This window comes from Squalius cephalus, assembly GCF_949319135.1.
Source record: "Squalius cephalus genome assembly, contig: scaffold_57, whole genome shotgun sequence".
Taxonomy (NCBI): domain Eukaryota; kingdom Metazoa; phylum Chordata; class Actinopteri; order Cypriniformes; family Leuciscidae; genus Squalius; species Squalius cephalus.
Genome location: NW_027645818.1, coordinates 19732 through 308089, shown reverse-complemented (window position 1 = coordinate 308089; position 288358 = coordinate 19732). Strand labels below are relative to the sequence as shown.

At 40.4% G+C, this 288358-nt stretch overlaps 3 protein-coding genes, 2 long non-coding RNA genes and 1 pseudogene across 6 annotated transcripts in view; 5 read left to right on the top strand and 1 right to left on the bottom strand.

Moving 5' to 3' along the window:
• Positions 1 to 109984: 109984 nt before the first annotated feature.
• Positions 109985 to 110813, top strand: LOC307154189. Its single transcript, XR_013820297.1, has 3 exons — positions 109985 to 110102; positions 110218 to 110528; positions 110651 to 110813. It is a non-coding gene; the product is annotated as an uncharacterized lncRNA (long non-coding RNA).
• Positions 110814 to 118656: 7843 nt separating this feature from the next.
• Positions 118657 to 258479, top strand: LOC307154181 (uncharacterized protein). Its single transcript, XM_079898948.1, has 6 exons — positions 118657 to 118737; positions 137659 to 137745; positions 137854 to 137997; positions 138787 to 138924; positions 139359 to 139442; positions 258348 to 258479. The coding sequence occupies exons 2-6, from the start codon at positions 137674 to 137676 to the stop codon at positions 258405 to 258407; spliced, it is 498 nt and encodes a 165-aa protein (XP_079755074.1). The 5' UTR covers positions 118657 to 118737; positions 137659 to 137673; the 3' UTR covers positions 258408 to 258479.
• LOC307154186 (putative inhibitor of apoptosis) lies at positions 130126 to 131070 on the top strand (the record flags this gene model as incomplete). Its single annotated transcript, XM_079898950.1, has 1 exon — positions 130126 to 131070. The coding sequence occupies one exon, from the start codon at positions 130126 to 130128 to the stop codon at positions 131068 to 131070; it is 945 nt and encodes a 314-aa protein (XP_079755076.1).
• On the top strand, positions 225199 to 226560 carry LOC307154182 (baculoviral IAP repeat-containing protein 2-like; annotated as a pseudogene). Its single transcript has one exon. The product of its transcript is annotated as a baculoviral IAP repeat-containing protein 2-like (transcript).
• On the bottom strand, positions 236736 to 238027 carry LOC307154185. Its single transcript, XR_013820296.1, has 3 exons — positions 237960 to 238027; positions 236879 to 236951; positions 236736 to 236784 (listed from the first exon to the last, which is right to left on the bottom strand). It is a non-coding gene; the product is annotated as an uncharacterized lncRNA (long non-coding RNA).
• A 26700-nt stretch (positions 258480 to 285179) lies between the features above and the next one.
• LOC307154187 (receptor-type tyrosine-protein phosphatase beta-like) overlaps positions 285180 to 288358 on the top strand; it is a gene marked incomplete at its 3' end in the record, with an annotated part of 20687 nt that continues 17508 nt past the window's right edge. The window contains exons 1-2 of the mRNA XM_079898951.1: positions 285180 to 285717; positions 285835 to 286120. Of these exons, the coding sequence (XP_079755077.1) occupies positions 285664 to 285717; positions 285835 to 286120 (340 nt within the window). The remainder of the gene's footprint in view (positions 285718 to 285834; positions 286121 to 288358) is intronic.

Here is a 288358-nt window from a genome sequence, read left to right as displayed (position 1 = left end):
TACAATGTTTTGTTAAGGCTAATACAATTCTTTCATTCTAATGACATGTCTTGTCAATGCTAATGTAATTGTTTTACATGGCATTCCTTGAATCTTATGCCATGACACTCCACCCCATGCCCCAAAACCCATGACATTTCATTCCAAGAAATTTCCAAGAATCCTTGCCATGAAATTCTAGTGCATCCCCAAAACTTCAGTCCACGACATCACAGTCAAACTCCAAGAATCACACTGCATCCCCCACCCCCAAAAAACACGAACAGCCTTCCATAAACAAATTCTTCTTCCGGTAAACATCACAAGATGGTATCCCATGAAATTCCGTTGAAGTCCATTCTATAAACATGTCCAATTTGATGAAATGTCATGACTTGAAATTGACAAGGAAAATGCCATAGAATCCCATACATTGCACTAAAGTGTTACTTTAAAGTCCATGTAACGCAGGTCAGTGTTACTGTAATGTTGGGTTAATTCTAGCATGAACAGAAATGCAGTGCTTGGTCCACATGAATGCATTTCTGGGTAAACCTGCCAGAGGGTTAAAGACTCTAGCTTGAGCCCGCAGCCAAAGGTTGGGTTTGTCAGAAGTGGGATTCGAACCCACGCCTCCAGGGGAGACTGCGACCTGAACGCAGCGCCTTAGACCGCTCGGCCATCCTGACGTGACGGCTCAGGGTGAGCAGTACTGTTGGAGCTGCACCGAACGGCAGGTGGTCTAGAAGCTAGTGCGTCACCGCTCACAGCTAGTCACCGCCCGTGCCTCGTTGGCGCAGTTAGGCAGCGCGTCAGTCTCATAATCTGAAGGTCGTGAGTTCGAGCCTCACACGGGGCAGTCTGGTGCTTTTTGATGCAGGGGAGCGTGTAAATAAAAGAGCTGCTTTCGGTATTCCCTTTTGTGCGCTTGTTCATTTCTTCATATGCAGTGTAATTGAAATCCAGTGTTTTTGTAGGACTAATGTTGAACAAAGGCAGTAATAGTATTACTCTCATATTCATGTAATATGTGTCAGTGTTGTTACAATGTTTTGTTAAGGCTAATACAATTCTTTCATTCTAATGACATGTCTTGTCAATGCTAATGTAATTGTTTTACATGGCATTCCTTGAATCTTATGCCATGACACTCCACCCCATGCCCCAAAACCCATGACATTTCATTCCAAGAAATTTCCAAGAATCCTTGCCATGAAATTCTAGTGCATCCCCAAAACTTCAGTCCACGACATCACAGTCAAACTCCAAGAATCACACTGCATCCCCCACCCCCAAAAAACACGAACAGCCTTCCATAAACAAATTCTTCTTCCGGTAAACATCACAAGATGGTATCCCATGAAATTCCGTTGAAGTCCATTCTATAAACATGTCCAATTTGATGAAATGTCATGACTTGAAATTGACAAGGAAAATGCCATAGAATCCCATACATTGCACTAAAGTGTTACTTTAAAGTCCATGTAACGCAGGTCAGTGTTACTGTAATGTTGGGTTAATTCTAGCATGAACAGAAATGCAGTGCTTGGTCCACATTAATGCATTTCTGGGTAAACCTGCCAGAGGGTTAAAGACTCTAGCTTGAGCCCGCAGCCAAAGGTTGGGTTTGTCAGAAGTGGGATTCGAACCCACGCCTCCAGGGGAGACTGCGACCTGAACGCAGCGCCTTAGACCGCTCGGCCATCCTGACGTGACGGCTCAGGGTGAGCAGTACTGTTGGAGCTGCACCGAACGGCAGGTGGTCTAGAAGCTAGTGCGTCACCGCTCACAGCTAGTCACCGCCCGTGCCTCGTTGGCGCAGTTAGGCAGCGCGTCAGTCTCATAATCTGAAGGTCGTGAGTTCGAGCCTCACACGGGGCAGTCTGGTGCTTTTTGATGCAGGGGAGCGTGTAAATAAAAGAGCTGCTTTCGGTATTCCCTTTTGTGCGCTTGTTCATTTCTTCATATGCAGTGTAATTGAAATCCAGTGTTTTTGTAGGACTAATGTTGAACAAAGGCAGTAATAGTATTACTCTCATATTCATGTAATATGTGTCAGTGTTGTTACAATGTTTTGTTAAGGCTAATACAATTCTTTCATTCTAATGACATGTCTTGTCAATGCTAATGTAATTGTTTTACATGGCATTCCTTGAATCTTATGCCATGACACTCCACCCCATGCCCCAAAACCCATGACATTTCATTCCAAGAAATTTCCAAGAATCCTTGCCATGAAATTCTAGTGCATCCCCAAAACTTCAGTCCACGACATCACAGTCAAACTCCAAGAATCACACCGCATCCCCCACCCCCAAAAAACACGAACAGCCTTCCATAAACAAATTCTTCTTCCGGTAAACATCACAAGATGGTATCCCATGAAATTCCGTTGAAGTCCATTCTATAAACATGTCCAATTTGATGAAATGTCATGACTTGAAATTGACAAGGAAAATGCCATAGAATCCCATACATTGCACTAAAGTGTTACTTTAAAGTCCATGTAACGCAGGTCAGTGTTACTGTAATGTTGGGTTAATTCTAGCATGAACAGAAATGCAGTGCTTGGTCCACATGAATGCATTTCTGGGTAAACCTGCCAGAGGGTTAAAGACTCTAGCTTGAGCCCGCAGCCAAAGGTTGGGTTTGTCAGAAGTGGGATTCGAACCCACGCCTCCAGGGGAGACTGCGACCTGAACGCAGCGCCTTAGACCGCTCGGCCATCCTGACGTGACGGCTCAGGGTGAGCAGTACTGTTGGAGCTGCACCGAACGGCAGGTGGTCTAGAAGCTAGTGCGTCACCGCTCACAGCTAGTCACCGCCCGTGCCTCGTTGGCGCAGTTAGGCAGCGCGTCAGTCTCATAATCTGAAGGTCGTGAGTTCGAGCCTCACACGGGGCAGTCTGGTGCTTTTTGATGCAGGGGAGCGTGTAAATAAAAGAGCTGCTTTCGGTATTCCCTTTTGTGCGCTTGTTCATTTCTTCATATGCAGTGTAGTTGAAATCCAGTGTTTTTGTAGGACTAATGTTGAACAAAGGCAGTAATAGTATTACTCTCATATTCATGTAATATGTGTCAGTGTTGTTACAATGTTTTGTTAAGGCTAATACAATTCTTTCATTCTAATGACATGTCTTGTCAATGCTAATGTAATGTTTTACATGGCATTCCTTGAATCTTATGCCATGACACTCCACCCCATGCCCCAAAACCCATGACATTTCATTCCAAGAAATTTCCAAGAATCCTTGCCATGAAATTCTAGTGCATCCCCAAAACTTCAGTCCACGACATCACAGTCAAACTCCAAGAATCACACTGCATCCCCCACCCCCAAAAAACACGAACAGCCTTCCATAAACAAATTCTTCTTCCGGTAAACATCACAAGATGGTATCCCATGAAATTCCGTTGAAGTCCATTCTATAAACATGTCCAATTTGATGAAATGTCATGACTTGAAATTGACAAGGAAAATGCCATAGAATCCCATACATTGCACTAAAGTGTTACTTTAAAGTCCATGTAACGCAGGTCAGTGTTACTGTAATGTTGGGTTAATTCTAGCATGAACAGAAATGCAGTGCTTGGTCCACATGAATGCATTTCTGGGTAAACCTGCCAGAGGGTTAAAGACTCTAGCTTGAGCCCGCAGCCAAAGGTTGGGTTTGTCAGAAGTGGGATTCGAACCCACGCCTCCAGGGGAGACTGCGACCTGAACGCAGCGCCTTAGACCGCTCGGCCATCCTGACGTGACGGCTCAGGGTGAGCAGTACTGTTGGAGCTGCACCGAACGGCAGGTGGTCTAGAAGCTAGTGCGTCACCGCTCACAGCTAGTCACCGCCCGTGCCTCGTTGGCGCAGTTAGGCAGCGCGTCAGTCTCATAATCTGAAGGTCGTGAGTTCGAGCCTCACACGGGGCAGTCTGGTGCTTTTTGATGCAGGGGAGCGTGTAAATAAAAGAGCTGCTTTCGGTATTCCCTTTTGTGCGCTTGTTCATTTCTTCATATGCAGTGTAATTGAAATCCAGTGTTTTTGTAGGACTAATGTTGAACAAAGGCAGTAATAGTATTACTCTCATATTCATGTAATATGTGTCAGTGTTGTTACAATGTTTTGTTAAGGCTAATACAATTCTTTCATTCTAATGACATGTCTTGTCAATGCTAATGTAATTGTTTTACATGGCATTCCTTGAATCTTATGCCATGACACTCCACCCCATGCCCCAAAACCCATGACATTTCATTCCAAGAAATTTCCAAGAATCCTTGCCATGAAATTCTAGTGCATCCCCAAAACTTCAGTCCACGACATCACAGTCAAACTCCAAGAATCACACTGCATCCCCCACCCCCAAAAAACACGAACAGCCTTCCATAAACAAATTCTTCTTCCGGTAAACATCACAAGATGGTATCCCATGAAATTCCGTTGAAGTCCATTCTATAAACATGTCCAATTTGATGAAATGTCATGACTTGAAATTGACAAGGAAAATGCCATAGAATCCCATACATTGCACTAAAGTGTTACTTTAAAGTCCATGTAACGCAGGTCAGTGTTACTGTAATGTTGGGTTAATTCTAGCATGAACAGAAATGCAGTGCTTGGTCCACATGAATGCATTTCTGGGTAAACCTGCCAGAGGGTTAAAGACTCTAGCTTGAGCCCGCAGCCAAAGGTTGGGTTTGTCAGAAGTGGGATTCGAACCCACGCCTCCAGGGGAGACTGCGACCTGAACGCAGCGCCTTAGACCGCTCGGCCATCCTGACGTGACGGCTCAGGGTGAGCAGTACTGTTGGAGCTGCACCGAACGGCAGGTGGTCTAGAAGCTAGTGCGTCACCGCTCACAGCTAGTCACCGCCCGTGCCTCGTTGGCGCAGTTAGGCAGCGCGTCAGTCTCATAATCTGAAGGTCGTGAGTTCGAGCCTCACACGGGGCAGTCTGGTGCTTTTTGATGCAGGGGAGCGTGTAAATAAAAGAGCTGCTTTCGGTATTCCCTTTTGTGCGCTTGTTCATTTCTTCATATGCAGTGTAATTGAAATCCAGTGTTTTTGTAGGACTAATGTTGAACAAAGGCAGTAATAGTATTACTCTCATATTCATGTAATATGTGTCAGTGTTGTTACAATGTTTTGTTAAGGCTAATACAATTCTTTCATTCTAATGACATGTCTTGTCAATGCTAATGTAATTGTTTTACATGGCATTCCTTGAATCTTATGCCATGACACTCCACCCCATGCCCCAAAACCCATGACATTTCATTCCAAGAAATTTGGAATGACTCTAGCTTGAGCCCGCAGCCAAAGGTTGGGTTTGTCAGAAGTGGGATTCGAACCCACGCCTCCAGGGGAGACTGCGACCTGAACGCAGCGCCTTAGACCGCTCGGCCATCCTGACGTGACGGCTCAGGGTGAGCAGTACTGTTGGAGCTGCACCGAACGGCAGGTGGTCTAGAAGCTAGTGCGTCACCGCTCACAGCTAGTCACCGCCCGTGCCTCGTTGGCGCAGTTAGGCAGCGCGTCAGTCTCATAATCTGAAGGTCGTGAGTTCGAGCCTCACACGGGGCAGTCTGGTGCTTTTTGATGCAGGGGAGCGTGTAAATAAAAGAGCTGCTTTCGGTATTCCCTTTTGTGCGCTTGTTCATTTCTTCATATGCAGTGTAATTGAAATCCAGTGTTTTTGTAGGACTAATGTTGAACAAAGGCAGTAATAGTATTACTCTCATATTCATGTAATATGTGTCAGTGTTGTTACAATGTTTTGTTGAGGCTAATACAATTCTTTCATTCTAATGACATGTCTTGTCAATGCTAATGTAATTGTTTTACATGGCATTCCTTGAATCTTATGCCATGACACTCCACCCCATGCCCCAAAACCCATGACATTTCATTCCAAGAAATTTCCAAGAATCCTTGCCATGAAATTCTAGTGCATCCCCAAAACTTCAGTCCACGACATCACAGTCAAACTCCAAGAATCACACTGCATCCCCCACCCCCAAAAAACACGAACAGCCTTCCATAAACAAATTCTTCTTCCGGTAAACATCACAAGATGGTATCCCATGAAATTCCGTTGAAGTCCATTCTATAAACATGTCCAATTTGATGAAATGTCATGACTTGAAATTGACAAGGAAAATGCCATAGAATCCCATACATTGCACTAAAGTGTTACTTTAAAGTCCATGTAACGCAGGTCAGTGTTACTGTAATGTTGGGTTAATTCTAGCATGAACAGAAATGCAGTGCTTGGTCCACATGAATGCATTTCTGGGTAAACCTGCCAGAGGGTTAAAGACTCTAGCTTGAGCCCGCAGCCAAAGGTTGGGTTTGTCAGAAGTGGGATTCGAACCCACGCCTCCAGGGGAGACTGCGACCTGAACGCAGCGCCTTAGACCGCTCGGCCATCCTGACGTGACGGCTCAGGGTGAGCAGTACTGTTGGAGCTGCACCGAACGGCAGGTGGTCTAGAAGCTAGTGCGTCACCGCTCACAGCTAGTCACCGCCCGTGCCTCGTTGGCGCAGTTAGGCAGCGCGTCAGTCTCATAATCTGAAGGTCGTGAGTTCGAGCCTCACACGGGGCAGTCTGGTGCTTTTTGATGCAGGGGAGCGTGTAAATAAAAGAGCTGCTTTCGGTATTCCCTTTTGTGCGCTTGTTCATTTCTTCATATGCAGTGTAATTGAAATCCAGTGTTTTTGTAGGACTAATGTTGAACAAAGGCAGTAATAGTATTACTCTCATATTCATGTAATATGTGTCAGTGTTGTTACAATGTTTTGTTAAGGCTAATACAATTCTTTCATTCTAATGACATGTCTTGTCAATGCTAATGTAATTGTTTTACATGGCATTCCTTGAATCTTATGCCATGACACTCCACCCCATGCCCCAAAACCCATGACATTTCATTCCAAGAAATTTCCAAGAATCCTTGCCATGAAATTCTAGTGCATCCCCAAAACTTCAGTCCACGACATCACAGTCAAACTCCAAGAATCACACTGCATCCCCCACCCCCAAAAAACACGAACAGCCTTCCATAAACAAATTCTTCTTCCGGTAAACATCACAAGATGGTATCCCATGAAATTCCGTTGAAGTCCATTCTATAAACATGTCCAATTTGATGAAATGTCATGACTTGAAATTGACAAGGAAAATGCCATAGAATCCCATACATTGCACTAAAGTGTTACTTTAAAGTCCATGTAACGCAGGTCAGTGTTACTGTAATGTTGGGTTAATTCTAGCATGAACAGAAATGCAGTGCTTGGTCCACATGAATGCATTTCTGGGTAAACCTGCCAGAGGGTTAAAGACTCTAGCTTGAGCCCGCAGCCAAAGGTTGGGTTTGTCAGAAGTGGGATTCGAACCCACGCCTCCAGGGGAGACTGCGACCTGAACGCAGCGCCTTAGCCCGCTCGGCCATCCTGACGTGACGGCTCAGGGTGAGCAGTACTGTTGGAGCTGCACCGAACGGCAGGTGGTCTAGAAGCTAGTGCGTCACCGCTCACAGCTAGTCACCGCCCGTGCCTCGTTGGCGCAGTTAGGCAGCGCGTCAGTCTCATAATCTGAAGGTCGTGAGTTCGAGCCTCACACGGGGCAGTCTGGTGCTTTTTGATGCAGGGGAGCGTGTAAATAAAAGAGCTGCTTTCGGTATTCCCTTTTGTGCGCTTGTTCATTTCTTCATATGCAGTGTAATTGAAATCCAGTGTTTTTGTAGGACTAATGTTGAACAAAGGCAGTAATAGTATTACTCTCATATTCATGTAATATGTGTCAGTGTTGTTACAATGTTTTGTTAAGGCTAATACAATTCTTTCATTCTAATGACATGTCTTGTCAATGCTAATGTAATTGTTTTACATGGCATTCCTTGAATCTTATGCCATGACACTCCACCCCATGCCCCAAAACCCATGACATTTCATTCCAAGAAATTTCCAAGAATCCTTGCCATGAAATTCTAGTGCATCCCCAAAACTTCAGTCCACGACATCACAGTCAAACTCCAAGAATCACACTGCATCCCCCACCCCCAAAAAACACGAACAGCCTTCCATAAACAAATTCTTCTTCCGGTAAACATCACAAGATGGTATCCCATGAAATTCCGTTGAAGTCCATTCTATAAACATGTCCAATTTGATGAAATGTCATGACTTGAAATTGACAAGGAAAATGCCATAGAATCCCATACATTGCACTAAAGTGTTACTTTAAAGTCCATGTAACGCAGGTCAGTGTTACTGTAATGTTGGGTTAATTCTAGCATGAACAGAAATGCAGTGCTTGGTCCACATGAATGCATTTCTGGGTAAACCTGCCAGAGGGTTAAAGACTCTAGCTTGAGCCCGCAGCCAAAGGTTGGGTTTGTCAGAAGTGGGATTCGAACCCACGCCTCCAGGGGAGACTGCGACCTGAACGCAGCGCCTTAGACCGCTCGGCCATCCTGACGTGACGGCTCAGGGTGAGCAGTACTGTTGGAGCTGCACCGAACGGCAGGTGGTCTAGAAGCTAGTGCGTCACCGCTCACAGCTAGTCACCGCCCGTGCCTCGTTGGCGCAGTTAGGCAGCGCGTCAGTCTCATAATCTGAAGGTCGTGAGTTCGAGCCTCACACGGGGCAGTCTGGTGCTTTTTGATGCAGGGGAGCGTGTAAATAAAAGAGCTGCTTTCGGTATTCCCTTTTGTGCGCTTGTTCATTTCTTCATATGCAGTGTAGTTGAAATCCAGTGTTTTTGTAGGACTAATGTTGAACAAAGGCAGTAATAGTATTACTCTCATATTCATGTAATATGTGTCAGTGTTGTTACAATGTTTTGTTGAGGCTAATACAATTCTTTCATTCTAATGACATGTCTTGTCAATGCTAATGTAATTGTTTTACATGGCATTCCTTGAATCTTATGCCATGACACTCCACCCCATGCCCCAAAACCCATGACATTTCATTCCAAGAAATTTCCAAGAATCCTTGCCATGAAATTCTAGTGCATCCCCAAAACTTCAGTCCACGACATCACAGTCAAACTCCAAGAATCACACTGCATCCCCCACCCCCAAAAAACACGAACAGCCTTCCATAAACAAATTCTTCTTCCGGTAAACATCACAAGATGGTATCCCATGAAATTCCGTTGAAGTCCATTCTATAAACATGTCCAATTTGATGAAATGTCATGACTTGAAATTGACAAGGAAAATGCCATAGAATCCCATACATTGCACTAAAGTGTTACTTTAAAGTCCATGTAACGCAGGTCAGTGTTACTGTAATGTTGGGTTAATTCTAGCATGAACAGAAATGCAGTGCTTGGTCCACATGAATGCATTTCTGGGTAAACCTGCCAGAGGGTTAAAGACTCTAGCTTGAGCCCGCAGCCAAAGGTTGGGTTTGTCAGAAGTGGGATTCGAACCCACGCCTCCAGGGGAGACTGCGACCTGAACGCAGCGCCTTAGACCGCTCGGCCATCCTGACGTGACGGCTCAGGGTGAGCAGTACTGTTGGAGCTGCACCGAACGGCAGGTGGTCTAGAAGCTAGTGCGTCACCGCTCACAGCTAGTCACCGCCCGTGCCTCGTTGGCGCAGTTAGGCAGCGCGTCAGTCTCATAATCTGAAGGTCGTGAGTTCGAGCCTCACACGGGGCAGTCTGGTGCTTTTTGATGCAGGGGAGCGTGTAAATAAAAGAGCTGCTTTCGGTATTCCCTTTTGTGCGCTTGTTCATTTCTTCATATGCAGTGTAATTGAAATCCAGTGTTTTTGTAGGACTAATGTTGAACAAAGGCAGTAATAGTATTACTCTCATATTCATGTAATATGTGTCAGTGTTGTTACAATGTTTTGTTAAGGCTAATACAATTCTTTCATTCTAATGACATGTCTTGTCAATGCTAATGTAATTGTTTTACATGGCATTCCTTGAATCTTATGCCATGACACTCCACCCCATGCCCCAAAACCCATGACATTTCATTCCAAGAAATTTCCAAGAATCCTTGCCATGAAATTCTAGTGCATCCCCAAAACTTCAGTCCACGACATCACAGTCAAACTCCAAGAATCACACTGCATCCCCCACCCCCAAAAAACACGAACAGCCTTCCATAAACAAATTCTTCTTCCGGTAAACATCACAAGATGGTATCCCATGAAATTCCGTTGAAGTCCATTCTATAAACATGTCCAATTTGATGAAATGTCATGACTTGAAATTGACAAGGAAAATGCCATAGAATCCCATACATTGCACTAAAGTGTTACTTTAAAGTCCATGTAACGCAGGTCAGTGTTACTGTAATGTTGGGTTAATTCTAGCATGAACAGAAATGCAGTGCTTGGTCCACATGAATGCATTTCTGGGTAAACCTGCCAGAGGGTTAAAGACTCTAGCTTGAGCCCGCAGCCAAAGGTTGGGTTTGTCAGAAGTGGGATTCGAACCCACGCCTCCAGGGGAGACTGCGACCTGAACGCAGCGCCTTAGACCGCTCGGCCATCCTGACGTGACGGCTCAGGGTGAGCAGTACTGTTGGAGCTGCACCGAACGGCAGGTGGTCTAGAAGCTAGTGCGTCACCGCTCACAGCTAGTCACCGCCCGTGCCTCGTTGGCGCAGTTAGGCAGCGCGTCAGTCTCATAATCTGAAGGTCGTGAGTTCGAGCCTCACACGGGGCAGTCTGGTGCTTTTTGATGCAGGGGAGCGTGTAAATAAAAGAGCTGCTTTCGGTATTCCCTTTTGTGCGCTTGTTCATTTCTTCATATGCAGTGTAGTTGAAATCCAGTGTTTTTGTAGGACTAATGTTGAACAAAGGCAGTCTCTCATATTCATGTAATATGTGTCAGTGTTGTTACAATGTTTTGTTGAGGCTAATACAATTCTTTCATTCTAATGACATGTCTTGTCAATGCTAATGTAATTGTTTTACATGGCATTCCTTGAATCTTATGCCATGACACTCCACCCCATGCCCCAAAACCCATGACATTTCATTCCAAGAAATTTCCAAGAATCCTTGCCATGAAATTCTAGTGCATCCCCAAAACTTCAGTCCACGACATCACAGTCAAACTCCAAGAATCACACTGCATCCCCCACCCCCAAAAAACACGAACAGCCTTCCATAAACAAATTCTTCTTCCGGTAAACATCACAAGATGGTATCCCATGAAATTCCGTTGAAGTCCATTCTATAAACATGTCCAATTTGATGAAATGTCATGACTTGAAATTGACAAGGAAAATGCCATAGAATCCCATACATTGCACTAAAGTGTTACTTTAAAGTCCATGTAACGCAGGTCAGTGTTACTGTAATGTTGGGTTAATTCTAGCATGAACAGAAATGCAGTGCTTGGTCCACATTAATGCATTTCTGGGTAAACCTGCCAGAGGGTTAAAGACTCTAGCTTGAGCCCGCAGCCAAAGGTTGGGTTTGTCAGAAGTGGGATTCGAACCCACGCCTCCAGGGGAGACTGCGACCTGAACGCAGCGCCTTAGACCGCTCGGCCATCCTGACGTGACGGCTCAGGGTGAGCAGTACTGTTGGAGCTGCACCGAACGGCAGGTGGTCTAGAAGCTAGTGCGTCACCGCTCACAGCTAGTCACCGCCCGTGCCTCGTTGGCGCAGTTAGGCAGCGCGTCAGTCTCATAATCTGAAGGTCGTGAGTTCGAGCCTCACACGGGGCAGTCTGGTGCTTTTTGATGCAGGGGAGCGTGTAAATAAAAGAGCTGCTTTCGGTATTCCCTTTTGTGCGCTTGTTCATTTCTTCATATGCAGTGTAATTGAAATCCAGTGTTTTTGTAGGACTAATGTTGAACAAAGGCAGTAATAGTATTACTCTCATATTCATGTAATATGTGTCAGTGTTGTTACAATGTTTTGTTAAGGCTAATACAATTCTTTCATTCTAATGACATGTCTTGTCAATGCTAATGTAATTGTTTTACATGGCATTCCTTGAATCTTATGCCATGACACTCCACCCCATGCCCCAAAACCCATGACATTTCATTCCAAGAAATTTCCAAGAATCCTTGCCATGAAATTCTAGTGCATCCCCAAAACTTCAGTCCACGACATCACAGTCAAACTCCAAGAATCACACTGCATCCCCCACCCCCAAAAAACACGAACAGCCTTCCATAAACAAATTCTTCTTCCGGTAAACATCACAAGATGGTATCCCATGAAATTCCGTTGAAGTCCATTCTATAAACATGTCCAATTTGATGAAATGTCATGACTTGAAATTGACAAGGAAAATGCCATAGAATCCCATACATTGCACTAAAGTGTTACTTTAAAGTCCATGTAACGCAGGTCAGTGTTACTGTAATGTTGGGTTAATTCTAGCATGAACAGAAATGCAGTGCTTGGTCCACATGAATGCATTTCTGGGTAAACCTGCCAGAGGGTTAAAGACTCTAGCTTGAGCCCGCAGCCAAAGGTTGGGTTTGTCAGAAGTGGGATTCGAACCCACGCCTCCAGGGGAGACTGCGACCTGAACGCAGCGCCTTAGACCGCTCGGCCATCCTGACGTGACGGATCAGGGTGAGCAGTACTGTTGGAGCTGCACCGAACGGCAGGTGGTCTAGAAGCTAGTGCTTCACCGCTCACAGCTAGTCACCGCCCGTGCCTCGTTGGCGCAGTTAGGCAGCGCGTCAGTCTCATAATCTGAAGGTCGTGAGTTCAAGCCTCACACGGGGCAGTCTGGTGCTTTTTGATGCAGGGGAGCGTGTAAATAAAAGAGCTGCTTTCGGTATTCCCTTTTGTGCGCTTGTTCATTTCTTCATATGCAGTGTAGTTGAAATCCAGTGTTTTTGTAGGACTAATGTTGAACAAAGGCAGTAATAGTATTACTCTCATATTCATGTAATATGTGTCAGTGTTGTTACAATGTTTTGTTAAGGCTAATACAATTCTTTCATTCTAATGACATGTCTTGTCAATGCTAATGTAATTGTTTTACATGGCATTCCTTGAATCTTATGCCATGACACTCCACCCCATGCCCCAAAACCCATGACATTTCATTCCAAGAAATTTCCAAGAATCCTTGCCATGAAATTCTAGTGCATCCCCAAAACTTCAGTCCACGACATCACAGTCAAACTCCAAGAATCACACTGCATCCCCCACCCCCAAAAAACACGAACAGCCTTCCATAAACAAATTCTTCTTCCGGTAAACATCACAAGATGGTATCCCATGAAATTCCGTTGAAGTCCATTCTATAAACATGTCCAATTTGATGAAATGTCATGACTTGAAATTGACAAGGAAAATGCCATAGAATCCCATACATTGCACTAAAGTGTTACTTTAAAGTCCATGTAACGCAGGTCAGTGTTACTGTAATGTTGGGTTAATTCTAGCATGAACAGAAATGCAGTGCTTGGTCCACATGAATGCATTTCTGGGTAAACCTGCCAGAGGGTTAAAGACTCTAGCTTGAGCCCGCAGCCAAAGGTTGGGTTTGTCAGAAGTGGGATTCGAACCCACGCCTCCAGGGGAGACTGCGACCTGAACGCAGCGCCTTAGACCGCTCGGCCATCCTGACGTGACGGCTCAGGGTGAGCAGTACTGTTGGAGCTGCACCGAACGGCAGGTGGTCTAGAAGCTAGTGCGTCACCGCTCACAGCTAGTCACCGCCCGTGCCTCGTTGGCGCAGTTAGGCAGCGCGTCAGTCTCATAATCTGAAGGTCGTGAGTTCGAGCCTCACACGGGGCAGTCTGGTGCTTTTTGATGCAGGGGAGCGTGTAAATAAAAGAGCTGCTTTCGGTATTCCCTTTTGTGCGCTTGTTCATTTCTTCATATGCAGTGTAGTTGAAATCCAGTGTTTTTGTAGGACTAATGTTGAACAAAGGCAGTAATAGTATTACTCTCATATTCATGTAATATGTGTCAGTGTTGTTACAATGTTTTGTTAAGGCTAATACAATTCTTTCATTCTAATGACATGTCTTGTCAATGCTAATGTAATTGTTTTACATGGCATTCCTTGAATCTTATGCCATGACACTCCACCCCATGCCCCAAAACCCATGACATTTCATTCCAAGAAATTTCCAAGAATCCTTGCCATGAAATTCTAGTGCATCCCCAAAACTTCAGTCCACGACATCACAGTCAAACTCCAAGAATCACACTGCATCCCCCACCCCCAAAAAACACGAACAGCCTTCCATAAACAAATTCTTCTTCCGGTAAACATCACAAGATGGTATCCCATGAAATTCCGTTGAAGTCCATTCTATAAACATGTCCAATTTGATGAAATGTCATGACTTGAAATTGACAAGGAAAATGCCATAGAATCCCATACATTGCACTAAAGTGTTACTTTAAAGTCCATGTAACGCAGGTCAGTGTTACTGTAATGTTGGGTTAATTCTAGCATGAACAGAAATGCAGTGCTTGGTCCACATGAATGCATTTCTGGGTAAACCTGCCAGAGGGTTAAAGACTCTAGCTTGAGCCCGCAGCCAAAGGTTGGGTTTGTCAGAAGTGGGATTCGAACCCACGCCTCCAGGGGAGACTGCGACCTGAACGCAGCGCCTTAGACCGCTCGGCCATCCTGACGTGACGGCTCAGGGTGAGCAGTACTGTTGGAGCTGCACCGAACGGCAGGTGGTCTAGAAGCTAGTGCGTCACCGCTCACAGCTAGTCACCGCCCGTGCCTCGTTGGCGCAGTTAGGCAGCGCGTCAGTCTCATAATCTGAAGGTCGTGAGTTCGAGCCTCACACGGGGCAGTCTGGTGCTTTTTGATGCAGGGGAGCGTGTAAATAAAAGAGCTGCTTTCGGTATTCCCTTTTGTGCGCTTGTTCATTTCTTCATATGCAGTGTAGTTGAAATCCAGTGTTTTTGTAGGACTAATGTTGAACAAAGGCAGTAATAGTATTACTCTCATATTCATGTAATATGTGTCAGTGTTGTTACAATGTTTTGTTAAGGCTAATACAATTCTTTCATTCTAATGACATGTCTTGTCAATGCTAATGTAATTGTTTTACATGGCATTCCTTGAATCTTATGCCATGACACTCCACCCCATGCCCCAAAACCCATGACATTTCATTCCAAGAAATTTCCAAGAATCCTTGCCATGAAATTCTAGTGCATCCCCAAAACTTCAGTCCACGACATCACAGTCAAACTCCAAGAATCACACTGCATCCCCCACCCCCAAAAAACACGAACAGCCTTCCATAAACAAATTCTTCTTCCGGTAAACATCACAAGATGGTATCCCATGAAATTCCGTTGAAGTCCATTCTATAAACATGTCCAATTTGATGAAATGTCATGACTTGAAATTGACAAGGAAAATGCCATAGAATCCCATACATTGCACTAAAGTGTTACTTTAAAGTCCATGTAACGCAGGTCAGTGTTACTGTAATGTTGGGTTAATTCTAGCATGAACAGAAATGCAGTGCTTGGTCCACATGAATGCATTTCTGGGTAAACCTGCCAGAGGGTTAAAGACTCTAGCTTGAGCCCGCAGCCAAAGGTTGGGTTTGTCAGAAGTGGGATTCGAACCCACGCCTCCAGGGGAGACTGCGACCTGAACGCAGCGCCTTAGACCGCTCGGCCATCCTGACGTGACGGCTCAGGGTGAGCAGTACTGTTGGAGCTGCACCGAACGGCAGGTGGTCTAGAAGCTAGTGCGTCACCGCTCACAGCTAGTCACCGCCCGTGCCTCGTTGGCGCAGTTAGGCAGCGCGTCAGTCTCATAATCTGAAGGTCGTGAGTTCGAGCCTCACACGGGGCAGTCTGGTGCTTTTTGATGCAGGGGAGCGTGTAAATAAAAGAGCTGCTTTCGGTATTCCCTTTTGTGCGCTTGTTCATTTCTTCATATGCAGTGTAGTTGAAATCCAGTGTTTTTGTAGGACTAATGTTGAACAAAGGCAGTAATAGTATTACTCTCATATTCATGTAATATGTGTCAGTGTTGTTACAATGTTTTGTTAAGGCTAATACAATTCTTTCATTCTAATGACATGTCTTGTCAATGCTAATGTAATTGTTTTACATGGCATTCCTTGAATCTTATGCCATGACACTCCACCCCATGCCCCAAAACCCATGACATTTCATTCCAAGAAATTTCCAAGAATCCTTGCCATGAAATTCTAGTGCATCCCCAAAACTTCAGTCCACGACATCACAGTCAAACTCCAAGAATCACACTGCATCCCCCACCCCCAAAAAACACGAACAGCCTTCCATAAACAAATTCTTCTTCCGGTAAACATCACAAGATGGTATCCCATGAAATTCCGTTGAAGTCCATTCTATAAACATGTCCAATTTGATGAAATGTCATGACTTGAAATTGACAAGGAAAATGCCATAGAATCCCATACATTGCACTAAAGTGTTACTTTAAAGTCCATGTAACGCAGGTCAGTGTTACTGTAATGTTGGGTTAATTCTAGCATGAACAGAAATGCAGTGCTTGGTCCACATGAATGCATTTCTGGGTAAACCTGCCAGAGGGTTAAAGACTCTAGCTTGAGCCCGCAGCCAAAGGTTGGGTTTGTCAGAAGTGGGATTCGAACCCACGCCTCCAGGGGAGACTGCGACCTGAACGCAGCGCCTTAGACCGCTCGGCCATCCTGACGTGACGGCTCAGGGTGAGCAGTACTGTTGGAGCTGCACCGAACGGCAGGTGGTCTAGAAGCTAGTGCGTCACCGCTCACAGCTAGTCACCGCCCGTGCCTCGTTGGCGCAGTTAGGCAGCGCGTCAGTCTCATAATCTGAAGGTCGTGAGTTCGAGCCTCACACGGGGCAGTCTGGTGCTTTTTGATGCAGGGGAGCGTGTAAATAAAAGAGCTGCTTTCGGTATTCCCTTTTGTGCGCTTGTTCATTTCTTCATATGCAGTGTAATTGAAATCCAGTGTTTTTGTAGGACTAATGTTGAACAAAGGCAGTAATAGTATTACTCTCATATTCATGTAATATGTGTCAGTGTTGTTACAATGTTTTGTTAAGGCTAATACAATTCTTTCATTCTAATGACATGTCTTGTCAATGCTAATGTAATTGTTTTACATGGCATTCCTTGAATCTTATGCCATGACACTCCACCCCATGCCCCAAAACCCATGACATTTCATTCCAAGAAATTTCCAAGAATCCTTGCCATGAAATTCTAGTGCATCCCCAAAACTTCAGTCCACGACATCACAGTCAAACTCCAAGAATCACACTGCATCCCCCACCCCCAAAAAACACGAACAGCCTTCCATAAACAAATTCTTCTTCCGGTAAACATCACAAGATGGTATCCCATGAAATTCCGTTGAAGTCCATTCTATAAACATGTCCAATTTGATGAAATGTCATGACTTGAAATTGACAAGGAAAATGCCATAGAATCCCATACATTGCACTAAAGTGTTACTTTAAAGTCCATGTAACGCAGGTCAGTGTTACTGTAATGTTGGGTTAATTCTAGCATGAACAGAAATGCAGTGCTTGGTCCACATGAATGCATTTCTGGGTAAACCTGCCAGAGGGTTAAAGACTCTAGCTTGAGCCCGCAGCCAAAGGTTGGGTTTGTCAGAAGTGGGATTCGAACCCACGCCTCCAGGGGAGACTGCGACCTGAACGCAGCGCCTTAGACCGCTCGGCCATCCTGACGTGACGGCTCAGGGTGAGCAGTACTGTTGGAGCTGCACCGAACGGCAGGTGGTCTAGAAGCTAGTGCGTCACCGCTCACAGCTAGTCACCGCCCGTGCCTCGTTGGCGCAGTTAGGCAGCGCGTCAGTCTCATAATCTGAAGGTCGTGAGTTCGAGCCTCACACGGGGCAGTCTGGTGCTTTTTGATGCAGGGGAGCGTGTAAATAAAAGAGCTGCTTTCGGTATTCCCTTTTGTGCGCTTGTTCATTTCTTCATATGCAGTGTAATTGAAATCCAGTGTTTTTGTAGGACTAATGTTGAACAAAGGCAGTAATAGTATTACTCTCATATTCATGTAATATGTGTCAGTGTTGTTACAATGTTTTGTTAAGGCTAATACAATTCTTTCATTCTAATGACATGTCTTGTCAATGCTAATGTAATTGTTTTACATGGCATTCCTTGAATCTTATGCCATGACACTCCACCCCATGCCCCAAAACCCATGACATTTCATTCCAAGAAATTTCCAAGAATCCTTGCCATGAAATTCTAGTGCATCCCCAAAACTTCAGTCCACGACATCACAGTCAAACTCCAAGAATCACACTGCATCCCCCACCCCCAAAAAACACGAACAGCCTTCCATAAACAAATTCTTCTTCCGGTAAACATCACAAGATGGTATCCCATGAAATTCCGTTGAAGTCCATTCTATAAACATGTCCAATTTGATGAAATGTCATGACTTGAAATTGACAAGGAAAATGCCATAGAATCCCATACATTGCACTAAAGTGTTACTTTAAAGTCCATGTAACGCAGGTCAGTGTTACTGTAATGTTGGGTTAATTCTAGCATGAACAGAAATGCAGTGCTTGGTCCACATGAATGCATTTCTGGGTAAACCTGCCAGAGGGTTAAAGACTCTAGCTTGAGCCCGCAGCCAAAGGTTGGGTTTGTCAGAAGTGGGATTCGAACCCACGCCTCCAGGGGAGACTGCGACCTGAACGCAGCGCCTTAGACCGCTCGGCCATCCTGACGTGACGGCTCAGGGTGAGCAGTACTGTTGGAGCTGCACCGAACGGCAGGTGGTCTAGAAGCTAGTGCGTCACCGCTCACAGCTAGTCACCGCCCGTGCCTCGTTGGCGCAGTTAGGCAGCGCGTCAGTCTCATAATCTGAAGGTCGTGAGTTCGAGCCTCACACGGGGCAGTCTGGTGCTTTTTGATGCAGGGGAGCGTGTAAATAAAAGAGCTGCTTTCGGTATTCCCTTTTGTGCGCTTGTTCATTTCTTCATATGCAGTGTAATTGAAATCCAGTGTTTTTGTAGGACTAATGTTGAACAAAGGCAGTAATAGTATTACTCTCATATTCATGTAATATGTGTCAGTGTTGTTACAATGTTTTGTTAAGGCTAATACAATTCTTTCATTCTAATGACATGTCTTGTCAATGCTAATGTAATTGTTTTACATGGCATTCCTTGAATCTTATGCCATGACACTCCACCCCATGCCCCAAAACCCATGACATTTCATTCCAAGAAATTTCCAAGAATCCTTGCCATGAAATTCTAGTGCATCCCCAAAACTTCAGTCCACGACATCACAGTCAAACTCCAAGAATCACACTGCATCCCCCACCCCCAAAAAACACGAACAGCCTTCCATAAACAAATTCTTCTTCCGGTAAACATCACAAGATGGTATCCCATGAAATTCCGTTGAAGTCCATTCTATAAACATGTCCAATTTGATGAAATGTCATGACTTGAAATTGACAAGGAAAATGCCATAGAATCCCATACATTGCACTAAAGTGTTACTTTAAAGTCCATGTAACGCAGGTCAGTGTTACTGTAATGTTGGGTTAATTCTAGCATGAACAGAAATGCAGTGCTTGGTCCACATGAATGCATTTCTGGGTAAACCTGCCAGAGGGTTAAAGACTCTAGCTTGAGCCCGCAGCCAAAGGTTGGGTTTGTCAGAAGTGGGATTCGAACCCACGCCTCCAGGGGAGACTGCGACCTGAACGCAGCGCCTTAGACCGCTCGGCCATCCTGACGTGACGGCTCAGGGTGAGCAGTACTGTTGGAGCTGCACCGAACGGCAGGTGGTCTAGAAGCTAGTGCGTCACCGCTCACAGCTAGTCACCGCCCGTGCCTCGTTGGCGCAGTTAGGCAGCGCGTCAGTCTCATAATCTGAAGGTCGTGAGTTCGAGCCTCACACGGGGCAGTCTGGTGCTTTTTGATGCAGGGGAGCGTGTAAATAAAAGAGCTGCTTTCGGTATTCCCTTTTGTGCGCTTGTTCATTTCTTCATATGCAGTGTAGTTGAAATCCAGTGTTTTTGTAGGACTAATGTTGAACAAAGGCAGTAATAGTATTACTCTCATATTCATGTAATATGTGTCAGTGTTGTTACAATGTTTTGTTAAGGCTAATACAATTCTTTCATTCTAATGACATGTCTTGTCAATGCTAATGTAATTGTTTTACATGGCATTCCTTGAATCTTATGCCATGACACTCCACCCCATGCCCCAAAACCCATGACATTTCATTCCAAGAAATTTCCAAGAATCCTTGCCATGAAATTCTAGTGCATCCCCAAAACTTCAGTCCACGACATCACAGTCAAACTCCAAGAATCACACTGCATCCCCCACCCCCAAAAAACACGAACAGCCTTCCATAAACAAATTCTTCTTCCGGTAAACATCACAAGATGGTATCCCATGAAATTCCGTTGAAGTCCATTCTATAAACATGTCCAATTTGATGAAATGTCATGACTTGAAATTGACAAGGAAAATGCCATAGAATCCCATACATTGCACTAAAGTGTTACTTTAAAGTCCATGTAACGCAGGTCAGTGTTACTGTAATGTTGGGTTAATTCTAGCATGAACAGAAATGCAGTGCTTGGTCCACATGAATGCATTTCTGGGTAAACCTGCCAGAGGGTTAAAGACTCTAGCTTGAGCCCGCAGCCAAAGGTTGGGTTTGTCAGAAGTGGGATTCGAACCCACGCCTCCAGGGGAGACTGCGACCTGAACGCAGCGCCTTAGACCGCTCGGCCATCCTGACGTGACGGCTCAGGGTGAGCAGTACTGTTGGAGCTGCACCGAACGGCAGGTGGTCTAGAAGCTAGTGCGTCACCGCTCACAGCTAGTCACCGCCCGTGCCTCGTTGGCGCAGTTAGGCAGCGCGTCAGTCTCATAATCTGAAGGTCGTGAGTTCGAGCCTCACACGGGGCAGTCTGGTGCTTTTTGATGCAGGGGAGCGTGTAAATAAAAGAGCTGCTTTCGGTATTCCCTTTTGTGCGCTTGTTCATTTCTTCATATGCAGTGTAGTTGAAATCCAGTGTTTTTGTAGGACTAATGTTGAACAAAGGCAGTAATAGTATTACTCTCATATTCATGTAATATGTGTCAGTGTTGTTACAATGTTTTGTTAAGGCTAATACAATTCTTTCATTCTAATGACATGTCTTGTCAATGCTAATGTAATTGTTTTACATGGCATTCCTTGAATCTTATGCCATGACACTCCACCCCATGCCCCAAAACCCATGACATTTCATTCCAAGAAATTTCCAAGAATCCTTGCCATGAAATTCTAGTGCATCCCCAAAACTTCAGTCCACGACATCACAGTCAAACTCCAAGAATCACACTGCATCCCCCACCCCCAAAAAACACGAACAGCCTTCCATAAACAAATTCTTCTTCCGGTAAACATCACAAGATGGTATCCCATGAAATTCCGTTGAAGTCCATTCTATAAACATGTCCAATTTGATGAAATGTCATGACTTGAAATTGACAAGGAAAATGCCATAGAATCCCATACATTGCACTAAAGTGTTACTTTAAAGTCCATGTAACGCAGGTCAGTGTTACTGTAATGTTGGGTTAATTCTAGCATGAACAGAAATGCAGTGCTTGGTCCACATGAATGCATTTCTGGGTAAACCTGCCAGAGGGTTAAAGACTCTAGCTTGAGCCCGCAGCCAAAGGTTGGGTTTGTCAGAAGTGGGATTCGAACCCACGCCTCCAGGGGAGACTGCGACCTGAACGCAGCGCCTTAGACCGCTCGGCCATCCTGACGTGACGGCTCAGGGTGAGCAGTACTGTTGGAGCTGCACCGAACGGCAGGTGGTCTAGAAGCTAGTGCGTCACCGCTCACAGCTAGTCACCGCCCGTGCCTCGTTGGCGCAGTTAGGCAGCGCGTCAGTCTCATAATCTGAAGGTCGTGAGTTCGAGCCTCACACGGGGCAGTCTGGTGCTTTTTGATGCAGGGGAGCGTGTAAATAAAAGAGCTGCTTTCGGTATTCCCTTTTGTGCGCTTGTTCATTTCTTCATATGCAGTGTAATTGAAATCCAGTGTTTTTGTAGGACTAATGTTGAACAAAGGCAGTAATAGTATTACTCTCATATTCATGTAATATGTGTCAGTGTTGTTACAATGTTTTGTTAAGGCTAATACAATTCTTTCATTCTAATGACATGTCTTGTCAATGCTAATGTAATTGTTTTACATGGCATTCCTTGAATCTTATGCCATGACACTCCACCCCATGCCCCAAAACCCATGACATTTCATTCCAAGAAATTTCCAAGAATCCTTGCCATGAAATTCTAGTGCATCCCCAAAACTTCAGTCCACGACATCACAGTCAAACTCCAAGAATCACACTGCATCCCCCACCCCCAAAAAACACGAACAGCCTTCCATAAACAAATTCTTCTTCCGGTAAACATCACAAGATGGTATCCCATGAAATTCCGTTGAAGTCCATTCTATAAACATGTCCAATTTGATGAAATGTCATGACTTGAAATTGACAAGGAAAATGCCATAGAATCCCATACATTGCACTAAAGTGTTACTTTAAAGTCCATGTAACGCAGGTCAGTGTTACTGTAATGTTGGGTTAATTCTAGCATGAACAGAAATGCAGTGCTTGGTCCACATGAATGCATTTCTGGGTAAACCTGCCAGAGGGTTAAAGACTCTAGCTTGAGCCCGCAGCCAAAGGTTGGGTTTGTCAGAAGTGGGATTCGAACCCACGCCTCCAGGGGAGACTGCGACCTGAACGCAGCGCCTTAGACCGCTCGGCCATCCTGACGTGACGGCTCAGGGTGAGCAGTACTGTTGGAGCTGCACCGAACGGCAGGTGGTCTAGAAGCTAGTGCGTCACCGCTCACAGCTAGTCACCGCCCGTGCCTCGTTGGCGCAGTTAGGCAGCGCGTCAGTCTCATAATCTGAAGGTCGTGAGTTCGAGCCTCACACGGGGCAGTCTGGTGCTTTTTGATGCAGGGGAGCGTGTAAATAAAAGAGCTGCTTTCGGTATTCCCTTTTGTGCGCTTGTTCATTTCTTCATATGCAGTGTAATTGAAATCCAGTGTTTTTGTAGGACTAATGTTGAACAAAGGCAGTAATAGTATTACTCTCATATTCATGTAATATGTGTCAGTGTTGTTACAATGTTTTGTTAAGGCTAATACAATTCTTTCATTCTAATGACATGTCTTGTCAATGCTAATGTAATTGTTTTACATGGCATTCCTTGAATCTTATGCCATGACACTCCACCCCATGCCCCAAAACCCATGACATTTCATTCCAAGAAATTTCCAAGAATCCTTGCCATGAAATTCTAGTGCATCCCCAAAACTTCAGTCCACGACATCACAGTCAAACTCCAAGAATCACACTGCATCCCCCACCCCCAAAAAACACGAACAGCCTTCCATAAACAAATTCTTCTTCCGGTAAACATCACAAGATGGTATCCCATGAAATTCCGTTGAAGTCCATTCTATAAACATGTCCAATTTGATGAAATGTCATGACTTGAAATTGACAAGGAAAATGCCATAGAATCCCATACATTGCACTAAAGTGTTACTTTAAAGTCCATGTAACGCAGGTCAGTGTTACTGTAATGTTGGGTTAATTCTAGCATGAACAGAAATGCAGTGCTTGGTCCACATGAATGCATTTCTGGGTAAACCTGCCAGAGGGTTAAAGACTCTAGCTTGAGCCCGCAGCCAAAGGTTGGGTTTGTCAGAAGTGGGATTCGAACCCACGCCTCCAGGGGAGACTGCGACCTGAACGCAGCGCCTTAGACCGCTCGGCCATCCTGACGTGACGGCTCAGGGTGAGCAGTACTGTTGGAGCTGCACCGAACGGCAGGTGGTCTAGAAGCTAGTGCGTCACCGCTCACAGCTAGTCACCGCCCGTGCCTCGTTGGCGCAGTTAGGCAGCGCGTCAGTCTCATAATCTGAAGGTCGTGAGTTCGAGCCTCACACGGGGCAGTCTGGTGCTTTTTGATGCAGGGGAGCGTGTAAATAAAAGAGCTGCTTTCGGTATTCCCTTTTGTGCGCTTGTTCATTTCTTCATATGCAGTGTAATTGAAATCCAGTGTTTTTGTAGGACTAATGTTGAACAAAGGCAGTAATAGTATTACTCTCATATTCATGTAATATGTGTCAGTGTTGTTACAATGTTTTGTTAAGGCTAATACAATTCTTTCATTCTAATGACATGTCTTGTCAATGCTAATGTAATTGTTTTACATGGCATTCCTTGAATCTTATGCCATGACACTCCACCCCATGCCCCAAAACCCATGACATTTCATTCCAAGAAATTTCCAAGAATCCTTGCCATGAAATTCTAGTGCATCCCCAAAACTTCAGTCCACGACATCACAGTCAAACTCCAAGAATCACACTGCATCCCCCACCCCCAAAAAACACGAACAGCCTTCCATAAACAAATTCTTCTTCCGGTAAACATCACAAGATGGTATCCCATGAAATTCCGTTGAAGTCCATTCTATAGACCTTATGCGCCAGAGAAACAAGGGCGCCGCCATCTTTGGAAAATTGTCTTTTAACTTCCGTTTTGCGGTCGCTCTGTATATTTATATGGCATTTCTGTCCAGGAGTAATTAGCTTTTTAAGTGGATTTACTTAATGTAAAGTTAACGAAAGTTATCATGAGGACTGTAATGTTTAAAGCAGATGACTAAACAAATGTAAATCGACCGGGAAGATTTTAAAACGAGCCGTTCATTAATAAACACGCAAAACGCTGTGAAAATACAGACCGGAAGTCAAAAGACAATGAGCGCAGCGCTGAAAAGGGGCGGAGCTACATAAGGTCTATAAACATGTCCAATTTGATGAAATGTCATGACTTGAAATTGACAAGGAAAATGCCATAGAATCCCATACATTGCACTAAAGTGTTACTTTAAAGTCCATGTAACGCAGGTCAGTGTTACTGTAATGTTGGGTTAATTCTAGCATGAACAGAAATGCAGTGCTTGGTCCACATGAATGCATTTCTGGGTAAACCTGCCAGAGGGTTAAAGACTCTAGCTTGAGCCCGCAGCCAAAGGTTGGGTTTGTCAGAAGTGGGATTCGAACCCACGCCTCCAGGGGAGACTGCGACCTGAACGCAGCGCCTTAGACCGCTCGGCCATCCTGACGTGACGGCTCAGGGTGAGCAGTACTGTTGGAGCTGCACCGAACGGCAGGTGGTCTAGAAGCTAGTGCGTCACCGCTCACAGCTAGTCACCGCCCGTGCCTCGTTGGCGCAGTTAGGCAGCGCGTCAGTCTCATAATCTGAAGGTCGTGAGTTCGAGCCTCACACGGGGCAGTCTGGTGCTTTTTGATGCAGGGGAGCGTGTAAATAAAAGAGCTGCTTTCGGTATTCCCTTTTGTGCGCTTGTTCATTTCTTCATATGCAGTGTAGTTGAAATCCAGTGTTTTTGTAGGACTAATGTTGAACAAAGGCAGTAATAGTATTACTCTCATATTCATGTAATATGTGTCAGTGTTGTTACAATGTTTTGTTAAGGCTAATACAATTCTTTCATTCTAATGACATGTCTTGTCAATGCTAATGTAATTGTTTTACATGGCATTCCTTGAATCTTATGCCATGACACTCCACCCCATGCCCCAAAACCCATGACATTTCATTCCAAGAAATTTCCAAGAATCCTTGCCATGAAATTCTAGTGCATCCCCAAAACTTCAGTCCACGACATCACAGTCAAACTCCAAGAATCACACTGCATCCCCCACCCCCAAAAAACACGAACAGCCTTCCATAAACAAATTCTTCTTCCGGTAAACATCACAAGATGGTATCCCATGAAATTCCGTTGAAGTCCATTCTATAAACATGTCCAATTTGATGAAATGTCATGACTTGAAATTGACAAGGAAAATGCCATAGAATCCCATACATTGCACTAAAGTGTTACTTTAAAGTCCATGTAACGCAGGTCAGTGTTACTGTAATGTTGGGTTAATTCTAGCATGAACAGAAATGCAGTGCTTGGTCCACATGAATGCATTTCTGGGTAAACCTGCCAGAGGGTTAAAGACTCTAGCTTGAGCCCGCAGCCAAAGGTTGGGTTTGTCAGAAGTGGGATTCGAACCCACGCCTCCAGGGGAGACTGCGACCTGAACGCAGCGCCTTAGACCGCTCGGCCATCCTGACGTGACGGCTCAGGGTGAGCAGTACTGTTGGAGCTGCACCGAACGGCAGGTGGTCTAGAAGCTAGTGCGTCACCGCTCACAGCTAGTCACCGCCCGTGCCTCGTTGGCGCAGTTAGGCAGCGCGTCAGTCTCATAATCTGAAGGTCGTGAGTTCGAGCCTCACACGGGGCAGTCTGGTGCTTTTTGATGCAGGGGAGCGTGTAAATAAAAGAGCTGCTTTCGGTATTCCCTTTTGTGCGCTTGTTCATTTCTTCATATGCAGTGTAGTTGAAATCCAGTGTTTTTGTAGGACTAATGTTGAACAAAGGCAGTAATAGTATTACTCTCATATTCATGTAATATGTGTCAGTGTTGTTACAATGTTTTGTTAAGGCTAATACAATTCTTTCATTCTAATGACATGTCTTGTCAATGCTAATGTAATTGTTTTACATGGCATTCCTTGAATCTTATGCCATGACACTCCACCCCATGCCCCAAAACCCATGACATTTCATTCCAAGAAATTTCCAAGAATCCTTGCCATGAAATTCTAGTGCATCCCCAAAACTTCAGTCCACGACATCACAGTCAAACTCCAAGAATCACACTGCATCCCCCACCCCCAAAAAACACGAACAGCCTTCCATAAACAAATTCTTCTTCCGGTAAACATCACAAGATGGTATCCCATGAAATTCCGTTGAAGTCCATTCTATAAACATGTCCAATTTGATGAAATGTCATGACTTGAAATTGACAAGGAAAATGCCATAGAATCCCATACATTGCACTAAAGTGTTACTTTAAAGTCCATGTAACGCAGGTCAGTGTTACTGTAATGTTGGGTTAATTCTAGCATGAACAGAAATGCAGTGCTTGGTCCACATGAATGCATTTCTGGGTAAACCTGCCAGAGGGTTAAAGACTCTAGCTTGAGCCCGCAGCCAAAGGTTGGGTTTGTCAGAAGTGGGATTCGAACCCACGCCTCCAGGGGAGACTGCGACCTGAACGCAGCGCCTTAGACCGCTCGGCCATCCTGACGTGACGGCTCAGGGTGAGCAGTACTGTTGGAGCTGCACCGAACGGCAGGTGGTCTAGAAGCTAGTGCGTCACCGCTCACAGCTAGTCACCGCCCGTGCCTCGTTGGCGCAGTTAGGCAGCGCGTCAGTCTCATAATCTGAAGGTCGTGAGTTCGAGCCTCACACGGGGCAGTCTGGTGCTTTTTGATGCAGGGGAGCGTGTAAATAAAAGAGCTGCTTTCGGTATTCCCTTTTGTGCGCTTGTTCATTTCTTCATATGCAGTGTAATTGAAATCCAGTGTTTTTGTAGGACTAATGTTGAACAAAGGCAGTAATAGTATTACTCTCATATTCATGTAATATGTGTCAGTGTTGTTACAATGTTTTGTTAAGGCTAATACAATTCTTTCATTCTAATGACATGTCTTGTCAATGCTAATGTAATTGTTTTACATGGCATTCCTTGAATCTTATGCCATGACACTCCACCCCATGCCCCAAAACCCATGACATTTCATTCCAAGAAATTTCCAAGAATCCTTGCCATGAAATTCTAGTGCATCCCCAAAACTTCAGTCCACGACATCACAGTCAAACTCCAAGAATCACACTGCATCCCCCACCCCCAAAAAACACGAACAGCCTTCCATAAACAAATTCTTCTTCCGGTAAACATCACAAGATGGTATCCCATGAAATTCCGTTGAAGTCCATTCTATAAACATGTCCAATTTGATGAAATGTCATGACTTGAAATTGACAAGGAAAATGCCATAGAATCCCATACATTGCACTAAAGTGTTACTTTAAAGTCCATGTAACGCAGGTCAGTGTTACTGTAATGTTGGGTTAATTCTAGCATGAACAGAAATGCAGTGCTTGGTCCACATGAATGCATTTCTGGGTAAACCTGCCAGAGGGTTAAAGACTCTAGCTTGAGCCCGCAGCCAAAGGTTGGGTTTGTCAGAAGTGGGATTCGAACCCACGCCTCCAGGGGAGACTGCGACCTGAACGCAGCGCCTTAGACCGCTCGGCCATCCTGACGTGACGGCTCAGGGTGAGCAGTACTGTTGGAGCTGCACCGAACGGCAGGTGGTCTAGAAGCTAGTGCGTCACCGCTCACAGCTAGTCACCGCCCGTGCCTCGTTGGCGCAGTTAGGCAGCGCGTCAGTCTCATAATCTGAAGGTCGTGAGTTCGAGCCTCACACGGGGCAGTCTGGTGCTTTTTGATGCAGGGGAGCGTGTAAATAAAAGAGCTGCTTTCGGTATTCCCTTTTGTGCGCTTGTTCATTTCTTCATATGCAGTGTAATTGAAATCCAGTGTTTTTGTAGGACTAATGTTGAACAAAGGCAGTAATAGTATTACTCTCATATTCATGTAATATGTGTCAGTGTTGTTACAATGTTTTGTTAAGGCTAATACAATTCTTTCATTCTAATGACATGTCTTGTCAATGCTAATGTAATTGTTTTACATGGCATTCCTTGAATCTTATGCCATGACACTCCACCCCATGCCCCAAAACCCATGACATTTCATTCCAAGAAATTTCCAAGAATCCTTGCCATGAAATTCTAGTGCATCCCCAAAACTTCAGTCCACGACATCACAGTCAAACTCCAAGAATCACACTGCATCCCCCACCCCCAAAAAACACGAACAGCCTTCCATAAACAAATTCTTCTTCCGGTAAACATCACAAGATGGTATCCCATGAAATTCCGTTGAAGTCCATTCTATAAACATGTCCAATTTGATGAAATGTCATGACTTGAAATTGACAAGGAAAATGCCATAGAATCCCATACATTGCACTAAAGTGTTACTTTAAAGTCCATGTAACGCAGGTCAGTGTTACTGTAATGTTGGGTTAATTCTAGCATGAACAGAAATGCAGTGCTTGGTCCACATGAATGCATTTCTGGGTAAACCTGCCAGAGGGTTAAAGACTCTAGCTTGAGCCCGCAGCCAAAGGTTGGGTTTGTCAGAAGTGGGATTCGAACCCACGCCTCCAGGGGAGACTGCGACCTGAACGCAGCGCCTTAGACCGCTCGGCCATCCTGACGTGACGGCTCAGGGTGAGCAGTACTGTTGGAGCTGCACCGAACGGCAGGTGGTCTAGAAGCTAGTGCGTCACCGCTCACAGCTAGTCACCGCCCGTGCCTCGTTGGCGCAGTTAGGCAGCGCGTCAGTCTCATAATCTGAAGGTCGTGAGTTCGAGCCTCACACGGGGCAGTCTGGTGCTTTTTGATGCAGGGGAGCGTGTAAATAAAAGAGCTGCTTTCGGTATTCCCTTTTGTGCGCTTGTTCATTTCTTCATATGCAGTGTAATTGAAATCCAGTGTTTTTGTAGGACTAATGTTGAACAAAGGCAGTAATAGTATTACTCTCATATTCATGTAATATGTGTCAGTGTTGTTACAATGTTTTGTTAAGGCTAATACAATTCTTTCATTCTAATGACATGTCTTGTCAATGCTAATGTAATTGTTTTACATGGCATTCCTTGAATCTTATGCCATGACACTCCACCCCATGCCCCAAAACCCATGACATTTCATTCCAAGAAATTTCCAAGAATCCTTGCCATGAAATTCTAGTGCATCCCCAAAACTTCAGTCCACGACATCACAGTCAAACTCCAAGAATCACACTGCATCCCCCACCCCCAAAAAACACGAACAGCCTTCCATAAACAAATTCTTCTTCCGGTAAACATCACAAGATGGTATCCCATGAAATTCCGTTGAAGTCCATTCTATAAACATGTCCAATTTGATGAAATGTCATGACTTGAAATTGACAAGGAAAATGCCATAGAATCCCATACATTGCACTAAAGTGTTACTTTAAAGTCCATGTAACGCAGGTCAGTGTTACTGTAATGTTGGGTTAATTCTAGCATGAACAGAAATGCAGTGCTTGGTCCACATGAATGCATTTCTGGGTAAACCTGCCAGAGGGTTAAAGACTCTAGCTTGAGCCCGCAGCCAAAGGTTGGGTTTGTCAGAAGTGGGATTCGAACCCACGCCTCCAGGGGAGACTGCGACCTGAACGCAGCGCCTTAGACCGCTCGGCCATCCTGACGTGACGGCTCAGGGTGAGCAGTACTGTTGGAGCTGCACCGAACGGCAGGTGGTCTAGAAGCTAGTGCGTCACCGCTCACAGCTAGTCACCGCCCGTGCCTCGTTGGCGCAGTTAGGCAGCGCGTCAGTCTCATAATCTGAAGGTCGTGAGTTCGAGCCTCACACGGGGCAGTCTGGTGCTTTTTGATGCAGGGGAGCGTGTAAATAAAAGAGCTGCTTTCGGTATTCCCTTTTGTGCGCTTGTTCATTTCTTCATATGCAGTGTAGTTGAAATCCAGTGTTTTTGTAGGACTAATGTTGAACAAAGGCAGTAATAGTATTACTCTCATATTCATGTAATATGTGTCAGTGTTGTTACAATGTTTTGTTAAGGCTAATACAATTCTTTCATTCTAATGACATGTCTTGTCAATGCTAATGTAATTGTTTTACATGGCATTCCTTGAATCTTATGCCATGACACTCCACCCCATGCCCCAAAACCCATGACATTTCATTCCAAGAAATTTCCAAGAATCCTTGCCATGAAATTCTAGTGCATCCCCAAAACTTCAGTCCACGACATCACAGTCAAACTCCAAGAATCACACTGCATCCCCCACCCCCAAAAAACACGAACAGCCTTCCATAAACAAATTCTTCTTCCGGTAAACATCACAAGATGGTATCCCATGAAATTCCGTTGAAGTCCATTCTATAAACATGTCCAATTTGATGAAATGTCATGACTTGAAATTGACAAGGAAAATGCCATAGAATCCCATACATTGCACTAAAGTGTTACTTTAAAGTCCATGTAACGCAGGTCAGTGTTACTGTAATGTTGGGTTAATTCTAGCATGAACAGAAATGCAGTGCTTGGTCCACATGAATGCATTTCTGGGTAAACCTGCCAGAGGGTTAAAGACTCTAGCTTGAGCCCGCAGCCAAAGGTTGGGTTTGTCAGAAGTGGGATTCGAACCCACGCCTCCAGGGGAGACTGCGACCTGAACGCAGCGCCTTAGACCGCTCGGCCATCCTGACGTGACGGCTCAGGGTGAGCAGTACTGTTGGAGCTGCACCGAACGGCAGGTGGTCTAGAAGCTAGTGCGTCACCGCTCACAGCTAGTCACCGCCCGTGCCTCGTTGGCGCAGTTAGGCAGCGCGTCAGTCTCATAATCTGAAGGTCGTGAGTTCGAGCCTCACACGGGGCAGTCTGGTGCTTTTTGATGCAGGGGAGCGTGTAAATAAAAGAGCTGCTTTCGGTATTCCCTTTTGTGCGCTTGTTCATTTCTTCATATGCAGTGTAGTTGAAATCCAGTGTTTTTGTAGGACTAATGTTGAACAAAGGCAGTAATAGTATTACTCTCATATTCATGTAATATGTGTCAGTGTTGTTACAATGTTTTGTTAAGGCTAATACAATTCTTTCATTCTAATGACATGTCTTGTCAATGCTAATGTAATTGTTTTACATGGCATTCCTTGAATCTTATGCCATGACACTCCACCCCATGCCCCAAAACCCATGACATTTCATTCCAAGAAATTTCCAAGAATCCTTGCCATGAAATTCTAGTGCATCCCCAAAACTTCAGTCCACGACATCACAGTCAAACTCCAAGAATCACACTGCATCCCCCACCCCCAAAAAACACGAACAGCCTTCCATAAACAAATTCTTCTTCCGGTAAACATCACAAGATGGTATCCCATGAAATTCCGTTGAAGTCCATTCTATAAACATGTCCAATTTGATGAAATGTCATGACTTGAAATTGACAAGGAAAATGCCATAGAATCCCATACATTGCACTAAAGTGTTACTTTAAAGTCCATGTAACGCAGGTCAGTGTTACTGTAATGTTGGGTTAATTCTAGCATGAACAGAAATGCAGTGCTTGGTCCACATGAATGCATTTCTGGGTAAACCTGCCAGAGGGTTAAAGACTCTAGCTTGAGCCCGCAGCCAAAGGTTGGGTTTGTCAGAAGTGGGATTCGAACCCACGCCTCCAGGGGAGACTGCGACCTGAACGCAGCGCCTTAGACCGCTCGGCCATCCTGACGTGACGGCTCAGGGTGAGCAGTACTGTTGGAGCTGCACCGAACGGCAGGTGGTCTAGAAGCTAGTGCGTCACCGCTCACAGCTAGTCACCGCCCGTGCCTCGTTGGCGCAGTTAGGCAGCGCGTCAGTCTCATAATCTGAAGGTCGTGAGTTCGAGCCTCACACGGGGCAGTCTGGTGCTTTTTGATGCAGGGGAGCGTGTAAATAAAAGAGCTGCTTTCGGTATTCCCTTTTGTGCGCTTGTTCATTTCTTCATATGCAGTGTAATTGAAATCCAGTGTTTTTGTAGGACTAATGTTGAACAAAGGCAGTAATAGTATTACTCTCATATTCATGTAATATGTGTCAGTGTTGTTACAATGTTTTGTTAAGGCTAATACAATTCTTTCATTCTAATGACATGTCTTGTCAATGCTAATGTAATTGTTTTACATGGCATTCCTTGAATCTTATGCCATGACACTCCACCCCATGCCCCAAAACCCATGACATTTCATTCCAAGAAATTTCCAAGAATCCTTGCCATGAAATTCTAGTGCATCCCCAAAACTTCAGTCCACGACATCACAGTCAAACTCCAAGAATCACACTGCATCCCCCACCCCCAAAAAACACGAACAGCCTTCCATAAACAAATTCTTCTTCCGGTAAACATCACAAGATGGTATCCCATGAAATTCCGTTGAAGTCCATTCTATAAACATGTCCAATTTGATGAAATGTCATGACTTGAAATTGACAAGGAAAATGCCATAGAATCCCATACATTGCACTAAAGTGTTACTTTAAAGTCCATGTAACGCAGGTCAGTGTTACTGTAATGTTGGGTTAATTCTAGCATGAACAGAAATGCAGTGCTTGGTCCACATGAATGCATTTCTGGGTAAACCTGCCAGAGGGTTAAAGACTCTAGCTTGAGCCCGCAGCCAAAGGTTGGGTTTGTCAGAAGTGGGATTCGAACCCACGCCTCCAGGGAAGACTGCGACCTGAACGCAGCGCCTTAGACCGCTCGGCCATCCTGACGTGACGGCTCAGGGTGAGCAGTACTGTTGGAGCTGCACCGAACGGCAGGTGGTCTAGAAGCTAGTGCGTCACCGCTCACAGCTAGTCACCGCCCGTGCCTCGTTGGCGCAGTTAGGCAGCGCGTCAGTCTCATAATCTGAAGGTCGTGAGTTCGAGCCTCACACGGGGCAGTCTGGTGCTTTTTGATGCAGGGGAGCGTGTAAATAAAAGAGCTGCTTTCGGTATTCCCTTTTGTGCGCTTGTTCATTTCTTCATATGCAGTGTAGTTGAAATCCAGTGTTTTTGTAGGACTAATGTTGAACAAAGGCAGTAATAGTATTACTCTCATATTCATGTAATATGTGTCAGTGTTGTTACAATGTTTTGTTAAGGCTAATACAATTCTTTCATTCTAATGACATGTCTTGTCAATGCTAATGTAATTGTTTTACATGGCATTCCTTGAATCTTATGCCATGACACTCCACCCCATGCCCCAAAACCCATGACATTTCATTCCAAGAAATTTCCAAGAATCCTTGCCATGAAATTCTAGTGCATCCCCAAAACTTCAGTCCACGACATCACAGTCAAACTCCAAGAATCACACTGCATCCCCCACCCCCAAAAAACACGAACAGCCTTCCATAAACAAATTCTTCTTCCGGTAAACATCACAAGATGGTATCCCATGAAATTCCGTTGAAGTCCATTCTATAAACATGTCCAATTTGATGAAATGTCATGACTTGAAATTGACAAGGAAAATGCCATAGAATCCCATACATTGCACTAAAGTGTTACTTTAAAGTCCATGTAACGCAGGTCAGTGTTACTGTAATGTTGGGTTAATTCTAGCATGAACAGAAATGCAGTGCTTGGTCCACATGAATGCATTTCTGGGTAAACCTGCCAGAGGGTTAAAGACTCTAGCTTGAGCCCGCAGCCAAAGGTTGGGTTTGTCAGAAGTGGGATTCGAACCCACGCCTCCAGGGGAGACTGCGACCTGAACGCAGCGCCTTAGACCGCTCGGCCATCCTGACGTGACGGCTCAGGGTGAGCAGTACTGTTGGAGCTGCACCGAACGGCAGGTGGTCTAGAAGCTAGTGCGTCACCGCTCACAGCTAGTCACCGCCCGTGCCTCGTTGGCGCAGTTAGGCAGCGCGTCAGTCTCATAATCTGAAGGTCGTGAGTTCGAGCCTCACACGGGGCAGTCTGGTGCTTTTTGATGCAGGGGAGCGTGTAAATAAAAGAGCTGCTTTCGGTATTCCCTTTTGTGCGCTTGTTCATTTCTTCATATGCAGTGTAATTGAAATCCAGTGTTTTTGTAGGACTAATGTTGAACAAAGGCAGTAATAGTATTACTCTCATATTCATGTAATATGTGTCAGTGTTGTTACAATGTTTTGTTAAGGCTAATACAATTCTTTCATTCTAATGACATGTCTTGTCAATGCTAATGTAATTGTTTTACATGGCATTCCTTGAATCTTATGCCATGACACTCCACCCCATGCCCCAAAACCCATGACATTTCATTCCAAGAAATTTCCAAGAATCCTTGCCATGAAATTCTAGTGCATCCCCAAAACTTCAGTCCACGACATCACAGTCAAACTCCAAGAATCACACTGCATCCCCCACCCCCAAAAAACACGAACAGCCTTCCATAAACAAATTCTTCTTCCGGTAAACATCACAAGATGGTATCCCATGAAATTCCGTTGAAGTCCATTCTATAAACATGTCCAATTTGATGAAATGTCATGACTTGAAATTGACAAGGAAAATGCCATAGAATCCCATACATTGCACTAAAGTGTTACTTTAAAGTCCATGTAACGCAGGTCAGTGTTACTGTAATGTTGGGTTAATTCTAGCATGAACAGAAATGCAGTGCTTGGTCCACATGAATGCATTTCTGGGTAAACCTGCCAGAGGGTTAAAGACTCTAGCTTGAGCCCGCAGCCAAAGGTTGGGTTTGTCAGAAGTGGGATTCGAACCCACGCCTCCAGGGGAGACTGCGACCTGAACGCAGCGCCTTAGACCGCTCGGCCATCCTGACGTGACGGCTCAGGGTGAGCAGTACTGTTGGAGCTGCACCGAACGGCAGGTGGTCTAGAAGCTAGTGCGTCACCGCTCACAGCTAGTCACCGCCCGTGCCTCGTTGGCGCAGTTAGGCAGCGCGTCAGTCTCATAATCTGAAGGTCGTGAGTTCGAGCCTCACACGGGGCAGTCTGGTGCTTTTTGATGCAGGGGAGCGTGTAAATAAAAGAGCTGCTTTCGGTATTCCCTTTTGTGCGCTTGTTCATTTCTTCATATGCAGTGTAATTGAAATCCAGTGTTTTTGTAGGACTAATGTTGAACAAAGGCAGTAATAGTATTACTCTCATATTCATGTAATATGTGTCAGTGTTGTTACAATGTTTTGTTAAGGCTAATACAATTCTTTCATTCTAATGACATGTCTTGTCAATGCTAATGTAATTGTTTTACATGGCATTCCTTGAATCTTATGCCATGACACTCCACCCCATGCCCCAAAACCCATGACATTTCATTCCAAGAAATTTCCAAGAATCCTTGCCATGAAATTCTAGTGCATCCCCAAAACTTCAGTCCACGACATCACAGTCAAACTCCAAGAATCACACTGCATCCCCCACCCCCAAAAAACACGAACAGCCTTCCATAAACAAATTCTTCTTCCGGTAAACATCACAAGATGGTATCCCATGAAATTCCGTTGAAGTCCATTCTATAAACATGTCCAATTTGATGAAATGTCATGACTTGAAATTGACAAGGAAAATGCCATAGAATCCCATACATTGCACTAAAGTGTTACTTTAAAGTCCATGTAACGCAGGTCAGTGTTACTGTAATGTTGGGTTAATTCTAGCATGAACAGAAATGCAGTGCTTGGTCCACATGAATGCATTTCTGGGTAAACCTGCCAGAGGGTTAAAGACTCTAGCTTGAGCCCGCAGCCAAAGGTTGGGTTTGTCAGAAGTGGGATTCGAACCCACGCCTCCAGGGGAGACTGCGACCTGAACGCAGCGCCTTAGACCGCTCGGCCATCCTGACGTGACGGCTCAGGGTGAGCAGTACTGTTGGAGCTGCACCGAACGGCAGGTGGTCTAGAAGCTAGTGCGTCACCGCTCACAGCTAGTCACCGCCCGTGCCTCGTTGGCGCAGTTAGGCAGCGCGTCAGTCTCATAATCTGAAGGTCGTGAGTTCGAGCCTCACACGGGGCAGTCTGGTGCTTTTTGATGCAGGGGAGCGTGTAAATAAAAGAGCTGCTTTCGGTATTCCCTTTTGTGCGCTTGTTCATTTCTTCATATGCAGTGTAATTGAAATCCAGTGTTTTTGTAGGACTAATGTTGAACAAAGGCAGTAATAGTATTACTCTCATATTCATGTAATATGTGTCAGTGTTGTTACAATGTTTTGTTAAGGCTAATACAATTCTTTCATTCTAATGACATGTCTTGTCAATGCTAATGTAATTGTTTTACATGGCATTCCTTGAATCTTATGCCATGACACTCCACCCCATGCCCCAAAACCCATGACATTTCATTCCAAGAAATTTCCAAGAATCCTTGCCATGAAATTCTAGTGCATCCCCAAAACTTCAGTCCACGACATCACAGTCAAACTCCAAGAATCACACTGCATCCCCCACCCCCAAAAAACACGAACAGCCTTCCATAAACAAATTCTTCTTCCGGTAAACATCACAAGATGGTATCCCATGAAATTCCGTTGAAGTCCATTCTATAAACATGTCCAATTTGATGAAATGTCATGACTTGAAATTGACAAGGAAAATGCCATAGAATCCCATACATTGCACTAAAGTGTTACTTTAAAGTCCATGTAACGCAGGTCAGTGTTACTGTAATGTTGGGTTAATTCTAGCATGAACAGAAATGAAGTGCTTGGTCCACATGAATGCATTTCTGGGTAAACCTGCCAGAGGGTTAAAGACTCTAGCTTGAGCCCGCAGCCAAAGGTTGGGTTTGTCAGAAGTGGGATTCGAACCCACGCCTCCAGGGGAGACTGCGACCTGAACGCAGCGCCTTAGACCGCTCGGCCATCCTGACGTGACGGCTCAGGGTGAGCAGTACTGTTGGAGCTGCACCGAACGGCAGGTGGTCTAGAAGCTAGTGCGTCACCGCTCACAGCTAGTCACCGCCCGTGCCTCGTTGGCGCAGTTAGGCAGCGCGTCAGTCTCATAATCTGAAGGTCGTGAGTTCGAGCCTCACACGGGGCAGTCTGGTGCTTTTTGATGCAGGGGAGCGTGTAAATAAAAGAGCTGCTTTCGGTATTCCCTTTTGTGCGCTTGTTCATTTCTTCATATGCAGTGTAGTTGAAATCCAGTGTTTTTGTAGGACTAATGTTGAACAAAGGCAGTAATAGTATTACTCTCATATTCATGTAATATGTGTCAGTGTTGTTACAATGTTTTGTTAAGGCTAATACAATTCTTTCATTCTAATGACATGTCTTGTCAATGCTAATGTAATTGTTTTACATGGCATTCCTTGAATCTTATGCCATGACACTCCACCCCATGCCCCAAAACCCATGACATTTCATTCCAAGAAATTTCCAAGAATCCTTGCCATGAAATTCTAGTGCATCCCCAAAACTTCAGTCCACGACATCACAGTCAAACTCCAAGAATCACACTGCATCCCCCACCCCCAAAAAACACGAACAGCCTTCCATAAACAAATTCTTCTTCCGGTAAACATCACAAGATGGTATCCCATGAAATTCCGTTGAAGTCCATTCTATAAACATGTCCAATTTGATGAAATGTCATGACTTGAAATTGACAAGGAAAATGCCATAGAATCCCATACATTGCACTAAAGTGTTACTTTAAAGTCCATGTAACGCAGGTCAGTGTTACTGTAATGTTGGGTTAATTCTAGCATGAACAGAAATGCAGTGCTTGGTCCACATGAATGCATTTCTGGGTAAACCTGCCAGAGGGTTAAAGACTCTAGCTTGAGCCCGCAGCCAAAGGTTGGGTTTGTCAGAAGTGGGATTCGAACCCACGCCTCCAGGGGAGACTGCGACCTGAACGCAGCGCCTTAGACCGCTCGGCCATCCTGACGTGACGGCTCAGGGTGAGCAGTACTGTTGGAGCTGCACCGAACGGCAGGTGGTCTAGAAGCTAGTGCGTCACCGCTCACAGCTAGTCACCGCCCGTGCCTCGTTGGCGCAGTTAGGCAGCGCGTCAGTCTCATAATCTGAAGGTCGTGAGTTCGAGCCTCACACGGGGCAGTCTGGTGCTTTTTGATGCAGGGGAGCGTGTAAATAAAAGAGCTGCTTTCGGTATTCCCTTTTGTGCGCTTGTTCATTTCTTCATATGCAGTGTAGTTGAAATCCAGTGTTTTTGTAGGACTAATGTTGAACAAAGGCAGTAATAGTATTACTCTCATATTCATGTAATATGTGTCAGTGTTGTTACAATGTTTTGTTAAGGCTAATACAATTCTTTCATTCTAATGACATGTCTTGTCAATGCTAATGTAATTGTTTTACATGGCATTCCTTGAATCTTATGCCATGACACTCCACCCCATGCCCCAAAACCCATGACATTTCATTCCAAGAAATTTCCAAGAATCCTTGCCATGAAATTCTAGTGCATCCCCAAAACTTCAGTCCACGACATCACAGTCAAACTCCAAGAATCACACTGCATCCCCCACCCCCAAAAAACACGAACAGCCTTCCATAAACAAATTCTTCTTCCGGTAAACATCACAAGATGGTATCCCATGAAATTCCGTTGAAGTCCATTCTATAAACATGTCCAATTTGATGAAATGTCATGACTTGAAATTGACAAGGAAAATGCCATAGAATCCCATACATTGCACTAAAGTGTTACTTTAAAGTCCATGTAACGCAGGTCAGTGTTACTGTAATGTTGGGTTAATTCTAGCATGAACAGAAATGCAGTGCTTGGTCCACATGAATGCATTTCTGGGTAAACCTGCCAGAGGGTTAAAGACTCTAGCTTGAGCCCGCAGCCAAAGGTTGGGTTTGTCAGAAGTGGGATTCGAACCCACGCCTCCAGGGGAGACTGCGACCTGAACGCAGCGCCTTAGACCGCTCGGCCATCCTGACGTGACGGCTCAGGGTGAGCAGTACTGTTGGAGCTGCACCGAACGGCAGGTGGTCTAGAAGCTAGTGCGTCACCGCTCACAGCTAGTCACCGCCCGTGCCTCGTTGGCGCAGTTAGGCAGCGCGTCAGTCTCATAATCTGAAGGTCGTGAGTTCGAGCCTCACACGGGGCAGTCTGGTGCTTTTTGATGCAGGGGAGCGTGTAAATAAAAGAGCTGCTTTCGGTATTCCCTTTTGTGCGCTTGTTCATTTCTTCATATGCAGTGTAATTGAAATCCAGTGTTTTTGTAGGACTAATGTTGAACAAAGGCAGTAATAGTATTACTCTCATATTCATGTAATATGTGTCAGTGTTGTTACAATGTTTTGTTAAGGCTAATACAATTCTTTCATTCTAATGACATGTCTTGTCAATGCTAATGTAATTGTTTTACATGGCATTCCTTGAATCTTATGCCATGACACTCCACCCCATGCCCCAAAACCCATGACATTTCATTCCAAGAAATTTCCAAGAATCCTTGCCATGAAATTCTAGTGCATCCCCAAAACTTCAGTCCACGACATCACAGTCAAACTCCAAGAATCACACTGCATCCCCCACCCCCAAAAAACACGAACAGCCTTCCATAAACAAATTCTTCTTCCGGTAAACATCACAAGATGGTATCCCATGAAATTCCGTTGAAGTCCATTCTATAAACATGTCCAATTTGATGAAATGTCATGACTTGAAATTGACAAGGAAAATGCCATAGAATCCCATACATTGCACTAAAGTGTTACTTTAAAGTCCATGTAACGCAGGTCAGTGTTACTGTAATGTTGGGTTAATTCTAGCATGAACAGAAATGCAGTGCTTGGTCCACATGAATGCATTTCTGGGTAAACCTGCCAGAGGGTTAAAGACTCTAGCTTGAGCCCGCAGCCAAAGGTTGGGTTTGTCAGAAGTGGGATTCGAACCCACGCCTCCAGGGGAGACTGCGACCTGAACGCAGCGCCTTAGACCGCTCGGCCATCCTGACGTGACGGCTCAGGGTGAGCAGTACTGTTGGAGCTGCACCGAACGGCAGGTGGTCTAGAAGCTAGTGCGTCACCGCTCACAGCTAGTCACCGCCCGTGCCTCGTTGGCGCAGTTAGGCAGCGCGTCAGTCTCATAATCTGAAGGTCGTGAGTTCGAGCCTCACACGGGGCAGTCTGGTGCTTTTTGATGCAGGGGAGCGTGTAAATAAAAGAGCTGCTTTCGGTATTCCCTTTTGTGCGCTTGTTCATTTCTTCATATGCAGTGTAATTGAAATCCAGTGTTTTTGTAGGACTAATGTTGAACAAAGGCAGTAATAGTATTACTCTCATATTCATGTAATATGTGTCAGTGTTGTTACAATGTTTTGTTAAGGCTAATACAATTCTTTCATTCTAATGACATGTCTTGTCAATGCTAATGTAATTGTTTTACATGGCATTCCTTGAATCTTATGCCATGACACTCCACCCCATGCCCCAAAACCCATGACATTTCATTCCAAGAAATTTCCAAGAATCCTTGCCATGAAATTCTAGTGCATCCCCAAAACTTCAGTCCACGACATCACAGTCAAACTCCAAGAATCACACTGCATCCCCCACCCCCAAAAAACACGAACAGCCTTCCATAAACAAATTCTTCTTCCGGTAAACATCACAAGATGGTATCCCATGAAATTCCGTTGAAGTCCATTCTATAAACATGTCCAATTTGATGAAATGTCATGACTTGAAATTGACAAGGAAAATGCCATAGAATCCCATACATTGCACTAAAGTGTTACTTTAAAGTCCATGTAACGCAGGTCAGTGTTACTGTAATGTTGGGTTAATTCTAGCATGAACAGAAATGCAGTGCTTGGTCCACATGAATGCATTTCTGGGTAAACCTGCCAGAGGGTTAAAGACTCTAGCTTGAGCCCGCAGCCAAAGGTTGGGTTTGTCAGAAGTGGGATTCGAACCCACGCCTCCAGGGGAGACTGCGACCTGAACGCAGCGCCTTAGACCGCTCGGCCATCCTGACGTGACGGCTCAGGGTGAGCAGTACTGTTGGAGCTGCACCGAACGGCAGGTGGTCTAGAAGCTAGTGCGTCACCGCTCACAGCTAGTCACCGCCCGTGCCTCGTTGGCGCAGTTAGGCAGCGCGTCAGTCTCATAATCTGAAGGTCGTGAGTTCGAGCCTCACACGGGGCAGTCTGGTGCTTTTTGATGCAGGGGAGCGTGTAAATAAAAGAGCTGCTTTCGGTATTCCCTTTTGTGCGCTTGTTCATTTCTTCATATGCAGTGTAATTGAAATCCAGTGTTTTTGTAGGACTAATGTTGAACAAAGGCAGTAATAGTATTACTCTCATATTCATGTAATATGTGTCAGTGTTGTTACAATGTTTTGTTAAGGCTAATACAATTCTTTCATTCTAATGACATGTCTTGTCAATGCTAATGTAATTGTTTTACATGGCATTCCTTGAATCTTATGCCATGACACTCCACCCCATGCCCCAAAACCCATGACATTTCATTCCAAGAAATTTCCAAGAATCCTTGCCATGAAATTCTAGTGCATCCCCAAAACTTCAGTCCACGACATCACAGTCAAACTCCAAGAATCACACTGCATCCCCCACCCCCAAAAAACACGAACAGCCTTCCATAAACAAATTCTTCTTCCGGTAAACATCACAAGATGGTATCCCATGAAATTCCGTTGAAGTCCATTCTATAAACATGTCCAATTTGATGAAATGTCATGACTTGAAATTGACAAGGAAAATGCCATAGAATCCCATACATTGCACTAAAGTGTTACTTTAAAGTCCATGTAACGCAGGTCAGTGTTACTGTAATGTTGGGTTAATTCTAGCATGAACAGAAATGCAGTGCTTGGTCCACATGAATGCATTTCTGGGTAAACCTGCCAGAGGGTTAAAGACTCTAGCTTGAGCCCGCAGCCAAAGGTTGGGTTTGTCAGAAGTGGGATTCGAACCCACGCCTCCAGGGAAGACTGCGACCTGAACGCAGCGCCTTAGACCGCTCGGCCATCCTGACGTGACGGCTCAGGGTGAGCAGTACTGTTGGAGCTGCACCGAACGGCAGGTGGTCTAGAAGCTAGTGCGTCACCGCTCACAGCTAGTCACCGCCCGTGCCTCGTTGGCGCAGTTAGGCAGCGCGTCAGTCTCATAATCTGAAGGTCGTGAGTTCGAGCCTCACACGGGGCAGTCTGGTGCTTTTTGATGCAGGGGAGCGTGTAAATAAAAGAGCTGCTTTCGGTATTCCCTTTTGTGCGCTTGTTCATTTCTTCATATGCAGTGTAGTTGAAATCCAGTGTTTTTGTAGGACTAATGTTGAACAAAGGCAGTAATAGTATTACTCTCATATTCATGTAATATGTGTCAGTGTTGTTACAATGTTTTGTTAAGGCTAATACAATTCTTTCATTCTAATGACATGTCTTGTCAATGCTAATGTAATTGTTTTACATGGCATTCCTTGAATCTTATGCCATGACACTCCACCCCATGCCCCAAAACCCATGACATTTCATTCCAAGAAATTTCCAAGAATCCTTGCCATGAAATTCTAGTGCATCCCCAAAACTTCAGTCCACGACATCACAGTCAAACTCCAAGAATCACACTGCATCCCCCACCCCCAAAAAACACGAACAGCCTTCCATAAACAAATTCTTCTTCCGGTAAACATCACAAGATGGTATCCCATGAAATTCCGTTGAAGTCCATTCTATAAACATGTCCAATTTGATGAAATGTCATGACTTGAAATTGACAAGGAAAATGCCATAGAATCCCATACATTGCACTAAAGTGTTACTTTAAAGTCCATGTAACGCAGGTCAGTGTTACTGTAATGTTGGGTTAATTCTAGCATGAACAGAAATGCAGTGCTTGGTCCACATGAATGCATTTCTGGGTAAACCTGCCAGAGGGTTAAAGACTCTAGCTTGAGCCCGCAGCCAAAGGTTGGGTTTGTCAGAAGTGGGATTCGAACCCACGCCTCCAGAGGAGACTGCGACCTGAACGCAGCGCCTTAGACCGCTCGGCCATCCTGACGTGACGGCTCAGGGTGAGCAGTACTGTTGGAGCTGCACCGAACGGCAGGTGGTCTAGAAGCTAGTGCGTCACCGCTCACAGCTAGTCACCGCCCGTGCCTCGTTGGCGCAGTTAGGCAGCGCGTCAGTCTCATAATCTGAAGGTCGTGAGTTCGAGCCTCACACGGGGCAGTCTGGTGCTTTTTGATGCAGGGGAGCGTGTAAATAAAAGAGCTGCTTTCGGTATTCCCTTTTGTGCGCTTGTTCATTTCTTCATATGCAGTGTAATTGAAATCCAGTGTTTTTGTAGGACTAATGTTGAACAAAGGCAGTAATAGTATTACTCTCATATTCATGTAATATGTGTCAGTGTTGTTACAATGTTTTGTTAAGGCTAATACAATTCTTTCATTCTAATGACATGTCTTGTCAATGCTAATGTAATTGTTTTACATGGCATTCCTTGAATCTTATGCCATGACACTCCACCCCATGCCCCAAAACCCATGACATTTCATTCCAAGAAATTTCCAAGAATCCTTGCCATGAAATTCTAGTGCATCCCCAAAACTTCAGTCCACGACATCACAGTCAAACTCCAAGAATCACACTGCATCCCCCACCCCCAAAAAACACGAACAGCCTTCCATAAACAAATTCTTCTTCCGGTAAACATCACAAGATGGTATCCCATGAAATTCCGTTGAAGTCCATTCTATAAACATGTCCAATTTGATGAAATGTCATGACTTGAAATTGACAAGGAAAATGCCATAGAATCCCATACATTGCACTAAAGTGTTACTTTAAAGTCCATGTAACGCAGGTCAGTGTTACTGTAATGTTGGGTTAATTCTAGCATGAACAGAAATGCAGTGCTTGGTCCACATGAATGCATTTCTGGGTAAACCTGCCAGAGGGTTAAAGACTCTAGCTTGAGCCCGCAGCCAAAGGTTGGGTTTGTCAGAAGTGGGATTCGAACCCACGCCTCCAGGGGAGACTGCGACCTGAACGCAGCGCCTTAGACCGCTCGGCCATCCTTACGTGACGGCTCAGGGTGAGCAGTACTGTTGGAGCTGCACCGAACGGCAGGTGGTCTAGAAGCTAGTGCGTCACCGCTCACAGCTAGTCACCGCCCGTGCCTCGTTGGCGCAGTTAGGCAGCGCGTCAGTCTCATAATCTGAAGGTCGTGAGTTCGAGCCTCACACGGGGCAGTCTGGTGCTTTTTGATGCAGGGGAGCGTGTAAATAAAAGAGCTGCTTTCGGTATTCCCTTTTGTGCGCTTGTTCATTTCTTCATATGCAGTGTAATTGAAATCCAGTGTTTTTGTAGGACTAATGTTGAACAAAGGCAGTAATAGTATTACTCTCATATTCATGTAATATGTGTCAGTGTTGTTACAATGTTTTGTTAAGGCTAATACAATTCTTTCATTCTAATGACATGTCTTGTCAATGCTAATGTAATTGTTTTACATGGCATTCCTTGAATCTTATGCCATGACACTCCACCCCATGCCCCAAAACCCATGACATTTCATTCCAAGAAATTTCCAAGAATCCTTGCCATGAAATTCTAGTGCATCCCCAAAACTTCAGTCCACGACATCACAGTCAAACTCCAAGAATCACACTGCATCCCCCACCCCCAAAAAACACGAACAGCCTTCCATAAACAAATTCTTCTTCCGGTAAACATCACAAGATGGTATCCCATGAAATTCCGTTGAAGTCCATTCTATAAACATGTCCAATTTGATGAAATGTCATGACTTGAAATTGACAAGGAAAATGCCATAGAATCCCATACATTGCACTAAAGTGTTACTTTAAAGTCCATGTAACGCAGGTCAGTGTTACTGTAATGTTGGGTTAATTCTAGCATGAACAGAAATGCAGTGCTTGGTCCACATGAATGCATTTCTGGGTAAACCTGCCAGAGGGTTAAAGACTCTAGCTTGAGCCCGCAGCCAAAGGTTGGGTTTGTCAGAAGTGGGATTCGAACCCACGCCTCCAGGGGAGACTGCGACCTGAACGCAGCGCCTTAGACCGCTCGGCCATCCTGACGTGACGGCTCAGGGTGAGCAGTACTGTTGGAGCTGCACCGAACGGCAGGTGGTCTAGAAGCTAGTGCGTCACCGCTCACAGCTAGTCACCGCCCGTGCCTCGTTGGCGCAGTTAGGCAGCGCGTCAGTCTCATAATCTGAAGGTCGTGAGTTCGAGCCTCACACGGGGCAGTCTGGTGCTTTTTGATGCAGGGGAGCGTGTAAATAAAAGAGCTGCTTTCGGTATTCCCTTTTGTGCGCTTGTTCATTTCTTCATATGCAGTGTAATTGAAATCCAGTGTTTTTGTAGGACTAATGTTGAACAAAGGCAGTAATAGTATTACTCTCATATTCATGTAATATGTGTCAGTGTTGTTACAATGTTTTGTTAAGGCTAATACAATTCTTTCATTCTAATGACATGTCTTGTCAATGCTAATGTAATTGTTTTACATGGCATTCCTTGAATCTTATGCCATGACACTCCACCCCATGCCCCAAAACCCATGACATTTCATTCCAAGAAATTTCCAAGAATCCTTGCCATGAAATTCTAGTGCATCCCCAAAACTTCAGTCCACGACATCACAGTCAAACTCCAAGAATCACACTGCATCCCCCACCCCCAAAAAACACGAACAGCCTTCCATAAACAAATTCTTCTTCCGGTAAACATCACAAGATGGTATCCCATGAAATTCCGTTGAAGTCCATTCTATAAACATGTCCAATTTGATGAAATGTCATGACTTGAAATTGACAAGGAAAATGCCATAGAATCCCATACATTGCACTAAAGTGTTACTTTAAAGTCCATGTAACGCAGGTCAGTGTTACTGTAATGTTGGGTTAATTCTAGCATGAACAGAAATGCAGTGCTTGGTCCACATGAATGCATTTCTGGGTAAACCTGCCAGAGGGTTAAAGACTCTAGCTTGAGCCCGCAGCCAAAGGTTGGGTTTGTCAGAAGTGGGATTCGAACCCACGCCTCCAGGGGAGACTGCGACCTGAACGCAGCGCCTTAGACCGCTCGGCCATCCTGACGTGACGGCTCAGGGTGAGCAGTACTGTTGGAGCTGCACCGAACGGCAGGTGGTCTAGAAGCTAGTGCGTCACCGCTCACAGCTAGTCACCGCCCGTGCCTCGTTGGCGCAGTTAGGCAGCGCGTCAGTCTCATAATCTGAAGGTCGTGAGTTCGAGCCTCACACGGGGCAGTCTGGTGCTTTTTGATGCAGGGGAGCGTGTAAATAAAAGAGCTGCTTTCGGTATTCCCTTTTGTGCGCTTGTTCATTTCTTCATATGCAGTGTAATTGAAATCCAGTGTTTTTGTAGGACTAATGTTGAACAAAGGCAGTAATAGTATTACTCTCATATTCATGTAATATGTGTCAGTGTTGTTACAATGTTTTGTTAAGGCTAATACAATTCTTTCATTCTAATGACATGTCTTGTCAATGCTAATGTAATTGTTTTACATGGCATTCCTTGAATCTTATGCCATGACACTCCACCCCATGCCCCAAAACCCATGACATTTCATTCCAAGAAATTTCCAAGAATCCTTGCCATGAAATTCTAGTGCATCCCCAAAACTTCAGTCCACGACATCACAGTCAAACTCCAAGAATCACACTGCATCCCCCACCCCCAAAAAACACGAACAGCCTTCCATAAACAAATTCTTCTTCCGGTAAACATCACAAGATGGTATCCCATGAAATTCCGTTGAAGTCCATTCTATAAACATGTCCAATTTGATGAAATGTCATGACTTGAAATTGACAAGGAAAATGCCATAGAATCCCATACATTGCACTAAAGTGTTACTTTAAAGTCCATGTAACGCAGGTCAGTGTTACTGTAATGTTGGGTTAATTCTAGCATGAACAGAAATGAAGTGCTTGGTCCACATGAATGCATTTCTGGGTAAACCTGCCAGAGGGTTAAAGACTCTAGCTTGAGCCCGCAGCCAAAGGTTGGGTTTGTCAGAAGTGGGATTCGAACCCACGCCTCCAGGGGAGACTGCGACCTGAACGCAGCGCCTTAGACCGCTCGGCCATCCTGACGTGACGGCTCAGGGTGAGCAGTACTGTTGGAGCTGCACCGAACGGCAGGTGGTCTAGAAGCTAGTGCGTCACCGCTCACAGCTAGTCACCGCCCGTGCCTCGTTGGCGCAGTTAGGCAGCGCGTCAGTCTCATAATCTGAAGGTCGTGAGTTCGAGCCTCACACGGGGCAGTCTGGTGCTTTTTGATGCAGGGGAGCGTGTAAATAAAAGAGCTGCTTTCGGTATTCCCTTTTGTGCGCTTGTTCATTTCTTCATATGCAGTGTAGTTGAAATCCAGTGTTTTTGTAGGACTAATGTTGAACAAAGGCAGTAATAGTATTACTCTCATATTCATGTAATATGTGTCAGTGTTGTTACAATGTTTTGTTAAGGCTAATACAATTCTTTCATTCTAATGACATGTCTTGTCAATGCTAATGTAATTGTTTTACATGGCATTCCTTGAATCTTATGCCATGACACTCCACCCCATGCCCCAAAACCCATGACATTTCATTCCAAGAAATTTCCAAGAATCCTTGCCATGAAATTCTAGTGCATCCCCAAAACTTCAGTCCACGACATCACAGTCAAACTCCAAGAATCACACTGCATCCCCCACCCCCAAAAAACACGAACAGCCTTCCATAAACAAATTCTTCTTCCGGTAAACATCACAAGATGGTATCCCATGAAATTCCGTTGAAGTCCATTCTATAAACATGTCCAATTTGATGAAATGTCATGACTTGAAATTGACAAGGAAAATGCCATAGAATCCCATACATTGCACTAAAGTGTTACTTTAAAGTCCATGTAACGCAGGTCAGTGTTACTGTAATGTTGGGTTAATTCTAGCATGAACAGAAATGCAGTGCTTGGTCCACATGAATGCATTTCTGGGTAAACCTGCCAGAGGGTTAAAGACTCTAGCTTGAGCCCGCAGCCAAAGGTTGGGTTTGTCAGAAGTGGGATTCGAACCCACGCCTCCAGGGGAGACTGCGACCTGAACGCAGCGCCTTAGACCGCTCGGCCATCCTGACGTGACGGCTCAGGGTGAGCAGTACTGTTGGAGCTGCACCGAACGGCAGGTGGTCTAGAAGCTAGTGCGTCACCGCTCACAGCTAGTCACCGCCCGTGCCTCGTTGGCGCAGTTAGGCAGCGCGTCAGTCTCATAATCTGAAGGTCGTGAGTTCGAGCCTCACACGGGGCAGTCTGGTGCTTTTTGATGCAGGGGAGCGTGTAAATAAAAGAGCTGCTTTCGGTATTCCCTTTTGTGCGCTTGTTCATTTCTTCATATGCAGTGTAGTTGAAATCCAGTGTTTTTGTAGGACTAATGTTGAACAAAGGCAGTAATAGTATTACTCTCATATTCATGTAATATGTGTCAGTGTTGTTACAATGTTTTGTTAAGGCTAATACAATTCTTTCATTCTAATGACATGTCTTGTCAATGCTAATGTAATTGTTTTACATGGCATTCCTTGAATCTTATGCCATGACACTCCACCCCATGCCCCAAAACCCATGACATTTCATTCCAAGAAATTTCCAAGAATCCTTGCCATGAAATTCTAGTGCATCCCCAAAACTTCAGTCCACGACATCACAGTCAAACTCCAAGAATCACACTGCATCCCCCACCCCCAAAAAACACGAACAGCCTTCCATAAACAAATTCTTCTTCCGGTAAACATCACAAGATGGTATCCCATGAAATTCCGTTGAAGTCCATTCTATAAACATGTCCAATTTGATGAAATGTCATGACTTGAAATTGACAAGGAAAATGCCATAGAATCCCATACATTGCACTAAAGTGTTACTTTAAAGTCCATGTAACGCAGGTCAGTGTTACTGTAATGTTGGGTTAATTCTAGCATGAACAGAAATGCAGTGCTTGGTCCACATGAATGCATTTCTGGGTAAACCTGCCAGAGGGTTAAAGACTCTAGCTTGAGCCCGCAGCCAAAGGTTGGGTTTGTCAGAAGTGGGATTCGAACCCACGCCTCCAGGGGAGACTGCGACCTGAACGCAGCGCCTTAGACCGCTCGGCCATCCTGACGTGACGGCTCAGGGTGAGCAGTACTGTTGGAGCTGCACCGAACGGCAGGTGGTCTAGAAGCTAGTGCGTCACCGCTCACAGCTAGTCACCGCCCGTGCCTCGTTGGCGCAGTTAGGCAGCGCGTCAGTCTCATAATCTGAAGGTCGTGAGTTCGAGCCTCACACGGGGCAGTCTGGTGCTTTTTGATGCAGGGGAGCGTGTAAATAAAAGAGCTGCTTTCGGTATTCCCTTTTGTGCGCTTGTTCATTTCTTCATATGCAGTGTAATTGAAATCCAGTGTTTTTGTAGGACTAATGTTGAACAAAGGCAGTAATAGTATTACTCTCATATTCATGTAATATGTGTCAGTGTTGTTACAATGTTTTGTTAAGGCTAATACAATTCTTTCATTCTAATGACATGTCTTGTCAATGCTAATGTAATTGTTTTACATGGCATTCCTTGAATCTTATGCCATGACACTCCACCCCATGCCCCAAAACCCATGACATTTCATTCCAAGAAATTTCCAAGAATCCTTGCCATGAAATTCTAGTGCATCCCCAAAACTTCAGTCCACGACATCACAGTCAAACTCCAAGAATCACACTGCATCCCCCACCCCCAAAAAACACGAACAGCCTTCCATAAACAAATTCTTCTTCCGGTAAACATCACAAGATGGTATCCCATGAAATTCCGTTGAAGTCCATTCTATAAACATGTCCAATTTGATGAAATGTCATGACTTGAAATTGACAAGGAAAATGCCATAGAATCCCATACATTGCACTAAAGTGTTACTTTAAAGTCCATGTAACGCAGGTCAGTGTTACTGTAATGTTGGGTTAATTCTAGCATGAACAGAAATGCAGTGCTTGGTCCACATGAATGCATTTCTGGGTAAACCTGCCAGAGGGTTAAAGACTCTAGCTTGAGCCCGCAGCCAAAGGTTGGGTTTGTCAGAAGTGGGATTCGAACCCACGCCTCCAGGGGAGACTGCGACCTGAACGCAGCGCCTTAGACCGCTCGGCCATCCTGACGTGACGGCTCAGGGTGAGCAGTACTGTTGGAGCTGCACCGAACGGCAGGTGGTCTAGAAGCTAGTGCGTCACCGCTCACAGCTAGTCACCGCCCGTGCCTCGTTGGCGCAGTTAGGCAGCGCGTCAGTCTCATAATCTGAAGGTCGTGAGTTCGAGCCTCACACGGGGCAGTCTGGTGCTTTTTGATGCAGGGGAGCGTGTAAATAAAAGAGCTGCTTTCGGTATTCCCTTTTGTGCGCTTGTTCATTTCTTCATATGCAGTGTAATTGAAATCCAGTGTTTTTGTAGGACTAATGTTGAACAAAGGCAGTAATAGTATTACTCTCATATTCATGTAATATGTGTCAGTGTTGTTACAATGTTTTGTTAAGGCTAATACAATTCTTTCATTCTAATGACATGTCTTGTCAATGCTAATGTAATTGTTTTACATGGCATTCCTTGAATCTTATGCCATGACACTCCACCCCATGCCCCAAAACCCATGACATTTCATTCCAAGAAATTTCCAAGAATCCTTGCCATGAAATTCTAGTGCATCCCCAAAACTTCAGTCCACGACATCACAGTCAAACTCCAAGAATCACACTGCATCCCCCACCCCCAAAAAACACGAACAGCCTTCCATAAACAAATTCTTCTTCCGGTAAACATCACAAGATGGTATCCCATGAAATTCCGTTGAAGTCCATTCTATAAACATGTCCAATTTGATGAAATGTCATGACTTGAAATTGACAAGGAAAATGCCATAGAATCCCATACATTGCACTAAAGTGTTACTTTAAAGTCCATGTAACGCAGGTCAGTGTTACTGTAATGTTGGGTTAATTCTAGCATGAACAGAAATGCAGTGCTTGGTCCACATGAATGCATTTCTGGGTAAACCTGCCAGAGGGTTAAAGACTCTAGCTTGAGCCCGCAGCCAAAGGTTGGGTTTGTCAGAAGTGGGATTCGAACCCACGCCTCCAGGGGAGACTGCGACCTGAACGCAGCGCCTTAGACCGCTCGGCCATCCTGACGTGACGGCTCAGGGTGAGCAGTACTGTTGGAGCTGCACCGAACGGCAGGTGGTCTAGAAGCTAGTGCGTCACCGCTCACAGCTAGTCACCGCCCGTGCCTCGTTGGCGCAGTTAGGCAGCGCGTCAGTCTCATAATCTGAAGGTCGTGAGTTCGAGCCTCACACGGGGCAGTCTGGTGCTTTTTGATGCAGGGGAGCGTGTAAATAAAAGAGCTGCTTTCGGTATTCCCTTTTGTGCGCTTGTTCATTTCTTCATATGCAGTGTAATTGAAATCCAGTGTTTTTGTAGGACTAATGTTGAACAAAGGCAGTAATAGTATTACTCTCATATTCATGTAATATGTGTCAGTGTTGTTACAATGTTTTGTTAAGGCTAATACAATTCTTTCATTCTAATGACATGTCTTGTCAATGCTAATGTAATTGTTTTACATGGCATTCCTTGAATCTTATGCCATGACACTCCACCCCATGCCCCAAAACCCATGACATTTCATTCCAAGAAATTTCCAAGAATCCTTGCCATGAAATTCTAGTGCATCCCCAAAACTTCAGTCCACGACATCACAGTCAAACTCCAAGAATCACACTGCATCCCCCACCCCCAAAAAACACGAACAGCCTTCCATAAACAAATTCTTCTTCCGGTAAACATCACAAGATGGTATCCCATGAAATTCCGTTGAAGTCCATTCTATAAACATGTCCAATTTGATGAAATGTCATGACTTGAAATTGACAAGGAAAATGCCATAGAATCCCATACATTGCACTAAAGTGTTACTTTAAAGTCCATGTAACGCAGGTCAGTGTTACTGTAATGTTGGGTTAATTCTAGCATGAACAGAAATGCAGTGCTTGGTCCACATGAATGCATTTCTGGGTAAACCTGCCAGAGGGTTAAAGACTCTAGCTTGAGCCCGCAGCCAAAGGTTGGGTTTGTCAGAAGTGGGATTCGAACCCACGCCTCCAGGGGAGACTGCGACCTGAACGCAGCGCCTTAGACCGCTCGGCCATCCTGACGTGACGGCTCAGGGTGAGCAGTACTGTTGGAGCTGCACCGAACGGCAGGTGGTCTAGAAGCTAGTGCGTCACCGCTCACAGCTAGTCACCGCCCGTGCCTCGTTGGCGCAGTTAGGCAGCGCGTCAGTCTCATAATCTGAAGGTCGTGAGTTCGAGCCTCACACGGGGCAGTCTGGTGCTTTTTGATGCAGGGGAGCGTGTAAATAAAAGAGCTGCTTTCGGTATTCCCTTTTGTGCGCTTGTTCATTTCTTCATATGCAGTGTAATTGAAATCCAGTGTTTTTGTAGGACTAATGTTGAACAAAGGCAGTAATAGTATTACTCTCATATTCATGTAATATGTGTCAGTGTTGTTACAATGTTTTGTTAAGGCTAATACAATTCTTTCATTCTAATGACATGTCTTGTCAATGCTAATGTAATTGTTTTACATGGCATTCCTTGAATCTTATGCCATGACACTCCACCCCATGCCCCAAAACCCATGACATTTCATTCCAAGAAATTTCCAAGAATCCTTGCCATGAAATTCTAGTGCATCCCCAAAACTTCAGTCCACGACATCACAGTCAAACTCCAAGAATCACACTGCATCCCCCACCCCCAAAAAACACGAACAGCCTTCCATAAACAAATTCTTCTTCCGGTAAACATCACAAGATGGTATCCCATGAAATTCCGTTGAAGTCCATTCTATAAACATGTCCAATTTGATGAAATGTCATGACTTGAAATTGACAAGGAAAATGCCATAGAATCCCATACATTGCACTAAAGTGTTACTTTAAAGTCCATGTAACGCAGGTCAGTGTTACTGTAATGTTGGGTTAATTCTAGCATGAACAGAAATGCAGTGCTTGGTCCACATGAATGCATTTCTGGGTAAACCTGCCAGAGGGTTAAAGACTCTAGCTTGAGCCCGCAGCCAAAGGTTGGGTTTGTCAGAAGTGGGATTCGAACCCACGCCTCCAGGGGAGACTGCGACCTGAACGCAGCGCCTTAGACCGCTCGGCCATCCTGACGTGACGGCTCAGGGTGAGCAGTACTGTTGGAGCTGCACCGAACGGCAGGTGGTCTAGAAGCTAGTGCGTCACCGCTCACAGCTAGTCACCGCCCGTGCCTCGTTGGCGCAGTTAGGCAGCGCGTCAGTCTCATAATCTGAAGGTCGTGAGTTCGAGCCTCACACGGGGCAGTCTGGTGCTTTTTGATGCAGGGGAGCGTGTAAATAAAAGAGCTGCTTTCGGTATTCCCTTTTGTGCGCTTGTTCATTTCTTCATATGCAGTGTAATTGAAATCCAGTGTTTTTGTAGGACTAATGTTGAACAAAGGCAGTAATAGTATTACTCTCATATTCATGTAATATGTGTCAGTGTTGTTACAATGTTTTGTTAAGGCTAATACAATTCTTTCATTCTAATGACATGTCTTGTCAATGCTAATGTAATTGTTTTACATGGCATTCCTTGAATCTTATGCCATGACACTCCACCCCATGCCCCAAAACCCATGACATTTCATTCCAAGAAATTTCCAAGAATCCTTGCCATGAAATTCTAGTGCATCCCCAAAACTTCAGTCCACGACATCACAGTCAAACTCCAAGAATCACACTGCATCCCCCACCCCCAAAAAACACGAACAGCCTTCCATAAACAAATTCTTCTTCCGGTAAACATCACAAGATGGTATCCCATGAAATTCCGTTGAAGTCCATTCTATAAACATGTCCAATTTGATGAAATGTCATGACTTGAAATTGACAAGGAAAATGCCATAGAATCCCATACATTGCACTAAAGTGTTACTTTAAAGTCCATGTAACGCAGGTCAGTGTTACTGTAATGTTGGGTTAATTCTAGCATGAACAGAAATGCAGTGCTTGGTCCACATGAATGCATTTCTGGGTAAACCTGCCAGAGGGTTAAAGACTCTAGCTTGAGCCCGCAGCCAAAGGTTGGGTTTGTCAGAAGTGGGATTCGAACCCACGCCTCCAGGGGAGACTGCGACCTGAACGCAGCGCCTTAGACCGCTCGGCCATCCTGACGTGACGGCTCAGGGTGAGCAGTACTGTTGGAGCTGCACCGAACGGCAGGTGGTCTAGAAGCTAGTGCGTCACCGCTCACAGCTAGTCACCGCCCGTGCCTCGTTGGCGCAGTTAGGCAGCGCGTCAGTCTCATAATCTGAAGGTCGTGAGTTCGAGCCTCACACGGGGCAGTCTGGTGCTTTTTGATGCAGGGGAGCGTGTAAATAAAAGAGCTGCTTTCGGTATTCCCTTTTGTGCGCTTGTTCATTTCTTCATATGCAGTGTAATTGAAATCCAGTGTTTTTGTAGGACTAATGTTGAACAAAGGCAGTAATAGTATTACTCTCATATTCATGTAATATGTGTCAGTGTTGTTACAATGTTTTGTTAAGGCTAATACAATTCTTTCATTCTAATGACATGTCTTGTCAATGCTAATGTAATTGTTTTACATGGCATTCCTTGAATCTTATGCCATGACACTCCACCCCATGCCCCAAAACCCATGACATTTCATTCCAAGAAATTTCCAAGAATCCTTGCCATGAAATTCTAGTGCATCCCCAAAACTTCAGTCCACGACATCACAGTCAAACTCCAAGAATCACACTGCATCCCCCACCCCCAAAAAACACGAACAGCCTTCCATAAACAAATTCTTCTTCCGGTAAACATCACAAGATGGTATCCCATGAAATTCCGTTGAAGTCCATTCTATAAACATGTCCAATTTGATGAAATGTCATGACTTGAAATTGACAAGGAAAATGCCATAGAATCCCATACATTGCACTAAAGTGTTACTTTAAAGTCCATGTAACGCAGGTCAGTGTTACTGTAATGTTGGGTTAATTCTAGCATGAACAGAAATGCAGTGCTTGGTCCACATGAATGCATTTCTGGGTAAACCTGCCAGAGGGTTAAAGACTCTAGCTTGAGCCCGCAGCCAAAGGTTGGGTTTGTCAGAAGTGGGATTCGAACCCACGCCTCCAGGGGAGACTGCGACCTGAACGCAGCGCCTTAGACCGCTCGGCCATCCTGACGTGACGGCTCAGGGTGAGCAGTACTGTTGGAGCTGCACCGAACGGCAGGTGGTCTAGAAGCTAGTGCGTCACCGCTCACAGCTAGTCACCGCCCGTGCCTCGTTGGCGCAGTTAGGCAGCGCGTCAGTCTCATAATCTGAAGGTCGTGAGTTCGAGCCTCACACGGGGCAGTCTGGTGCTTTTTGATGCAGGGGAGCGTGTAAATAAAAGAGCTGCTTTCGGTATTCCCTTTTGTGCGCTTGTTCATTTCTTCATATGCAGTGTAATTGAAATCCAGTGTTTTTGTAGGACTAATGTTGAACAAAGGCAGTAATAGTATTACTCTCATATTCATGTAATATGTGTCAGTGTTGTTACAATGTTTTGTTAAGGCTAATACAATTCTTTCATTCTAATGACATGTCTTGTCAATGCTAATGTAATTGTTTTACATGGCATTCCTTGAATCTTATGCCATGACACTCCACCCCATGCCCCAAAACCCATGACATTTCATTCCAAGAAATTTCCAAGAATCCTTGCCATGAAATTCTAGTGCATCCCCAAAACTTCAGTCCACGACATCACAGTCAAACTCCAAGAATCACACTGCATCCCCCACCCCCAAAAAACACGAACAGCCTTCCATAAACAAATTCTTCTTCCGGTAAACATCACAAGATGGTATCCCATGAAATTCCGTTGAAGTCCATTCTATAAACATGTCCAATTTGATGAAATGTCATGACTTGAAATTGACAAGGAAAATGCCATAGAATCCCATACATTGCACTAAAGTGTTACTTTAAAGTCCATGTAACGCAGGTCAGTGTTACTGTAATGTTGGGTTAATTCTAGCATGAACAGAAATGCAGTGCTTGGTCCACATGAATGCATTTCTGGGTAAACCTGCCAGAGGGTTAAAGACTCTAGCTTGAGCCCGCAGCCAAAGGTTGGGTTTGTCAGAAGTGGGATTCGAACCCACGCCTCCAGGGGAGACTGCGACCTGAACGCAGCGCCTTAGACCGCTCGGCCATCCTGACGTGACGGCTCAGGGTGAGCAGTACTGTTGGAGCTGCACCGAACGGCAGGTGGTCTAGAAGCTAGTGCGTCACCGCTCACAGCTAGTCACCGCCCGTGCCTCGTTGGCGCAGTTAGGCAGCGCGTCAGTCTCATAATCTGAAGGTCGTGAGTTCGAGCCTCACACGGGGCAGTCTGGTGCTTTTTGATGCAGGGGAGCGTGTAAATAAAAGAGCTGCTTTCGGTATTCCCTTTTGTGCGCTTGTTCATTTCTTCATATGCAGTGTAATTGAAATCCAGTGTTTTTGTAGGACTAATGTTGAACAAAGGCAGTAATAGTATTACTCTCATATTCATGTAATATGTGTCAGTGTTGTTACAATGTTTTGTTAAGGCTAATACAATTCTTTCATTCTAATGACATGTCTTGTCAATGCTAATGTAATTGTTTTACATGGCATTCCTTGAATCTTATGCCATGACACTCCACCCCATGCCCCAAAACCCATGACATTTCATTCCAAGAAATTTCCAAGAATCCTTGCCATGAAATTCTAGTGCATCCCCAAAACTTCAGTCCACGACATCACAGTCAAACTCCAAGAATCACACTGCATCCCCCACCCCCAAAAAACACGAACAGCCTTCCATAAACAAATTCTTCTTCCGGTAAACATCACAAGATGGTATCCCATGAAATTCCGTTGAAGTCCATTCTATAAACATGTCCAATTTGATGAAATGTCATGACTTGAAATTGACAAGGAAAATGCCATAGAATCCCATACATTGCACTAAAGTGTTACTTTAAAGTCCATGTAACGCAGGTCAGTGTTACTGTAATGTTGGGTTAATTCTAGCATGAACAGAAATGCAGTGCTTGGTCCACATGAATGCATTTCTGGGTAAACCTGCCAGAGGGTTAAAGACTCTAGCTTGAGCCCGCAGCCAAAGGTTGGGTTTGTCAGAAGTGGGATTCGAACCCACGCCTCCAGGGGAGACTGCGACCTGAACGCAGCGCCTTAGACCGCTCGGCCATCCTGACGTGACGGCTCAGGGTGAGCAGTACTGTTGGAGCTGCACCGAACGGCAGGTGGTCTAGAAGCTAGTGCGTCACCGCTCACAGCTAGTCACCGCCCGTGCCTCGTTGGCGCAGTTAGGCAGCGCGTCAGTCTCATAATCTGAAGGTCGTGAGTTCGAGCCTCACACGGGGCAGTCTGGTGCTTTTTGATGCAGGGGAGCGTGTAAATAAAAGAGCTGCTTTCGGTATTCCCTTTTGTGCGCTTGTTCATTTCTTCATATGCAGTGTAATTGAAATCCAGTGTTTTTGTAGGACTAATGTTGAACAAAGGCAGTAATAGTATTACTCTCATATTCATGTAATATGTGTCAGTGTTGTTACAATGTTTTGTTAAGGCTAATACAATTCTTTCATTCTAATGACATGTCTTGTCAATGCTAATGTAATTGTTTTACATGGCATTCCTTGAATCTTATGCCATGACACTCCACCCCATGCCCCAAAACCCATGACATTTCATTCCAAGAAATTTCCAAGAATCCTTGCCATGAAATTCTAGTGCATCCCCAAAACTTCAGTCCACGACATCACAGTCAAACTCCAAGAATCACACTGCATCCCCCACCCCCAAAAAACACGAACAGCCTTCCATAAACAAATTCTTCTTCCGGTAAACATCACAAGATGGTATCCCATGAAATTCCGTTGAAGTCCATTCTATAAACATGTCCAATTTGATGAAATGTCATGACTTGAAATTGACAAGGAAAATGCCATAGAATCCCATACATTGCACTAAAGTGTTACTTTAAAGTCCATGTAACGCAGGTCAGTGTTACTGTAATGTTGGGTTAATTCTAGCATGAACAGAAATGCAGTGCTTGGTCCACATGAATGCATTTCTGGGTAAACCTGCCAGAGGGTTAAAGACTCTAGCTTGAGCCCGCAGCCAAAGGTTGGGTTTGTCAGAAGTGGGATTCGAACCCACGCCTCCAGGGGAGACTGCGACCTGAACGCAGCGCCTTAGACCGCTCGGCCATCCTGACGTGACGGCTCAGGGTGAGCAGTACTGTTGGAGCTGCACCGAACGGCAGGTGGTCTAGAAGCTAGTGCGTCACCGCTCACAGCTAGTCACCGCCCGTGCCTCGTTGGCGCAGTTAGGCAGCGCGTCAGTCTCATAATCTGAAGGTCGTGAGTTCGAGCCTCACACGGGGCAGTCTGGTGCTTTTTGATGCAGGGGAGCGTGTAAATAAAAGAGCTGCTTTCGGTATTCCCTTTTGTGCGCTTGTTCATTTCTTCATATGCAGTGTAATTGAAATCCAGTGTTTTTGTAGGACTAATGTTGAACAAAGGCAGTAATAGTATTACTCTCATATTCATGTAATATGTGTCAGTGTTGTTACAATGTTTTGTTAAGGCTAATACAATTCTTTCATTCTAATGACATGTCTTGTCAATGCTAATGTAATTGTTTTACATGGCATTCCTTGAATCTTATGCCATGACACTCCACCCCATGCCCCAAAACCCATGACATTTCATTCCAAGAAATTTCCAAGAATCCTTGCCATGAAATTCTAGTGCATCCCCAAAACTTCAGTCCACGACATCACAGTCAAACTCCAAGAATCACACTGCATCCCCCACCCCCAAAAAACACGAACAGCCTTCCATAAACAAATTCTTCTTCCGGTAAACATCACAAGATGGTATCCCATGAAATTCCGTTGAAGTCCATTCTATAAACATGTCCAATTTGATGAAATGTCATGACTTGAAATTGACAAGGAAAATGCCATAGAATCCCATACATTGCACTAAAGTGTTACTTTAAAGTCCATGTAACGCAGGTCAGTGTTACTGTAATGTTGGGTTAATTCTAGCATGAACAGAAATGCAGTGCTTGGTCCACATGAATGCATTTCTGGGTAAACCTGCCAGAGGGTTAAAGACTCTAGCTTGAGCCCGCAGCCAAAGGTTGGGTTTGTCAGAAGTGGGATTCGAACCCACGCCTCCAGGGGAGACTGCGACCTGAACGCAGCGCCTTAGACCGCTCGGCCATCCTGACGTGACGGCTCAGGGTGAGCAGTACTGTTGGAGCTGCACCGAACGGCAGGTGGTCTAGAAGCTAGTGCGTCACCGCTCACAGCTAGTCACCGCCCGTGCCTCGTTGGCGCAGTTAGGCAGCGCGTCAGTCTCATAATCTGAAGGTCGTGAGTTCGAGCCTCACACGGGGCAGTCTGGTGCTTTTTGATGCAGGGGAGCGTGTAAATAAAAGAGCTGCTTTCGGTATTCCCTTTTGTGCGCTTGTTCATTTCTTCATATGCAGTGTAATTGAAATCCAGTGTTTTTGTAGGACTAATGTTGAACAAAGGCAGTAATAGTATTACTCTCATATTCATGTAATATGTGTCAGTGTTGTTACAATGTTTTGTTAAGGCTAATACAATTCTTTCATTCTAATGACATGTCTTGTCAATGCTAATGTAATTGTTTTACATGGCATTCCTTGAATCTTATGCCATGACACTCCACCCCATGCCCCAAAACCCATGACATTTCATTCCAAGAAATTTCCAAGAATCCTTGCCATGAAATTCTAGTGCATCCCCAAAACTTCAGTCCACGACATCACAGTCAAACTCCAAGAATCACACTGCATCCCCCACCCCCAAAAAACACGAACAGCCTTCCATAAACAAATTCTTCTTCCGGTAAACATCACAAGATGGTATCCCATGAAATTCCGTTGAAGTCCATTCTATAAACATGTCCAATTTGATGAAATGTCATGACTTGAAATTGACAAGGAAAATGCCATAGAATCCCATACATTGCACTAAAGTGTTACTTTAAAGTCCATGTAACGCAGGTCAGTGTTACTGTAATGTTGGGTTAATTCTAGCATGAACAGAAATGCAGTGCTTGGTCCACATGAATGCATTTCTGGGTAAACCTGCCAGAGGGTTAAAGACTCTAGCTTGAGCCCGCAGCCAAAGGTTGGGTTTGTCAGAAGTGGGATTCGAACCCACGCCTCCAGGGGAGACTGCGACCTGAACGCAGCGCCTTAGACCGCTCGGCCATCCTGACGTGACGGCTCAGGGTGAGCAGTACTGTTGGAGCTGCACCGAACGGCAGGTGGTCTAGAAGCTAGTGCGTCACCGCTCACAGCTAGTCACCGCCCGTGCCTCGTTGGCGCAGTTAGGCAGCGCGTCAGTCTCATAATCTGAAGGTCGTGAGTTCGAGCCTCACACGGGGCAGTCTGGTGCTTTTTGATGCAGGGGAGCGTGTAAATAAAAGAGCTGCTTTCGGTATTCCCTTTTGTGCGCTTGTTCATTTCTTCATATGCAGTGTAATTGAAATCCAGTGTTTTTGTAGGACTAATGTTGAACAAAGGCAGTAATAGTATTACTCTCATATTCATGTAATATGTGTCAGTGTTGTTACAATGTTTTGTTAAGGCTAATACAATTCTTTCATTCTAATGACATGTCTTGTCAATGCTAATGTAATTGTTTTACATGGCATTCCTTGAATCTTATGCCATGACACTCCACCCCATGCCCCAAAACCCATGACATTTCATTCCAAGAAATTTCCAAGAATCCTTGCCATGAAATTCTAGTGCATCCCCAAAACTTCAGTCCACGACATCACAGTCAAACTCCAAGAATCACACTGCATCCCCCACCCCCAAAAAACACGAACAGCCTTCCATAAACAAATTCTTCTTCCGGTAAACATCACAAGATGGTATCCCATGAAATTCCGTTGAAGTCCATTCTATAAACATGTCCAATTTGATGAAATGTCATGACTTGAAATTGACAAGGAAAATGCCATAGAATCCCATACATTGCACTAAAGTGTTACTTTAAAGTCCATGTAACGCAGGTCAGTGTTACTGTAATGTTGGGTTAATTCTAGCATGAACAGAAATGCAGTGCTTGGTCCACATGAATGCATTTCTGGGTAAACCTGCCAGAGGGTTAAAGACTCTAGCTTGAGCCCGCAGCCAAAGGTTGGGTTTGTCAGAAGTGGGATTCGAACCCACGCCTCCAGGGGAGACTGCGACCTGAACGCAGCGCCTTAGACCGCTCGGCCATCCTGACGTGACGGCTCAGGGTGAGCAGTACTGTTGGAGCTGCACCGAACGGCAGGTGGTCTAGAAGCTAGTGCGTCACCGCTCACAGCTAGTCACCGCCCGTGCCTCGTTGGCGCAGTTAGGCAGCGCGTCAGTCTCATAATCTGAAGGTCGTGAGTTCGAGCCTCACACGGGGCAGTCTGGTGCTTTTTGATGCAGGGGAGCGTGTAAATAAAAGAGCTGCTTTCGGTATTCCCTTTTGTGCGCTTGTTCATTTCTTCATATGCAGTGTAGTTGAAATCCAGTGTTTTTGTAGGACTAATGTTGAACAAAGGCAGTAATAGTATTACTCTCATATTCATGTAATATGTGTCAGTGTTGTTACAATGTTTTGTTAAGGCTAATACAATTCTTTCATTCTAATGACATGTCTTGTCAATGCTAATGTAATTGTTTTACATGGCATTCCTTGAATCTTATGCCATGACACTCCACCCCATGCCCCAAAACCCATGACATTTCATTCCAAGAAATTTCCAAGAATCCTTGCCATGAAATTCTAGTGCATCCCCAAAACTTCAGTCCACGACATCACAGTCAAACTCCAAGAATCACACTGCATCCCCCACCCCCAAAAAACACGAACAGCCTTCCATAAACAAATTCTTCTTCCGGTAAACATCACAAGATGGTATCCCATGAAATTCCGTTGAAGTCCATTCTATAAACATGTCCAATTTGATGAAATGTCATGACTTGAAATTGACAAGGAAAATGCCATAGAATCCCATACATTGCACTAAAGTGTTACTTTAAAGTCCATGTAACGCAGGTCAGTGTTACTGTAATGTTGGGTTAATTCTAGCATGAACAGAAATGCAGTGCTTGGTCCACATGAATGCATTTCTGGGTAAACCTGCCAGAGGGTTAAAGACTCTAGCTTGAGCCCGCAGCCAAAGGTTGGGTTTGTCAGAAGTGGGATTCGAACCCACGCCTCCAGGGGAGACTGCGACCTGAACGCAGCGCCTTAGACCGCTCGGCCATCCTGACGTGACGGCTCAGGGTGAGCAGTACTGTTGGAGCTGCACCGAACGGCAGGTGGTCTAGAAGCTAGTGCGTCACCGCTCACAGCTAGTCACCGCCCGTGCCTCGTTGGCGCAGTTAGGCAGCGCGTCAGTCTCATAATCTGAAGGTCGTGAGTTCGAGCCTCACACGGGGCAGTCTGGTGCTTTTTGATGCAGGGGAGCGTGTAAATAAAAGAGCTGCTTTCGGTATTCCCTTTTGTGCGCTTGTTCATTTCTTCATATGCAGTGTAGTTGAAATCCAGTGTTTTTGTAGGACTAATGTTGAACAAAGGCAGTAATAGTATTACTCTCATATTCATGTAATATGTGTCAGTGTTGTTACAATGTTTTGTTAAGGCTAATACAATTCTTTCATTCTAATGACATGTCTTGTCAATGCTAATGTAATTGTTTTACATGGCATTCCTTGAATCTTATGCCATGACACTCCACCCCATGCCCCAAAACCCATGACATTTCATTCCAAGAAATTTCCAAGAATCCTTGCCATGAAATTCTAGTGCATCCCCAAAACTTCAGTCCACGACATCACAGTCAAACTCCAAGAATCACACTGCATCCCCCACCCCCAAAAAACACGAACAGCCTTCCATAAACAAATTCTTCTTCCGGTAAACATCACAAGATGGTATCCCATGAAATTCCGTTGAAGTCCATTCTATAAACATGTCCAATTTGATGAAATGTCATGACTTGAAATTGACAAGGAAAATGCCATAGAATCCCATACATTGCACTAAAGTGTTACTTTAAAGTCCATGTAACGCAGGTCAGTGTTACTGTAATGTTGGGTTAATTCTAGCATGAACAGAAATGCAGTGCTTGGTCCACATGAATGCATTTCTGGGTAAACCTGCCAGAGGGTTAAAGACTCTAGCTTGAGCCCGCAGCCAAAGGTTGGGTTTGTCAGAAGTGGGATTCGAACCCACGCCTCCAGGGGAGACTGCGACCTGAACGCAGCGCCTTAGACCGCTCGGCCATCCTGACGTGACGGCTCAGGGTGAGCAGTACTGTTGGAGCTGCACCGAACGGCAGGTGGTCTAGAAGCTAGTGCGTCACCGCTCACAGCTAGTCACCGCCCGTGCCTCGTTGGCGCAGTTAGGCAGCGCGTCAGTCTCATAATCTGAAGGTCGTGAGTTCGAGCCTCACACGGGGCAGTCTGGTGCTTTTTGATGCAGGGGAGCGTGTAAATAAAAGAGCTGCTTTCGGTATTCCCTTTTGTGCGCTTGTTCATTTCTTCATATGCAGTGTAGTTGAAATCCAGTGTTTTTGTAGGACTAATGTTGAACAAAGGCAGTAATAGTATTACTCTCATATTCATGTAATATGTGTCAGTGTTGTTACAATGTTTTGTTAAGGCTAATACAATTCTTTCATTCTAATGACATGTCTTGTCAATGCTAATGTAATTGTTTTACATGGCATTCCTTGAATCTTATGCCATGACACTCCACCCCATGCCCCAAAACCCATGACATTTCATTCCAAGAAATTTCCAAGAATCCTTGCCATGAAATTCTAGTGCATCCCCAAAACTTCAGTCCACGACATCACAGTCAAACTCCAAGAATCACACTGCATCCCCCACCCCCAAAAAACACGAACAGCCTTCCATAAACAAATTCTTCTTCCGGTAAACATCACAAGATGGTATCCCATGAAATTCCGTTGAAGTCCATTCTATAAACATGTCCAATTTGATGAAATGTCATGACTTGAAATTGACAAGGAAAATGCCATAGAATCCCATACATTGCACTAAAGTGTTACTTTAAAGTCCATGTAACGCAGGTCAGTGTTACTGTAATGTTGGGTTAATTCTAGCATGAACAGAAATGCAGTGCTTGGTCCACATGAATGCATTTCTGGGTAAACCTGCCAGAGGGTTAAAGACTCTAGCTTGAGCCCGCAGCCAAAGGTTGGGTTTGTCAGAAGTGGGATTCGAACCCACGCCTCCAGGGGAGACTGCGACCTGAACGCAGCGCCTTAGACCGCTCGGCCATCCTGACGTGACGGCTCAGGGTGAGCAGTACTGTTGGAGCTGCACCGAACGGCAGGTGGTCTAGAAGCTAGTGCGTCACCGCTCACAGCTAGTCACCGCCCGTGCCTCGTTGGCGCAGTTAGGCAGCGCGTCAGTCTCATAATCTGAAGGTCGTGAGTTCGAGCCTCACACGGGGCAGTCTGGTGCTTTTTGATGCAGGGGAGCGTGTAAATAAAAGAGCTGCTTTCGGTATTCCCTTTTGTGCGCTTGTTCATTTCTTCATATGCAGTGTAGTTGAAATCCAGTGTTTTTGTAGGACTAATGTTGAACAAAGGCAGTAATAGTATTACTCTCATATTCATGTAATATGTGTCAGTGTTGTTACAATGTTTTGTTAAGGCTAATACAATTCTTTCATTCTAATGACATGTCTTGTCAATGCTAATGTAATTGTTTTACATGGCATTCCTTGAATCTTATGCCATGACACTCCACCCCATGCCCCAAAACCCATGACATTTCATTCCAAGAAATTTCCAAGAATCCTTGCCATGAAATTCTAGTGCATCCCCAAAACTTCAGTCCACGACATCACAGTCAAACTCCAAGAATCACACTGCATCCCCCACCCCCAAAAAACACGAACAGCCTTCCATAAACAAATTCTTCTTCCGGTAAACATCACAAGATGGTATCCCATGAAATTCCGTTGAAGTCCATTCTATAAACATGTCCAATTTGATGAAATGTCATGACTTGAAATTGACAAGGAAAATGCCATAGAATCCCATACATTGCACTAAAGTGTTACTTTAAAGTCCATGTAACGCAGGTCAGTGTTACTGTAATGTTGGGTTAATTCTAGCATGAACAGAAATGCAGTGCTTGGTCCACATGAATGCATTTCTGGGTAAACCTGCCAGAGGGTTAAAGACTCTAGCTTGAGCCCGCAGCCAAAGGTTGGGTTTGTCAGAAGTGGGATTCGAACCCACGCCTCCAGGGGAGACTGCGACCTGAACGCAGCGCCTTAGACCGCTCGGCCATCCTGACGTGACGGCTCAGGGTGAGCAGTACTGTTGGAGCTGCACCGAACGGCAGGTGGTCTAGAAGCTAGTGCGTCACCGCTCACAGCTAGTCACCGCCCGTGCCTCGTTGGCGCAGTTAGGCAGCGCGTCAGTCTCATAATCTGAAGGTCGTGAGTTCGAGCCTCACACGGGGCAGTCTGGTGCTTTTTGATGCAGGGGAGCGTGTAAATAAAAGAGCTGCTTTCGGTATTCCCTTTTGTGCGCTTGTTCATTTCTTCATATGCAGTGTAGTTGAAATCCAGTGTTTTTGTAGGACTAATGTTGAACAAAGGCAGTAATAGTATTACTCTCATATTCATGTAATATGTGTCAGTGTTGTTACAATGTTTTGTTAAGGCTAATACAATTCTTTCATTCTAATGACATGTCTTGTCAATGCTAATGTAATTGTTTTACATGGCATTCCTTGAATCTTATGCCATGACACTCCACCCCATGCCCCAAAACCCATGACATTTCATTCCAAGAAATTTCCAAGAATCCTTGCCATGAAATTCTAGTGCATCCCCAAAACTTCAGTCCACGACATCACAGTCAAACTCCAAGAATCACACTGCATCCCCCACCCCCAAAAAACACGAACAGCCTTCCATAAACAAATTCTTCTTCCGGTAAACATCACAAGATGGTATCCCATGAAATTCCGTTGAAGTCCATTCTATAAACATGTCCAATTTGATGAAATGTCATGACTTGAAATTGACAAGGAAAATGCCATAGAATCCCATACATTGCACTAAAGTGTTACTTTAAAGTCCATGTAACGCAGGTCAGTGTTACTGTAATGTTGGGTTAATTCTAGCATGAACAGAAATGCAGTGCTTGGTCCACATGAATGCATTTCTGGGTAAACCTGCCAGAGGGTTAAAGACTCTAGCTTGAGCCCGCAGCCAAAGGTTGGGTTTGTCAGAAGTGGGATTCGAACCCACGCCTCCAGGGGAGACTGCGACCTGAACGCAGCGCCTTAGACCGCTCGGCCATCCTGACGTGACGGCTCAGGGTGAGCAGTACTGTTGGAGCTGCACCGAACGGCAGGTGGTCTAGAAGCTAGTGCGTCACCGCTCACAGCTAGTCACCGCCCGTGCCTCGTTGGCGCAGTTAGGCAGCGCGTCAGTCTCATAATCTGAAGGTCGTGAGTTCGAGCCTCACACGGGGCAGTCTGGTGCTTTTTGATGCAGGGGAGCGTGTAAATAAAAGAGCTGCTTTCGGTATTCCCTTTTGTGCGCTTGTTCATTTCTTCATATGCAGTGTAGTTGAAATCCAGTGTTTTTGTAGGACTAATGTTGAACAAAGGCAGTAATAGTATTACTCTCATATTCATGTAATATGTGTCAGTGTTGTTACAATGTTTTGTTAAGGCTAATACAATTCTTTCATTCTAATGACATGTCTTGTCAATGCTAATGTAATTGTTTTACATGGCATTCCTTGAATCTTATGCCATGACACTCCACCCCATGCCCCAAAACCCATGACATTTCATTCCAAGAAATTTCCAAGAATCCTTGCCATGAAATTCTAGTGCATCCCCAAAACTTCAGTCCACGACATCACAGTCAAACTCCAAGAATCACACTGCATCCCCCACCCCCAAAAAACACGAACAGCCTTCCATAAACAAATTCTTCTTCCGGTAAACATCACAAGATGGTATCCCATGAAATTCCGTTGAAGTCCATTCTATAAACATGTCCAATTTGATGAAATGTCATGACTTGAAATTGACAAGGAAAATGCCATAGAATCCCATACATTGCACTAAAGTGTTACTTTAAAGTCCATGTAACGCAGGTCAGTGTTACTGTAATGTTGGGTTAATTCTAGCATGAACAGAAATGCAGTGCTTGGTCCACATGAATGCATTTCTGGGTAAACCTGCCAGAGGGTTAAAGACTCTAGCTTGAGCCCGCAGCCAAAGGTTGGGTTTGTCAGAAGTGGGATTCGAACCCACGCCTCCAGGGGAGACTGCGACCTGAACGCAGCGCCTTAGACCGCTCGGCCATCCTGACGTGACGGCTCAGGGTGAGCAGTACTGTTGGAGCTGCACCGAACGGCAGGTGGTCTAGAAGCTAGTGCGTCACCGCTCACAGCTAGTCACCGCCCGTGCCTCGTTGGCGCAGTTAGGCAGCGCGTCAGTCTCATAATCTGAAGGTCGTGAGTTCGAGCCTCACACGGGGCAGTCTGGTGCTTTTTGATGCAGGGGAGCGTGTAAATAAAAGAGCTGCTTTCGGTATTCCCTTTTGTGCGCTTGTTCATTTCTTCATATGCAGTGTAGTTGAAATCCAGTGTTTTTGTAGGACTAATGTTGAACAAAGGCAGTAATAGTATTACTCTCATATTCATGTAATATGTGTCAGTGTTGTTACAATGTTTTGTTAAGGCTAATACAATTCTTTCATTCTAATGACATGTCTTGTCAATGCTAATGTAATTGTTTTACATGGCATTCCTTGAATCTTATGCCATGACACTCCACCCCATGCCCCAAAACCCATGACATTTCATTCCAAGAAATTTCCAAGAATCCTTGCCATGAAATTCTAGTGCATCCCCAAAACTTCAGTCCACGACATCACAGTCAAACTCCAAGAATCACACTGCATCCCCCACCCCCAAAAAACACGAACAGCCTTCCATAAACAAATTCTTCTTCCGGTAAACATCACAAGATGGTATCCCATGAAATTCCGTTGAAGTCCATTCTATAAACATGTCCAATTTGATGAAATGTCATGACTTGAAATTGACAAGGAAAATGCCATAGAATCCCATACATTGCACTAAAGTGTTACTTTAAAGTCCATGTAACGCAGGTCAGTGTTACTGTAATGTTGGGTTAATTCTAGCATGAACAGAAATGCAGTGCTTGGTCCACATGAATGCATTTCTGGGTAAACCTGCCAGAGGGTTAAAGACTCTAGCTTGAGCCCGCAGCCAAAGGTTGGGTTTGTCAGAAGTGGGATTCGAACCCACGCCTCCAGGGGAGACTGCGACCTGAACGCAGCGCCTTAGACCGCTCGGCCATCCTGACGTGACGGCTCAGGGTGAGCAGTACTGTTGGAGCTGCACCGAACGGCAGGTGGTCTAGAAGCTAGTGCGTCACCGCTCACAGCTAGTCACCGCCCGTGCCTCGTTGGCGCAGTTAGGCAGCGCGTCAGTCTCATAATCTGAAGGTCGTGAGTTCGAGCCTCACACGGGGCAGTCTGGTGCTTTTTGATGCAGGGGAGCGTGTAAATAAAAGAGCTGCTTTCGGTATTCCCTTTTGTGCGCTTGTTCATTTCTTCATATGCAGTGTAATTGAAATCCAGTGTTTTTGTAGGACTAATGTTGAACAAAGGCAGTAATAGTATTACTCTCATATTCATGTAATATGTGTCAGTGTTGTTACAATGTTTTGTTAAGGCTAATACAATTCTTTCATTCTAATGACATGTCTTGTCAATGCTAATGTAATTGTTTTACATGGCATTCCTTGAATCTTATGCCATGACACTCCACCCCATGCCCCAAAACCCATGACATTTCATTCCAAGAAATTTCCAAGAATCCTTGCCATGAAATTCTAGTGCATCCCCAAAACTTCAGTCCACGACATCACAGTCAAACTCCAAGAATCACACTGCATCCCCCACCCCCAAAAAACACGAACAGCCTTCCATAAACAAATTCTTCTTCCGGTAAACATCACAAGATGGTATCCCATGAAATTCCGTTGAAGTCCATTCTATAAACATGTCCAATTTGATGAAATGTCATGACTTGAAATTGACAAGGAAAATGCCATAGAATCCCATACATTGCACTAAAGTGTTACTTTAAAGTCCATGTAACGCAGGTCAGTGTTACTGTAATGTTGGGTTAATTCTAGCATGAACAGAAATGCAGTGCTTGGTCCACATGAATGCATTTCTGGGTAAACCTGCCAGAGGGTTAAAGACTCTAGCTTGAGCCCGCAGCCAAAGGTTGGGTTTGTCAGAAGTGGGATTCGAACCCACGCCTCCAGGGGAGACTGCGACCTGAACGCAGCGCCTTAGACCGCTCGGCCATCCTGACGTGACGGCTCAGGGTGAGCAGTACTGTTGGAGCTGCACCGAACGGCAGGTGGTCTAGAAGCTAGTGCGTCACCGCTCACAGCTAGTCACCGCCCGTGCCTCGTTGGCGCAGTTAGGCAGCGCGTCAGTCTCATAATCTGAAGGTCGTGAGTTCGAGCCTCACACGGGGCAGTCTGGTGCTTTTTGATGCAGGGGAGCGTGTAAATAAAAGAGCTGCTTTCGGTATTCCCTTTTGTGCGCTTGTTCATTTCTTCATATGCAGTGTAGTTGAAATCCAGTGTTTTTGTAGGACTAATGTTGAACAAAGGCAGTAATAGTATTACTCTCATATTCATGTAATATGTGTCAGTGTTGTTACAATGTTTTGTTAAGGCTAATACAATTCTTTCATTCTAATGACATGTCTTGTCAATGCTAATGTAATTGTTTTACATGGCATTCCTTGAATCTTATGCCATGACACTCCACCCCATGCCCCAAAACCCATGACATTTCATTCCAAGAAATTTCCAAGAATCCTTGCCATGAAATTCTAGTGCATCCCCAAAACTTCAGTCCACGACATCACAGTCAAACTCCAAGAATCACACTGCATCCCCCACCCCCAAAAAACACGAACAGCCTTCCATAAACAAATTCTTCTTCCGGTAAACATCACAAGATGGTATCCCATGAAATTCCGTTGAAGTCCATTCTATAAACATGTCCAATTTGATGAAATGTCATGACTTGAAATTGACAAGGAAAATGCCATAGAATCCCATACATTGCACTAAAGTGTTACTTTAAAGTCCATGTAACGCAGGTCAGTGTTACTGTAATGTTGGGTTAATTCTAGCATGAACAGAAATGCAGTGCTTGGTCCACATGAATGCATTTCTGGGTAAACCTGCCAGAGGGTTAAAGACTCTAGCTTGAGCCCGCAGCCAAAGGTTGGGTTTGTCAGAAGTGGGATTCGAACCCACGCCTCCAGGGGAGACTGCGACCTGAACGCAGCGCCTTAGACCGCTCGGCCATCCTGACGTGACGGCTCAGGGTGAGCAGTACTGTTGGAGCTGCACCGAACGGCAGGTGGTCTAGAAGCTAGTGCGTCACCGCTCACAGCTAGTCACCGCCCGTGCCTCGTTGGCGCAGTTAGGCAGCGCGTCAGTCTCATAATCTGAAGGTCGTGAGTTCGAGCCTCACACGGGGCAGTCTGGTGCTTTTTGATGCAGGGGAGCGTGTAAATAAAAGAGCTGCTTTCGGTATTCCCTTTTGTGCGCTTGTTCATTTCTTCATATGCAGTGTAGTTGAAATCCAGTGTTTTTGTAGGACTAATGTTGAACAAAGGCAGTAATAGTATTACTCTCATATTCATGTAATATGTGTCAGTGTTGTTACAATGTTTTGTTAAGGCTAATACAATTCTTTCATTCTAATGACATGTCTTGTCAATGCTAATGTAATTGTTTTACATGGCATTCCTTGAATCTTATGCCATGACACTCCACCCCATGCCCCAAAACCCATGACATTTCATTCCAAGAAATTTCCAAGAATCCTTGCCATGAAATTCTAGTGCATCCCCAAAACTTCAGTCCACGACATCACAGTCAAACTCCAAGAATCACACTGCATCCCCCACCCCCAAAAAACACGAACAGCCTTCCATAAACAAATTCTTCTTCCGGTAAACATCACAAGATGGTATCCCATGAAATTCCGTTGAAGTCCATTCTATAAACATGTCCAATTTGATGAAATGTCATGACTTGAAATTGACAAGGAAAATGCCATAGAATCCCATACATTGCACTAAAGTGTTACTTTAAAGTCCATGTAACGCAGGTCAGTGTTACTGTAATGTTGGGTTAATTCTAGCATGAACAGAAATGCAGTGCTTGGTCCACATGAATGCATTTCTGGGTAAACCTGCCAGAGGGTTAAAGACTCTAGCTTGAGCCCGCAGCCAAAGGTTGGGTTTGTCAGAAGTGGGATTCGAACCCACGCCTCCAGGGGAGACTGCGACCTGAACGCAGCGCCTTAGACCGCTCGGCCATCCTGACGTGACGGCTCAGGGTGAGCAGTACTGTTGGAGCTGCACCGAACGGCAGGTGGTCTAGAAGCTAGTGCGTCACCGCTCACAGCTAGTCACCGCCCGTGCCTCGTTGGCGCAGTTAGGCAGCGCGTCAGTCTCATAATCTGAAGGTCGTGAGTTCGAGCCTCACACGGGGCAGTCTGGTGCTTTTTGATGCAGGGGAGCGTGTAAATAAAAGAGCTGCTTTCGGTATTCCCTTTTGTGCGCTTGTTCATTTCTTCATATGCAGTGTAGTTGAAATCCAGTGTTTTTGTAGGACTAATGTTGAACAAAGGCAGTAATAGTATTACTCTCATATTCATGTAATATGTGTCAGTGTTGTTACAATGTTTTGTTAAGGCTAATACAATTCTTTCATTCTAATGACATGTCTTGTCAATGCTAATGTAATTGTTTTACATGGCATTCCTTGAATCTTATGCCATGACACTCCACCCCATGCCCCAAAACCCATGACATTTCATTCCAAGAAATTTCCAAGAATCCTTGCCATGAAATTCTAGTGCATCCCCAAAACTTCAGTCCACGACATCACAGTCAAACTCCAAGAATCACACTGCATCCCCCACCCCCAAAAAACACGAACAGCCTTCCATAAACAAATTCTTCTTCCGGTAAACATCACAAGATGGTATCCCATGAAATTCCGTTGAAGTCCATTCTATAAACATGTCCAATTTGATGAAATGTCATGACTTGAAATTGACAAGGAAAATGCCATAGAATCCCATACATTGCACTAAAGTGTTACTTTAAAGTCCATGTAACGCAGGTCAGTGTTACTGTAATGTTGGGTTAATTCTAGCATGAACAGAAATGCAGTGCTTGGTCCACATGAATGCATTTCTGGGTAAACCTGCCAGAGGGTTAAAGACTCTAGCTTGAGCCCGCAGCCAAAGGTTGGGTTTGTCAGAAGTGGGATTCGAACCCACGCCTCCAGGGGAGACTGCGACCTGAACGCAGCGCCTTAGACCGCTCGGCCATCCTGACGTGACGGCTCAGGGTGAGCAGTACTGTTGGAGCTGCACCGAACGGCAGGTGGTCTAGAAGCTAGTGCGTCACCGCTCACAGCTAGTCACCGCCCGTGCCTCGTTGGCGCAGTTAGGCAGCGCGTCAGTCTCATAATCTGAAGGTCGTGAGTTCGAGCCTCACACGGGGCAGTCTGGTGCTTTTTGATGCAGGGGAGCGTGTAAATAAAAGAGCTGCTTTGGGTATTCCCTTTTGTGCGCTTGTTCATTTCTTCATATGCAGTGTAGTTGAAATCCAGTGTTTTTGTAGGACTAATGTTGAACAAAGGCAGTAATAGTATTACTCTCATATTCATGTAATATGTGTCAGTGTTGTTACAATGTTTTGTTAAGGCTAATACAATTCTTTCATTCTAATGACATGTCTTGTCAATGCTAATGTAATTGTTTTACATGGCATTCCTTGAATCTTATGCCATGACACTCCACCCCATGCCCCAAAACCCATGACATTTCATTCCAAGAAATTTCCAAGAATCCTTGCCATGAAATTCTAGTGCATCCCCAAAACTTCAGTCCACGACATCACAGTCAAACTCCAAGAATCACACTGCATCCCCCACCCCCAAAAAACACGAACAGCCTTCCATAAACAAATTCTTCTTCCGGTAAACATCACAAGATGGTATCCCATGAAATTCCGTTGAAGTCCATTCTATAAACATGTCCAATTTGATGAAATGTCATGACTTGAAATTGACAAGGAAAATGCCATAGAATCCCATACATTGCACTAAAGTGTTACTTTAAAGTCCATGTAACGCAGGTCAGTGTTACTGTAATGTTGGGTTAATTCTAGCATGAACAGAAATGCAGTGCTTGGTCCACATGAATGCATTTCTGGGTAAACCTGCCAGAGGGTTAAAGACTCTAGCTTGAGCCCGCAGCCAAAGGTTGGGTTTGTCAGAAGTGGGATTCGAACCCACGCCTCCAGGGGAGACTGCGACCTGAACGCAGCGCCTTAGACCGCTCGGCCATCCTGACGTGACGGCTCAGGGTGAGCAGTACTGTTGGAGCTGCACCGAACGGCAGGTGGTCTAGAAGCTAGTGCGTCACCGCTCACAGCTAGTCACCGCCCGTGCCTCGTTGGCGCAGTTAGGCAGCGCGTCAGTCTCATAATCTGAAGGTCGTGAGTTCGAGCCTCACACGGGGCAGTCTGGTGCTTTTTGATGCAGGGGAGCGTGTAAATAAAAGAGCTGCTTTGGGTATTCCCTTTTGTGCGCTTGTTCATTTCTTCATATGCAGTGTAGTTGAAATCCAGTGTTTTTGTAGGACTAATGTTGAACAAAGGCAGTAATAGTATTACTCTCATATTCATGTAATATGTGTCAGTGTTGTTACAATGTTTTGTTGAGGCTAATACAATTCTTTCATTCTAATGACATGTCTTGTCAATGCTAATGTAATTGTTTTACATGGCATTCCTTGAATCTTATGCCATGACACTCCACCCCATGCCCCAAAACCCATGACATTTCATTCCAAGAAATTTCCAAGAATCCTTGCCATGAAATTCTAGTGCATCCCCAAAACTTCAGTCCACGACATCACAGTCAAACTCCAAGAATCACACTGCATCCCCCACCCCCAAAAAACACGAACAGCCTTCCATAAACAAATTCTTCTTCCGGTAAACATCACAAGATGGTATCCCATGAAATTCCGTTGAAGTCCATTCTATAAACATGTCCAATTTGATGAAATGTCATGACTTGAAATTGACAAGGAAAATGCCATAGAATCCCATACATTGCACTAAAGTGTTACTTTAAAGTCCATGTAACGCAGGTCAGTGTTACTGTAATGTTGGGTTAATTCTAGCATGAACAGAAATGCAGTGCTTGGTCCACATGAATGCATTTCTGGGTAAACCTGCCAGAGGGTTAAAGACTCTAGCTTGAGCCCGCAGCCAAAGGTTGGGTTTGTCAGAAGTGGGATTCGAACCCACGCCTCCAGGGGAGACTGCGACCTGAACGCAGCGCCTTAGACCGCTCGGCCATCCTGACGTGACGGCTCAGGGTGAGCAGTACTGTTGGAGCTGCACCGAACGGCAGGTGGTCTAGAAGCTAGTGCGTCACCGCTCACAGCTAGTCACCGCCCGTGCCTCGTTGGCGCAGTTAGGCAGCGCGTCAGTCTCATAATCTGAAGGTCGTGAGTTCGAGCCTCACACGGGGCAGTCTGGTGCTTTTTGATGCAGGGGAGCGTGTAAATAAAAGAGCTGCTTTGGGTATTCCCTTTTGTGCGCTTGTTCATTTCTTCATATGCAGTGTAGTTGAAATCCAGTGTTTTTGTAGGACTAATGTTGAACAAAGGCAGTAATAGTATTACTCTCATATTCATGTAATATGTGTCAGTGTTGTTACAATGTTTTGTTGAGGCTAATACAATTCTTTCATTCTAATGACATGTCTTGTCAATGCTAATGTAATTGTTTTACATGGCATTCCTTGAATCTTATGCCATGACACTCCACCCCATGCCCCAAAACCCATGACATTTCATTCCAAGAAATTTCCAAGAATCCTTGCCATGAAATTCTAGTGCATCCCCAAAACTTCAGTCCACGACATCACAGTCAAACTCCAAGAATCACACTGCATCCCCCACCCCCAAAAAACACGAACAGCCTTCCATAAACAAATTCTTCTTCCGGTAAACATCACAAGATGGTATCCCATGAAATTCCGTTGAAGTCCATTCTATAAACATGTCCAATTTGATGAAATGTCATGACTTGAAATTGACAAGGAAAATGCCATAGAATCCCATACATTGCACTAAAGTGTTACTTTAAAGTCCATGTAACGCAGGTCAGTGTTACTGTAATGTTGGGTTAATTCTAGCATGAACAGAAATGCAGTGCTTGGTCCACATGAATGCATTTCTGGGTAAACCTGCCAGAGGGTTAAAGACTCTAGCTTGAGCCCGCAGCCAAAGGTTGGGTTTGTCAGAAGTGGGATTCGAACCCACGCCTCCAGGGGAGACTGCGACCTGAACGCAGCGCCTTAGACCGCTCGGCCATCCTGACGTGACGGCTCAGGGTGAGCAGTACTGTTGGAGCTGCACCGAACGGCAGGTGGTCTAGAAGCTAGTGCGTCACCGCTCACAGCTAGTCACCGCCCGTGCCTCGTTGGCGCAGTTAGGCAGCGCGTCAGTCTCATAATCTGAAGGTCGTGAGTTCGAGCCTCACACGGGGCAGTCTGGTGCTTTTTGATGCAGGGGAGCGTGTAAATAAAAGAGCTGCTTTGGGTATTCCCTTTTGTGCGCTTGTTCATTTCTTCATATGCAGTGTAGTTGAAATCCAGTGTTTTTGTAGGACTAATGTTGAACAAAGGCAGTAATAGTATTACTCTCATATTCATGTAATATGTGTCAGTGTTGTTACAATGTTTTGTTGAGGCTAATACAATTCTTTCATTCTAATGACATGTCTTGTCAATGCTAATGTAATTGTTTTACATGGCATTCCTTGAATCTTATGCCATGACACTCCACCCCATGCCCCAAAACCCATGACATTTCATTCCAAGAAATTTCCAAGAATCCTTGCCATGAAATTCTAGTGCATCCCCAAAACTTCAGTCCACGACATCACAGTCAAACTCCAAGAATCACACTGCATCCCCCACCCCCAAAAAACACGAACAGCCTTCCATAAACAAATTCTTCTTCCGGTAAACATCACAAGATGGTATCCCATGAAATTCCGTTGAAGTCCATTCTATAAACATGTCCAATTTGATGAAATGTCATGACTTGAAATTGACAAGGAAAATGCCATAGAATCCCATACATTGCACTAAAGTGTTACTTTAAAGTCCATGTAACGCAGGTCAGTGTTACTGTAATGTTGGGTTAATTCTAGCATGAACAGAAATGCAGTGCTTGGTCCACATGAATGCATTTCTGGGTAAACCTGCCAGAGGGTTAAAGACTCTAGCTTGAGCCCGCAGCCAAAGGTTGGGTTTGTCAGAAGTGGGATTCGAACCCACGCCTCCAGGGGAGACTGCGACCTGAACGCAGCGCCTTAGACCGCTCGGCCATCCTGACGTGACGGCTCAGGGTGAGCAGTACTGTTGGAGCTGCACCGAACGGCAGGTGGTCTAGAAGCTAGTGCGTCACCGCTCACAGCTAGTCACCGCCCGTGCCTCGTTGGCGCAGTTAGGCAGCGCGTCAGTCTCATAATCTGAAGGTCGTGAGTTCGAGCCTCACACGGGGCAGTCTGGTGCTTTTTGATGCAGGGGAGCGTGTAAATAAAAGAGCTGCTTTCGGTATTCCCTTTTGTGCGCTTGTTCATTTCTTCATATGCAGTGTAGTTGAAATCCAGTGTTTTTGTAGGACTAATGTTGAACAAAGGCAGTAATAGTATTACTCTCATATTCATGTAATATGTGTCAGTGTTGTTACAATGTTTTGTTGAGGCTAATACAATTCTTTCATTCTAATGACATGTCTTGTCAATGCTAATGTAATTGTTTTACATGGCATTCCTTGAATCTTATGCCATGACACTCCACCCCATGCCCCAAAACCCATGACATTTCATTCCAAGAAATTTCCAAGAATCCTTGCCATGAAATTCTAGTGCATCCCCAAAACTTCAGTCCACGACATCACAGTCAAACTCCAAGAATCACACTGCATCCCCCACCCCCAAAAAACACGAACAGCCTTCCATAAACAAATTCTTCTTCCGGTAAACATCACAAGATGGTATCCCATGAAATTCCGTTGAAGTCCATTCTATAAACATGTCCAATTTGATGAAATGTCATGACTTGAAATTGACAAGGAAAATGCCATAGAATCCCATACATTGCACTAAAGTGTTACTTTAAAGTCCATGTAACGCAGGTCAGTGTTACTGTAATGTTGGGTTAATTCTAGCATGAACAGAAATGCAGTGCTTGGTCCACATGAATGCATTTCTGGGTAAACCTGCCAGAGGGTTAAAGACTCTAGCTTGAGCCCGCAGCCAAAGGTTGGGTTTGTCAGAAGTGGGATTCGAACCCACGCCTCCAGGGGAGACTGCGACCTGAACGCAGCGCCTTAGACCGCTCGGCCATCCTGACGTGACGGCTCAGGGTGAGCAGTACTGTTGGAGCTGCACCGAACGGCAGGTGGTCTAGAAGCTAGTGCGTCACCGCTCACAGCTAGTCACCGCCCGTGCCTCGTTGGCGCAGTTAGGCAGCGCGTCAGTCTCATAATCTGAAGGTCGTGAGTTCGAGCCTCACACGGGGCAGTCTGGTGCTTTTTGATGCAGGGGAGCGTGTAAATAAAAGAGCTGCTTTCGGTATTCCCTTTTGTGCGCTTGTTCATTTCTTCATATGCAGTGTAGTTGAAATCCAGTGTTTTTGTAGGACTAATGTTGAACAAAGGCAGTAATAGTATTACTCTCATATTCATGTAATATGTGTCAGTGTTGTTACAATGTTTTGTTGAGGCTAATACAATTCTTTCATTCTAATGACATGTCTTGTCAATGCTAATGTAATTGTTTTACATGGCATTCCTTGAATCTTATGCCATGACACTCCACCCCATGCCCCAAAACCCATGACATTTCATTCCAAGAAATTTCCAAGAATCCTTGCCATGAAATTCTAGTGCATCCCCAAAACTTCAGTCCACGACATCACAGTCAAACTCCAAGAATCACACTGCATCCCCCACCCCCAAAAAACACGAACAGCCTTCCATAAACAAATTCTTCTTCCGGTAAACATCACAAGATGGTATCCCATGAAATTCCGTTGAAGTCCATTCTATAAACATGTCCAATTTGATGAAATGTCATGACTTGAAATTGACAAGGAAAATGCCATAGAATCCCATACATTGCACTAAAGTGTTACTTTAAAGTCCATGTAACGCAGGTCAGTGTTACTGTAATGTTGGGTTAATTCTAGCATGAACAGAAATGCAGTGCTTGGTCCACATGAATGCATTTCTGGGTAAACCTGCCAGAGGGTTAAAGACTCTAGCTTGAGCCCGCAGCCAAAGGTTGGGTTTGTCAGAAGTGGGATTCGAGCCCACGCCTCCAGGGGAGACTGCGACCTGAACGCAGCGCCTTAGACCGCTCGGCCATCCTGACGTGACGGCTCAGGGTGAGCAGTACTGTTGGAGCTGCACCGAACGGCAGGTGGTCTAGAAGCTAGTGCGTCACCGCTCACAGCTAGTCACCGCCCGTGCCTCGTTGGCGCAGTTAGGCAGCGCGTCAGTCTCATAATCTGAAGGTCGTGAGTTCGAGCCTCACACGGGGCAGTCTGGTGCTTTTTGATGCAGGGGAGCGTGTAAATAAAAGAGCTGCTTTCGGTATTCCCTTTTGTGCGCTTGTTCATTTCTTCATATGCAGTGTAGTTGAAATCCAGTGTTTTTGTAGGACTAATGTTGAACAAAGGCAGTAATAGTATTACTCTCATATTCATGTAATATGTGTCAGTGTTGTTACAATGTTTTGTTAAGGCTAATACAATTCTTTCATTCTAATGACATGTCTTGTCAATGCTAATGTAATTGTTTTACATGGCATTCCTTGAATCTTATGCCATGACACTCCACCCCATGCCCCAAAACCCATGACATTTCATTCCAAGAAATTTCCAAGAATCCTTGCCATGAAATTCTAGTGCATCCCCAAAACTTCAGTCCACGACATCACAGTCAAACTCCAAGAATCACACTGCATCCCCCACCCCCAAAAAACACGAACAGCCTTCCATAAACAAATTCTTCTTCCGGTAAACATCACAAGATGGTATCCCATGAAATTCCGTTGAAGTCCATTCTATAAACATGTCCAATTTGATGAAATGTCATGACTTGAAATTGACAAGGAAAATGCCATAGAATCCCATACATTGCACTAAAGTGTTACTTTAAAGTCCATGTAACGCAGGTCAGTGTTACTGTAATGTTGGGTTAATTCTAGCATGAACAGAAATGCAGTGCTTGGTCCACATGAATGCATTTCTGGGTAAACCTGCCAGAGGGTTAAAGACTCTAGCTTGAGCCCGCAGCCAAAGGTTGGGTTTGTCAGAAGTGGGATTCGAACCCACGCCTCCAGGGGAGACTGCGACCTGAACGCAGCGCCTTAGACCGCTCGGCCATCCTGACGTGACGGCTCAGGGTGAGCAGTACTGTTGGAGCTGCACCGAACGGCAGGTGGTCTAGAAGCTAGTGCGTCACCGCTCACAGCTAGTCACCGCCCGTGCCTCGTTGGCGCAGTTAGGCAGCGCGTCAGTCTCATAATCTGAAGGTCGTGAGTTCGAGCCTCACACGGGGCAGTCTGGTGCTTTTTGATGCAGGGGAGCGTGTAAATAAAAGAGCTGCTTTCGGTATTCCCTTTTGTGCGCTTGTTCATTTCTTCATATGCAGTGTAGTTGAAATCCAGTGTTTTTGTAGGACTAATGTTGAACAAAGGCAGTAATAGTATTACTCTCATATTCATGTAATATGTGTCAGTGTTGTTACAATGTTTTGTTGAGGCTAATACAATTCTTTCATTCTAATGACATGTCTTGTCAATGCTAATGTAATTGTTTTACATGGCATTCCTTGAATCTTATGCCATGACACTCCACCCCATGCCCCAAAACCCATGACATTTCATTCCAAGAAATTTCCAAGAATCCTTGCCATGAAATTCTAGTGCATCCCCAAAACTTCAGTCCACGACATCACAGTCAAACTCCAAGAATCACACTGCATCCCCCACCCCCAAAAAACACGAACAGCCTTCCATAAACAAATTCTTCTTCCGGTAAACATCACAAGATGGTATCCCATGAAATTCCGTTGAAGTCCATTCTATAAACATGTCCAATTTGATGAAATGTCATGACTTGAAATTGACAAGGAAAATGCCATAGAATCCCATACATTGCACTAAAGTGTTACTTTAAAGTCCATGTAACGCAGGTCAGTGTTACTGTAATGTTGGGTTAATTCTAGCATGAACAGAAATGCAGTGCTTGGTCCACATGAATGCATTTCTGGGTAAACCTGCCAGAGGGTTAAAGACTCTAGCTTGAGCCCGCAGCCAAAGGTTGGGTTTGTCAGAAGTGGGATTCGAACCCACGCCTCCAGGGGAGACTGCGACCTGAACGCAGCGCCTTAGACCGCTCGGCCATCCTGACGTGACGGCTCAGGGTGAGCAGTACTGTTGGAGCTGCACCGAACGGCAGGTGGTCTAGAAGCTAGTGCGTCACCGCTCACAGCTAGTCACCGCCCGTGCCTCGTTGGCGCAGTTAGGCAGCGCGTCAGTCTCATAATCTGAAGGTCGTGAGTTCGAGCCTCACACGGGGCAGTCTGGTGCTTTTTGATGCAGGGGAGCGTGTAAATAAAAGAGCTGCTTTCGGTATTCCCTTTTGTGCGCTTGTTCATTTCTTCATATGCAGTGTAGTTGAAATCCAGTGTTTTTGTAGGACTAATGTTGAACAAAGGCAGTAATAGTATTACTCTCATATTCATGTAATATGTGTCAGTGTTGTTACAATGTTTTGTTGAGGCTAATACAATTCTTTCATTCTAATGACATGTCTTGTCAATGCTAATGTAATTGTTTTACATGGCATTCCTTGAATCTTATGCCATGACACTCCACCCCATGCCCCAAAACCCATGACATTTCATTCCAAGAAATTTCCAAGAATCCTTGCCATGAAATTCTAGTGCATCCCCAAAACTTCAGTCCACGACATCACAGTCAAACTCCAAGAATCACACTGCATCCCCCACCCCCAAAAAACACGAACAGCCTTCCATAAACAAATTCTTCTTCCGGTAAACATCACAAGATGGTATCCCATGAAATTCCGTTGAAGTCCATTCTATAAACATGTCCAATTTGATGAAATGTCATGACTTGAAATTGACAAGGAAAATGCCATAGAATCCCATACATTGCACTAAAGTGTTACTTTAAAGTCCATGTAACGCAGGTCAGTGTTACTGTAATGTTGGGTTAATTCTAGCATGAACAGAAATGCAGTGCTTGGTCCACATGAATGCATTTCTGGGTAAACCTGCCAGAGGGTTAAAGACTCTAGCTTGAGCCCGCAGCCAAAGGTTGGGTTTGTCAGAAGTGGGATTCGAGCCCACGCCTCCAGGGGAGACTGCGACCTGAACGCAGCGCCTTAGACCGCTCGGCCATCCTGACGTGACGGCTCAGGGTGAGCAGTACTGTTGGAGCTGCACCGAACGACAGGTGGTCTAGAAGCTAGTGCGTCACCGCTCACAGCTAGTCACCGCCCGTGCCTCGTTGGCGCAGTTAGGCAGCGCGTCAGTCTCATAATCTGAAGGTCGTGAGTTCGAGCCTCACACGGGGCAGTCTGGTGCTTTTTGATGCAGGGGAGCGTGTAAATAAAAGAGCTGCTTTCGGTATTCCCTTTTGTGCGCTTGTTCATTTCTTCATATGCAGTGTAGTTGAAATCCAGTGTTTTTGTAGGACTAATGTTGAACAAAGGCAGTAATAGTATTACTCTCATATTCATGTAATATGTGTCAGTGTTGTTACAATGTTTTGTTGAGGCTAATACAATTCTTTCATTCTAATGACATGTCTTGTCAATGCTAATGTAATTGTTTTACATGGCATTCCTTGAATCTTATGCCATGACACTCCACCCCATGCCCCAAAACCCATGACATTTCATTCCAAGAAATTTCCAAGAATCCTTGCCATGAAATTCTAGTGCATCCCCAAAACTTCAGTCCACGACATCACAGTCAAACTCCAAGAATCACACTGCATCCCCCACCCCCAAAAAACACGAACAGCCTTCCATAAACAAATTCTTCTTCCGGTAAACATCACAAGATGGTATCCCATGAAATTCCGTTGAAGTCCATTCTATAAACATGTCCAATTTGATGAAATGTCATGACTTGAAATTGACAAGGAAAATGCCATAGAATCCCATACATTGCACTAAAGTGTTACTTTAAAGTCCATGTAACGCAGGTCAGTGTTACTGTAATGTTGGGTTAATTCTAGCATGAACAGAAATGCAGTGCTTGGTCCACATGAATGCATTTCTGGGTAAACCTGCCAGAGGGTTAAAGACTCTAGCTTGAGCCCGCAGCCAAAGGTTGGGTTTGTCAGAAGTGGGATTCGAACCCACGCCTCCAGGGGAGACTGCGACCTGAACGCAGCGCCTTAGACCGCTCGGCCATCCTGACGTGACGGCTCAGGGTGAGCAGTACTGTTGGAGCTGCACCGAACGGCAGGTGGTCTAGAAGCTAGTGCGTCACCGCTCACAGCTAGTCACCGCCCGTGCCTCGTTGGCGCAGTTAGGCAGCGCGTCAGTCTCATAATCTGAAGGTCGTGAGTTCGAGCCTCACACGGGGCAGTCTGGTGCTTTTTGATGCAGGGGAGCGTGTAAATAAAAGAGCTGCTTTCGGTATTCCCTTTTGTGCGCTTGTTCATTTCTTCATATGCAGTGTAGTTGAAATCCAGTGTTTTTGTAGGACTAATGTTGAACAAAGGCAGTAATAGTATTACTCTCATATTCATGTAATATGTGTCAGTGTTGTTACAATGTTTTGTTGAGGCTAATACAATTCTTTCATTCTAATGACATGTCTTGTCAATGCTAATGTAATTGTTTTACATGGCATTCCTTGAATCTTATGCCATGACACTCCACCCCATGCCCCAAAACCCATGACATTTCATTCCAAGAAATTTCCAAGAATCCTTGCCATGAAATTCTAGTGCATCCCCAAAACTTCAGTCCACGACATCACAGTCAAACTCCAAGAATCACACTGCATCCCCCACCCCCAAAAAACACGAACAGCCTTCCATAAACAAATTCTTCTTCCGGTAAACATCACAAGATGGTATCCCATGAAATTCCGTTGAAGTCCATTCTATAAACATGTCCAATTTGATGAAATGTCATGACTTGAAATTGACAAGGAAAATGCCATAGAATCCCATACATTGCACTAAAGTGTTACTTTAAAGTCCATGTAACGCAGGTCAGTGTTACTGTAATGTTGGGTTAATTCTAGCATGAACAGAAATGCAGTGCTTGGTCCACATGAATGCATTTCTGGGTAAACCTGCCAGAGGGTTAAAGACTCTAGCTTGAGCCCGCAGCCAAAGGTTGGGTTTGTCAGAAGTGGGATTCGAACCCACGCCTCCAGGGGAGACTGCGACCTGAACGCAGCGCCTTAGACCGCTCGGCCATCCTGACGTGACGGCTCAGGGTGAGCAGTACTGTTGGAGCTGCACCGAACGGCAGGTGGTCTAGAAGCTAGTGCGTCACCGCTCACAGCTAGTCACCGCCCGTGCCTCGTTGGCGCAGTTAGGCAGCGCGTCAGTCTCATAATCTGAAGGTCGTGAGTTCGAGCCTCACACGGGGCAGTCTGGTGCTTTTTGATGCAGGGGAGCGTGTAAATAAAAGAGCTGCTTTCGGTATTCCCTTTTGTGCGCTTGTTCATTTCTTCATATGCAGTGTAGTTGAAATCCAGTGTTTTTGTAGGACTAATGTTGAACAAAGGCAGTAATAGTATTACTCTCATATTCATGTAATATGTGTCAGTGTTGTTACAATGTTTTGTTGAGGCTAATACAATTCTTTCATTCTAATGACATGTCTTGTCAATGCTAATGTAATTGTTTTACATGGCATTCCTTGAATCTTATGCCATGACACTCCACCCCATGCCCCAAAACCCATGACATTTCATTCCAAGAAATTTCCAAGAATCCTTGCCATGAAATTCTAGTGCATCCCCAAAACTTCAGTCCACGACATCACAGTCAAACTCCAAGAATCACACTGCATCCCCCACCCCCAAAAAACACGAACAGCCTTCCATAAACAAATTCTTCTTCCGGTAAACATCACAAGATGGTATCCCATGAAATTCCGTTGAAGTCCATTCTATAAACATGTCCAATTTGATGAAATGTCATGACTTGAAATTGACAAGGAAAATGCCATAGAATCCCATACATTGCACTAAAGTGTTACTTTAAAGTCCATGTAACGCAGGTCAGTGTTACTGTAATGTTGGGTTAATTCTAGCATGAACAGAAATGCAGTGCTTGGTCCACATGAATGCATTTCTGGGTAAACCTGCCAGAGGGTTAAAGACTCTAGCTTGAGCCCGCAGCCAAAGGTTGGGTTTGTCAGAAGTGGGATTCGAACCCACGCCTCCAGGGGAGACTGCGACCTGAACGCAGCGCCTTAGACCGCTCGGCCATCCTGACGTGACGGCTCAGGGTGAGCAGTACTGTTGGAGCTGCACCGAACGGCAGGTGGTCTAGAAGCTAGTGCGTCACCGCTCACAGCTAGTCACCGCCCGTGCCTCGTTGGCGCAGTTAGGCAGCGCGTCAGTCTCATAATCTGAAGGTCGTGAGTTCGAGCCTCACACGGGGCAGTCTGGTGCTTTTTGATGCAGGGGAGCGTGTAAATAAAAGAGCTGCTTTCGGTATTCCCTTTTGTGCGCTTGTTCATTTCTTCATATGCAGTGTAATTGAAATCCAGTGTTTTTGTAGGACTAATGTTGAACAAAGGCAGTAATAGTATTACTCTCATATTCATGTAATATGTGTCAGTGTTGTTACAATGTTTTGTTAAGGCTAATACAATTCTTTCATTCTAATGACATGTCTTGTCAATGCTAATGTAATTGTTTTACATGGCATTCCTTGAATCTTATGCCATGACACTCCACCCCATGCCCCAAAACCCATGACATTTCATTCCAAGAAATTTCCAAGAATCCTTGCCATGAAATTCTAGTGCATCCCCAAAACTTCAGTCCACGACATCACAGTCAAACTCCAAGAATCACACTGCATCCCCCACCCCCAAAAAACACGAACAGCCTTCCATAAACAAATTCTTCTTCCGGTAAACATCACAAGATGGTATCCCATGAAATTCCGTTGAAGTCCATTCTATAAACATGTCCAATTTGATGAAATGTCATGACTTGAAATTGACAAGGAAAATGCCATAGAATCCCATACATTGCACTAAAGTGTTACTTTAAAGTCCATGTAACGCAGGTCAGTGTTACTGTAATGTTGGGTTAATTCTAGCATGAACAGAAATGCAGTGCTTGGTCCACATGAATGCATTTCTGGGTAAACCTGCCAGAGGGTTAAAGACTCTAGCTTGAGCCCGCAGCCAAAGGTTGGGTTTGTCAGAAGTGGGATTCGAACCCACGCCTCCAGGGGAGACTGCGACCTGAACGCAGCGCCTTAGACCGCTCGGCCATCCTGACGTGACGGCTCAGGGTGAGCAGTACTGTTGGAGCTGCACCGAACGGCAGGTGGTCTAGAAGCTAGTGCGTCACCGCTCACAGCTAGTCACCGCCCGTGCCTCGTTGGCGCAGTTAGGCAGCGCGTCAGTCTCATAATCTGAAGGTCGTGAGTTCGAGCCTCACACGGGGCAGTCTGGTGCTTTTTGATGCAGGGGAGCGTGTAAATAAAAGAGCTGCTTTCGGTATTCCCTTTTGTGCGCTTGTTCATTTCTTCATATGCAGTGTAATTGAAATCCAGTGTTTTTGTAGGACTAATGTTGAACAAAGGCAGTAATAGTATTACTCTCATATTCATGTAATATGTGTCAGTGTTGTTACAATGTTTTGTTAAGGCTAATACAATTCTTTCATTCTAATGACATGTCTTGTCAATTGTGATGCCAAGTCAGGAGGCTCCACCTGAGAGCGACATTTCATTCACTTCAACCACACCTCAATCTCGACGTCAGCGCAGAAAGGGTCACAATAAAAAACCTGCAGCTGCAGATGCGCTCTGGGTTACTACAGCACATGATTCTCTAAAAAATATTGTTGGGGATAAAGAGTTTTCAGTCCATCTCTGCCTCTCTCAAGTCACATGAGAGAGCAGTGACAAGGGTCTTTGTTCATACATACAAAGGAACTACTGTATCTTCGGAGGGATAGCCACTGACTCTACAGTCAGGCGGGTACAGAAATAGACTACACTAGCAGTACGGGATCAGCAGTTGTACATGTGATTGAAATCATGTGTGCCTTAAAATAATGAAGGTATCTCAAAATTGGGATATAAAAAGAAGAAGACCTGGACAAGTCTTCGCTCATCCTTGCAATCTCCAGTCCTGGACGCCAGCAGTTCCTGGGCGCAAGAAGCTGTAAAACCTAGCTAACATTACTCTGTTAAGTTTAGTACTCTATTAAAATCTGTAACAAGTATATCTTTCATTTTGATTCTTTTAATAAATTTTGTTAAACATTTATTACAAATCATCTGACTGGAACTTGGATTTTTGAGTACGCTTCACCTTTTCTTTCCTGGATCAGGACGATCCCAACCGGGGGGAACACTACAGAGGGTGAGCATGACTTTTGATATGTGAATAATCAGTGTGTGCTTTGATTGATTAATAGCCTAGCCAAAGAGGCAGCTTACGACAGGGTTATTGTTGTATAGCGAACACGGTTGAAGAGTACCTAAACAGGTAGACTTAGACTACGAAGGGGACATTTATTATATTTATAGTCCTTATTATCTTTATAATAAAATACGAATTTGTAGAGACTGATCACCTAACTCTTAAAAGTACGACTAAGGGATAGGCTCCTTAGTTATCGCGGGATTATCCATATATCCTGGATAGGATGTAGGATAATTTGGAACGGTATTAATCGTATAAACTTTTACATGGGGGCTCGCCGGTCTTAAGATTATAAAACCCGGAGCAAATGATAAAATAGTTTAATCAATCAAATTGAATGACCCAAAAAACTTCGCAAAAATAAATAGAGGACGCTCTATTAAAAGAGAAGCGAAAACGCGCGGCAGAACCAAAGAGTGTCTGTGAAAAAACTTGAAAACAATCCGGTAAAAAAGGATAAAAGTTTACTAGTCTGCATTTCCAAAAATAAAAGACCCTAATGACTCAAATGGCTCAACTACCACCTGATTTGAATATGTGCCCGACTCCTCATCAGGAATCCATATACCGTATCACTATAACAAAACGTGATAATTTCCTAAAGCAAAAAGCAGCTAAAGAAAAAGATGATAATTGGTATATTGGAGACTGTGAGATAAATACAGTTTTTTACGATTGCTATGACAGATTTTTCAATACATTTAACAATTTTCCAAAACTCTTAACACAGTTAGCACTACATCCGTCTGTGTAAGCTATACTATTAACACAGTTCTTGTTGCTTTAACACAAAATGCATACAGTTAACACAAATTTAAAATGCTTGAGCTTCTTTTGCACACAAGCTCAAACAAGACCAAAACAATGAATTTTTACTGCCAAATTTACCAATGCTTTAACTCTGTATGTCAGAACAGATAACACCATGTTCTAAACCTAACCTTACAGGCTAAAGTCAAGGTAAACAGCTGCTTATATTGTGAATTGAAACACAAATATATCCCCTGTATTTTATTCTATTCTTACTGAGAAACAGCTGATTGAATTATGCAAATAATTAGAAGATCTTTTTATTTTTTTTTATTTTTTTTCTTCTTCTGGTGCTTTTTCTGTTCGTATATTTTGTATTTTCACATTATTCCATTGCTAGTGAGAAACAGCTGATTGAAGTTATGCAAATATGGGACAATGTGGCATTCCACCATTCCTGTCTATAGTCACAGCCTGGTTTGACGCCCATCAGAGGATGATGTCCATTTTCCTTGCCCCTTACTTCCCTTTCCTCAACCCCATTGAGGAGTTTCCTCAGCCTGGAGATGAAAGGTTTTTGACCATAGTCCACAGGACCAAATGTCCCTCCTGTATGCAAAAGATGCTGCATACCAAGACATTACAGCTGAACACTGCCAGGGGTGGATAAGGCATGTTACTGTAAAAGATTCTTCCCAAGATGCCTTGCCAGGGAAGATATCAGGTGTGATGTGGATGAGAACATGTGGACAAATGTAGAAGACCACGCAGATTAGAAGATGGCCTTTTCTGTTTGTATATTTTGTATTTTCACATACAGTAATACTGTAAAAGCTATATTGCATATTTTTGTTATCTTGCAGAAATGTCCTGTTGCAAATAAAGACGTTACAGCAGTAATGACAGCTCTGTCATCTTTTTTTCATAAACCATACATTCTATAAAGCTAAGAAGGGTAATTTATTTTGTTGTATTGAATTTCTGCTGCAAAAAAACAACAACAAAATGCATTTACATTACAAACAAAACAAAAATGTAGAGAGACTTCAAAAGAAACTGCAGTGCAAAACATAAATCTATGATCAATACAATATCTATATATATACTGTAATAGATATAATATAATATATCTATAGAATAATATGTCTGTTGTATAAGGGCAGACCTGACACATATAAAATAATGCAGTTTCTGTAATTCCATCTGATGTTAGTGTTTTTTATGACATTGTGCTATGATTGACTAAATCTTCCTGGTGTAAGAGAACATGTGTTAATGTTTTGGTAGACATGGTGTATTGTGTTAGTGTATTACAGTTTTTTTCAGTCGCTAACAAGCGTTTGTCCAACCAGTGTTCACATTTTCAAAACTCTAAACACAATTAGCACAGCATCAGTCTTTTGTGGCCATACCATTCACATATTTCTTGTATTTTTCACACAATATGCAGTCAGTGAACACATTTCCATAATGCTTAAATTTTCTTAACAGACAAGCTATACCTCCCAACAAAATTATAGAGTGTTTTTGTAGTATTTACAAATGTTAACACACAACATCCCACAACAGCAAAAACAATATTCCAAACCTTAGATACAGTATGGACTGCATTTATTTACCATTTACATGAAACTTTTACCATTTTTGTAAATTTCATGATTTTAGCAAAATGTGATTTTGATTGCTAGCAAAATGTGTTGCTTTTGAACAATGTCATGAAGAAACAAGCTTTTCGAGTCCTTATGCATCTTCCTGTAATGATGCTGAAAATCCAGCTTTTCATCACAGGAATACTGTAAATTACATTTTACACATGACATACATATTTTTAAAAAGAAATCAGTTATTTCAAATTGTACTAATATTTTACAATATGAAAGTTTTAAAAAAAAAAAACTCTGCTTCTGCAATGATATCAGTTCAAAAACAATATATCAGTGAGAGAGTCAAGGAGCTACAACGACAATATGTCCAGATATAGTGTACTGTATATTCAATTCAATGTCCAGTTCTATAAGCTTTGCACTTTGCAAGTAGGTAACCTACACAGTAATATGTTACAGTACAGTATAGTATACAGTGATGATATGATTTATATAAACTTTGTTTTGAGAGTTATGGAATTGGAGGCCAACCAGGCCCCTCATGAATTCATATACATAGATGAGGCAGGATTCAATCTGGCCAAAAGGCGTCGACCTGGACAAAATGTAATGTTTTTGCTGTTGTTTTTTTGTTCAGAATGCTCTTGTGTGTTTCATGGATATTTTTCTACTGTACCTCCTGTAGTAAACAGTAAAGGAATAAAAACTGATTTGCTTTTTACTGGAATGTTTATGAATGTGAACAGTACTGTACATGTGGACATACAGTTCCCAACCAAGAAATTTAGTGTAAAACGGTGGATTGCATGTTTTGCATGCAGATACCTATAAAACTGAAACATAAAAGTCTATGCAGTTTTAGTAATGTCAACAATAGCCAGGATTTTGAAACCTGGTGTACTTTGATTGAGTGCATGAACCTTTTGAAGTGAAAACAAGTGTTATTCTTTGACAGAATAATTTCATTTTGAGTCAGATTTCCAGTGTTTTGGTAAAGTTAGTGTGTGCACAGATAAACATGTGTTCTGTTTTGAAATGAAGAGTTAGTGTATATTTAACAAAATGTGTTTTTGAGAAGACAATTAACCATTTGGCCAATTGTGTTTTGTAGGTGTGAGTCTGTGTTAAGAGTTTAGAAAAATTATCTGAAGTATGGGTAAGCGCTTGTTAGCGATTGAAAAAAACTGTATTGTATATTGAAAATTAGTTTTGCAGTTTAGTTTATAATGTGTGATTTTGAGCATGAAATTAACCGTTTTGCCAATTGTGTGTTTTAGGTGTGTTGGTGCGTTAAGAGTTTAGGAAACTTGTTAAATGTATTGAAAAAACTGTCATAGCGATTGTAAAAAACTGTAAATGCAACATTTCACATCAAAATAGAGTGCAGGTCTAAAAAAAAAAAAAAATCAACTGAGAAGAGCGCCGTCTAGTGGCTTCAAAATGTATTAATTTGTGTCATGTCCTATAACCGCCTATAGGCGGCCTATAGCTTTTTTATTTATTTATTTGATTTATTCCCATTCGGAAAGAAAAAAAATTATTACTAAGCAACCACTGAATGGAACAACACAAATTATATATCATTTTAAAGCTTAGGATCTCAGCTTTTTAATGCATCTAATTACATTTATTAACTCCTAACGAGTGCTGAGTAATCCCTCTAAAACCGAGTGTACCGCCAGCAGGCGCCACCTAGCTGCGAAAATATTCTTTACCATATTTTTAAAAAATCTTGCCTTGATTAACACAAAGTTGATGTCATTTGAAAGCTTAGAGTCTGAACTTTACAGTGAATGTATCCACTTTGAAAAACTCTTAAGTATTGCTGAGTTATTTGCTGATAAATAGAATTTCTTTTTTTTTCATAATCTATAAAATAATGTACTGCAATGTGTCAAAAACATCATACAGCTCATGAAACATTCTCAGATAATTGAAAATGGCACTTCATTTTTTACAGCATATTATTACAATTAAAATGAGCCCAAAATTAACATAATCTATTGCTTTTATGACAAGATATTCTTCATGAAGAAAAAATTGCCCATGAGGGGGTGTCAAAGACTGTACAAAAAGGCTATCTCTTTTCCAAATGCTGTAACTTTTGATTCCTTTGTCCAAAAATTATTATTTTTTTATCCAGATGCAGCTAACATGTAGGGGGACTTCACTAAAAAAGAATTTTCCTCCTACCTTATTTCCTTCCTGAGTTATTCCATGACAAATAAGAAAGATATGCAAAATCATAATAAAAATTATATATATATATTGTCTTTTATCCGCTGTTTCTTGGCAGGACAATGTCCAAATGTAATGTAATTTATATTTTAAAAAAATTTAAAAAGAGTTCTTTCAAACGATACCTACCTTTTGACTCTCCTTGCTATAGTTTTGGAGTTATTATGATTATATCATTTTTATATAGTTTGGGGCAAAATTTGCTGTTTCAGTCTTACCAGTTCATTTCTCTCTCTGTGTGTGTGTGTTTGTGTGTGTAGGTGTGTGTGTGTGGGGGGGAGGGTGTCTTATTTGCACTCTTGATGTTCTAGAGTGTCACCCCTTCATTGCTGTACACTTTTTTTAAGCACAGTGGCTGATCTGTAGCTTGTACCACCAAAAGTTTCTCTGAGTTTTCCTATTTTTTCGTATTTCCCATTCATTTCCTATGTCGCCCGTTTTCGGGCGGGAGGAAGCTAAGTGTGACTTTTTTTTTTACGACCCTTTAACATATCAGAATCATCTCCTTGATTTTTTTGTGTGTTCATATAGGTAATAAAACAAAAGTCACCAAGTTTCACCCCCATCCGATGAAGCAAAAAAATTAAACAATTCGAAACGTTCAAGTTTTCGCCCGTTTTCGGGCGAAGAAGCCCAGAGGGTTAATGGGTTTACAAGGGTTATGCCAAATTCCAATTGCAATATGTAACATAGCCTCATTTAATTTGGAGAAAAGGCTAAATCTGGGAAGTATGATAATTGGACAAGTCGTAAGAAACCCTAGAATAAAATCCATATTTGGAACTAGGGGCTTAATAGCAATACAAACCCTCCATATAATACTTGTTTCAGGTAACCTGATAAAGTATTATCTTGAGGTCCCATATATGAAGTATATAGAGTTTGCTTCTACCCTATTGGTGATTTTGTATCTGATGATACTTGCCACCAGGAGGATAGAAATTGAAGGTACAAAGATGACTGTTTATGGAATAACTATAATAACGGCTGCATTAATGATAATGATGATTGCAGAGTATTATGATGATCATGTAATGTGTGGTATAGCAATATTGATAGTTAGTAATGACTGGTTATATGTAACAGAACTGATAAAAGCTGGTAAAGAATGTTGTCTCAATATTGAGCTGACAAACCCTTTTGTAACTTACGAATAGGATGCCTCAGCTCCTGGATGGCAGAAGAAAAGATACATAAACTGCATCACAGATGAAATTTGTGGACCAAGAAATGTAGTTAAAAGATCGACAAATTGTGTTATATGTGGAATGCTTCCAGGAGGTGTAAGAATAAGATGTTTTTTGATGAATCAGTGGCAAGACCTCTGTTCAAATTGTACTGTAATACAAAATGTGAAAATGAATGAGATTGGACAAGTGACTGTAACTCAACGAGGAAGGAGAATGGACCGTAGTGGTCCCTGGGTGTCAGAGAATTATATAAAATGGTGTATGACAATGAAGTTTAAATGCTGTAAGGTCAGTGAAATTCTAACCGTACAGGCGGGCTGCAGAAATAATTATACAGCTACTAAATATCACCTGGAACCAAGGGTATATCAAAAGAAAAAGAGAAATGGAGGTTTAAAAGAAATAATAGGAATTGTTTACAGGCATTGGATTTTGGATAAACCAAGCCAACCCGGAAGTGCTAAACAGAAGTTCAGCTATAGTTGTGTTTATGTTCCAACAGAACGTTCTCATCTCAAAGGCCCCGGGAAATTGGACGATGGTACCTTTGACCCTGGATGTGGCCGAAAGAGGGCTCATCTTCGCAGTCAACCAGTTAAATCTGGACAAACTGCTGAAGGTCTGGCGGAACAACCACGAGTTTCAGTGGCAGTCAGCACTCAAACCGTGGTACAGGCAGAAGGTTATCCAGAGTCTGAGAACCTGGTGTCTTCAAGCTGGGATGAGCCAGGATCAAGCCAACTCATTAAAAGTAATGATATGTAAAAATGATGGAATTAGTCATCGCCTGTACGAAGTAGAATTTGACGGCATTACTCCAAGTATTTACTGTACTGATTTTGTAAGCAAAATGGATAGATTTGGTGTAAGAGATTTTGTAGGTAAACTGAAACAAAGACCCAGAAAACGTAGAGTTAGGTTGAACAAGTGCAGAAGGATCAAGGAAGCTCATTCAATGCCGAGAGGGGGTGTGATGCCAAGTCAGGAGGCTCCACCTGAGAGCGACATTTCATTCACTTCAACCACACCTCAATCTCGACGTCAGCGCAGAAAGGGTCACAATAAAAAACCTGCAGCTGCAGATGCGCTCTCTGGGTTACTACAGCACATGATTCTCTAAAAAATATTGTTGGGGATAAAGAGTTTTCAGTCCATCTCTGCCTCTCTCAAGTCACATGAGAGAGCAGTGACAAGGGTCTTTGTTCATACATACAAAGGAACTACTGTATCTTCGGAGGGATAGCCACTGACTCTACAGTCAGGCGGGTACAGAAATAGACTACACTAGCAGTACGGGATCAGCAGTTGTACATGTGATTGAAATCATGTGTGCCTTAAAATAATGAAGGTATCTCAAAATTGGGTGTTACGGTTGTGATGCTTTTGTTGTTGTTCCTGCTGTCTCCTTCTTTAGGATTGGTCCTGGACTTTATGAGAAGCCGTTGGTGGTTGGACCAGAGAAAGAGGCCTGGACTATAAAATCCCCTGGAATTCCTCTGGAGGGAGCTCTCTGTTTTTTTTGCTTGCACTTTGTTGTACTGTGTGTTTGACCTGTGAAAGTGTAACACAATGTCTGCTGTGCTCTTCCTGTGTAGAGTTAACAGAGTGCTGTTAGCCACCTAATTCTGGGTGATATGTTTTTAGAAACCTCAATGCTTGTGATTACATCTGTTATATACCAGCTACATGACTTTGAGAAGCTGTAGGGGGTGAGTGCCTCGTTTTTTTTGTAGGCCAAAAGGCCTTCACTTTTCTCCTGTTTACTGGATAGTTAAGGAGATAGGGTACTTTTTCTGTATCTTTTGTTTTTTTTATTTGTGATCATTAGGGAAGTTAGCTTTCTTGTGGGAAAGTTAGTTTCTGTTTGTTTGTTATTTTGGCATTAGCTCACCCCTGAAGATTTTGCTTCATATATTGCTTTGTTTGATTTAATTGATTTACTCAAAACACTTTGTAAACTCTGAGATACCATATTCTGAAAACAATCAAGAGAGCAAGAGAAGTCAAATAAAAAGACTAACTGAGAAGCATTGTGTTGTTGTTTATGTTACTTCCCTGACCTAGACCAGGGTCCGTAACATAAATTGGGGGCTCGTCCATTGCATATCAATGAATGTAGTTGATATTAGTTATACAAGCATTTTTTGCCTGGTAATTTTTCTTTGGTGCTTGACGAATTTGAGGAGTATTAGCATGGAATTTGATTTAACGTCGTTTACATTGTCTCCTACCACGGAGGAATTTAATAAGTGTCGTAAAGCTGATTTGTTACAAATTGCAGATTTCTTTAATATTGGTGTTCATAGGGAGGGGCCAAAACGATTGGTTAAAGAAGAGTTGCATAGCAAACTGGTGGAGGCTAGAATTTTGCCAGATGAATCTGTGGAAGGAGTAATTGAGAAGGGTGCTGAGGCAGCAGTAGATGGAGATATCTTTCCTTTTTCAAGCATAGATCCTAGTCATTCTCGATTTGATCCTATGCTGGCTATTAAATTGAAGGAGTTGGACCTGCAGTTAAAGAAACAGGATTATGACGCGCAGCTTCTTCATTTTCGGACTCTTGAGTTAGAGGCTGATAATAAATTTAAATTACGCAGTTTGGAATTGCAAGCTAGATCGTCACCTAATGTGCCTGTGCCTGTGCCCAGGTCTAGACCACCATCTCCTCGTTTGCCAGGGAATGTTCCAATTTCACCTGCACAGAATCAAAGTCCACCCGCTACCTCTTCTGTTGGTGCGTCTGCGACCAGCTTTGATGTGAGTAAATACGTTACACTTGTTCCTCCTTTTAGAGAGACGGAGGTAGACTCCTATTTCGTCGCTTTCGAACGCATAGCAGCTACATTACGTTGGCCAAAAGAGTTGTGGTCGCTGCTATTGCAGTGTAAATTAGTGGGTAAAGCTCAGGAAGTGTGTACAGCTTTACCTATTGAGCAAAGTTTGAATTACGATACAGTTAAAGCTGCTGTTTTGAGAGCGTACGAATTAGTACCTGAAGCTTATCGACAGAAATTCAGGAACCATCAGAAAATTACCAGTCAAACATTCGGCGAGTTTGCTCGTGAGAAAACGGTGTTGTTTGATAAATGGTGTGCAGCAAGCAGAGTTACAACATTTGAGCAATTACGTGAACTCTTGTTGTTAGAGGATTTTAAAAGTTGTGTTTCAGAGAACATTGTTGTATATCTGAATGAACAGAAGGTCTTGTCTGTGACTAATGCCGCTGTTTTGGCAGATGAATTTGTGCTCACGCACAAAACTGTTTTTACTCCGTCTGTGTGTAGAGAGAAACCTGGTTCATCTGTTGAGTTTCCTGTGAGAAACAGCTCAAGGGTTTTTTTTAAGGGTAAAGGAAAAGGAGAGAATAGAGAAGCAGCTTCGAATGTGTTTCGTAATACCAATGTGGCTCGGGAGGGAGAGAGGCGCGTTTGTTTTTTCTGTCGCGAGCCAGGACATTTGATTGCTGATTGTAAACGCTGGAATCAGATTAAACCTCCTGAGTAACCAAAGGGAGTTGCTCTGGTTCATACTGCTCCCTCTGTGTTTAATTCTATTAATTCGCATACAAATTTATACTGCCCTTTTATTATGAACGGTGCAGTATCTCTCACAGGGGAGCAGGGAAATTTGAAGCCGATTACAATCTTGCGAGACACTGGTTCGGTTCAATCCTTTATTGTGGAAAGCGCACTAGACTTCTCAGAACAGTCATCCTGCGGATCAAGCGTGTTAATCCGTGGTATTGAGCTCGGCTGTGTTAAAGTTCCTTTGCATTCCGTTTACCTTCAATCTGATTTGTTTACAGGAATTGTAAGTTTGGGAGTACGTGCTCAGCTTCCGATAGAAGGAGTAGGTCTGATACTAGGCAATGATATTGCTGGGGGTAAGGTGTTTCCTCAGCCCATTGTTGTGGATCAGCCAGATGTGTCTGGGTTTTGTGAACAGCTTGATGTAGGTCAACAGTTTCCCTCTGTTTTTACTGCCTGTGCGGTAACCCGTGCTCAGACTAGAAAGTTTGATGATGTTTTAGATGTGTCTGAAACATTTATGACTGATAAAGTTGACAGAAATGAATGTATGCAGGATGTTTCTCCTAATGTGTGTGTTTCTGACCAGGATGTTGTAGTCCAGTTGGAGTCTATGCTTGGGGCCGGAAAAGAACAGCTGGCGGCCGCACAGAAAGCTGACCCGTCTCTAGCCAAGTGTCTCGCTGAGGCTGTACAAAAAGATGTAGTAGATAAAGATGTGGCTTATGTTTGGGAGGATGGAGTGCTTATGCGTAAGTGGTCCCCATCAGAGAAGGATCTGAGCTGGAAGACTGTGTTTCAAGTAGTGGTCCCTCATAATTATCGTGAACAGATTTTGTGTTTAGCTCATGATCATGCTCTCTCTGGTCATCTCGGAGTAAACAAGACTTTCGGTCGCATTCTTCGCTATTTTTTTTGGCCTGGCTTGAAAAAAGCGGTTTCAGAGTACTGTCGATCCTGTCATGTGTGCCAGCTAGCTGGTAAACCTAATCAGGGAATTCCTAGTGCTCCTCTTCATCCTATTCCAATTGTGTCGGAGCCATTTGAGAGAATTATTATTGATTGCGTTGGTCCATTACCCAAGACTAAGTCTGGTTATCAATATTTGCTGACTCTAATGTGTGCTGCTACTCGGTACCCCGAGGCGATTCCTATGCATACCATTAGAGCTAAGAATGTGACTAAAGAACTGGTCAAATTTTTCTCTACATTTGGTATTCCCAGAGTTATACAGTCAGATCAAGGTACAAATTTTACCTCCAAGCTGTTTTCTCAGGTTCTGGACTGTTTGTCTGTAAAGCATAAACTTTCTAGTGCCTATCACCCAGAGTCACAGGGAGCACTAGAACGCTTTCATCAGACCTTGAAAAGTATGTTGCGTGCGTACTGTTTTGAAACTGGGAAAGATTGGGATGAGGGCGTTCCCTTGGTTATGTTTGCTGTACGAGAAACCGTTCAGGAATCCTTAGGTTTTAGTCCTGCCGAATTAGTGTTTGGGCACACTGTGCGGGGCCCGTTAAAACTGTTTCGTGAACAGTTGTTGGCAGAGACAACCCCCCAAACGAGCGTACTCGAGTTTGTGAATTCCTTCAGAGAACGCCTACGCCGAGCTCGTGAAGTGGCACTTTCGGAGTTGGGCCACACTCAAATTAAAATGAAGACCCGCTTTGATAAAAAGAGTGTTTATCGAAGTTTCCAGGAAGGTGATTTGGTGCTCGTCTTCCTTCCTCTTCCAGGGTCCTCATTGCAGGCAAAGTTCTCGGGTCCTTATACTATCAAGCAGAAATTAAGTGACACAGATTATGTCATTAATACTCCTGACAGAAAGCGAAAGACCAGAGTGTGTCACATTAACATGCTTAAGGCCTATGTAATGAGAGATGTAACTCCGAAGGATGTAGCTCAGAGTTTGCCAAAAGCCACTGATTCCATCTCTGCTGCTATGGCAGCTGTGTATTGTCCTGAGGAGGATGGGCTTAGGATGCGAGATGTTTCGTGTGCTCTGTTGGACAATTCAAAGCTTTTAGTGGATTTAAAGTCCCATTTGTGTTATTTGAGTGAAGCGTGTCAAAGTGATGTTGTTGCGCTCATTGAAAAGTTTCCTGTTCTTTTTTCTGATGTGCCTAGTCAAACCACAGTGTTGGAACATGATATTGATGTGGGTGATTGCTCTCCTATCAAGCAAAATTTCTATCGTGTAAACCCCATCAAGAGAGAAATAATGCAAAAAGAGTCTGCATACTTGTTAGAACACGGTTTTGCTGTGCCAAGTTCCAGTCCATGGAGCTCACCCTGTCTGTTGGTGCCTAAATCAGATGGGAAATTTCGGTTTTGCACAGATTACCGCAAGGTAAATTCCATCACGAAACCTGATTCCTATCCTTTACCAAGGATGGATGATTGTATTGATAGGGTTGGCGCTGCAAAGTTTGTAACCAAGCTTGACCTGTTAAAAGGTTACTGGCAGGTACCCTTGACCGCCAGGGCTTCAGAAATCTCTGCCTTTGTTACGCCTGATCATTTCCTGCAGTACAAGAGGATGGCTTTCGGGATGCGAAACGCACCCGCCACTTTCCAACGCCTAATGAGAATAGTGCTGGCTGGGTTAGAAAACTGTGAGGCATACCTGGATGACATTGTTGTTTATTCATCTGATTGGGAACAGCATCTAACAAGTTTATATGCAGTTTTTCATCGACTAAGTGATTCATCTCTTACATTGAATCTTGCCAAATGTGAGTTCGGTAAAGCGGTCGTGACATATCTTGGGAAATGTGTGGGTCAGGGACAGGTGCGTCCTGTCAATGTGAAAATTGAGTGCATAATTGACTTTCCAGCTCCCAAAACGAAACGAGAGCTGCGTCGTTTCTTGGGAATGACGGGATATTACCGTGCTTTTTGCAAGAATTTTGCTGAAGTTGCATCACCCCTTACTAACTTACTGAGTCAATCCAAAGTTTTTGAGTGGAGTTCAGAATGTCAGTCAGCTTTTGATGCTGTTAAAACATTGCTGTGTAGTGCCCCAGTTCTATCAGCTCCGAATTTTTCACGACCATTTAAATTGGAAGTGGATGCGAGTGAGGTGGGAGCAGGCGCAGTCCTTATTCAGGAGGATGTTACTGGAATTGATCACCCAGTATGCTATTTTTCAAGGAAGTTTACGAAATCGCAGCGACATTATAGTACAATCGAAAAAGAGGCTCTTGCACTGTTGCTTGCACTTCAGCATTTCGAAATTTATCTTGATGCTTGTATGTCCCTATCCTGGTGTATACTGACCATAATCCCCTGGTTTTTCTGTTCCGGATGTCGAATTCAAATCATAGACTGATGCGCTGGTCTCTTTTGATACAAGGTTTTAATTTGGAAATTCGGCACAAGAAGGGATGTGAAAATGTGCTTGCCGATGCCTTGTCACGTGCACCATGTAACCTTGAGGATTAAGAATTGTTTTGTGATTACAAATAATTATTTGTAATTTTAAGGGTGGGGGTGTTACGGTTGTGATGCTTTTGTTGTTGTTCCTGCTGTCTCCTTCTTTAGGATTGGTCCTGGACTTTATGAGAAGCCGTTGGTGGTTGGACCAGAGAAAGAGGCCTGGACTATAAAATCCCCTGGAATTCCTCTGGAGGGAGCTCTCTGTTTTTTTTGCTTGCACTTTGTTGTACTGTGTGTTTGACCTGTGAAAGTGTAACACAATGTCTGCTGTGCTCTTCCTGTGTAGAGTTAACAGAGTGCTGTTAGCCACCTAATTCTGGGTGATATGTTTTTAGAAACCTCAATGCTTGTGATTACATCTGTTATATACCAGCTACATGACTTTGAGAAGCTGTAGGGGGTGAGTGCCTCGTTTTTTTTGTAGGCCAAAAGGCCTTCACTTTTCTCCTGTTTACTGGATAGTTAAGGAGATAGGGTACTTTTTGGCGGGGGTGGTGTGGCGCAATGGATAAGACACATGCCTTTGGTGTGAGAGACCCGGGTTCGAATCCACTGTGAGACACCAATGTGTCCCTGAGCAAGACACTTAACCCCTAGTTGCTCCAGAGGCGTGCGACCTCTGACATATATAGCAATTGTAAGTCGCTTTGGATAAAAGCGTCAGCTAAATGAATAAATGTAAATGTAAATGTACTTTTTCTGTATCTTTTGTTTTTTTTATTTGTGATCATTAGGGAAGTTAGCTTTCTTGTGGGAAAGTTAGTTTCTGTTTGTTTGTTATTTTGGCATTAGCTCACCCCTGAAGATTTTGCTTCATATATTGCTTTGTTTGATTTAATTGATTTACTCAAAACACTTTGTAAACTCTGAGATACCATATTCTGAAAACAATCAAGAGAGCAAGAGAAGTCAAATAAAAAGACTAACTGAGAAGCATTGTGTTGTTGTTTATGTTACTTCCCTGACCTAGACCAGGGTCCGTAACATGGGATATAAAAAGAAGAAGACCTGGACAAGTCTTCGCTCATCCTTGCAATCTCCAGTCCTGGACGCCAGCAGTTCCTGGGCGCAAGAAGCTGTAAAACCTAGCTAACATTACTCTGTTAAGTTTAGTACTCTATTAAAATCTGTAACAAGTATATCTTTCATTTTGATTCTTTTAATAAATTTTGTTAAACATTTATTACAAATCATCTGACTGGAACTTGGATTTTTGAGTACGCTTCACCTTTTCTTTCCTGGATCAGGACGATCCCAACCGGGGGGAACACTACAGAGGGTGAGCATGACTTTTGATATGTGAATAATCAGTGTGTGCTTTGATTGATTAATAGCCTAGCCAAAGAGGCAGCTTACGACAGGGTTATTGTTGTATAGCGAACACGGTTGAAGAGTACCTAAACAGGTAGACTTAGACTACGAAGGGGACATTTATTATATTTATAGTCCTTATTATCTTTATAATAAAATACGAATTTGTAGAGACTGATCACCTAACTCTTAAAAGTACGACTAAGGGATAGGCTCCTTAGTTATCGCGGGATTATCCATATATCCTGGATAGGATGTAGGATAATTTGGAACGGTATTAATCGTATAAACTTTTACACAATGCTAATGTAATGTTTTACATGGCATTCCTTGAATCTTATGCCATGACACTCCACCCCATGCCCCAAAACCCATGACATTTCATTCCAAGAAATTTCCAAGAATCCTTGCCATGAAATTCTAGTGCATCCCCAAAACTTCAGTCCACGACATCACAGTCAAACTCCAAGAATCACACTGCATCCCCCACCCCCAAAAAACACGAACAGCCTTCCATAAACAAATTCTTCTTCCGGTAAACATCACAAGATGGTATCCCATGAAATTCCGTTGAAGTCCATTCTATAAACATGTCCAATTTGATGAAATGTCATGACTTGAAATTGACAAGGAAAATGCCATAGAATCCCATACATTGCACTAAAGTGTTACTTTAAAGTCCATGTAACGCAGGTCAGTGTTACTGTAATGTTGGGTTAATTCTAGCATGAACAGAAATGCAGTGCTTGGTCCACGTTAATGCATTTCTGGGTAAACCTGCCAGAGGGTTAAAGACTCTAGCTTGAGCCCGCAGCCAAAGGTTGGGTCTGTCAGAAGTGGGATTCGAACCCACGCCTCCAGGGGAAACTGCGACCTGAACGCAGCGCCTTAGACCGCTCGGCCATCCTGACGTGACGGCTCAGGGTGAGCAGTACTGTTGGAGCTGCACCGAACGGCAGGTGGTCTAGAAGCTAGTGCGTCACCGCTCACAGCTAGTCACCGCCCGTGCCTCGTTGGCGCAGTTAGGCAGCGCGTCAGTCTCATAATCTGAAGGTCGTGAGTTTGAGCCTCACATGGGGCAGTCTGGTGCTTTTTGATGCAGGGGAGCGTGTAAATAAAAGAGCTGCTTTCGGTATTCCCTTTTGTGCGCTTGTTCATTTCTTCATATGCAGTGTAATTGAAATCCAGTGTTTTTGTAGGACTAATGTTGAACAAAGGCAGTAATAGTATTACTCTCATATTCATGTAATATGTGTCAGTGTTGTTACAATGTTTTGTTAAGGCTAATACAATTCTTTCATTCTAATGACATGTCTTGTCAATGCTAATGTAATGTTTTACATGGCATTCCTTGAATCTTATGCCATGACACTCCACCCCATGCCCCAAAACCCATGACATTTCATTCCAAGAAATTTCCAAGAATCCTTGCCATGAAATTCTAGTGCATCCCCAAAACTTCAGTCCACGACATCACAGTCAAACTCCAAGAATCACACTGCATCCCCCACCCCCAAAAAACACGAACAGCCTTCCATAAACAAATTCTTCTTCCGGTAAACATCACAAGATGGTATCCCATGAAATTCCGTTGAAGTCCATTCTATAAACATGTCCAATTTGATGAAATGTCATGACTTGAAATTCCAAGAAAAGTGCAGGAAAATGCCATAGAATCCCATACATTGCACTAAAGTGTTACTTTAAAGTCCATGTAACGCAGGTCAGTGTTACTGTAATGTTGGGTTAATAGGCTTTATGCCCAGCTCCACTACTTCCTGAACTTCAGCCAGCTCCTTTGTTTCCTGTCTGCAATTATTGGACAAACTGATTAATCCAGGTGTGCCTGACCTCAGTAACAATAATCAGACACACCTGGATTAATCAGTTTGTCCAATAATGGCAGACAGGAAACAAAGGAGCTGGCTGAAGTTCAGGAAGTAGTGGAGCTGGGCATAAGGCCTATTCTAGCATGAACAGAAATGCAGTGCTTGGTCCACATTAATGCATTTCTGGGTAAACCTGCCAGAGGGTTAAAGACTCTAGCTTGAGCCCGCAGCCAAAGGTTGGGTTTGTCAGAAGTGGGATTCGAACCCACGCCTCCAGGGGAGACTGCGACCTGAACGCAGCGCCTTAGACCGCTCGGCCATCCTGACATGACGGCTTAGGGTGAGCAGTACTGTTGGAGCTGCACCGAACGGCAGATGGTCTAGAAGCTAGTGCGTCACCGCTCACAGCTAGTCACCGCCCGTGCCTCGTTGGCGCAGTTAAGCAGCGCGTCAGTCTCATAATCTGAAGGTCGTGAGTTCGAGCCTCACACGGGGCACTCTGGTGCTTTTTGATGCAGGGGAGCGTGTAAATAAAAGAGCTGCTTTCGGTATTCCCTTTTGTGCGCTTGTTCATTTCTTCATATGCAGTGTAATTGAAATCCAGTGTTTTTGTAGGACTAATGTTGAACAAAGGCAGTAATAGTATTACTCTCATATTCATGTAATATGTGTCAGTGTTGTTACAATGTTTTGTTAAGGCTAATACAATTCTTTCATTCTAATGACATGTCTTGTCAATGCTAATGTAATGTTTTACATGGCATTCCTTGAATCTTATGCCATGACACTCCACCCCATGCCCCAAAACCCATGACATTTCATTCCAAGAAATTTCCAAGAATCCTTGCCATGAAATTCTAGTGCATCCCCAAAACTTCAGTCCACGACATCACAGTCAAACTCCAAGAATCACACTGCATCCCCCACCCCCAAAAAACACGAACAGCCTTCCATAAACAAATTCTTCTTCCGGTAAACATCACAAGATGGTATCCCATGAAATTCCGTTGAAGTCCATTCTATAAACATGTCCAATTTGATGAAATGTCATGACTTGAAATTCCAAGAAAAGTGCAGGAAAATGCCATAGAATCCCATACATTGCACTAAAGTGTTACTTTAAAGTCCATGTAACGCAGGTCAGTGTTACTGTAATGTTGGGTTAATTCTAGCATGAACAGAAATGCAGTGCTTGGTCCACATTAATGCATTTCTGGGTAAACCTGCCAGAGGGTTAAAGACTCTAGCTTGAGCCCACAGCCAAAGGTTGGGTTTGTCAGAAGTGGGATTCGAACCCACGCCTCCAGGGGAGACTGCGACCTGAACGCAGCGCCTTAGACCGCTCGGCCATCCTGACGTGACGGCTCAGGGTGAGCAGTACTGTTGGAGCTGCACCGAACGGCAGGTGGTCTAGAAGCTAGTGCGTCACCGCTCACAGCTAGTCACCGCCCGTGCCTCGTTGGCGCAGTTAGGCAGCGCGTCAGTCTCATAATCTGAAGGTCGTGAGTTCGAGCCTCACACGGGGCAGTCTGGTGCTTTTTGATGCAGGGGAGCGTGTAAATAAAAGAGCTGCTTTCGGTATTCCCTTTTGTGCGCTTGTTCATTTCTTCATATGCAGTGTAATTGAAATCCAGTGTTTTTGTAGGACTAATGTTGAACAAAGGCAGTAATAGTATTACTCTCATATTCATGTAATATGTGTCAGTGTTGTTACAATGTTTTGTTAAGGCTAATACAATTCTTTCATTCTAATGACATGTCTTGTCAATGCTAATGTAATGTTTTACATGGCATTCCTTGAATCTTATGCCATGACACTCCACCCCATGCCCCAAAACCCATGACATTTCATTCCAAGAAATTTCCAAGAATCCTTGCCATGAAATTCTAGTGCATCCCCAAAACTTCAGTCCACGACATCACAGTCAAACTCCAAGAATCACACTGCATCCCCCACCCCCAAAAAACACGAACAGCCTTCCATAAACAAATTCTTCTTCCGGTAAACATCACAAGATGGTATCCCATGAAATTCCGTTGAAGTCCATTCTATAAACATGTCCAATTTGATGAAATGTCATGACTTGAAATTCCAAGAAAAGTGCAGGAAAATGCCATAGAATCCCATACATTGCACTAAAGTGTTACTTTAAAGTCCATGTAACGCAGGTCAGTGTTACTGTAATGTTGGGTTAATTCTAGCATGAACAGAAATGCAGTGCTTGTTCCACATTAATGCATTTCTGGGTAAACCTGCCAGAGGGTTAAAGACTCTAGCTTGAGCCCGCAGCCAAAGGTTGGGTTTGTCAGAAGTGGGATTCGAACCCACGCCTCCAGGGGAGACTGCGACCTGAACGCCAGCTGCCGAAGGATAGTCCGACAATATGGGGCTAATGTTGAACAATGTTGAACGCCACAGCCAATCACGTCGAAGCGCTATAACATTTGCAGCCAATCAGAGAGCGCCATTCTTAACATTTTCTTATAATTTTCAACATCTGACCAATCAGAGTACAAGATTTTCTTATCATTTTCAACATTTGACCAATCAGAGTACAAGGAAATGTCGACGGCACGTTTACGCTTATCACCGCTAGGTGAAGTCAGGAAGCTAACCAAGTGTCAATCAAGTTGCCGAACTGAGCCGAAGGTGTACGAAGTAATGACATTATCCTCGGGGGTGTGTCAGAGGTCAAAAAAGTTCAGTTGACGTCGAGCATCACTGTCACGGAGGTCAGGCAGCTCATTTGAACGGCGGACATTTTTTTTGCACTGGGAGATTCAGAGATTTGAGACAGTGGGGGTGGGGATGTTGAGTGAATGGATGGTTTAAAGTGGTGAGATGTTTCTCTCTTGTTCTTTTAAAGGAGGATACAAACTTTACTCCCTCTTTCTCTCTAATTTCACAGTTTGTATCTCCCCTTCAAAGAAAGATCATGAATAAAAATAAATATGACACACGTCCTGGAAAATGACAATAAATTAATTTGCCATTCATTCTGCTAAGTTAGAAATGCATGTATTCTATATTAAATGTGTCATAATGTTTACAGATTGAAAGATGTCCGATGCAGTCTCGCGGCCAGACGACCTTGCTCGGAGCGGTCCCAAAATGCATGTGTGGTTTTCACACTCAAAAGGTAATAATGTGAAGATGTAACTTGTATTTTTTTTTATAATTTACTGAACATATTCTTCTCGTTCAAAATGATTGTAGCCTATGTATTTTTGTGGTTGTCTTAAGCAGGCCACATCCTCTGTTGGACAAGCACCAAGGGTTGTGGAACAACAGTCTGCCGCTACTGGACCAGCACTGGAGGTCATGGAGCAGAGTCAGCGTCAGCTCCCAGCCCAGCCCACTTCATCTAAAATAATACCAAGTTTGTCAAAGGTAATAACATTTTTTGGTAACACTTTATTTTATGGTGCCCTTGATACAGAGTAATTACTTAATTAATTACTTATTATACCATGGTCAGGGTGAATACTCGATTCTGATTGGCTGCAGGGTGTCCGTTAAAAAGTGATAATGGACACCTAGGAAAGGCGTCCCGTCAATTTGCCTGATGACAGTTCTAAATGATTGCGCTGGCTCAAACTCACTGATCAACTGCTGCGGTCGCAGGTGACGCTGCGCGTCGGACGGTTCACGCCTCGCCGTCGTCCATTAAAACCTGATAATGGACACCTCGAAGGGCATTAACCCTTACGTAATAGACTTTGTAATAACATGTAACAAAATGTACTTAACATGTAACTAAGTTATGGAACAGCCTATACTTACAGATTGTAATTACGCACATGTAATAGGCAGCTACTGTTACACATGTGTAACAAGCCGAGTCTGTTACATCCGTGTTACGGACTTAGTACACTGTAATTATGTAAGAAAGTACTTAGTATAACACAATGTAACAACAAGTACTTAAATATGTTAGGCTACTAAGGTCTGCAGTTACACATGGTAAATGTGTATGTTCTGTAGCATTACTTGTATGTAACATAAAATAAAGTGTATCAAGATTGTACTTAAGTGCACTTCCTGTGTATCTACATATGTTATCCATCTGAATTAACCCACTAGTTCACAGCTTAAATACATGCATTAGCTTCCTAATTACATTGCAATTACAAAATATTACACCGGTATAAGCTACGTAAAATAAAGTGTATCAAGAATGTACTTAAGTGTACTTTGTGTGTATCTATAAACCTTATCCAACTCGGCTTGTTACACGTGTAACAGTAGCTGCCTATTACATGTGTGTAATTACAATCTGTAAGTATAGACTGTTCCATAACTTAGTTACATGTTAAGTACATTTTGTTACATGTTATTACAACGTCTATTACTAAGTACCTAATTAAGTAATTACTCTGTATCAAGGGCACCCTAAAATAAAGTGTTACCCATTTTTTTTTAAAGAATTGTAATTTTAAAATACGTTTTAAAGTATAAATGGTTTAAGTTCAGTGGAAATGGCTGGTATGTTTTTACACCTACCTGCCAGCTGTCACACCTTGTACAGGGGCGACCGTCTCAGGTGGGTTTAGTCACATGATCAAGTAAAATGGTGAAAGAACAATGTAACCTATGTGATCTCTCTTTTTTCAATGGGCTCTGCTCTGGTATTCTCCTCTTCCTCTCTAATTGGGCTCTGCCATTATTGGTTAAAGGACACTCACGTCCATCATGGCATCTCTCTTGATCTTTTTCAACTGGCTATTGAAGCTACGTCTTTCATTCTGTATCTCTCAGGTAATATTCCACTTATGCACATTTAATTATACACGTGTTATTAATTAAGTCATCATGCTTTGTAGCCATTTCAAGTGTAACCTTCATTACTGTTAATAAACAAACACTTTCTCTTACAAACTATGTGCAAACTAGTTTTGATTTTAAGTCATTTTAAAAGGTTCCTGTTGAATTATAATATACTCACATTCTAGCAATACCTTCCCACACATTTTTCTATTCTAACTGTTGCTTATTTCAATCTGTATAAATAGCAGAGGGTGGTAATACACAGAAAAAAATTAAGACAAAGAATGAAAGCAGTTCCTTTAGTTATACAATGAAATATAGGAATAATAGATATTTTCTCATTTACTAATTTAAAATGTGTATATATTTTTTTGCCAATGTGCTGTTACGTTAAATTTGTCTTTTCGTTGCATTTGTTTTGCCCTTTTTTAGTTTACCAAGCCACGATTTGGTGGGTCCCACATTGCTGCTGCAAAGCCAAATCTGAGTGTGGCTAGGAGACCGTCTCAGGTTGTTGACCAGCCCAGCACAGCAGTGTCCAGCGCCTCTACACCAAGCACCACTGTCTCTGTAAGTACTGGCATAATCCATGTTGTATTCTATGAGGACACATTCCACATCTATGCACGTTTGAGAAACATATTTTGTATTCCAGGAAATCTTAATGAAGTAAGAGCAATACTATACAGTACTGTATAATGTTTGAATGAAATAGATTTTATATACACTACTGTCAAAAGTTGGTGGGGTCAGTATTTGTTCATAAAGAAATTTATACTTTAATGAAGCAATGATGCATTAAATTCATTTGAAAACAGATTCAAATAAGCAGTGATCTTAATTTGCAATTATTTCCCACTATTACTGTATTTTAATTATATTTCATAAACAATGTTACTGAACCTAGACCTTTGAACTGTGTTGTATAATTCCATCTAGGATTAGTTAAAACTTCTCTTGTTATATATGCAACATGTATTATATTTCATTGCTTGATTGTACAGGCACAAGGCCCTGGAGTTCCTGCCTCTGTCTCCAGAACCACTGCAGATGTGACCAGTCCTGCAGACTCTTGCAGTATTGTCTCAGTAAGTAATTAAACATTTTATTGGTCTTTGAATTAATTGAATTTGCATATTAACTGCCACAACTCACTAGAGTCACACAAAATAGTGCTAGCAGCTGACACAATTCTGAAAACTTTTGGAACAAATTTATACATTTTATTCTATTACCTTAAGTATGTATTTGACATCCAATATTTTCTATATTATGTGAGGGTTGTTTTGGATAGATAAAGCTCTAATTAAATAAATTACCTGCTAGACTAAATGTTTTTGTCTTTTTCCTTCACAGACTGCTCCTTCGGGGGCAATATTGCAAGCCTCATCTGCAGTTCGACTGCATCGCTTGTGGTCAGAGACCTTGCCACCAGAGGATCACAGGTGGATCGCCAGCAGGCTTTTTAAAATGGGGCCCAAAGGAAAACCAGAGCTTCGAGACAACCTACAGCTCTGGTATTACCCACCACAGCCAGCCCTTATATTCAATCAGGCTCCAGCTCCAGACAGATTTTTTTGCCATGCTCTGTTGCTGTGGATGCCGTACAAGCTGTGGAAGGTCAAGGTTCTCTGTCCCAATTCTGCCTGCGGGCAGCATCAGCTGACAGGAGGTGGTCTGCACAAAAGGGCACGGCAGGTTTTGGACATCGATAGGATGTACAACATGGTCACAGAAACCCTCATCTGTACCAAGTGTAAAGCCTCGCATGTGTCCTGGAGTCAGACTGTCCTGCAACAGCTGGATCTGGGCCATCGCTCTGAGTTTCGGGTCATCCTCACGCGGAAGTAAGTACACTTTCATTCCACAACCAGTTGATAGCCCATCATCACATATCTTTGCAAATACTTTACAAATCAAATATGTAAAATATATGAATGTGTGAATTTTGCTTTTCCTAAGATATGCCTGTGATATGAGAGTCATTTGGCCTAGGCAACAGTCCCACGCGGGTCATTAAACAGCTGCGTGAGAACCACAGCGAGGAGTGGCTCCAGCGTCTGGCCCGGTACACCACCCAATGTGTGGACTTCCTCAAAGCACCCGGGGTGTCGCAAATAAAGTTCCAGGAACCCCCAGAGCCTACAGTGGTGCCGAGCTGCAAGTGGCTGCTCACCGTCTACAGCCAAGACATCCTGACAAGGCTGGATGAAATCCATGCAAGGATAACATCCACGTATGGTTCAGTCTTGAAGATGGATTCCACTAAAAAGGTTAGCAGGGAATTTTTGTTAATTTATGCTGTTTACTGTTATATCATTATCAGAGCATGAGTATCATATTCTACATGGTGTGATGTGTCATTACATTGCATGCTTCCTGTCATCTACTGCAGATCACTAAGAAGCTGGCTGGGACGGCGAGGGGAACAGGACTCTGGCTTACCTCTGTTGGCAATGAGTTTGGTCAGGTACTCATAAGTGTGCTGACAGCGCAGGAAGGAGCGGGACTGGACATGATGGTAGATGGTCTGGTGAAAAGGTACCAGCAGGCTAGTGTGGATCCACCTGCTGTTTTGTACGTGGACTGTGGCTGCTGCACTGATGTGGGTGAGACCAAGCTCAAGACCAGATTCAGAGGTTGGCCTGATCTCATGATCCGCTTGGACATCTGGCATTTTATGCGCAGGATTGCCATGGGGTGTACAACTGACGCACATCAGCTGTATCCCATCTTCATGTCACGGCTGTCAGCGTGCATTTTTGAGTGGGATGCGGCTGATGTTTCTATGCTTCGCAAAGCAAAGAGAGAGCTGTTAGTATCCCAGGGTTGGCCTGTGCTGTCAGATGAAGATGTCATCAAGCATCTTACCAGGGAGGAGCTGGCACTCCATTGCCGGAGGAGGACCTGTGGAGAGGAGACTACCATCCTTCTCCTTGAGCGGCTGCTTACAGAGCTCCTGAGCAGCAAGGGCAAAGACTCCCTGGGTGTTCCTCTCCTGGACCGAGAAAGGATGGAGCACATCTGGAATGTCCAGAAGAAGCATGTGAAATGCATTCAAGACCCCCTGGTGTTGTGCTCTATACAGAGACGGGGAGCTTAACCAAGGGAGGCGTGCTTCTGAAGACATACAGATGTGCCAGAGGCTCCACTTCTCTCGAGTCCTTTCATTTACACCTTAACCGTTTCATCCCAGGTATGTCTTTGTCACACACAGTGTGTATGTCTTCAGAAGCACGCCTCCCTTGGTCCCGTGCATGTGTAAAGAAAGAGCATTAAGTGTCTTTGTGTATTTCTTTAACACCCCCTAAACACTGTTGTGTGTATTTACAGGGACCAGTGCGAACAGTCTGAACTTTCAGATTTATCTGCTGGAGGGTCTACACCGGTGGAACCAGGACCGGGAGGCGGCTTCCCTGTCAGCGGAGCCATCAGCTCTGCGCAGCTACACTGGAGAACTTGTTCACTGTGTAAACAGCAATTACGAAAAGCTGTTTGGCAGGAAAGTGGTGCCCACGTTTTGTCCCCCTGCAAGTTACACCGGTGAGAAATGAGTTTTTTTTTTGTTTATCAACTTGCAATTTCTGTCTAACTTCCGTCTATATGTCAGATTTAAACCTGTAAAGTCGACTGTATCGTAATTGATATGCAAGTTTCTAAAGGCCTCTAAATTGTCAACATGATCAAAACTTTTCTGGAAACATGCCCTCTGTCGTCTGATTTATAGTCCATATTTTATCTAGTAAAAGTCTTTTGGTATAATTGTAAAAGTGTCTAAAGTAATTGTAAGAATAACTTTATATTGTAAAGTTATAACTTTATATAACAATTTTATATTGTTAGTAATATACAAGACTGAAGCAGCTTAGGTTCACTTGATTAGAAAATCATGTTACATGTAAATATCAAAATGATCATCAGACTTTTCTCTCAATCATCATTTTATTGCATTTCATTTAATGTTTTGCCCCCATAATTAAAGGTTTTGGGCATCTGAATTTTTTTTTTTTCTCCTCGACGATGAGCTCTATATTCTCACACTATATGAGCTTCTACAAAAGCCTAATGTATCAAATATGATACACAACATTGTATTTAATTTCTGTTTGTTTATTGTTTTTATTTCAGGTGAGCTCATAGGAGTGCAGTATCTGTTCGAGCAGACTGGCCAGGCACTGCAGGACATGAACCCAGACTCTGAGCAGACAGCAGAGCTCATTGAGGACCTCAGTGGAGGAGCGAGAGGAAGATGAGGGCTTCTGTGACATCAGCGAGGATCACACAATAACGGATCCGGAAGCTGTTCTGTCACCACCCTCTTCCACACTGACACTGGGTTCTTCCACCCTGGTCACCAGCAGTGCCACATCTGCACTGGGCTCCACATCTCCTTCACTGGTCCCTGACCCCAAACACACACCGTCTCCTTCGCCACCTGGACCCTCAGGGACTGCTGTCACACCTGTTCCCTCTGAAACATCTGTTTCAACTCTCCCCTCAGAGCCGGAGGATGCTGGTCAGGATGATGATGATGAAGAAGAGACGGTAAACACCACTGCTGTCTTTCAGATTAGCTAGAATAATTATGATGAATTAACATCCAGTGCTTTAAATCCAGACTACAACCTAAATTCATTTGTAAGCTGCAAATACACATCAAGTCAAGTCATCTTTATTTCTTTGGTGCATTGTAAAGTACATGTTAAGAAAATGTCAAGAACGGCGCTCTCTGCTTTGTACTATACAGATTGTGTTAAAGAAGCTTTACGGTGATAAACAGGAAAACAACACAATCAGTTATGGAATTATGCATTAGACAGATGTGATGTAATAATTGTGTTGCGTGTTTGTGTTTTTTGATAGGCTGTTGACTACCAAAATGTCCCGCGTTATCAACATGTGGACCAGCTGGCAGAATATCTGGTGGATCTCCGGGCCCACACAGCCCTCAGCCTGACCAACCAGGAAGCCAACACCATAGTTGCTCTTTGGCAGAACCTGGATGACCGGGACAAGGAACGGGTGGTGTATGGCAGTCGATGCCGTAAGAGACTGCTGAGTGGACGCTTCAAAGTGCCAAAGAGTTCCACTCACCCTGGAGTCGAGAGCACCACCAGATGTGTGCTGGGTGCAAGCAGCAATCCTGCTCAGTGGCCTGACTGTTGCCGTCTGGTGGAGACCATCTTCATCAGACTTTGCACTCTCCATCCAAGCCCCAAAAGAAAAGGCAAGGGATCCCTGTCGAGATGGTCTCTGATCCTGCAAGACTATCGCAGGATAAGGCAGCTTGTACTGGGCAACAGCTTGGTGATGGGAGGAACATCCATGTAGCTGGTGGAGGTTAACCAGAACACCCTGATACAGTGGTACAACAGCAGGCAGAAGAAGCAGGAGCTGTCTGTGCTGCTTCAGGGCATTCAGTTGCCTCAACCCCTCCCTGAAGCTCATGAACCTCTCCAGGTTGCCAAACGTCTACGGACTGGGCTAGAACAACCAGGGGAGCAGCACCAGTACAAGCTACCAGAGAGCACAGCTGGTCAGGCAAAGCAGAGGCAGACTTCTGTTGGGCGACCCCCTCTCAGACCCAAGGCACCAGCGCAGAGTCAGATGTTGCTGACACCATCAGCACCTGGAGCATCACTGCAGACGGTGCCAACCGTACTTATGCCAGCAGCACCAGGTTTCCAGGGTGTGCCATTGTTTCAGGGTGTGCCAATGTTTCAGGGTGCGCCAATGTTTCAGGGAATCCCAATGTTCCAGGGAATCCCAATGACCCAGGGAATCCCAATGACCCAGGGAATGCAACTGATACAGCCACTGTTACAACCAACAGCTGTACAGGGCACCCGCTTACCCGCTGCACCAGCTGCCAGTCCAGACGCCATGCCCAAGAGACCCTACAGGAGAACTGTTGAGGCCAACACTTGTAAGAAATGTGGGCAATTTAAAACAAGTGCAACAGGACATAGCCAGTACAGGGGTAGGGTGTACTGCCCACTAGAGATGCGCGGATGGGCTATTATTTCATCCGCAACCGCATCACAAAACTCATCATCCGTCCGCCATCCATCCGCACCAACGTTTTTGACCAATTTTCAAAACCGCAACCGCCCACCATCCGCTGATTGGGAGATGCAAGGCGCTGCTGATGACAGCCGCGAGACTAGAAAGCTCTTACTTTCAGAATATCAGCAGTGAACTCCGTCTCCGATCGGCGCACAGGGACAAAAATAAATAAATAATTTAAATAAATAAATAAATAGCCTAAATTAAACGTGTTTCGGCAAAAACTGACCTTATCTGATAGGCTACTGTAGCCTACATTATTTTCATTGTAGCCTAATAGAAAACGCATTTTGGCACATCATTTAGGCTTTTTCGTTGCTGCGCCATCAGCTAGGCAAAAGACAGATGAAATCTAATATTAATAATTGATCCATGTCGGTATACACAGCCTAATATTTTACACTTATAATGAAAAAATAGCCTATACAATCAAGATAGCCTATTTACATTTTAATTATTAAATCCAGGACATGGTTAGTTAATGAAACATGGATAAAAATTAAGATACAATTAATACCAAACGAAATTCGCTTTAAAGAAGGGCTTTGTGCTTTCTGTTTGAGGTCTCTGTGAAAGTTTGAAAGTCTTTTCTCAGAGCGGTCGCGTCCGTAATGGAGAACTGTCACATAACATTGTTTTTTCCTCATAAATGCAAACACGAAAAATAAATGACAAAAGACTTTTTAAAAAAGACAAACCATCAATTTTTGGAAAAAATGTATGGATTTATAGCGTTTTGGTAAAAAAATGTATGGATAACCCTCTATTTCCTTTGTTTTTAATTCTCCTTTTTTGAGTTTGTCACGTACCTCCTTCGCCGGTGTTACCATCTCTGATAATAACAAGCAGTCTGCATAGACTGCATAGATAGTGTGCTTTGATAGTGTGCTGTAGGTAGTCAGATAACATATCTAACAATGTATACATATATTTTTTTTATTTGTTTGGCTCAACCGCCCGCCACCCGCCCGAATTTAATTAAAATATTATTTTTCATCACGTCATCCGCCCGATCCGCGGTTTATCCGCGGAGTCCGCGGCTATAACCGCCAACCGCGCATCTCTACTGCCCACAGACCGAGACGGGTTCAAAAGAGGAGTGGCTAGAGGAAATGCGGAGAACCTTTTCCAAATAATGTATATATTTTTGTGTATATAGTATCGTGTATATCGTGTGTTTTAACAGTTGTTTAAATAGTTCACAATTGATTATACTTGTGTTGAATATTATTTAATATTTTAATTTATGTTTTTATATGTTTTTTAAACGTTATTTAACATTTTTATTTCTTGTTTTTTTTTTTTTTTCATTTCATTTTATTTATTCATTTTTAAAACGTTATTTAACATTTTAATATCCATTACTGTTCTGTTGGCATGATTGTAAAATAAAAACAAACTTTGCAAGTAATTGATTTTTGATTTTTACTTTCATATAACACTATTTCATAAGTGCACTGCAACAATTTAACATTTGTATATAAAAAGATCATTTGTAAATTTTGTTATTATTTGCTTGTGAAAGACATTTTCAGCATATTAGTTAATATTTAATGGGTTGCATCTTTGTTCATTACAAATAACAGATTTGCAAGTGTCTTGTTTGAATGTAACCTAAAAAATATACTTAATCAAATCAATAGTAATACAACTACTAAATAATAACACTGACCCATTGGTAATTATATTTTTTATGAAAGAATCTAAAAAAACACAACAAACAAATTACATATGTATATTTTATTAACACTGGAACAGTATAACATGTTCTCGACTCATTTTGAAATTCTGGAAGGACTCTCATGCCCCAACACTTAGAATGTGGAAAGAAAGAATGACTGAAAATGCAGCATGCGAAAAGATGTTGGGAAGGCTACACTGTACGAATGAAACCATGAAGGAACAATGGGACAATTTCTGCACCTACATGTCTACAATGTAACTTTGACATCAGCTGTTTATAGAGATTTACATTGAACCTCACTGTTTTATGTTTGTTTGTTTGTTTTTATTTTAATTTTATATATATATGCATTTTATTTATTTATTTTATTTTATTTTATTTTTTTTTTTTTATTTTTTTTTTTGTTGTTATAAAATGCAAAAACTCAATAAATATTTGAATTATAAAAAAAAAAACAAAAAAAAACACTGGAACAGTATGCATTCCAAAAAATTTGCTTATTTACTTTACATTTATTACAACACAATATTTTATCAGAACACTGCAACAATTTAACATTTGTTTATAAAAATATAATTTGTAAATTTTGTTATTGTGACAAACATTTTTCAGCCTATTAGTTACTATTTAATGGGTTGCATCTTTGTTTATTGCATAATAATGCAAATAACATTATTTTTCATAAAAGAATATGAATAAAACACAACAAATAAATTACATATGTATATTTTATTAACACTGGAACAGTATGCATTCAAAAAGAATGCTTATTTAGTTAAAAAATAAATATTACAAAAAGTTGGCTTTAGCTGGATTCGAACCCTTGTCTTGGTGAGCACCTGCAATAGAAAACAGTGTAATATAAATGCGTGATTTTCCCGCACGAAGAAACCGGAAATTGTATCATAAGACCTATGCTGAGGAAGACATATCTCTGAACGTCACATTTCACCCTTTCTTTTCTTCATTTTTTTCTTTCTCTTCTTCTCCTTCTCTTTTTCTTCCTTCCCCCTTTTCTTCCCTTCTTCCCCACCTTTGTTGGACTATTGTTCCCCAGCTTGAACGCAGCGCCTTAGACCGCTCGGCCATCCTGACGTGACGGCTAAGGGTGAGCAGTACTGTTGGAGCTGCACCGAATGGCAGATGGTCTAGAAGCTAGTGCGTCACCGCTCACAGCTAGTCACCGCCTGTGCCTCTTTGGCGCAGTTAGGCAGCGCGTCAGTCTCATAATCTGAAGGTCGTGAGTTCGAGCCTCACACGGGGCAGTCTGGTGCTTTTTGATGCAGGGGAGCGTGTAAATAAAAGAGCTGCTTTCGGTATTCCCTTTTGTGCGCTTGTTCATTTCTTCATATGCAGTGTAATTGAAATCCAGTGTTTTTGTAGGACTAATGTTGAACAAAGGCAGTAATAGTATTACTCTCATATTCATGTTATATGTGTCAGTGTTGTTACAATGTTTTGTTAAGGCTAATACAATTCTTTCATTCTAATGACATGTCTTGTCAATGCTAATGTAATGTTTTACATGGCATTCCTTGAATCTTATGCCATGACACTCCACCCCATGCCCCAAAACCCATGACATTTCATTCCAAGAAATTTCCAAGAATCCTTGCCATGAAATTCTAGTGCATCCCCAAAACTTCAGTCCACGACATCACAGTCAAACTCCAAGAATCACACTGCATCCCCCACCCCCAAAAAACACGAACAGCCTTCCATAAACAAATTCTTCTTCCGGTAAACATCACAAGATGGTATCCCATGAAATTCCGTTGAAGTCCATTCTATAAACATGTCCAATTTGATGAAATGTCATGACTTGAAATTCCAAGAAAAGTGCAGGAAAATGCCATAGAATCCCATACATTGCACTAAAGTGTTACTTTAAAGTCCATGTAACGCAGGTCAGTGTTACTGTAATGTTGGGTTAATTCTAGCATGAACAGAAATGCAGTGCTTGGTCCACATTAATGCATTTCTGGGTAAACCTGCCAGAGGGTTAAAGACTCTAGCTTGAGCCCGCAGCCAAAGGTTGGGTTTGTCAGAAGTGGGATTCGAACCCACGCCTCCAGGGGAGACTGCGACCTGAACGCCAGCTGCCGAAGGATAGTCCGACAATATGGGGCTAATGTTGAACAATGTTGAACGCCACAGCCAATCACGTCGAAGCGCTATAACATTTGCAGCCAATCAGAGAGCGCCATTCTTAACATTTTCTTATAGTTTTCAACATTTGACCAATCAGAGTACAAGATTTTCTTATCATTTTCAACATTTGACCAATCAGAGTACAAGGAAATGTCGACGGCACGTTTACGCTTATCACCGCTAGGTGAAGTCAGGAAGCTAACCAAGTGTCAATCAAGTTGCCGAATTGAGCCGAAGGTGTACGAAGTAATGACATTATCCTCGGGGGCGTGTCAGAGGTCAAAAAAGTTCAGTTGACGTCGAGCATCACTGTCACGGAGGTCAGGCAGCTTATTTTAACGGCGGAGCGTGAAACATATTTTTCGGTAACTTTTACTGTATTTTCGGACAACAGGTAAGAACGCATAATGTAATATGTCGTGTGTGCTTTCTTTTTAAGAAATCATTTTTATTAATACAAGTTTTGTCCAAAACGATTTAACCTAGCCCACCCCAAGTTTGCCAGCTCAGGAGTTTGGCCATCAAATGAGGGTAACAGGCCAGCTCCTCGACAGAAAAAGTGGCATGACGTGTATCAAAAGGTGAGTGTGCTTTTGTCACCTTTGCATGAATAAGTAAGGAATAGCCTAATTGACGACGGGCCGTTGAATTATTAGAAAAAAAATGCGCACCCAAGGTTATTTAATTAATTTTATTCATTTATTTATTCCTTCATTTTAAATAATTCAATGATTCATGTCAAAATTCTAATCATTCAAGTCAATCAATGTCATTATTATTTATAGATATTTATGTAGATAATGTTGCAGGCATTTAAGATTTATGTCAGTCTATTAAAAAAACTACATTAAAGACTTTTTTTTTGCACTGGGAGATTCAGAGATTTGAGACAGTGGGGATGTTAAGTGAATGGATGGTTTAAAGGTGTGAGATGTTTCTCTCTTGTTCTTTTAAACCCTAACCGTCCCGCCGGCGGGACGCCACCCCATGAAAAAAATTCATAATCAAATTACTAAGCAACCACTGAATGATATGATACAAAATATGTATCATTTTAAAGCTTAGAATCTCAGCTTTTCAATGCACCTATACATTTTATTCAACTCCTAAAAGGTGCTGAGTTATTCCTTTAGAACGGATTATACCGTCGGAGGGCGCCACCTAGCTATGGAAAAAATTAATTGTCATATTTTTCAAAACTACTGCATTGATCAACACAAAATAGGCATCATTTGAAAGCTTAGAGTCTAAACTTTACAATGAATGTAGCCATTATGATTATCTCCAAAGTAGTGCTGAGTTATTTGCTGATAAAATGATTTTTTTTATATATATAATTTATGAGGAAGGGGAAATTATTATGTACTGCAATGTGTCAAAAACATCATACTGCTCAGATAGTCATGTGTCATATGTCATTTGAAAGGTCTCAATGAGTAGAATACAACAAGCATAATTGTTTCAGGCTTTTACTAAACTTGAGCAAGGTTTTTGTAAAATAAGCCCCTCAAGAGACCCATGGGTAAACCATATATGGATGCTGAATTTTAGACACATTTCCGCTTGTAACTTCATGAAAAAGATGCTTACAATTAAAATGAGTCCAAACTCAACGTAATCCATCACTCAGAACTAAAGATACTCCTCATGGAGTTCTAATACACAAAAAATACAGAAACGCACGTAGCCAAGCGAGGTAGCTTAGACTTGGCCTTTTTACTCGTATCTTCATGAAACATACATCGATCATGAAAAATGACACATCGTTATTTACAGCAGGAGCTCACGATTAAGAAGAGCCCAAACTCATCAATCACATCTAAAGATATTCTTCATGGCGTTCTAACACAGAAAATACCAAAGACGCACCTAGCCAAATATATACTCATGAAGCACTCGCGTTTGGTTTTCACTTATAACTTCATGAAGCATGCACATATCGTAGAAAAATGCACATCATTATTTTCAGCAGACTCTCACGATTAAAAAGAGCCCAAACTCAGCATAATCCATCACTCATATCTAAAGTTATTCCTCGTGGAGTTGTAACACATGAAGCCACAAATGCGCACATAGATCTTTATTATAGATGTAGCACTTATGTCGCGTTCTAACTCATAACTCAATGAAGCATGCATCAATTGTGGAAAATGGCACATCATTATTTACAGCAGATTGTTAAGATTAAAAAGAGCTCAAACACACCATAATCCATCACTCAGATCTAAAGATATTCCTTATGGCGTTCTGACACAAAAAAATACCAGAGGCGCACCTATGAAGTAGCAATAGCAGTGATGCTATGTTGTTTTGATGTGACGTTTCAGCTCATAACTCAATAAAACATGCATGGATTGTGAAAAATCGAACATCTTTATTGACAGCAGATTCTCACGATTACAAAGAGCCCAAACACAACATAATCCATTGCTTTGATCACGAGATATTCCTCACGAAGTGATGCATACTTGGCTAAAAAACAAGTCTCTCATCCGTCTGGGGAGCAAAGTGTTTTCCAATTTTCCCGGAACCGTCCGCGCTCATTTTCAAACGTGGAATAACACAAAATATGTATCATCTTAAAGCTTAGAATCTCAGCTTTTTAAAGAATCCAACCACTTCAATCAACTCTGAACGAGTGCTGACTAGTCTCTCTAAACCGGAGTGTACCGCCCGCGTGCGCCACCCATGGCGCCACCTAGCTGCGAAAATATTCATTATCATATTTTTCAAAAATATTGCCTAGATTCAAACAAAATTGGTGTCATTTGAAACCTTAGAGTCTGAACTTTACAGTGAATGTAGCCTAAAAAAACTCCTAAGTATTGCTGAGTTATTTGCTGATAAATATATAAAAAAAAATCATTATCTATAAAATACTTTTTTGTACTATGTACTGCAATGTGTCAAAAACATCATACATCTCATGAAACATTAAAAAAATCGTTGAAAATGGCACTTCATTTTTTACAGCATATTAATACAATTAAAATGAGCCCAAAATTAACTTTATCTATTGCTTTTATGATAAGATATTCTTCATGGTGAAACACTATCAAAAATGCTCAAAAATGCTATCTTTTTTTTTCTTGCTGTAACTTTTGATTACTTTATCCAATCACCAGAAAATTGTATCCAGATGCAGATCATATGTAGAGGGACTTCCCCAAAAAAGAATTTTCCTCCTACCTTATTTCCTTCCTGAGTTATACCATGTCAAATAAGAAAGATATGCATTATCATTATAAAAAATATATATATTTTTTTGTCTTTTATCAGCAGTTTCTCGGCAGCAGAATGTCCAAATGTAATGTAATTTATATTTTCAAAAAATTTGAAAAGTGTTCTTTCAAACGATACCTACCTTTTGACTCTCCTTGCTATAGTTTTGAAGTTATGAGTCTGTAGTTTTGTGTATGTCACTCAGAAAACTCATTTTTTTTATTGCTTTCCAAATGTGCGAGGACTAAACAAAAAGGCTACCTTTGTTCCAAATGCTGTAACGTTTGAGTACTTTATGCGATCACCACAAAATTTGATTCAGATGCAGCTCACATTTAGGGGTACTTCCCCAAAAAATAATTTTTCTACTACCATATTTCCTTCCCAAGTTATTGCATGTCAAACAAGAGAGATATGCAAAATCATAATAAAAAATTATTAATAATAATTATATGTTTTTTTTTTTTTTTTTTTTTTTGTATTTATCAGCAGTTTCTCGGCAGGAGAATATCCAAATGTAATGTAATTTATATTTTAAAAAAATTTGAAAAGAGTTCTATCAAACGATACCTACCTTTTGACTCTCCTTGTTATAGTTTTGAAGTTATGAGTCTTTACTTTTTTGTGTGTCACTCAGACAAAACAACTCCAAAAATGGCCTCAGGGTTTAAGGGAGTAGTTATTACCCTATGGCACCTGTCAAAATGATTGATGACTTCCGGCCCCGCCCACTAGATAAGACATCTGGTCCCCGCCCTTCCGGTTGTCCGTTGAGCTGTCCCGCCCTTTCTGGCGTGTATAGATATGGATATGGATTGTTCTATCGAGCGTTCGATCATGCGTTTTGACAGTTTTATCTACCGCATATGTTGTTTTTATCTACCGGTGTCTTTCCGGCATATGTAGTTATGGTTTGCCCTATTGTCCTAGCTAGTCGTAGATCATGTGGTTTTGACAGAAAGTTTGAAGACTGTGTCACACACAAGCATTATCTCTTGTGCACACAAGCTGGGTGTATTTTCTGTGTTTTTGATAGACATCTGTTTTTTGACAGAAAGTTTGACTTTGTTGTCCAGTTCAGTTATGTGTGTCTGGCTATGTGGCATCACAAGTGCTGTTAGGAAATGTGTCAGCATGTGATATCTCTGCTACGCAGACGTCCACCCTCACATTCCAGAGGTAACAGCAAAAAAGTGAGAAAAAGAGAGATGACTCTAATCATGTTTTTATATTTCACACAAATGATATACAATAATATCTTAGCAAAAAAAATCTACTGAAACCATTTAATTCAGTTTTAGATAAACAAAAGAATAAAAAAATCATATTACATAAACATTCCGTTCTTTAGGCCTATAAGTGTATAAAATAAAATAGCTATCTTGTTAATTTAACTAAAGTTGAAAACCATTCAGTTCTTTATAAAAGTATATAATGAAATGCTTATAAAATAAATATCTTATTGATCCAATTGTTTTTGATAAACAAAAGAATAAAAATCATATTACATAAAACATTCCGTTCTTTATATACATTAAAATGGTTATCTTGCTAATTTAACTAAAGTTGAAAAACATTCTGTTCTTTAAAAGTATATAAAAAAATAAAAATAAAAAAAAATCTACTGAAATTTCAGTTTTAGATAAAAAATAAAATTCATCTAAGTCTGCTGACTGAAGATTTCATGAAGCACCAGACAAATGGTATGTGTGTGTGTGTGTGTGTGTGTGTGTGTGTGTGTGTGTGTGTGTGTGTACGTGTGTCTGTGACAGGTTCCGGTAAATTAGTGTGCCGTCATCTTTCTGAATTTATTTCAAAACATAATCGTAAAAGTTTAAATATGATCTTTTAAAATTAAAAGACTGTTTAAATAAAATCTTTGAAGTTTGAATACATTCATATCTTCTATTTATCTTTTAGAAGATTACTGTAGTGATTTTGTTTAACGGTGACCTAAAGTATAATTGTTATTAAACAATGTCTGTCTGTTCAAAAACTTTAGATTGTAGAAAAACTGTACTTTTTAGTCGTCTTAAATCTCATTTATATGAAAAGATTCAATCAGCATTTTTTTGTCCATGCGGGGTTTCAATTTTTATGGTGGGGGCTTTCCATAGCTATAATGAATTTTGTACCGTACACCTAAACACAGAAAACTACATTTGTACATTTTCAAAATGAAATAAATAAACAAATCATTTAATATAATTTTGTGCACACACACGATTCTAAAAAATGAACTAATCTCTATTTTAAATTAAATTATTATTAATAACATATGTTACTAAAATGTAAACAAAGTTTTAGCTAAATAAATATATAAACAAAAACACCTTACAGCCCCAGATCCTTCAGAGATAAACCACAGTGTGAACTGAAGCTTCAAGAAACAGGGTATCAGACCAGATGAGTCTCGGGGGACAATGTCACAGTAAATCTAGTCTGCTAACGCCTTTCCAGAGTACATCCAGAGTTTATACTAAATTCATTTAAAAGCATAACCTTAAAAGTTTAAATCAAATCTTTAAAGTTTTATTAAAATCATATCTTATATTTATCTTCTAAGAAGACTTATGTATTATTTTTAATAAACAACGTCTGTTCAAAAACATTAGATTGTTGAAAAACTGTGCTTGGGCATCTTAGATCTTTTGTCCATACAACATGTTGTCAAAGTTTTGTTGTTGTGTTGTTTTTAAGAAATCCGAGGACTCCACATTGCTCTTATTTAGACTAAGTTGTATCATTTGCAAAATCACTGACACGGCATAAGTAAAGTTGGTCTTGAGCGAATATTTAATTTTACTCGTCTTAATTCAAAGTAAAAGATCATATCATTTTTACTTGCATCTCCCGAACTATCCTTAATCAGTGTGGAAACACACAGGGTGAAACCCTTTTCTGAGAATATCGGTTATCTACTCAAAATATATGTAGAAGTGTAAATCTGGTGTTTAAAATCTGTCTGGTGGCCGCATGAATAGACTTTGGGGAGAGCTGATGATACTATCTATAGCAGGAAGCATGCCCTTTGACCTCCTCGATTGTGGAGGCTTTTTTGTTTGTTTGTTTGTTTTTTGTTAAAGACCCAACTACAAGTTAGTTCTCCCAAAAGAATTTCTCCCATCTAGTGGTTCTCCCATCTACTCGCTTTTTCAAATGCGTGTTGCAACTGCGGTAGCCGTAATGTGTCAAGAAGCTATGACAACATGGCTTCCAATAGCACATCATTGAGTTTAACGATACATGTTCTACTGTTATGGCAGCTATATAATGATTTACACAACCAAGCAATGAAAAAAGCTTGTAATTTAGACCATACCTTTGACTTACCTGTCGAGAAGAAATCAGGCAACTTCCCTTTCAAAGTCTTTCTCCTTCATTAGCTCTTTCCACATGGGGAAAAGCTATCCCGATATTTATTTACATACCGATAAATTAAGTTTTAGCTTTTAGGCGATGAGGATTCCTTCTCCTGCATAACTATGATCCAGAATTATAATGTACTGTGCAGCCTTTTCAAATTTGTCTGGGGCAGTATCAACGTCTCTCATATGGTCTAGCGGTTAGGATTCCTGGTTTTCATCCAGGTGGCCCGGGTTTCGACTCCCGGTATGGGAAGACAATTTTTTTTACATTGTCAACAAAATTCAAGTTCATCAATAATCATTTTTAGTTATCCATAGTCTTGGAGGCCTACACGAACTGCAGAAACAAGCAGAAGATATGTAAAAACTCATAAATGCTGTTTCAGTACTGAATCATTTTCACAAATACAATTATATAGAATTCAGAAAATTTCACTATGGAATATTTACTTTATCATTTAGTACATCATCATTTAAACTTTTCATCTCATAATTATGACGCATAGTCATAATTTTAATTTAAACTTTTTGTCATAATTATTACTTAATTCAGAATTACAATTTTTGTCAATTACGCCTTTTTAACGTAACACTATTTTGATGGTCCTTTTGAATGTGCTGTTGACTATAGTAGTGTTGATGATGAAACGTCTTGAGTTAGGCTAGCGCTTTTTGTCCCTCTCTGTTATTATAGTGTTTCAAGATGGCGGAACGGCACGGAAGCCTCCTTGGACTTACCCGCCCCATGTAAATAAAGATAAGAAATGTTTCGCTTACGAGGATAAGTCAGATCATTGGCAGAGGTCATTTTACACCCATGAGGACATATTTTATGAATACAGACAATGATTTTAGCTAATAAAATACCATTTTTTTCAACGAGCGAATCTACACATGAGAGGCCTTCAGAAGTCATAACTTCAGGGGTCAACAGCTTAGGCCCGTTGGTTTAGGTATTTGTAAAAATCAAATACTGTATTACACTTTTCAAAGTTACAATAAAAAGACCTGTTGTGTTCTGACACAAGGCCATTAACTTGTTTTTATAAATGTATTTTGCTTATTTCTACAAATATCGGCCTGAAAATTGAAAAATCAGAAAAAGAAGAAAAAAACAGTGTTTTAAAATACAACTAAACCATGATAATGTTTAGTTTAGATGTTGATGACTAAGCTTCTGGCATATAGTGCAACCACGCAACAAGAAATCTAATATTGGTGTAATCTTTGCTAGGTCTCACTCACGACACACAACTTTGTAAATAAAATAAAATAAAATATCATTGTAGTCATTGTACTGTAATTTAACCATATTTTATTGATTAATATTATGGCTTCATGTTGATTTAAAGTTTTTAATTGTTATTAACTAATACCTTTATCTTTTAACATCCGGCACAAAATGAAAGAGATGTATTATTTAAAAAAAAAAAAAAAAAAAAAAAAAAAAAAATGGAATGTTCACAATCACTATGTGTCAAAAACAGTATGCGTGTAAATAGTTGTGCTAAGTTCCACACCCTATGGACTAACTTTAAAAAACAAAACAAAAATACACATACATATATATATATATATATATATATATATATATATATATAACATACACAAATCATTTCTTAACTAAGCAACTGCTTCTTAAATTATCAGACACTCACCGCACTGATGTTAACATCACCATATATTGTGTTTTCTACCATGATTGTAGTAACTATTGTCCCACCATTCTTCTGGGCAATTGTTAAGTTAAGCTGATTAGGGTTCTGAATTAATGGCTGTCCCAATGATGTAGAAATATTATGCTTTCGTCGTTGTGGAAGGTTGTTAGGCTGTTGAACGTCACCATCTGTTAAAAAATGAACAATTAAATACACAACCAAAAACCATGTAAACATTATAGTAAAGCTTATTGAAGATTGAGAAACATATTGATTACTAACAAAGTAAATTATACAACTTTTCCTACGTTTGATATTCTTTTTTCTGATTTTTTTTCACTATGGACTTGATCCTTTTTAATGCTGTTTTCTCTCCATATTTATTCTGTAGTTCCTCTACTGTGTCTTCCAACCTCCCTGTTGTTCCTCTCCAGCTGTGTTAACCAAAGACAAACAGTTAGAAGAATAAAATGTATGTACAATAGCAAAAATAAAGTTGGTCATTAGTTGTTAGGGTTAGATACACCTGTAGACACATTCATACACCCGTCCGCCTGTTTTCATTTAGCATGCACCAGAGTTCAAACATTCACTTTTTCACTTTTTATTTATTACATCGAGAGAAAACATGAATACGACACACTGCACTTGGATGAATACATTTATTAGATTTATTTAATAATATTACCAGTTCCATATTATCTTTATTAAAAAATAAGGCAATAAATGATTTTATTTTTTAAATTTGACTGCATTCTTTACTTTTTGATTTATGAATTATAACAGACTGATGGGAAAAACATTATTTTGCAGTTACTTTTTTAAAATTTGTTTTATTATTCAACTATCTCTTTCTTTTTGTTAGATTTTATTAGTTGTAATTTTATATATAAACATTTAACTTTTAAAATAAATGTTTTACAACAACATCACCATCTTCCGCTATATTTGGGCCTCCATGCTCATCTATTTACAGTATATGATATTGGTGAAGGGGGCCAGCATGAATATATTTTTTAGGGGGCCCCCGAATTCTCTACGGCCCCGTTCACATCGCATCGTAAGCGCATAATATCACCTGCTCAAGTACGTCTTGACGAGTTTCTTCTGTATTAAACAGCGAATCTTCTCAGTCAGATCGTCGCAAGATCTCAGGAATCCTCTCACACTGCTTGTGTTCACGCGCTCCATCGCTAACGATTCAAACTTCCATAAAGCGCGCCAAAACAGCAGCGCGGAGATGTGACGTCATGTGTCGAGCGGGCGCTCGTAAAAAGCACATCTTTGCATTTCTTCTGAAACAACAATTTTTAACATCACTATCGCAACACTTATCGTATTGCCGGCTGGGATTGTAATGTTTTGTATGCCGTTTTCTTTACACTCACCCCGGATATCTGTTTCCTGCAGTTAGCTGTAATGTTAGTGAACTCTAGGTCTTCTCTTTGTTCATATACGACAGTATTCGCATGAATTGGCTTGATTTGATAAAATTATGTTTTAAACAATCATCTTCACTTGAGACATTTACATTATACCGTCCTAGTTTTTAAATAGCGCTAAAATGTATATTTTAACCCTTTATGCGGATATGCCGCACAAGGTTCTCTGTTCTCTGGTTCTGTGTTTTTAAAAATAAAGACAAGGATACCTCTTTCTATAAGCGACCCTTAAAATCTGTGCATACAACAAAACACGTGTAGGTGTACGATGATTTATCAGAAAATTACTTTTGTTTGAAGAAAAACTTAAATCAGCTGGTGCTTGATAACTATTGAAGTTATGATGATGCGATATTTATCACGTTTTCATTTTAACTCAATACTCTATGAACTTTAACATCTTGTTGGTCAAATTAACTAAAGCCTGCGCAAAATGTTTGTTGCGAACAATTCACCTATGCTGAGGCGAGAGGCGGACCCCAGTCGTTGTCATGATAAATATTTCAGGACATCGCACGATCTAGCTCTACTAGCCACAGACTGCTGTGCTACTGCAACAAAAGTTGGAAGTCCTGTTTGCCTGAACCTGACGCAAACTTCCGACCCAAAAACACAAGGCTTGGATAATTGTGCCGCAAGGACTCAGGAGATTCAAGGAACAGTCGGGACTATTCTGCACGAATTAAAAGACAAACCATTCATCGCCGCTAAGCTAGAAGAAATCAGCGCGAGACTTCTGGACAAACCCTGCGAGGAAATAGTGCACGACGTCGTTGATCTCTGGGAAGGTCTCTCGATCGTGAATGGAGAGTGACCAAGACCCCACCAGTATGGGTGCTGCCTGTAGCCTAAAGAGCTGTATGGAATTCATGTTTAAAGACCATTACAGACACCAGATGACCGAACTGATGAATAAGATTATCGATTTTGCATCACGCGACGGTCATCCACCTATGGAGGCAACTACGCGTGAAGCAAATTTCAAGAAACAAATGGTGTATATAAGAGGAGCCGCTAATTCATGGGATGATTTGACGGACAAATGCGCTTATGGCTTCGATCCCCCCGGTGTAATGATAAAACAGGTTCTAGATATGATGTGTGAATCACAACTCCCGCTCGGGGTCACCGATGTGCTGTGTACTTGTACGTATGTGGCGGATGTCTGTACCGAGCTGGTGAAGAATTCAAAAGAATATGACTCCGATGATGAGGATGAAATGTCTGAAAATGTCAATGAAATTGTTGAAATGTACGTCGATTGCATCCTAGACAAAAACATGATGGCCTGTCGCGATTTTCTTTTCTGGTTAGACTATCAGTGATCCATTTTACTTAGACTATGCATGTAACATTGTTATATCTAATTTTACTATATTCCGTTTTGTACTAACATCATTATATTCAATTTTACTTAGATTTTGTTGTACTAACATTATTATTATTATATCCATGTATATTGTATTATAATCATTTTTACTATCTTCTATTATATCCATGTATATTGTATTATAATCATTTTTACTATCTTCTATTATATCCATTTTTACTTGTGTTATATTAACATCATTTATCCATGTTTACTTATATCATGTATCCTGTAACTTTTTTAATAAAAGATTGATTCAAACCACATGTACGCGTTATTCTTTTGCAGCATGTCGGAGCTCATGAAAAAGGCTTATTATACACCCTCCAACCCCGGCTCTTTAGGGGGTAAAAAACGATTAAAGGACGCCGTCTTAAAAGAAAGTGGGGTCCGTTTAAGCGATAAAAAGGTTTCAGAATGGCTGGCTGGTGAGGATGCTTACACATTACACAAAACAGCGCCTATAAAATACAAACGAAACAGAGTGGTCGTGTACGGGGTCGATACTCAGTTCCAGGCCGATCTAGTCGACATGATCGCCTACACCTAGGATAACGACGGTAATAAATATCTACTGACGTGCATAGACGTATTTAGCAAGTACGCGTGGACTCTCGAGGTCGCTAGAGCGTTCGAGTCTATACTCGAAGAGGGTCGTGTGCCACAGAAATTGCAGACGGATCAGGGGAAAGAATTTTTTAACAAACAATTTCAAGATGTAATGAAAAGGTACGACATTAATCATTTCGCTACCGCTACCGATTTGAAAGCCAGCGTCGTAGAACGATTTAATAGAACGTTAAAGAGTCGTATGTGGAGATTTTTAACGGCTACAAATTCCCGACGATACATAGATGTTTTACAAGACATTATGCAGGGGTACAACACCAGCCATCACCGAAGTATCAGAATGAGACCCGGTTACATGGATATGTCTCACCAGCGCCCTCCGGCTTGTCACAATCTTGGCATGCGTCGGGAACAGGAACGCCTTGACACCTTTAAGAAATGGACTCCTGCTGCATTATCTCCGGCCGAGCTTGCCAAAGCTGGTTTCTACTACCTTGGCCAAGGCGACAGAGTGGCTTGCTTCAGTTGTGGAGGCCAGCTTAGCAACTGGGAACCGGGAGATCGTGCAGTATCAGAGCACCAGAGACATTACCCCAGCTGCCGTTTCGTTCGAGGTGTCTGTGCAGATAATGTACCTTTATCTAGCCCTTTCAATGTATCGGCAATGCAACGGTGTGAAGAAAGGTTGCTCACATTTGTCTACTGGCCCTCAAGAATAACTGTTCGACCAGAACAATTGGCTAAGGCTGGTTTTTACTATGTTGGTCGTAATGTTGACGTGAAGTGCTTTTGTTGCGATGGTGTACTCGGATGTTGGGAGTCTGGTGATGATCCATGGGTAGAACATGCCAAGTGGTTTCCAAGATGTGAATACCTCTTGCAAGAAAAGGGCCAAGAGTTTGTTCATCAGATTCAAGCAAGATTGCCAAGACTATTTGAGCAGCTATTGACTAATGGAGACAGCGACTCAAGAGAATTTGTGAGAGAACAAGAGAACAATCCTGTGGTGAAGTCTGCTTTAGAGATGGAATTTGAGTGTGGCCCGACGCCCCAGACAAATGAAGCTGCATCCCCTAGTCAAGATCTTTCAGACTTGCCTATGGAGGAACAGTTAAAAAGACTTCAAGAGGAGCGCACATGCAAAGTTTGCATGGATAAGGAAGTGAACATTGTCTTCATCCCCTGTGGTCACCTAGTTGTGTGCAAAGAATGTGCACCTTCTCTGCGCAAGTGCCCCATATGTAGAGGATTGGTCAAAGGCGCTGTCCGTACTTTCCTATCCTAAAGTTTTCCTATCATTTGCATTTAACTTAATAAATAATAAAAACAAAGGAGAAGTTTATTATTTTCACTCAGTCCAGTAACAAAATTTGTTTAAACATTACACGTTTAAAACATATGGCTAAATTGTTCACCATAAGTTCTGTTACACACATTTAGAAAGTAGCTAGGATGCGCAGGCTTTAGTTAATTTGACCAACAAGATGTTAAAGTTCATAGAGTATTGAGTTAAAATGAAAACGTGATAAATATCGCATCATCATAACTTCAATAGTTATCAAGCACCAGCTGATTTAAGTTTTTCTTCAAACAAAAGTAATTTTCTGATAAATCATCGTACACCTACACGTGTTTTGTTGTATGCACAGATTTTAAGGGTCGCTTATAGAAAGAGGTATCCTTGTCTTTATTTTTAAAAACACAGAACCAGAGAACAGAGAACCTTGTGCGGCATATCCGCATAAAGGGTTAAAATATACATTTTAGCGCTATTTAAAAACTAGGACGGTATAATGTAAATGTCTCAAGTGAAGATGATTGTTTAAAACATAATTTTATCAAATCAAGCCAATTCATGCGAATACTGTCGTATATGAACAAAGAGAAGACCTAGAGTTCACTAACATTACAGCTAACTGCAGGAAACAGATATCCGGGGTGAGTGTAAAGAAAACGGCATACAAAACATTACAATCCCAGCCGGCAATACGATAAGTGTTGCGATAGTGATGTTAAAAATTGTTGTTTCAGAAGAAATGCAAAGATGTGCTTTTTACGAGCGCCCGCTCGACACATGACGTCACATCTCCGCGCTGCTGTTTTGGCGCGCTTTATGGAAGTTTGAATCGTTAGCGATGGAGCGCGTGAACACAAGCAGTGTGAGAGGATTCCTGAGATCTTGCGACGATCTGACTGAGAAGATTCGCTGTTTAATACAGAAGAAACTCGTCAAGACGTACTTGAGCAGGTGATATTATGCGCTTACGATGCGATGTGAACGGGGCCGTAGAGAATTCGGGGGCCCCCTAAAAAATATATTCATGCTGGCCCCCTTCACCAATATCATATACTGTAAATAGATGAGCATGGAGGCCCAAATATAGCGGAAGATGGTGATGTTGTTGTAAAACATTTATTTTAAAAGTTAAATGTTTATATATAAAATTACAACTAATAAAATCTAACAAAAAGAAAGAGATAGTTGAATAATAAAACAAATTTTAAAAAAGTAACTGCAAAATAATGTTTTTCCCATCAGTCTGTTATAATTCATAAATCAAAAAGTAAAGAATGCAGTCAAATTTAAAAAATAAAATCATTTATTGCCTTATTTTTTAATAAAGATAATATGGAACTGGTAATATTATTAAATAAATCTAATAAATGTATTCATCCAAGTGCAGTGTGTCGTATTCATGTTTTCTCTCGATGTAATAAATAAAAAGTGAAAAAGTGAATGTTTGAACTCTGGTGCATGCTAAATGAAAACAGGCGGACGGGTGTATGAATGTGTCTACAGGTGTATCTAACCCTAACAACTAATGACCAACTTTATTTTTGCTATTGTACATACATTTTATTCTTCTAACTGTTTGTCTTTGGTTAACACAGCTGGAGAGGAACAACAGGGAGGTTGGAAGACACAGTAGAGGAACTACAGAATAAATATGGAGAGAAAACAGCATTAAAAAGGATCAAGTCCATAGTGAAAAAAAATCAGAAAAAAGAATATCAAACGTAGGAAAAGTTGTATAATTTACTTTGTTAGTAATCAATATGTTTCTCAATCTTCAATAAGCTTTACTATAATGTTTACATGGTTTTTGGTTGTGTATTTAATTGTTCATTTTTTAACAGATGGTGACGTTCAACAGCCTAACAACCTTCCACAACGACGAAAGCATAATATTTCTACATCATTGGGACAGCCATTAATTCAGAACCCTAATCAGCTTAACTTAACAATTGCCCAGAAGAATGGTGGGACAATAGTTACTACAATCATGGTAGAAAACACAATATATGGTGATGTTAACATCAGTGCGGTGAGTGTCTGATAATTTAAGAAGCAGTTGCTTAGTTAAGAAATGATTTGTGTATGTTATATATATATATATATATATATATATATATATATATATGTATGTGTATTTTTGTTTTGTTTTTTAAAGTTAGTCCATAGGGTGTGGAACTTAGCACAACTATTTACACGCATACTGTTTTTGACACATAGTGATTGTGAACATTCCATTTTTTTTTTTTTTTTTTTTTTTTTTTTTTTTAATAATACATCTCTTTCATTTTGTGCCGGATGTTAAAAGATAAAGGTATTAGTTAATAACAATTAAAAACTTTAAATCAACATGAAGCCATAATATTAATCAATAAAATATGGTTAAATTACAGTACAATGACTACAATGATATTTTATTTTATTTTATTTACAAAGTTGTGTGTCGTGAGTGAGACCTAGCAAAGATTACACCAATATTAGATTTCTTGTTGCGTGGTTGCACTATATGCCAGAAGCTTAGTCATCAACATCTAAACTAAACATTATCATGGTTTAGTTGTATTTTAAAACACTGTTTTTTTCTTCTTTTTCTGATTTTTCAATTTTCAGGCCGATATTTGTAGAAATAAGCAAAATACATTTATAAAAACAAGTTAATGGCCTTGTGTCAGAACACAACAGGTCTTTTTATTGTAACTTTGAAAAGTGTAATACAGTATTTGATTTTTACAAATACCTAAACCAACGGGCCTAAGCTGTTGACCCCTGAAGTTATGACTTCTGAAGGCCTCTCATGTGTAGATTCGCTCGTTGAAAAAAATGGTATTTTATTAGCTAAAATCATTGTCTGTATTCATAAAATATGTCCTCATGGGTGTAAAATGACCTCTGCCAATGATCTGACTTATCCTCGTAAGCGAAACATTTCTTATCTTTATTTACATGGGGCGGGTAAGTCCAAGGAGGCTTCCGTGCCGTTCCGCCATCTTGAAACACTATAATAACAGAGAGGGACAAAAAGCGCTAGCCTAACTCAAGACGTTTCATCATCAACACTACTATAGTCAACAGCACATTCAAAAGGACCATCAAAATAGTGTTACGTTAAAAAGGCGTAATTGACAAAAATTGTAATTCTGAATTAAGTAATAATTATGACAAAAAGTTTAAATTAAAATTATGACTATGCGTCATAATTATGAGATGAAAAGTTTAAATGATGATGTACTAAATGATAAAGTAAATATTCCATAGTGAAATTTTCTGAATTCTATATAATTGTATTTGTGAAAATGATTCAGTACTGAAACAGCATTTATGAGTTTTTACATATCTTCTGCTTGTTTCTGCAGTTCGTGTAGGCCTCCAAGACTATGGATAACTAAAAATGATTATTGATGAACTTGAATTTTGTTGACAATGTAAAAAAAATTGTCTTCCCATACCGGGAGTCGAAACCCGGGCCACCTGGATGAAAACCAGGAATCCTAACCGCTAGACCATATGAGAGACGTTGATACTGCCCCAGACAAATTTGAAAAGGCTGCACAGTACATTATAATTCTGGATCATAGTTATGCAGGAGAAGGAATCCTCATCGCCTAAAAGCTAAAACTTAATTTATCGGTATGTAAATAAATATCGGGATAGCTTTTCCCCATGTGGAAAGAGCTAATGAAGGAGAAAGACTTTGAAAGGGAAGTTGCCTGATTTCTTCTCGACAGGTAAGTCAAAGGTATGGTCTAAATTACAAGCTTTTTTCATTGCTTGGTTGTGTAAATCATTATATAGCTGCCATAACAGTAGAACATGTATCGTTAAACTCAATGATGTGCTATTGGAAGCCATGTTGTCATAGCTTCTTGACACATTACGGCTACCGCAGTTGCAACACGCATTTGAAAAAGCGAGTAGATGGGAGAACCACTAGATGGGAGAAATTCTTTTGGGAGAACTAACTTGTAGTTGGGTCTTTAACAAAAAACAAACAAACAAACAAAAAAGCCTCCACAATCGAGGAGGTCAAAGGGCATGCTTCCTGCTATAGATAGTATCATCAGCTCTCCCCAAAGTCTATTCATGCGGCCACCAGACAGATTTTAAACACCAGATTTACACTTCTACATATATTTTGAGTAGATAACCGATATTCTCAGAAAAGGGTTTCACCCTGTGTGTTTCCACACTGATTAAGGATAGTTCGGGAGATGCAAGTAAAAATGATATGATCTTTTACTTTGAATTAAGACGAGTAAAATTAAATATTCGCTCAAGACCAACTTTACTTATGCCGTGTCAGTGATTTTGCAAATGATACAACTTAGTCTAAATAAGAGCAATGTGGAGTCCTCGGATTTCTTAAAAACAACACAACAACAAAACTTTGACAACATGTTGTATGGACAAAAGATCTAAGATGCCCAAGCACAGTTTTTCAACAATCTAATGTTTTTGAACAGACGTTGTTTATTAAAAATAATACATAAGTCTTCTTAGAAGATAAATATAAGATATGATTTTAATAAAACTTTAAAGATTTGATTTAAACTTTTAAGGTTATGCTTTTAAATGAATTTAGTATAAACTCTGGATGTACTCTGGAAAGGCGTTAGCAGACTAGATTTACTGTGACATTGTCCCCCGAGACTCATCTGGTCTGATACCCTGTTTCTTGAAGCTTCAGTTCACACTGTGGTTTATCTCTGAAGGATCTGGGGCTGTAAGGTGTTTTTGTTTATATATTTATTTAGCTAAAACTTTGTTTACATTTTAGTAACATATGTTATTAATAATAATTTAATTTAAAATAGAGATTAGTTCATTTTTTAGAATCGTGTGTGTGCACAAAATTATATTAAATGATTTGTTTATTTATTTCATTTTGAAAATGTACAAATGTAGTTTTCTGTGTTTAGGTGTACGGTACAAAATTCATTATAGCTATGGAAAGCCCCCACCATAAAAATTGAAACCCCGCATGGACAAAAAAATGCTGATTGAATCTTTTCATATAAATGAGATTTAAGACGACTAAAAAGTACAGTTTTTCTACAATCTAAAGTTTTTGAACAGACAGACATTGTTTAATAACAATTATACTTTAGGTCACCGTTAAACAAAATCACTACAGTAATCTTCTAAAAGATAAATAGAAGATATGAATGTATTCAAACTTCAAAGATTTTATTTAAACAGTCTTTTAATTTTAAAAGATCATATTTAAACTTTTACGATTATGTTTTGAAATAAATTCAGAAAGATGACGGCACACTAATTTACCGGAACCTGTCACAGACACACGTACACACACACACACACACACACACACACACACACACACACACACATACCATTTGTCTGGTGCTTCATGAAATCTTCAGTCAGCAGACTTAGATGAATTTTATTTTTTATCTAAAACTGAAATTTCAGTAGATTTTTTTTTATTTTTATTTTTTTATATACTTTTAAAGAACAGAATGTTTTTCAACTTTAGTTAAATTAGCAAGATAACCATTTTAATGTATATAAAGAACGGAATGTTTTATGTAATATGATTTTTATTCTTTTGTTTATCAAAAACAATTGGATCAATAAGATATTTATTTTATAAGCATTTCATTATATACTTTTATAAAGAACTGAATGGTTTTCAACTTTAGTTAAATTAACAAGATAGCTATTTTATTTTATACACTTATAGGCCTAAAGAACGGAATGTTTATGTAATATGATTTTTTTATTCTTTTGTTTATCTAAAACTGAATTAAATGGTTTCAGTAGATTTTTTTTGCTAAGATATTATTGTATATCATTTGTGTGAAATATAAAAACATGATTAGAGTCATCTCTCTTTTTCTCACTTTTTTGCTGTTACCTCTGGAATGTGAGGGTGGACGTCTGCGTAGCAGAGATATCACATGCTGACACATTTCCTAACAGCACTTGTGATGCCACATAGCCAGACACACATAACTGAACTGGACAACAAAGTCAAACTTTCTGTCAAAAAACAGATGTCTATCAAAAACACAGAAAATACACCCAGCTTGTGTGCACAAGAGATAATGCTTGTGTGTGACACAGTCTTCAAACTTTCTGTCAAAACCACATGATCTACGACTAGCTAGGACAATAGGGCAAACCATAACTACATATGCCGGAAAGACACCGGTAGATAAAAACAACATATGCGGTAGATAAAACTGTCAAAACGCATGATCGAACGCTCGATAGAACAATCCATATCCATATCTATACACGCCAGAAAGGGCGGGACAGCTCAACGGACAACCGGAAGGGCGGGGACCAGATGTCTTATCTAGTGGGCGGGGCCGGAAGTCATCAATCATTTTGACAGGTGCCATAGGGTAATAACTACTTAAGGGGTTAAAGGAGGATACAAACTTTACTCCCTCTTTCTCTCTAATTTCACAGTTTGTATCTCCCCTTCAAAGAAAGAACATGAATAAAAATAAATATGACACACGTCCTGGAAAATGACAATAAATTAATTTGCCATTCATTCAGATAAGGTAGAAATGCATGTATTCTGTATTAAATGTGTCATAATGTTTACAGATTGAAAGATGTCCGATGCAGTCTCGCGGCCAGACGACCTTGCTCGGAGCGGTCCCAAAATGCATGTGTGGTTTTCACACTCAAAAGGTAATAATGTGAAGATGTAACTTGTATTTTTTTATATAATTTACTGAACATATTCTTCTCGTTCAAAAATGATTGTAGCCTATGTATGTTTGTGGTTGTCTTAAGCAGGCCACAGCCTCTAGTGGACAAGCACCAAGGGTTGTGGAACAACAGTCTGCCGCTACTGGACCAGCACAGGAGGTCATGGAGCAGAGTCAGCATCAGCTCCCACCCCAGCCCACTTCATCTAAAATAATACCAAGTTTGTCAAAGGTAATAACATTTTTTTAAAAGAATTGTAATTTTAATATACGTTTTAAAGTATAAAGGTTTAAGTTCAGTGGAAATGGCTGGTATGTTTTTACACCTACCTGCCAGCTGTCACACCTTGTACAGGAGCGACCGTCTCAGGTGGGTTTAGTCACATGATCAAGTAAAATGGTGAAAGAACAATGTAACCTATGTGATCTCTTTTTCTTCTCTGGGCTCTGCTCTCGTATTCTCCTCTTCCTCTCTAATTGGGCTCTGCCATTATTGGTTAAAGGACACTCACGTCCATCATGGCATCTCTCTTGATCTTTTTCAACTGGCTATTGAAGCTACGTCTTTCTTTCTGTATCTCTCAGGTAATATTCCACTTATGCACATTTAATTATACACGTATTATTAATTAAGTCATCATGCTTTGTAGCCATTTCAAGTGTAACCTTCATTACTGTTAATAAACACTTTCTCTTACAAACTATGTGCAAACTAGTTTTGATTTTAAGTCATTTTAAAAGGTTCCTGTTGAATTATAATATACTCACATTCTAGCAATACCTTCCCACACATTTTTCTATTCTAACTGTGCTTATTTCAATCTGTATAAATGGCAGAGGGTGGTAATACACAGAAAAAAATTAAGACAAAGAATGAAAGCAGTTCCTTTAGTTATACAATGAAATATAGGAATAATAGATATTTTCTCATTTACTAATTTAAAATTTTTATATATTTTTTTGCCAATGTGCTGTTACGTTAAATTCGTCTTTTCGTTGAATTTGTTTTGCCCTTTTTTAGTTTACCAAGCCAAGATTTGGTGGGTCCCACATTGCTGCTGCAAAGCCAAATCTGAGTGTGGCTAGGAGACCGTCTCAGGTTGTTGACCAGCCCAGCACAGCAGTGTCCAGCGCCCCTACACCAAGCACCACTGTCTCTGTAAGTACTGGCATAATCCATGTTGTATTCTATGAGGACACATTCCACACCTATGCATGTTTGAGAAACATATTTTGTATTCCAGGAAATCTTAATGAAGTAAGAGCAATACTATACAGTACTGTATTATGTTTGAATGAAATAGATTTTATATACACTACTGTCAAAAGTTGGTGGGGTCAGTATTTGTTCATAAAGAAATGTATACTTTAATGAAGCACTGATGCATTAAATTCATTTGAAAACAGATTCAAATAAGCAGTGATCTTAAATTGCAATTATTTCCCACTATTACTGTATTTGAATTATATTTCAAAAACAATGTTACTGAACCTAGACCTTTGAACAGTGTTGTATAATTCCATCTAGGATTAGTTAAAACTTCTCTTGTTATATATGCAACATGTATTATATTTCATTGCTTGATTGTACAGGCACAAGACCCTGGAGTTCCTGCCTCTGTCTCCAGAACCACTGCAGATGTGACCAGTCCTGCAGACTCTTGCAGTATTGTCTCGGTAAGTAATTAAACATTTTATTGGTCTTTGAATAATTGAATTTGCATATTAACTGTCACAACTCACTAGAGTCACACAAAATAGTGCTAGCAGCTGACACAATTCTGAAAACTTTTGGAACAAATGTATACATTTTATTCTATTACCTTAAATATGTATTTGACATCCAATATTTTCTATATTATGTGAGGGTTGTTTTGGATAGATAAAGCTCTAATTAAATAAATGACCTGCTAGACTAAATGTTTTTGTCTTTTTCCTTCACAGACTGCTCCTTCGGGGGCAATATTGCAAGCCTCATCTGCAGTTCGACTGCATCGTTTGTGGTCGGAGACCTTGCCACCAGAGGATCACAGGTGGATTGCCAGCAGGCTTTTTAAAATGGGGCCCAAGGGAAAACCAGAGCTTCGAGACAACCTACAGCTCTGGTATTACCCACCACAGCCAGCCCTTATATTCAATCAGGCTCCAGCTCCAGACAGATTTTTTTGCCATGCTCTGTTGCTGTGGATGCCGTACAAGCTGTGGAAGGTCAAGGTTATCTGTCCAAATTCTGCCTGCGGGCAGCATCACCTGACAGGAGGTGGTCTGCACAAAAGGGCTCGGCAGGTTTTGGACATCGATAGGATGTACAACATGGTCACAGAAACCCTCATCTGTACCAAGTGTAAAGCCTCGCATGTGTCCTGGAGTCAGACTGTCCTGCAACAGCTGGATCTGGGCCATCGCTCTGAGTTTCGGGTCATCCTCACGCGGAAGTAAGTACACTTTCATTCCACAACCAGTTGATAGCCCATCATCACATATCTTTGCAAATACTTTACAAATCAAATATGTAAAATATATGAATGTGTGAATTTTGCTTTTCCTAAGATATGCCTGTGATATGAGAGTCATTCGGCTCCTGCGTGAGCGTGGCCTAGGCAACAGTCCCACGCGGGTCATTAAACAGCTGCGTGAGAACCACAGCGAGGAGTGGCTCCAGCGTCTGGCCCGGTACACCACCCAATGTGTGGACTTCCTCAAAGGACCCGGGGTGTCGCAAATACAGTTCCAGGAACCCCCAGAGCCTACAGTGGTGCCGAGCTGCAAGTGGCTGCTCACCGTCTACAGCCAAGACATCCTGACAAGGCTGGATGAAATCCATGCAAGGATAACATCCACGTATGGTTCAGTCTTGAAGATGGATTCCACTAGAAAGGTTAGCAGGGAATTTTTGTTAATTTATGCGGTTTACTGTTATATCATTATCAGAGCATGAGTATCATATTCTACATGGTGTGATGTGTCATTACATTGCATGCTTACTGTCATCTACTGCAGATCACTAAGAAGCTGGCTGGGACGGCGAGGGGAACAGGACTCTGGCTTACCTCTGTTGGCAATGAGTTTGGTCAGGTACTCATAAGTGTGCTGACAGCGCAGGAAGGAGCGGGACTGGACATGATGGTAGATGGTCTGGTGAAAAGGTACCAGCAGGCTAGTGTGGATCCACCTGCTGTTTTGTACGTGGACTGTGGCTGCTGCACTGATGTGGGTGAGACCAAGCTCAAAACCAGATTCAGAGGTTGGCCTGATCTCATGATCCGCTTGGACATCTGGCATTTTATGCGCAGGATTGCCATGGGGTGTACAACTGACGCCCATCAGCTGTATCCCATCTTCATGTCACGGCTGTCAGCGTGCATTTTTGAGTGGGATGCGGCTGATGTTTCTTTGCTTCGCAAAGCAAAGAGAGAGCTGTTAGTATCCCAGGGTTGGCCTGTGCTGTCAGATGAAGATGTCATCAAGCATCTTACCAGGGAGGAGCTGGCACTCCATTGCCGGAGGAGGACCTGTGGAGAGGAGACTACCATCCTTCTCCTTGAGCGGCTGCTTACAGAGCTCCTGAGCAGCAAGGGCAAAGACTCCCTAGGTGTTCCTCTCCTGGACCGAGAAAGGATGGAGCACATCTGGAATGTTCAGAAGAAGCATGTGAAATGCATTCAAGACCCCCCTGGTGTTGTGCTCTATACAGAGACGGGGAGCTTAACCAAGGGAGGCGTGCTTCTGAAGACATACAGATGTGCCAGAGGCTCCACTTCTCTCGAGTCCTTTCATTTACACCTTAACCGTTTCATCCCAGGTATGTCTTTGTCACACACACTGTGCATGTGTAAAGAAAGAGCATTAAGTGTCTTTGTGTATTTCTTTAACACCCCCTAAACACTGTTGTGTCTATTTACAGGGACCAGTTCGAACAGTCTGAACTTTCAGATTTATCTGCTGGAGGGTCTACACCGGTGGAACCAGGACCGGGAGGCGGCTTCCCTGTCATTGGAGCCATCAGCTTTGCGCAGCTACACAGGAGAACTTGTTCACTGTGTAAACAGCAATTACGAAAAGCTGTTTGGCAGGAAAGTGGTGCCCACGTTTTGTCCCCCTGCAAGTTACACCGGTGAGAAATGTTTTTTTTGTTTTGTTTATCAACTTGCAATTTCTGTCTAACTTCCGTCTATATGTCAGATTTAAACCTATAAAGTCGACTGTATCATAATTGATATGCAAGTTTCTAAAGGCCTCTAAATTATCAACATGATCAAAACTTTTCTGGAAACATGCCCTCTGTCGTCTGATTTATAGTCCATATTTTAGCTAGTAAAAGTCTTTTGGTATAATTGTAAAAGTGTCTAAAGTAATTGTAAGAATAACTTTATATTGTAAAGTTATAACTTTATATAACAATTTTATATTGTTAGTAATATAGTAATATACTAGACTGAAGCAGCTTAGGTTCACTTGATTAGAAAATCATGTTACATGTAAATATCAAAATGATCATCAGACTTTTCTGTCAATCATCATTTTATTGCATTTCATTTAATGTTTTGCCCCCATAATTAAAGGTTTTGGGCATCTGAATATTTTTTTTTCTCCTCGACGATGAGCTCTATATTCTCACACTATATGAGCTTCTACAAAAGCCTAATGTATCAAATATGATACACAACATTGTATTTAATATCTGTTTGTTTATTGTTTTTATTTCAGGTGAGCTCATAGGAGTGCAGTATCTGTTCAAGCAGACTGACCAGGCACTGCAGGACATGAATCCAGACTCTGAGCAGACAGCAGAGCTCATTGAGGACCTCAGTGTGGAGGAGCGAGAGGAAGATGAGGGCTTCTGTGACATCAGCGAGGATCACACAATAACGGATCCGGAAGCTGTTCTGTCACCACCCTCTTCCACACTGACACTGGGTTCTTCCACCCTGGTCACCAGCAGTGCTACGTCTGCACTGGGCTCCACATCTCCTTCACTGGTCCCTGACCCCAAACACACACCGTCTCCTTCGCCACCTGGACCCTCAGGGACTGCTGTCACACCTGTTCCCTCTGAAACATCTGTTTCAACTCTCCCCTCAGAGCCGGAGGATGCTGGTCAGGATGATGATGATGATGAAGAAGAGACGGTAAACACCACTGCTGTCTTTCAGATTAGCTAGAATAATTATGATGAATTAACATCCAGTGCTTTAAATCCAGACTACAACCTAAATTCATTTATAAGCTGCAAATACAAATCAAGTCAAGTCATCTTTATTTCTTTGGTGCATTGTAAAGTACATGTTAAGAAAATGTCAAGAACGGCGCTCTCTGCTTTGTACTATACAGATTGTGTTAAAGAAGCTTTACGGTGATAAACAGGAAAACAACACAATCAGTTATGGAATTATGCATTAGACAGATGTGATGTAATAATTGTGTTGCGTGTTTGTGTTTTTTAATAGGCTGTTGACTACCAAAATGTCCCGGGTTATCAACATGTGGACCAGCTGGCAGAATATCTGGTGGATCTCCGGGCCCACACAGCCCTCAGCCTGACCAACCAGGAAGCCAACACCATAATTGCTCTTTGGCAGAACCTGGATGACTGGGACAATGAACGGGTGGTGTATGGCAGTCGATGCCGTAAGAGACTGCTGAGTGGACGCTTCAAAGTGCCAAAGAGTTCCACTCACCCTGGAGTCGAGAGCACCACCAGATGTGTGCTGGGTGCAAGCAGCAATCCTGCTCAGTGGCCTGACTGTTGCCGTCTGGTGGAGACCATCTTCATCAGACTTTGCACTCTCCATCCAAGCCCCAAAAGAAAAGGCAAGGGATCCCTGTCGAGATGGTCTCTGATCCTGCAAGACTATCGCAGGATAAGGCAGCTTGTGCTGGGCAACAGCTTGGTGATGGGAGGAACATCCATGCAGCTGGTGGAGGTTAACCAGAACACCCTGATACAGTGGTATGACAGCAGACAGAAGAAGCAGGAGCTGTCTGTGCTGCTTCAGGGCATTCAGTTGCCTCAACCCCTCCCTGAAGCCCATGAACCTCTCCAGGTTGCCAAACATCTACGGACTGGGCTAGAACAACCAGGGGAGCAGCACCAGTACAAGCTACCAGAGAGCACAGCTGGTCAGGCAAAGCAGATGCAGACTTCTGTTGGGCGACCCCCTCTCAGACCCAAGGCACCAGCGCAGAGTCAGATGTTGCTGACACCATCAGCACCTGGAGCATCACTGCAGATGATACCAAATGTACTTATGCCAGCAGCACCAGGTTTCCAGGGTGTGCCATTGTTTCAGGGTGTGCCAATGTTCCAGGGTGCACCAATGTTCCAGGGAATCCCAATGTTCCAGGAAATCCCAATGACCCAGGGAATCCCAATGACCCAGGGAATCCCAATGACCCAGGGAATGCAACTGATACAGCCACTTTTACAACCAACAGCTGTACAGGGCACCCGCTTACCCGCTGCACCAGCTGCCAATCCAGACGCCATGCCCAAGAAACCCTACAGGAGAACTGTTGAGGCCAACACTTGTAAAAAATGTGGGCAATTCAAAACAAGTGCAACAGGACATAGCCAGTACAGGGGCAGGGTGTACTGCCCACAGACCGAGACGGGTTCAAAAGAGGAGTGGCTAGAGGAAATGCGGAGAACCTTTTCCAAATAATGTATATATTTTTGTGTATATAGTATCGTGTATATCATGTGTTTTAACAGTTGTTTAAATAGTTCACAATTGATAATACTTGTGTTGAATATTATTTAACATTTTAATTTATGTTTTTATATGTTTTTTTAAACGTTATTTAACATTTTATTTAACTTTTTATTTCTTGTTTTTTTATTTTATTTCATTTAATTTTATTTATTCATTTTTAAAACGTTATTTAACATTCAACACTGTTCTGTTGGCATGATTGTAAAATAAAAACAAACTTTGCAAGTAATTGATTTTTGATTTTTACTTTCATATAACACTATTTCATAAGTACACTGCAACAATATAACATTTGTATATAAAAAGATCATTTGTAAATTTTGTTATTATTTGCTTGTGAAAGACGTTTTCAGCATATTAGTTAATATTTAATGGGTTGCATCTTTGTTCATTACAAATAACAGATTTGCAAGTGTCTTGTTTGAATGTAACCTAAAAAATATACTTAATCAAATCAATAGTAATACAACTACTAAATAATAACACTGACCCATTGGTAATTAGATTTTTTATGAAAGAATATCAAAAAACACAACAAACAAATTACATATGTATATTTTATTAACACTGGAACAGTATGCATTCCAAAAAAATTGCTTATTTACTTTACATTTATTACAACACAATATTTTATCAGAACACTGCAACAATTTAACATTTGTTTATAAAAATATAATTTGTACATTTTGTTATTCTTGTGACAAACATTTTTCAGCCTATTAGTTACTATTTAATGGGTTGCATCTTTGTTTATTGCATAATAATGCAAATAACATTATTTTTCATGAAAGAATATCAATAAAACACAACAAATAAATTACATATGTATATTTTATTAACACTGGAACAGTATGCATTCAAAAAGAATGCTTATTTAATTAAAAAATAAATATTACAAAAAGTTGGCTTTAGCTGGATTCGAACCCTTGTCTTGGTGAGCACCTGCAATAGAAAACAGTGTAATATAAATGCGTGATTTTCCCGCACGAAGAAACCGGAAATTGTATCATAAGACCTATGCTGAGGAAGACATATCTCTGAACGTCACATTTCACCCTTTCTTTTCTTCATTTTTTCTTTCTCTTCTTCCCCACCTTTGTTGGACTATTGTTCCCCAGCTTCCATTCAACACCCAATTTGGTAAGTCCATTACTGCCATCACATAGTTGCATTTGGTAAGCAATAATGAATTAACTACTACTACTACCTTGCCTCTTAATCTTAATTCCCTTAGTCTAAAAAACTGTAAAACTTGTTGTATTTTATTTAATATTCCTGTCCATGTGGCATCTCTAGCTTCTTTTACATTTTCTCCTATGTTCACACCTAGAATCTTCATATAATCTTTCGTTAGTTTAAAGGGAGTGTCTTGTCCTTCTATATCCACACCACCTATACTCATTATTTATGATTTATCTACATTTATTTTTGCACCTGACGCTTTTCTATATGTTTCCTTATTCTATTTATACTCTCTATGTCCTTGACTGTAAATGTGGTGTCATCTGCATACTGATGAATTATGCTCATTCCCCCATGTGGTATTTGAATTCCTCTTATCTCTTTTGAATTCCCCATCTCCTTTAATCAGTGTTGCCAAAGGTTCTGCTGTTATTGAGTATAGAAATGCCGACAGCGGACATCCTTGCCTGACTGACCTCTCCAAAGGAAAGGGGTCAGTTAAAACCCTGTTAATCTTCACACAACTTTTTTGCATTATCATATACTAGCTTTATCCACCTTAGAATCCTCTCCCCAAATCCAAATTACTTGCTCCATAAAGCTGTGCTCTATCCTACCAAACGCCTTGTTTAAATCCATAGATAAAATCAAACCCCCTTCCCCATCCTTTCCCATGCTTTCTACTACATCTCTTATTGTACAGACTGTGTCTGTGATATATCTTCCCATTATGCTGTATGCTTGATTTGGTGATATTATTCTCCCTACTACCTTTTTTATTCTATTGGCTAATACTTTTGTTAAGATGTTATAGTCTGTGTTTAACAGACTCAACGGTCTATAATTTTCCAACTTAAGTGGACTTCCTTTATTTTTGTACAAGATGGTAATTACTCCTAAACCCATTGATTCTGGCATTTCCCTTTTCTCTTCCATACTCCTATACAGCTTCCACAATATTGGTGCTAGAATGTCACTCCTGGGCTTTTATTTGTTTTTGTTTGTTTTATTGCTTCTTTTATTTCTTCAATGCTTATAAACTCAGCAAAAAAAGAAACGACCCTTTTTCAGGACTGTGTATTTCAACAATAATGTTGTAAAAATCCAAATAACTTTACAGATCTTCATTGTAAAGGGTTTAAACAATGTTTTCCATGCATGTTCAATTAACCATAATCAATTAATTAACATGCACCTGTGGAATGGTCGTTAAGACCTTAACAGCTTACAGAGAGTAGGCATTTAAGGTCACAGTTCAAAAAACGCAGGACACCAAAGAGACTTGTCTACCGACTGTGAAAAACACCCAAAGAAAGATGCCCAGGGTCCCTGCTCATCTGCGTGAACGTGCATTAGGCATGCTGCAGGGAGGCATGAGGACTGCTGATGTGGCTAGGGCAATAAATTGCCATGTCCGCACTGTGAGACGCCTAAGACAGCGCTACAGGGAGACAGGAAGGACAGCTGATCATCCTCGCAGTGGAAGACCACGTGTAACAACACCTGCACAGGATCGGTACATCCGAATATCACACCTGCGTGACAGGTACAGGATGGCCACAACAACTGCCCGAGTCACACCAGGAACACACAATCCCTCCATCAGTGCTCAGACTGTCCGCAATAGGCTGAGAGAGGCTGGACTGAGGGCTTGTAGGCCTGTTGTAAGGCAGGTCCTTACCAGACATCACCAGCAACAATGCTGCCTATGGGCACAAACCCACCTTCGCTGGACCAGACAGGAGTGGCAAAAAGTGCTCTTCACTGATGAGTCACGGTTTTGTCTCACCAGGGGTGATGGACGGATTCGTGTTTATCGTCGAAGGAATGAGCGTTACACCGAGGCCTGTACCCTGGAGCGGGCTCGATTTGGAGGTGGGGGGTCCGTCATGGTCTGGGGCGGTATATCACATCACCATCGGACTGAGCTTGTTGTCATTGCAGGCAATCTCAATGCCTTGCGGTACAGGGAAGACATCCTCCTCCCTCATGTGGTACCCTTTATGCATGCTCATCCGGACATGATCCTGCAGCAGGACAATGCCACCAGCCATACTGCTCGTTCTGTGTGTGAGTTTCTGCATGACAGCAATATCAGTGTTCTGCCATGGCCAGTGAAGAGCCCGGATCTCAATCCCATTGAGCACGTCTGGGACCTGTTGGATCGCAGGGTGAGGGCTAGGGCCATTCCCCCTAGAAATGTCCAGGAACTTGCAAGTGCCTTGGTGGAAGAGTGGGGTAACATCTCACAGCAAGAACTGACAAATCTGGTCCAGTCCATGAGGAGGAGATGCACTGCAGTACTTCAAGCAGCTGGTGGCCACACCAGATACTGACTGGTACTTTTGATTTTGAGCCTCCCTTCATTCAGGGACACATTATTCTATTTCTGTTAGTCACATGTCTGTGAAACATTTTTAGTTTATGTCTTATGGTGTTGACTCTTTTAGTGTTCATACAAATATTTACACACATTAAGTTTACTGAAAGTAAAAACAGTTGAAAGTCAGAGGACGTTTCTTTTTTTGCTGAGTTATCTCTTTCACACATATTCTTATCATCTTCGTTTAACCTAGCACTCACAGTATTTAAAACTTCATCTACACACCTTGTTTTACACCTTCTTTCTTAAATAATTTCCTATAAAACGACACTACTACTCTAATTATCTCCACATAATCAGTTACTTTTACACCTTTTTCATTTTCCAGCTCAATAATATGATTTTTTCTTTGCTTTTTTTTCTCTAAGTTCAGAAAGAACTTTGTACTCCTTTCTCTCTTCAACACATACTGTGCCCTAATCCTTACTATTGCACCCTTACTTTTTTCTTTTTCATACTCCTCTATTTCTGCTTTTATCTGCAAGAAACATTCTTTCCATGCTCAGGATCACTCTCTATTTTCTCTGCTTCCTTCTTCAATGCATTTTCCATTGCATCTACTTTACTCCTTCTCATGAAATCCCTTTGTTTTGAATATCTAATACTTCTTTTCTTGTTTTTTCCTTTAATTATTTCCCACCATTCACACACATTTTCATTGAACATTGGATTTTCCATTTCATACCCTCTACATTTCCTGATATTTTCTTTGTATGCCTTTTCCTTTAGCAGAGATGCATTCAAACACCACACTCCCCCACCTCTCTCTTCCATATTTAAACCACCCTTTACTGTCGTAGCAGCATGGTCACTTATTCCTATAAACTTATATTTCACATTTTTCATGTATCTTAACATTTCCCTTTTAATTAAACATAAATCTATTTGGCTTTGTTTCAAACTTCCCATGACCATTTGCCTTATAGAAAACTCTCTTTTGTAAGGATTCTCCTCTCTCCAAGCATCAACCATATCTTCACTTTGCATCCATTCATTTAAATATTTCCTAGACACATCAGATTTAAAATTCGCACTGCTTGACGCATCTAGTCTTGTGCACCACACATTGAAGTCTCCAACCACTATACATTTTGCTTTACATAACAGCTTCATTTCTTTAAAGACTTCTTTTCTTTCAGTTTCTACATTAGGTGCATAAATATTTATCAACCTAAAAAGTTCATTGGAAAACATAAATTCTATTACTAACAATCTTCCTTTACCATCTTTATATATTTGCTTTACATTATGCACTCTATCTCTCTTTATCAAAATCGCAATCTTTTTGATTTCCATGTTTAACAAAAATATCATCTTCCCATTTCTTTTATATTGCCCATTATATCTTCCGACCAATGTGTCTCTTGTAAACAGATTACGTCTGCTTTAAGCATTCCCTTCACTTTCTCAAACTTATTTACTTCTCTTAGTCCATTGCTGTTCAAGCAGGCAATGTTCATAATGCCACACATAACATAAATTACTCAATTACTCATAACTAAAAACTCATTTCGGTAAATCCAATCTCTTAATTTTTTGCAGTTTGCTCCTCCATCCCTTTCTTCTTTCTTTTCTTCTGTATACTCTTTCCCTCACTTGTGTCCATTTCTTTCCCCACATTTGACTCTGGGTTCTCTGGCACCTCCTTCTCTCCTCCCCCTCCTTCGTCCTTCTCCTTCATACTTTTCTCCTCCCTGAGTTTTGTACCTTGACTTTCACCACCACCTTTCGATGTCTCTCCATCTCCATCTTCATTCTCCCGTTCCTTCGATATTTTCGCTTTTCTGGTTCTTAGACTTATCCCTTCACTTGGTTCCGTTTTCTCACCTTTCTTTTTTCTCCTCTCTCTCTCTGCCACAGTCCCAAGACCACATCCTCTCGGCCGCTCTCTCTCTCAGCAGCTTTCTGTTCTGCTGTTCTTTCTTTTTCACTCCAGGTGTCGCTTCTCAACTCTTCTCCAGCCGCTGCATCTTCTTCCTCCTCATTCTCCTCCTCCCCATACACCTCGTAAAGGTCCGATGACTTTCCTTCGCTGTCCTCTTCTCTCATCTCCTCCGGCGTTTCACATACACACAGTCCGTGCCTCATCTCACAGTCTTTGCAATTCCCCACTCTCGTGCATGGTGTCCTTGCTTGTTACACTGGAAGCACTTGAAGCTTGGGCAGTCTCTCACTATGTGCCCCGGTTGAATGCACAAGCAGCACACCTTCACCTGTCTATTGTGTATGACTCGGAAGTGCTCCGTTCCTCCCATCGTCTCAAACTTTGTAGAATATCACAATGATTTTATCGTATCTGTGAACTTGACTTTTAAAAATCTTGTTCCGTCAGTCCCAGGCCACATTCTCCTCTTTATTCTTGAGACCACCGTCACTCCCCATTCTGTCAGCTTTCTCTTTATTTCATCCTGGATGTACGTAGGCAGACCCAGGAATGGTACTACCATCTCAGTGCTGTTTATTTCTTTCGCCATAATTCTACTCTCTTTTATCTTTAATCCATCCAATATTTTCTCCTTTCCTTTCTCCTCCTCCATTGTTAGTTCATATTCCATCAGAGTTTTGTACCTGCATCCGATCACCACTCCACATTCCTCTCTTACCTTCTTCAACAGTTCCATCATGGTGATTCAGTCCTCTCCCTCTATCTCCACCAGCACTGTTAGCCGCTTCTCATAATTCCTCCTTCTTTGTTCATCTTCGCCGCCATTCTCTCTCACATTCCGCTTGTCCAATCCTCTTCCCTTTTCCATGTTGTCGGTTTGCATTTATCCCCAAACAGCAAAAAGCCGTTTGGGGACTAAATAACTTCACAGATAAGCACTCCTTCTTTGTTAAAAGGATGTTTTACATGTTTTTTTATGGGAAGGGAAGCTGCCAAGAATAGCATATAATACTTTAATAGGAGCAGTGGGGAAGGGAGGACTGGGATTAATGGATGCGGAACAAAGGAAAAACAGCTTAAGAATGAAAATGATAAAAAAGTACTTGGATGAAGAAAATAAAGCGGCATAGGTTTTTTTTAAGCAAGTGTAGCAATTTTAATCTTGAGGACAGCATATTGTGGATGAGAACAAACAATTGGATGACGGAGGGATTGCCAGATTTTTACAAATAAATGATGAGCGCCTGGGGTAAATTTTTAACAAATGTACAATTTAATCCACAAGGTAGAGAGAGCATTTTAAATCAGCCTTTATTCTTAAACAACGGCATTTTAAATCAAGGGAAAGAGATCTTTTATAAGAAATGGTGGGAGCTGGGGATTACAAAAGTAAGAGATGTTTTATACGAATTCAAAAAGGTATTTTTACCAATACAATACATTGTGGATGTAATAGAGGAGGCAAAGGAGGATTTTAGCAGACAAGAGATAACAAAAGTAAGAGATGTTTTATACGAATTCAAAAAGGTATTTTTACCAATACAATGCATTGTGGATGTAATAGAGGAGGCAAAGGAGGATTTTAGCAGACAAGAGATAACAAACAAATATGATGTAATTAAAGGGATAGTTCACTTTGAAATTAAATTTTGGTATGTTTTAGCTTACCTGAAGGGCATCCAAGATGTAGGTGTCTTTTTTTTGCGCAGTAGTTTCAATTTATATCGTTGTTATCTCTTGAACACAGCCGCGTCCAAATGATCTGAGGGCGCGGGCGGGTATAGATATATACACTAGATGTCGCTTGGCTATGGTTTCGTTCCAATGAACTGCAGTAGCCAAGGCGACGTCTAGTGTATATATCTATACCCGCCCGCGCCCTCAGATCATTTGGATGCGGCTGTGTTCAAGAGATAACAACGATATAAATACTGTTCGTTTTCTCACACAAACCGCTCGTTTCGTGTCTTAGGCCGTCAATGTGTACTTACGATGGGGAATTGTTTAATTTGGACGATGGGGAATTGTTTTAATTTGGACTTTGTGCATGCTCTTTGAGACAGTATCCATAGACCTGCATGAAATGACTGACAGACAAGAACGGTTTGACCTAAAAATATCAAAATTGAAACTACTGCGGAAAAAAAGACACCTACATCTTGGATGCCCTTGAGGTAAGCTATAACATACCAAAATTTTATTTCAAAGTGAACTATCCCTTTAAGGCCGCTATACCTCAAGAGTGGATAAAGAGAATTGAAAAAATGGAAGAAGAGAAACAAGAAAAAGATGTAAAAGTGAGGCTGGAGGAAAAAAAATTGCTTTTAAAGAATGCACTGTGAAAATGATTTACTGTTTTTTAGAGATGGTGTTTTTACAGAGCCAATTGCAAATGGATACTGGGTGCAGAAATTTAAAGATTTAAAAATAGAGTGTATATGGAGAAACATGAGGGGGAGGTGTGTGGAGTATTTTATAAGGCATAAATTGTTTTTTACTGAGGCTATTTTAAATAAAATAGGAATTGAACAAAATGCTTTGTGTAAAGTGTGCCAGGAAAAGGAAGAGTGGATTTTTTACGTCTGTTTTATTATTGTAAAGAACTGGAGGAATTTTTAAGGAAATGTAAAGGTTTAATTAAAGATGTGACTGAAGAGTTGGATGAAAATGGAATGGAATGGAACAGGGTGGTGATGTTTGGTTGGGAAAAGAAGTGTCAAAACAAAAGTTGTATCAATCTGTGTGTAATGCTAATGAAAAGTGCAATATGGGAGAGAAGAACTGTGGCTAAAAAAGAAAAAATTGTGTTGGATGTTTGGACTGTGTTTAAAAGGAAAACGGAGCTATATATTGAAAGATTGCATATGTATTTTAAATGTGAAAATATGTTTAATGCTTTTTATCGTGTTATTACCCAAAAGGTTTGTTGTGTTTTAAAAGATTTAATGTGGAAGCTGCCAGGAAGTGAAGGTGATTTTTAAATTGTATATGTAAAAGAAAGAGATGTGATGTGATTTTATTGTATTTATTTTTATTGTATTGTATCGAAATCTGCTGCCAAAAACGGCTATTTAAAAGGTTAGAACATTATAGTCAGGGGGCCAATTCTGAAAAGGGCTTCCGTTAAGACTTTTGCGGACATGTTTTGGTACAAGCTGTCACCCTATTTTTTTAGTTAGAAGACACCCATAGGTAAGATATTAGGGTGGTTGTCAAGCTGATTTTTTTTTTTGTGACTTGTACAAACAATTTCAGGCCAATTTTTTGGTTTCCTGCTCAACACGACATGCCAACAGTAAATGTTGAATATCTCCACAACCACAAGGACCATATTCATAAAAATGGTATCAAATGAAAGCCAACACTCATGGGATGTCTGCTGAAGTGTCAGAATGAACATTTATTGTACAGTGTAAGAGACAACAGAACTAGAACATGAAAAAAACAATCTCTGCCTAAAGAGAACCAGTTTTCAAAGTGAATATCAGCTTGGAAACATAACCTAGTATCCCAAAACCTCTATCAATCAGCACCCATATCTATGGGAATGAGTCAAGCCAAGTTTAAAGCTTGTAGGGAGATACAGTGCAATGCTGCACAAGTTATAATACTTTAATGTCAAGACGGAAATTTAGAACTGTAGATGATGGTCTATGGTGCTATGTGACTTAATTAGTGTACCAGGTTGTAACACAAATTATATTTAATTCACATATCACTATAGTTATTAATTCCATCCTAACAAAACTGCTCTCTCACTTCTTTAGGGTTAGGGGTTAGTAACTAGTTAGTAGTAATAACTATGTAATAGTCGTATGGCAAAGGTATGTTTTTCCCCATCAAAGCAGTGGCTCTCAGGTTGGCAGAGGTTGGCTCTCAGGTTGTCAGTCTCATCCCTTTGAGACTGAATGGATTGAATAAGCAAGGTCAAGCTAAGTGCAATGCAAATAATGGTGTGTGTCTATTATATCGCAAAAATATTGCACAATATTATACTACAATAATCTCCAGAAAGAGCACAAAGACACCACTTCCTGAAAAATCACTTCAATCAAAGGGCTTTATCTTGGCTGTATTTTCCATATTTGTCTTGACAAATTAAACATTTTTCCCAATCAATATCTCTTCCTATTTGTTTTTCTTTGGACGCTAGGCTTACAGCTCCCTCTGGATCCATGTTATCTCATCTGAAGGCAAAGAAATTTTTCACTACACTAGTCTGATTGGTTTCTGAGTGGATCACTACAATGTCCTCTGACATAAGCTGAGGGCTTTGCTATCTAACAAAATTATTAACACTTTTAGATATAGCAGACTGTAAAATAGGCTGCTGTGCAGCAAATAAATTAAAAACATAATATTTCCATTACACATCTGCACAAAACTTAATTTACCTATTAGTAAGTAAGCTAGTAATTATGAAAGTAAATTAGCCTAGCTATACACTCACCTAAAGGATTATTAGGAACACCTGTTCAATTTCTCATTAATGCAATTATCTAATCAACCAATCACATGGCAGTTGCTTCAATGCATTTAGGGGTGTGGTCCTGGTCAAGACAATCTCCTGAACTCCAAACTGAATGTCAGAATGGGAAAGAAAGGTGATTTAAGCAATTTTGAGTGTGGCATGGTTGTTGGTGCCAGACGGGCCGGTCTGAGTATTTCACAATCTGCTCAGTTACTGGGATATTCATGCACAACCATTTCTAGGGTTTACAAAGAATGGTGTGAAAAGGGAAAAACATCCAGTATGCGGCAGTCCTGTGGGCGAAAATGCCTTGTTGATGCTAGAGGTCAGAGGAGAATGGGCCGGCTGATTCAAGCTGATAGAAGAGCAACTTTGACTGAAATAACCACTCGTTACAACCGAGGTATGCAGCAAAGCATTTGCGAAGCCACAACACGCACAACCTTGAGGCGGATGGGCTACAACAGCAGAAGACCCCACCGGGTACCACTCATCTCCACTACAAATAGGAAAAAGAGGCTACAATTTGCACGAGCTCACCAAAATTGGACAGTTGAAGACTGGAAAAATGTTGCCTGGTCTGATGAGTCTCGATTTCTGTTGAGACATTCAGATGGTAGAGTCAGAATTTGGGCGTAAACAGAATGAGAACATGGATCCATCATGCCTTGTTACCACTGTGCAGTGCAGGCTGGTGGTGGTGGTGTAATGGTGTGGGGGATGTTTTCTTGGCACACTTTAGGCCCCTTAGTGCCAATTGGGCATCATTTAAATGCCACGGCCTACCTGAGCATTGTTTCTGACCATGTCCATCCCTTTATGACCACCATGTACCCATCCTCTGATGGCTACTTCCAGCAGGATAATGCACCATGTCACAAAGCTCGAATCATTTCAAATTGGTTTCTTGAACATGACAATGAGTTCACTGTACTAAAATGGCCCCCACAGTCACCAGATCTCAACCCAATAGAGCATCTTTGGGATGTGGTGGAACGGGAGTTTCGTGCCCTGGATGTGCATCCCACAAATCTCCATCATCATCTTTTCTAAAGAATGCTTTCAGCACCTTGTTGAATCAATGCCACATAGAATTAAGGCAGTTCTGAAGGCGAAAGAGGGTCAAACACAGTATTAGTATGGTGTTTCTAATAATCCTTTAGGTGAGTGTATGTCTGGTAAGTATATAGCTAGTTGGAAAACAGTTTAGCTTACCTGTTTCTGGCAGCATTTGATGGTAGAATCTTGAGGTAAATGTTTGTGTAGACAAATAGATCAAGTTAATCTGTTGTGTGATTGTGTGATTCACTCCTTTATAAAGTTTTATTCAGACTGTACTGTTGACACCTGCTGTGATCATCTTCTCTGGATCTGCTGCCAAATCACAGCTGTGCTGACACAACAGTGCCCCTTGTGGTGTGATACTCTTGTGGTATTTATTGATTATTAATTTTTAATGATCATGCTTGCACATAAGTTGGATTATATTGCACATTTGCCCAAAATTACAATAGGTAACATGGAAGAAAATGGAAGCACTTTGGGAAAAAAATCCGCTTTTACCACTTTTAAGAATATAGTGTTAAAATGGACAAAAAAACATTTTCTAAGCTGACAACCTGGCTAGAACACATGTTGAGGGGTTAAATATTAATACTGGGTAGGTTGTATACTTGTACCAAAAAGTGTCCAACAAAGTTTTAATATCAGTTTTGGCCCCCTGACTATTATCTTGTTTATTACTCCAGTCCATGTTACATCTCTCGCATCATTAGAATCCACTCCCAAATATACACCCAAAACCTTCATATACTTTTCCTCCACTCTCAAACCTACATCAGCTCTTTCTACTTCTCCTATGTACGTTATTTCTGATTTATCCCTGTTTATCTTCGCCCCTGATGCCATTCCATATTTTTCTAACTCTAAGACTTTTTTTACACTGCTTATCTCTCTTACTGTTACAGTTGTGTCATCAGTGTACTGGTTTATTACACACTTCCCTCAAAATGGCAACTCAATTCCTTTTATTATTTTATCTCCCTTAATTAATCAGGCAAGGGGTTCAACTGAAATAGCATATAATAATGGTGATAGGGGCACCCTTGCCGCACTGATCTTCCCACCTCAAATGTGTCAGTCAATACACCATTTACTTTTATACAACTACTTGTACTTCTATACAATCTCTTTACCCATCCTACTATCCTTTCCCCAAAACCAAACTTTTCTAAAACCTTAAATAAAAATTGGTGCTCAACCCTATCAAAGGCCTTATTCCAGTCTATCCCTAACACTATCCCACCTTTCCTGTCTTTCTTTATATACTCAATCACATCTCTGATTGTTGCAATTGCAGCAAAGTTCCATAGTGTTGCTTTAAAGTGTGTAGAGAAAGAACTCGGAGAAAAAGATAAGATATGGTGTGATAGAGAGATAGAAGAAGAAGAGGTTATAGCTGCAATAGAAGGTTTAAGTAGTGGGAAAAGCCCGGGAAGTGATGGGATAGGGGCAGAATGGTATAAAGTATTCAAAAATGAAGTAGCACAAATACCGCTGGAGGTATATAAGGTAATTGAAAAAAAGTAAGTAATACAGAGCAAAATGGTAGAGGGAGTGATAACTTTGGTTTTTAAAAAAGGAAATAAATTAGATCTGGAAAATTATAGACCGATTAGTTTACTAAACACAGATTACAAGATACTCACCAAAGTTTTAACGAATAGGATGAAAAGAGTAATAGGGGATATAGTTCAGCCAACACAAAGCTACAGTATACCAGGAAGAGATATAGCTGACACAATTGTTGTATATGTTGCTAATTCTTGCTTTTTGAGCAGTTCTAAATTACAATTCATGCCTGCAAGTGTTTGACCTTCATACAGTTACCATAATAAGGTTGTTCTCATTTATTTCAGGATTCATCAGCCTCATCTGACTTTACACCCTCAACCAGTGCAGATACAAGGCCTAAAAGCAGAGAGGGGAAGAGAAGCAGAGGAGGAAAGAGAAGCAGAGGAGGGAGAAGGGAGGATATTGACCCTGACAGACAAAGAAGATTCCTGGATCTGCAGGACAGGACACACCGCATGAAAAGACTCAAATCCGGCAAAATACGGGCTTGGTAAACTCCTGTGTAATTTGATGTATGCCGGATGGATGTGGGAAAAATCGGATCAGAGTAACATGGGACAGTATATTTCCAGACAAACCCGGAAACCTCACATATGCGGTCATATACAGGAATCGTGAAATTTCACGGACATAAACACTGCTGGGTGTGAGAGGACTGACGACTGTTAGGTGTGAAGACCTTTCATATGTTAATGACTGACACTAACACAGTGCTGGCTGTTCTCAGAGGGAGGGGTGGCAGGGGCTTTGCTTACTTGCTTAGCGTCCTTTACACCCCTGCAGGGTTTGGACGACATCCTGTGTAATGCACCTCCATTGTACTCGGTCCATAGCCAAGGTTTGAATATGTCCTTGCCATTCTTTGTCATATTTCTTTCTACTCAATCCAAAGGGTACCATGATAAAGGATTCGGCAGCCTTGTGAAAGTATCTTTTCGTTGTCATACGAACGCCTCCTTTAGGGCTTTTCCAAAGGGGGCCAGGAATGGCCATAAAAGTTTGTAATGGTAAGCGATTATTTTGCATACGTAAAACATGTCCAATCCATTTCCAGCGGCGTTGCATAAGCACTGAAGACAGGGACTCCTTTAGGCCACAACGTTCACGGACCTGTTCATTTGAGATGAAGTCAGACCAACGGATTTTGGCTATGCGTCTTAGGTGGTCGAATATTTCCATCCTTTTTTGTTGGTCAGCTTTTAGAGGCCACGTTTCAGAGGCATACAGTAGTGTCGCCCGAACTATAGCATAATATATTCTTGTTTTTGTTTTGATTCGGATGTCACGTCTATTACAGAAATATTTCAGTGCCGCAAAGATTGAGGAAGCTCTTTGTATTCTTATTTGAACTTCTTCATCCGAGCTTCCTATTAGAGCAATGTTGCTTCCTAGATATGTGAATGAGGTGACAAGTTCCATTGGTTCATTTTCGATGGTTAGGTTGTTATTGGGATTTATGGAGTCAGTGTTAGCAGTCATGTATTTAGATTTTTGGCAGTTTAATTTCAGACCAACAGAAGCTGCCATTTGGGTAATATGGTCGATCATTATTTGCATGGACTCCATTGACTCTGCAAGGACTGCTATATCATCTGCAAATGTAGGATCAGTAATCAGTCGTTCTGATGGGTAAATGGTTACTCCAATGGGGTTTTAAGCACATAGTCAATGACAATGTTAAAGAGGCAAGGTGAAAGTATGCCCCCTTGTCGCACCCCTGTTTTAGTGGCAAAAGCATGGCCATCTTCACCATAGGCTCTGACTCTGCAGTTTGTGTTTTCATACATTGATGCACAAAGATTAACCAGCTTATTGGGGATTCCTTCCATTTTGAGTAAAGACCAGATCGTTCCTCTATCGACACTATCAAAGGCTGCTGTGAAGTCCAGGAATGCGACTACAGTTGGTTGCCTAAATTCATGGCGTAGTTCTATTATTTGCCGGAGGGAAAAGATTTGGTCGGTACAACTACGACCTGGTCGAAAACCAGCTTGGTTTTCTCTTGTATACCGTTCGCGAATAGGCAGGATCCGGTTTAAGAGAATTCGCTCCATGAGTTTATAGGCATTGGCTAGAAGGGAAATACCGCGGTAGTTCTTACAATTTCTCTTTTCACCTTTCTTGAAGATGGGTATTATAATAGCAGTTTGCCAATCTATAGGGATCTTTTCATCTGCCCATATTTTGGAATAAAGATCGTGCAGGTCCTGTATCAGGTTCGGGTTTTCAATTTTAAAGAGGTCAGAAGGTAGACCATCTACACCAGGGGCACGGCCACTCTTAAGGCATTTAATAGCTTTTTGAATTTCGTCCAGAGAAGGTGGTTCTTCACTTATGCTGTGATTTAATGACGGATTGCATTTTGGTATGGCTTGGGTAACCTGTGGAGGATTTCGATTTAACAGTTCGGCAAAATATTCACACCATCTGTCATGTAGTTGTTCTTTGCTTTTAATGACCTGGTCATGCTTGTCCAGTATGGTTCCACTGATAGGTTTTGAATATTTTCGTGCCAGATTGTTGACCAATCGAAATAGTTTTTTGCAATCTCCTCGATTTTAGGCATTTTCCAATTCTATAGCTTGATTTGTCCAAAAGATTTCCCTGTCCTGATTGGCAGAGCGTTTTATCTGCCTGGCTAATTCAGCTGTAAGGATATGATTGTTATTGTTTCGTGCAGTCTTCCTCTGATTGGATAGGGAAATGGTATTTGTGCTAATCCAGTCATCATTCTTCTTTTTTGTATGTCCTAGTACAGCTTTTGCAGAGGTGGTAAGGCTTTGTTTGATTTGTGTCCATATTCCATTGACTGAGTAGGAGATGAGCTGTGGTTTAGAGTTGCTATACTTAGAGACAAACTCAGTTTTCTTGTCTGGGAGTTTTAGTTGTGTAATATCGAACTTTTGGAGTGGCTTTTTTCGTTTTTCACATATGGGGCGCACTTTTATCTTGGCCAATACTAGAGCATGGTCTGTAACAATATTTATGCCCCAGTGGGAGCGAGCATCCAACAGGGTGTGACGCCAGTGTTTACGGATTAGTATAAAATCAATTTGATTGCGGGTCTTTCCATTTGGACTAATCCAGGTTTGTAGATGGCGACGTTTATGGCTGAACAGGGTGTTGGCCACTATAAGATGATGGTTTGATGCTAGGAACAAGAGACGCTCTCCATTATCAGTCAGTGTTCCAAGAGAGTTATGGCCAGTCTCTTGGCGATCATGAACTGGAGGTCCAAGCTGAGCATTAAAGTCTCCTGCCAATATGAGGTAGTCATTCTTTGGGGTGTCTTCAATCACAAGGTCAAGTGCCTCATAGAAAGTTTCCTTAATATTGTCTGAGGCTATATTTGTTGGAGCATACACTGCAATGATTGTAATATTGGCAGGGTTAGCCTTTAGGCGAAGTTTGGCAATACGGTCTGTAATAGGATTCCATTCCATTAGGGCATCATTGATGGTTTTGGAAATTGCAATACCAACACCATTAAGGCCCTGTCGTTGGGCCACTTCTCCACTATAATACAAGGTGAAAAAGTCAATTTTGCCAGGTATTTTTATTTGACATGTGCCTGATTCTGGCATACGAAGTTCGGATAAGCAACAAATATCAATGTTCAAGTTGCTTAACGTAGTAGCTAATAGAGCCTGTTGACCAGTTTGTAACAGAGTTCTAACATTTAAAGCGCTAATATTCAATGGTACATCTTTGAATAGATTTAAAGAAACATTTGCGTCGCCTCCCGGGTACGCCATAGCATTATGACTCATTGTTGTGCATTTCATAGGATTAATTGGCTAGATACCACGAGGGGGCGCCAACCCCAGGGGAGGGGTGGCAGGGGAGGACTTCAGGATTGAGAATTATCTCTGTATTACTATAGGCTACAGCAAACAAGCTTTTTGTACAGAAAAATAAATAAATTCTTAAGGCCCTGAAACACAAAACCGACGTCAAAGAACTAACAATGACTGAAGCCGACTCTAGGGTTGGCTTATGTCGCCTGTGCCAGGGCCTTAAAACCACTGCATGAAAAAAAGTCTCTTAATCAAATATTTTTTTATAAAAACAGGACAAAATAAACACCCTGTCTGAACATATACGTTCACAAAAACATCTGAATATTTAATGAAATAAACAAAGGAATTTAATGGAACAAATAAAGAAAAATGAACCAAAACATTTCAGAATATCTCAAAGTTTTAATTGCAGACAACAACATTTGTCACCTTTTTCACCATTGGCTTTTAGCTTGCTTAGTTGGGGACATTTAATTTAATATTCAACAATATTATTGATCTGACTGCGTTGACACTATTATATGAGATCTGAACTGAGCTGGACGATGACATCACAGTTTTCTCCAAAGTGGCTATATATATATACACATTTAAATGTATTTATTTATTTATACAACAAAATGAATCATCACTGAACTGACTTAAGCTGGACTGTGAAGCTATTTTCTTCTGGAAACAAACTTTCTTGCATTACTTTCCTGTTATCTCTGTAAAGCTACTTTGAAACAATCTGTATTGTAAAAAGCGCTGTATAAATAAAGGGGACTTGATATTTATTAAAAAGGTAGAAGGAACCTGAGCTTTTCTACTCCACTGAATTGAGGTGCGCAAGCAGGCTCACTCGTCTCGTCACACTGTGCCCGAACAGTACTACTACCTTATAATGACTGAGGTCACTACAGTTAAAATCTCTTGCTGAGTTAATACACCTTTAAACTATTAATGTCTATGAACAAATATGTATTTTTATGTTTGTGTGCCTCAGCATTTCTGAGTGAACACCGCTGGTTCACTCACTATTTTAAAGTGTAACTGTCGATCACGTGATATGACGTCATGACGTGCGGCCCTAACTGACGTTACCTGAAAAATCTATCCAAGATGGCTACCCTCTCGAGCGACGTGGTATCAAACATGAAACAACTTGTAAGTAAACCAAAACACTTCAAAACTACTTTGCTTGTTGTAATATTGTAAGAATATCATATTACACGTGATATTTGACTGTTAGACAAGGCTATTTTTAATTTGCAAGCGCAGTGCCGCGGGCGCGATTGACATCAGTCCGCCTGCTAGTGACAGAATATCCTGTGTAACTGTTACTGTTAATGTCGTGGCAGGGCAATAATGTTAACGTTAGTCAATAACTCTTTTCAGCAAGCGATAGTCCTTCTGTTTTTGAGTGTGTTGCTGCTGTTTGTGTTAAGCGCCCTGCTCTGGTAAGTTCAATGTGATGTTATTCCTACTACATGCACCCAAATGAGCTAGTGGCTAACGTTAGCAACTTTTACTCAAACAAAGTTAAGGTTATGGACATAATAGTTACCGAATGAACAGTGTTGTGTGTAACGCGTTACAAAGTAACGCGTTACAGTAACGTAACTACTTTTTCGGGTAAAAAGTAGTGTAACGCGTTACTACTAAACATTTGGTAACGAAACGTAGTTCCTTTTTCAATTCGGCGCAACGTTACTTTTCCCATGGATATATTTGACAGCGACACTGCCTCAGCTGCGTGCTTGAGAGAAGAGAACTGTTGAGAACTGAAGAAAACAATTTAGTTTCATATTTATGTTTAAATTAAATAAAATAACAATTTTGTGTGGAGACATGATTTTTACCACTTTATTAAGTTTGTTTTTGTAGAAAACCTGTATTTAAAGTGAATTTCGTTTTGTATTAATTGTATCTTAATTTGAATCAATGTTTTATCAATCAATTGCCTGAATTTAATAAGTAAATTAAAGAAAACTATTTAGTTTCATATTTATGTTTAAATAAAATAAATAAATAAATAATTTAATCTATGTTGATTATATGAAAAGTGAAAAGCATGAGTAAGATCATAATTTTGTGCAATATATCGGGAGATAAATGGAGTGGGCAGACATGATTTAGACCACTTTATTAAGTTTGTTTTTGTAGAAAGACTTTCTTTAAAACGAATTTCGTTGTGTATTAATTGTATCTTAATTTTAATCAATGTTTTACCAACCAATTAATTGCCTGAATTTAATAAATAAGTAAATATGGCATGCAAAATAATCATGACGGCACCAGCGCGTGAACTGGAGCTAGTCTCCATACTGTAAATGAACCGAAACTCAGATAAGCTATACTTGTCTCACAGACCTGAGAAATATATAGAAAGCTTGAATATGTGTACTTTTAAACAAAATATATTTTTTTCTCTCAAAATATTTTTTTTTTCTCCTACTCCCTTAGAGTGAGTCGTATGTCTGAAAACTAAGCTTATGTCTTCTATATCATTTTGTCCTATGCTATCAAGACGCGATTCGCACCGGTGTTAGAGAGCAGGAGCGCTTTATTGGCTGTTGCCGAAATTTAAAGTTCGGTGGATAGGGGGAGCGGAGCGGAGAGAAGTGGTGCGGCCGCGCTGCTCATCGCGGAGTGTCGCACTCTACCCCATGATGCAGAGCCGGCTGAGAATAAAAGTTGCCGCACACAGCAGCGCCAATGAGAAGGACTTTTTTTCTTTCGAAATTGATACTATTTTTTATAATAAAGAGCACAAAATAATTACCTGTTATGTCCTCCATTGTATAACTTTATGTCTACATATTTAGGAACAGATATTGGGTTCTGCCCAAAGTCAAGCAACATAAAAGTAACGTAATAGTAACGAGTAACGTAAAAAGTTACTTTCCAAATGGGGTAACTAAGTAAAGTAACGGATTACTTTTTTAAAAAGTAACGAGTAACGAGCAAACACTACTTTTTAAAAGTAACTTCCCCAACACTGCGAATGAACTATAAAAGTTTTTATTGAACCTTTACAAACGTCTTTTCATTATATGTTTAAGTGGAAGGAGTGCAGTGAGCATCCCCCAAAATCAAGGTGACTCAAATGTTAATTTAGGCTGTAACTATTTTTCACCATTTCTTTTATTTGGAGCCTAATTCATTAGCATCAATCAAAAGTCTCTTAAAAATTAAATATCTTGCTGTCTGTTTTTGTGTGCATGTGCAGACCTACATTGTCACCAGAGAGCAACTTTATTGGTAAGTTACATTCACTTGAAATTTTGTATCAGTAATTTGTCATTAAAGAGGTTGATTGCATAATTTGACTGGTTTCATATTGATTGTTTTATCTGTGCAGGTGAAGGACTTATTGGGGAAATGGCCGGCTCTTCGGATTGAATCACAGGTAAAATAGACTCACTTCTCTTTTCTGCCACTCTTCACACATATTTCTATGCCAAATTTTTAATATGTATCACATTCAAATGGAACAGCAAATGCCACTATTCACTGTGTGTAAGAACTATCACTTTGCATGTGACCATGTTGCTCAAGAATGTATTTTAACGGAACATGTTGCATCACAAATGTGTTTTCTGTTGCAAATCGAGTATTAGTCTTTTTATATAATTATTTTTGTTTGTTTTTGTTTTTGTAGCTTTGTGCTGAGTTCCAACACATCACAAACATCAACACCAGTTCTATGCTGTGCTTGACCAACATACACGTGCACTGGTGGCCTTGTATAGGCAGAAGGCGGCACAAACCGGAAAGATATCAGAAGCGCTGCGTGACATCTTAAAGATTTATGAACTGATATGTTTTGTCTCTTATGTTTACTGTGATGGCCAACTTATTCAAACTGAAAATTCAGTTTTGTGGTTCTTGCAGATTGTGAATCCACTTAAACACTTTTTAATTTCAAACTTTACAGGAATCTGTAAGGTGCCTCCATAATTCAGAGAACAACCCACACAAATACGATCCACAAACCGGGTAAGACTGCGTATTGTATACTGTAAATGTTAGTTTAATCTACTACTAAATGGATTTGAAATACCAAAACTGAATTTCATTAATGATGCCTGCAACTTGGTCTTTGGTGTTTTATGCCCCCAACGGCACCTTCCAGGCAGCGAGGGGATGGGTAGGTTTAAGGTTGAGGGTAGGGTTAGCTGCCTCTAAGGAGCCATTGGGGGCTTAAAACACCATCGAGCCCTGCAACTTTTTCCCCCAGAATAAATTCATCACATAACCTGGCTGTGACCACTTACCTCTTCGAAGAATTAAGGACAACTTTTACAGACGTTGACCCTGAATGTGTAAAAGGTAATCTTAAAGATGTTGTAATCATTTTAATGTCCTCTGTTTTACTTAGTTTTATTGGAATTACATTTATTTATGATTTATTTAACAGGTTGCAAGACGTATTTTGATACTTTGCGGAGGAAGTATTCTTTGGCTCAGCCTGAAAAGGCCCAGAAAAGAAACACTATGAAGAACATTGCAAAGAACCGTCAAAGAAAGAGACGGGTCAGTTAAAGGTATAGTGGAGGATTTTCTTTTTCCGGGTGGATCATCAAGACTATTGGTCCTCTTAATTGTCAATCATTCTGGTGATATATTTACGTAAGGCCGTCGTATGTGCTTGTGTGACCGAGTGGATAAGGATTCGGTATGGGGTGGGCGTGTGTTTATTTCACTATAAATAGCGCAACAGTCAGTAGCTGACACACCCTCCTGACGTTCTGACCTTTTCCGTCTACTTCCGGTGCTGTGACCCCGAAGCGCTATAGCGAGGTGTGAGTGTGGTATTTTGTTGTGTTACATAGAGATGTTTAGTCTGTTTATATTATTGAATTTGTGTTAAACGCAGGTAGAAAGTCCTCGATGCAAGAGTGAGAGCGCGTGGGCGTTTGAATGGTGTTAGTGTCGAGCGCTGGATGCCGTGTTTAACCCATAGCAACAAGCTGTATTACCCAAGTTTATAATTCACTTTGAGTACATCAGAGGTACGTGTGTCAGCAATGAGCCTAACCTACTAATTATGTAGTTTGAATGGTTACGATGATTTATAGGAACGACATCATAGGAGGTTTATTTGGATTTGTATTCCAAATACTAATATTGTTTGTTTGGTATTTGTTTTTGTTTTTATTTGGCAGATCTTGCTGTTTGGAGTCCTATACATGTGGACCTCTGACGTCTAGGCCCTGCTGTTTTGTTTATGATTTATTTTTGTAAATTGTTTTTTATTATTTGAGTTTGGTTTAGACCAACCGCTGTGGTGTATGTGATGCATAAATGAGAGTTTTAATCTATATTCCTTGTTGTTTTAGGAGCCAGCCTGTGTGGGAGTGTCTTTCTCTGGGGTCGTCTGGGCCTTTCCCTTCACTGCATGTGGCGTGAGATTTCCTGCACTGCATGTGTATTGGTTTGGGAGTGTAGAGTGGTTTGTATTATTCACTGTACTTTTCTTAGAAGTGGTTTTATTAATCTCATTGAGAACCGTGCACGTGTGGTTTGTACTCTTAGGGCGGCGGGTCCGTGGCCCAATGACTTTTCCTCTTTTTCACACAGGCTTGGTCTCTCCTACTGTAAGACGGGTGGGTTGTGAAATTTAAATAATTTGAACCAATGTCCATGTGTATTAAATTCTTATTCCTCTTTTATATTACTAATAGATGAAAGTGCTTATTTCAGAGAATTATGCTTCATTGTCAATAAAACTATTTGATCTTGAAAGTCACGTCTTCGTTCTTCTATCAAATATTGTCTATTTGAACTTGTGTTGTTATTTCCGGGGATATATAACCCCGGTGGCGTAGTCGGGACTAAGTTAGGCATAATCGCCACGGTTACATCTGGCGTAAGTCGGCAGGATAATCTGTTTTGCTTGTGTAAAATGAGACGTGGCTTCCAAGGGTAATAGTATTTTTTTTTTTTACCTAGCGGTTGGTGTTTTTTTTGTTTTTTTGTTGTTGTTTTGTTGTTGTTGTTTTTTTTTTCTTGTTTTCTTTTGCAAAACAGCAGTGGCCTATCAACAGGAAGGTGTTTCGCCTGGAGATTGCTTCTGGTGAGGACGACGGAAGGAACTGTGCATGGTGATCATGGAGGTGGAGTTGCAAGAGTTGCGGGACTTGGTTAAACAGCTGAGAACTGATAATCAACGCCTTGTAGAGGCTCAGACTGCTCCTATGAGAACTGAACCCACTAATGTTGGTCCCAATATTCCCAGGTCTTTGGTTCAGTCTAATGGGTCCCATGACCGTTTATTGTATGTGCCCAGGGAAAGGAAGTGCCCTGTGTTTAGAGGTATGGTGGGAATTGGAATAGCCGAATGGGTAGATGAGGTCCGCGCGAGTATGCGGGCCCGGGGTTTAACATCTGTTGATCAAGCTTACTTCATTTATGACCATTTGGAGGGGGAAGCTAAAAATGAAATCAAATATAGGTCTAGAGAAGAGAGGGAAGATCCAGAAGAGATTCTCTCTATCCTCCAAGAAATATATGGATGTTCTCAGTCTTATGTTGCATTGCAAGATACATTTTTTTCTCGTAAACAACTTGAGGGTGAATCATTACAGGAGTATTCTCATGCTCTGTTTGGGCTTATGAATGAGGTGGTGGAAAGTGCCCCAGATGCAATGCCTAATTCTACCATATTGTTAAGAGACCAGTTTGTTGAACACGTTACTGACCCTGCTCTTCGAAGGGCACTGAAACAAAGTGTCCGAGCCCATCCAAGCCATACGCTTTTAGATATTCGTAAAGAGGCTATTCGTTGGGAGCGGGAAGGTATGTCTGTAGAGGGGCGGGCACGAAGTTATTCTGTACCTTCATTGTGTGCTACGCATGTATCCACTACATCAAACATCTCTAGAATAGGTAGTTATTCGGCTGAAATTGCTGAAATAAAAGAACTGTTAAAACGACAACAAGAACAGTTAAATCAGCTGGGAGAACAGCTCTCCCATTTACGCAATTCTCCCAAACGGCCCCCTATGCATCGTAACCAAGTGGTATGTAGGCGTTGTCAAAAGCCTGGCCATTTCGCTAGCCACTGTGACAATGAACGTGTTGAACCTCGATCACAGTCTCATTTCAGACAGGGGGTAGGATCCCAGCAGCAGCCGTCGGAAAACTTACTCCCTCTGAGTCGTTGAGTCACGGTTCAGGAGGGGACAACTCTGACTCAAGTAATCTTAATGAGGTAAGCCGCCTCAATGTGCCGAAATTAGTAGGGCCATGCCCGTCCGTTATTGTGCTTATGGGGGGGGGGGTCAGGGTGCCATGCCTTTTGGATACTGGATCAATGGTGTCCACGGTAACAGAAAGTTTTTTTTCCCAACATTTTAGTGAACAACTGCATTCTTGTAATTGGTTACAACTCAAAGCCGCTAATGGGCTTGATATACCCTATTTTGGTTATGCAGAAGTGAATGTTGAGGTTTTGGGAAAATTTATACCAAAGAAAGGGATCCTTGTGGTAAAAGACACCCCTGGCTTATGGTCAAAAACAAATATTCCAGGTGTTCTGGGAATGAACATTATTGGCGAGTGTTACGACTTGTTGTTCAGTCAGCATGGTGCTTCTCTTTTCAGCCTCCCATGTGTCCAGCAGGCCCCTAAGGAGTGGCAACAGGCTCTCCAGTTTTGTCATAATACTCCCTCGTCGGGTAGGCCCAGCACCGGGATCGCAAGAGTTAGGGGTAGGTACCCTGTCCATTTACCCGGGGGCACCATGGAATTAGTGGCAACTACCTGCTCTCAGCACCTTACTGACCGGTCTAAGACTGTTGTTTTTGAGCCATTTTCTAATGTTATGCTCCCTGCTGGACTACTAGTGGTTCCTGCTATAGTACAGACGTTTAAGGGTACTGCTTATGTTCCTGTGATTAACGTTAGTAGTATTGATGCTCGTGTCCCTTCACGCTGTGCCTTGGGGACGTTAAAGCCAGGACAAATAGTTAGCTTACCTGCAGGAGTTGAGGAGGTTCCTTTTCCATTGGGGGAGGGGGAAGTTCAGGCAACAGTTAGTATGCAACAAGGGCAAGCTGATAAAGTACAGCAGCTGATACAGTCAGTTGATTTGTCTGCCCTCTCTGAGTCAGAGCAGAGTAAAGTAATTTTTCTATTGACAAAGTATCAGTCAGTGTTTGCCACCCATGAGGGAGATCTAGGTTGTACTACCCTCATTAGTCATGAGATCCCCTTAACTGATGAGGCGCCTGTACGACAAAGGTATAGGCGCATTCCACCTGCTGAATATGATGTTGTGAAGGCACATATAAATCAGCTTTTGGAAAGTCAGGTAATACGGGAGAGTTGCAGCCCCTATGCGTCACCAATAGTCCTGGTGAAGAAAAAAGATGGTGCCCTGCGATTGTGTGTGGATTATCGTCAGCTCAATCGTAAGACTCGGAGAGATGCCTTTCCCCTCCCTCGCATTGAGGAGTCCCTTGATGCCCTTTCAGGGGCCCGCTGGTTTTCAACTCTAGATCTGGCAAGCGGTTACAATCAGGTGCCTGTTGAAGAGAAGGATAAATGCAAGACTGCTTTTTGTACCCCTTTTGGGCTCTTCGAATTCAATCGTATGCCTTTTGGGCTATGTAATGCACCAAGTACATTTCAGCGACTCATGGAGCGCATGTTTGGGTCTCAGCACTTCCAAACTTTGTTGCTTTACCTTGATGATGTGATCGTATTTTCCAGTTCTATAGACCAACATCTGGAGCGGTTGGACAAGGTTCTGAGCCGGCTTCACCAAGAGGGTCTTAAGGTGAAGTTAGAGAAGTGCTGTTTCTTCAAGACTGAGGTAAAATACTTGGGACATGTGATATCCAATAAGGGGGTTTCTACTGACCCTGAGAAGATTGTTGTTGTAGCCAATTGGCCTCGACCAACGGATATAGCAGCGCTAAGATCCTTCTTGGGGTTCTCTAGTTATTACAGACGATTTGTTAAAGATTTCTCAGTGGTGGCGGCTCCCTTGTATCATCTGATTGGAGAACTGGGCGGGAGTAAGGATAAAAAGGGTGCGCGGAGACCCGTGAGCAGTGCGTGGACTGAAGCTTGTGAGAAGAGTTTTCAGGATCTAAAGGTGCGTCTGACCACTACTCCTGTGTTGGCTTATGCTAATTTTTCATTGCCTTTTATTTTGGAAGTGGATGCCTGCCAGAACGGACTTGGAGTAGTGTTGTCACAGGAACAGGAAGGGAAAGTGAGGCCTCTGGCGTATGCAAGTAGAACACTGAGTCGAACTGAGAAGAGGATGCCAAACTATAGTTCCATGAAGCTCGAGTTTCTTGCTCTGAAATGGGCAATGGCGGTGAAATTTCGAGAATATTTGCTGGGCCATAAGTGCATTGTTTGGACTGATAACAACCCTTTGAGTCATTTGAGCACCGCAAAACTTGACCACATTGAACGACAAGCATTGAGTAAGTCTGTATTGGAATTGGTACGACAATGGGAGCGTTTGGAGGAGAGAGAGGGGGTATTGTACAGTAGGACTTCTCGTCCTGATGGCGGAGAGGAGGTGCTACAATTGGTGTTGCCAGAATCTCTACAGGAGGAGGTGTTACAGCAGTTACATCAGGGGCATGGTCACCAAGGTATTGAGAGGACAACTGAGCTGGTACGCTCAAGGTGTTACTGGCCTAGGATGTATAAAGCAGTTAAGAAGTGGTGTGAAGAATGTGAACGTTGCACGTTGGCTAAACCAGCACATCCTCCGGTGAAGGCACCAATGGGACACTTGATTGCTGCAAGACCAAATCAAATTCTAGCAATTGATTTTACTTTCCTGGAGCGTTCAAGGGATGGGAAGGAGCAAGTACTAATAATGACTGATGTTTTCTCCAAATTTACGCAGGCAGTTCCAACCTATGATCAGAGGGCTTCCACGGTAGCAAATGTCCTGGTAAAGGAATGGTTTTGCCGGTTTGGAGTTCCAGCTCGTATCCACTCGGACCAGGGTCGGAGCTTTGAAGGGGCATTGATACAACAACTTTGTGACCTGTATGGGATACAGAAGACCCGCACAACACCCTATCGTCCTCAAGGCAACGGCCAATGCGAAAGGTTTAACCGAACACTGCACAGCCTCCTTTGTACGCTGCCAAAGTCTGCTAAAGTTGACTGGCCTAAGTATTTGCCTCAATTATTGTTCTCTTATAATACCACCATACATCAGACAACAGGCGAGTGCCCACATTTTGTAATGTTTGGCCAAGAACCTAATTTGCCAGTTGATTTTCTCCTTGGAAGAGTTCCACAGTCGACAGCAGGGACCGTAATGGACTGGATGGAGGAACATCGGGAGCGATTGCAAGTGGCCTTTGATGGTGCGCGGGAGAGAATTCAAGCGGCAGCACAGTTGAGGAAAGAGAGGCATGATCGGAAGGGTTCTAGCGGCCACTTGAAAGAAGGTCAGTTAGTTTATCGAAGAGACTGTAGTAACCGAGGTAGAAATAAAATACAAGATGTCTGGAGTCCAACAAAGTACACAATAATTCAAGCACCCACTCTGACGTCTAGGCCCTGCTGTTTTGTTTATGATTTATTTTTGTAAATTGTTTTTTATTATTTGAGTTTGGTTTAGACCAACCGCTGTGGTGTATGTGATGCGTAAATGAGAGTTTTAATCTATATTCCTTGTTGTTTTAGGAGCCAGCCTGTGTGGGAGTGTCTTTCTCTGGGGTCGTCTGGGCCTTTCCCTTCACTGCATGTGGCGTGAGATTTCCTGCACTGCATGTGTATTGGTTTGGGAGTGTAGAGTGGTTTGTATTATTCACTGTACTTTTCTTAGAAGTGGTTTTATTAATCTCATTGAGAACCGTGCACGTGTGGTTTGTACTCTTAGGGCGGCGGGTCCGTGGCCCAATGACTTTTCCTCTTTTTCACACAGGCTTGGTCTCTCCTACTGTAAGACGGGTGGGTTGTGAAATTTAAATAATTTGAACCAATGTCCATGTGTATTAAATTCTTATTCCTCTTTTATATTACTAATAGATGAAAGTGCTTATTTCAGAGAATTATGCTTCATTGTCAATAAAACTATTTGATCTTGAAAGTCACGTCTTCGTTCTTCTATCAAATATTGTCTATTTGAACTTGTGTTGTTATTTCCGGGGATATATAACCCCGGTGGCGTAGTCGGGACTAAGTTAGGCATAATCGCCACGGTTACACTTGCAAGTAAGCATGTATGAGCGATGCCGACAGAAAATTGTAAACAGAGCATGCACGAGGAGAACTGGGCCCGTGCATGCTCTCTCACACACGTTTAATAGGCGTTCTCTCTCGGGAGCAGGTAGAGTGTTGCGCATGTGAAAGTGGAGAGGGCGGTTCTTTTCTAAAATTCGGAAAAATCCTCCACTATACCTTTAAGAAACTGGTTAAGCAGTTTTTTTTTTTTCTTCAGAATGTAACTGTCCTCCTCTCTGTGTTTTAGTGGTTAAATTACTGTCATCAGGGTTCTCAAGTTTTATCAAAAGCTTGGAGTGAGATCACATGTGGTTGGGGGAGGAGCCATAATGGAGCCACGCCCCCACCTGTCCCCGCCCCCCAATTTTACCCAAATTAACCAGCACAAATTGAAATTATAACAATTGGTAAATCTGATAAATGACAGAGCAATTCATCACATCAAATATACTCTTTAATGTTATATTTCAAAATTACAAATAAGTTATACAAAAATATAACAAATTTCTCCAAACAGTTTTTGAAAAACAAATCTTTTTGCATTTTGAATGTGTCTAGTCGAAATGGTATAATGATTTCTTGTGTGGTGGGACATTGTGAACAAATGACATATTAGAGTATTATTAAGGTGTGTGTGTGTGTGTGTGTGTGTGTGTTTGTGTGTGTACACAAGAGTAGGCTACACACTCCAGCTTATGAAATGTGTTTTGTGTTGTAAGTGTTTGAAAAATACAAATGCAATGTTAATGTATGGCAATGATTAATGTATGTTTTGACAGGATATAAAATATTACCCAGAGCACTCTGCTTTAATACATGTAGCCTTAATGTAACTAGAAAGATTAATACAGTATAATATATAATTTAAAATAAAATAAATACATTTAAATTTATTTAAAATAAAATGAAGAAATACATCTTCATTCCTTCCCATACCCACTAACATTTCCCTTAGTTTCAGATAACGTAAGCTAGCCAAACTGAGCCAAAGCTTCTGGCCTGGTTGCAAAGTAGTTGTAGAGTTTTTGACTGCATCAATAATAATGTATACGATGGGCTATATATTAAATGTTCTAGTCTAAAAATGTTAGACGAGCTTTCTTCCAACTTACCTTCTCCATCATTCACGAGTGTTCGCGCGATGTTGTTGGTTACCTAGTAACGAACGTACGGCGGCCGAGAATGTTCCGTCAACTTCCGTGTGTTTGCGCATCTGTGTTGCCTATTAACGAACGCAATCTGGCCGAGATACGTGCTGGCGGCAGAAAACTTCACTTTGTGTGCCCGCGCCTCGTATACAACGTTATATATAAAGCTTGCAGGACAACTTGGTTGACATTGCCTTTTTAGCGTGAGAAATACACGGTGTGGCGTGTGAGCGTGTGAACTGGTTGAATTGCGTGTGTCTCACGGCCAATGCGTGAGACTTGAGAACCCTGTGTCATGTTTTGCAGTTGCTGGAGACCAGGTCCAGTGTTGTACAAACCAACACAGAAAGGGAACTGTGGAAGACTGCAACAATAGAACTGATGTCTGATGAAGATGCTATTGTTGATGGAAGGCCAGTGTGGATGGTGAGGTCTCCACCAAACAGAACCACAGAGTTATCTGCTCTCTGCCAGGTACTACAAACCAGACTAGAGACTGACCCACGCTACGTAACACCACCAGTGCATCATGGCAGTTTGAAAAATGAATATTTACATATATTTTATATACACTTTAATTTCTATATTTCTTATTTATTGATCTCGTTTTATATTGTATACTTTGTATATTTGTTCCTTTTTGATGTGCATGTTGCTTATCTCCACGTTTTGTATTTTATTCCTTTACACCTTTGTTCACATTTCTTTTTCCCCATTCATTTTAATGTATGTTTATAATGTTCTTTGGAATGTTCATGTTATATTTGTTTTTGTTCCTTTACATTTTCATCCCTTCAAATATTTTTGTTCCCCCATTCCTTTTTAATGCTTGTTTATAATGCTCTTTGGAATGTTTTATTTACCTTAATAAAAATGTCAGACTTTCTCATTGTTCTTTGTGTGTGTTTTTAAAATTATATTTGAATGTATTAAAATTGGGGGAAGGGGGGTTAGTGTATACTGAGCAATAACTGCATAGCTGGCCTATAACCAATCAAATCACTGTGCGATAAGGCCTAGGGTGGGCTATGTTCTAAAAGTAACCAATCAAGTCACTTTCCTGGGTTTTCAATGTGTCCTGTCCTCCAATAGTGGTCTGGGTAATGGGAGTGGTTTTAAAAGAAAAGGACCAATAGGGGGGAAGGCCAAAAGGTGCACAAAGGTGTGAAAATGTTCTCTTGAAAAAACCTTTGATGGGATTACTTGCCATGGCAACAAATGGCTGTATACGTCCACAACATACATCCGATTTGGTATCATTTCGGATGTATACGGATATATACAGACCCATGGAATTTGAGCTATCCGGCCAGTATACTCCTGGATTCTTCCGAATTTCAGCAGTGTATACAGGAGTATACTGGTCCGGATACACCTCTTTTCATGCAGTGGGAAAAATACAGAAATACAGACCCAGATCAACTCTCTGGGACCGCAAGAGAAGGACCGCATCCTCCAAAAGGTCATGTTGAGGCTCCCAGGACTGATGTTCGATGTGCTGACCTTGCATGAAGACACAGAGAGGCCAAGAGTACCTGATGGTGGTGGACTACACTGGTGTATCTGTACAAACTGCCGGGAAATGGACACTGATCTGGAGAGGCTCTGCTGCCGCCAGGCCCTACAGAACTGCATTAGTAGTATGGCCTACATGGAGTACTACATCCTGGATGAGGGTGTTCTGAGGCTAGCGAGGGCTGCTTGTAATGATATCTTTGCAGTTGATGATGCACAGGAGCCTGGTGTTGAACAAAGACAATACATGGCAGTATGGTCGCCTTGGAGTTGGAAAGAGTGGTGATTCCCAGCTGTTGTGTCTGGAGGATCAGGGAGACTTTTCCTGACCCAAGGGGTCAGTATACTGGTTTCAGGGTGCGCCGGCTCTTGTGAATGTTTATTGTAGAAAGTGTTTTTTATGGTGTGATGGTTATTTATTATAGTTCAAGTTTGGTTATTTTATGAAAAAATAGGTTTCAGGGTGCGACGGCTCATGTGAATGTTTATTGTAAAAAGTGTTTTTTATGGTGTGATGTTTATTTGTTATAGTTCAAGTTTGGTAATTTTTTTGAAAAAAAACCCAAAAACATTAAGGACATTTTTATTTTATTTACATAGATAACTATGTACATATTACATAGAGATACACCACCACCCACGAACGCACTCAGCGCTCACTTTGGGGGACACCCTCCCCACGCATAACGTGAGTCTGAACCAGTTCGGAGGTGGATGGTGGCGATGTAGCAGCCAGCACACCCAAGCGCCTAGGGTCATCGAGCCGGAGAGTCTGTCTCCTTGGAAGACCAGCTCCACTTCTCAGTCAGTGTCGAACAATGGCCCTCTGCAGGTCTGGAATGTACCGATAGTCCTTTTTCTCCTTCAGGGCGTACACGCTCCAACATTTCGACTTCTTATTGTAGTAACGCCTGTACCTAGAAAGAAAACACAGTTTGCTTTATAGTCTTTGCAAATCGGACTATTTGGAATAAATGTTTTTCTACTGGAAAGCGTACAAGCATTATAATAAACACTTACATCTTTTGAGCATCTCTGTTACGCGCGGGAAGGCGATGATTATGACTGTTGTAGTCGATCGCCGCCAGCAGGGTCTGCGTGCGATACACTGCTGGGCTGTAGGCAAACCATTTTCCAGCGTACATCAGGATGTGATTCTGGAAATTCTCCAAATCTGATGTCGTCCTGTAGGATGTGAGAAACAAACAAACTTACTTTCACTTACCAAAACTGGTTAACAGCATCGCACTCTAAGGGAACCCTGTTTCATTTAGATCGCTTCTTTGTGCCAAGCATACAGGCCAGCCAAGCAAACAGTACAGACATCGAGATTGGCATATGTAAGACACTGCTTTGCATACACGTTATAATTCCAAGAAATTATGTGTTGTAATAGGGCTTGACATAAATATGTTTTGAAATGAAAACCGATAATTGAAATAATAGCTTACCTGAAGGTAATGAACTTCCCCACATCCTTCAACCACCGCTTGTCCAATACGATAGCGGTGAGAGCCTGGTGAGCTTCCGAACCTGTAAAAATTCATACTCTGAATCGGTTGATTGTACATGCATAGTCCGACACATGGCATGACAATCACATTACAATTACCTTGTTTTATCCAAGGCTTCTCCTGGGTTCTGTCCCCTAGAGGTTCATGCTCACAGCATCCCGTTGACCATGTGTGCTGGTTGCGGACATGATGTAGGAGTGCATGTCACTTCAGCTTTAAAAACAAAACAAAAAACCTTTTTCACCTTTTTCACACACCCAAAACATTGTTTGAGTTTACCACTTTGCAATTCACAAACCTACCTTGAACTGTTCTTCGGAAGAGGCTTGCTTGGCACAATACCAGAAGTGGTTCACAATATTCTTTATCCAAGGCAGGAGTTCTGACTGGTCCCTCACTGTACCAACCTGAAAGAAAGATGTAGATGTTACACAGCCACAGCATGAACAGATTCAACTATCCAATGAGTGTGTGAAATAAGATGACATACCCGTCGTATCTTCTTCCCTAAATTCTTGTCTGCATGCCAAATATCTAGGGAATGCTTCAAACCCTGTGCCTTGTATTTGCCACGTTCAGGATCTAAGAAATAAGTCAAGTCAAGTCATCTTCATTTATATAGCGCTTTTAACAATGTAGATTGTTTCAAAGCAGCTTTACAGAGATAAACATATAATTTAAGGTAACAGAGATTGTTTTGGATTTATAGCGGTTCTTTAATAAAGTTATTTTCCAGCTAAAGTTAGTTTTGATTGATTCGCTTCCGTCGCAATGATCATTTGGATCATTTGATCATTTGGAAAATTAGGGGCCGCTAAGACGACACCATTCTCTCTACACAGACTTTAAACGTGAACCTGTGAGAAACGCTGATGGTGGTCACATGCGCATTAAGAAATGGTTCTATAGTTAAAGCTACACTGTGTAACTTTTTTAGTTGATTCTTAGCAAAAAACACTTAGTTCTTTCAAAAATATATGTGCTCATTAATGTATATTTACTTCTTTCAAGTAATAAAGTATTCTCTTAAGTTTATAATCTGCCATTGAAAGTACATACGGGTGAGGGGTTCGTATGCCGGTCGCCATGTTGCCCCTCCATCTTGAAACTACATTAGCCAAATAGGGACATACCTGTAAATTCAAGCTTCGCCTTTTGCGTTTTTCACTCAGTGACACCGTGACGAATGCGAGGGGGAGATTACTCGCGAGCTCGCGAGTGCCGGCAGATTTGAAAGATAGTGTGGTGTGTGTGTGTGTGTGTGTGTGTGTGTGTGTGTGCGTGCGTGCGTACTCACATTTGAAAGAGAGAATTAAAACGTCAACGCGACAGACAAATCAGCAAGACCATAGTCAATATTGGAGTAACTTTTCCCAGATGGAAAGAGCTCATGAGGAGAAAAGATTTTAAAACGGACGCCAAGGTTGCCTGCTTTCTTCTCGACAGGTAATTCAGCCTGTTGTAATTAATTTGTGTAAATTCGAAGTTTTATAGTTGCTTGTCTAACCATAGCATGGTTGTGCATAACGCCAGAACGACCTCTAGTATAACTTCATCCTCGCGTCAATGGTGAAAAAGTATTGTTTACCTTGTAACATAAATCTGTGCTGCGACAGATCACAGGTAATGAATAGTTTTAAAGGTGCAATTTTTTAAGCTATATAAAAAAAGGACACTGTAAATTTTAGTTATTTTTAATTGCTTTTACTTTGTACACATTGTAACATTAGCCTAATCTGATTATGCTGGGATAGCCGATTCCAAGGGTGACGTTTACCTCCTGACATCTGTCCTGTAGTTTTATTCATTTTAGACATATTGTTTATTATTGTCTTGGACGAAGTCGATAACTGGAAGCCATGTTAATCTTGGAATAATACGGCCACCGTAGGAGTTAAAACGCTCTCGGAATTGAGAGGAACAGAAACTAATTTTCACTGGGTAGTCATATACAATTTCACCGCTAGATGGGGGTAAAAATCACACAGTGTAGCTTTAAGTGCATTTGAATGTGCGCAGGTTTGGAATTCCCTACAAACCAAGCCTAAACAAAGTACTGGTGTTTCCTTATAATTTTTGATACAGAATTTTATTTTATTTTATCAATTCGGGGTAGATACGCGAATTGAGTTTCCCGACGACGCTTTATCTGTAGAGTGGTAAAGGGATCCTCCATAGGGAGAGACTAGTTGGCACTTCAGCACTGCGTTGTCATCGGGTCCAGGCGCAGGTCCTTCATCAGATCTGGATACGGCCTGGATCCAGCAGGCTGCGGGAAAACCTCGGGATAAACAAAAGACACTAAAATTAACGTAGATTACATTCTTCTTATGATGTAACGAGTACATCAGGATTTATGGGAAGTGTTCCCCGTTCCAGCTGACCTAATCTATGCAGCCTAACATTGAATTATAGAAGTCTATAATGTATTATGTGAATGTTAGGTCAAAGAGATGTGTCTTTAGTCTAGCTTTGAACTGACAGAGTGTGTCTGCTTCCCGCACAATGTTAGGAAGACTGTTCCAAAGTTTTGGTGCTAAATAGGAGAAGGATCTACCGCCAGCAGTCGATTTTGATATTCTAGGTATTATCAACTGGCCGGAATTTTTTTTGTCCAACAATTAGAAACTCTGTTTTTTCAGAATTTAGAAGTAGGAAATTATGAGTCATCCAATTTTTTATATCATCTATGCATTCCGTTAATTTTGTGAATTGGTAGGTTTCATTTGGTTTTGAAGAAATATACAGCTGAGTATCATCGGCATAACAGTGAAAACTAATGCCATGTTTCCTAATGATATCTCCTAATGGTAGCATGTACAGAGTGAACAGCAGCGGTCCTAGTACTGAGCCTTGTGGTACGCCATACTGAACTTGTGATCGATGAGACATCTCTTCATTTACTGCTACAAACTGATAACGGTCAGATAAGTATGATTTAAACCATGCTAGTGCAATTCCACTAATGCCAACATAATTTTCGAGTCTATTTAAAAGAACGTTGTGGTCAATGGTGTCAAATGCAGCACTAAGATCGAGTAACACTAATAGAGAGACACAACCACGATCGGATGAGAATCATGATAATCGGATGACAATCGCAAATCATTTGTGACTCTAATGAGAGCTGTCTTAGTACTATGGTACGGTCTAAATCCGGAATGGAAATCCTCACAGATATCATTTCTTTCAAGAAAGGAACACAGTTGTGAAGACACTGCTTTTTCTAATATCTTTGACAGATAAGGTAGATTCAAGATCGGCCTGTAATTGACTAATTCTGTAGGATCAAGTTGCGTTTTTTTAACAAGCGGTTTAATCATGGCCAGCTTAAAGGTTTTTGGTACGTATCCTAGAGACAAAGATGAATTAATGATATTAAGAAGAGGATCTGTGACCTCTGGAAGTATTTCTTTCAGTAGCTTAGTCGGTATAGGGTCTAACATACATGTTGTAGATTTAGATGATTTAACGAGTTTAGTAAATTCTTCCTCTCCTATAGCAACGAATGAATCAAATTTTTCCTCAGGGAGACTACAATGCACTGCCTGATGCGATACTGTAGTAGACGGTTGCATAGTTATAATTTTCTCCATGATATTATCAATCTTATAAGTGAAGAAGTTCATAAAGTCATTACTGCTGTGCTGCTTGGAAACTTCGGTGCTTGAAGCTTTCTTTTTCGTTAGTTTAGCCACCGTTTCAAATAAATACCTAGGATTATGTTTATTTTCTTCTAATAGGGTTGTAAAATAAGCATATCTATCCACTTTTAAGGCCTCTCTGTAAGTAATCGAGCTCTCTTTCCATGAAATGCGAAATACCTCTAGTTTTGTTTTCTTCCAGTTGCGCTCCATTTTTCTGGCTGCTCTCTTAAGGGCCTGAGTGTGCTCGTTGTACCACGGCGTTGGACTATTTTCTTTAAGCTTCTTTAAGCGCAATGGAGCAACTGTGTCTAAAGTGCTGGAAAAGAGAGAGTTAAAAGTTTCTGTTGCAATATCTAGTTCTTCTAAGCTATCCGGGATGCTGAGATGATGAAACTGATCAGGAAGATTATTAATAAAGCAATCTTTTGTGGCAGAAGTGATAGGTCTAACATATTTGAAACACGGAGTCGGCTTTGCAGCCTTGGCTAAATGAAGTTTACACAAGACTAGATAATGATCTGAGATGTCATCGCTCTGCTGCAGAATTTCAACGGCATCAACATCTATTCCATGTGATAATATTAGATCTAGAGTATGATTACGACAATGAGTAGGTCCTGACACGTGTTGTCTAACTCCAATAGAGATTACAATGTCTTTAAATGCCAAACCCAATGCATCTTTTTCATTATCAATGTGTATATTAAAATCACCAACAATTAGTACTTTATCTGCAGTCAGTATTAATTCTGATAGAAAGTCCGCAAATTCTTTGATAAAATCTTTATGGTGCCCTGGTGGCCTGTATACAGTAGCCAGCACAAATCTCAAACGTGATTTATCATTTATACTATATATTTTTACATTAAGTACTAACACTTCAAAAGAATTATATTTAAAACTTGATTTCTTAGTGGTTTTGAAAATATTACTATAAATTACAGCAACTCCTCCCCCTTTGAGTTTCAGACGAGGCTCATGTTTATAACAGTAATCTTGCGGGGTGGACTCATTTAAAGTAATGTAATCGTTTGGTTTTAGCCAGGTTTCTGTCAAACACAGCACATCTAGATTATTATCTGAAATAATATCATTAACAATGAGTGCTTTTGAAGTAAGCGATCGAATATTCAGCAACCCAAGCTTTAGCATTTGCTCGTCTGTATTATAGCTGTTTTTTATTTGTTGAACATCAATAAAAATTTTAACCTTAGATGGGTTTAAACGTTTTTTGGATTTCCACAGACACAGTCTCTATATGATGATAGCTAGGTGAAAGAGGCTCTATGTGATGGGATTTATCTGACCTGGGTGACGCGAGGCCGCTAGCAGACAGTCGGTTAAGCCAGTCTGTCTGCTTCCTGACTTGAGCCCCAGATTGTCATGTTTGAGCTCTAAGACTATGTGCCATATTACTAGAGAGAAGAGCAGCACCATCCCAGGAGGGATGAATACCATCTCTTTTCAACAGGTCAGGTTTGCCCCAAAAACTTCTCCAATTGTCTATAAATTCTATATTATTAAGCGGACACCACTTAGACAGCCAACCGTTAAGAGAACACAATCTACTAACTATCTCATCACTCCTGCGAACAGGAAGGGGGCCAGAGCAAATTACAGTGCTTGACATCGTACTTGCGAGTTCACACACCTCTTTAATATTAATTTAGGTGATCTCCGACTGGCGGAGTCGAACATCATTTGTGCCGACGTGGATAATGATCTTAGAGAATTTACGATTAGCATTAGCCAGCACTTTTAAATTTGCTTTGATGTCAGGCGCTCTGGCTCCCGGCAAACATGTGACTATGGTGACTGGTGTCTCTATTTTCACGTTCCGTGTAATAGAATCGCCAATAACTAGGGCACAATCAACAGAACTCTCAGTGGGTGTTTCACTGAGCGGGGCAAATCGATTTGTTATGGTAATCGGAACGGAAGAGTGTTTTTTTGATCCGCGACTAGAGCGATCCCTCACTGTCACCCATTTGCCTGGCTGTGCAGGCACTTATTCAACCAGCCATACCCTAAATAGTAGTCATTACAATCAGACAAACCAACTTGAAAAACATGAATTTAAAGACCACATTTTGTGAAAAAACACACATTGTCCTTACTGAGCAATGCTGAGATTTGAGGATGTGCGTCAGTGACCACCTCAGTCACATGGATCTCTGGAAGAAGTGCATCCATTGTCCTAATGAAGCACTCCTTCTCCATGATTACCGAATTTCTGTTCGTCTCCCGCCTGTCGACAGAGACAATATGTACAATGTCGTGAGCGTCTTGCTCTATAGTTGTGTATGTGCAGTATTGTGCACAGTGGCCTGTAGAATGAGGATAAAGTTAGTAAGGGTATGAACTATATGCACCATAACCAACTATGTCACACAAGTGTGCTCTCTCCACCTCACACACACACACACACGCACGCACGCACACATACATGTCTATATTACTAACAGGGGACTATCGCTCTACACTGACCAAGAGGGGACTATGGTTTCTAGACATTTTGAAGAAACAAAAATGACATACAAAATTTTCTTTTAAGGTCTTTTTTCATAATATAACTTTAAATATGCATTTTTTTATTTTTTAAAAAACATGCCAAGTGGGGACCTGAAACTCTGAACGATCTCTACCTATACAACAGGGGACTCCAGCCTGCAATGGAACTGTGTGTCTGTGTGTGTGAACAGTGAAGTTAACTGGCAGTGAAGTCTGTCTTCATTTTGTAACTTGTATATATATATATCAAAAATGTAATTGCTTGAGGAAAGACCATTTAAATCTACAACAGGGTAAATAATACAGACTGTCCGGAGGCAAATGTTTTAAAAGCAGAGGCGAGAAGACGCTTCTTATCATTCATAATATTATTTTCTTTTTTAACACTCTCTCTTCCTAGACACTTTGAATTGGTTGTGCAGTCCCTAACAATTTACTTGCTAATGCATGCACACATAAATACATACATGTCTATATTACTAACATAGGGGACTTTCGCTCTACACTGACCAACAGGGGACTCCTGCCTGCAATGGAACTGTGTGTGTGTGTGTGAACAGTGTCTTTATTTTGTAACTATAACTATAAGTTACATTATATATCTATTATATATATGCAGTCCCTAACAATTAACTTACCATTGCATAGACACATACACACATACATGTCTATATTACTAACATAGGGGACTATCGCTCTACACTGACCAACAGGGGACTCCTGCCTGCAATGGAACTGTGTGTGTGTGAACAGTGTCTTTATTTTGTAACTATAACTATAAGTTACATTATATATCTATTATATATATGCAGTCCCTAACAATTAACTTGCTATTGCATACACACATACACACATACATGTCTATATTACTAACATAGGGGACTATCGCTCTACACTGACCAACAGGGGACTTCTGCCTGCAATGGAACTGTGTGTGTGTGTGAACAGTGTCTTTATTTTGTAACTATAACTATAAGTTACATTATATATCTATTATATATATGCAGTCCCTAACAAGTAACTTGCTATTGCATACACACATACACACATACATGTCTATATTACTAACATAGGGGACTATCGCTCTACACTGACCAACAGGGGACTCCAGCCTGCAATGGAACTGTGTGTGTGTGTGAACAGTGTCTTTATTTTGTAACTATAACTATAAGTTACATTATATATCTATTATATATATGCAGTCCCTAACAATTAACTTACCATTGCATACACACATACACACATACATGTCTATGTTACTAACATAGGGGACTATCGCTCTACACTGACCAACAGGGGACTCCTGCCTGCAATGGAACTGTGTGTGTGTGTGAACAGTGTCTTTATTTTGTAACTATAACTATAAGTTACATTATATATATTTATATATATGCAGTCCCTAACAATTAACTTACCATTGCATACACACATACACACATACATGTCTATATTACTAACATAGGGGACTATCGCTCTACACTGACCAACAGGGGACTCCTGCCTGCAATGGAACTGTGTGTGTGTGTGTGTGTGTGTGTGTGTGTGTGTGTGTGTGTGTGTGTGAACAGTGTCTTTATTTTGTAACTATAACTATAAGTTACATTATATATATTTATATATATGCAGTCCCTAACAATTAACTTACCATTGCATACACACATACACACATACGTCTATATTACTAACATAGGGGACTATCGCTCTACACTGACCAACAGGGGACTCCTGCCTGCAATGGAACTGTGTGTGTGTGAACAGTGTCTTTATTTTGTAACTATAACTATAAGTTACATTATATATATTTATATATATGCAGTCCCTAACAATTAACTTACCATTGCATACACACATACACACATACATGTCTATATTACTAACATAGGGGACTATCGCTACACTGACCAACAGGGGACTCCTGCCTGCAATGGAACTGTGTGTGTGTGAACAGTGTCTTTATTTTGTAACTATAACTATAAGTTACATTATATATCTATTATATATATGCAGTCCCTAACAATTAACTTACCATTGCATACACACATACACACATACATGTCTATATTACTAACATAGGGGACTTTCGCTCTACACTGACCAACAGGGGACTCCTGCCTGCAATGGAACTGTGTGTGTGTGTGTGAACAGTGTCTTTATTTTGTAACTATAACTATAAGTTACATTATATATATTTATATATATGAAGTCCCTAACAATTAACTTACCATTGCATACACACTTACAGAGACCAATATGCAAAGATAAACATATAGCCTACAATTTAAAAAAAAAAATCAAAAATCAAAAATTATCAAAAATAAAATAAAAATAGATTTATTTTTATTTTTATTAAAGACCATTTGAATCTGTTTTTCACTGGGGTAAAAATTACAGACGGCCTGGCGGCAACAGATCAAGAGCAGATGTGAGAAGACGCTTCTTATCATTAACCATTCATAATATTACTTTTCTTATTTCTTAGTCTTTTTCTTTTCTATTAATGGTCTCTCTTCAAAGATATTTTCTATGCTTGGTTATGCAGTCCCTAACAATTTAATTGCCATTGTTACGACTTTTATTTACTGATTTCGTCTCTCTAGCTACAGTTCCATATCAACAAATACAGAATATCATAACACTTTTGATGGAAGCACTATAAAACATCAGACACTTTATGTTGTGGACTGTTATGTTCAGGAGAAGACAAACAGAGCTTTGACAGAATGCAACTTGATTACAGGAGAGTTATTGCTTTAAGAAATGTATTCTCTGTTGTGGCTGTATACGATAGTATATAATCGGTCCACATATCCCATTTAAAGCAGGGCTCTGTAGTTTCGGGAATTTCTTTGCTGTATTCTCTGTACCTGAATGATGTCTACCTATACAACAGGAGACTTCTGCCTGCAATGGAACTGTGTGTGTGTGTGTGTGTGAACAGTGATGTGAACTGGCAGTGAAGTCTGTCTTCATTATGTAACTATATATATATATATATATATATATATATATATATATAACCGGAGGTCAAAACTCAAAGTTCAGTTTGAGTTTTTACTTACAAAATATGTAATGACATGTAATAATATTGTTCACAATAACACTCAAAAACCAGTTCTTGCAATTAGAATAAATAGTGAAAAAATGCATACCTACAGCATGTTGCATGAAATCAAGTAAAAGTTTATTTAAGGTCCACACACTCCTAAACTGAAGGTTTCTTACTTGCTCTTGCTGCACTCCTGACAACGGAAATGGTTTTTCACATAATAAACCATTAAGTTTATCACATAGAAAATCTCATAAGCTCACTAAAAGAGCCCCCCCTGCGGTAGTGCAGACTTTCCACCCTCAGTGATGAGTGCCTAAATGTATACCACAACATCAATGACATATTGCTTCTCAAACAAGTTGCTTTGCTTTATATAAAATAAATAATTAAATAAATAAAAGGGTAACACCAAATAAATTATATTAAAAGATACAAATACCATGAAATATATTAATGAAAAGCACGTGTAAAATAGTGAGTTTTTAAAACAACTTAAAAAAAGACAGAAAATTATCTATCACTCAAATACGCAAGCTCCCAGTATTTCTATAGGATCAATACTGGTGACACAAATTTCTCTTGATAGTAATTATTCGGTTGTGCACTGCAAAGTATTTTACTGCTTTCCAGTCTCTTTCATTATCATTTAAAATCTTGTTTTCATTTAAGAATCTTTCACAATCCACTTTTTTCCAGGGACTTTCATTTCCTTTAGGAAATTCTTGAAATGGTGTTCGATAATTTTACTCTCCTTCTCTGACCAGGGACTTTCTTTCTGGACTTTCCTGTTAAAATAAATTAAGAAATTAAGTAAGTAAATCAAATTCATTGAATTAAAGAATAAACAAAATTTGAATAATGCAGATTTTACAAAACTGAAGAGCACAGCCAATTCTTAAAATACATGTCAAGATGTTTCATGTAGATACAATTATTTATGCAAAGTGGAATAACGAACCCTTTTTATTTAAAGGCAGTGGTGAAATCCTAAAGAATGGAACCGCCTCTCTTGAGGCTGCAGTCGTTATTGAGGTGGCAGCCCTTTGTTTCCGAATGATCATCCTCTGTCATCCTTTTTTCAGATTCAGCATCCTCTGTATCTGAGTTGCTGGAGCCCCCTTCAACTCTACCAAAACGAGCAGTCACATTCTTTAAAACTAAAAGTAGATTTTTACAAAGTGTGGACACTTTGAATTGTTTAAAAAAAAGACACATAAGTAATTTACTTACAGTTGATGTTTGGCGTTATGTCCTCCAGAGATTTTCCTTTAAATTTGCCTATTCCACTTTGTAGGGCAAACAGAATTCTGCTCACTTTTGCCACTTGTACGGTTTCTTCAGGCAGTCTGTAAAACTCCCTATGGACTTCAATGTTGTGACCCATGAAAGTTGCTAGTTGGTCTAGTTCATGCGTTTGCAGGTTAAGTAGCTGAGAAACTGTGGCTACATGTTTTCTCAACTTTGTAGATGTAATGTTTTCTGGGTGTTTAGCCCCACAGCTTTCTGCAAATCGCTTTAAGCAGTCACAACCATGGATGCTCTCCTGTGATCCATAAAAAGGACGAGCAAATATGTAGGGATTGTCATGATTACAAAAAGACAGAAGCAATATGCAAGTTAACTCAGTTTATTAGATGATAGTAATGAAAAGTCCGGTGGTGGGTGAGCAGCTGATGACACAGGGACTGGATGGTCAGCGAGGTGTCCGTGAAGTGAAGTGAAGCAGACGTGATGACCCAAGTGAAGACGAATCCAGGTGAACAAGAAACAGGAACGGGAACACGAACAGGAACGTCGACAGGAACAGGATCACACACGGGAGACATCAAACAACGATCTGACAATGAGAGGAAAGTGCGGTGAGGTTTTATAGGTGCGTGAATGAGCTGCAGCTGGAGCGATGAATGAGATCAGCTGGATCGCTGATCAACCGGAATGAGTGGTGATGCCCACTCTCACACACCCAGGCACACAAAACAACAGTTACACGAGACAAGAAGGAAACAATGAATTTATGAACCGTGACAGGGATTGCTAGGGGAAATCCCAACATCTTCTCTAGTTTTAATTAGAAGTTCCACAGATTCTGTGACATTTGTTGGAAATAGTACTGGTACTTTGCGGCCTCGTTTCCCCCGTACCTCTACTCTGGTGAGATTCTTACAGAGTTTCTTCTCAAAAGGTGAAAGGCTCTCCATAATTGCATCCTGAATCATCTGTTTGTTTCTCTGCAGGTATGTTTTGACTTCCATCCTAGAAACCTCACCTTCTCGACGCCGATTGAATAATATCAGCTGTGCTAGAGTCACCTGAGAGAGATCACTCCATGACCTTTGTGATGTGAGTTCAATGTGTGCTTTTTTGTTGACCTCCTCAAGACACTTTAGATGATCATGGAGCTTCTTTATGTCTTCTGCTAAAGGCAGCATTTGTGGACTGTTCCACTTTTTCTGGTACAAAGTTTTCAGTGCATTAGATGAAACATGAATGGTCCATTCCAGTTCAATTAATTTACTGAATTGCTCTGCTCTTCCCTTCAATACATCATCCTCTTGATGTAAAGCCTCTCCCTGCAAAATATATGCCACTTTCACAAGGGAATGGCGCAGTTTCAGTGCTGTTGAAGGGACTGAGAATCGGTTTGTTGAGGAATCAAATCCAGTCATCTTTTTTACTCCCTCATGTACTGTGTTGAACTTTCCTGGGTTGATCAAGTCCTTCAAAGCAACAATGTCTTTGTCAATACTTCTTGTCACTAGAAGAAGTCTGGCAAGTTCTCTCATCTTATTTCTAATGTCTGCCCGGTGCCGTGAAACTTCTCAGTTTTTGAGGAACATTCTCTCACCCTGCTCCTGTCTGCCGATCGATTGCTCCTGTCTGCCTCGCTGCCTGCTGTGAGTGTGTTTGTGTGCTTCGGTGCTGTAAGCTCCGTCTTAGCCTTATATTTCTTTGTTTTGAACCATCATTTTACTACCATTTCTAGTTGTTTATACTACTACATTTTACCCAACATCTCAGATTAACCTGACATCGCTAGCTTTTGTTATTAGTACTACTAGCACAAAACGCTAGTAATTCGCTAGCCTGTTAACGCGCCACCCGTGCGCTCAGCTATTTTTATTTATTTATTTTTCTCTCGCGCGTCCGCGCCTTTGAGTTCATAAAAGCTCAGGTGAGTAAGAATCAGTCAACAAACACGGTGAGTAATGTCTTGTCCTGTTATTGTCACTTGCACTTCATGTCACATGTTTAGTATAGCCTTCTCTGTCGACAATATAGGATTTATATGTGATAAATGTAAGGAGACAGTTAGGTTGACAGAGAAGATTTCAGAATTAGAAACACGCATCCAAACTTTAATTGAGGATAGTAAGAGTGCTAGTGCTTTAGATGTTTTGGATGCGCATAGAATAGTGAACACTTTACATGGCGTGGTTCCGGCTGAAGTAGAGCCCGTGCAGCCGGGCAAATGGGTGACAGTGAGGGATCGCTCTAGTCGCGGATCTAAAAACCACTCTTCCGTTCCGATTACCATAACAAATCGATTTGCCCCGCTCAGTGAAACACCCACTGAGAATGATTGTGCCCTAGTTATTGGCGATTCTATCACACGGAACGTGAAAATAGAGACACCAACCACCATAGTCACATGTTTGCCGGGAGCCAGAGCGCCTGACATCAAAGCAAATTTAAAAGTGCTGGCTAATGCTAATCGTAAATTCTCTAAGATCATTATTCATGTCGGCACTAATGATGTTCGACTCCGCCAGTCGGAGATCACCAAAATTAATATTAAAGAGGTGTGTGAACTTGCAAGTACGATGTCAAGGACTGTAATTTGCTCTGGCCCCCTTCCTGTTCGCAGGAGTGATGAGATAGTTAGTAGATTGTGTTCGCTTAACGGTTGGCTGTCTAGGTGGTGTCCGCTTAATAATATAGAATTCATAGACAATTGGAAAAGTTTTTGGGGCAAACCTGACCTGTTGAAAAGAGATGGTATTCATCCCTCCTGGGATGGTGCTGCTCTTCTCTCTAGTAATATGGCTCATAGTCTTAGAGCTCAAACATGACAATCTGGGGCTCAGGTCAGGAAGCAGACAGACTGGCTAAACCGACCGTCTGCTAGCGGCCTCGCGTCACCAAGGTCAGATAAATCCTATCACATAGAGCCTCTTTCACCTAGCTATCATCATATAGAGACTGTGTCTGTTCCCCGAATTTGGAAATCCAAAAAACGTTTAAACCCATCTAAGGTTAAAAATTTAATTGATGTTCAACAAATAAAAAACAGCTATATTACAGATGAGCAAATGCTAAAGCTTGGGTTGCTGAATATTCGATCGCTTACTTCAAAAGCACTCGTTGTTAACGATATGATTTCAGATAATAACCTAGATTTGCTGTGTTTGACAGAAACCTGGCTAAAACCAAACGATTACATTACTTTAAATGAATCAACCCCGCACGATTACTGTTATAAACATGAGCCTCGTCTGAAACGCAAAGGGGGTGGTGTTGCTGTAATTTATAGTAATAGTTTCAAAACCACTAAGAAATCAAGTTTTAAATATAATTCTTTTGAAGCATTGGTGCTTAATGTAAAAATATATAGTGTAAACGATAAATCACGTTTGAGATTTGTGTTGGCTACTGTATACAGGCCACCAGGGCACCATACTGACTATATCAAAGAATTTGCGGACTTTCTATCAGAATTAATATTGACTGCAGATAAAGTACTAATTGTTGATGATTTTAATATACACATCGATAATGAAAAAGATGCATTGGGATTGGCATTTAAAGACATTGTAAATTCAATTGGAGTTAGACAACACGTGTCAGGACCTACTCATCGTCGTAATCATACTCTAGATCTAATATTATCACACGGAATAGATGTTGATGCCGTTGAAATTCTGCAGCAGAGCGATGACATCTCAGATCATTATCTAGTCTCGTGTAAACTTCATTTAGCCAAAGCTGCAAAGCCGACTCCGTGTTACAAATATGTTAGACCTATCACTTCTGCTACTAAAGATTGCTTTATTAATAATCTTCCTAATCAGTTTCATCATCTCAGCATCTCAGATAGCTTAGAAGAACTAGATATTACAACAGAAACGTTTAACTCTCTCTTTTCCAGCACTTTAGACACAGTTTCTCCGTTGCGCTTAAAGAAGATTAAAGAAAATAGTCCAACGCCGTGGTACAATGAGCACACTCGGGCCCTTAAGAGAGCAGCTAGAAAAATGGAGCGCAACTGGAAGAAAACAAAACTAGAGGTATTTCGCATTTCATGGAAGGAGAGCTCTATTGCTTACAGAGAGGCTTTAAAAGCTGCTAGATCTGCTTATTTTTCAACCCTATTAGAAGAAAATAAACATAATCCTAGGTATTTATTTGAAACGGTGGCTAAACTAACGAAAAATAAAGCTTCAAGCCCAGAAGTTTCCAAGCAACACAGCAGTAATGACTTTATAAACTTCTTCAATTATAAGATTGATAATATCAGGGACAAAATTATAACTATGCAACCGTCTACTACAGTATCGCATCAGGCAGTGCATTGTAGTCTCCCTGAGGAAAAATTTGATTCATTCGTTGCTATAGGAGAGGAAGAATTTACTAAACTCATTAACCCCCTGAGGTCGGCTATCGCGCCGGCGCGATAGGCTCGTTTTTTTTCGTATGAGTGCAAAAAAAAAATAAAAAAAAAATATTAATTTTTATCTTATATACTTGTGTTATACATCAATCGATCCTGTTTAGTGTGTATTTTTTTTTGTGTATGCTCATAATAAAAACAAAGTGTTGTGCTTTTCGCCAAATAAAGAAAAATAAACATGATGCGAGTTCTGCCTACTCTCCGTCAGTGAAGTCAATTCTGAAACGCGTCCGAAAATGAACTGTAACTCAGCGAATACTCAGTCAAACAGGCATACAGTCACACAGGCATGAAGCTTGAATTATCTTCTTTCAAATGAAGTAATTTTTATAAAAAAAAAAATATTCACAGTTTATATAATATGTATGTAAAGAGAGAGATGTCAGTCGTTCTCATCTCAGCTAATTAAGTTTTAATGTGACTCCGCCTACGGAGACCGCGCTATTCAAACGCAAATGTGAGGCGATCCATACAAACCTGTGAAACGCCCACATCCGCTGGATAAGGCCGGTGAAACACTGGATGCGTGGCGTAAGCGTCTCAGCTGCGTGGCGTGTCCGTTTTTATTTCGGCTCCCATCCATGTTAACAGTTTAGGGTTTGCATACTGCCTGTGTGAGACGCGCGTCTCAGGCGCGGCACGAGCCGCGTGGAAAACGCGTGCATTCTAGAAATAGAACCGACGCCTATTTTTCACGCGACACGCAAGCGTCTTGGAAGCGTTTCCATGCAAAATTGAATAGGAAAATCTGTTTATTTGTCATTTTGACACGAATACATATTAATAAATGTCCTTTTGATGTTTAAAAGTGTCTAGGTTTTGACATAAATGCAAATATAAATGTAATTTTACAAAATATGATCGATTTTCAAATACTGCTGTATTGAATGAACAGCTTTTAGCAAACTCTATTGCTATACTGAGATGAGGAATATATACTGTATGTGTTTTGTCAAAAATAAAGTCATCAACTAACTAATGAATCCTTTACTTTGAAATACGTATGATAAAATGTATACTTTAGTTTTGAAAGACGTTGACTAGTTTTGAAAAGATTATAAAGTATGTATGTGCATGCATATATATATATGTGTGTGTGTATATATGAAGAGTTCAGATGCAAAAGCCTCTAAATGCCATCTGAAATTTTCTCCTAGAATGATAATTTTTATGAAGCTTGTATATTTAAGTTAGCTATAGGTGACACGTCACCTGAATGAATGGCTCATTAAGTATGCAGGGACGTAGTCTCACCAGGTGTGAACTACTACATATGCATGATGCTGTTGGAGCGTTTACGCCCCATCCGCATATTGGCTTTCCAAACTAAAAGTGTTTCACAAAACTAAAATCAATGTATCGTTTTTTTGTGGATGATTAGGCAGGATGATTTTCATATCATTTTGAAGAAAAAACACTAGGCGATGAAATCCATTAGTCAAAAGTCTTATTGCCACATATTTAGTATGTGTTTTGTGGCCTTATTTCAGAAACTTTAGTTTTTAGTTTTTTCAATAACCACGCATAAACATTATTCTCTCAAAAATGCAGACATGTACATACATGTTGCTCACATATTATGGTAGCCCTGTTTGTGCTAAATAGTGTGTAATTTTTTTTTGCCATTAATATGTTTATAAGCAACTGAAAAAAGCACAAATGTCAGGGCATGTCAGAACATCTCAAGGACCCCAAAAACACCCCAGACCCCAGAGGGTTAAATCATCTAAATCTACAACATGTATGTTAGACCCTATACCGACTAAGCTACTGAAAGAAATACTTTCAGAGGTCATAGATCCTCTTCTTAATATCATTAATTCGTCTTTGTCTCTAGGATACGTACCAAAAAACCGGCTATGATTAAACCGCTTGTTAAAAAAACGCAACTTGATCCTACAGAATTAGTCAATTACAGGCCGATCTCGAATCTACCTTTTCTGTCAAAGATATTAGAAAAGGCAGTACCCTCACAACTGTGTTCCTTTCTTGAAAGAAATGATATCTGCGAGGATTTCCAGTCAGGATTTAGACCGTACCATAGTACCGAGACAGCTCTCGTTAGAGTCACAAATGATTTGCTCTTATCATCCGATCGTGGTTGTATCTCTCTATTAGTGTTACTCGATCTTAGTGCTGCATTTGACACCATTGACCACAACGTTCTTTTAAATAGATTAGAACATTATGTTGGCATTAGTGGAATTGCACTAGCATGGTTTAAATCATACTTGTCTGACCGTTATCAGTTTGTAGCAGTAAATGATGAGATGTCTCATCGATCACAAGTTCAGTATGGCGTACCACAAGGCTCAGTACTAGGACCGTTGCTGTTCACTCTGTACATGCTACCCTTAGGAGATATCATTAGGAAACATGGCATTAGCTTTCACTGTTATGCCGATGATACTCAGCTCTATATTTCTTCAAAACATAACGAAACTTATCAATTCACAAAATTAACGGAATGCATAGCGGATATAAAAAATTGGATGACTTGTAATTTCCTACTTCTAAATTCTGAAAAAACAGAGTTTCTAATTATTGGACAAAAAACGTCCTCACGTAATAATCTAGAATACTGTCTAACACTCGATGGCTGCTCTGTTAAGTCTTCGTCGTCGGTTAGGAACCTGGGTGTGCTCTTTGATACCAATCTTTCATTTGAAAGTCACGTGTCTAGTATCTGTAAAACCGCATTTTTCCATCTTAAAAATATATCTAAATTACGCCATATGCTCTCATTGACAAATGCGGAACAATTAGTTCATGCGTTCATGACCTCAAGGCTAGATTATTGTAATGCTCTACTGGGTGGTTGCCCTGCACGCTTAATAAACAAACTACAGCTGGTTCAAAACGCAGCAGCTCGAGTTCTTACCAGAACCAGGAAGTATGACCATATTAGCCCGGTTCTGTCAAAACTGCATTGGCTCCCTATTAAACATCGCATCAATTTTAAAATATTGCTGATCACTTACAAAGCACTAAATGGTTTAGCTCCGCAGTACTTGAGCGAGCTCTTAACGCATTATAGTCCGTCACGTCTATTGCGATCTCAAAATTCCGGCCAGTTGATAATACCTAGAATATCAAAATCGACTGCTGGCGGTAGATCCTTTTCCTATTTAGCACCAAAACTCTGGAACAGTCTTCCTACCATTGTCCGGGAAGCAGACACACTCTGTCAGTTCAAAGCCAGATTAAAGACTCATCTCTTTGACCTAGCTTTCACATAATACATTATAGACTTCTATAATTTAATGTTAGGCTGCATAGATTAGGTCAGCCGGAACCGGGAACACTTCCCAAAAATCCTGATGTACTCGTTACATCATGAGAAGAATGGCATCTACGCTAATTTTAGTGTCTGTGTTTATCCCGAGGTTTTCCTGCAGCCTGCCGGATCCAGGCCGTATCCAGATCTGACGAAGGACCTTCGCCTGGACCGATGACAATGCAGTGCTGAAGTGCCAACTAGTCTCTCCCTATGGAGGATCCCACTACCACTCTACAGATAAGGCGTTGTCGGGAAAATCCGTTTCGCGTTCCTACCCCAAAGCAACAAAATAAAATAAAATTCTTTATCAAAATTTATAGGGAAAGACAAGTACTTTGTTTAGGCTTGGCTTGTAGGGAATTCCAAACCTGCATATATTCAAACGCACATAACTATAGAACCCATTCTAAATGCGCATGTGAACGCCATCAGTGTTTCTCACAGGTTCGCGTTTAAAGTCTGTGTAGAGGGAATGGTGTCGTCTTAGCGGCCCCTAATTTAATAACAAATGATCATTGCGACGGAAGCAAATAAATCAAAACTAACTTTAGATGGAAATAACTTAACTCTGCTGTAAAGCCGAAACAATCTCTGTTACCTTAAATTATACGCTTATCTCTGTAAAGCTGCTTTGAAACAATCTACATTGTTAAAAGCGCTATATAAATGAAGATGACTTGACTTGACTTGACCCAGTGACAGAATCAACGGGTCAGATTTCACCACTTGAGTAACGGTGTCATATGTCATATATTCAATCATTTTTTTAAGTCTACTGGAAACTTCAGAGTCCACTGGCAACAACAGAGAACAACTTGCCTGAACTTTTCGTTTCACTGGCATATTCTCTTTCACTTGTAATTTGCAACGTTTGTGATGTCTCCAGAGATCTGTTTTGACATGCATAGCAAAGCAAAACTTGCAAGGCAGATAGTCTATTGCTGTTGACTCACAAGTTGCTTGTCTTTTTGGTATGATCTGTCCTTTCCCAGAGGATAGGACTGAACTGTTATGGTGGTAGTTTTCCATGTTCCTTATTTTGGTTAATAAAAGAGTACGCATGGTTGAGCCTCGGATGTGTGCAAGTGCCTTTGCAACTTCAACTTTTTCAGAATGTTTCTGCTGTAGATGTCTTGCAATTTTTGGATAAGGCTTCTCACAGTAAAGACAGTAATTCTTCTTGTCATAGATGCGTTGATGTACACTGTTTGAGGACATTTTCACTTTTATTTGATGTTGTTGAGAGCTACAGCCATGGGCACTTTCATCTATTTCCATCCAACTCTTCATAAGTGGTTTTCCTCGGATGCGTTCTGCAACTTGTCCTTCAGCTTTTTTTGTGTCGTCTTCTTCTTCTTCTGAGATTTCCAGGGAAAGGGAAACCTGTTGTTCAGTGTTGTTCTGAAATAAAGAACCACACAACTGAAATGTATTTGTAAATAATAACAATGTTATAAAACCCCCCCATATATTCCCCTGTATGTTCATGTAATAAAACTCCTAATTACCATTTCAAACTCATATAAGTCTTCCTCAGTGTGAGAAGATGAATCCATCATGTCACTGCAAACACTTTCTGGCTTATCACTGTCAGTATTCTCTAGGATGTCCATCTCATCTGACGTTTGGGGACAGAAATCTGCTGTACGGGTTCTGTCCTGTAAAACAGTGTGTGAAATCCATGTCCATGTTTGTTTTCTATCTAGAGTCTGCTGTTTATCTCATAACACTGTGTTTTAGAATCACTGTTGTCTTTTTGGTATTAAACTTTTTTTTTTTTTAATGAAAATGAAAATGAAAAGTACTTCATTTTCATTCACATTGCTGTAGTTGTTTGTGATTCCAGTGTAATCCGACTGGTGTATGAAACCTATAAATGCACAACAATTGTTAAGGATATCCAATCATTTAAGGATTTTTTTCTACATTCTTGTAAAATCTACAAAGTTTTATTAATGAGGTGAAGAGAAGAGTGTAAGTCTTGGAACATACATGTGAAAGACTGAAGGCATTCCTCAATGGTGGGACATTCTTCAATCGATTTAGACAGCATTCTGCTAATAATATCTTTTTGTCTTGTCCATCTTTCTTCACATTGAAGAGTGAAGTTACCCATTCTGACATTTTGAGATAGCCCAACTGGATCCTTGGAGTAGGGTGTAGTTGTCTGATAGGGGTGTTGCCCATCCGTCAGGATGCAATGAAACCAATCCTGCTACCTACAAAATAAAATAATATTTCAAAAATTTCAGTAATGGTCACAACTAAACTGCAGAATGAATAAAGATGATTGAAATGACAAAATGCTGCTGTGCTCAAGTGAAAGCTGCTCGGAATATTAGCATTCAGAACAATTGAACATAGAACAAATGTATGCATTTTTGGCAGAACTGGTGACAAATCATAGTGGTCACATACTAAAATAGTATTATAACTGCATACATGTAACCTGTTAATCCATTTGAACCTAAACCCAAGAATTGTCATCCCCAAATTAAATAGGGGATGTTCATGAAGTTCACTGTTCATGCCATTTTTGGAATAGAAGCATTTTAAAGAAGACACTTAGCAATTTGTTGTCATAAAATCATAATTACAATCATTAAGAAACATAATATACAGTGGTGGTCAAAATTGATGGCACCCCTGATAAATATGATAAAAAATGGCTGTAAAAAATAAATCTGCATTGTTTATCCTTTTGATCTTTCCTTCAAAAAATTTGCAAAAATCTAACCTTTCATTGAAGTAAAAGAATTGAAATTGGGGGGTAAATCACATTATGAAATAAATGTTTTTCTCCAAAACACCCTGGCCATAATTGTTGGCACCCCTAGAATTTTTTCTTAGAAAAGTATCTCTGAAGTATATTCCCATTAATATTTACCTTTTTTAGCACACCAGGAATATGAAATTGTTCAGCTATGACTTCTTGTTTCACAGGAGTTTAAATATGAGGAAACACAAAGGCCAAATTCCCTTGCTCATCCATCACAATGAGTAAAACTAAAGAATATAGTTCTGATGTGCAGCAAAAGATTGTTGAGCTTCACAAAATAGAAAGTGTCTGTAAGAAAATATCTAAAGAATTGAAAATCCCCATTTTGACCATCAGGGCAATAATTAAGAAGTTATAATCAACTAAAGATGTTACGAATCTGCCAGGATAAGGACGTGTGTCTATATTGTCTTAATGGACGGTGAGGAGGAAAGTTTGAGTGGCCAAAGACTCTTCAAGGATCACAGATGGAGAATTGTGATGTGATGTGTTTGGTGCAAACAGCAGATGTGTTTGGTGCAAACAAGGATGAAGAGTACCCCATGCCTACGGTTAAATATACTGCTGGATCTTATATGTTGTGGGCCTATTTATTTGCTGGAGGTCCTGGACATCTTGTTCAGATACATGGTATTATGGATTCTAGCAAATACCAACAGATAACAAAATCAAAACCTGACGGCCTCTGCTAGAAATCTTATAATGGGCCGTGGTTGGATCTTCCATCAGGACAACGGTCCAAAACAAACATCAAAATCAACACAAAAATTGGTAACTGAGCACAAAATGAAGCTTCTGCCATGACCGTCACAGTTCCCTGACCTGATGAGTGGAGTGAACTGAACAGAAGAAGCACCAACATGAACTTCTGAATCTGAAGGATCTGGAGAGATCCTGTATGGAGGAATGGTCTCTGATCTCTTGTCAGTTGTTCTCCAAACTCATCAGGCATTATAGAAGAAAACTCAGATCTGTTATCTTGGCAAAAGGAGGTTGCAAAAAGTATTTAATAACAGGGTGCCAACAATTATGGCCAGCGTGTTTTGGAGAAAAACATTTATTTTATAATGTGATTTACCCCCACTTTCAATTCTTTTACTTCAATGAAAGGTTAGATTTTTGTGAATTTTTTGAATGAAAGATCAAAAGGATAAACAATGCAGATTTATTTTTTACAGCCATTTTTTATCATATTTATCAGGGGTGCCATCAATTTTGACCACCACTGTATAGGCTTAAGTGTATTGTAAAGTTTTAAGAAAATATTTTTCTCATTAATATTTTATGACAAAACAGAAATTGGTCCTTGTTAAAGTACAGAAACCCAATGAAGCCACAGGTCTGACCATGTTTAATTTCAAATCTGCAGATGATAACTCTAACGGCCAGATTAACTAACAGCTTACTCCAGCGCAAACCCTCTTTTGTCACTAAAAAAACTTCTGTCATGATTTAGGCTACATGAAAGAACTGAACAGTTCAAAGTACAATGTTTTAAAATGTTGGTAATTGCAACAGTGTTAAAGTAGCATATTACAACATAATCTATTTTGGTAACAGGTAAATAAGGGATAATTGGCATATTAACACAGCATCAAACCAAGACAATTTATTAGATCAAAACCATGTTTTTGCTCCTAACTCTCTTATAAGGCCATTCAAGTATTTAAAATACATTCCTTCTGTGATCTGATGAGGCTTAGAGGATAGGATAGTTTACATACTGTAATAAAGGCTAAGAGCTATAATAGTTAATGGCTATAATAGTTAATGCACTTCACAAAATTGATAGCAAAAAATTAAATATATTTTCTTTCTCATGGTATTATTATCAATATGGTACACGATTATCCTATTGAATCGTTAGGGTAAAAAGTACTTGCAAAGTAGTCCAATTACATTACATAAAATGATTTAGATTACAGGATTGTAAATTATTTGTAAATAATATTATAAATTATTGTAATTGTATTTAGATTGTAATCTAGATTAGATTTCATCACTGACTGCAATTTGTGTCATGTAATTTGGAATGAGTAACTGTGTACAGTACAATATTTAAGTTATAACCAGCACTGTGACTGGAATTTCATGGAACATCATAATTGTATTTGTTTTAGTAAACGTTCTTGACTTTCTGCACAAAGTCATAATTATTTTGTTAGTGAATGGAAAAGACAATGGGTCTCATTCATGAAACACGAGCAGAACGAATTTTTGTGTAAATCATGTGTAAAGTGGTTCTGGCGTAAATTTTCGGATTCATTAAAATGTTCGTATTTCCCAAATGTTAGTTGGTACGAAAGAAATCTACACCTGGTCCCAGCCACGCGTAAATAGTGCGTTTAACATCCGAACGTTTTGCTCATTAATAAGGCTGCCTTTTAATTCACCGTAATCGGGTACATATTTACACAGTATTTTGAAAAAAGATTATATAGTAATTACATATGGTTTTTCTTTTTACTTTTATTACGAGAGCCAGTAATAGCATCTGCAAACGGAACACAAGTCCGCAAGTCTTTTTTTTTATTTTTTTTTTTTTTTTTATTCAAGCTGTTTATTCTTTTTTATTTTTTTTATTTTTTTTACAAGTCCACAAGTCACAAGTGTTGCAAGCTTCATGTCGAACCATTTTCTTTTCACTTCTGGGACTGTTCGATTAACAGATGAAACTCCATTAACTGCATCTGTAATATGCTGCCAAGCATTTTTACCTAAAGCATTTAGGTAGGCTATTACCTAAAAAATCCTTCTTTTTAGGACCTGATACGCCACTATGTAGCCTACGCTTGAAAATAAAATGTGGCGTTTTGAATGAACTTCTGATAATAACATTTCAATTTCTGCATCTGAGAAATTTCTCTTCTTCATTCGCTTTTGAGAAGACATGTTGAAATCCTTCGTTTGGTGTCATAATATGATGCCCATATATAGTTGTCAGTCGGTTTTAATGGGCGGGATTTATGGTAATTAAGAATGAGCGTGCATGCGCGTCCCATTTACGACTGATTGGAATTCATTAACCCACACACACATTTCACTATCAAATCTGACGTTTATGAAGTATTTGTGAATCAGGAGAAGAATTTTCGGGAATGTCTCTTTACGCGCAAATCACTCACATATTTACTCGTATATTTACGAATGTTTCATGAATGAGACCCAATACATGCTCTATACCAGTGTTTAATGCTCTATACCAGTGGTTTTCAAACTTTTGAAATGACCATTTATTTATTTTTTGTTTACTTTCTATCACCTTGTTTGTGGAGTAAAATGAACAGAACTCAGCTGCATATTTTTGCAGTTTTTTCTTTCATTTTATTGATCTAATATTATTAGTGTGTGTGGGTTAATGAATTCCAATCAGTCGTAAATGGGACACGCGTGCATGCTCATTCTTAATTACCATAAATCCCGCCCATTAAAACCGACTGACAACTATATATGGGCATCATATTATGACACCAAACGAAGGATTTCAACATGTCTTCTCAAAAGCGAATGAAGAAGAGAAATTTCTCAGATGCAGAAATTGAAATTTTATTATCAGAAGTTCATTCAAAACGCCACATTTTATTTTCAAGCGTAGGCTACATAGTGGCGTATCAGGTCCTAAAAAAAAGGATTTTTTAGGTAATAGCCTACCTAAATGCTTTAGGTAAAAATGCTTGGCAGCATATTACAGATGCAGTTAATGGAGTTTCATCTGTTAATCGAACAGTCCCAGAAGTGAAAAGAAAATGGTTCGACATGAAGCTTGTGACTTGTGACACTTGTGACTTGCGGACTTGTAAAAAAAAAAAAAAAAAAAAAAAAAGAATAAACAGTTACGTATGTAATCCTTGTTCCCTGAGTAGGGAACGGAGACGTTATTCGTCGTCACGTCGTAACTCGTAGTGACTATGAAAGGGAACACTTTATTTTGATGGTCCCTTTTGAACATTCTACTAACTATAAATAAATTTGCAGCTACATGTCAACCAACTGTAATTACAGTATTGGTAGACTATCTGCTTAATATCTGCTAACATTTTATTGTGATAAACTCCAATAGACATTATACTGACTAAATGTAACTTTGCAAATACATGTCAACTTATTCTAACTCTAACCTACTTATAGTCTCTAGTCTACTTATACTCCTCTAGTACTCTAATGAGAATTAGTTCACATGTAGTTGTAACATTACTTATAGTCAACAGAATGTGTTAAAGGGACCATCAAAATAAAGTGAAACCGAATTTGTGTAGTCAAATGCTTTCATGATGACCATATAGCAGATTTTTTCCTCTGACACAAATTAAGAAATTAAATTACAGTCACCATGAGATATTTATAATAAAACAGAGGTCAAAAATTTAGGCTTGAGTCTTAAACCTTTTAAATAATGTATAGTTTGCCTTTTATTATTATTTTTACATTAAATCTTAAAGTAACTTTGATATAGTGTAATTAAAAAACACTTCTGTGTGCCGGCGTCCTCCCACAAATTAACAAGCTTTAACATGATATTTCCAACCCTTACCTGGATATCTGATTCTTTCTTGTACTTGTATTGCATGCCTCCAACATCTTCATAACTTGACCAAGAAAAAGATCCAGCCATTTGAGAGAGCAGTGTGGTTTGTGCCAGATCAAGTTTTCTGCTTGCTCCAAAGTCTGCGATGTAGAGTTTATTGTTGATATCTGTAGAAAAGTAAAAATGCTCATAAAAACTGTAACACTTAAAATGATATCCACATTATCATATGCTCATGCATTTTAAATGAGAATTTCTGCTGATATTACAGGATAATTATAGCTATGGCTAATCCACAGACTGCTCTTACCAAACAAAATATTTTCAGGCTTCAGGTCTCTGTGCAAAATTCCATATGAATGCAGTTCCTGAAGTCCATGCAGTAACTCCTGGCAGATCTCTAGTCTTCGATTCTCTATCAGGCTTTTTCTTTCAGGAAAATCCTTGTTTTCAATCAGCTCCATCAGATTATATTCACAAAGAGGTGAGACAAAATAGGCAAAGTAAGTGTCTTCCAACACTGAAATGTGTTGCAGAAGGTGCTCTGCTTGTAAATTTTTTGAACTCAGGAAATGAGCTATTTCCAATTCAGTTTTGGAAACATGTTTGGCAACTCGTTTCACTGCAACTTTGCAGTTGTTGAAGACTCCTGGGAAAATCGCAGCAGCATTGCATCCATTTGCAATCTTCATTTCTGTGTTGATAACAAGGTCATCAATTTTCATCACACCAGGCTTTAGTCAAAGTTTTCAAATGAATTCTTCCATCGTGATTCCAGTAAAATGCAAAAAAGCAAAAGCATATTGAAATGTAAAAAATGTTTTACAGTGTATATAGTTATTAGTAAACTCAGCTGAAGGAACAGACCTCTCTATATATATTTACCATATTTTCCTTGATCTCTCTGAATGTGGAATTACTTGTTTTCTGAAACAAATTACATTAAAAGCAATCATTAATATACTTAACATGAACATAATGAACTGCACTTTTACAATATTTCTTAATATTATGTAATGTTAATTTCAACATTTAGAAATGCATTATTAAAATCAAATGTTGTATTTATTAACATTAGTTATTGCGTTGTAAATGTACATGAACAATCAATGAACAGCTGGAGTTTAATTAACTAACATTAACAAAGATGAATAAATATTGTACCAAATGTGTGGCTTTTAGTTCATGCGAATTAATACATTAACTAATGTTAACAAATGAAACCTCATTGTGTAAGTGTTACCTCAATAATTAGCTTTTTTAAAGGTAAAAATTGTACAGCAGTATTGTTGAGGATAAGAGAATCTTGTAACACTTTACAATAAGGTTTCATTAGCTAACATTAGTTAACAAACCAATAATGAACTCCACTTATACAGCATTTATTAAACTTTGATAATGTTAATTTCAACATTTAGTAATGCATTATTAAAATCAATTAGGTAATACGTTGTAAATGTACATGAACAATCAATGAACAGCTGGAGTTTTATTAACTAACATTAACAAAGATGAATAAATATTGTACCAAATGTATGGCTTTTAGTTCATGCGAATTAATACATTAACTAATGTTAACAAATTAAACCTTATTGTGTTAAGTGTTACCTCAATAATGAGCTTTTTTAAAGTAAAAATTTTACACTTATACAGCATTTATTAAACTTTGGTTATTGTTAATTTAAAAATGTACTAATACATTATTAAAATCATAAGTTGTATTTGTTAAAATTAACCCATTTAATCCCAAATTTTTCCCAGACACAAAAATATCCAAATCATGTGTCATTAGTATCCCTTTGAAACAATCAATCATAATTTTTTTAAATTTTCATGGAAAAGTGTGTGAAAAAGTGTGTTTTATGGTCGGTCACAATTGTGACCGGTGGGATACTGTGTTGTATCAACCATTGTATTGATTTAATATAGGTCTATTTGACCTGGGCAGTGTGTTTGTGTGAGTGTGTGTGTGTGTGTGTGTTTGTGTATGTGTGTTTGTATCTGTGTGTGTTTCTGTGTGTGTGTCTGTGTGTGTGTGGAGATCAGACATCAGAGAAGACGTGACCGTGTGTGTGTGTGTGTGTTTGTGTGTGTGTGTGTGTGTGTGTTTGTGTGTGTGTGTGTGTGTGTGTGTGTGTGTGTGTGGAGATCAGACATCAGAGGAGACGTGACCGTGTGTGTGTGTGTGTGTGTGTGTGTGTGTGTGTGTGTGTGTGAGTTTCTGTCTCTGTGTGTGTGTGTGTGTGTGTGTGTGTGTGTGTGTGTGTGTGTGTATGTGTGGAAATCAGACATCAGAAGAGACGTGACTGTGTGTGTGTGTGTGTGTGTGTGTGTGTGTGTGTGTGTGTGTGTGTGTAAAATTAGGTAGAAAGTAAGGTAGAACAGTTAGCCTATGTGTATTAGTATGTAGATACAATGGGTTATCCCACCGGTCACTATTGTTGCCGTTGACATGTTTGTGAGTTCTATGACCACATTAAACAAAGTTGAGTAATTGCAAATGCATATATCAATACTAGACACCTTAAACATGATGTGTACCAAAAATCTATGTCCTATCTTTATGTTAACATACTTTACCACCCTTTTCTTTGGGAGCTTTCTTGCTGCCATCCTCTTCTCTTGGCGCAGACAAGAAGTAAACAGCTCTGGTCATGTGACAATTTACAGTAAACATGCGAAAACTGCACATATTTCATTGAGACCCTTTATTATTTCAATATCTGCTGGAAATGCATTGATAGATCATTTAGTAACATTTTTATAGCCTTAGAAATGAAACACTTTTTTACGGTCACTATTTTGACCGGTTAATAACGCACTGTGAAGTAACATGCACAAACAATGAACAGCTGGATTTTAACTAATATTAACAAAGATTTACCAATACTGTAACAAAGATTTACCAATACTGTAACAAATGTATTGCTCATATAGTACTAATGTTAACTAATGAACCTTATTGTAAAGTGTTAGCAAGTTTTCCTCACCACTTGATAAAATAATGAAAATAAGACACAAATATATAGAAATAGAAGTTGAAATACCTGTCTCCATGGGCAGTTAGGATCTCCGTAGTCGTAGATAATTTCTTCTCCTGCGTTGATTTTTGTTAACGCAAATGCACACAGATGTGGTCTTTTCTTTTCATCCATTATCTATTGGTTACAAAAGCACACAAACACACAAATGAAAACAACAAAAACATCATTTGAATAGTCGCCTAGTTTGTAATAATGTCAAATAATGCTACAAGATGAGGCTGTATAAAAGGTGTAATTAAAACAAAGAATAAGAATACATTAAAGACAGACTTACTATTTTAATTTTGCTGTTTGGCTTGATGTGATCATCATTTATGAATCGTCCAAGTCTTTCTGTATCTTTACTGCCATCAAAACTGTGTGGTGAAATATTTTAAAAACACTTTTGAAATGTCATAATGTCATTATATTTCATTAGAACATTCATTAATTTAATCTTACCAGTAAGATTGTTCCTGAAAGGAGTGGAAATACAAAAATGCTGCATTTTCAGCTGAGTAGTCTTTGAACAGGTTCTCTCCTTCAGATCCAGTGGTGTGTCTTCCAACATACTCCAACAGGAATTCTCCTGGCTCAATGTTTTTTGTGGCGATTACTCCAAAACCTAATAAATAGTATAAATAAGAGTAAATTAATAGTATGATAAAAGATTCATGAAGTTGTTCAGGTTGTCTAAATTATTTTCAATGGTATTGTTACTTCGAAAACAACTGTATCTACATCTTTATAAAAGTGCAAAACTAAAAAAAAAACTCTAAATGACACTAAATATTCATCATTTCCATTATTACACAGGCCCCTCACATTCTAACTGGCAGTTACTTACAAATAATATCAAGAGCACTCACACATTTACATAATAGTGTTTAATTTAGAGACATCAGCAGCTTATAACATAAATACTGACAGGAAAACAGATGTAAATCCACCTTTAACTGGTCAAAGCAATCATGTTTTTTCCCCCTCTTGTGTGCTTTGTTTTAACAGCCTGCATTCTCTAGCTTCATATTTTAAACCCAACCCTTTGACATTAATTAGTGACCACACTTAGCTTTTATTTAAGTTTTGCAAAGTCATACAGTATTGATGGGAGAATTGTATGTAGTAACTTACCTTTCTCTTCACTCATGAATTGTTTCTCAAATGTGTCTTTATCTTTGCCAGAAGCAATGAAGTGCAAAGCTTCTTTTTCAGGAAAAACTCTTCTGGGTCTCATTTTCCTGTGAAATATTTTAAATTATTTTATGTAGGATCTACTTCATATGAAAAAAAAAAAGAAAAAAAAATGCCTCTTTAGAATTTCATAGAAAATAAATGATTGAAAAGATGACAACGTGGGTAACAATATAAAAAGTAGTAAATTAAGTATTTAAAAAAACATTTTACAAACAAACTGATTATCAATAATATTACCGGTAATATACGTGCATATTTACATTGTAAGAGGATATAAATATTTTATAGTGTTAGCATTTACAAATTATCATAAAATATATAATGTTCAACTTACCTCTTAATTTGGAAAGAAAAAACTGAGATGAGAAATGGCTCAGTGCGCTTTTTATGAGGATTTTGTAGGTAGATACAGCCTTTAAACTATAACAGAAAGATAACTCTCCAATGTAGGAAACAATCGCGTATAGGAGCTGTCTTCCAAATGGCAAAACTGAAGTGTGAGTTAATTTGGAAAGAAAAAACTGAGATGAGAAATGGCTCAGTGCGCTTTTTATGAGGATCTTGTAGGTAGATACAGTCTTTAAACTATAACAGAAAGATAACTCTCCAATGTAGGAAACAATCGCGTATAGGAGCTGTCTTCCAAATGGCAAAACTGAAGTGTGAGTTAGGAACCCAGAATAGATGATACACATGCTGCTACACTGTAAATTCCCCAGTGTTAAATTAACACTGCTCAGAGCACATATGGTCCCACTCTACATGGTGTTAAAGTAACACCGAAGCAGTGTTAAAGTTAATGAGACAATTAAGTGATTAATTGAGTGATGATTGACCATTATTGAAGACACCTGATGTTAACAAGCAGAATCACTGAAGGAGAAAATCACAAATTGTAAGCCACCATTATGGTGATTGGTGTTTGCTTTAGTTGGGCTCTTGACCCTTAAATTATTAACTTTAATTTTTGTTTGTCTGCTGTATCTGAGTTATAACTGCCAGATGAACAAAGAAAAAAGTGATCTGATGGTGTTGGTTATATTATGACAATCATCATTTGAACTTTATGTTTTTGATTTATGTTGTTGATTACAGCATAACTGTGATTCTGCATAAATATCCAGAATTTTAGATATAATATAAACGATTTCTTAAAAGTTTTTTTTTTTTTTTTAAATCTTTCTTTTAGGCACACACAGACATAAAGATTCAGTCTATGCATCTCAACAATGGTGACAATTGGGAAAAGTAAATTACATAGACAATTCAGATCATAATTTATTCATACCGCAATGCATGATGGGAGCCATTAACCCTCTGGGCGCCACGGTCGAGTTTACTCGACAAGATGCGGCACTGAATAAAACGGCCGATTTTGTCAAATAGGGTGTCAAATTTCGTTCAACCTCCCCTCCACTAGTTGGCAGACATGTCATACTTTATCCCCGACTCAAAAAAAAGTCATGCTTCTATACAAAATCTTCGAGCTAGAGCGCATTGAATCAGTGCGAACAAAAGCGGAGCTAGTGTGCGAGTGAGCCATTTTATCAGAGCAATATTGTCAACATCAGCGAGTATTTGCATTAGATTATTATTATTATTATTATCTAATGGCATCAATAAAGCTTACCCGCAATGAAGTGTTGTGTCTTCTATTCGCGGACCCTGATTCTGAAGGGGAATAACGTTATCTGCCTTCAGAAAATGACGGTGATTCTGAAAGTGAAAGTATAGCCCTACACCAAGCACAAACGGTGAATCCTTTGCCCAATATAACGTTAGATGGTCCTTTGCCCAATGTCAGTGGTGGGAACAATGTTTCCCGGGGTTGGAGTGTTCATCGCGAAGTTAGCAGGCGTGTTAGTGTTGTGGGGAACGAGGCGGCCGCGGGAGATTTTTACCGCGCTAGCCGTGACCGTGTGCCTCTCCGCAATCGCGGCGACAGTACTGTATTGTGGTGGAGACTTTGTCTAATGCCACTGGGTATGTTAGACGAGGTCGAAGTATTCATAGGGCAGTTAGGGGGCAACGTGGAGGCAGGGTGGGGAGTCGCAATGACAAAGACAGTAGTCCGAGCTGTGCACATTCGACGCGCGCGCGAGGCAGATCTGGCCGCGCCCGCGCGCGCTGCTGCTCGTAGCAGGAGAAGAGGCGATGTGACACGGGGCAGAGGGGCTATTATGCATAGTCTATCGCAAGACCACACCATGAAACACTACAAGAAATGTCAACTGGATGAATAGGGAGTCATTATCTCTACAGCAAAAGCCCTGTAACAATTGTTTTTGTCTGCCATTTATTACACTGTTGATTTACTATCTATTTACCTGACCATTTAGTAGTGTACAATATGTGTTCTTTTTTGTGTTCATGTCCTTGTGATGTGTGCGTCTTTGTCAGCTAAAAAAAAAAAAAAAACAACCAAATAAACATCAACAAAAACCATAAAAATTCTATAATCCAAGATGGCCGCCACCATATGACGTCATAATATGCAAATTAGATGGGAAAATGTAATCCCTACATAAACTTTGGGTCATCCTTAATATTTCTCTAATTTACAGAAAGTCTCTATCTTTTATCACTTTTAAGATATAGCCTTTTGAAATTAAGATGTCAAAATCGAACGTTTTAGGAAAAAACCTCTGGCGCCTAAAGGGTTAATGAGTTGTGATTGGTGGTAGCCACTGCAACATGCTTTAATATTGTCACCATTGTTGAGATTCACAGGCAGATTACTGATGTCTGTGTTTCTAAATAAATACATTTGAAAGTGTTTTGATCAGAACAATGTTTATTAAATATTTTGGATTACAAGAAAAATGCTGATAATCATATGCTGTAGAATGCAAGTTACACCAAACTATCTCAATAAGTTTCATTTTTCAGATCACAGCATGATTATGTCAAAACATAACCACCACTATCAGATCACACTTTTCATTGTTCATTTGACTGTTATAAATCAATAACAGCAGACAAACAAAATTTAAAGTGAATGTATAAGGGTCAAGAGCCCAACTAAAGCAAACACCCATCACCATAACGGTGGCTTACAATTTGAGATTTTCTCCTTCAGTGATTCTGCTTGTTATCATCAGGTGTCTTAAATAATGCTCAATCATCACTCAATTGATCACTTAATTGTCTCATTAACTTTAACACTGCTTCAGTGTTACTTTAACACCATGTAGAGTGGGACCATATGTGCTCTGAGCAGTGTTAATTTAACACTGGGGAATTTACTGTGTATCTGAGCAGTGATTGGGCCCACGCCCACAGATTAGCCACAATTACCCACCATTACTATTGGTTCTGTTATGCAAATTTATCTGTGAATGAAATCAAACAGCCAGTTCAAATTAAGTGTATAGTCCATTGGTTTTAAATTGAGTTCAAATTGTAAACATCAATTGGATCAGGAAAAATTCCTTTTCCTCAATTAGTATTACATACATTATAATTACTCACTTTTTTATGTACGTATAGAGCACAGAACACAAATCTATACCAATGGCAGATAGAAATGATAAAGTTAATAAAGAAAAAGTTAAAGATAATATTGAACTATGGGATGGCACAGCATTTAAAGAAGGGAATGAGATCAAATTAATTTTCTATTTAAAAGATTTTCATTTGCAGGATCCCTTTTCCTTAATAATGGTAAATTACTTATAGATGTAGCATTTACATAATGTATTTCAAAGTTAACATACCGCATTATGATCTGGAGCACAAGAAAATATTAAATGATGATGTGGATGTAGACAGGAAAAAGTAATTTCCCACAATGTAAATAAATATAAAAATCTTCTCATTTAATGTAAATCAAATGGTTATATAGGACGTAGCATATACCATGGGCATTCATATTTATGTTGGTTTAACTTAAAGGGATAGTTCAGGATTTTAGACATGAATCTCTATAGCTTCCCCATAAGCAGTGTGGTGCATTGACCATGACTTACCCCCGACAGCGTCCTGTGAGCCGAGCTCCGGTCCAGTTTTGGTCAAGATGAAATTAGTCCGGCAAGTTTGCTGGGGTCACGGCAATAAAGCTTTTTTCTTCTCAAATCAATATGTGTTCAAAAGAGTGATATATTTGCAGCACAAAACCGCTGTCTATGGAGAGGTCAGACCTCGTAATGGCTTGGCACTATTTTCTTCCCCGTCATATCACTGCGCGCTGCCGCTACCTACAGCCAGCTGGGAGCCGTGCACGTGTCACTTTGTTTACAGCTCGTAAAGAGAACGATAACATGTCTGACTACAGCAGCGACGATGACAACATTGACTTCGACACACAGCCAAAAGGATTACAAACTGATCGCTCTTGGTGAGTAGCTATGTTAGCTCGTTCGTGTAGCTGTTCTGAGCACGTAAACACTGCTGTAAACACTGCCGAACAACTGAAAAAGTGGTGTGCGCCTGCGTAGCTCCCAGCTGGCTGTAGGTAGCGGCAGCGCGCAGTGATATGACGGGGAAGAAAATAGTGCCAAGCCATTACGAGGTCTGACCTCTCCATAGACAGCGGTTTTGTGCTGCAAATATATCACTCTTTTGAACACATATTGATTTGAGAAGAAAAAAGCTTTATTGCCGTGACCCCAGCAAACTTGCCGGACTAATTTCATCTTGACCAAAACTGGACCGGAGCTCGGCTCACAGGACGCTGTCGGGGGTAAGTCATGGTCAATGCACCACACTGCTTATGGGGAAGCTATAGAGATTCATGTCTAAAATCCTGAACTATCCCTTTAACCTTTATACCACATCTGAAAAGAAAGCTCATACCACTTACTTAATAGTACCTTGTGTTGAATCACTAAAAAAAAAAAAAAAAAAAAAAAAAATTGCACACAGAGTGCTTTATCAATTGTTTTACGTAGATAGGATGACTTCTTTATTAAAACATGTGTACTTTTTAGGTCTAAGGTAAAACTTTCACAGTCTGGCCTATGTGTCTATGACATGCTGTCCTTTGAAGCTCTTCTCCATAGAAATGCAAATTGCCTGCGGGGGTAGTGGGGGTAGGGTAGCAGCAAAGTCCACCCAGGGACTGAAAAACAGCCGTGAGAAACCATCAGATCAGAGCAATTGGGATATGTTTCAATCAGCTCTGTAATTTATATACAGTCAAGTCACACCACAATTATTTATACCACTTTATACATTATAATTCTTTAAAATGTTCTAAGACAGCCCCCATTTTACCAGGTGGGGAATAAATGACAAATATAAAAACTGTAATACAATTGATAATAATTGATAATACATAATTTAAATGTATAAAACATGGATGTGGCTGTGGTCTAGAAACCACGTCTGTTATGTTCCGTTTCAAATTTGAGGTTGGTGTCTCTAAAACTATGCCCCCAGTTTCACAGACAACGCTTTCTCAGACGTATGTTTGAGCTGTTTTAACTGAAAACATATCTTAAAATATGCCATTGTTTTGTCTCAAGATTCACACCAGTAATGTTTTTTTCTATGCAAATAATCAAATGAATCTACTTAAAAAAAATATATATATATATATATATATATATATATATATATATATATATATTCACCTATCTTATATCAGTCTTTCTATGAACAGATAATCAATTTACAAATCACAATTATAAGATTGTTACTATATTTACTTGAAAAACTTCTGATTGCTTGCTTTGCACTTCTCACAGAGATTAAGAAATTTGTTATAGAGCTAAGGAGGTTAAATCCACAAATATCTTATCTGTTATCTATAAGCCAACTGCAATTAAGACATTTGATCAAGAAGTTCATTACAAAAAGGACATATAGTACAGAGAAACTAACTGTTGGAGCGGGATTTGAACAAATGTGTTTTACCGATGAGCCTAAGTGGTTCAAGAGTGGAGCTTTAGCTTGAGTTGTGAGCGATTTAGTGGAGCACACTTGCATCTTAGCTCATATGCTCTGGAGTGGGTTTCCCAAAAGCATCATTAGCCAGCAATGTTCGCAAGTTCCATCATTATCAGCATAGTTCAACGAGTCTGTGTTTCCAGAAACCATAGTTCCAACGAACATTTGTAAACAGCATCGCAGAGTTGTGGTTTGAACAACAGCTCTCGACCTGTGATTTGAGTTTCTAGTTTACATGGCATGTGTGGACTGAATAAATCATTATCTTTAGAAAAATAAGCAAGCTGACATTCAGTACAACCTGTGTCTTTTATTTAGAATACATACAAATGTAATTTACGTAAATTTGAGGATGATCTCTAAATGCATTTTATGAAGCCTATTGTAAGACCAAGGCTTTGGAGAAGTTTTAGAAAAGGCTGATAAGATGCTTATCAAATATTTTATTGCCCTGTAAACACCCATTTACAGTCTTTGACGAATGTCTGGTGAGGAGAAATGGCCCATTCATGTAAATCGACGAACATTTAGCACCTTTTCAAGAGAGAGACTTAATCTTCATTATTCTTTTATTCTTATTATTTTGTTTGAATTCAGCCATTATAGCCTGTATCCCTGTATTTTTTGCTTGGTCATCTAAATCTCTGTCATTCCACTATGCAAGAGCAATCCATCTAAGTAGTTGATATGATGGCCACCTGTCAAAAAATGATTGATTGACAGGTGCCCCGCCCCTTCCAGTGACAGGTACCTGCCCCTTTTGGCATAGGATCAAAGGGATCAAAGAAGATCAGATGAGATCAAAGGAGATCAAAGGGGTTTTGAAGTCTTTTTGACAGCTAGTTTTGACCTATTGACCCTCCTAACCCTTAGCCTGACTTCGTCATACTCATATTCTAGTCAGAATGTGAGTCTGAGACTGTTCCATAGAGATTTGATTATGGGGCGTGTCTCAACCGAACCAGGAAAAAAAAAAACTCTGCACTCAATTGGATAGACCTACAACCAATCAGAGTAACGGAGTAAATGACGCATGTTCTTCATTCATATTTTCAACCAACAAAATGTCGCGGCTCTCTGTTCCTCTTTTAAAATGAATGCGCTGTGCATATCTTCTATAACAGACGCGATGGCGGAATCTACACATGATGTTTCATAAACAAAGTTCGGGAGGAGCACGTACAAATAATCAATCCAATATCAACTTGTCATCAAACAATACCATGTCTAACGTTACCCTATATCAGCATGAGGAAGCATATTCACTCTGTCAACTTACCTAACACTCCTTGACAGTTTTTCAGCATCCCTCCACCACCCCGAATCCTCACTCTTGTCTTGTTCTCTCACAACCAGGAACACGGGGGGAGTATGGCTACCGAGCCCACAGCCCTCTCCTCGGACAGCACGTCATATACGCATTTAGTCTATCTGACTTATTTGTGTGAACTCGTGAAATCTTATATACGCATTTATTCTATCTGACTTATTTGTAAATGTGAACTCGTGAAATCTCAATTCTCCAGCTGCCCTCGTCTTTGTTGTAAACTAATTCAAATCAAGCGCTCTTTGGTGACGTGGGTGATTACGTTACCGTTGCTCATCTGTCAATCATCGTATAAAGCCCGCCCTGACATTGTGATTGGTCCGAACAATTTTTGTTCGGGCATAATAGCTCCTCAACGGAGCGAGTCCAGACCGAACTTCCCGACCAAAAAATATTGTGTCTCAAATCGTAGTTAATGTATATACGGACTTCACCCTGTGCGGCAATATACATTTAGTTTTATATTTATTTACAGAAATCAGAAAATTGTTGATGTTACCGGATTTTCCAGTGAGAGTTGTCCTAGACGTGGCGCGGCGCGGCGCTGAGCAGCGCGTCCGGTGTGCGACCCGCTTTAGTGTGTGTTTTTGAAGTTGGTATCACAGGATTATCCTCCCTACATATTCCTGAGCGTATCCGGGCTGTAATGTGAAACTGATAAGGATAAACTGTGGAAGTTTATCTCACACACAAATGTTGAAAAACCATTCAGTTCTTTTAAAATAATATAAATGATTATAAAATAAATAAATAATATAAAATAAAGATCTTACTAAAACCTCACACCAAAAGTTTAAATAAAATTGAGTTAGAAAAATTGCAATGAGTCTCTCAAAGCACCGTCTCAAAACATAGGGAGCGCGCGCATCTGTGTGTGTGTGTGTGTGTGTGTGTGTGTGTGGACATCAGAGGAGATGTGACCATCTGTGTGTGTCATGGGATTCCCCTCTGCTGTTCAGACGCTGTGATTAATGATGTCACAAAATTACAATCAGTTAAATGTTTAGGGACTTAATCAAGTTTATGAATGGGTTCACAAAAAAAATGTGTTAAATATAAAATCACATATTGGTTCTCTCTCTCTCAGCTCCGGCCTGAGTGGTGCGCGCGCCCTCCACATTCTGACATCCCCCTCCTTCTGCTCCTCCACATTCCAGAGCACAGTGATAGTGAGAAACAGAGATTTTATAAAATAATGTATATTTCACACAAATAATATAATATAATATACAATAATATAAAATAACATCTTACTGAAACCAATTCTTGCAGTTTTCACTGAATCATCTTACATAAAACATTCTGTTCTTTAAAAGAATATAAATGATTATAAATAAATAATATAAAATAAAGATCTTACTAAAACCTCACACAAAAAGTTGAAATAAATGTAGAACTATCCAGTTTAAATAAAATAGATTCACAAAAAAAAAAAAAAAAAAAAAAAAATGCAATCAGTTAAATTTTTATAGAGTTGAAGAAAAAACATAGGCCTACATGTTATGAAACAATCAGTTAAATGTTTAGAGAGTTGAAGAAAAAACATACAGGTTATGAAACAATCAGTTAAATGTTTAGAGAGTTGAAGAAAAAAACATACAGCTCATGAAAAAACGAAAATAAAAAATCATCTTACATGTTTAGAAATCAGGGCCCTCTGGCCTCTCTTTACAACAGCGTTTGACCTGCGGGGCTTTCAAAAAGCATCAGCCAAAGGGTGTGTGTGTGTGTGTGTGTGTGTTTGTGTCTGTGAGAGAGTCACACAAATTCAGCGATCAGGATATCAGGTGCTGAGTTTATTTATAAGAAGTATAATCTTAAAAGTTTAAATGATATCTTTTAAAAACAAAAGACTGTTTAAATAAAATCTTTAAAGTTTGAATACATACGCATCTTCTATTTACCTTTTAGAAGATTACTGTAATGATTTTGTTTAAATTGAACCTAAGGTATAATGGTTATTAAACAATGTCTGTTCAAAAACTTTAGATGGTTGAAAAACTACATTTGTACATTTTCAAAAATGAAATAAAATGTAAACAAAGTTTTAGCTAAATAAATATATATAAATAAAAACACCTTACATTTCCAGAGAGGTGAAGTAGTTCTTTATGCAACGATAAAAAACAATCCAAAAAGCAAATAGTTTAGGTTGTCATAAACAAAACAGCCCCAGATCCTTCAGAGATAAACTACAGTGTGAACTGAAGCTTCAGGATATAGGGTAACAGACCAGATGAGTCTCGGGGGGACAATGTCACAGTACATCTAGTCTGCGTTCCAGAGCATACTACATTCATTTAAAAGCATAACCTTAAAAGTTTAAATTAGATATTTATATATGTCAATAACAGTTTTATTAAAATCATATCTTCTATTTATCTTTTAGAAGACTTATATGATGTAAATGATTTTGCTTAAATTTAACCTAAGGTATAATTGCTACTAAACAATGTCTGTTCAAAAACTTTAGATGGTTGAAAAACTGTAAGGCGTCTTAGATCTTAGATCATAGATCTTTTGTCCATACAACATGGTGTCACAATGTGTTGTTTTTAAGAAATCCGAGGACTCCACGTTGCTCTTATTTAGACTAAGTTGTATCATTTGGAAAATCACCATACAATTATATTTTCATCTGTGGGTGGCTGAAGGATTTCCTTGTAGTTTATGAGTCTCTGAGCTGATGTGTTTTAATCATGTGTCGTCTCGATCTGCCAGATCTCAAGTTCTCTATAGATGGGGTCAGTCTCATCATTGATGATAAACAGTTCAGTGTAGATCTTGTTTAGAGAGACCGACTGTGGTGCACTTCCCTCCAAAGTCCTCTCAGCGTCACGCAGCATTCTTGATTTCATCTCATTCCTTACATTTAGAAGGATTTCTAAAAATCAGGACAAAGTTGGATAGTCATATTAATAACAGGAGCATCACGCTTATGAATGCACAGTGTTCTACAACAAGAGATCTTACCATGTTCGTTTACCGAGGTAGAGTGAGACACCCGAAAAACAAAACAAAAAATACTCATACATAAATATATATAACATACACAAATCATTTCTTAACTAAGCAACTGTTTCTTAAATTATCAGACACTCACCACATTATAGTTAACATCACCATATATTGTCTTTTCTACCATGATTGGAGCAAATATTGACCCACCATTCCTCTGGTCAATTGTTAAGTTAACCTGATTAGGGTTCTGAATTAATGGCTGTCCGAATGATGTAGAATTATTATTATTAGTATTATTAAGCTGTTGATTTGTCATGTTTCCAGAATGTGCACCATCTGTTAAAAAAACTTTAACAATTAAATACGCAACCAAAACCATGTAAACATTATAGTAAAGCTTATTGAAGATTGAGAAACATATTGACTACTAACAAAGTCAATTATAAATCTTTTCCTATGTTTGATATTCTTTTTTCAGATTTTTTTCACTATGGACTTGATCCTTTTTAATGCTGTTTTCTCTCCATATTTATTCTGTAGTTCCTCTACTGTGTCTTCCAACCTCCCTGTTGTTCTTCTCCAGCTGTGTTAACCAAAGACAAACAGTTAGAAGAATAAAATACACCTTAGATACACCTGCAGACGCATTCATACACCTGTTCACCTGTTTTCATTTAGCATACACCAGAGTTCAAACATTCACTTTTTCAAAGGCCGAATGATTACGTGGTCAAAATTTCTCTTTTTAACATAACGGTTAAAAAATGTACAGGAGTCACGACGCATTGCATTATGCACCTGACCTGCCGGCTGATGAAGTATTTATTACATCAAGAAAACATGAATACAACACACTGCACTTGGATGAATACATTTATTAGATTTATTTAATAATATTACCAGTTCCATTTGATCTTTATTAAAAAATAAGACAATAAATGATTTAATTTTTTTAAATTTGACTGCATTCTTGTCCATTTCTAAATGTTTACTTTTTGATTTATGAATTATAACAGACTGATGGGAAAAAAACATTATTTTGCTATTACTTTTTAAAATTTGTTTTATTATTATTCAACAATTTCTTTCTTTTTGTTGTTTTATATAAACATTTAACTTTTAAAATACAGGTTTTACAACTACATCACCATCTTCTGTTATATTTGGGCTCCATGCTCATCTATTTACAGTATATATGATATTGGTGAAGGGGGCCCACATGAATATTTTTTCAGGGGGCCCCGAATTCTCTAGCTACGGCCCTGTTCACAGGAGCCGCTGAGAGCGAGTTCCAGCTGATAACGGTCATAAAGTGCGAGATAAGGTGCAAGTAGCTAAACTAAAAATGTCATATTTGACAGCTGTTTTGAGAAGTGTTAAACAACGACAAAAATAATCGGGCAAACTAATCAACTTTTTTCTAATTTCACCATTTTGAACTTAAAATAGGACTATATAATACATTGTGATTTAATGTGAGAGGAGAAGAAACAAATAACAGCCATTTTCATCATATTAGGCATAAGATTAATAATGAATGTGTACATATTATGAATTAATTTAATAAACATTTACCTAACATCCATAGCCTTCAGTAAATTAAGGCTAGACAAGAACAACAAAGTTCCTTTTTAACTCTGCCCCCTGCTCTAGTTAGAACTTTGGAGCGCTTAAAAGTGTGGGGCTCAAAAATAAGTGTCATTTGGAACTCTTTTTTAGTTATTTTTATAAAAAAAATATGTTGATAATGATTAAAAACTTTAGTGCCCTTCGAAGGCACCATTTTAGATAGTTTGGCATGCATGGGATTGTGTGTCCATATGCTAGTGAGAGCGAGCGTCTGGTGCTCAGAAATACATTCTACAATGATATAAATTATATCTTCATTAAATGCCTATTTTGTCTATTCTACTAATGTCTATTCTTTAATCCACACATAAATCGTAAGCGCATAATATCACCTGCTCAAGTACTTCTTGATGAGTTTCTTCTGTATTAAACATCGAATCTTCTCAGTCAGATCGTCGCAAGATCTCAGGAATCCTCTCACACTGCTCGTGTTCACGCGCTCCATCGCTGCACTTGTGTGTGTGTGTGTGTGTGTGTGTGACTCGAACAATTCAAACTTCCATAAAGCCAGGGTTGCCAGGTCCCAGAAATATTTCCAGCCCAATGACAACTCAAAACCCACCCAAATGGAATAAAAACTAGCCCAATTTTCCCATGTCCAATCAGATTAGACAGTGGCTGGATTATTAACTTCTGTCTTCAGCATCTGATGATTATAGATATTATCTGATATTATAGTTACTTTATTCCTTTATGGTTCAGCATTTAATATCAAATTAGAGGTTATGGTTTTATTGTTTTACACTTTTCAAGCAATTTCTGTTTGCTTTAAACAAGCGACTTTTTATTTTAATTTTTAGACTTGATAGAGTATTTTATATTTTGGAGGCTTTTTTGTTAAAGACCCTATCCTTAAAGGTACGCTGTGTAGGAATTTCTCCCATCTAGCGGTGAAATTCTATTTTGCATTTAAACGAATAGTGCTCTCTAGCACCTCGCTTTTTCAAATTGTGTTGCAACTGCGGTAGCCGTTATGTGTCAAGAATCTATGACAACATGTCTTCCAATAGCACTCCATCGAGTGTAACTGTACATGTTCTACTGTTATGCTGCATATATAATGATTTACACAACCAAGCAATGAAAAAAAGCTTGCAATTTAGACCGTAACTTTGACTTACCTGTCGAGAAGAAAGCAGGCACCTTCAGCGTCCTTTTCAAAGTCTTTCTCCTTCATTAGCTCTTTCCACCTGGGAAAAGCTATCCCGATATTTATTTACATCCCGATAAATAAAATTTTTGCTTTTTGGCCACGAGGATTCCTTCTCCTGCATACCTATGATCCTGCATTATATTGTACCGTGCAGTGCAGCCTTTCAAATGTGCCGGGGGAGTGACAAGTGCCTCTCACTGATCTCCTTGTCCACTTTAGCCGGTCTCAAGCAGCCGGCTCTGAACGAACACGCGTTGATGAAACGTGTTGAGGTAGGCTAGTGCTTTTTGTCCCTCTCTGCTATTATAGTTTTTCAAGATGGCGGAACGACATGGAAGCTTCCATGGACTTACCCGCCCCATAAAGATAAGAAATTCTTTGTTTACGAGGATAAGTCAGATCATTGGCAGAGGTCATTGGCAGAGGTCATTTTACACCAATGAGGACATATTTTATGAATACAGATAATGATTTTAGCTAATAAAATACATTTAAAAAACTACTGTACCTTTAATTTCAGATGTTTAAATGACAAAATGCCATTTTTTCAACCGAGTGAATCTAGGCCTTCAGAAGTCATAACTTCAGGGGTCAACGGTTTAGGTCAGTTGGCGAAAACCCTACATGTGTAAGGAAGTTTTCCAGATTTTCACCCAAAATCAAATACTGTATTACACTTTTCAAAGGATAATCTAGCTTTAAAGGAACCGTATGTAAGATTGTGGCCAAACTGGTACTGCAATCACTTTCAAATTACTGTAGAGCGGTGTATCCCCTCCCCCTCCCCCTGACTCGAGGTTGTCAGATAGGCTGCAGGATCCAGCAGGAACGTTTGTAGCTGCAGCTGTGGTAACTAGAGCTGAGCTGGCAACCCGGATGCCGAAACACTACTGACTTTGTGATTGGTAGATAGGTGGAGGGTGGAGCATCAGGCCAAAACACAACATGACAACATCAACATCAGTTGAGGGCTGCAACTTCACTTTTTAAATGACAATATCCTGGCCGAACTACTGTTGTCAGTGATATAAGTATTTGAAATGAACATGATTTCTTAATGTCTAGTGACATATCAGGGCCATTTTATGATGAATTGAAATACATTTCTTACATACAGCTCCTTTAAAGTTAGAATAAAAAGTTAAAAACCAAACATATCTTCATACCTGTTGTGTTCTGACACAAGGCCATTAGCTTGTTCTTTTTGTTTTATAAATGTATTTTGCTTATTTCTACAAATATCAACCTGATAAATATGGACTTAATACACGATTAAACAAGATAATCATGCTACCCAATACGTTTGACACAACGTTTTTAAGAAAAAACAGTGTTTTAAAATTCAACTAAACCATGATACCAGATGATTTTTTGACAGTCCTACATAAATGCATGTTGATTACTGAGTTTCAGGCATAGTGCAATGTTCGAGAAATCTAATATTGGTGTAATCTTTGCACAACTTTGTGTTGGGTGATCCAGGCATACCTTTACTAAAATAAAATATTATGGAAGTCATTTTCAAACTGTAATTGTAAAATGTAATTATACCATATTTTATTTATTAATATTATGGCTTCATGTTGATTTAAAGTTTTTGTTTGTTTGTTATTAACTAATAAATGTATCTTTTAACTAACATCCAGCACAAAATTAAAGAGATGTATGAGCTAAGGATGTCCTCTGACCCCAAATAAATTGATAGTGGAATGTTCACAATCTACAATATACAGTTAGATATTCTCCAACTTAGTATCTTTGGGTGTATATTTGGGTGTATTTTTACACACCATAGTGATGCAAAGTTCCACATCCTATGGACTAACTTTCAAACATAATCTTATTCTTTATCTTTAAGATTCTAAAGACCAAATCACTAAGAAAAGAAGATTGAAAAGAGCTGTTTCCAAATTATGGTTTTATTACTCCACTAGATTTAGTCATCTTGTTCAGACGACACTGTTTCACATTTTGTATGTTGGACTGTATGTGTTTTAGGTGAAGACGTTTCTTTGAGAGCCGTCAACAATCATTGTTTAAAGAAATAAATGACCATTAAGAATTTAAGTGATAGTTGATACTACATTTAGTGCAACTTTCCCTCTATCTACTAGGGGTGTAACGGTACGTGTATTCGTACCGAACCGTTTCGGTACAGGGCTTTCGGTTCGGTGCACGTGTGTACCGAATGACTGAATGCAATATTTTGTGTGCGGAACATAGGTACATTTTCGTGTTTCCACACGAACATATTAAGTGGCGGAAGTCTCCGCGTTCAGCGCAAATCCCGCCCTGCAGCTGATTCTAATGTTTTTTCCTATTAGACATTCTCTAGTTTTACCCGTGTTTTACCCGTCGTCACTGTAACAATGAAATAGACTGCATGGCGAAAAAAAGCTTTTCCGCTTCGTGTGCGCCGCCGCACTCTCCGTTCCGTGGCGTGTGTGTGACGATGACCCGCTGCGCTCTCTGCTCAATGTTCGAGTCCGTGTTTGCGATGCGCGTTCTGCTCTGTGGTTAACGGCCCAAACACTCCAATCATGTACCGATCACGCACTGGAAAAGCAAAGTCCGCTCAAATAAGGTGAAATTTCTCAGTAGTAACTTAGATTTCTGTTTGCTGAGCTGGTATAGTCATGCTGGCAACAATGGTAAAATGACCTGCTCTGATCACATGCTCTGGTAATAATAGCTTTGTACTATAGCTTTGGACTATATTTTATTTAGATAATTATTAAAAAAGTGGAAAAAAAAATCTTAAATTGATTATGTTGATTGATTATTGAAAAATAATAATACATTAATATATTTGTTTAATATTATTTTAATATAGGGCTATTTTATGTTCCTGCACTGTAATCATAGTTATTTATTTATATTTTTCATTATATTTTATTATGTGATATTGGTTTGAGACTGAGAGTATTTTATTTAGTGGAGAACTTTGCAGCAGTATTTTATTTCTTATTCTTTTTTTATTTTATATCTATTTTATTATATTTTATTAAAAAGTGTTTAAAAAAGTGTAAACAAATTGTTAAAAAAAGTTTATAGTAATAAACAACCTGCAATTTAATGTTTGCATTTCTTTCCCTTACTGTACCGAAAATAAACCGAACCGTGACTTTAAAACCGAGGTACGTACCGAACCGTGATTTTTGTGTACCGTTACACCCCTACTATCTACGAATCACACAAAGTGCATGCTGTTTTACACATCCGACTACTGCAGCGAGAGATGCATATTCATTAAAGCTTGAGGCTGTTAAACAGAGTTCCACACTTTGGTAAAACCTGCTGATAAAATTGCACAAAAGTAAATTTTAGAGGTCAACTGGGTTAAAAGTAAATGCATCATCATGAGCCATTTAAAACAAATACAGAAAAGCCACTATAGTGATCAGTTTTAGCTTTTGAATGTCTGTAATTGATCTTGTTTTTGTACAGTTTGCAAAAAGTCTCAGAGCGTGGTCAAACATGTTCATATAGGAATGTATGAAAAACATGAACAAATATTGCATAAAGAGAATTAAATGACGGTCCTTCTACATGAGAGTGTTTAAGACTAAACAAATCATATTTCTTTTAGAACATCTTTCTGCTATGTCTATACGAAACATCAACGTCAAAGATGAGTTTTACACTTCAAACTCGTCTAACTATTACACTTACTTTGTTATTATTACACAGTTATTTTGTTTGTGTGTTTGTGTGTGTGTGTGTGTGTGTCGCTAAACAACAGTTAAGCTAATGAATTACAGTTGATACGTGGTATTTTTACGTGAAATGAGGGTTGATTCATTTTTTATTCTGTCCACACCAATACTTTGAGTTTTAGGCATCTGTCTTTTAGGCTCGATCCAGAAAACAGACATTGTGTTTTATGTCTTAATAATTGTTCTTCTTTTTATGATCTTCTTTTCATTCGGCATAATGGCAAAATGTTTTAACATATCGTAAATTTCAATGGTTAGATAAATCATCTAACTATTATATCTAACAATCAAAAGTTATATGTGAAACAAGCTCAGTCGCATTAGAGTTGGATTCTTGTTTATATTGAACATTGTTATTAAACCGCATGTTTAACAGCGCTATTGTTCTCGGCCTCATCAAAGTTTTCACCGGAGCATACCGACCAAAGACCAAATATTAGCACGTAACATTTTGGACACCTTTGTGTTTAGGCATCTTTGATTTTGTATGCATTTCTTCTGAAACAACCTGTTTTGAAATTGTGTAACAATTTTTTAACAATTTTTAACATCACTAGCGTAACACTTATCGTATTGCCGGGTGTGATTGTAATGTTTTGTATGGCGTTTTCTTTACACTTTCCCCCGGATATCTGTTTCCTACAGTTACTGTAGCTGTAATGTTAGTGAACTCTATGTCTTCTCTTTGTTCATATACGACAGTATTCACATGAATTGGCTTGATTTGATAAAATTATGGTTTAAACCATCATCTTCACGTGAGACATTTACATTATATTATTATTATACCGTCCTATCGTTTTTAAATAGCGCTAAAATGTACATTTTATATTTTAACCCTTTATGCAGATATAGAATACCACACAAGGTTCTCTGGTTCTATGTTTTTTAAAATACCGCGAAACAAAGACAAGGACCCTCAAAATCTGTGCATACAACAAAACACATGTAGGTGTATGATGATTTATCAGAAAATTACTTTTGTTTGAAGAAAAACTTAAATCAGCTGGTGCTTGATAACTATTGAAGTTATTAAACACGGTAATGATGTGTTTAATGCGATTTTAATTTTAACTCAATGCGCTAAAGGTCTATGAACTTTAACATCTTAATAGTTAACTTAAAGCATGCGCAAAATGAAATAGATCCTAACTACTTTCTAAATGTATGTTACAGATCTTATGGCGAACAATTCACCCATGCATATGTTTAATCAGATTTTGTAACTGGATTGAGTAAAAATAATAAACTTCTCTCTGGTGGCATATGCATAACTTCTCCATGACGCTACTTCTGTTGCATCGTGATTATAATTTACGTAGTTATTTATGGCTTTCCTGATGACGACACCCTATTCAACCCCTCCAGTGGGGCGAGGGGGCGGACCCCAATCGCCGTCCTGATAAATATTTCAGGACATCGCACACTCTAGCTCTACTCTAGCTCTACTAGCCGTGGACTGCTGTGCTACTGCATCATCTCATTGATCAAAGGCCGCTTCAACATTCCTGTTTGCCTGAATCTGACACAAACTACGCTTCTGACCCAAAAACACAAACTTCCGAGCATTAACGCACAAACCCTGGACGACTGTACTGCAAGGACTCGCTCAGGAGATTCCAGGAACGAAAAGCATCTTTCATCATCGAATAGTGGACTATTCGAAAAGTTGAAAAAATGGCGACGCAAAACCTGATGGAGAACAAGTATCATCCGGCGTGTGAGTGCGCCACGGGCAGAGTGTCCTTTAAGAGCTACGCTAGACTCTATGTTTAAAGATCATTTTAGAGGCCAGATGGTTGGCTTGATGCACAGGATCATCGATGCTGCGTGTGGTATGAAAAACGATTGTGCGCAGGATACCAAACGTGTGACAAATCTCAAAAATGAAATGGATGTCGTAAGAGGCCTGACAAAGTCATGGACTGATGTAACACCCATGTTTTTTAACGGCAAAGAGCCGAACGGCGTAATCCTCAGAAAAGTTCTGGATGTGTTGCGTGCATGTTCTGACGAATTCGAAATCACAGAGATACTCGCTATTTGTACTTTTGTAACGGATCTCTGTGTGTCACTGGTGTCAAAAAATGCAAAAACTGACGTTGGTGAATTAGTTGAAAGTCTGGTCAACTACATCCTAGAGCAAGACATGATAGCCTGCAGAGATTTTCTATTCTGGTTAGACCATCTGTAAATGTCATTATTGTTTTACTTTATGTACGTAATGCCGATCTATCATTTTCTTCACTACTTCAATGTATGAAAGTATAATGTTGAAATAAAAATTTCTGAATGAAAAAATGTCTGAGCTCGTAAAAATAGTATTATAATAGTATACATAATAATATTTAGAATAATAATATTTAGAATAATTAAAAATACTACATGATTTAAAAGATTAAATATTTAAATATTTAAATATTTGATTTCTGCATTTAAATGACTGTATTCCCGAGGTGGCAACCATTTCCAAGATGTGAATACCTGAAATTGTGTGGTGATTTTTCAATTTTTGAAATTGTGGTGTTGAACAAAATTTGATTTTGTTCTTAGCATCGTTTCCTGCATCATAGAGGGTATTTAATAAGTTTAATAAGATTATGTGTTCTGTCATGGACGACTAGACACTAGTCATGGGATGTCCAGCAGAGAGAAGGGCTTGAGTGGACACGCCCTGTGGTCACATTTTTACCCAATCCTTTTCACTTTTCACAATCCTGGCATGCGTCAGGAACTGGAACGCCTAGACACCTTTCAGAATTGGACTCTTGCTACATTAACTCCAGCCGAGCTTGCCAAAAGCGGTTTCTACTACCTTGGCCAGGGCGACAGAGTGGCTTGCTTCAGTTGTGGAGGCCAGCTTAGCAACTGGGAACCGGGAGATCGTGCAGTATCAGAGCACCAGAGGCATTACCCCAACTCCCGCTTCGTTCGAGGTGACCGTGCAGATAATGTACCTTTATCTGGTGGCTGCCTTTCCAATGTATCTAACTCGGCAAAGCAACAGTGTGAAGAAAGGTTGCTCACATTTGTCAACTGGCCCTCAAGAATAACTGTTCGACCAGACCAATTGGCTAAGGCTGGTTTTTACTATGTTGGTCGTAATGATGACGTGAAGTGCTTTTGTTGTGATGGTGGACTCAGATGTTGGGAGTCTGGTGATGATCCATGGGTAGAACATGCTAAGTGGTTTCCAAGATGTGAATACCTGTTGCAAGAAAAGGGCCAAGAGTTGGTTCATCAGATTCAAGCAAGATTTCCAAGACTATTTGAGCAGCTATTGACTAATGGAGACAGCGACTCAAGATAATTTGTTGATCCAGCTGTTGTACACCTGGGTCCTGGAGAAGACTGTTCAAAAGATGCAGTGATGATGAACAATCCTGTGGTGAAGCAAACCGTTGAAAGCAAAATTCTCGCAAGTGGAGAAAATTACAAAACCGTTCAAGAGTTGGTGTCTGATTTACTAAGTGCAGAAGATGAGAAGAGAGAGGAGGAGCGAGAAAGTAAGTTTCTTACTTTTCTTAAGAAACATCATCTTGCCATGTCACAGCAACTAAAAAGTGTGCAGAGCTTAATGGACCATCTTCTAGAGGAGAATGTCATCTCACAGAAAGAGTATGGCATTATTCGTAACTGCACTACAGTTAAGCAGCAGACAGGGCAGCTCATTGAGTTAGTCCTGTCGAAAGGAAATGCAGCAGCAGAGGTCTTCTGCAATTGGATTAAGAAGAATGATGTCTACCTGCTGAGAGAACTGATGGCGCAGACAAATGAAGCTGCATCACCGAGTCAAGATCTTTCAGACTTGCCTATGGAGGAACAGTTAAGAAGACTTCAAGAGGAGCGCACATGCAAAGTTTGCATGGATAAGGAAGTGAACATTGTCTTCATCCCCTGTGGTCACCTAGTTGTGTGCAAAGAATGTGCATCTTCTCTGCGCAAGTGCCCCATATGTAGAGGCTTGGTCAAAGGCGCTGTCCGTACTTTCCTATCATAAAGTGAAGATACTGATCATCATCCAAGTAACAACAGTTTTTGGATTTGCAAATTTACATTTAACTTGATGAATAAAAACAATGTAACCAAAAAAAAAAAAAAAAAAAAAAAAAAAATTGATACAACTTAGTCTAAATAAGAGCAACGTGGAGTCCTCGGATTTCTTAAAAACAACACATTGTGACACCATGTTGTATGGACAAAAGATCTATGATCTAAGATCTAAGACGCCTTACAGTTTTTCAACCATCTAAAGTTTTTGAACAGACATTGTTTAGTAGCAATTATACCTTAGGTTAAATTTAAGCAAAATCATTTACATCATATATAAGTCTTCTAAAAGATAAATAGAAGATATGATTTTAATAAAACTTTTATTGACATATATAAATATCTAATTTAAACTTTTAAGGTTATGCTTTTAAATGAATTTAGTATAAAACTCTGGATGTAGTATGCTCTGGAACGCAGACTAGATGTACTGTGACATTGTCCCCCCGAGACTCATCTGGTCTGTTACCCTATATCCTGAAGCTTCAGTTCACACTGTAGTTTATCTCTGAAGGATCTGGGGCTGTTTTGTTTATGACAACCTAAACTATTTGCTTTTTGGATTGTTTTTTATCATTGCATAAAGAACTACTTCACCTCTCTGGAAATGTAAGGTGTTTTTATTTATATATATTTATTTAGCTAAAACTTTGTTTACATTTTATTTCATTTTTGAAAATGTACAAATGTAGTTTTTCAACCATCTAAAGTTTTTGAACAGACATTGTTTAATAACCATTATACCTTAGGTTCAATTTAAACAAAATCATTACAGTAATCTTCTAAAAGGTAAACAGAAGATGCGTATGTATTCAAACTTTAAAGATTTTATTTAAACAGTCTTTTGTTTTTAAAAGATATCATTTAAACTTTTAAGATTATACTTCTTATAAATAAACTCAGCACCTGATATCCTGATCGCTGAATTTGTGTGACTCTCTCACAGACACAAACACACACACACACACACACACACACACACACACACACACACACACACACACACACACACACCCACCCTTTGGCTGATGCTTTTTGAAAGCCCCGCAGGTCAAACGCTGGTGTAAAGAGAGGCCAGAGGGCCCTGATTTCTAAACATGTAAGATGATTTTTTATTTTCGTTTTTTCATGAGCTGTATGTTTTTTTCTTCAACTCTCTAAACATTTAACTGATTGTTTCATAACCTGTATGTTTTTTCTTCAACTCTCTAAACATTTAACTGATTGTTTCATAACATGTAGGCCTATGTTTTTTCTTCAACTCTATAAAAATTTAACTGATTGCATTTTTTTTTTTTTTTTTTTTTTTTTTGTGAATCCATTTTATTTAAACTGGATAGTTCTACATTTATTTCAACTTTTTGTGTGAGGTTTTAGTAAGATCTTTATTTTATATTATTTATTTATAATCATTTATATTCTTTTAAAGAACAGAATGTTTTATGTAAGATGATTCAGTGAAAACTGCAAGAATTGGTTTCAGTAAGATGTTATTTTATATTATTGTATATTATATTATATTATTTGTGTGAAATATACATTATTTTATAAAATCTCTGTTTCTCACTATCACTGTGCTCTGGAATGTGGAGGAGCAGAAGGAGGGGGATGTCAGAATGTGGAGGGCGCGCGCACCACTCAGGCCGGAGCTGAGAGAGAGAGAACCAATATGTGATTTTATATTTAACACATTTTTTTTGTGAACCCATTCATAAACTTGATTAAGTCCCTAAACATTTAACTGATTGTAATTTTGTGACATCATTAATCACAGCGTCTGAACAGCACGTTTCAGATGTCAGAGGGGAATCCCATGACACACACAGATGGTCACATCTCCTCTGATGTCCACACACACACACACACACACACACACACACACACAGAGATGCGCGCTCTCCCTATGTTTTGAGACGGTGCTTTGAGAGACTCATTGCAATTTTTCTAACTCCATTTTATTTAAACTTTTGGTGTGAGGTTTTAGTAAGATCTTTATTTTATATTATTTATTTATTTTATAATCATTTATATTATTTTAAAAGAACTGAATGGTTTTTCAACATTTGTGTGTGAGATAAACTTCCACAGTTTATCCTTATCAGTTTCACATTACAGCCCGGATACGCTCAGGAATATGTAGGGAGGATAATCCTGTGATACCAACTTCAAAAACACACACTAACTGTCAATATCAAAAGGCTTCAATAGGCATCAAACAATCAGACTTTCTGTCAGATACCATGACATAATTATTTAACCACAGTGTCTTCAAAACCTTCTGTCAATATCAAAAGGTATCAAACTAGCTGTCATAGCCATGACATATTGTTATAACACTTTCTGTCCATATCAAAAGGCTTCAAAAGGCATCAAAACCCGAAACGAACTGTCAAAACACATGATCAAGGGTTAGGAGGGTCAATAGGTCAAAACTAGCTGTCAAAAAGACTTCAAAACCCCTTTGATCTCATCTGATCTTCTTTGATCCCTTTGATCCTATCCCAGCTAGCAAAAATTGTGCGGGCCGAAAGCGGCCCGATTAAGGCTAAAACAATCGGCCAATCCTCGGCATGAATCTAGGTCCGATTGCTCTGCGAGCGCTCGGTTTTAACGCGGCCCGATTAAGGCTAAAGACACTCGGCCGAGCGCTCGGTTTTAACGCGGCCCGATTGCGGAACCCAGAGTGAGAGGACGTAAGCTCGCCTCCAATCCCGTTCCTTATTTGAACTTTGAACTATGATTTCCATTCATATCAGGTTAATACTAAAATTGCTTAGCAGCCGTTATTTATGCAAGATAAACAAAGTAAAACAGCACAAGGAAGACAGGTTTCATGTTTAATGCATTTTTTATTGGACCACACTACAAAAATAGGATAAACACACTTTTTAATAACAGATTTGAATAGAATAGAAATAATATCACAGCATTAATGTAGAATCAAGGAGTTCAAATACCATTTTCCAATATCAACATTTTTAACTTTGAAACATTTAATTCTGGCCCACTGCATTTGAGTTGTCTACGCACACACACTTTTTAATAACAGATTTGAATTGAAAAGAATAGAATAGAACAGAATAGAATAGAAATAATATCACAGCATTAATGTAGAATCAAGGAGTTCAAATACCATTTTCCAATATCAACATTTTCACTTTGAAACATTTAATTCTGGCCCACTGTGTTTTTGAGTAGTCTACGCACACACTTTTTAATAACAGATTTGAATTGAAAAGAATAGAATAGAAATAATATCACAGCATTAATGTAGAATCAAGGAGTTCAAATACCATTTTCCAATATCAACATTTTTAACTTTGAAACATTTAATTCTGGCCCACCGCGATTTTTGAGTTGTCTACGTTGTCTGCCTGTTCGCCCTCTTTGGCTTCGGCCACCATCCCTATCAGAGGCTAGCCACAGCCACCTGGTGATGAGCAGCTCTGTTTCCTCTTCTGTAGAATCTTTGGTCAGGGCATTCCGGCAGACTGCATCTGAGAAAAACACAAGATAGAATAGGGCAGCATGACCACGTGATGTTACTCAGCAACCACCAAAACTTAATTTGGATGCAGGGCTCTACACTTACATTTCTTTTTAATGTAAAAAGTTTAGGAGCACAGTCAAAAATTTAGGAGCACCTTCTGATCAATGACAAATTAACCTACCCATTAAAAGGCGATATTTGATAAAATGACTTGCCGGGGCTTTTTTTTTTTTTAAAGCACATATTCTTAACTAAATCACAGCCTTTGTGATTTCATGATAGCACTATGCTATATTATGATTGTAAATGATTTTAAATAGATCGCGTAGCCTTAGAAAACGGTGTAATAATGTTATTCATGGATTCTCGTCTGTGGAATGCGCCACTTCCGGTATTTTGCCGGTTACTCAACACGGGTAAATTGCAATTGAGGATTTTTTTTAAATCGAGTGCTAGACTTTAATCGAGGAATCGTTGCAGCTCTAGTTTCAATGGAGGGTGCACCCATAGAACCTGATCAGGTCAGTCGCACTGGTGCTCCTAAATACTTTGTCACCGTCACAGCCAGTAAATAAATAAATAAATAAATAAATAAATAAATAAATAAATAAATAAATAAATAGGTTGCACTGTAGAGCCCTGGGATGTCACCACAGTGCAGTTATCCAGCACTGACACTCACCCAGAACCACACTTTTAATGAGTCTCGCCAGCGAAGTGTTCATTGCTCTTTTCAGGACCCACCCCACAGTGTCTTTAAGAGTCATGCCTCCAACCATTCCAAGGAGAACAGTCTGAAACAAAGACATGTAACTCGTTAGTTATTTAAGGAATATAGCATGAGTGAGAGTGGGGACTGACTTTTAGGAATGATCTGATTAATGCATAATTTAACTCACCAAATTCTTCTTCTCCTCTGGATTCTTTAACGTCTCCTCCAAACATTGTAGCTCCTCAATAGTTGAAAGTAGGAGCCCAAAATGTGTTGGGTCTGGCGTGAAGTCTGGAACTGCTGGAGATTTGTAGGAGCTGCATCAGGATGAGCAACTGCTGCTCTCTGATAGAATCAAGCTGGATGAGGATCTCCTTAGCAATTGCTGTAAGACACAAGAAAAAGCAGGCATAACAGATTAGTAGCAAAACATTGTACGTAGATCAGAGTAAACCGAGAGAGATCACTTTGTAGAATTCCTACCTGTAGGCACAGCCTCCTGAGAAGACCTGTCTTTTGTCTCTTCCATGGTGTTGCTTTCCATGGTTGTGTTGACATTTCTGCCTTTATAACTGAGGGGATTATAATCAGAGGAAGGTTAAGTTTAAAATAAAAATGTTGAATGTAATATATTTTTCTCCTGGTCTTTATTTTAAATAGGTCATAAAAAATATCAATATTATCGACTGATATGAAACGCTTACATCATGATACAGTTTTCAGTCATATCGCCCAGCCCTAGGGTAGCTAATAAACTTTTCAAACCTGTCTGTACAGACCGCATTTAGCCAAAGGTAATGTTGATGTTAGCTATAAAGTGCGATTTCAGTTTGCGCCATAAAAGTACAACTAGAGGCCAATTCACACCGCAGACAAACGCCAGCAAACACCAACAAAAAAAAGTCACCAACAAAAGTTGGTCGTTGTATACAGAATGTTATGAAAAATAAGTGTCATGTTCACACTGCCCCAACAGACACCGACAAACTCAAGCACCCACGGAAAAACACGAGATATTCATTCATTTTAACCAATACAAGTAAAAGATTGCAGCTTTCAGACACAACTTTCTTCTCGTTTTATATTGTTAAATGTCGAGAGTGCATCTGTTACAGGCCCCTGTGCAAAAGGCCATTAAATGCACTTCACGACGTCATACACAGCGTTCACAAAATGGCGGACGGTCTGCACATAGATCTTCACAACCCAGAACATTAATACACAAAATATTTGCAGCATGAACATATGTTGTACCTGTAAAACCAGGAGCAAACGTGTCAGCGTAATCATAATCCCCAGCAACTGTGAGGTCGCCGGCGCAGGCGCAGCTGCTCCTCTACCGTTATAAGAGTCCTCAGTTCATTTTCATAATAAGAGTCCCGATCTCACTCAGCAACAGACATGACCCAGCTTTCAGCAGACCAAAGTCCCACATCATTCCTCTATTTACATAAGTAAAATAAATATTTTCTTACAGGATCAAAATGTGCACATACTTTAGGACAAAACGTGTTTGTTGGCGTTTGTCTGTGCGGTATGAATTGGCCTTAAGCCAGCTAACATTTGTTCCACTTTATTTTCTTCCACAGATCAAAGACTGTGCTCGTAAATATTATTCACGTAAATTGCATTAAATAAAAATGGTGTCTAGCCTAGCAACTAATTCTTTGCCAACTAGCAGAACGAAAATATGAGCTGCTAGCGCAAAAACAGCGCAGCTAACGTTAGTCAATGTTAGCTTCGTTCGCGCCATAAAAGCTTTCATATTACCCCCATTTGCACTACTTTACTCAGTCAAAAAATTTATATTGTTGTCCTAATTAATAGAATTCGAGTTCTGAATTCTTTCTTTTCGTTTCATCTAGGGAAGCACTGTCAAATGAACATGAACAAAGTTTAAACGGATCGATAATAATCAACATTTAATCAGCAACAGTTCGAAATATGTAGGTCGACGTAACTCGATTGAAACTATGCTCGGCGTGAAATGTTGATGCTTTTTAAGGAAATTGAACACAACTTACCTCAAGTTCACTGTAATGGCGCAGGATCGAAAAGGGATGATTTTAAGTCAGGCGTTGAGTTTTATCTCACCGAAAGTTGTGCACACGTCTTGCGTGCTGACGCTCGCTGCAGCAACTGTTGAAATCGGCTTCATACCGGTAAACGCATCTGAGCCGAGCGCCCAGAGTTTAACCGTCACTGCTGGTAAACATTTGAAATAGCCAGTAAAATGAATTTTAGACACAATTTTAGTGTTAATTTTAGACTACCCAACTACTCAGCCGATGCGCGACTGCAATCACCGTGACTGTGCGAGTGATGTCAAGCGGCCATGCATTTTTAAAATACACGTAAAGAATCTTCATGACAACTAAATATTTTTGCTATGGTTATAAATATTAAAAATTGCTCTGTGCAAAATGACTCTATTATTATTATTATTATTTACCGCAGATATTTTGTTTTGGACAACGACATTCGACGAGTATAACATCCTAAGATACAGTCAGGAATTTACGTCAATTTTAAAATAATTTTTATGTTAATTATTGCTACATTAAAACCATCCTTGATTTAACTAAGCCGAGTCATTTCCAGAAGTTGTCCAGATCATACAGCAGAGCCGAGTTACCAGTTACGGTGAACATGAATCGGCCCAGTGCTTTACAGCCGTAACAAAAATGCATGTGCCAGAGCGAGCTGCGGGCCACAATCGGCCCGGTTAACACACGCCGATGCCGAGTCTGAGCCGCAGGCGCCGCAGGGCAGCCGAGCTCGGGCCGATTATACATGCTATCTGGGATGCCAAAAGGGGCAGGTACCTGTCACCGGAAGGGGCGGGGCACCTGTCAATCAACCATTTTTTGACAGGTGGTCCATCATATCAACTACTCATCTATTATCTTAAGTCTTGTTAGAAAACCAACAACAACAAAAAAAAAAAAAACTGTTCTTGAATTAAAAAAATAAATAAAATGATTGTATGAAATAGGAAGCTCATATAGAAGGTGCATTAGCTCAACAGGTAGCCTCAAGCTACATGACACAATATCATTTATTAATATTACACTGTAAATGATTTCTGTTGTTTTCACAGCATTATACTGTTTTTCTCAACAGTTTCTTGCTGTATAACCTATGTACAGTATGTTATTGTAGATTTTGTTGCTTTCACAGTATTATTTTGTATTTTCAACAGTTATGTACTGTGCACACAGTTGACAGTATGTTACTGTAGATTTTCAATGCATTCTGGGAAATTATTAGTTACTGTAAATCTAAATACAGCAGTGCAAATTGACCGTGAAAAACACCACTTCACAATTCCACAAGTAAAATTGCTAGCCTACTAACGTTATCCTTACATAAAACATTTTCAGGACTGGGTGACCATTAACAGTCTTAATTTCTGTCAGTGGGGGGTGCATGAGAGCGCATTTGAATGAGTTTTTCTGTTGTGTCAGTGCATCGATAGACCTGTCGTTTCTGCCGACCTGGAACTTCGTCAGATATGGTAAGTAATAAATCTTAATATTTGTATGCATGGATTCTAGCTAATAACTTTAAAATGATTTAGAGATTATGACCAGGATTTAGATATTTAATTTAATTTATTCTCAACATTTTACTATAAGCTGTGTACAATATGATAGGCTACTCTAGGTTTCAATGTAGTTTGGGACATTGGTGTTACTGTAAATTTAAATAGGCTACAGTAGGCTAGTACGAAATGGCCGCGAAAAATAACCACAAGCTGCCGTTTTATGAATAACTCTTCAGTTCCCTGAGTAACGTTGAGAGCGCAGGCCTTTGCAGGCCTCCTCTGTGTCTGTCGGCGAAGTTTTCGCCATAAATATCTGGTTAGTGATGAATCTTTATATTTGTTTTATGCAAACTAAATAGTAGCAGGTTAATGTTAGTTTAGAAGAACTGCCCGCGGCTTATGTTCTATAACGCCTGTAACGCGGATTTCCTCATGTTGATAGCTAGCCTACTTGATTATTAAATGTCATTTTATAAACATAGATTGCATATGTAGCCTCTTATAAGGTCAGAATGATCTAATAATTGTGTTATTTACCATTTTAAGTCGATGGAAGCGTCTGCGCGTTCATTATTTTATATATCACAACCGTTGGGAATTAAAAAACGATTACCTTTTTAAGTTGAGCCAATTCAAAAAAAATTGTCTCAATGTCTGAAGTTGAGTGAACAAAAAAATCCTAAAGGAAATTGGTACTAAGTAATAATATGTTAAGACTGGAAACTACAATAACTTTGCCCAAGTCAAAAACTGAAAACAGTGAGTCAATGTTAACAAAACATTTATTCAGAAGCATGTTGAAGGCAAATAAAAATGTCATTTCAATTAGCTGTCATCATGACAAGAATTTTCTTTTTTTATTCAAAGGAATATATTACCCCAAAATCATAATTATTTACTTTTTTCTGTCTCAAACTCATAGGACACAAAGACATGCAGCTGTAATTTGTATTTTCTGAAGTAATACAGTTTTGGGAGAAACAATAAACTAACAATTCTTTTTAAATCTAGATATCCGATTGTATTCAGAAGACATGGATTAAATCATATGTGTTACATTTATATAAAACATGGTTTATATCTTTATGTTCTAGAGAAGAAATGAAGCCATAAAAAGACTATGCACTAAATAAGAGTACAAACTGGAACAAATAAATGCTCAATCTTATATCCATATGGATTGCAGCTACTTGAACAATAATTTGTTGAAGGACCGGACTCTTGCTGAGCACTTTAAGTCAAGACCAATAAACAATTTTTTATTTAGTCAAAAGTGTATTTTATGTATTTTAATTGTTTAGGACAGTTCAAATTGAGGGCATAAATCAAGCCAAAGATGAGAGTAACAGCTGTGGCAAAGTTCTTGCACATTATCTAGCCCAATCTGCTCTTATAGTACTACAGAGAGGCACCTTATAATTGGGCTGGAGTGGAACAGTTGCAACATCATCTTCAATGATAGTTAAGATCCTCATCTTCTCCCCTTGTGAATGTCTTCTGGCTCTGTGTCCTGCAGTAGAAAATAAATTGACATAACTTTTTTTTTTTTTTTTATTACGTTACACCACAGAGTGACCCTAAACATGTGCTCATGTACGTTCACTTGAAAAGTAAAGGTGGTCATGTTTTTAAGCTTGTTCAAATTCAGCCATAGAACTAAAACTGATAAACAGAATACATCTCCCAATTTCCTGCACCTGTGCTGTTAGATGCCATATCAGTATTAAAGGGATAGTTTACCCAAAAATGAAAATTAGCCCATGATTTACTCACCCTCAAGTCTGCCACTATATCACTGCCCTTATAAAGCTTGGAAGAGCCAGGAATCGTTTTAATATAACTCCAAATGTATTTGTCTGAAAGAAGAATGCCATATACACCTAATGACTTCAGGGTGAGTAAATCATGGGCTAATTTTCATTTTTGGGTGAACTATTCCTTTAATATAGTTACACGTGGCACAACGTCATGGGGATCTGGTGAACAGGTGAAATTATATCAAGTGTGAGTGTATATGCTGGTGACACACATCTTCTTACCAGGCAAGTCTTCAGGATGTTTCCTGACTTTTCCCTCATAAACAAAGGTAGAGCTCTGAGAGTTGTAGCCTTTCTTTGACCAAGCACATTGTAGTTTCTGTGTCTGAAAGACAGAAAACAAATATGGAACAAGCTATGCATGTTATATCCAAAGAGAAGCATGGGAATTACCTTGAAAAGGAGATGGCAAAATTCAGCCTTTAACCAGAGAGATATGACCACATGCAAAATAATTACCTGATGATTAAGTTGGTCTAGGAGGATCTTCATCTCATCATATACGCTCCACCACTTGTTTTGTACAATTAGATGTGTATTCATCTAACTAACAGAAAAAGGTGCTCTTCTGATTAGTTTGTGTAAACCTGTAATACTCAGCACAGACCCTGAAAAAAAAAAAAAAACATTGTTAAAACAGTAAGAATTAAGTGTAGGCCTACACGTTAATTCAGTTCTACTAACTAAAAATGATAAACTCACCTGATCTTTCAAAAACAAAGGCCACTGTTTTAGCACATCAGAGGTTCTTGTTGCTGTACTGATGTTCTTTAGTCTAAAAGGGACAAATACAACATAACAAAGATTCATATTAAACAAACAAAAAAAACAGTTACAGTAGGTTAATTTACATATAGTAAAAATACTACAGAAATGGAATAATCAAATGTGAAAAAAAATTAATTCATTTTTTCCTTAAAAATACAAAAGTTATTAAAGAGCAGTGAGCGATTTTGTCTTTCGTTGATTAACAGGAAGGACACTGACAGCGGCAGATAACATATTTTCACTTTAAACATTATTTAATATACAAAGCAAACATGCGTATTTTTAACATAACATTTGTTTAGCATATATAGGCCTATATTTTTTCCCCTCTAAATTGTATTATATTGAATTATATTGCACTACTGTAGAATGCCTGAGCCTCAACCTAAGCATGTACAAATTGTCACTGACATTTGTATATAGGCCTATATAACAAATAAACTTGAAATTGAATTTAAATTGAATAGACTACTGTCACTTTAAGAGCTATTGCACAGATTTAATACTGAAACATCTGGATTTTACAACATTGTTTGTTCACTTAAGACATAGCCGACTGTATTTACATCTATTTTTTACAGTCTATGATTTACATGAATACTACACACACAGAGGGTTTTTTGAAATAATTGTGTGTATTTCACTATTAATTAGCAATAAGCCGTGAAAGATAACTGAATTCGCACTCACATTCTGTCTGAGATAAACAGCTCTCTTCTGTCTCAATCAGCGCAAGCACCAGATTTGAGTCTTTTTTAACGACTTACTGCGCTTAACATTTTAAACTTCGTGCACGTTCTTGTCTTTTCTCATTCAAGCATGTTTCCTCACTTTAACGTTAGGTGTCAATAGTTAGGCCTAAGTAAGTTAGCCATGTGCTACGCGGATAATCTCTAACAATAGACACTTATCGTCTCCACAGAAAATATCTTTTAACATAATACTATATTTTACCAACAGATATGTCTGCAATCAATGTAGCTTATTTTCATTCATAAAGCAAAATAAAACTTACCTCAGAGATGAATCCAGTCCCTTCGATAGCGTGGTTGAAGGAGGAAACCCCGTGTAACGTACATAGAGACAGACTGCGCATGCGCGATGGTGGGAAGTTAAACGTTCCAGCGCAGAAATCAAAACATTAAGTTTTCTCAACTTATTTTTTTGTGTTCATTGGACAAATAGTACTAAACATGCAGTTAAATAGTTTTTATAAGTTAACTCAACATTGCGCTCAAACATTTGCCCACTCAACTTATAATCTTAAGGTGAGTAAACAATTTGCAAGTTGGATTTTTTACAGTGTGACCAGCTCGAAAGCAGTGAGTTTCTACTCTAACTTCCTTCAGATCAACCCTAACACCCAGTGCAACCACATAAAGTGATTTCACGTTAGCAAATGTTAACAGACGCATTTGAATGACATTAACTACCTAACTTATAATATCTGCAAATGTATTAACTTTAATTAAATTTACCAACCATGTGGCGTTCACTAAGTTAACATTGCATATCTTTTTGTGCAGCATCGGGTGCAGTATAGTTTTTATTAGGGATGGGGATCGAGACCCGGTTCTGAAAGGACCCAAACTTTCTCTAAAATCAATAAGGTCCGAGCTTATCGGATACTGCTATCAATGTTTCTAATGATGGCACCGAAACGCGGTATTAAACGGGCCTGGGACTGTTTATTATCAGGCTGCAGCTTCCGCCTCCATTCTGTCGCGCACACAGCGCCCTGCAGAGACGCAGACACCGCTTCATCGCTGTGGAGACGGGGAAGTTAAGTTAGCTCCAAACTGCTCAATTTGCCGACAGCTACGCTCCTTATGTGCAATAAAACCTTCGCGAGTAAAAAGACAATACTTTATCAGTACACCTGTGTGTAGTAGTAGTAGTAGTAGTAGCCTTTATTGTCACTTAGTCACAAGTACCAGCGAAATTAGCCATCAACCTGTCCATACAAACATACATACAATATGACAAGGGGGTAGACAGAACAGGAAGACAGAGAATTTAGGGAAAAAAAAAATACAGCATAACATGAGGAGAAGTGAGGAGAAAAAAAAAAAGGCAACCCCCAGACTATGCTCCTGTAGGAGTACAGTTTGGGAACAGTAAAAAAACACCTCAGCAACATAAGCACATAATCAGTACACAACATGAACACACAAGACTTGCAACAGGGGAGGGGAGTGGGGGATGGAGGTAACCCAGCACAGGCAAGCAGCCATCCGGTCCTGCAGCCATTCAGGCGCTGGTCACAGACCCGCCTGTCAGACTGGTGGTACAAAGCGTCGAAGGCGAGGGATGGGGGGTTGGGGGGGGGGGGGGGGGGGGTGATTGCATATCTGTATACATGTAAGAGTTTGTGTATGTGTAGGCCTGGAGAGTCGCTACGCCTGGCATCCTAATCTAGGTGCCTCAGTCCGCAGGATGTCATAGCGATACACAGCAATTGCCATGGAGTCAGGTCCCAGACAGAGTCAACAATCAGCAGGTGTCTGTGGGGTGTGGGGGAAGGAACGCAAGAGCGTCTCGCTGCAGTGCTCTTCTGGAGGAGTTGTTGTTCCAGCAGCAGCCAAGGCCAAGGCCAGTGCTGGTTGAGGGGGGCCGAAAGTAGATAAGATTGGGGTTGTTTGGTCTTGGTACGAGTAGCCACATTCCAATTTACACAGCTCCTGGTCCATTTTGGTCTCCGAAACGATCCATTTGCCTTTGCAAAGCTGTGAGCTTCTCCATGATGTTATCCATATTGTGGTTCATAGTCACAGTCTGAGTGCTGACAGCTCTGCCCACTGCTTCAATCATGACGGGCAGCCTTGTGGGGCTTTGGACAGCTGTCACCGTCTTCTTAATTCCTCGATAAACCAGGGCAATGCCTAATCCAAACAGCAGAAAACCTGTTATCATGGTTCCGAATAGTCAAGTCAAGTCAAGTCATCTTCATTTATATAGCGCTTTTAACAACGTAGATTGTTTCAAAGCAGCTTCACAGAGATAAGCGTATAATTTAAGGTAACAGAGATTGTTTTGGCTTTATAGCAGAGTTAAGTTATTTTCCATCTAAAGTTAGTTTTGATTGATTTGCTTCCGTCGCAACGATCATTTGTTATTAAATTAGGGGCCGCTAAGACGACACCATTCCCTCTACACAGACTTTAAACGCGAACCTGTGAGAAACGCTGATGGCGTTCACATGCGCATTTAGAATGGGTTCTATAGTTATGTGCGTTTGAAAATACGCAGGTTTGGAATTCCCTACAAGCCAAGCCTAAACAAAGTACTTGTCTTTCCTTATAAATTTTGATAAAGAATTTTATTTTATTTTGTTGCTTTGGGGTAGGAACGCGAAACGAATTTCCCGACAACGCCTTATCTGTAGAGTGGTAGAGGGATCCTCCATAGGGAGAGACTAGTTGGCACTTCAGCACTGCGTTGTCATCGGTCGAGGCGAAGGTCCTTCATCAGATCTGGATACGGCCTGGATCCGGCAGGCTGCAGGAAAACCTCAGGATAAACACAGACACTAAAATTAGCGTAGATGCCATTCTTCTCATGATGTAACGAGTACATCAGGATTTTTGGGAAGTGTTCCCGGTTCCGGCTGACCTAATCTATGCAGCCTAACATTAAATTATAGAAGTCTATAATGTATTATGTGAATGCTAGGCCAAAGAGATGTGTCTTTAATCTGGCTTTGAACTGACAGAGTGTGTCTGCTTCCCGGACAATGGTAGGAAGACTGTTCCAGAGTTTTGGTGCTAAATAGGAGAAGGATCTACCGCCAGCAGTCGATTTTGATATTCTAGGTATTATCAACTGGCCGGAATTTTGAGATCGCAATAGACGTGACGGACTATAATGCGTTAAGAGCTCGCTCAAGTACTGCGGAGCTAAACCATTTAGTGCTTTGTAAGTAATCAGCAATATTTTAAAATTTATGCGATGTTTAATAGGGAGCCAATGCAGTTTTGACAGAACCGGGCTAATATGGTTCTGTCAAATAGGTATAATAGGTAGAATAGGTAGATATCTTCAATGTCCTCCACGGAAAGAGCCGCCAGACACACAACCTGCCACTTCTCCCACGCATCCATCGTGTAGCCAGCTGCGAACGTTCCGGCAGGGCAGTTAGGTTCCCCCGAACCCAAGCTTCTCGTCGAGAAGATGGTGTCAATTGCGTTGAGAGACCAGTTGATCAAATCCATAATTTCTTAGTTTGGAGAGCAGTGCGGAGAGAGTCTCTCAAAGTACAAGACCGTAGACTAGACGAGACGAGAGCAGCAAAGCAGGGGAGATAAGGGAGAGGAGGGGAAGAAAATGCGACCGCCTTCGTTGAGAGCCAAAGAGAGAATGTAAGGTAAACATGTAGAAAGGATTAATTATCTCTGTCCCCAGTCTCTCATCCTGTATGTTATTTACAAGCACAGCTAACGCTAGCTTGCCAATTAGCCAAACGTTAAAAACAGTCTAAATAGAAAGCTGTCTGTAGTCTTAAAAACTCAGCTGCTGGCTGAGACAAACCAGCCGCTTAGTTCTACCTGGTAACATTACCTGCAGCCAGTGAATAACAGCAGAGAGGAGGAGGAAGAGGAGGGACTGATACAGACTGATTTCTAAATGTCACTCAGCATTGTTGTTACATCTTTGGTTGAAGCAGAGGAGGAAGCAGGATCCACGTGCAGTAGTCTTTTATTAAATAACCTCAAAACTTCACATATACAAGCACAAACTTGGGTGGCCATGGCGGTGAGGACCCTTTGGGTGGCCACGGCGGAGAGGACCCTTCGGGTGGCCAAGGCGGAGAAGACCCTTCGGGTGGCCATGACGGTGAGGACCCTTCGGGTGGCCACGGCGGAGAAGACCCTTCGGCTGGCCATGGCGGTGAGGACCCTTTGGGTGGCCACGGCGGAGAGGACCCTTCGGGTGGCCAAGGCGGAGAAGACCCTTCGGGTGACCACGGCGGTGAGGACCCTTCGGGTGGCCACGGCGGAGAAGACCCTTCGGGTGGCCATGGCGGTGAGGACCCTTCGGGTGGCCACGGCGGAGAGGACGCTTCGGGTGGCCAAGGCGGAGAAGACCCTTCGGGTGGCCATGGCGGTGAGGACCCTTCGGGTGGCCACGGCGGAGAGGACCCTTCGGGTGGCCACGGCGGAGAGGACGCTTCGGGTGGCCAAGGCGGAGAAGACCCTTCGGGTGGCCATGGCGGTGAGGACCCTTCGGGTGGCCACGGCGAAGAGGACCCTTCGGGTGGCCATGGCGGTGAAGGCTTATTGCCCCCCCCCCCCCCCCCAATTTTCTTGGGGAGGTTAACGGACTTAGGCTCCGGGTAGGAGGAGTCCAGTGGCGAAGGCGTGTCAGGGCTGGATGAGGTCTGCGACGAGGGCAGGTCAGGACTGGACAGGACCAGCGATGAAGAGGGCTTTGATCTGGGCAGGACCAGCGATGAAGAGGGCTCTGAGCTGGACGGGACCAGCGGTGAAGAGGGCTCTGAGCTGGACGGGACCAGCGGCGAAGAGGGCTCTGAGCTGGACGGGACCAGCGGCGAAGGAAACTCTGGGCTGGACGGGATCAGCGACGAAGGAAACTCTGGGCTGGACGGAACCAGCGGCGAAGGAAGCTCTGGCTCGGGGGGCATGACGCTCTCAGGCTCGGCGGGCATGACGCTCTCAGTCACAGGCATGACGCTCTCAGTCGCAGGCTCGGCGGGCATGACGCTCTCAGTCGCAGGCTCGGTGGGCATGACGTTCTCAGTCGCAGGCTCGGCGGGACTGGCGTGAAGTGCAGGCTCGGCGGGACTGGCGTGAAGTGCAGGCTCGGCAGGACTGGCGTGAAGTGCAGGCTCGGCAGGACTGGCGTGAAGTGCAGGCTCGGCAGGACTGGCGTGAAGTGCAGGCTCGGCAGGACTGGCGTGAAGTGCAGGCTCGGCAGGACTGGCGTGAACCGGACTGGCGTGAACCGTCTCTGGATCAGCAGAAATGACGTGAACCATCTTTGGATCGGCAGAAGTGTTGTGAACCATCTCTGGATCGGCAGAAGTGACGTGAACCATCTCTGGATCAGCAGAAATGACGTGAACCATCTCTGGATCGGCAGAAGTGACGTGAACAGTCTCTGGATCGGCAGAAGTGACGTGAACAGTCTCTGGATCGGCAGAAGTGACGTGAAGCTCTGGCTCGGCAGGACTGATGTGAAGTAGCTCAGGCACTGCAGGGCTGACATGAAGAGGCTGAGGCTCAGCAGAGCTGACGTGAAGAGGCTCAGGTTCGGCAGCGGCCATAACAGGATCTGGCGTGGATGCACTGGCGAGCGATGTGAGCACTGGAGTTGCCAATATTAAAGTGGGCATGATGTGAATTGGCTCAGTGTTTGGTAATACTGTGAGCTTGCGTGGCTCCTCATTTGTAAAGCCCACAGTAACTGATGAACCGCTCCAAAAAAGGGCAAAGTTAATAAATCCAGCAAGCGAGCTTCGAGGACCATCATTAACAAGTTTTGACTGGTAATGTTTATTGAGCCCATAACAATAAAAGTCAATGAGTGCGTAATCTGGAAAGTCGATGAGGTGTGAAAGGTCTAGGAAATCTCGGGTGTGGTCCTCGAGTGGTCGGTTACCTTGACGGAGCTGAAGGATGCGTACTGCTGGATCCATTGTGAGGTCAGTTCTTCTGTTACATCTTTGGTTGAAGCAGAGGAGGAAGCAGGATCCACGTGCAGTAGTCTTTTATTAAATAACCTCAAAACTTCACATATACAAGCGCAAACTCAGGACTGAGACTCGGGGAACAGAACAACCGCAATGGTGCAACAATAAACAAGAACTGACAAAGACTGAACTAAACACAGGGCTTAAATATACAGACAGACAAGCTAAACAAGATAACAAGGGGCGTGACTAATCAGAAACACCTGTGGAGACTAATCAACATAACGGGGGAACTGATGAACACGGGACAGGACAGAGGAACACAGATATAAATCATTACAATTGTGATGTCAGATATTAAGTGACTTTGCTGTTGTAAACATTAATGTGCTGCTCTAGAAACAACATTTAGCTGTATTTAAAACATTAAAGTCTAATCCTATAATTAATTTAAAAACAACCAGGCAGCTAATACTTCAATATATGTTTATTTATTGCAAGTCATATGTCATCTCAATATATAACAATGTTATTGCACATTGAATATTTTCCTCATAGCGTGCAGGCCTACCTCATGCCCCTTGGGTCTGGTCTTACCAAATAACTGTCACCAAATAATAATAAAGTATTGATAGTGGAATCGATAAAGACTCTGATCGTTAAGCAGTCTCATTAAGGGTATCATTATCAATAAAAATTAACGATCCCCATCCCTAGTTATTATTATTTCCTACCATTCTTTTATAAATGTCTGGTCTCATCTTTTGAATCACAGCCGAGGTTTCAAGACTGTTTGGCCCATACGCACATGGAGGGAGAAGGTTGACAATTCGGCGATCCACTGCTGTACCCGTACAACTTCACTCATACACCCATTTATTCTGTTGTCTTGACGATAAAAACGTGGAGTTAGTCCCCAATCGATGTGTTAAACAGAGGCTAGCTGCTGCAGGGTTAGGGGAGAAACGTCTTACATTTCAAGGTAAATAAGACATCATGACTACAATGTAGACTCTGTTTAAGTGGATGTCTTTATAATGTATATGAATTTATGATTACAAAAAAAGTCACCTTGAAAACATGAATTACTTTTTATGTGAGAAATTTCAGTTGTTAGTTATAGTATGCCTTCTCTTTTCAGGTATTCAGACAAATCCAGAGGAGTTCAGAGAATTCCTTTTAGCGGCATATCCTAAGCTCAGACAGGGGGGTGGATTTGAACTGCTAAAAATATCTGGAACAACTCAGAGTCGTGAACTGGTCCTCATCCCCTATCCCCTATCCCAATGATGGCTACCATGTCCGATATCTAAAGGAACCACAAACTCAAGATTGGTCATGCAACAATTTTTATCTGACCACTTCAGAGGAATCTGAATATGGATCCTTTAAGTTTCTACTACTGTTCTCTTCTTAAAAATGTAGACTATGAATGACGGTCACATTATTATTATTATTTTTTTGTGGAATTTTAAAATGATCTCTCCTACAGATATGTGGACCAGAATGCAGCAGTGAGCTGGTTGGGCCAGTCCAGAAATGTGTGACTTGTGGAGAAGAATTCTCTTTTCAAGTATTAAGGCTCATAGTGATGAATGCATGAGGTACGTATCAATTTATGCATATTACATGTGTAGCCAGACATCAGACAAGGGGCACGAGGTCCACCATCAGCCAACAGTTGAAGAGCATCGTGTGTGTTTGTGTGTGGATGTTGAATCAACATTGTAGTGCAAAATGTATAACAAAAGAAGAGGGCAAATGTTATGACAAACAGCATCTATGTGATGTTTTAAATATGAGCCCATAAGTTTCTCTTTGTATTCCAAAATGTCAAAAGCCCAAATGTGGAGGTCTGCATATCCTGAATATTGTTCAATTTAAAGGTCCAGTGTGTAACAATTAAAAGGCTTTATTTACAGAACATGGCAGAAATAGAATAAAATCATCATAACTATGTTTTCATCCGTGTGCGATCACCTGAAAATATGTTACCTTAGAATGACCCTTTGTTTCGAAAAGAAAACGCAGTAGTGTGGCTGGGGCCTAAATGGATGTTAAAACACTGACAGACAATTATGTGGCGGTGGCGCAATGGATAAGACTATGCCTTTGGCGTGAGAGACCGTTCAATCCCCCACTGTGACCCATCCACCATTGTGTCCCTGAGCAAAACACTTAAAGGAGAAGTCCGGTCAATTTTAACATTGAGCTCATTTTTTTGTCAATTTGGAGTGCTGTCAATACAGAGAACAACGACAAAAATCTGTGTTGCCTACACCGTGTTATCCTCTTTTTAAAATTTGCACCCTGTTGACTTCAATGGGGCAATATTTAAACCTGCTTTTAGCCTCTTAACATCCTTGATGTGTCATTACAAGTGCACAGGTCATGTGAGTGATTCCTTCAGAGTGAACACGAGTGAATCTGACTGCAGTAGATGTGAAAGAAATGGATAAAAATGATGTTATTTAAGCCAGCGCAAATACCTGTATTTACATCCTGTTTTCGGTTGAAGTCCAAAGTAGTCGATTGTCGAGTTCACGCGCTTAGTAGGGGTGTGCATTGGCACTGCCCTCACGATTCGATTCGATTACGATTCACCAGGTAACGATTCGATTCAATTCGATTCTACGATGCATTGCGATGCATCAAAATTCTGCACACAACAAGGCAAATTTTTCATCAGTCATGAGGCAATACAAGCAGTCAGATATTGAACAACAGATTTTATTGGCTGCTATGTGTGTATTATCACTCTCCTGTATCTTTGACATAAATGTCATTAAATAAAATAAAATTTAATGGTACAGGGTATTGGATATGGCATTTTCAAAACTGAAAACTGAAAAAGAAAACATAAATCACTGCTTTCAGTGCTTTGAATGAGAAATGTTTCTCTTCTCTCTGCTTTAGAACCATTTGAAATTAAATAGAGCAATAATAACAGCCAATACTTTTTCCAGCAGTGAACATAAGTGTTTTTTTAAACTAACTTAAGTTAGTTGTATTGCCAACGTGCTTGATTTTAGTGTGGCAGGTTTTACACACCGCGTAAGGCCGGCAACACACTGGCTGCGTGGCGTGTCCGTTTTTTTCGGCTCCCATGTCAACAGGTAGAGCTTGCACACTGCCTGCGTGACACACGCGTCTCAGGCGCGGCATGAGCCGCGCGGAAAACACGTGCATGCTAGAAATAGAACCGACGCCTATTTTTCACGCGACACGCAAGCGTGTTGGAAGCGTTTCCAGGCAAAATAGAACAGGAAAAGATGTTTCTATGTCATTTTGACAAGAATACATATTAATAAATGTTATTTTGATGTTTGAAAGTCCCGGAAGTAATTGAAACTTAACAACTTTGTTGTCTAACTCAAGGCCAGAAAATAAACAGTGACATAATCGATTATGGCACTTTGCCGCATCGATGCTGAATCGTGCATGCCCCGCATTGCGATGCATCGCCGAATCGATTATTGTTGACACCACTAGCGCATAGGTTTAGTTACTGTAAACAGCCATTACTTTTCCCTTCAGCTACACTTGTGGCAATTGGATTGCAAACTCACTACATCCTGACCATACTGTAATCACACAACTTATATGGACTCTCTATATCTATATGGCAGTTTATTGTAATAATTTTGTCTTGGCTGTTTAGGAAAAGCAGGCATTAACTGATTGCTAAAAAATATTTTGGCAGATGGTCTTGGACAAGATCAACTGGCCCACACAGGACGAAGAGGAAGACAGTGATGTCTCTTTGGAAGATACATGTAGAATCACAGGATTCCTTCACACATTTGTTGAGAACGGTAAGTTAACCCTCTGGGGTCTGAGCTGTTTTCTGGGTCCTTGAGGTGTTCTGACATGCTCTGACATTTGTGCTTATTTCTGTTACTTGTGACATTTTCATGGATAAAGTCTGATTACACTGTATTCAGCACAAACTCTGCTACAATAATATATCAGCAGCATGTATGTAAAAGTTTGTAGTTTTGAGATAATGACATTTATGCGTGGTTTGTGAAAATACAAAAAAAAAGTGTCACTGAAATAAGGTCATGAAACCCCTACTGATTATTTCTTCACAAGACTTTTGAAAATTGTATCACGTAGCCTAGAATATTTGCTCCAAAACTATGTGAAAATCATCCTGACTGCTCATTCAGAGAAGACAATATATTGATTTAAAATTTCTAAGACGTGTTTTGTGTGAGAAAGCTTTATGCGAAGGGGGCGTGATCAACTCATTAATATGTAAGCTTTTCACACCTGAGAAAGACAAAGACACTCAATAATGGCCCTATTTTAGGAGCTATCAGGCCCTATCATTCTGAGCAACCTTACACAAAGAATGAGGAGATTTAAAAAAGAATGGCTTTTTGATTGTTTGGATTTATTTACAACACAACATAATCCAAATATACACAACAAATGACAAAAAAGCACTTATTGATAACAATGATCCAAAGACAGAGACCTTTGTGCCATTCCTAAAAACATTGTACATACCTTTCATTTCCAAGGTGTTTGATTTTCACTTTACCATGTTCATGTACAGAGACTCGTGTGAATGTTGAAGTCAGCAGGACTCAGTGGCATCTGGGCCCTGAAAGAAAAAAAAAGTGAACATACTGATATCAAGAGAAACTATAGGGAATATAGTTCTAAAATTTATTGGGAATAAATTTTAGATTTTTCTGGTTAAAATTGCTTTTTAAAATTCACAGAATACACACACACACACATAATGTTTCCAACAATATACAGTGAGGAAAATAAGTATTTGAACACCCTGCTATTTTGCAAGTTCTCCCACTTGGAAATCATGGAGGGGTCTGAAATTGTCATCGTAGGTGCATGTCCACTGTGAGAGACATAATCTAAAAAAAAAATTCAGAAATCACAATATATGATTTTTTAACTATTTATTTGTATGATACAGCTGCAAATAAGTATTTGAACACCTGTCTATCAGCTAGAATTCTGACCCTCAAAGACCTGTTAGTCTGCCTTTAAAATGTCCACCTCCACTCCATTTATTATCCTAAATTAGATGCACCTGTTTGAGGTTGTTAGCTGCATAAAGACACCTGTCCACCCCATACAATCAGTAAGAATCCAACTACTAACATGGCCAAGACCAAAGAGCTGTCCAAAGACACTAGAGACAAAATTGTACACCTCCACAAGGCTGGAAAGGGCTACGGGGAAATTGCCAAGCAGCTTGGTGAAAAAAGGTCCACTGTCGGAGCAATCATTAGAAAATGGAAGAAGCTAAACATGACTGTCAATCTCCCTCGGACTGGGGCTCCATGCAAGATCTCACCTCGTGGGGTCTCAATAATCCTAAGAAAGGTGAGAAATCAGCCCAGAACTACACGGGAGGAGCTGGTCAATGACCTGAAAAGAGCTGGGACCACCGTTTCCAAGGTTACTGTTAGTAATACACTAAGACGTCATGGTTTGAAATCATGCATGGCACGGAAGGTTCCCCTGCTTAAACTAGCACATGTCAAGGCCCGTCTTAACCCTTTAGGCGCCAGAGGTTTTTTCCTAAAACGTTCGATTTTGACATCTTAATTTCAAAAGGCTATATCTTAAAAGTGATAAAAGATAGAGACTTTCTGTAAATTAGAGAAATATTAAGGATGACCCAAAGTTTATGTAGGGATTACATTTTCCCATCTAATTTGCATATTATGACGTCATATGGCGGCGGCCATCTTGGATTATAGAATTTTTATGGTTTTTGTTGATGTTTATTTGGTTGTTTTTTTTTTTTTTAGCTGACAAAGACGCACACATCACAAGGACATGAACACACAAAAAAGAACACATATTGTACACTACTAAATGGTCAGGGAAATAGATAGTAAATCAACAGTGTAATAAATGGCAGACAAAAACAATTGTTGCAGGGCTTTTGCTGTAGAGATAATGACTCCCTATTCATCCAGGTGACATTTCTTGTAGTGTTTCATGGTGTGGTCTTGCGATAGACTATGCATAATAGCCCCTCTGCCCCGTGTCACATTGCCTCTTCTCCTGCTACGAGCAGCAGCGCGCGCGGGCACGGCCAGATCTGCCTCGCGCGCGCGCCGAATGTGCACAGCTCGGACTACTGTCATTGTCATTGCGACTCCCCACTCTGCCTCCACGTTGCCCCCTAACTGCCCTATGAATACTTCGACCTCGTCTAACATACCCAGTGGCATTAGACAAAGTCTCCACCACAATACAGTACTGTCGCCGCGATTGCGGAGAGGCACACGGTCACGGCTAGCGCGGTAAAAATCTCCCGCGGCCGCCTCGTTCCCCACAACACTAACACGCCTGCTAACTTCGCGTTGAACACTCCGATCCCGGGAAACATTGTTCCCACCACTGACATTGGGCAAAGGACCATCTAACGTTATATTGGGCAAAGGATTCACCGTTTGTGCTTGGTGTAGGGCTATACTTTCACTTTCAGAATCACCGTCATTTTCTGAAGGCAGATAACGTTATTCCCCTTCAGAATCAGGGTCCGCGAATACAACACTTCATTGCGGGTAAGCTTTATTGATGCCATTAGATAATAATAATAATAATAATCTAATGCAAATACTCGCTGATGTTGACAATATTGCTCTGATAAAATGGCTCACTCGCACACTAGCTCCGCTTTTGTTCGCACTGATTCAATGCGCTCTAGCTCGAAGATTTTGTATAGAAGCATGACTTTTTTTTGAGTCGGGGATGAAGTATGACATGTCTGCCAACTAGTGGAGGGGAGGTTGAACGAAATTTGACACCCTATTTGACAAAATCGGCCGTTTTATTCAGTGCCGCATCTTGTAGAGTAAACTCGACCGTGGCGCCCAGAGGGTTAAGTTTGCCAATGACCATTTGGATGATCCAGAGGAGTCATGGGAGAAAGTCATGTGGTCAGATGAGACCAAAATAGAACTTTTTGGTCATAATTCCACTAAACGTGTTTGGAGGAAGAAGAATGATGAGTACCATCCCAAGAACACCATCCCTACTGTGAAGCATGGGGGTGGTAGCATCATGCTTTGGGGGTGTTTTTCTGCACATGGGACAGGGCGACTGCACTGTATTAAGGAGAGGATGACCATGTATTGCGAGATTTTGTGGAACAACCTCCTTCCCTCAGTTAGAGCATTGAAGATGGGTCGAGGCTGGGTCTTCCAACATGACAATGACCCGAAGCACACAATACTCCAGACCTAAACCCAATAGAGAATCTTTGGAGGGAGCTCAAACTCCGTGTTTCTCAGCGACAGCCCAGAAACCTGACTGATCTAGAGAAGATCTGTGTGGAGGAGTGGGCCAAAATCCCTCCTGCAGTGTGTGCAAACCTGGTGAAAAACTACAGGAAACGTTTGACCTCTGTAATTGCAAACAAAGGCTAATGTACCAAATATTAACATTGATTTTCTCATGTGTTCAAATACTTATTTGCAGCTGTATCATACAAATAAATAGTTAAAAAATCATACATTGTGATTTCTGGATTTTTTTTTTTTTAGATTATGTCTCTCACAGTGGACATGCACCTACGATGACAATTTCAGACCCCTCCATGATTTCTAAGTGGGAGAACTTGCAAAATAGCAGGGTGTTCAAATACTTATTTTCCTCACTGTATAATATAATGAACACCAGGTTTGTTGTGCCTTGTAAGCATAGGCTATGCACAGTGCTGCATAAAATAATAATAACAATAACCTATAGCAGCATATAAATCTTCCAAAAGATTTCAGTAACAACTACACTAGAGAAAAATATATTGATTATCATATGTTACTTCAAATGTTTCCATTCATTATGATGATATGAAATGAGATAATAGTAAAAACATGAAGCATTTGTTTGATGCGTTTTGCTTTTCAAACGCGATCGTGCTCCAAATATGATATTCAAAACCAGAGATCGCTCCAAAATATGAAACATTATGGTTACCATATTATACATATCTACGTTTGAGCAGATATCCACAAACACAGTAACAGTAAACACGGGTCCAAATATTATAATATTCACCATATATCTAGCAACAGTTCAACTGCAATGTGAAGTTTATGCAACAATAACATGAACTAATAATTAAGAATTTCTTACCTTACATCTTTCTTGTCTTCAAATCGCGTTCTTCTTCTTCTGAGGTAAATCCAATGTAAGCTCACGGCACGTCTTTCAAACTCGACGAAAAGCAAAGACTGATGAAGTTTGTTGCTGCTTTGTTTTTGAGGTAATGAGCGTGTTCACGTTCCATGTGGAGATTTGCATGTGAATCTCTTTTGTGCGCGTGGGCGTGGTCAAATTAAAAATAATTAGCAAGCGCGTGAGAAGCTGGACATCTTGTTGGTTTTATACAAATGACTTAAACAGAGAATATTTGTTTTCAGTTTGAATCCGATCATTTAAAAGTACACACTTAAATGTTTATAAAGGTATATGGCTCATAAATGTGTGACAAGTATTCACTGAGTTTTGTTTCAGTTTATAGACGTGCTCAAGAAAAAAATGTTCACCGCGACGGGGAGGCAGAAAGCACACCCTGTTTATTTTCTTTATTTTACAAAAGCACAATGTTTTGATTCGATTGTAAGAGGACACATACAAAATTAGAAATATCACAGATTCTTCTTTCATATTTCTTTTTTCTGTATGACCATAAATGACGGAGAAATTTAAGTTTATTGTGCTACAATGTGAAGAAAATCCAGCAAAACGCGCCGGCGCGTTTGTCGACCCCAGAGGGTTAAAACCCCCTAAAACACTGTTGTGTCTATTTACAGGGACCAGTGCGAACATTCTGAACTTTCAGATTTATCTGCTGGAGGGTCTACACCGGTGGAACCAGGACCTGGAGGCGGCTTTCCTGTCATCGGAGCCATCAGCTTTGCGCAGCTACACAGGAGAACTTGTTCACTGTGTAAACAGCAATTATGAAAAGTTGTTTGGCAGGAAAGTGGTCCCCACGTTTTGTCCCTCTGCATGTTACACCGGTGAGAAATGTTTTTTTTGTTTGTTTATCAACTTGCAATTTCTGTGTAACCTCAGTCTATATATCAGATTTAAACCTATAAAGTTTCTAAAGGCCTCTAAATTATCAACATGATCAAAACTTTTCTGAAAACATGCCCTCTGTCATCTGATTTATAGTCCATATTTTAGCTAGTAAAAGTCTTTTAGTATAATTGTAAAAGTGTCCACCTTCAGCACGTGCTTCACGTTTCTTTTCACTGTGAAACCTTGAGTGATTTTTATAAAGTAACTGTAAGAATAACTTTTATATTGTTAGTAATATTTAATGACTAGTCACTAGACTGAAGCAGCTTAGGTTCACTTGATTAGAAAATCATGTTACATGTAAATATCAAAATGATCATCAGACTTTTCTCTCAATCATCATTGTATTGCATTTCATTTAATGTTTTGCCTCCATAATTAAAGGTTTTGGGCCTCTGAATATATTTTTTTTTCTCCTCCATGATGAGCTCTATATTCTCACACTATATGAGCTACTACAAAAGCCTAATCCCACATGGAAATAACCTATATAAACATATATGTTTTAATATAGGTTTTGATATAGGTTTTTAATATATGTGACATAAAATTGGCTGTTTTCCTATATTATATGTACATATATGTACATATATGCACCCATATGTTCACCTAGATATGCACCTATATGTTTACCTATATATTAGTAAAATTATTAAAATCCATAGCCACTGTAAAATAAATCCCGTATACAAACGGTAAATCTCTGGCAGCAAAGTTGCCAGACGGATTCCGTTAAATTACGGCAAATAACCATTTCACAAAATTAAAGGCAAAAACCGTAAAAATACAGAATTGACTTTACAGACAAAATTAATTAAATTACAGTACATTACTTTTGCTAATGGCTTATTAAACCGTGGAAAAACGGATAAATGATGTCAAATTACATTAAAAAAACATTTAACTTTCAGGTTAAACTGTAAATTTAGGGTTTTATAAAGTTATTTTATAATAATGCTGTCTATCTACAGTAATTATCTTTTAATATATAGTTTTTCTGTGTATAATAACTAAGAAGTTATGTATAAAAATGCAATAAGTACATAAATTCAAAGTTTGTATATTTACAGTTTTAATTTTTGCATTTCCAATTTCACAACTTTGACCAATCTCTAATTAAAGCTACACTGTGTAACTTTTTTAGTTGATTCTTAGCAAAAAACACTTAGTTCTTTCAAAAATATATGTGCTCATTAATGTATATTTACTTCTTTCAAGTAATAAAGTATTCTCTTAAGTTTATAATCTGCCATTGAAAGTACATACGGGTGAGGGGTTCGAATGCCGGTCGCCATGTTGCCCCTCCATCTTGAAACTACATTCGCCAAAGAGGGACATGCCTGTAAATTCAAGCTTCGCCTTTTGCGTTTTTCACTCAGTGACACCGTGACGAATGCGAGGGGGAGATTACTCGCGAGCTCGCGAGTGCCGGCAGATTTGAAAGATAGTGTGTGTGTGTGTGTGTGTGTGTGTGTGCGTGTGCGTGCTTGCGTACTCACATTTGAAAGAGAGAATTAAAACATCAATGCGACAGACAAATCAGCAAGACCATGGTCAATATTGGAGTAACTTTTCCCAGATGGAAAGAGCTCATGAGGAGAAAAGATTTTAAAATGGACGCCGAGGTTGCCTGCTTTCCTCTCGACAGGTAATTCAGCCTGATGTAATTCATTTGTGTAAATTCGAAGTTTTATAGTTGCTTGTCTAACCATAGCATGGTTGTGCATAACGCCAGAACGACCTCTAGTATAACTTCATCCTCGCGTCAATGGTGAAAAAGTATTGTTTACCTTGTAATATAAATCTGTGCTGCGACGGATCACAGGTGATGAATAGTTTTAAAGGCGCAATTTTTTAAGCTATATAAAAAAGGACACTGTAAATTTTAGTTATTTTTAATTGCTTTTACTTTGTACACATTGTAACGTTAGCTTAATCTGATTATGCTGGGATAGCCGATTCCAAGGGTGACGTTTACCTCCTGACATCTGTCCTGTAGTTTTATTCATTTTAGACGTATTGTTTATTATTGTCATGGACGAAGTCGATAACTGGAAGCCATGTTAATCTTGGAATAATACGGCCACCGTAGGAGTTAAAACGCCCTCGGAATTGAGAGGAACAGAAACTGATATTCACTGGGTAGTCATATACAATTTCACCGCTAGATGGGGGTAAAAATCACAGTGTAGCTTTAAGTACTTAATAATAGAAAATGTACAGTCAATTTCTGTTAAATTAACTAAACGTACAGAATACCTGCACATTTACAGTATTACTCATTAAACAAACACTGAACATCAAGATACGTGAATGATACAAGCTTAGTATATAATTTAGAACGTAAAAATATCCAAATTAAAAGGCAATTGCTGTATGCCTTTATACTCTAATATAACTTATTTTACACATTTACAATTACATTTTATCCAAAGTGACTTAAAAATTAAAAGAACAATAGAAGCAACAAGTGCAGTGACAAGTCCCAGTTAGTGTAGCACAGTACACATAGCAAATTTTTTTTTTAATTTTTTTTTATTAAAACAAAGATTTAGTATTATTGGGTCAAGTGTTTATGAAAAGATAGATCTTTAGTAGTTTCTTGAAATTGTGTTGAGTTGGGCAGGTCATCCCACCAGCAGGTAACAGTCCAGGTAAAGGTCAGTGAAAGTGATTTTGTGTCTCTTTGGGATGATGGCACCACAAGGCGCCGTTCACTTGCAAAACACAAGCTTCTGGAGACACATAGATCTGAAACAGTGAGTTTAGGTCTTGCTGCAGCATCTGGATCAGTTGCAGAGGTTTGACTGATGCTGGAAGAGCTGCCAAGAGAGCATTACAATAGTCCAGTCTGGATAGAACAAGAGCTTAGGCAAGGAGTTGTGTGGCTCCGATAGGAAGGGCCGGATCTTTCTGGTGTTTTATAAGGCAAATCAGCAGGATCGCATGGTTTGGCTGAAACCATAAGCAGTTCTGTCTTGGCAAGGTTGAATTGAAGGTGAAGGTCCTTCATCCAGCAAGAATTTTCCATCAGGTAGGCTGAGATGCGAGCAGCAACCGTCAGATCCTCTGGCTGGAATGAATGGTAGAGATATATGTCATTAAGTGATAGGAAAAGCCATGTTTCTAAATGTCAGAGCTTAGTTACAATACAAAAAAAAAAAATAGATGGGTGGAATCTAACACAATCGTGGTCTTACTGTAGCAAAACCAAACCTTGTGCAGCTCCAGTGGCCTCACAAGGATCAAATGAATATTCACATGGGAAAATATAGTATAAAACAAATTAAATTTTCTGCCACTTTGCAAGTGCAATCATATGGAATCAGAAGACTCGGCCATTACAATATTTTAAATGACTTCTTCCCATACCTTGTTTGCCATGATCATTCTGCTTTCCACTCGACCTGAAATCACAAAAAAAAAAAAAAAAAAAATATATATATATTTTACAACTCAGTATTACATTTACACATGTCAGAATATGTTCCACTGGGACAATGCAAAACCTCAACTTACTTTATAAGCCTAATATATGCACATATATATATATATATGCATATATTAGGCTTATAAAATAAAAGTTGTAATGCATGTATGCATTCTATAGCTACGTGTTGACAAGCAGATGCAGCCAGAATATGCAATTTATCATGTGGTGCTCATATTCTAGTCTCATGTGCTTTCCTGTATCATCAACAAGTACAGTATTTACTGAATTCGTTAACGGTCTTGATACCCAAGTTAACCCTTATGAAAATTAACTAGCCTATGGTTTAAACAAAAAAACAAAAAAAAACCTTGGTAACTTAGGCCTATTTGTAGTATAACTGTGGTTATTAAAAATGGTAATAAAAATCCGCCAAAAACGTGGTTACTATTTTTTAAGAGAAGAGGTTTCAGCTTCCAGACAGTGTTTCAAAATGTCCCGCCATTTAAGAGATTGATTTACTGACAGATACTATCGCGTATTAACAAAGATTTTATACACAATTAAACGGACTTTGATATGTATAACAAGTCTACGAAAGCTTGTTTTAGGTCTTTTGAGGTGTGGGTGCATCTGATCTTTCTTAAAACAGATGGAAAATGTAAAGACGCATGCTACATTTTCAGTGTTTTGCCCTCCAGCTCTCGCCAGTTAACTGAACATCATTTAAAATGCTAATGTTAGCTTGAAAACTGTAACGTAAACTTAACACAAATGTAATATAAAATATCGTTCACATGTAGACTCTTACCTCAGCCGGTGATCGGTTGGCATGATGTCCGCTGTGACGAACCAGGCTCACTGAAAAGGGCATTATTTCCGAAGAATCCAAACCACTGATCTATATAGAATGACATTATATAGATCAGTGATCCAAACGGACTGACTGACAACAGGGCTCCTGCTCACGGCTGCTCTCGACGAATACGATTGCTTTGAACCACTGTTAAAGGAGAACTCCGGTCAATTTTAACATTGAGCTCATTTTTTTGTAAATTTGGAGTGCTGTCAGTACAGGGAACAACGACAAAAATCGGTGTTGCCTACACCGTGTTATCCTCTTTTTAAAATTTGCACCCTGTTGACTTCAATGGGGCAACTTTTAAACCTGCTTTTAGCCTCTTAACATCCTTGATGTGTCATTACAAGTGCCCAGCCATGTGAGTGATTCCTTTAGAGTGAACACGAGTGAATCTGACTGCAGTAGATGATGTTATTTCAGCCAGCGCACATACCTGTATTTTCTTCCTGTTTTCGGTCGAAGTCCACAGTAGTCGATTGTCAAGTTCACGCTCATAGGTTATCACGCGCGTGAACTCGACAATCGACTTCTGCAGTTATACCTTCTTTTCTTTGTTTTCTAATTTCACAGAAAAAATCTGTAAAATATTACTTTGTAAAATACAGACAAGTTCCTATTAAAAAAAAACGTAAAACCAAAAATACAAGCAATTACCTGTAAATTCAACAGTGGACCTTTAAATTACAGCAAATATCTGTAAAATAACAGGCATTCACTGTATAATGACAAAACAGTAAAATTCTGTAAAATACAGACCATTACCTGTAAAATTACACTTTCTTTTTTACAGTGTAGGCAACATAAATAAAAGCCCAAAATGTAGACAAATACATTATTTACTTACTTAAGAACAATCAAATAGTACAAGAACAAAAATAAGACAAAAAACTGAACAGAAAAATAAAAAAAAACAATTTATCTTTTTGATCTTCTCAGCTCCGTGAGCTTCGAATTGATAGATGTGCCTATCTGAGCTAGGCATCATGTATGACAGTTGCCAAAGTGAGATATGAGCTACAAAATGACCAGATCCTGCCATGAGCTATATAGGAGACATATCTTGTATGTACATATAGGGCTTATATGTGGATATAAAGAAGCAATTCAGGAGACCTATATGGCCTGTATATGCACATATATGCACCTCAATTTTGCCTATATGTGGCATATATACGCATATATGCAGCATATAGGCTATATTATCATATATGTGCATATACTGTATGCTGTATATATGCAGCATATATGTACATATAAACTGCATATAGGTTTCATATATGCGCATATATCCTCATATAGGTTCTTTCCATGTGGGATGTATCAAATATGATACACAACATTGTATTTAATTTCTGTTTGTTTATTGTTTTTATTTCAGGTGAGCTCATTGGAGTGCAGTATCTGTTCCAGCAGACTGGTCAGGCACTGCAGGACATGAATCCAGACTCTGAGCAGACAGCAGAGCTCATTGAGGACCTCAGTGTGGATGAGCGAGATGAAGATGAGGGCTTCTGTGACATCAGCGAGGATCACACAATAACAGATCCGGAGGCTGTTCTGTCACCACCCTCTTCCACACTGACACTGGGTACTTCCACCCTGGTCACCAGCAGTGCCACATCTGTACTGGGCTCCACATCTCCTTCACTGGTCCCCAGAGGTGGGTAGTAACGAAGTACATTTACTTCGTTACATTTACTTGAGTACTTTTTTAGAAAAATTTGACTTTTAAGAGTAGATTTGAATGTGGGTACTTTTTACTTTTACTCGAGTACATTTCTAATGAAAAAACTGTACTTTTACTTCGTTACATTGGGCGACGTTCCTCTCGTTACTTTATTTTAATGCAATATGTGTTGTTAAATGCGTAGTTTATTCCAAGCGCGCTGTATCTTTTTTCTGGACTTGAGCGATGCTCAATTCACAAATGAATGACTCTTTTGAGTCGATTCTGTTCAAAGACTTCATCAAACAAGTTGGCAGTTCTGTCTAAATCGGTTCGCGAATCAGTTTGAATGATTCAGTTCCTGATTCTGTTCAGTTCCCTGCACGCACTGAATCATCTGAAGCGATTTCAATTCACACTGGACTCGGAGTCGTAACAGGAAGATTTAAGCACATCAAGAGCGTTAGATGAAGTGGCAGTGGACCGTACAGTACAGTCAAGTGAGAGCAAATCTTCAAATGCATCATATTTTTGCCAGCGATGAAGATCTTTATTAGTTGAACTTGAACATCTTCGTAAGCTGTCTGTGAATGAATGATTCCACAGGAGTCAGGACGATATATTCGATTTCATTTCACTCGGGTAATACATTTTACAACCAAACAGATTATTACGCCACGATACTAGAAAGTATGACATTACCCGTTTTTTGGACATATACATTAATTTACATTAAATAAAGCTACCATTGTTCACAGTTTATGAACACCCGCCATCCCGCGGTATTGTGTGTATCGTTGCGCAGTGGCTTGCGAACTCGACTTGAAAACAAATGCCTTTGCCTGCCGTAGACAGTTAACCAGTTTAACAGGGTTCCCACGGGTCCTTGAAATCCTTGAAAGTTTGTGAATCTGAAAAAATGTTTTCAAGGCCCTGGAAAGTTTTTGAAAATAAACATACATAGAGACAGGTCCTTGAAAGTGCTTGAATTTATTTTGATGGTCAGATACACTTTTTCCACCGTAATGGTTCTGTTGTTGTTACAACTTGTGTCTATTCTCAAACTGTATAGTGCTGCGCGGATCGCGGCTAATCGCGGGTCGGGCGGGCCAAGTAATACAAACATTCCATTCCAATTAATCGAGGGTGGATGACAGATAAATCAGTATAATGTGTTGAGTTTAATAAAGACACAGAACTCTCATCACGGTAAAACGCAATGAACGTGCGTGACTCTTTTACTTTCGTTTTCAACAACGTAATTCTCTTCAGGGAAAACCAATCAAGGAAAACATATCAGGGCTCGACAATAACGCTTGTCTGGGACCATAGACTGTGTCCGGGACACGTGTGTTTTTTTCTTTTTTTGAAGGGGAAAGTGAGAGAGAATTGTAGAGGCCTACTACTTGCCCAACCAGACAAATGCCCTGATTAAAACAATTTTTAGTATAAAAATACAAAATAACTAATTCTGTTTTATTTCATTTAATGTAAGTGGCGATTGATAGCCTATAGTTGATAATAATATAGGCCTATAATGTACTGATGGTAACAATGTTGCGCTGTTGAGGCTTGCGCAGTTATTTATAACACTATAGTTAAGAAACAATATTTTGTATAGCCTAGGCTACACACGACCAGAGAGCCATCAAGATTGAAACCGAGACTGATTTCATAACAGTTCAATAAACAAATAGTTAAAATTAAGTCACTTACATTTTGAACGCAATGACTGTTTTTGTTGTTTCAGCAGCGAAAATAGTTCCAAACAAAGATCACAGCAGAACCATCGCGCACCTCACAGCAACACTTGCTATACTGAATGATTCAGCGTTTTGAACGAATCGGTTGAGTCAAAGATTCAATTACCTATTCATAAACTGCCTCATTCTGAATAAATCAGCCGTTTGAACGAATCGTTTGAATGAATGACTCAATGACTCGCTCATTAAGACGGTCGCCTGCCGCCTCCTACTGGCGGTTTAGTTTCATAAAGTATATTCTTTTCAACATTCCTTATTTGTATATTCAAAAGTATTTAAAATAATCTCATTTAATACAGTTATAATTTTTCAGTGTAAATTATTTAATTTGATTGGTAACAGCCTAGTGTCTTATTATTTTAATTGAATATATTGATAAAATTTAAGAATTTGAAATGAAAGATGGAGCAAACATTTAATAAAATTAGGGGAAAAATGCCCTTTATAAAAGGTACAAAAAAATTAGTGTTTTCAAACAGTGACGTAATGAAACATTGACAATTTAAGTTTGAAGGGAGTAAAGCCTCTGTTTAGGCTATTAAGGAAATGTAATTTTGCCAAAGGAAGAACTTTTATTTTAAATAAATGTTCATTTTAAATCAGCCTACTTCAGTGTGATATGTTACCATCATGCTTAACACTGAGAATCTGAATAATTGTAATGTGATGATCAGATGCAGATATCTAAATCAAAGTATATGGTCGGTTTGCGGGTGTTTTATCTATTTTTAACAGTGGATTCGGGTGACTCAAAGTGCACCGGATTAATGAATTTATCTTTAAAATGTACAAAATTGTCTTACCGGGGGGGCATGCCCCCAGACCCCCCTAGAGGTACCGGGCTCCACCCACAAAAATAATGTGGGAAACACATTAGGCTATATGATGATCTACAAAAAAAACTAATTTAATTATCTTATTATTAAAATACATTATTAGGATTTTACCACCTCCGCCTCATTTTGAGCCAGGAAAAACCCTGGATACGTTAAGTTTTTCCGCATGAGGTAGGCTACTTTGTGTTGTACGTTGCCATGACGTTCACGGGCGCATGAAACTACCATGGTACCTCAACGTTTGTTGTTGGACACAACAAATGTGTCCCCACATTAAGTCCTTGAATTTGAGGGTATTGGACCTAGAAAGTCCTTGAAAGGTCCTTGAATTTGAAGTTAACCAAGGTGTGGGAACCCTGGTTTAAACATGCTTGCAGAAATATACATTTGATTATATTTTGGAGAACAGTCAGAAGAAGATCCGTCGATGTACTTTTATTTGTTTTTGTTTTTTTGTGTTCAGATGTTCAGTAGCAGTCATGAGCGCGAGCACATGTGAAGAGTTTTTAACTCTTCTCTGTCAATACCTTTGAATGCAACACTCTGCAGATTCACTTTATTTCGACATTGTCTAATAATCCAAATGTAGTTGTATAAGTTACTATTATACAAACCAGAGGACAGGCAATGATTTTCGAGCTATACAGATGGCAGAAATAATGCACGTCTCTCTTCTGTTTTTGTTGCAAAGATAGCTGATAATAATAGTCATTTAAATAAACAAAATCTAAATAATATCATTTAATATATATATGACGACTTCAGAGGCAAAAGCCACCATCTGAAATTTTCTTCTAAAAGAGCATTTTTATCAAGCTTGTATGTTTATGTTCACACTTAAATGGCAATGAAAAGTAGCCTACCTATTAAATTGTCATTAAAGTGAAATTACTGAACTTAAATATAATTTTTTGCATCTTGAAGTCTTCATATATATATATATATATATATATATATATATTAGTGGTGGGCCGTTATCGGCGTTAACGCGCTGCGTTAACGCGAGACAAAAAAAATATCGCCGTTAATCTATTCTCCAAGTTGGGTTGGGAGCTGGCTCAAGCTACACAAGCTATGATGTTTTGCTATCATAGCTACACAAGCTATGATCTACCCGCGGCCGCGAGGAACACCCGGCTGCAACGCATCATATTCGTCGTCATCTTAAGTAAACACGGCTGAAAGTGAAAGCTGGTGTAAAAGATCCGTGCAACATCCATTATTTGGACTTGGTTTGTATTTAAGCCGTCCGACATAGACTGTGTGGTGTAACAGTTCGGTAAGTAAACACACGACTAATCCGTTCTACCACCTCAAATTCAAAACGAAGATTAATTTTTTTAATCTAGATTAATCTAGATTAATTTTGAAATTAATCTAGATTAATCTAGATTAAAATGGCTCATTTGAATTCTGCCGAAGGCATTCAGAGTATGTGTGCTACCCAAATAATGACTATAAAAGTAAGTCTTTGAGAACGGGTTTCTCAAGCCAGGTTGGCGCATTAGACCAGGGGCTCATCTCCTGTTTCCAAAATGCATCACAAACTGCTTGAGAAAGCTGTTCTACTCATAGACTGTAAAAGGTTACTACTGTACTGTTACCGTCCGTAGGCAACATTAGGTAGGCCTATATTATTATCAACTACTATAGGCTATCAATTAGGGATGGGCGATATGGCCTAAAATCCATATTGTGATATACATTGCAGCCTCTTGCGATAACGATAATAAAACCATTTCAGAACCGGTTACACAGACCCTGCTAAACAACTGCTAAATGTTTGTTTTTTTTTGTTTTTTTTGAAAGGGTGTATGTAGTTTTGAGAACATATATTGTGCAAAACTGTAAGTATACAACATAATTTTGCAGATAAATAAAATTTAAGTACACTAGCTGCAGAGACTTAAGTAGGTCTAATGTTTATTATGGCTTGGAGCTTATGAAACCCCAAATTTAAAATTAGAATATTGTCTAACTGATGTCTTTTCAGTTAAAAAGAAACACAACAACGATTCTTAAAATCGGGCGCTTTTAATAAAAAGAGATTATGTGCTACACCACTCACTAAGATATATTGGGAATAATACGCGCGCGCTGGTATTCAGTGATATGTTTCGTTTTGAATTTGAGGTGGTAGAACGGATTAGTCGTGTGTTTACTTACCGAACTGTTACACCACACAGTCTATGTCGGACGGCTTAAATACAAACCAAGTCCAAATAATGGATGTTGCACGGATCTTTTACACCAGCTTTCACTTTCAGCCGTGTTTACTTAAGATGACGACGAATATGATGCGTTGCAGCCGGGTGTTCCTCGCGGCCGCGGGTAGATTGCGTCATCATAGCTTTGTGTAGCTTGAGCCAGCTCCCAACCATAGACTGTAAAAAAATATGGACGTAGTGTCCGTGACGTCACCCGTAGGTTTCTGAAGAGCATTTTTGAAGCCTAAAGTGGGCGTAGCCGTCCGTCGCCATCTTGGCCTTGCGTCACTCCCGGATAACAGAAAATAGGCAAACAGGCGGGGCGTGAGTGGAGCTGAGCAGCCTGGCTATCTGAAATCACCTAGCTCGACGTGATCGAGTTAGCTGATAATGTAAAACCAATTAAACATTCCTATTTTTGCCCTTCGAAATATTATAATAGTTAAAAGACGTGGCTACAAGTTAGACTGTGTATTACTTCCGAGAGTGTTTGTGTGTGACAGTGATTTATGTGCATAACGTTACATGTCCGTCACTCTTTCATGGTCCGTCAGCGCGGCATCGCTTAAGTTCGTAGAGAGCTTTATTCAGTCCATTTTAAATTCTGATTTTGGCCGTCTCTCAAATGGGTTAAACCATAGATTACCTTTGAAGTGCAAGTAAATGCGCTAGAAAATCCGCGCTCATTCATGTGCATTTATTGCACGGACGGAGAAAGCGCCGACGCCTGCATGATTTCATCTGACGGTACATAAGCATATTATAATCCATCTGTTCGGTGAGAGCAGAACGAACGAGCATTTATTGACGTTTTAAATTTGAAAACCCCAAAAAGCAACGAAATTGTCAGACATCCATTAGTGCATGTTCACAGAGGAAAACAACTGAAATACAGCGCTGGTTGTTCTCTCGAACGATAACGACGGAATCCAAAGACGTGGGCTTTGTACCCAAGTATTAAATTGTATGAAATAATCCCGGAAAAAAGCACAAACACTGCAGAGATGGCAAGTTCAGCAGCTAACATTTGCTGAGGTTAAGTGTGACGACTAGTAACAGCAGACAAACGGCTAGCACTGACAGCGGCAATCCATCTGTCACTCAAGTGGCCACTGGCCACACCCTTAAATTTAAATATTAATCAACTAAACGGACGAGTTATAAAATAATTCACCCCCCTCACAGTTGTTATGAAGGGCAAAATTAGCTGTATAGACCAAAGCCACATAGAGATCCAGGCTGTAAACATGTTTTTTTCTGCTGTAAAGTTGGTAATTTTAACATGAGGGAGATACAGATTTGACTCACTCCTGCAGCCAGGCCAAGCGGCCAGTTAATGAATTGCAGTTTAACTCACTTCCGTGTTGGTTTCAAGAGAGAGACGGGGAGGTTGCCGCTTGCTCCCAACCCAACTTGGAGAATAGATTAACGGCGATATTTTTTTTATCGCGCGATAAGAGTCTCGCGTTAACGCCGATAACGGCCCACCACTAATTTTTATGTATATAGCATTGTGTATATCGTGTGAACAGTTGTTTAAATAGTTCACAATTGGTAATACTTGTGTTGAATATTATTTAACATTTTAATTTTGTTTTTTAAACGTTATTTAACATTTTGTTCACATGTAGTGTGTTTAAATGTGACATCTATGAAAAAGTGTATACAAAGCGAATAGCAATGCTGATAAGCCATTTTATAACTTTTGGATTTGAAATAAAAATAATTAAATGTTGTGTTTGTGATATACCACAGATTATTTTATACATAGATTATTTGTGCACTGCAAATGTGGCATATGGGAAAGCACATGAGCGTGTGCTACTGCTGTAACACATATGCACTGCAGGCAGAGTTTGTGTGAAACAGACAGAAGAAAGCACAGAAACAGGGAAAGTGAATTCAGGGCAGGATAAGGACCAAAAATATATTTTGAATACTTTGGATTCAGGAGAGATGATGTATCAGAATTAAATAAATCATTTGCAAATCTTTTCAAATTATCACTGAGGCAAAACAAAGTATTAAGTATTAGGCCATTCACACAGAAGGTGTTTTCGAGATTCAGGTGTAGGGGCGCGTTTTTTAAAAGTTGAACTTATTTTACTATGAGTGTCGCATAGAACATTGTGTCATGTGCGAGATGCTGCAAAAGACATGAAAAAGATTTGTCCAAACCTATAATACAAGCATTTGCGTACTGCACAACATAAGAAAAAAGTTTAAAAAGTATAAAGAAATAACCAATGATGTTACATTGCTACAAATATTGTAAAGCTATTTTTGGTGTATTAAAAATTGTTTCAAAATCGTGATTAAAATCGAAATTGCAATATTGATCAAAAAGTTGTGATAGATTTTTTTTTTTCATATTGCACAGCGCTATTAACATTGATCTGTAAATAGTGGTGGTAAAGACGGTATGCATCATTCTGGTCATGTGGCAGGATGTGCTGCTGTTAGAATCACTATTGATTGAGTATATTTCAAAACAAAGTGCTCTGTAAAGATGGTGTTTGTTTTGGTATATAAAAAAAAAAATGATTAGAATGTTTTAAGTGTGGTTGTTAAACAGTCCTTTATGATAATAGTAGATAAAGTTTAGTTTAAGTAACTTAGATAAAGTTTAGTTTACCTGTAATACCTGAGATGTAGTATAAAGACATACTTGTTTGTGGGATTCATGTGTGTGTGGTGTAACATCATGTTATTGTTGCCAAGAAAAGAGATTGTTGGTTAGTGTAACAATTCTTTGCCCTGCATTTTGTTATTTTAGGTGAATGTCACAATCAAAGTGCTCCAGTTGGATGAGGATACTCAGGCAATGACCCGCAGCAATCAAATATTGCAAAGAAGGTCTTAAGATGTGGCAGATCAAACCTGTGGTTTGTCATTGACTGTCTGGGGAGGAGATATGCTTGAAACAGGGAAGTGGTATACAATTAAGAATGCATCTATTCGACAGTTTGATGGTTGCACTTGTTTGTCTACTACTAAACAGTCTTCTATAACAGTTGTGCCTGATGTATCAAGCAATGTTGCACAAGTAATTAACCGTTTTAAGGTCAAAGAGGGAGAAGTTGTGACGGCAGAGGTCAAAACGGAATACCAATGTCCGAAGCTACATCCTTTGCCTGCGGTCAATTTCCAGACATTGATGACAAGATGTCCACAATGTGCAGCATACTGCAAAACAGCAAGAGTGATGTCAGTTCTTCGTGCAGCTGTCACTGTACAGGACAAGAGTGATCAAATGAGCACTTTTGTAATAGAAGATGTTGTGCTTCGTGAGTTGCTGGATGTGCAAATCAACAGTCGGCTGGAACCAGATGAGTTGGCAGCAAAGTTTCTCACTGATGATCATGGCCATTTGCTCATAAAATACAGAGGACAACGTGTTATCTGTGCATCATTTATGATTCTGAGTCAGCAAATCAGTCTTCTGAAGCACAAGGGAGAGACGTTGTGGTTCATACATCAAGCATTCAACAATCTACAGAAGCAATGTCCAAAGATTTGATGCTTGAAGAATTGTTGATGCTTGAAACTGCTGAATGTTCACCGAGCCAGGGTTTGGAGGAGAAGGGTAAAGGAGGTGATTTTGAGTCAGCAAAACAGTGTTTTGAGACAGAAGGCAAATATGTGGTAAGTAGTGCAACCATGGAACAATTTACAGAAGCACTGTCTGAAAATGTGATGCTTGAACAATTGTTTTTGTTAATTAAAATTACCACAATGTTTATAGTTTATTCAACTTTATTCAGTGTTTGGCAAAGTTTCACACAAGTACCATCACTGTCACATTTACAGACAAGCGCACTGCTCATGTGCTAATCCTCAGCACACTGTGTCGTATTCAACAGTGTAAAAGCCCTCTGTGCCGTAATGAACAGTGTAGAGGGGAAATAACATGTTAACACATTAAACTTCTGATTATTTTTAGAGTCTGGCTTTGGAGGAAAAGGGAAATAATAACCACAGCACATATTACAATATGATTCACTCAAAGAACATAAGTAAATGGGCTAAATAAAAACACAGGCAAATGAATAATCATAAATGAGGCTTAACAGCCTGCTAACTCTGTATATATAACCCAGCTAAATCAATGCTAGCGGTTAGCATCACGATTAGCATTAACCCGATTTTCACTGAAAATAAATGCTTTTAAAAAACAGTAGTAGAACGTCTACACGTTTTAGCTACTTAAACGACTGTGAAGGACCATACTCACTGATGGATCTATTCCAAGGATAGACAAATAACGCTGGTGGTGGAGCATTCAGTCTGCATGTTGACGATCTCCTTACAAGTGCAATGACTCCAAATACCACCAGATGTTGCTACATAACATTAACAGAGCACTGACACTGATAGGAGTCAGAACAAAAGCTGTTAAAGGGCACCTATTATGCAAAATTCACTTTTGAACATTTGAACATAAATGTGTGTTGGCAGTGTGTGTACACAACCACCCTATAATGATAAAAATCCACCCAGTGCTTTTTTAAATCATAAATCATAAGCACTGTCTCAGAACAAGCCGTTCTCAGATTCGGGGCAATGTGACGTCACTTTGCACAGGCCCCTCCCACGACTGTTGATTGACACTGCAGTTTGAGCATAGACCCGCCCTGAGTGAGCTGGACACAGTCCACCATTGCTTCGATGCCGGAGCAGCTGTAGACAAGAAATGTCTCCTAAGCGATTGAGGTGTTTTGTTGTTGGATGTAAGAATGAACATAGCAGTCTTCATTTACTCCCGTTGTTACTCGAGGATGGATCTGTACCAACTGTTCGTGATCAAGTTTACAGGCTCCGGAGCGACAGGCCTAACGTTACTGATCACGGCAGAAATGAAAGTGAGAGCGCACACTTTATGACAGCTCATCGAGTCGTTTTTCCAGTTTATTAAGCACCCACTGAAAAGGTGTGTATATATTTGTTTACTGTTGGTTGGTTGTAACGAGTGTTTTGTGTACTTCACTGTGTATGTTGATGAGCCACAAATCCGTGAGTACAGTTTACAAACCCATGGGAACGGATTGCGAAAGCGTGGGCACGGTTTATGAATTAGTGGGTACAGACTGCAAAAACTGAAGGCACGGTTTACAAATCTGAGAGCGCGGATTAGAAACTCGTGGGTACGGTTCATTAATCCGTGGGCACGATTTGTTAAGCCGAGGGAACAGTTTGAGAATTCGTGAGTGCAGTTTATAAACTGAGCGGATGGATTGCAAAACCGTCACCACGGATTGTTTTTTTTTTTTCTCCCACAGGTGACTTCCCGGGCTTCGTATTACGGCTCAGTCCCATCACAGATTTTGCAAGTGTAGCCGAAAGACAAACTGCAGCAACCTATTTCTTGGTATTTGCTTGTTGAAATTGCTTGCCAATTTTCATAATACATTTCACACAATTATACATTTATATCTTTATTGAATTATTACTTATTATATTTTTTATATTATTAGTAGTAATAATTAAAAAATAATTATTAAAATAATTTAAAAAAATTATTAGTAGTATTATTATTATACTTTATTATATTATTATTTATACCTTATTATATTTATACAATTATACCCAACTCTGCTGGCCATTGAGAGGACACTGGTCAAGTCACTGGAAAAGACGCCTAGTTGGTACGACAGAGTCACAGAGCATTTTCTTGAAAAGGAACGTAGGGAAGAATTTACGTAGAAATAAATGGAAAATTTTTATGATGTAGGCCGAAAATGAGCTTCCCCTCTTTGAAAGACCAGCAGCCACCACTGATATATGTAAGGGTTAATGCCCGACGAGGTGTCCATTATCAGGTATTAATGGACGATGGCGAGGCGTGAACCGTCTGACGTCCGGCGAGTTGCCTCCGCCGAAGTCCATTAATACCTGACAATGGACACCTCGAAGGGCATTAACCCGCTTATACCATGGTCACTTGCCAAATAACACATTTTTAAAACATTAGTTTATATTTTAATTAGTTTTACAATCGAAATCTAAAGTTACAAGTTACAAACAATAACTTGGTTTCCTTGGTTACGCCTGACGGTTTATTTAGGTGTCCATTATCACTTTTTAACGGACACCCTGCAGCCAATCAGAATCGAGTATTCACCCAGACCATGGTATAATATATATATATATATATATATATATATATATATATATATATATATATGTATATGTATATATATATACACAGATATATGTACTGTATATATATATATATATATATATATATATATATATATATATATATTAGATTACAGCAAATACTAGATTGCCCTCTATCAAATTAGATACACACTACACACAGCTACACACTGAAATTTATCGCAAAGAAACGGATTGTAACTCCTTTCTGCACTACCAGAGTTTCCATCCACCCTCTCTCAAACGTAGCCTGCCTTACAGTCAACTGTTGAGAGTGCGCCGTATCTGTAATGACGATGAGGTATTTGAGCGACAAGCAGGGGAACTATTGCTGCGTCCCAATTCGCCTACTTATACTACGCCCTAAAAGTATGTACTATTTTTGTGAATAAAAAGTACATACTTTTGAGTGTGTAGCAAAAGAGTAGGCAAGCTTTGGGACATACTACTTCGTCATCTTAACGGACAGATCTGTCGCGTGCATCCTGTCACTGTAAACTGCCCTGTCAATCATCTTGTCAAAGTTAAAATCCTCCATTCAAACTAATTTAATTTCTTACCGTTTCGGAGAGAAATGTAGTTGCACGTTGATCTGCCAGTCGTGGGTCTTTCATGCCGAGACTCTCCTCATGTGTTTGCAATTTGAATATAATGATGCATTTAAAAGTAAATGGCTAAACATATCTTTACAAAAGTTCATAATGCTGCTGCAGATGCAATATAATTTGGACAACATTGAATAAATCAATTTTCGTCAGGTTAGATACTGATAATTAATCACTCAAACCCCTTTATCTAAACCACTCTACATAACCGCTGGACTCGCACGTCCTCCATGTCTGTAGTTTTTTAACACTTTTCACTCATGTTTGTAGTTCTTACCGAATCCTCGTCCAACGCACGATGGGTTGTGGGCAATATTACCCGTTATAGTGCGCATCGATCTGCACTTCGGATTCTGACCGGAGATAGTAGACCATCCGGGTATCTTTGGAACACTCATCTTCATTTATATAGCGCTTTTAACAACGTAGATTGTTTCAAAGCAGCTTCACAGAGATAAGCGTATAATTTAAGGAAACAGAGATTGTTTTGGCTTTATAGCAGAGTTAAGTTATTTTCCATCTAAAGTTAGTTTTGATTGATTTGCTTCCGTCGCAACGATCATTTGTTATTAAATTAGGGGCCGCTAAGATGACACCATTCCCTCTACACAGACTTTAAGCGCGAACCTGTGAGAAACGCTGATGGCGTTCACATGCGCATTTAGAATGGGTTCTATTGTTATGTGCATTTGAAAATACGCAGGTTTGGAATTCCCTACAAGCCTAAACAAAGTACTTGTCTTTCCTTATAAATTTTGATAAAGAATTTTATTTTATTTTGTTGCTTTGGGGTAGGAACGCGAACGAATTTTCCCGACAACGCCTTATCTGTAGAGTGGTAAAGGGATCCTCCATAGGGAGAGACTAGTTGGCACTTCAGCACTGCGTTGTCATCGGTCCAGGCGAAGGTCCTTCGTCAGATCTGGATACGGCCTGGATCCGGCAGGCTGCAGGAAAACCTTGGGATAAACACAGACACTAAAATTAGCGTAGATGCCATTCTTCTCATGATGTAACGAGTACATCAGGATTTATGGGAAGTGTTCCCGATAATATTAGATCTAGAGTATGATTACGACGATGAGTAGGTCCTGACACGTGTTGTCTAACTCCAATTGAATTTACAATGTCTTTAAATGCCAATCCCAATGCATCTTTTTCATTATCGATGTGTATATTAAAATCACCAACAATTAGTACTTTATCTGCAGTCAATATTAATTCTGATAGAAAGTCCGCAAATTCTTTGATAAAGTCTGTATGGTGCCCTGATGGCCTGTATACAGTAGCCAGCACAAATCTCAAACGTGATTTATCGTTTACACTTTGAAACTATTACTATAAATTACAGCAACACCTCCCCCTTTGCGTTTCAGACGAGGCTCATGTTTATAACAGTAATCTTGCGGGGTTGATTCATTTAAAGTAATGTAATCGTTTGGTTTTAGCCAGGTTTCTGTCAAACATAGCACATCTAGGTTATTATCTGAAATCATATCATTAACAATGAGTGCTTTTGAAGTAAGCGATCGAATATTCAGCAACCCAAGCTTTAGCATTTGCTCATCTGTATTATAGCTGTTTTTTATTTGTTGAACATCAATTAAAATTTTAACCTTAGATGGGTTAAAACGTTTTTTGGATTTCCAAATTCGGGGAACAGACACAGTCTCTATATGATGATAGCTAGGTGAAAGAGGCTCTATGTGATGGGATTTATCTGACCTGGGTAACGCGAGGCCGCTAGCAGACAGTCGGTTTAGCCAGTCTGTCTGCTTCCTGACCTGAGCCCCAGATTGTCATGTTTGAGCTCTAAGACTATGAGCCATATTACTAGAGAGAAGAGCAGCACCATCCCAGGAGGGATGAATACCATCTCTTTTCAACAGGTCAGGTTTGCCCCAAAAACTTTTCCAATTGTCTATGAATTCTATATTATTAAGCGGACACCACTTAGACAGCCAACCGTTAAGCGAACACAATCTACTAACTATCTCATCACTCCTGCGAACAGGAAGGGGGCCAGAGCAAATTACAGTCCTTGACATCGTACTTGCAAGTTCACACCTCTTTAATATTAATTTTGGTGATCTCCGACTGGCGGAGTCAAACATCATTAGTGCCGACATGAATAATGATCTTAGAGAATTTACGATTAGCATTAGCCAGCACTTTTAAATTTGCTTTGATGTCAGGCGCTCTGGCTCCCGGCAAACATGTGACTATGGTGGTTGGTGTCTCTATTTTCACGTTCCGTGTAATAGAATCGCCAATAACTAGGGCACAATCATTCTCAGTGGGTGTTTCACTGAGCGGGGCAAATCTATTTGTTATGGTAATCGGAACGGAAGAGTGGTTTTTAGATCCGCGACTAGAGCGATCCCTCACTGTCACCCATTTGCCCGGCTGCATGGGCTCTACTTCAGCCGGAACCGACTCATGTAAAGTGTTCACTATGCTATGCGCATCCAAAACATCTGAAGCTCTAGCACTCTTACTATCCTCAATTAAAGTTTGGATGCGTGTTTCTAATTCTGAAATCTTCTCTGTCAACCTAACTGTCTCTTTACATTTATCACATATAAATCCTATTTTGCCGACAGAGAAAGCTATGCTAAACATGTGACATGAAGTGCAGGTGACAATAACAGGACAAGACATTACTCACCGTGTTTGTTAAGTGATTCTTACTCACCTGAGCTTTTATGAACTCAAAGGCGCGAGAGAGAAAAATAAATAAATAAAAATAACTGAGCGCACGGGTGGCGCGTTAGCAGGCTAGCAAATTACTAGCGTGTTGTGCTAGTAGTAACGGAAGCTAGCGATGTCAGGTTAATCTGAGATGTTGGGTAAGCTGTATTTAGAAGTAGTATAAACAACTAGAAATTGTAGTAAATGATGGTTCAAAACAAGGAAATACGAGGCTGAGACGGAGCTTACAGCACCGGAGCAAACACACTCACAGCAGGCAGCGAGGCAGACAGGAGCAATCAATCAGACAGGATCAGGATCAGGATACACTCATTTCAACATACTACGATTTGGGACGTACTAATTCTATTTTCGAATACTACAAGACTGCAAGACCTGAAGTAGGTGTGTCAGATAAGGGCGACATACAAAATGTGCAGTGCTGGGGGTCCTTCAGGACAGGTTTGGGAACCACTGGTCTAGAGCGTGCGCGCAGTATAGACCAACGCTACTTTTGCGTCATCGAAGGGTAACGCCCCTTTTTGGGGGAAAACAAACGGATTCCCCTAAGAACAGAACTCGCTCGCTCTAGACCTGCAAAGTTTCTTGATAGCAAAAATCGCACAAACATACACTCTCTTTGCCGGCCGAGGACCGTGAGCGGTATTTAAAGAAGCTACTGGATAGGGAGTTACAGAGGTGTCCCTTTGAAATGGTCGAAAACTGGATTAATGACCCCACGCAGTGGCCAAATATGGACTATTAGGCCTATAGGGCTTGGGCGTCGTGACGTCATACTTGGCGTGGCGGCCATGTTGATGGCCTCGCGAATGTAAACATACAGCAAGTCAACGAGGAGAAGCAGAGTTGGGAGAAAGAAAAAAGATGTTAAAATCCCGAAAAGGATGTGGAATTTACGGGGATACGTTAAATAGGGAAGCCAGGGACCAGTATGTGGACAAAATCGGCAAAAAAAAGTGTAGTTAGTAGCTGTCAACCCTCCCGTTTTTTCCGGGTTTCTCATGTAACGTTATTTGAGCTCTTTTCCCGCTGTCTTCCCGTTTTAGTATTTACCTATATCCCGAAAAATTACAATTTCAACATTCATCTTTCTGTTGCTATCCCTCTGCAAAACTGCAGCATTAACTAAGCGAGTTGTGAAGCTAGGTCTAACGTGACTTTGCTTACAGATTGGCGTGAAATCGTGCTCTCACAATAACCACGCTGTTATCTAAAAAAGGCCAATATCACGCTAAGGTTGCCTTCAAGTAAGCAAAACGATGCTTTGAAAACATCTGTTTTTCTGGAAGGGCAAGGGGGTAGCAACGGGACAAAAGTACAGAGACTGACAGGTCCGATGGAAGGGCTAACATTAATGTTATGATAGTAAGTTATTAAAATACGGGATATTTTACAGGAAAATTTGTCCACATAACTTACTGGACCCTGGTTTCCCTATTTAACGTATCCCCGTAAATTCCACATCCTTTTCGGGATTTTAACATCTTTTTTCTTTCTCCCAACTCTGCTTCTCCTCGTTCGACTTGCCGTATGTTTACATTCGCGAGGCCATCAACATGGCCGCCACGCCAAGTATGACGTCACGACGCCCAAGCCCTATTCAGACATCTACCACTATCTCGTGGAATCACCAAGTAAGTAACGTTAGCCTATTTTTTTTTTTGTCATTAACACACTCACAGTATGACAAACTAGACGATTGAGGCCATGTCAAGAGGAGTCGGTGGTTTACTTGGATCATATTTCACTTGATTTAAGCTATTGACAGTTTTGTTGTCGACTAGCTATACTAGTAAGAAACCCTCAAACACTGTACAGAACAATCATGTCAGATGCTAAAAACATAAATAGTCCGTACCTTAAGTGGGGTAGAGACAATGAAAAACATGCCCCATACATAGGTCCCATACATATTTTGCCGTACACTGTAAACCTTTTTACAACTTTTAAAGTCCTTGCACTTTCTAGACACTTAGCAGGAACCAGCCAAGTCCACTTTAGTCCTAGCCTGCCACTATTTCAACAGTAAAATCAGTTAACAGCCAAGGTAGCGTGCCTAGTGAGAGCTAACGTTAATCACGTAGCTGCTAGCAGCTTCGTCTTTCTAACTAGTAAGTTATAGCTAGTCGACAACAAAACTATGTCAATAGCTTAAATCAAGTGAAATATGATCCAAGTAAACCACCGACTCCTCTTGACATGGCCTCATCGTCTAGTTTGTCATACTGTGAGTGTGTTAATGACAAAAAAAATAAAAAAATAGGCTACTTACTTGGTGATTCCACGAGATAGTGATAGATGTCTGAATAGTCCAAAGAGAGTGTATGTTTGTGCGATTTTTGCTATCAAGAAACTTTGCAGGTCTAGAGCGAGCGAGTTCTGTTCTTAGGGGAATCCGTTTGTTTTCCCCCAAAAAGGGGCGTTACCCTTCGATGACGCAAAAGTAGCGTTGGTCTATCCAACGTGCTGATTTGATGACCAAACGTATCGATCAGAATAGCTCTAACAACACTACAATTACACTTGTATCCACTTATGGTCAGATTTAAAATAGCTTGAAGAACATTGTGCATCGCCACTGGCACATTCTAAGAAGTGACCCAGACATAGGTCACACTTTTAAGGATCCGCCGCATAGCTGTTATAAACGAGCACCCAGCCTGAGAGACCGGTTAGTGCGATCGTACCTCCCTGCACCTATCCAGTCGACTTTCCCCTTTAAAATTCCACACGGCAATTTTAAGTGTTTTAACTTGCAGCATGTAACTTCATGCTCACAGAAAATGTATTTACACATCCAAAAACAGGCAGGATATACAAAGTAAAGGGCAGAATCACATGTTTATCCACTTTTATTGTGTATTTATTGACGTGCCCTTGTGGGCTGCTTTATGTGGGCAAAACTAAGCGACAACTCAAAACCCGAATTTTTGAGCGCAAATGCGCTATCAGAAAGAATGATGACAAATCATCAGTCGCAAGGCATTTTAACTCTGCGGGACATGATGTCAATATGCTCAAATTCATGGGCTTAGAGCTTGTCAATCGGTCTCCAAGAGGGGGAGACCGTGAGAACCGCCTCCTGCAGCGAGAGGCTTGGTATATTTTTAATTTAAACACATGTATCCCGAATGGGATGAATGAAGATCTGTCACTAAGTTGTTTCTTATAAACAGAACACTAATATGTGTATTGTATGTACATACTGTTTGAGATCGCTGATCGATTGCTCCTGTCTGCCTCGCTGCCTGCTGTGAGTGTGTTTGTTAGCTTCGGTGCTGTAAGCTCCGTCTTAGCCTTGTATTTCTTTGTTTTGAACCATCATTTACAGTACTACCATTTCTAGTTGTTTATACTACTACATTTTACCCAACATCTCAGATTAAACTGACATCGCTAGCTTCTGTTATTAGTACTACTAGCACAAAACGCTAGTAATTCGCTAGCCTGTTAACGCGCCACCCGTACGCTCAGCTATTTTTATTTATTTATTTTTCTAATGTCTTGTCCTGTTATTGTCACCTGCACTTCATGTCACATGTTTAGCATAGCCTTCTCTGTCGACAATATAGGATTTATATGTGATAAATGTAAGGAGACAGTTAGGTTGACAGAGAAGATTTCAGAATTAGAAACACGCATCCAAACTTTAATTGAGGATAGTAAGAGTGCTAGAGCTTCAGATGTTTTGGATGCGCATAGTATAGTGAACACTTTACATGAGTCGGTTCTGGCTGAAGTAGTGCCTGAGCAGCCGGGCAAATGGGTGACAGTGAGGGATCGCTCTAGTCGCGGATCTAAAAACCACTCTTCCGTTCCGATTACCATAACAAATCGATTTGCCCCGCTCAGTGAAACACCCACTGAGAATGATTGTGCCCTAGTTATTGGCGATTCTATTACACGGAACGTGAAAATAGAGACACCAACCACCATAGTCACATGTTTGCCGGGAGCCAGAGCGCCTGACATCAAAGCAAATTTAAAAGTGCTGGCTAATGCTAATCGTAAATTCTCTAAGATCATTATTCATGTCGGCACTAATGATGTTCGACTCCGCCAGTCGGAGATCACCAAAATTAATATTAAAGAGGTGTGTGAACTTGCAAGTATGATGTCAAGGACTGTAATTTGCTCTGGCCCCCTTCCTGTTCGCAGGAGTGATGAGATAGTTAGTAGATTGTGTTCGCTTAACGGTTGGCTGTCTCGGTGGTGTCCGCAACATAATATAGAATTCATAGACAATTGGAAAAGTTTTTGGGGCAAACCTGACCTGTTGAAAAGAGATGGTATTCATCCCTCCTGGGATGGTGCTGCTCTTCTCTCTAGTAATATGGCTCATAGTCTTAGAGCTCAAACATGACAATCTGGGGCTCAGGTCAGGAAGCAGACAGACTGGCTAAACCGACCGTCTGCTAGCGGCCTCGCGTCACCAAGGTCAGATAAATCCTATCACATAGAGCCTCTTTCACCTAGCTATCATCATATAGAGACTGTGTCTGTTCTCCGAATTTGGAAATCCAAAAAACTTTTTAACCCATCTAAGGTTAAAAATTTAATTGATGTTCAACAAATAAAAAACAGCTATAATACAGATGAGCAAATGCTAAAGCTTGGGTTGCTGAATATTCGATCGCTTACTTCAAAAGCACTCATTGTTAATGATATGATTTCAGATAATAACCTAGATGTGCTGTGTTTGACAGAAACCTGGCTAAAACCAAACGATTACATTACTTTAAATGAATCAACCCCGCAAGATTACTGTTATAAACATGAACCTCGTCTGAAACGCAAAGGGGGTGGTGTTGCTGTAATTTATAGTAATAATTTCAAAACCACTAAGAAATCAAGTTTCAAATATAATTCTTTTGAAGCATTGGTGCTTAATGTAAAAATATATAGTGTAAACGATAAATCACGTTTGAGATTTGTGCTGGCTACTGTATACAGGCCACCAGGGCACCATACAGACTTTATCAAAGAATTTGCGGACTTTCTATCAGAATTAATATTGACTGCAGATAAAGTACTAATTGTTGGTGATTTTAATATACACATTGATAATGAAAAAGATGCATTGGGATTGGCATTTAAAGACATTGTAAATTCAATTGGAGTTAGACAACACGTGTCAGGACCTACTCATCGTCGTAATCATACTCTAGATCTAATATTATCACACGGAGTAGATGTTGATGCCGTTGAAATTCTGCAGCAGAGCGATGACATCTCAGATCATTATCTAGTCTCGTGTAATTTGCACTTAGCCAAGGCTGCAAAGCCGACTCCGTGTTTCAAATATGTTAGATCTATCACTTCTGCTACTAAAGATTGCTTTATTAATAATCTTCCTGATCAGTTTCATCATCTCAGCATCCCAGATAGCTTAGAAGAACTCGATATTGCAACAGAAACTTTTAACTCTCTCTTTTCCAGCACTTTAGACACAGTTGCTCCGTTGCGCTTAAAGAAGATTAAAGAAAATAGTCCAACGCCGTGGTACAACGAGCACACTCAGGCCCTTAAGAGAGCAGCCAGAAAAATGGAGCGCAACTGGAAGAAAACAAAACTAGAGGTATTTCGCATTTCATGGAAGGAGAGCTCAATTACTTACAGAGAGGCTTTAAAAGCTGCTAGATCTGCTTATTTTTCAACCCTATTAGAAGAAAATAAACATAATCCTAGGTATTTATTTGAAACGGTGGCTAAACTAACGAAAAATAAAGCTTCAAGCCCAGAAGTTTCCAAGCAACACAGCAGTAATGATTTTATGAACTTCTTCACTTATAAGATTGAAAATATCAGGGACAAAATTATAACTATGCAACCGTCTACTACAGTATCACATCAGGCAGTGCATTGTAGCCTCCCTGAGGAAAAATTTGATTCATTCGTTGCTATAGGAGAGGAAGAATTTACTAAACTCATTAAATCATCTAAATCGACAACATGTATGTTAGACCCTATACCAACTAAGCTACTGAAAGAGATGCTTCCAGAGGTCCTAGATCCTCTTCTTAATATCATTAATTCATCTTTGTCTCTAGGATACGTACCAAAAAACTTTAAGCTGGCTATGATTAAACCGCTTGTTAAAAAAAACGCAACTTGATCCTACAGAATTAGTCAATTATAGGCCGATCTCGAATCTACCTTTTCTGTCAAAGATATTAGAAAAGGCAGTATCCTCACAACTGTGTTCCTTTCTTGAAAGAAATGATATCTGCGAGGATTTCCAGTCAGGATTTAGACCGTACCATAGTACCGAGACAGCTCTCGTTAGAGTCACAAATGATTTGCTCTTATCATCCGATCGTGGTTGTATCTCGCTATTAGTGTTACTCGATCTTAGTGCTGCATTTGACACCATTGACCACAACGTTCTTTTAAATAGATTAGAACATTATGTGGGCATTACGGGAAATGCACTAGCATGGTTTAAATCATACTTATCTGACCGTTATCAGTTTGTAGCAGTAAATTATGAGATGTCTCAGCGATCACAAGTTCAGTATGGCGTACCACAAGGCTCAGTACTAGGACCGCTGCTGTTCACTCTGTACATGCTACCATTAGGAGATATCATTAAGAAACATGTGTGACCAGCAAGAGTCATATGATATAGGTATTGACTCTAAGGTGCTCAACTACGCCACCTGGGGCCTTTCACACCAAGATGTAGGCTACTTAGACCTCCAACACCTTAATTTAGACAAGAGGGCTCTCACACACAGATACTGAAGTAATGACAGAGACGTAGTATTTCAATATGAAAGTACAAACATGTTTATTAACAAATAATTCAATAAAAACAGTCTGGGGTTTGTTTCTCCAAATAGTATGGGGCGATACAAATTAAGCCCCCTAGACCAGCCAGAGGGAGGTAGTGGCTGCCACCAGGAATATAAAAGAAAGCAAATAATAATTAAATGGATCAGCTGTTTAGGAGAGGTTACCTGTCCTGAAAAAGGAGTGAGGTCGACACCACCCGTGCTGCTGAATCTGCGGCCTATTCACACACGCACACACACACACACATACACACACTCATAGGCACAAATACTACAAAGTGTGATCACTGCAAATAGTGAAGTGCACGTTACCACTACAAATACGGTGCGCAATGTGTGAAGAGGGCTCAATCCGGCGACCTATCCCACGAAACAGCTTCAACACTCTGGTTCTGCCAGAAAGACTCGGGAGAATTAATGCTGTAGCATAGACATTTATTAATAAGCTCAGCAAGCAATCAAATTCTTTGGCGGAGGCCCCGTTCATGACTCGAATTCCAGGGGTATTGAATCAGCGACTGCTGACTGAAGATGAAGGCAGGGGCGCCGCTCACCCCCCGAGGCGATGAAGGGGGCCCTCTGGTGGTGGTGGGGTGGATGGAAGGGAGGGTGTCTTGAAGACTTCAGGTTGGAGAGAAGAGCCCATCTAGTGATGTTAGGGATGGTGAAGGTGGACACCTGGGTGGTCGTGATGGGGGGGATGGAGGAGAAGATCCGTCTTAGTGGTGGTGGGGAGGAAGGTGGTGGCTGGAGCGACAGCATCTGCGGACTCAGATATGAGTAAGTGCTGCCCTTTTATACTACAGCAAGGAAATGATAGGGTAGTTGAAAAGGCAATTAGTGACGTAAATGATTGAGTCTCCCTGGCAGAACTTGCGCTAGCTTTATTTCTCCGGAACAGAGAAGAAAAGATTGATGTTACTATTAAACCTAATAAACCAGATAAAGAAATAAGCAAAACTGATGTTAGCATTACCACAGCAAAATACTGGGGCAGCCAATACCACACCTATTACTAAAACACAAAATAACAAAAAGAACGAAAAGAAAAAAAACAAAATGAGGCAAAAGCTACAATTACATTAAATTCACAGGAGGCAAAGCAGCAGTGAAAATATTTCTGAATGGAGAAACAAATCCATTAAATACAGAATTAAAAATCCATTATATACAGTAAATATCCTAAACTGGTATCAATCAATAAGTGATTCTGGTACAATAACCAAGATCTCCTTTTACCTCTAGGAATATCACACTCAACATACACGGAAATCGGACTCCCAGGTTACCTTCCCCATATGCAAACCTACATGAAATGATCACACACAGCATAGTTCACATCCAAAATAGCTCATATGTATTAAGGTTATTGGTTAGTCACATCCCCAGGATTTACAGTAAAACTTTAGTAGATCAACTATAAACATCCATATACAAACATACTTATACAATCAATAATAAGTGATACAGGTAGAATAACTACGATTTCCTTTTACCTCTTGGAATGTTACACTCAACATACACGGAAATGGGACACCCTGGTTACCTTCCCCATATGAAAACCTATATGAAATGATCAGACACAAGCATAGTTCACATCCAAAATAGCTCATGGGCATTAAGATTATTGGTTAGTCACATCTCCAGGATTTACAGTAAACCGTGGGTCACATTATAGCCGATCAACTTACTATAAACATCCATACACAAACACGTTACATGGCAAACATTACTATACTGCTGTGAGCCATACAGCCACTGTTACCTCAACTCGTATACCCATAGACGATAACAGACTGCGCGCAGTGTCTTCGGCTGAGACCTTCGGTAGATCAACCATATGCTACCCGGAAGCGTCTGGTACACAGTCAGACATCTGTTATCAAACAGCTACACTTTACACACAGCCAGTTACAATAACATGTTTGCGATCAAAATGGAGTATTGACACATACCTTTTCATATGCAACAACACAGCGTACCCAGTGTAAAGAGGATGTATGAGCCAAGGAATTACTTTATTTGCCACCCGATATGCCGGTTTTATACAACATGCCACTGCCGCTAATGAATGACTAGCCACTTACAAGCTAACTAGAGGGCGTGGCTGAAAGGAAGAGGGATACGGTAAGAACAGAAGGACAAACATGCTGTGGCAGTTATTCTGCCGGTTACACATGGAATTAGCTTTCACTGTTATGCTGACGATACTCAGCTGTATATTTCTTTATATTTGTATATTAATTTTAAAATATTGCTGATTACTTACAAAGCACTAAATGGTTTAGCTCCGCAGTACTTGAGCGAGCTCTTAACGCATTATAGCCCTTCACGTCTATTGCGATCTCAAAATTCCGGCCAGTTGATAATACCTAGAATATCAAAATCGACTGCTGGCGGTAGATCCTTTTCCTGTTTAGCACCAAAACTTTGGAACAGTCTTCCTACCATTGTCCGGGAAGCAGACACACTCTGTCAGTTCAAAGCCAGATTAAAGACACATCTCTTTGACCTAGCATTCACATAATACATTATAGACTTCTATAATTTAATGTTAGGCTGCATAGATTAGGTCAGCCGGAACCGGGAACACTTCCCATAAATCCTGATGTACTCGTTACATCATGAGAAGAATGGCATCTACGCTAATTTTAGTGTCTGTGTTTATCCCGAGGTTTTCCTGCAGCCTGCCGGATCCGGGCCGTATCCAGATCTGGCGAGGGACCTTCGCCTGGACCTGATGACAACGCAGTGCTGAAGTGCCAACTAGTCTCTCCCTATGGAGGATCCCTCTGCCACTCTACAGATAAGGCGTTGTCGGGAAATTCGTTTCGCATTCCTACCCCAAAGCAACAAAATAAAATAAAATTCTTTATCAAAATTTATAAGGAAAGACAAGTACTTTGTTTAGGCTTGGCTTGTAGGGAATTCCAAACCTGCGTATTTTCAAACGCACATAACTATAGAACCCATTCTAAATGCGCATGTGAACGCCATCAGCGTTTCTCACAGGTTCGCGTTTAAAGTCTGTGTAGAGGGAATGGTGTTGTCTTAGCGGCCCCTAATTTAATAACAAATGATCGTTGCGACGGAAGCAAATCAATCAAAACTAACTTTAGATGGAAAATAACTTAACTCTGCTATAAAGCCAAAACAATCTCTGTTACCTTAAATTATACGCTTATCTCTGTGAAGCTGCTTTGAAACAATCTACGTTGTTAAAAGCGCTATATAAATGAAGATGACTTGACTTGACTTGACTTCATTTTTTTTTATATATGTATAACAATTGTTGTCTTTCATTAATGGACTGTTTGAGACATTAGTGACATTATTGGACTGGATATCACTTTAACATCATTGGCTGGTGTTAATATGGGTGTGTCAATGGGTGTGGGCATATAAGATTGGCTATATTGTTACCTTGTTGCACACTGAAGAAGGCACGCGCCGAAATGCGTCTGTGCAAATAAAAGTTATTTAAATAAAGTTATTTAAATAAAAATGTTTTTTTTTTATTTGTCTTATAAAAGTCTTAAAAGTATTCAGACACTCTGTCCATTTAAATATAATCTATTTATTTGATGTGTTTTTTGTTTTGTTTTTTGTTTTTTCATACACTCCACAGAGGTGGAGAACATAACGAGTGAAGGAGATGAAACAGATTTGGGTGTCATGCATGTGGATCCACCCAGTGACTCGCCACCAATCAATTGCCCACGCCTTCCTTCCCGCTACAAGGCTCACAAGAAGCGCAGCTCAGCACACGATTCATGCATTTCAACACAGATTAACAAATACTTTGATGCCATCCAAGACTCTGACCCTGACATTGCTCTCCAAAAAAAAAGACAAATTCCCACATCTCCACAATTTGGCGATAATGGTACTGTTAGTCCCTGCCTCATCAGCACCAGTGGAGAGGATCTTTTGTAGAGGGGGCATTTTAATGGGAACCCATCGTGCACGTTTAGGTCACAGAATGTTGCAGTCTCTAATGTTTCTTAAATGCACCAAAACTTTAGCCTGGCAAGCCAGACCTACATCAAGATGTTAGGTCTGGCAACTCACCATTGGTACGGCTCAATCCGAGGGGCGGGATAAACGGTTGTCTTTCAAATTCCCTCTACACGCAATAGGATAGCGCTACAACCAACCAGAGCGTTTTCCCACCAGCGGAGCTAGTTGATAGATTAAACTTTTGCCGTATCTGGTCGGCAAAACTACGAACACATCTTCCTTTTTTAAGAATGACTAAAGTGCCGTTCTTTGTTCTTTTCTCAAAGAAAAGCTTAACTCCAAGTCCTCCAGAGTCGCGGCCAAAGCCGATTCGAAAGACCGCTGTTCGCCAACAGCTGCCATTCTTTGTTTTCAAGTAGCAGGGAATTCACACGAAACTGTCACAACTCTGTCGTCATTATGTTAAGCCCGCCCACCGACTATACACGATTTGATTGGCCTGACTAGAGTTTGGTTTTTCCAGTTCGAAAGTCAACGGAGAGTTACTAGACTACCCTGGCTGCGAAATAAATTTTGCTGCCGCTAGGGTGTGTCTAGATTTCTAGGCTACCAAAACTTTACTTTAAGCTCATTTCCCATTTGATGTAAGGTCATTTGCTGTAATTTTTGAGGCCATGATTTTATAGTGTTTAGCAACTACCCTCTTCATGAATTTTATTCTTGGTATGCTTGGAGTATTTTGTCATTGCAGTTTGTTAGTCTTGTTTTAAAACAGCTCCTAATCAAAAAAGACAATCAAAATGACAAAACTATTATCTTTTGTTGCTTTGAAAACATATAAGCTGAGCTGTTAATACTTCTATTATTATCCTGCTATTGTTTTATTGAAAGTTCACAGACTTCAATATATCTTGGGTATTTACAGATTTTCTATTATTATCATTTTATATGTTGAATGTTTGGCATTTTTGCGTGCAAAAAAATTGCAATGTCTTAGGTGGATGATAAAACATGGAAAATAAGCTTTGAATAAAGATGTTAATTTCAGCTCCTTAGTGTTTGTATTTCTTTGCTCATAGAAACCAAAGGAAAATTCCTACACATACAATTCACCTCTGCAACGACTTTTTATTTTACTATGACTTTAGGGTTTGGGTGGATCTTTCATATGAATTTAAAGAGTGCTGATCTGGTATGGTCTTGACTCTGTCTCTCCCTGCGTTCGTCTTGGTTGGGTCTTGATCTTGACTTGGTCTCGATTTAGGTGGTCTGGACTACAACACTACTTTGACCCTCATTTATATTAAGATTACCGGTATGTTGTTAACTATATTGTAAATTTGATTTAAAAAAAATACAATATAATTAAAAAATACAAAATGACAAAATAATTTTAATTTATTTAATTATCCTGATGGAAGAACGTTTACAAGCCTATTATTAGATGAGTTTTCTCTTCAACACATCCTTCTGCAGGAGCAATGAGGACACAGGAAGGAAGTGGGGCTGGGCTGTATTGAGTGTTCATGGAGCCCACAGTCATTGACATCTATTGTTCCAGCAAAAGTTCCAATTCACTGGCATTTATGATCTAAAAAGCTTTTAGTGGAGGGTGCATGTTGAAGAAATGCATTTTCTGTCATGAATGTTATGAACTAGTCTAGTAAAGTTAGGTTAGGGTATTTTAGGCAAGAAAATTGCCAACGGACAGATTGTACAACGCGTTTCCACTGGACTACCAAAAACAAAGCTTCTGTAGACTTTTTTTTTGATTGAGGATATCCTTTGGAGACAGAATTGTTTTCCTTTACACATTCCGGATTGTTGTGGGCTAATGAGTGAAAGTGAGCAGTTCCCACAGAGGTTCTCCAGACTGGATTTTGCAGAAAAGTACTTTAAAAGAACTCCTGGATTATACACCAAGGAATTATGTGACTTTTCCAACTGGATTTCTGTGTATTAAACAAAAACATCTAAAAATCAACATTAACAATGCTGGGAAGCAAAGCCATTCATGTAGCCATTTGGGTAGCATGTGGAATATTGGTAAGTCTCACTAAACTACTCTTGATTTCTTACAAAAAAATACTTTTCTGTATGTGTGACATCTGTATGCTATATGTATCAGCCCAGTAAAAAAAAAAATCCAACTTTTGTTTTCAGAGTACCATGGCAGACACATGGGAATGTAGCATCAAAGTTGTGAAAACCATTTCTACCACAGACTCCATACACATCATGCTGGATAACGAAGATGTGAAATGTAAATACACAGTTTCTGTCAGGGAGAGGCACAATGACTCGAAAGATTGTCATCAAGACCAGGAACATTTCTCACATATTGAATGCAAAACTGAGAATTTAGATCCTGGAACATGGCATCACCTGGAAATAAAGGCAAAGTTGGGTGAAAACCAACAGACTCAACACAATGTCTCTCTGCCAACTAGTAAGAATCCTTCTTTGCATAATTTTCAGTCTGATAGTCAAGAATCACTATTATTGATTTTCACTGAACAAACCTCTAAACAGTAATTATTAAACTTGCATGTGTAACTTCAGACATGAATGACTTCTCAAATCATGTTCTTTATTGAGAAGATAGGTGATATTTTTTTCCCTAAGTGACAATGCTTAGTGATTAACTAAAGAGATGTGATAAAACAAAATCAAAGCACTGGTGACTTTAAAGGAAAGAAAATTAAATCTATTAAATCTGAAAACTGAATAATCCATTTAAACATCATAATCCATACTCAAAAACAGCCACGGACCATACTTTCTTCTACTTTTCTTGATTGTAACTATATAAATTAAATACAGCTGTAATTACATACAGGTAGTTTTAAATATAAGTACAATGTAAAAATATATGTTCACAATAAGTGCTACTATCAAATGAATATTAGTACATAGTAGTTAAAGACACTTATAAAATGGGACCCAATAATTTTTTGATCTTTCAAAATTTTTCAAAGTTTTTATTACTGTTATAACTCATATTGTTTCTATATTGTTTGTTTGATCCTTCAATATAAATTAAAAAAGGAAGATTAATTCAACAAAAATATGTATGCATAAAGTTTATTCGTTTGTTTAGCCATTTTGCTTCCACGTTTGTTGTAAAATGAGATGTATCACGTGTATTTTTATTACAGAGATGCATAGAAAACAAAACATTTGAAATCAGATCCACAATGTTTTAGTTGAGAAGTAAAATAAATAAATAGTAGTGTAGAATAAGCATTGCTTTATGTTATTATAATGATTTATAAATAAATAAAAATACAACTATATAATATAATATTGTATGAAATCTGTCACACTCCCTGGTGTCCCAACTATTGGGTACACGTGCACACCATAGAATTCTGCAGTGATGACATATTTTTGTAGGCCAACCCGAAAGTTAGCATCCCCCATCACTCCCTCAAAAAAAAAAAAGCCAATAGGATTTTTCCATTGGCTTTTGGATTACTGCAGAAAATAAGGTCTGTGGCAAACGTGGCAAATGTTTATTAGATTCTTATACGTTTTGCTTAAGATGATAATCTTTTATTAACTTAAAAGCCTAAATACAATTGGCAGAAGTAAAATGTTAAAGGTAGGTTATAAATAATAATATAATTAAACGTATAAATACATTTATAAATAATAAAATAAATAAGTGTAAGGCTATAAAAATGAAAGGGGTCATAAACTTAGACATTCCCTTGATCTTTTGACATGTATGAGGTGTGATAGATTCATTTCCCCTTTTGTTATATTCTGAGATGATTCAGACACTTAGTTGATTGACTTTTACCAAAGTGTTCTAAACATTTAGGTTTCAAAAGCATAAAAATGTTATTCCTGCAAGGACTGTGATGTCATCTTATCAGATTCAAATAAATATGATGCAGTGCCACTGCCAAATACATTTGATCAGACAGTAATGTCGTAACACACAAGTGTGAGTAACAGTGTTTTTACACTTGATGGGGTTAATGCGTTGGATTATCGGATACGGAAGAAAGCACACAGAGAAGACTTCTTTTGTTATTGTTTTGATCTATGCCATTCGTTGTAATCCTGAACAAAAGTTTCAGCGAGCAATATCTTCTGTTTTGTCACCAATAAGACGTTACAACAGGTTTAATTTTATTGAAAACACAACACTGCAAATTACAATGTATACATTTTACACTTGATCAAATAGGATGAATAGGATAGTTTGGCTTGTAAGTCTGCAGCGATCTCTGTTGACTTTGAACTATCTAATTTGCATTTACTCACCTGCATTTCTCCTTTTACCATCTGTGTCAATATAAATACCTGCATTTGGATTCGATAACATCTCTGATTCGGAGTCTGGTATTGAAGGCCAGACCAAAACCATGAACCTTGCAGGACCTGACCCATGTACTCAACACACAAGAGGTGCTTGTCGATATGCTTCCTCGTTTCCTCGCTCCTCCGTCCTCCATCCTCCATCCTATGACCTGGAAGCCGATCGAGCTCAGCCATCTTGAAAGACATCTCAATTCTCTAATTGCACCATGAGGAGGCGTGGATCGAGGAGTGAGGAGGCTTCCTGAGGAGTTATGAGCGAGGATACACGGATGTATCCTTTGCGGAAGAGTTTTATCTACCAAATGTGACTCACGTATCAATTCTCCTCCCCCTTCACGTCGGTCACAATAATTTT

Coding starts and splice junctions, on each gene's coding strand:
- LOC307154181 (XM_079898948.1), top strand. CDS start 137,674: ATGCAGTCTCGCGGCCAGACGACCTTGCTCGGAGCGGTCCCAAAATGC. Junction 137,998..138,786: donor TAATACCAAGTTTGTCAAAG/GTAATAACATTT, acceptor GCCCTTTTTTAG/TTTACCAAGCCAAGATTTGG. Junction 139,443..258,347: donor ACTCTTGCAGTATTGTCTCG/GTAAGTAATTAA, acceptor TTTTTATTTCAG/GTGAGCTCATTGGAGTGCAG.